This window comes from Equus asinus, chromosome 5 (assembly GCF_041296235.1).
Source record: "Equus asinus isolate D_3611 breed Donkey chromosome 5, EquAss-T2T_v2, whole genome shotgun sequence".
Taxonomy (NCBI): Eukaryota; Metazoa; Chordata; class Mammalia; order Perissodactyla; family Equidae; genus Equus; species Equus asinus.
In genome coordinates this window covers 81,151,199-81,439,556 of record NC_091794.1, presented here as the reverse complement: position 1 = coordinate 81,439,556, position 288,358 = coordinate 81,151,199, and the positions used below count along the sequence as shown (strand labels likewise).

Genomic DNA, 288,358 nt, shown 5'->3' with positions numbered 1-288,358 from the left:
CCGCACTTGAGCGAGGATGCGCACATCACAAGGAAAGAAAGGGACCAGGGGCTTATGGGAGGAGTGTTCAGGGAGGAGAAGAAAGTGTGCAAAGCATAAGCAGGAAGGCAGAAAGGAAAAGGCAGAGAAAGGGGAGAGATGAGTCAATCAGGATTTGTGGCAAGTCTGAAATGATGGGGAGACCACAGGGCACAAATAAAGCTGGGCCACCAGAAAACATTTACGTCCAAGCTTCCCACTTCGTGGAGTCCCAGAACTGCTACCTTCCTCTATTGTATGTCCAGTGTCACCACCCTATCCTCTTTTTCCGCTACCTTGCTGTCTTGTGAGATCTACTTAAGTGAAGTTTCAGGACACAGATGAAGCTGAACTTGTCAGGTGGTTTCCAAAATTAACTCTAACTTCTATGAATCAATGATAAATGTAGGCCTGAAAATTACTTAACCAAACCTTGAATCAATTCAAGACAGTGACAAGTACTTTCCCTCAAATCTAATACGTTAAAAAATGGCTCCTGGTTGGTTTTCGTTTGCTTCTCCTGGATCATTCACCATCGACTTCTTATTGCGTTTCAGGTTGGGTTCCTATACAATCTTGTCCAGAGAGGTCCCGTTCTGCTAATTTCACCTTTCCCTACTCTGCTCACATACAGATGTAATGGCAAACACATCTGAGACTGCCAGTCCTGCGTTGGCTTCCAAAGGTCCATGGCAGCCGTGCAAAGCAGCAAGGCGGGGGAGAAAGTAAGATAGCTTCCCCAGATCATACTTACGGGAAGCCCTGGAGCTCACGGCCCATCGTGTCAAAGCCCAACAGCACCAACACCAAAGCAAAGAAATAAAACCAAACCTCTTCTCTTCTCTCTGTAATGGGGCCAGCTCTCAGTTCTCAAACTCAGGGATGTAAGGAATGGACTTTACTGTTCTCTAATGACCTAATTTATATTGAAATGCTCCCTTTGGTAACTCCAGTCAATTCAGTCTCCCCCCCGGCCTAGCCCCAGACTTTCATCATTCCAGGGCCTTCCTCAGTGAGTGCCAAGGTGCCAGATGCAGAGTGGCACCTGGTCCTCTGAGTTATCCCCCATCCCACAGCCTCTGCCCACACTTCCTCTTTCCTCTCCAGGCTTGCATCACTGGTCCACTCAGGGTGCCACGGAGATCTCCTCCCAGCCACAAGGCCTCCTCAGCGCTCTCAAAGCCACCCTCAAGCCCTCCCTGCCTCTCTCAGGAGCACTTTTCCTGCCCTCTACTGTGCAAGGGCTCAGGGAAAGGCTGGGGGCTGCAGCAAGCTGCTCTGCTTCCACAGGGCTCCAAGCCATTTCTACTGGGATGCTCCAGGGCCATGCTGGCAGTGGGAACCAGAGTCATACCATGCCCCTGGGCTTTGCCCAAACACAGGGGCACAGGTTTCCTCTGCTCTCCAGTTAGTTACCCAGACTGGTGAGGGGTCGCCTTGCCCTTCAGGATTCAGCCCAGACACAGGGCACAGCCTGCCTCCTCAGGAGCCAGGAACATCTGCCTCTTCTCCTTCCCCTCTACCTCCTTGCTCCCCTCACAAAGGGCACCATTACCCCATGGTTGGTGGGGGGGGTGCCTTGAGGGGTGCTAGAGAAGTCTTCTCTTACTCCTCAGGCATCCTTCCAAATCTGCCGTCTACGCACTGAGTCCTTGGGTGCCCCCATGAGGACCAGGCTCTGGAAAATCAAACGTTAAGCATTGATTTCTGATTTCCCCTATGTCACTTGTTTCCTGAGGCAATGAACGTGGAATGCCCTAGCTGCCCAGGCAGGGGGATGTGCCAGAAATAAAAGGAAGCAGAGGGACAAAAACCTCAGTGAATCACTAGAAATAGGATTGTGCCACATTCCCCATCGTCCTTCAGCTGCCTGCACGGCTCTGGCTACGTCCGCTTTCCTTTCATGCCTTGTCCCTTTTGAACTTCTCCCACCCAAAGTCCTTAGAAAAACATCAAATAATTAGATGCCATAATTGCTGGTCGTACAGGGACTGGAGGAAAGGGCAAAAGGGGCTTTTGGCTGGCCACGTGGGGGTGAAACGACAGGAACGGTTCAAGGAACAGCCAGTAATAGAATGTGGCTAAAAAAGTAAGGAGCAAATATCCCATTTATGTTTTTAAAGACCATTTGTAATGAATATACATATGTGAGCAGACATCCAGAAAAAAAGTCTGGAGAAGGCAGTGGAATTTGGAAGGAGATTTCCACGTGTTTTTCTCTGTATGCTCTATATCATTTAAATTCTTTCCCATGAGAAAGTATCTGTGTTCTGGAGAAAAAATGAAAGGCAGGGTGCGTGTGGAAGATGAGCGCAGATAAAGATGGACAGACAGGCAGGAAGGATGGAAAGAAATGCCCTCCTTAGGAGAGTGATCCTTATCATGAAACTGGTAAAACACAGACAGAATTTAGTAATCTTAATTAGTATCTTTTTTTTTTTTTTGAGGAAGGTTAGTCCTGAGCTAACATCTGCTGCCAATTCTCCTCTTTTTGCTGAGGAAGACTGGCCCTGAGCTAACATCCATGTCCATCCTCCTCTACTTTATATGTGGGACGCCTACCACAGCATGGCTTGCCAAGTGGTGCCATGTCCGCACCCAGGATCCAAACTGGTGAACCACGGGCTGCCGAATTGGAACATGCGAACTTAACTGCTGCGCCACCAGGCCAGCCCTTCTACTGATTTTAATACAGTTACCATGAATATTTTCACTTATGTGGGATAATTCTGTGTAAATCACTCCATTTCGTTTTTGTGTACTTTTTATTTTCAATGTTTTTCTGCTTACAAAATATGTTCATTATTGTAAAAAAATTCAGAGATACCTTGGAAAGTGAAATTTCTCATAATCTCATCATCATAGTTAATTGTGTATATTTTGCCAGTATTTGCCAATGAAATATATATTTCTTTAAATGAGATCATACTACACAAATGTTCATCAACTTATTCTTTTCATTTAGCAATCGATCTCTCCTGGCCATCTCATTTTTTCAGTTGATACAGACCAATCTTATTCTTTCTATCAGCCTTAGTAATATTTTACTATACAGGATGTATGTTATTTAACCAGTGCCCTATTAATACACATTTAAAATATTTCCAGTTTTAAATATTACAAAAAATGCTTTAATGAATATTGGATCTTTATATACACACACACACACATATATCATTTTATATACTTATGCAAATATTTCCTGGGATAAAATTCTCAGAAATTGATTGTTAGGTTTTAGGTCAAATAGGATGCACATTTTTAATTTTAAAGAGTTGCCAAACTGCTCTAAAAATGCTGAAGAAACAGACAGTTCTAACAATAGGGTATGAGGTTACTCTTCTGACAAACCTTAGCAACACTTGGTATTATCCATCTTTTAATATTTGATGATATGACTGGCAAAACTCATAACATATTATTATTTTACAAATATTTTTCTCAGGTTGACATTCACCTTTTGATTTAATTATAATTTTAATTTTGCTTTTCAAAGAAATTGTTAATTTCATGCAGTCCAACTTAATGGTTCCAAGATTATAAAAATGTTGAACCATATTTAATTGTGGAATTTTCATTTTATATTTAAATATTGAATCTAGCTGTAACTTAACTGGTTTAAGAACTGAAATAAGGACCCAGGTTTTTTTTAAATAAAAATTTTCTGGGCCAGCCTGGTGGCACAGTGGTTAAGTTTGTCCACTCCACTTCAGTGGCCCAGGGTTCACAGGTTCGGATCCCAGGTGTGGACCTACACACCACTCATCCAAGTCAGCATCCCAGATACAAAATAGAGGAAGATCGGCACAGATGTTAGCTCTGCAACAATCTTCTTCAAGCAAAATGAGGAAGATTGGCAACAGATGTTACCTCAGGGCCAATCTTCCTCACACACACACAAAAGAAAATTAAAGGAAGTATAAGATACATACAGAGAAGTACACACAGCATAAATGTACAGGTTGATGAGTTTTCACAAAGTAAACTCCCCCATCTAGTGCAAGAAATAGAACATGACCAACACTCCAGAAATCCCCTTAATTTCTCCTCCCAGTCATCACCATCCTGATTTATATCACCAGATATTAATTCTGCCTGTTTTGGTGTCTGGCTTCTTTTTTTCAGCATTATACTTGTGAGATTCATCCAAGTTTTTGCATGTAATTATTGATTACTTATTCTCATTACTGTATATATTCCATTGTATAAGCATATTACAATTTATTTATCCATTCTAGTGTCTTTGGACATTTGGGTTGTTTCCAGTTTGGGGCTATTATGAGTAATATGAATGCTATGAACATCCTTATATATTTTTTTGGTAATCACATAGGAACATTTCTGTTGGGTATATACCTAGGAGTGGAATTTGGAGTAGAGGAGTGTTCAGCTTTAGCAGATACCGCCAAACCACTTTCCAAAGTAGTTGTATCAGTTTAAACTCTCACCAACAATATATGAGAGTCCAATTGTTCCATGTTCTTGTCAACACTTGGTATTGCCTGACTTTTTAATTTTAGCCATTCTGATGACTATGTAGAGAAACTTATTGTAGTTCTAATTTGCATTTCCTTGAGAAAAAATGAAGTTGAGTACCTTTTAATACACTCAGTGACCATTTGAATATCCTCTGTGTGAAGTGTTTATTCAAGTTATGTCCATTTTTCTATTGGGTCACTTGCCTTTCTCATGTGGATTTGTAGTTATTTACAATATCTTCTACTCTGTGGCTTGTCCTTTCATTCTCTTAATGGTGTCTTTTGATGATCAGAAGTTCTTGATTTCAATCTAATCTAGCTTATCAATATTTTCCTTTCTAGTTAGTGCCTTTGTGTCTTAAGAGATGTTTGCTTGTTTTAAGATTACACAGGTATTCTCTTGTTTTTCTTCTAAGATCTTTATTGTCTAACCTATCATATTTACATCTACAAAACAGCCAGAATTGATTTTCATGCATGGCTTGAGGAATGGGTCAAGACTCATTTTTTTCATATGGATATTAAATTGAACCAGCACTATTTATTGAAAAGACATCCTTTCTCCACTGCATTGCATTGTCACCTTTGTTGTAAATTACACGATCATATGAGGGTCTCTTCCTAAACTCTCTATCTGTTGCATTGGGCCATTTGTCTATTCTGGCTGACATACGACACTGTCTCAATTCCTACAGTTTTATAGTAAGTCTAGATATCTGGTAGTGGAAGTTCTCCCACCTTTGTTCTTATTCTTCATGATTGTGTTGTCTAATTTTGGCCCTTTTCCCTTTCACACAAATTTTATAATCAGTTTGTTAATATCCATTTAAAAAGCCTGTTGGAAATTTGAATGGTTTGCATAATTTACAGATAAATTTGAGAAACACTGACATCTTTACAATATTGTCAGCCATGCTGTGAATATCTCTCCATTACTTAAGTCTTAGTTTATTTCTCTCAATATGTCTTCTTCCTCTCAGCGTAGAGCTCTCGTACACCTTCATTACATTTATTCCTACGAATTTGATGTTTTCAGAGGCTATTGTAAATGGTATCATTTTTAAGATTTCATTTTCTATTTTTTTGTTGCTAGTATATAGAAATACAATTGATTTTTATATATTGACCTTGTATCCAGCAGCCTTGCTAAATTTACTTAATTCCAACAGTTTACCTATATATTCTTCTGGATTTTTTAAATATACAATCACATTGTCTCCTAATAATGACAGTTCCCTTTCTTACTTTCCAATCCATATGCCTTCTATTGCTTCATCTGGCCTTGCTGTAATGGCTAGGACTACTAAGACAATGTTAAATAGAAGTGGTGATAGCAGACATCTCAGGGAGAAGGCCTTCAACATTTCACCATTGAGGATGATGTTTGCTTAATTTGTAGGTACTCGTTATCAGATTAAGGAATTTCCTTTGCTAAGACTTTTTTAAAACTCATGAACCAATATTGTATTTTATCAAATTCTTTTTCTGCACCTATTGAGATGATTGTATGTTTTTTCTCTTTATTCCATTATTGTGGGGAATTACCTTATTTTCAAATGTTAAACTACTCTTGAATTCCTGAAACCTATCCCATTGGTTATGATGTATTATCCTTTTTATATAATGTTCAATTCATTTTGATTATATTTTGTTCAGGAATTCTGTATCTATGTCCAACAGAAAGTTTGGTCTTTAATCTTCTTTTCTTGTAACGTCCTTGTCAGGTTTTGGTATAAAGATTGTTCTTGAGAATGAGCTGGTACACATTACGTCTTCTTCTATTCTCTGGGAAAAAGTGTACAATTGATGTTATTACTTCTTTTAAATGTTTGGAAGTCTTTACTGGAGTGAAAGTGTATTTGTTTGTTTGTTTATCTGTTTGGTGGGAAGGCCTTTGATAATGAATTAAATTCTTTAATAGGCATAGCTCTATTCAGATTTTCTATTTCTTCTTGCGTTGGTTTTGGGATGTTAGGTTTTTCAAGGACTTTATTTATTCCATTTAAATTGTCAAATATGTTGGCATAAAATTGTTTATAATATATATCCTCTTATTAATAATCCATTTTATCCTTCAATGTCTAACCAGTTTTCTCGAAACTGCTTGTTGAATAACAAATCTCTTATAAAATAGGATATGCTACTTCTGTCATATATGAATTTAATTTAATCAGCCATTCAAAAATATGTATTGGCTCAAACTCTGATCCAGGCATTATTCTAGTGCTGGAAATACAGCATTAAATAAGGCAACATTCCTGCTTCATGGATCTTACATTTAGTGAAGAAAACAGACAATAAACAAGATAGTGATGAGTATTCTGAAGCCTATAGCAAGGTAAGGGTCTGGGGAGAAGGAAGAGGAAGGACTATTTTACATCCAAGAGTCAGAGAAGCCCACTTTGAAGAGCTCATATCTGATTAGAGACCTGAATGAGGTGAGGTAATGAGCCATAAATAGATCAGAAGGAAGAAGTGCAAAGGCTCTGAGGTAGAATGTACTTGGCATGTGCCAAGAAGAGTGAAGAGGCCAATATGACTGCAGCAGAGTGATCGAGAGAGAAAGAAGACAAATTTAGAAATCTAGGCAGGGGACAGATTATGCAGGGTCCTGTAGACCATGGTAATTATCTGGGGTGTTCTAAATGTAATGGGAAAATGTTGGTTTTGAGCAGGCAAGTAACATGATCTGATTTATGTTTTAAAAGACTCCTCGAACTAACGTGTGTGCAACAGACTGTAGGGGTTCCTGGGGGAAGTTAGAGTTAGGAGGCTATCACAACAATCCAATCAAAGGGATGGTATGGCTTGGACTATGGGAGGACAATGTTGATAAAGAGAAGTGGTCAGATCCAGGCTACATTTTGAAGGTAGAGTCAACAGGACTTGCTGATGTTCTAAATGTAGGAGTTACAGGAAAGAAAAGACTCAAGGATCAAACTCCTAGGATTAAGTTTCACATCCTTTTAGACACCCAAGTAGAGAATCAAAGTGGGCAAGTGAACATATGGCTCTGAATCTCAGAAGAACAACAAAAACTGGAGCTATAAAATTAGGAGGCATGTGCAAATAGCCATTTAATTCTACAAGATGGGATAAGTTCATTTAGAAATGAAGAAGAGGTCCAAAGTCTGAGCCCTGGGATACCCCACCTTTAGAAACTGGGAAGAGGGGATCCATAGCAAAGAAGACTGAGGAGTATCCAAGGAGGTGAAATTCCTGTATGTACATGAGTCTGCTTCTGAATTCTCCACTCTTACTCCTGAACTTTCTGTCTGCTCTTGTGTCAGCTTTGATTCTTTCAATTCCAAATAACAGACAACCCGACTCAAACTAGCTTAAGCAATGAAAAAAAACCAGGTGTGGCTCCCATAATGTCACGTGGATGCAATTTCTCTCCCTTCCTCTGCAATGCTCTCCTCGATGGTGGCTTTACCCTTTGTTCTATGTAATAACCACAAGGCTAGGGTCTCACAATCAGAAGAAGGGAAGGCTTCTCGGCAGCAAAATCCACGAATGCCCACCACATTTCCTCTGCTGATACCAAACTAGTTTAATTACTTTACCTATGGATACATTTTTCATAACTAGTAAGGCTTTTATGTTTATATCACTATGACTCGTTCTCAAAAATTTTCCAGGTATGCATTCATATTTATTCTTTTGTGTGTGTGTGTGAAGAAGATTGGCCTTGAGCTAACATCTGTTGCCAATCTTCCTCTTTTTGCTTGACAAAGATTGTCACAGAGGTAACATCTGTACCAATCTTCCTCTATTTTATATATGGGACGCTGCCACAGCATGGCTTGATGAGCAGCGTGTAGGTCCATGCCTGGGATCTGAACCCGCGAACCCCAGGACGTCAAAGCGGAGCATGCGAACTTAACCACTATGCCACCAGGCCAGCCCCTGATAGTTATTCTTAAAGAATCTATTCTTCCAATCTGTCTCCCTTCTCTCTGGTCATATTGGCCTGTTCCCCAAAACGCCTTAAATTTTTCTTGCCTACAAAGCATGCTTCATCCTCATTTCTCCCCTGGAATACTTTCTTCCTCTCTTTCTTCCTATCCATAAATTTATCCTCCTTCAATATATAGATCACATCTTCCCTTCTCCATGATATCTTTCCCTATTACTGCATCTGGAAGTGTTATCTCTGTCCTCCTACATACTCACATTTAGCATATATAGCATTTTTTAAATGGTCCACATTTGTCAAGTATCTTTTCTTTTCCTTTTCTTTCTCTTTTTCTTAAGATTGGCACCTGAGCTTACATCTGTTGCCAATCTTCTTTTTTCTTCTTCTTCTTCTCCCCAAAGCCCCCCAGTACATAGTTGTGTATTCTAGTTGTAGGTCCTTCTGTGGGATGCTGCCTCAGCATGGCTTGATGAGTGGTACTATGTTCACCACCAGGATCCGAACCGGCAAAACCCTGGGCCACCGAAGCAGAGCCTGTAAACTTAACCACTCGGCCATGGGGCCAGCCCACAAGTATCTTTTCTTATTTGTCAATCTCCCAGCTAGCCTAAACTCCTCCCGGAAGAGACGTTGTTTCAAATTTCTATGTATTCTTCTCAGCAATCTGCTCAATCCTGAACACATAGTTTCTACATTGAATAGATACTTTTTAACAACTGGCTAAGCTACCACTCCTGTTTTCTCTCTTCTTTTTCTCCAAGAAATGAACAGCAACAGAAGAAAGAGCAATAAGGAAACAACGTTTGTGGTTTACAATGTGGATTGTGCTGTGTAGGTGAGTACTCATCATTTGGGAATGGCTCTAAGTACTTAGTGCATAGTATTCTGGGTACTGGAGCTTTGGTTTAGGTGCTGTGCAAGGTGCTGGGATACAACGATGAATAATATAGACACAGTCCCTGTCCTCATGAAGCTCACAAATTTCTTCTCCAGTGCTGTAACTAATTGTTCCATTATTTTCATTGTGGTTTTTCATTAAAATAAATTATTAACTTTAATGTAATCAATTTTTTTAATCCTTTCTTAAGTTAAGGCTAATGCTTTTTGCACCTTATTTAAGAAGTCCTTCCCATGCAAGGATCATGAAGATATTCTCTCATATTACCAAAACCTCTATAGTTTTTCCTGTCATGTTTCACTTTTTAAATCCTCTTGAAATTGACTTTTATGTATTGTGCATAGTGATAGGCAAACTACATTTTTTCCATATGCATATCCATGGGTCCCTGAACCACTTATTGGAAAGCTCAACATAAATCTGTAATGCATTCTTTGCAATATGTCAAGAGTCCATAAATGCAAAGGTTTGTTTCTGCGCTATTTTGTTCCATTGGATTGTTTGTTTATCCTTGACTCAGTACCATGCTGTTGACATTTCTATAGTTTATATTAAGATTTCATTCCATCGAGCAAGTCCTCTGACCTAGCTCTTCTTTAAAATGTCTTGGCTATTCTCATTTAAAATGTGTTAGCTATGATTGTGGATATTTTTATTCCTCCTTGAACATCCGTCATTTTTCTCATTATATGTTATGCTATGTTATTTGATGCATAAAAATTTAAAACTGTAATATTTTCCTGGTGAAAAGAACTTTTTATGCCTAGTGATGTTTTTAACCATAATGTCAGCTTTATCTGAAATTGTACTTATTATTTGACAGTATACATTTTTCCATCCTTTTACTTTCATACTTTTTGTCATTTTATGTTACAGATGAGCCTTTCTCAACAAGCTGGGATGTATACACCCTGCTTCTATTTTTTCCATGGTTATTCCAGAAAATACAATATATATTGTTAACTTATTAGTCTAAGAATAATTATTCATCTGTCTTCTCTTCCTAGGTAATACCAGGACCTTAGAATCCTTTCTTAACTTGTATGCTATTGTTGTCTTATATTGAATTCTCTATAGTTTAGCCCACAGATATTATCAAAAATTTTTATACTTCATTATTCATCTAGATTTACATTTACCCATATATTTACCTCTTTTTGAAATCTTTCCTTCCTTATTGTGTCTCAGCCTTTTCCACCTGGAGTCACTTTCCTTCTGCCTAAAGTATCTCAGTTAAGTTTTCCTTTATTAGGCAAACTCTACATTCTTTATATGAAAATATCTTTATGTTGCCATTTTCTTGAAAGGTATTTTCTCTATGCATAGAATTCTAGGTTGTCGGCTATTTCTACACAGATACCATTCCACTGTCTCCTGGCTTCCATTGTTGGCACTGAGAAGTGTGTAAGTCACTCTTTGCAGTGTAATTTGTCTTTGTTTCCAGCTTCGTTAGGACATATTTTATCAACTGACATATTTTATCAATTCTGGAAAAATCTCAGTCATTATCTCCTTAAATAGTTGCTTCTGACCCATTCTCTCTTTCCTCTCCTTTTTGAACTCCAATCAAATGCATGTTACAACTTCTCACTCTATCATCCATGTCTTTTAACCTCTCTTCCATATTTTCTGAATTTTTGTCTCCTGCGAAACATTCTGGATAATTTCTTATAATTTATCATCCAATTCACTAATCTCCCTTTGATTTTGTCTAATATGTTATCTGATGCTTAACCATTAAGTTTTTACATTCCAACTTTGTATTTTTATTTCTAGAAGTTCTATTTGGTCTTTTTCAAATATGCCAAGCCACTTTTAATTGCTATCCATTCCCTGAAGATATTTACAAGCTTGCCTGTATTTCTATGAACATATTATTTATTTGTCTCTGATAATTAAATACATAAAGAATTTGTGCTCTAGTTTGTTTTTTTTTCTTTCTATCAGTTGCTTCTGCTGGTTCTCTCAGCATGTTGCTTCCTTGTGTGCTTTGTTTTTTCTGACTGTACTGCTCATTGGCACTGGAAAATTAGGAAGATGCCTTCCTCCAGAGAAGATTCACCTTTGACTCTGCCAGGTGTCTAGGGGCAGGAATGGAGAGGAGAAGGTACCGCTAGCAACCTGGAACCACCCTAAAGCAAATTCATGGCTTGAGGTTCTCTGAATCAAGGTGATATATAACCATCCTCAAAATCTGTGCAAAGACTGGCCAATGAACACAACTTACCTTTTCTTTCTCCTCTCACTTTGCTCAGGACCTGGGCAATCTTCCCAGCTGTCCCTTAGTGGTAGGGAGACATGGTTTTACTTCTGGTTCACCTTTACCCTGAGTAGTTCCAGCTCTGTGAGATAGTCTCCCATGAGACTCTCCGCCTTGGGCAAGCCATGAATTTGACTTCTAACCTCCTCATCCTGCAAGGCTGCCAAAACCAAAGCCCATAATTTCTAGGATCAACAAATGTTCCTTGGGCAAAAGCAACTTAAATGTTACAGGGGTTTGCACATCTCCCTAGGTTCCCACTTGACCATAGATTTTGACCTGATAGTTCCTTTTTCTCTTCTCAGCTCTTTAGTGCTTTTAAGGAAATTTAAAATTTTTTAAAGTTAAAAAATACATCCAACATTTTAATATTTCTCAGTGTGAACCTCGGTCGAAATAACCTTGCCTACCATGATCAGAAACAGAAGTCTACCCTTTCCTTTCTTCATTATCATAGAATGAGTTAGTTTTCCTTGACAGCTACAGTATTTGCACGAGGTTCCTCTTGGTGGAGGAGGGGAGGATGGCCAGGATATTCTTTCAGATAAGCTGTTTTCACAACCCAAAGGCTCCCTTCCTCCCTGCTACCACAGAGACAGAATACTGCCTACAAATATGGTAGCTTGACTATGTGATTCTTTATACAACTCCTCTTCTTTTGCTTCTTTGAACCAAACTACATCCAGGAGGGTCTCCTCCACCAGCTGTACATCCAGTTCCCACAACAATTGCTGCAAGCAAGGAATATAGCTCTTTCACATCTGGGCACACTTCTCAGCTTAAAGAATACGACTTTTCTGGTACTTTGTAACCTTGCTGCTGCTGGGCTCTCTCGCTGTCTCTATGCTGCTTCCGTTCATTTCCTCCCAGATGGCTTCCACCTGATGTCATCTATTTGGGACAGTCTTTACAAATAGTTTGATGTCTATGGATTAAATTTCTCTCCTAACTTTGCTGGAAACAGAGTTTGCAAGGCTTTTATTATTATTGTTTTTACCTTCTTTGACACTTTTGAATGTTTCCAGGAAGAGGAGGGGAAATGCCAACTAATGCAGCAATGTTTATACCCAAAGGTTGGAACCATCTTGACTCCTCTCTTTCCCTTGCATCCAGTATCAAATACATCGTCAACTCCACCTTCAAAATATATTCAGGACTTGTGCACTTCTCATCACCTCTGCCTCTATCCTAGTCCAAGCCCCCACTGTACTTTATCTGCACTACTGCATAGTCTCCTGATTAGTTATCCTGCATTCACCTTAGCTGCCATACAGTCTATTCTCCATGCAGCATTTACATTTTTTAAGACATACACCAAATCAGGCCACCTGTGCTCAAAATCTTCCAATGCCTTCCTATCTCACTAGAATAAAACCCAAAGTCTTCAACATAGCTGTGAGGTCCTACCTTCCTTGCACCTCCCCCTCTCCCATTCTTCGTTGCATTCCAGCCATAATATCCTCCTTGCTGTTCTTCAAACAGGTCAAGCATTCTCATACCTCAGGGCCTTTGCACTTGCTAAACTCTCTATAGGGAATGCTCCACCCCTAGGTTTCCTCATGGATCACTCTTTCTCTCTTCATACACCTCTCTGCTCAAATATCACTTTGTCAAGAGGCCTTCCTTGAACAAACTCTTTACCATAACATCACTACCCCACACATCCACCCTGTCTCCTTACCCAGTTTATATTTCTTCTTTGCAATTATCACCACCTTACATCTTTTATATTTGTTCGCTTTTCTTGTTTGGAGTTGTGTGCTTTCCCACACCAAAATATGAGCTCTATGAGAACAGGACCTTTGTCTGTTTTCACTCACTGTTATATCAGAAGCATCTAGAACAGTGCCTGGCATAGTAAGTACTCAACAAATATCCCTTGATGCATGCTATGGCTACAGGGAATCTGGCTGCAGGAAGCAGAGTGGAAGCAGAAAGCAGAAGCTCCTCCCTCTCTGCTGCCCTGTGGTCTCTCACCCACCCGCCATCCAGCTTCTCAGCTCACTCAGCCACCTTTCCAACATCACCATTTTCAGCCTGAGTCTACAAGTCCTTCCTGCCTGAGGTTCCTCAGCCCACTGATTCGGTGTCCAAATCCCAAACATCTGATTGGTCCACCTTAGTCCAAAAACCCATCCAGAGTCCAAGTGGCCACAGCTGGGGGCAGAAGGGAGGCAGGTGTATGTATCTGCTCACACGCCAAGTAGAGTCGCCTTTCCAGGCTCTCTACAAAAGGAAAAGATGCTGGAGATCTCTAATTCCAACACACAACAGTCCTGCACTAACACATCTCTGACATCGGCAGGGAGAATGTGCATAATGTCTAGAAGGGTCCCTCTATCTCGAACGCCTTCAGAGTCCTGGCAAGTAACATCAATGAGCGAAGAGAGCAGGCTGGTAAAGACAGCAAACTAGGGAGTCTCGCTCCATCCAGAGAAGGCAGCCACCACCGCTACTGCCAAGGAGGAATGTGGGCCTGCTGTTGCCAGATCTTCTGACGGTTCGAGAGGAGCCAAGACATTTGGAAATTTTAGTGTGAAATCTCCCACTTTTTAAACGACAACTAGTCCAATTTTCAAAAAATAAAACACTGAGCAGACTACATAAAACACATCTGCTGACCAAATTTGGCTCAGGGCTACCAGTGTGCGATCCTGCTTCATACAGTCAGCCCAGAAACAGGACACAGGTAATTTATCACACTCTAAGGCAATGTTCCCCACGGGGTGCAACGTGAAGATGTCATCAGCTGGAGTGGCCAGAACTCTCAGTCCCCTTTCCCAGCACCTGCCCCCATCTTCTCCACCAGTCCTGGTGCAAACTCCCACCAACGTCTAACTGTGAGAAACAAGGCTTAATGGGAAACATGCAGGCTTTGGAATCAAACACACCTGGGTTAAAAACCAATGCTGCCTCCTCGCATTCCTCAACCTCTCTAAACCTCAGTTTCCTCATCTGCAGAATGGGCATACTTAAGGAAGAGAGTTAATGTGAGTAACGTGTCTGGCACATAGAGAGGCACAGAGTAAGTAACTATTTTTAACAAACTAGGAGTTGGCCTCCCCTTAGAAAGGCATGACAACTGAAAATCTATGACTGTGACACAGACTGTTCAAAATAAGCTAATGCCCTCTAAACCTCTTTGTGGAATAAGGAGAGGGTAAAAGAGCATTTAGTAAGCAAATACAGATGGGAAATACAGGCATTCAGGGCCCCAAGTCTTCATATTAATGCAGTTGCTTGTGAACTTAGTCCAGAATGTCTGCATTTGTAGAAACCAGCACTAATTAAAATTCACAGACATCAATTATCTGATTATTTAAGAACTCTCTCAACTTTTGAAGCCGTTTTTTGTACATGTATTACAACACAACACTGAGTCAATTAAACACATGCCAATTCTCCAATGGCCTAAAAAAAAATTAATCCCGGAGCTCAAGGAGACATGAGTGGGGAAGGGAGCCTTGTTCACAAAGTATATGCTGCCGTGCCGTCTCTGTCTGGTGGGACTGCTGGTGGCTACGACAGGACAGGCCCACATCCACTATCAAATGCAGGGGAACAACTGTGGCAGAAGAGAATCCAGAACCCCCAGAAATGATGCCTCTCTCTACCGCCCCTACCCTGCCCTGCACTTTCCAGGAAGGAGTCAGTGAAGACCCATTGGCCCGAGCCAGAGGGCCACACAGAACACCTGGCTTCACACCACACAGCACACCCAGGGGGTCATGAAACAGGAAAGGGGTCATGCTAAAAGGAAACATGCAAACAAACGATGCCCCCTCCAGGAACTGAGAGGACCCTCGACTGTGGAAACCAGAAACACATTTCTAGCAGCAGAGACGGCTAAGTAGGCTTCTCCACCCAGAAGGCTTAAAAGGAAAGAAACTTGTCTCCTGTCACCTGCACTTTGCCACCAAGAAGAGCTCAGCTCCCCAGCCCAGATTTGCCCGGGCCTCTTCCTATTTCCCAGGCCCTCATGGCTGTTGCAATCATACATGTCCATTTTCGGTTTTCCTCTAGGGAGACCCAAGCACCTGAAAATCACTTATCTCCTTCACGCTGAACCTCTCCTAGTAGGCAGACCATCAGTAATTATCTAAGCTATTTTCTAGATCAAAGCGGGGTGGGGGGCGGGGGGTGGGTATCTAAGATGAGTGGGATATAGATTAAGATCAGCCAGGACTTGACAATCATGGAAGCTGGGCATTGGGTAAATAGGGTTCATTATACTCTTTTCTCAATTTTTGTATATGTTTAAAATTTTCCATAATAAAAAAGTTGGGGGAAGACACAGATACAACCTGAAGACAACACCAAGTGTTCTTCACTCTCTCCTCTGTGTCTAGACACAGAAAACTCTGGGAGGTGCTCAGATCAACAGCCAAGAGAGTTCACGCACTCCCAGGGCAGACATTATATCTTCTGAGCACAACACTCAGTGTCCTCAACAAAATCACCTTTGAAAAATTCCCTAGAACTTTTCAAAATTATCCTGGCAGGACCCAGCTTCCCTTCTTGGCCTAGAAACCCTTCTGCCTCCACAAATTACCCCTACAGCCTCGTCCCACAGCAAAGGCCTTTACTTCCTGTTCCAAGCTACTGTGTTGAGCAATCGAGTTATTGAAACAGCTCCTGGGTGGCGGGCAAATGCCTGCTGCGGCGGCTTGTTGGGTTGGTTCCCCCTCCTGGGTGTCAGATGTGAGGGTACTGTTATAATTTTCAATGAGTCAAAGAATGCTTTATATTTCTTTCTTCTTCCTCTTCCCTTTAACCTCAATTTGCTCCTAACAAGAAACTGTTTTATCATATAAAGTGGAGTTTTTCGAACTCAACACTATGAACATTTTGGACTGAACAATTCCTCGCTGTCCTGTGCACTGTAGGAGGTTCAGGAGCATCTCTGGCCTCTACCCACTAGAAGCCAGTAGCACAAGCCCCACCCCCAGCTGTGACAACCAAAAATGTCCCAGGCATTGCCAAATGTCCCCTAGTGGGCAAGATCATCCCCGACTGAGAACCACTGGCCTAAAAGATATTGAAAAACCAAGACCAATATTGTCCCAGCAAAAGACTGAGATTATACAGTTTATTTCCACACACACACACTATTGGACAACACATTTCAACGTACAAATTTGTAAATATGAATTTTTAAGAAATATTGCATCCTAAGCCAAAAACACATAAAATAACAAGAGAAAAATGAACTTATAAACACTTGCCACTATTTTTTTCAGTCTTTGTGGTTTTCTGTGTAAATCTTATTTGTTTCCTCCAAATTATCCTGTTTTCCTGACAATGCGGTCATCATTTCACTCCAAGCCCTCTTTGAAGTGCCACACAATCTGCGTTGGAAGGAAAAACTTCCATGAAGGGGGCTGGCTCTCCAGCGCATACTTAACAGGTGTCACTGGAGGACAAAATCCCCCAAAAGAAAATTTCCCTACGAAATTAGAAAAAACCATCACCAACATGTCCTCCTGGTACAACTTCAAACAACACCAGATTCCCAATGTGACCAAGAAGCACAACGCGAGACTGAACAAGCCAGTGTAAGAGGTTGCAACATCCAAGGGGAAATACTGTTATATTTCTTCATTAGGCAGAGGGAGTTTCCCACTATATTCAAATGGTACACTGCCTTCTTGAGAAGAAAGAAAATCTGTTTTCCAGTCTGCAGAGGCCTTACATTATACACAGTCTATTCTTCAGCGTCGGGGGATATACACAGATAATTGTCCCTCCTCTCCATCCCACCAGACTTCCCAGCTCCACTTAGTGGTTCTCCCAACACCCACCTTACCCCAGGGAGATGCTGACTTGTCCCTCCCTCTGATGCTTGTGGTCAGGCAGGCGCTGGATGCAGGGCATTCTGTCTTCTGGGGTCGATACCTTCCTCTGCAATCCCATGCCACTGCCTGTCTCAGTCTGGATCACCTGCATCCTAGATTCCGGCCAAGGCCTCCTAATCTCCAGTCCAGGTTTCACACAGATGATGATCGTTCAAGAGCACAAGCCAGCAGGGCCCAGAAGCCTTCTGCAGTTTCCCATTCCCTATCACCAGACACGATCTCAGCTTCTTTGGTGCGCGGATTTGTGAAGCACACCAAACATTTGGCCCAGGAGGTATCCTGGCAGGAGCACGATGCACACTGAGTGGGATGGCGCACATGCATGGGGGATTTGTCCACTGGAATGATGGAGGAGAGAGAAACTCAATGACCTTAATGTTTCCTTTCAACACTGACTTGCCATGATTCTGGGAACTCCTGGGTCTGCCACTGCCATTATCTGACCCCGAACCTCCTGCAAAGTGATGCTAAAAACTCCCCCACAAACGCTTCTCACGTCCTCCTGCACATGGTTATCCCATTTCTATAGGATGACTTTTCTGGTTGTTTTCATTTTTTGAATTCCAAAAGCAATAATGCTGGTGGCAACAGGATAAAACAATACTGAAGTGTTTAAGATGAAGTCTCTCAATCATTGTACTCCCATGGTAGCTACTGGCGGCTAGAGTGCATGCCCTCCAGCCCTGCTCCATGACACACAGACACACGCACACACACACACACACACCTCACTTACTTGACATTTGATCTTACACTGTGCCTTAGGGAAGAGGACATTTAATTCTTACCTGCATTGACTCAGCCCTCTAGCCCCCCAGGAGGTTAAGCCTAGTTAGTTCATCTGCTTCAACTACTTCATTCCACCAATGAGGACATGCAAGGCAGGGAGATTGGGTATCTCGCTCAAAATCACAGATTCGCTGGTGGCAGAGTGAAGACCAGAACAAGAACTCCTACCCCAGTGTTTGTTATTACACTGTAAAGTGCTCCTTTCCTCCCCACAGTGCAGAATGCAACGCTGTACAGACAGCAGGCAGAAATAAACACCTGTGGAAGGAATAGCCTACAGACGCAGGATGGACAATGGTTAAGGATTTGGACTCTGAGCTGAGGCTGCCTAGGCTAGCATCTGGCTATCATGTACTTAACTGTGTGACCTGGGTCAAGCAACTGGGCCTCAATTTGCATCTTCTGAAACATGGGGTAATAACAGTACCTTCCTTATAGGGTTGTTGGGAAAATTAGATAACTTAATATCTGTAAAGCATCCAAAACTGTGTCTGGTAAATGTACTAATAAAATGATCATCATCGTTCTACAAAGCCCCTCAAATACAATAAATATCATCCTTCTTAAAATTTAGGCTGGCAAATCAAAACTAAATCTTTTTAGCTCTGAACCTTGTCCAAAAAGAAATCAACATGGGGGGAAAACTCATACAATATTAGTCCAAAAAATATTTAAGTGACACAGTGACTGAAACCAAACCTACAGGGAGGAATGACCTCATAATGACCTCATAGATCAAAAGCATTGTAACACCTACGGCACCAAAGAATAAAAACCTTAACAGCCTCTAGCAGTAATTATCTAAGTAAAGTGGGCTGCAAATCTGCTGGAGAATTATTTCTGCCATGATAATATTTCTAGTAAATTGCGGCTTCTATACTAAAAGTACTGGTGTTGCAGAACTGGCATACTAATAGAAAGATTATTATAGAAACACTATTAAAATGAATTAGATATTATTAAAGATTCAACACTACAACAGTACCTGATTGCCGGAGAGTTCAAGCTGTATTGCTTAATGGGCAGATAAAAGTGCTAATTAAGCCCACTCTTAAAGGATGTCTCTAGGCAGGTCTGTAAACCACAGGTAGCAAGAATTCTATGAACTAAATGAGGAACCAGTAATGCCAACCCAGTTGGATACAGTACCAGGAAGACGGGGAGAGAACAGGAAGAGGCAAGGTTTCTGCACAGGAGGGGTAACCTGGTAAAGCAGACAAGTATCCAAAGTTATTTTAACCTCAGTTTTTCCCTAACTGCTTCATCAGCAGCACTTGTAATTCTTCCTTTGCTTAAGTGAAGAACATCAAATAATCTACCATAGATGGGTGACCCTCAATAAACAGCATAAGCAGGGAGAGGCAGAGAAAACCTTGCCATTACTGCCAAAGCCTTCTCAGGCAAACAGAAGACACAAATTGTTCTCCCCCCAGCACCCCGGCCAAAAAGCATCTCTCACAGCCAACAGCCCAAGGCTCTCAGTGGTTCTTAAAGAGTTGCTAGACTAAAGGCATTAGCCATGCGTTTCAGGATCTATTTCGCTTTCCCACCTTGTTAATTAACTAATCAGGGATGGCAAAGCACCTCACAAATATAAAGTGTCAGGGAAATGCTAAGCAAATTCGCCTACCTGGTCTAAATGTCAGGGCTAAATTAGGAAAGGGGGGAAGCGCGGGAGGCTGAGCTGTCTCCAGACTGCCGCAACCCAGGGGCCAGGGCTCGCTAACGTAGAAGCGGAGAGACCCGTGTGCCCTGCAGCAGCCTCTGGCCCCAGAGCAGGGCTTTCGGTACGACTTCTGGAAAGGAAACCTGGACCAGGGCCACCCCGGGGAAAGGGAACGCTGATCTCGAGGCGCATCCTCGCTGCTCAGCCTCCATCTCCCGCATCTCTCGGATGTCAACAAGCCCGGACCACAAAGTGAAACTTTCCGGGCCCCCGCTGCCGCGCTGGGTCTCTGCCCTCTGTCTGGGAGCGCGCCGCGGGGACAGGTGTGGGGCCGGGGCTCGGGAGGGGACCCCCGCCCCCAGCCCCAGCGATTGTGTAATCGGCCCGGGAGGGGGGGCTCGGGACCAGCCCCACGCCGGGATGCGGAGGCGCGGCCCGGAGACCCCGGCAGCAGGCGCGGCGCCCGGTGGTGTAGGGGGGATGGGGAGGACTGTCGTCCCGCCCCCCGGGACCGCCCCCGGGCGGCAAGGGGAACCGCGGCGCTGACACAGCCCGGAGGGGGCGCCCGCACGGCGGACCGATGCCGAGGAGGGGGGCGCGATGGCTCGGCAGCGCGGCCGGCCTTACCTGCGCGCCAGGGCGGCACGGCGAGAGGCGGCTCGGGATGCCGAGGCGGCGGGCGACGGGCGACAGCGCTGGCAGCCACCGGGGCCACCGCATGTAAGGAACCGCGGCGGCGGCGGCGGCAGTGGCGGCGGGCGCGGGACTGACAGCCCCAGGCCCCGCCTCCAGGCCCCGGGCCCCGCCCCCTCCGCGGCCACACGGCTGGCCCCGCCTCCTCCGCCCACCGCCGGGGTCAAGCTCAGTCCACCGGCCCGGAGGGCGGGGGCTCTCGCTTCGGATTGGCCCGGGCGATACCCACCCCTCCCACTCCCCGCCCCCTCCTTGGCAGGGTAGCTGCGCGTGCGCGGTGGCTGCGGAGAGCAACGCGTAAAGCTGAGCGCTGGCGTTCTTGGTCCCAGACCGCCGGTACCCGGCGTCCTTCCTTATCCGGGACAGCTTGGAGCCCTGGATGACCTGAGGAGCCAGGAGTCACACTCAGACTGCACCGTGGATCGTCCTTATTCAGCTGTGAACGAATCTACAGGAAAAACCTAACTGGAATGTGCCAGGCTCTAGCCAGAGGAGACCCCAAAAATATGAACTGCAACAGATAACGAGCCGCTGGCTCCGACGCATCTGCGACCAGTCTCGGGGTGCTTTATCCACACGCTGGATTCATTCCATGGTCAGCAAGTGTGATGTGTGTGCACAGAGTCCAGCAGTTGTGAAACGAGGTTAGGGCGTTAAGGTTGTGCCAACAGAGAAAGAGCGATGCTGAAGAGAGTGGCCCTTCTCCAGTGCCTGCCCTCCTCCTCCTCCCCACCCCCTCTCTGTGTCTTCCCACCTCTCCCTCTGCGCTGGTTCTCTACCCTCAGCCTGTAAACAAGATCAAGTCTCTCCCAACAAGAATCAACTGAGACCCAGCAATTCTACTCCTAAGTGTATATTCAAGGGAATTGGAAACAAAAATCTACTCAAAAAGTTGTACAAAAAATGTTCATAGCATATACATAATAGCCAACAAGTGGAATTTCCGTCGTTTGATGAGTGGATAAACAAATTATGATTTGTCCATGCAAAGGAATATTATTGGACCATAAAAAGGAATGAAGTACTGATACACGCTATAATAAGGATGAATGTTGAAAACTTCATCCTTATTATATGTGATATATATAAGTGATTATACAAGTGAAAGAAACCAGACATGAAAGACTACATAGCATATGAGTCCGTTTCTATCAAATGTCCAGAATAGGCAAAACCATAGAGACAGAAAGTAGATTGGTGGTTGCCAGGAGCTGGGGGAAAGGGAAAGTGGGGAGTGACTGCTAATGGGCCTGAGGTTTCTGCTTTAGGGTGTGATGAAAATGTTCTGGAATTAGATAGGAGTGATGATTGCATGACTTTGTGAATATACTAAAAACCGCTGAATAATACACACTTTAAAAGAGTGAATGTTGTGGTATGTGAATTATATCTCAATTTTTTTAAAAGAAAATCAAACTACCAAAAAAACTAACTCCCTTGATGCTGAACCCCTTCCAACTACTGTGCAGTTTCCCATCCCTTCTCATCCAAGATTCTTAAAAGGGTGGGCTATGCGTTCTACCCCCAATTCCTCATCTCCCATTTATATGTCAGTTCCCTAGAATGTGGCTTCTGTCCACACCAGAGAGAGAGCTCAAATCCACGCTCTCCTTGAATGCTGAGGCTTTCTATGACCTTGAACATTCCTGGTTCTCCCCCTCCTCTCCAGTCTTTCTGTCTTTTGACCTTCTTTTCCTTGGCAAACCTATTTTAAACATTGATGTTTTTTATGGCTCCTTCCAAAATCCTTCCTAGGTTCTATCATCCATGTCTGTGAGTTCAGTTACTGTGTTTCAAATTCTAACATTCACCTGATGTCCCACAGGTTTCTCAAACTCAGTGTGTCTTAAGCAATTTATCATCTCCCTCCCCTTCCTCTACCTTCTCTCCAAGGGTGCTGTCTCTTACAGCATGCTAGGGCCTGGGAGTCATCCTTGATTCTTCCCTCTTCCTTCTTCTAGAGTCAACCACCAATTTTTATCCTATAAATGTTCTTAAATCCCATTGCTCTTTTCTATTCCTACTATCACAGCCCTAGTCCACAGCGCCATCATCTTTTGCCTTTTACTTCCCTTCATCTTTTGTGCCCTTCCAATCTAGCTTTCAAACAGTTGTTGAAGTGGACACCCATTGCAATAGCTGGCATTCCTCTCTCTTATGGTAGCAATGCCCTGGCTTTGCTTTAGGAACCCACCGCTTCCCCCATGAGCTATGAGCTTGTTGAGACTGCCAACCAAAATGCCAACTTTACCTAAACCAGGCTGGGTATGCCCTGAAGCTGGGGCAATACAACACCCTTCATGGGGAGTTTGAATTCTGGGCAGAGCAACATAAAAACTGAAGTTGGTTGGACCTGATTCTTCCCGACCCGGAAGACTTCCAGTCGATTCCTGCTGCTTCTGTCCTGGGAGCTCCTTTCAGAGCCTGGATGCTGTAGTTTTCCTACAGTTTTCTGAATGATCCTGTATCTTGCCAATGTATTCTTTTTCTGGAAGTTGATGAGAGTTGCCTGCAAAGATAGAATCTAGCAGATACAGAAAAATGTTTAAGACACAAACCATGTCTTTGCCTACTTAAAATTCTTTGGAGACATCCATTGCCCATAGGATAGACTCCAAGCTCTGTGACCCAGCTGCTCCCTGCCTCTCCTGCATCTTCTCTCCCCATTCCCTGCCTTGCCTTCACATTTCTGCCTTTCTGAATTACTTGGAGTTTCACATAAACTCACTAAGATTTCATGCCCTGGTGTTCATGAGACCCCCTTTATATAGAATATCCTTCCCTGTTTTCCCCCAACTAACTTCAACCATCCTTTAAGGAGTTATCCTTCAGAAAGCCTCCATGGCTCTTCCTTGCTCCCAACCGTCCGCCTTCCTCTGTGTTCTCAAAGCACTCGTTTCTTCCACCTATGGTTGCACTTACTGTCATGGTATTTTACTTGACCATTTAATTATCGCCTCTCCCACTAAATGTGGAGTTCCTTGAGGGCTGTAAGTTTCTATTCTGTATCCTTAGTGCTTAGCACACTCCCCAGCACGTGGCAGGTGCTCAGTACCCTTCCTTTCTTCTTCTTCTTCTTTGCCTCTAATCTTGAATAAGAGAAAAGGATCGCATGAAGGAACACTGACAAGCATTTTTCCCAGGGAGATGAAAAGCAAAAATTCACGCTTAAGGCAGCTCATATAAATTGTTTAAAAACTGTATTCCAGTTCTGAAAAATGTTCCAGGAGACTGCTAAAACCTCAGTAAGACTACAGGGCTAAAGGGTACTTATTTAAATAACATCGCTCTCATCTCAAAAATCTGCTCAATTTCTCCTGAAAGCCTTCACAGCCTAATGAGATGGAAAATTAAGTAACTCAGACAATTGTAGTCATTATTGTGACTAAATGGCAAGGTAAGTTTTTACACACATTTGTAATGGTAGCTGGAGAATAAACTAAACATAATAGGCAAATCCCTAGTTCCATTTGGGTGTCTATGGTGAAATACGTACTACCTTAAGTGGAATTATATAACCATCCATATGCAGATGCTGAGTGAGGAAAGCTGGATTCTAGTCGCAGCCCGGCCATGACCAACTACTTGACCTTGGGTAAGTCACTGCCCTGGGACACTTTCAGTCAGCCTCCCCAGTATCCATTCCTCCATTGTCCCACCCTGAGAACCCCAAAACTTCTTTGGAAAACCACTTTTTCTCCATTCTAACCCATGTGGTCTTGTTTAACCTAACCCCACACTCCAGGAGTTGGGCCTGATTGGCTTACGGCAATCATTCTATCCCATCTCTTCGGTTACTGAAATTAGTTCAAAGGTAGCCATGAAACCCAGTCAAACCAATAAGATTTGAGAAAACATTTTCAAGAGCTTCTGGCAAACACAAAACAAAGATTCTCTCCCTGCTGTAGCTCCTATGAATGATGTAAGGTCTAGAATTAATGCAGCTACGTGTGACCACAAGAATAGAGACTAGATTGCCAAGCAGTTGATGAATCCTGAGGAAGGCAGAATGGGAAAATGGAAAATAAACAGAACCTCAGTTACATCGTTGAGCAGTGAACAGCCAGATCAAGCCACACCTGAAGCTGATTACCCCATACCTTCCAGTTATATGAGCCAATACTTTTCCTTTGTGGTCATTGAAGTTTAGTTTTCTGTCTATAACATAAATAGTCCTAACAGTAACACAACAATCTCTCTTGGCCTCCATTTTCTCATGAATAGAATAAAGATAATATGAATAATCTCTAAGAATTCTGCCAGCTCTCACATCCTATAAGTCTCTGAAGGGTAAATATATTCACAAAAATGAAAGTGCATTATCATTGACTAGCAAGCACTAAGGACAATAAAACTCCCTAGTTTAACCCAACAAAAGATAGCTGAGACTATGAATACAAACAGAAATCCTTAATCTTTGGCCTATACCAGGAGTTACTCTGATCTCCATCCTCTCCCCCTATACTTCAGCCACTTGTTCCTATACGCTGAGGATAGTTCATGGGGGAGGGTGGCTGGGAAGAAGTGTATAAGGTGGCCCTGCGTTAGAAGACTTGGGTTCTTGTTGGTGGTGCCCTTGGCCTTAGACCCCTTATCCAGATTCTGACCTCTTCTCTCCAAACTCTTTGACCTGAGTGCTCCCTTCTACCTTCTCTCTCTCTCCAGATCTGACCTCTGAATCCTATATTTCACTCACCAGCATCCCCTTCTATCTGTGTTCCCAACACTGCCTACCTTCGATCAACTGGAAATGATGATATATTAGCCAGAAACTCCAGAGCACAGATTCGTTTATCTGTAGCAACAGGGCCTAGAGGAAGGAGACAAGGATGGTTATTTAGTGGAGGAGAGTCACTTAATAAAAGAGATTAAGCACCTTAGGAGCCTGAAGGGTTGAGCAAATTGTTTGATGCACTGCACTAGCAATTATGTGTGAAAGGCTTCACATACGGGATACAGACCCCACATAAAATTATGCATTTGCACATGCAATTGTAATTAACATCCTAATTTGAAAAAGCACTGCTTGGGTCCCTGTGAGGTATCGCATTGGGACACTGGGAACCTCACCTGGAGGCACTGGGAACCTTAGGAAAAGGCAATGTGGAAAGAATCTGGGTTGCTTCCCTGGAAATAAAAATGAAGAGTATGCTGCTGATTAAGTTTGCTCTTTGTTCTGGCTTTGCGAGATTCATAGGAAAAGACAGATCTTCAGCACTGTTTTGATTGATTCATCCAACATTTTGTGACCAGATAACCTCTGCTTACAGAGATGACTAAGACAATGTTGCTCTTCTTTAGGAGCTGGAGGAGGAAATGGACCCTTGAGCAGTCGAGTCACAGCAGGAAACAGCCCACGTGGCTCAAGTGAAGAGATTTCAGTGAAAGGACAACCTGCATAGGTGTGGGGAAGGGTTGTCAGGCACCCAGTTACTAACAACAGCAGAAACCATGACCACCCCTAAGAATGCAGAGACAAGCAGAGGAAACAGGAGAGTGGGAACTGTGGAGGAGGGGCTGCCTGGCAGGAGCTGTAGTCAGGCAGAGATTCTGCCAGAGGAATGGCTTCAAAGCAGAGGCAGTGAGGGAAAAACACCTTGACCTTGCTTGCCTCCCTCTCATTCTCCAATCCCCTGCAAGTGCCTATCACTGACTGACCTGAGCAGAAATGCCACCAGCAAGAGTCCAGACGACGCAGTCTCTAGGGATCAGGCTCCCCGGGAAAGAATAAAGCCGAGAAGGGTGGAGAATGGATATGGCAGCATAAACAAAGAATAATCAGTCCACTCCACCCCATTTGCCATCCAGCTACCATTTCTCTCCTTCCTTTGAGTGATGAAAATCTCATCCCAAACACAAGGAGACACATGTGTCATCAGCCACTGTGTTATTACTGTTGATGTCATTTCAAGTGTACTCCCACCCAGAATCTAAATTTTGGGGTTAACTGCCACCAATACTCTTGATATAAAGTAGTAGGGAAAAGGGAGGGGAAAAATCAATTACCATAAAATAGGTATGGATGGCTACAGTCTCCCCTTCTATAACCCGTCATGAGGCCAGAGCTGATCATCATGGCTTCCTTCTTCTATTATCCATTCCATGTTCACCTTACTCTCTATCAGAACCTCAGCTACTGGGAGGCCCAAACCTTCATCTCAATATAACCCTTACTAGTCCTCTCCATACTGGGTTGCCAGTTTTCACTGAAATGTATTATTGGAATGGAAGTTCTAAGAAGTGGCCCCACAAATCCCCTGGGTTCCGAACATAGTCTTCTCAGCTCTACTGCAAAGCAGCAACCCAGTTTCCCCTTGATAGCCAAGGCAGTGCTTCCCTTCTCTTCCTGTTGATTCAGTGGCATGAAGAGTCCCAAAAAGGCCAGGGACAAACTCAGCTTCCAATTCATCAGAACTATGGCTGCGTTCCTTGGTGGGAGCATTCCTCTCTAAGGAATCAACACCCCAAACCTGTCAAATCCAAGGTCATGGAGATGGAAAGCAAAAATTCTATCAAGTGAAGTATTCAGTGTAATAGTTAGAAAGGCCACTCCTAACTCTTCCCTTTGGTTCCTAGCCCACGTGTTCTCAGTATGGAGACAACACCAGCTATGACCGCTGATTTGAAGCATGTCCTACCTTCTGCAGGTGAGCCCAAGCCTGGCGTGGTGTCATATCCTAGCTGGTCCACTGAACCTTTACTGTACATACTTTAGAAGACCTGTGTTAGGATGACAGAGATGTTGTTGGTCTTTATTCCTGGATGATGATATGCAGCAGAGCTGCCCACAGATTTTGGAATTGTGCTGTATGAGAGAAATGTATGCCTATATTCTTTAAGCCCTTCTCTTTTGGGCTTCCTTTGTTACATCATTTTAACATCACCTTAACTAAGATAGCAATCATGGCTGTTAACAAAGCCCTCACTTGTGCTCTCCCTGGGCTAGGTTGCTGGGAGGGGTTGGGGTGGAGAGTGGAGAGAGAGGAGAGCCTCTGGCACTATAACTCTGCCTCAAATATACCCGTTTGCTGCACCTTCCCCCGGGCAACCCCGTGCCGCAGAAAATCACGTGGTAATTCAATTCCAGGCAGACAATTCATCATTGTCCTGATATAACTCACCATCCCCAGCCAGCACTAATGTGGCCCTGCTGTTTCTCTGCCTTGGAGAGATGCAGGTGTGGGCAGTGATCTGTCCAGGGAGAGAGAAAGAATTCAGCTCAGCTAAAAAGCTTTTCCCTAGCCTACCCCAAGCCTCCTACCCAGCCATCTGCTGTTTTGTGTTGTTAATCATACAGAGACACCCAACTACATTCTTTCTACCCAGGGGATTCTCATCATCTTTCTGATAGTTTCTCAGGTCCATCGACCTCCATCTCTCTTCTGTGGCTTCATCAGAGAAGGATGAGTGAACAGTGCTGGTTCCCTGTCCTGTGCTGAGATGACATTGCAGGGGTACAGAGGAGACAAGCCACGGACAACCTGTAGCAACAGGAGGAGGAGAATTAATAGGAAGGTGTTTACATAGTGTATGACTCCGTTTATGCGAAATTTCCAGAATAGACCAATCCACAGAGACAGAACACAGACTAATGGTTTCCAGGGGCTCAGGGAAGGCAGGATGGGGAGTGGCTGCTTAACAGGCATGGGGTTTCCTCTTGGACTGATGAAAATGTTCTCAAACTAGATAGTGGTGATGGTTGCACACACATGTGAGTGTACTAAATGCCACTGAATTGGATATTTTAAAAATGGCTAAAATGGTCAGTTTTATGTTACGTGCATTTTATCATAATAAAAAAATAAGCAGTTGGATTTTATTCTAATGGAGAGAGCAGATGCTCAAGGGTTGCAGGGTGAATCTGGTGGTGACTGAAGTAAGCTGAGCTGTAAGAGAATCATTTGACCTTGTAGTCCTTCTTGGAACCACTGTTCCCTCCAGCATGGGGAAGTGATGGGGATGGAGGAGAGCAAAGGAGAAGGCAGACCAAGTAGAGGATGCCGACTCCAGAAAGAGGAGAAGAGCAGGCATCTGGGATGGACACTTTTCCTGGATTTTCCTGATGTAATAGATTTTCTGTTGTTTTTGTTTGTTCATTTGTTTTCAAATATTCAGCATTCTACCACCTTCATATTTGGGGAGACTCCAAAGGTGGGATGGGGGAATTTGCCTTTGTAAATCTTGCTTATAGGTAGGGATCTTCTTCCCAATCTGCAGTCTGAGAAGACCAGAGACTTTCTCTCTGCCCCGCACCCCACCTGCCAACCACGCTGGATCTCAGACATCTGACCCAGCTCAGCTCATGGAATGCTTCTTCTGAGACTTCAGGTCACAGAGAGTGATGCAAGGACACAGAGGCAGGTGAGAGACCACCCCCGACAGCCGAGCCCAAGGATGAGAGTCCAGCAGCAGCACCATCAAGCAGAGTGTGGGACTTTGGCATTGAGTGGCCAGGGGCAGCTGTGCCTGGCAGCATCTTCATCACACTGACCCTGAGGGGTGACCTTGGCTGTGATACCCACTGCCTGGCCTCTTGTTCTGGTCATCCTATGAGCCTGGTTTGCCAGCCTCTCTTCAATTCTCAAGCTACCTGATATCTTTCCAATAAATTCCTTGGCTGCTCAAGTTAGCCAGAGCTTGTTTCTGTGACTTGTCACTAGGAACCCTGACATTGACGTAGACTTACTGCCTCCCTTCAAAACAGAAAATGTGGTGCATTCCAATTAAATGCCAACCATTCCTTGTAAAATTGAAGTGCTGTCTGTACCTTGACTCTTGTGTGTGTGTGTATGTGTGTGTGTGTTTCACTTTAAACTTTACAGATGTGAAACCAAAATGCATTTCCGTGCACTGAGTTATTGTAACTATGGTGATGGGCAGAAAGAGCACTGCTCTAGCAATTAGAAGACCAGACCACGCTAGGTGTGCAACCTTGGGCAAGTCAGGTTCTTCTCTATTCAGGCTGAGACGAACTGTGAGCCCTGTTTCAGTACTTAAGATCCTATGATTCAGGAAATACAATGGAAATGATTTATATTAGCACCGTACCTAGGAAAACATGCTATTCTCTCACACAAAGAGCCTCCGTCTGAGTCAGTGTCATTCAATTAAGACAACTTCAGTCTTCAGTCTTTACTTCATCTATTAAATAATGCAAAACCTTGTAGACAAGCAACAAAAGTTAACATCAGCCTCATCTCCCTATGGGGTATGCTATCTGCCATAGTAACACTAATGTGAGCTCACACTTGGACAGCACTTACTGTACCCCAGACATGGTTCTAAGAGCATTACATATATGAGCTCATTTAATCCTTACAACAACCCCATGAAGTAAGCGCTATTATCATCTCCATTTTACATGCAAAGAAACAGAGGCACAGAGAGGTTAGATAATTTGCCCAAGGTCACACAGTTAGTGAGTGACAGAGCCAGTATTCAAACTCAAACTATCTGGCTGCAGAATCCAGCTGCCTTGTGTCTGTGTGTGTGTGCGTGTGTAAAATTCACATAACATAAAATTCACCATTTTAGCCATTTTAAAGTATACAATTCAGTGGCATTTAGTTACACTCACAGAATCCATGCCTTTAATGGTACACTATATTGCATCATTTAATGGTACACTATATATTCTATATTTTTGTATATTTTCTGTATTTAATGATACACTATAATGACTGCTTTTAATGACACACTATACTGCCAACACTGTATATATCATCAAATAAATAAACCCAACTTACCATCAGTTTTACAGACTGAGAGATGGTAAGATGGAGGAGTCATTTCTTTCATCCACTTCCCTGTGTTCAATGGTAGCGATGTAATTTCCCAATGAAGGTTATAGAGTTGTGGTGTGATTGACAGATAGCTTCTAGTTCTAGTTCACCCTTTGCCTCCACCAAGGCTGCATCTAATCTTAATCAACCTAGAATAATGAGTGTCCATCACGTTTTAACACTTCAGTGGGAGATCTAGCAAGGGAATCCCGCACCACTTCCTCCAAGGGCTGGTCCCACTGTTCAAAGACATTGCATCAGCAGAAAGTCCTGACCTACGTGCTCTTTCACACACGAAGGCTTTCACCTTTAACCCTGACTTCGGGGGCTGGGGGGAAGGTGTAGAAAAAAGATGGTCAACGTTTTCTCTGTGATAATCCTTCATGTTGAGTGCCTGGATCACCAAGACCTGACTGTGTGGAGCCTTGGGCAAATGATTGCTACTTCTGAGTAGTCTTCCCTGTGACAATCATTTGCTCGGCAAATATTGGTGGCACCTGTTTTGTCGCAGGCACTGAACTGAGTCCTGGAAGCGGGGAGAATTGGAAGGGTAGCTGGGTAGGTGGGTGTTGGGCCAGGTTCTCAGCCTGTTTGGGCAGGTAATCACTTAATGGAGCTTTTCAAATTACAGTATTCCCTCCCACCAGATCCTGATGTCCATGTGGAGGCTCTAGTGGCCAATGGATTTGGGGGGACATGTATTTCAAAACATCTCTCCCAGATATATCTCACCTTCTTTATCCTGTCCCCCAACCACCACTGCCCCACCTCTCACTCCAAGGTCACTTATTCTTTCAGAATCATTGAAATTGGTGATTTCTGAGGCAATTTTGTCTAAAGTCCTGTGGTTCATTCATTAATATATTTCTCAATGCAACATTTATTGAATGCCTATTCCATACCAAGCACTGGAGATGCAGGGTGATAAGACCTAGGTAGACACAGTCCCTGCCTCCTGGAAGCTCTCAATCTGGTTAGGGCGGACAGACAAGCCAGTCAACAGCGTCCACATAACATGAGGAGCCTGGAATGCAGGGGAGCATTTTATGAACTGAATGTCCCCCAGGCAACAATTCAACTTTCTCTTCTCCAGAACACGTGATTCCTTTGCCTTCTTTTCAAAGCTCCTTTTTCCTAATGGTCAAACGCAGCAATATGATAAATATGGCAAGTTCTAACCCTAATGGATCCACCTTCCTTCTGGTCTCAGATGCAAAGCACGTTCTGCTCCGCACCTCACACCAGTCGCAAACCCTGCATGCTAACACTTCTCCACCAAAAGACCATTTTAATGAGGGACTTGGTTCAGCCTTCAGCTATAGAACATTAATATTCATGGTTAGCATTTGTAAAAACCTTCATTTCAATCTTTTGTTTCTGTTGAGGAGGAGTCTTAAAATGGCCAGAAATTCCCAATTCCTGTTTATTCTATCTAGTCCTCTGTTTTCAGAGTATTTTCTTTTTGGCTTCCATTATTTCATCAGGATTGGCAAGGAAAGTTAGTTCTGCTCCTGTCCAAGTGTTAAATGGATACTCATGTGTCTCTTTGCCACATTGGTATAATTAATTTTATTGCAAATAGGATTTTTCTTTTTTCCCCTCTGCATGCAAATGTGGTACCCTTTCAGTGTTTGCATAATAGCAGTAATTCTTTCATTTGTACAAAAGGACATGCATTATTTTGGCAGATAGATGGAGCTTTGATGGAGAGATTATTACATTTCCAAAAGCAAAGAGAATAAATCAGAATTTAGCCAGACGCTGACTAAACACCCCCTTCCCCCAACTGCACTGATCAAGGGCCAAGCGTCTAACACACCACACTTTCCTCCCAGAGAACAAACCCTGCAGAACAGTAGGACCCGGCTGGCCCGTCTCCATTTTCCGCCCTTCTCTGCCCTGCTTTGGGAGCTGTCTCACCTGGCCTTCCTTGCCCTCTATCTTCTGGTTGGGTTGGCCAATGGTCGGGGGTGGGGGGCGCCAGCATGAGAATGGAGGGTAGGAGTGAAGAGAGGCTAGGGTATTTACTGCCCCTGCTCCCTCTCTGCTTGCCAGGGGTCAGTCAGTGTCTGTGCTCCTCCTAGGCCACAGCTCCTGTCCCAGGGCCCCTCTTTCACAAGTCCAGCTCTCACTGGACTCTGGTAATCTCCTTCCTTCTCCTGACTGCTCCGGGCTAGACCCTGGGAGCCTCACTACCCCATGTTGGCTAACCCTGCCCACGTCTATGTAAACAGTCTTTATGTTCAACTCCTTTGAGTGTCCATCTCTTTCCTTCCAGGACACTGAGAGAACCACCACATTCCTAAGAGCTCACTTAGCTCACTAGGCCCTCCCACACACAAGAAAAAATATCCACAGCACTGGGAAAAGAAGAAGGAAGCCCCACATCTCTGAGACATAGAGGCATCTGTATGTCTCCATAGAGTTTTAGAAATTCCCCAAAGCAGAAGAGGAGTTTTTCCTAGTCCACCTTCACTGCAGTCATCTGGACGACTGACACCTGTTGGGTTGTTTTTTGGTTTTTGGTTTTTTTTTTTTTTTTTTTTGCTTGCCTGTCACTTGGTCACCTTCTTCTGGTCACACAACCCTGATTTTCCTTGACGAGCCATCTTTTCCCTTCTCTTGGTACATATGGGTTGAGTGAGGCTATTCTCACCCTTGGCTCAGAGGAACTGGCCAGCCACTCAGGGCATCACCTCCTCAGGCCACAGTGTTGGTTCAGGGATAGGCATGTGGACTAAGCCAGGTCAATGAAAACCAACTGGATGAAATTGTGGAACCTTGGCTGGAGCAGTTAGGGAAAAAGTTCTCTCATTCCTCTGACGTTGCTGAGGACATATACTGAAGCTTTGGCAGCTGTCTGTCATGAAGAGCAGAGCCTGCCTAACTGAACAATCACAGAGGAAATAGAGCTAAGAAATAAAGAGAGAAAGCTGGGTTCCAATCATATGATTCAAGCTCTGGATTAAAGCCTTACTTTGCCATTCACTTACACGAGCAAAAATTTCTGTTGTTTTTTTTTTTAATTACTTAAGGTGAGTTTCTGTCACTTGCAACTGAAAGAATCCTAACCAGTATATTGAAGATGGAAGCTCTCTATAACGTAAGAACCGTCATGAATTGGGTAAGGGGGCGACAGAGAAGAAAACAGAATTTACTATTTCTGGAGCATCTGTTGTGTGCTCTAGAATAGAGCACATGTAAATGTAGGTTAATTTATTTAATTCTCAAAATAACTTTGCTCAGCTACACTGAGGAACTTGCCAAGTGCTACACAATTAGAAAATGGCAGGGTTAAGTTCAAACCAATGACAGCCCGCTTGCAAAGTTATATTTGCTCCACTCTGATGTGCTGCCATCATCACCATGATCTTCTTTGTCTTCCTCCTCACTATCATCATCACTATCATCATCCTCATCTTCAGGGAGTTCGCTGAGGATCTGGACCACAGAGAAGGAAGCTGAGTTTCCTGGCCACCAGAAAATACAGACCCTGAAACATATATATGAGTGTGTAAATAACTATAACATGAAGGAGAATGAACAGTACCCATAAAGAGGAGCAGATTTGTTGAGAAGAATTACTTCCATTTGAGATGCTGGGAGAATTTGGATCCTTAGAGATGGTGGAAGAGAATTGGAAGATGAGGAAAAAGTCTGAGCAAAGACATCAAAGTTTGGAATGCCAGAACATAGGAAGATTCAGTTTGCACACTTACAAACTTATGTCGTTCTGCTAGTTCTCCAAGGTTCTCTCCTTGGCTTCTTTCTCTATTTTCTCTTTTTTGTTTTATTTCATTTTATTTTATTGTCATAAGAACATTTAACATGAGCTCCACCATCTTAACAAATTTTTAAGTTCACAATACAGTATTGTTGACTCTAGGTACAATGTTGTATAGCAGATCTCTACAACTTACTCGTCTTGCTTAACTGAAACTATATATGTCCTTTGGTTAATAACTCCCCATTTCTCCCCACCCCTAGCCCTTGGCAATCACCATTCCATTCTTTGGCTCTATAAATTTGACTATTTTAGATACCTCAAATAAACAGGATCATGTCGTATTTGTCTATCTGGCTTATTTCACCTAGCATTATGTCCTCAAGGTTCATACATGTTGCTGCGTACTGAAGAACTTCCTTCTTTTTAAAAACGAAATGGTATGCCATCATATATATATACATACGTACACCGCATTTTCTTTAGCCATTCAGCTGTCAATGGACATTTAGGTTGTTTCCACATCTTGGCTATTGTGAACATCACTGCAATGAACGTGGGAGTGCAGATATCTCTTCGAGATCCTGATTTTACTTCTTTTGGATAAATACCCAGAAATGGAATTGCTGTATTATATCATAGTTCCATTTTTAATTTTTTGAGAACCTTCCATACTGTTTTCTGTAGCAGCCACACTATTTTCATTCCCACTAATAGTGTACAAGGGTTCCAGTTTCTCCACATTCTCACCATGTGTTGTCTTTTGTCTTTTTTGATGATAACCATCCTGACATGTGTGAGGTGATATCTCATTGTGGTTTTGATTTGCGTTTTCCTGATGCTTAGTGAGGTTGAGCATTTTTTTTCATAAAGGAAACAATCAACAGAGTGAAAAGGCAACCCATGGAATGACAGAAAATATTTGAAAACCATATATCTGATAAGGGGTTAATCTCCAAAATATATAAGGAACTCTCACAACTCAATAGCAAAAAAATGAATAACCTGATTTTAAAAATGGGCTAAGGACCTGAATAGACATTTCCCCAAAGAAGACGTACAAATGGCCAACAAGTATATGAAAAAATACTCAACGTCTCTATTTTCTCTTGATATTCTTCCTTGGCAATAAGAAGACCAGAAAGCTGATGACTCCAGTCTCCCACTCACCATGGTGCTTGGCATAGTCCCTCTAAACTTCAGGGCAGAGAGGGGACAGCTGTTCAGGCTTCCAAGGTAGATACGCCTACTCTTCAACCGCATTCACCTTGAAGACGCAGGAATAGTGAACCGGTAACAATGCTGGCTGGTGTTAAAGGTGAACCTACAAGCTTCTGAACGTGTCCTTAAAGTCCCAGAGTGTCAAGGCTGCAATCCAGCTCCCAAATAAAGAGATGTCACATGTTCAAACATTGACATTTATTCCAAATTCAGTGTGAATTCAGCCCAAAAGACATAACCCTTTTTCTCTCTACAGCAGAAACCCTGCCCTTGACCTCTCCTTTCCCCTACAGTTGTCTCATTACTCTTTGAACAAGTGACAAGCTTTCGCACGTGCGTCAATGCCTCATTTTAGCACACTTCCTTCCTACATCCATTAATGAAAGGTGTTGCGCTGATGCTAAACCAGGCAGACAGACCAACCCACCTAGTCAGTGCATCTGCCAAATAAAACACACGAAAATATGGTGTGCTATTTTTAAAAGCAAGTTTAAAAAGGTGCCTTTAGAGTTGAGTCTCCTGGGATTGTGTTGAATCCCCAGGTTCTTGGTTTTGTGAGCCCTAGGGACCAAGCGGGTTAGCTTTAATTGTCTAACTAGGCCACTTAAGCCACTGAGCCCTTGTCTAATAGGACAATATTTATAGGCATTGCATCATCGCATAGTTGAATTGTTCTTCTCAAACTGAGATCATCCTTCAGTTTGTTGGGATTTTTTTTTTAACTCAGGAGGGAAGAAATGAACTGTCTCCTCATTAACAGAGACTACTGATAAAAGCAGAAGAGAAGAAGAATGCTGCAAGTCTAACATTTTAGTGGCGTGAAAGGCAGATTCTCTCCTGGCAAGGTTTTGATTCATAGCTATAGAAAATTAGAAGGTTATATTTTCACCCCTGGAGGCTGGGGCAAATTTAATTAAAATTACTAGTCTGGAAAACTCAATTTGGTCAAATTTTCTTCATAAAACTATGATTTGATATAATTTTATTATTCATGTGGTGGAGATTGATGTGGCTTTCATTGTTTGAGCTACACATGATGCTTTGTAAAAGAGTGGGTTTATTTTGTTGGCTCTTTTAGATGAACTTTCTAGCTGTGTCCTAATCTCACAATTTGGTTGTTTTATTTCTTAAAACTAATTAACACGTATACGCACGATTTAATCATAATGATAACAATGGTTAACTATTTATTGGGCACTTACTATGTGCCAGATGCTGCGTGTAAACACATCAGATGTACAACGCCATTTGATCCTCAAACAATCCTATTGGTTTTCATTATTACCAACATGTTGAAGATGAGAAAAATGAGGTTTAAAAGGTTGTGAAACCTGCCCAAATTCACACTAGTAATCAGAGGCTCTGGGACTTAAAGCCAAGACTGAATGATTCCCAGTGATCCCCAAGCTTACATTCCCAGGCGGTTCATGTAGTTAACCACTACATCAAGCTGACTTCCATCAACAAATGGATTGTACACTTTCTCCAACCAGTTCTGCAATTGAATTGTAGAATTTTTAGGATGTTTTGCTGGAGGAGGTATCTGCAAGCACCGAAATCCCCATCAAAAACAGCAGATTTTTAAGTTGCCTGATTTTCACTAAAACAATAAAAATGCTTAGAGATTTTGGAAATTTTACCTATAATAAACACAAGAAGAATTACTTAGTAAAAAATATTATTTTAAATAGTTATATAGCCATCACATGTAGCTTTCAGAAACTAAAATTAAATAGATTGTCGAACAAATGAAAAAATTTTACAATGTAAATTGGACTTCCAGTCAAGAGGAAGCATCAAAGACGAATGCTTTGATCTACCCCCTTTGCTCCAAACACATTGCAATGGTTAATAAAATATAAGAAGAGAGGGGAAAAGATAAACATCTCCATTGACCAGAGCTGGCAATGAATTACAAACTGGTGAGTGGGTTTGAAGCCACAGGGCTGTTATGGTCCAAGTATGCAAGTGCATAATGGCAGTTCAAATTTTGGTTCCTACCAAGTAATGGGAAGTAAAAGTGCTTCACACACAATGGTAGATCCGAACCAAGTTCACTACTGTAACCCAGAGGCTGAGATGGGGCTCCTCCCTCTACAGAAAGGAGTCTATTAAGAAAAAAACACTTACCAACTCACTTCCTGAGACTACGGTTTCATAGGGGATTCTTGGCTTAGGAAAGCAGGCTGTAGCTACAACTTCCTGGCCAGGAACTGAGCCAGCCACCTGCTGCCCCATGACTGGATCTGTGATAGCCCCAACATCACTGGAGAGAAAATTCCACCTGGTGCTACACTGGAGACATGGAGGAGGGTCAGATGGAGGCAACTGCCAATCCACAAATCTGCTAGACAAACAGGATGAGGGAAATGCGCACACACACACACACGTACACACATACACATAAACTTGCATTCAAAGGGTGGCTGCCATAAGAAATGAAGATGTCTAATACTAAAGAAGACAGCCTACAAAACCATCAAAATCATTAAGTGAAACGTGAAATTCCCAGAGGCAAAATTAATTATGTGAAACAATCTTACAAAGACTTTAAAATAAATATGTCTAGAATGTTCAAAGGCATATGCCAAGGTATCATGTCTAAAAATAATGAGCAATAAGTCCTGAAGCATAAAAGAGACATAAATGAAACAAAACCAGGTGGGTATTAAGAAAACTCAAATATACATTAGAACTGAAAAAAAAAACGTAGTTACCAAAATTAAAAAACCCAAAAAACAAAATAAACTCCAGATTAGATCCAGAGAGTAGTGAACTGGGAAACTGTTGTGAGACACACGCATAGAACTTAGTCCTGAGTGATGACAAGATGATTTTTAATATAGTAGTTAATAGATATAGAAGATACCTTGAGAGACTCCAACCTATGTCTGGTGGATATTTCAAAAGAAGAGAATGAAGGGAATGATGGAGAAGTAATACCTGAAAAGATTAGAGCTGACTATTTGCACAATTGCAAAAGACCTGTGTCCTCTGATGGAAAGGACACTATGAACAGAGCACGACACATCACAGTGAAAGTGCGGATCATCAGTGATAAGAAGAAACTTGTAAAAGCTACCAGAGAGAAAAAAAAATACCCAGAAGGAACCATTAGGCTAACAGCGGCTTATTTCCAGCAATAATTGTGGCCAGAAGACAATGAAGTAACATCCTTAGCATGCTAAAGGAAAATAGCTGTCAACCTAGAATTTTATATTCAGCTTAATTATTATTTAAGAGTGAGGGCAAAAAAGACTAAATGAGTCCTCCCACATACCGGTCCACATTTACACACTTAGTAAAGTAGACATTTCAGTAAAAAGAAATGTGAAACTACAGCAGAGGTGAGGAATAGAAGAAACAATGAAATAATAGTGAGAAAAAATGGATTAAATGTGTTTTTAGGCTTAAGTAAATATTGACTGTGTATATACTGTGTTTAGAAGAATAGAAATGCTAAAGAACAATATATTTGTTAGAGTATTTTTAATTCAAATAGGATATATTAAATTTTTAGGGAAATCACTAAAAGAATAGATTAACAACCAACAAATGAAAAAGTAAAAGATGTATTAAAAAATAATTCACCAATCTAATAAAAAGCAAAAAGGACTGTGGTGGGGGTGAGGAGAAACACAAGGAAAATGCCAATAAAGAGAAAACACAAAATAAGTTAAAGAATATCAGTAATCACCATAAATGCAATTGTAACAAATGCATTTATTACAAAACAGACATTAACATATTGGATTGACAGGACTGAAAGTAAAGAGATGGAAAAGTTATATATATATAAATAAAGCTAGTGAGCTGAGGTTAATTTGATGTAAAAAAGTTAATAGGAATTAAGAGAAGCATTACATAACAATAACAGAAACATTCTACCCAGAAGATATAAAAATCATGAATTTATATGCATCTAAAAACATAGCTTCAAATATATAAAGCAAAATAGACAGAATTATAGGGAAACGGACAAATCTATAATCAGAGTCCAAGATTTTCCAAACACTTCTATTAGACACAGATAGACCAAGCAGGCAAAATATTAGTAAGACTATAGTAAATTTAAAGAACAAAATCTAAAACTATGATATAATACAGAATTTTTTTTATGTGGCCCTTTTAAGAAATATATTTTATATCAAAACCTAGTATACAAATGTACATGTGTGCACACACACTCATAGATGGCTAAGATAATTTTACAAACAATATTCATCTTTAATACAAGTGATGCATTCTGATCCCATTTGTTTAATTCCGTTCTATTTCCTTTTTTTAAAACAATGTCAGCTTCCACCAAATAAATTGATTCCACAACCCAAGAATGGATTATGACCCACAGTTTACAAAACATTGATCTTATAAATATATACAGCTGTGCATCCAACAGGTAACAGTTACACATTTTTTTCAATTTGAAGTAAATAGCATATACAATGAAAGCACACAAGCACAAAAGTTGGGAACAAGCAAGGATGTTTGTTATAAACGCTTCTATGCCACATTGCACTGGAGGTCAAGGTCAATGCACAAGTGGGGAAAAGGACTCAGAGGTAGATGAGTTTGAAGGTCAAACATGACAAACTGCAGCTGATTTATTATTTACATAAAAAATATAAAAGAATCTACAGGCAATCCCTTAGTAGTAATAAGAGAAGTCAACAAAGTTCTAAATATGGGAATAACAAAGATTAATAATTTTCCTAAATACCAGTAATGATCAATTAGAAAATGTAATAGAACAGGGGCTAGCTCGGTGGTGTAGCGGTTAAGTTTATGCGCTCTGCTTCGGTGGCCCAGGATTCACCAGTTCGGATCCTGGGTGAGGACCTAGACACCACTTATCAAGCCATGCTGTGGCAGGAGTCCCACATAGAAAGTAGAGGAAGATGGGCATGGATGTTAGCTCAGGGCCACTCTTCGTCAGCTAAAAGAGGAGGATCAGCAGCGGATGTTGGCTCAGAGCTAATGTTCCTCAAAAAACAAAACAAAAAAATTCACATGTCCAACAAAAGTTATCATGAACAAAGTTAAAGACAAGATGCAAACTGAGAAGAAATATTTATGATGCATATAATTTATAAAAGATTAGTGTCCAAAATTAATATGGAATGTCTATAGTTTGATAACAAAAGGACAAACAATACAATGAAAAAGTGAGGAAAAGCCCTAAACAGACAATTCTTGGAAGAAGAGTAAACTTGAACGGACCATAAATAAGTAGAAAAAATATTTGAGCACACTGGGAATCAGAAAGTTGCACATTATATAATATTTCACAACATCAGATTGCCAAAATTAAAAATTTTGAACACCAAATACTGGGGACTACTTATAGCTACAAGATCTCCCACATACTGTTTATGGAAGCATAAATGGGTACAACCACTTTGGAGAATAATTTGACCTTATCTTGTAAAGACAAGCTGCACTGCAAGCCAGCAATTGTACTCCTGGGTATATACTGCAGAGAAACTCTCATACACGTGTGTAAGCAGACAAGAGTGTTCATCGCAGCATTGTAATGAAAGCTTGAAATGGCAACAACCTAAATGTCCATAAATAGAAGAAAGGATAAATTAATTGTGGCGTGTTCCTTCAATAGACTACCTGACAACAGGTAAACAGATGAACTGAGGCTGCCTGTGTCCATGTGGAGGAATCTTAAGACATGAGGCTGACTGCAAAAGCAAGCTGCACAATGACGGACTCAGGATGATAATATTGGCAATAAGCTTGAAAACCTGAAAATTCTGCTATCTATAATTTATGGATGCATACAAATGTAGTAATAATATAAAAATATGCATGGTAATTATAAAACCAAAATTATTAATTATCTCTGGGCGAGGAAAAGGGGAAATGGGATAAGGAAGAGGTTCTCAGAGCTTCAATTCAATCTTTAACTTTTTTATCATAAGCAAAAAAGGGAAATACTACGTTTTGACAGAGCCAAGTTCAGTACACAAGTATTTGCTGTTACTCCCCATGTTTTTTTCATATTTTGTCATAATTTCATCACCACAGTTAACTCTGTCCTCTTCCTATTTCTGTTTATTTGTAGACTGTGATATTGTTTGGTTGAATTCATTCTGAATTAATAAATTGAAAAAAACTAAACAAAACAAGCAAAATCTTCCTTGTATTATCTGTTCTCAAATATTCTTTGCCTTAAAAAGATGCTGTTGCTATGAAGACCTTATTTTCAACTCATTTATGTCATTTCAATCCAGAAAATTCCCACTGGTTTATGAAGGTGAATTTGTAATCTCATCAGAAATTTCTTTTCTTAATTAGTTCCCTCTTTTTAAAAAGTATAAAAGTAGTATAACACAATTGTACAAAATTTTGGAAATAGAATCTTTTAAGGCCTCAAAAGTCTCCTCTCCTCAAAACTCCATATAGTCAGCTATTAGGATTTAAATATATTTCTCACTAGCCTTTTATGCTTGTGTGTATTTTAACGCAGTTGTAACCAATTTGCACGCATAATCCTGTAGCCTGAGTTATTCTCTTAAGTCAATATTGCTACGTAGTCTTTCTTCTCTTCCTAACCTTCCTTTATTATGTCTATGTAACAACCGTCAAATCTTTCTTCTATTTTTGGACATTTAGGTTTCTTTCAGTTTTGTATTTGCATAAATAAAAAGCCATGACAAAAATTTTCGTGAAAATGTCTTTTGTATTTTGAGTTATTTTACAACTGGGATTTCCAGGTTACAGAGTGTGAACCTTTTGACGAATTGCTTTCCCAAAGTGACTTTGCTATTTCCATTGCCCCATGGCAGGGTTTGACAGCACTGACGGGCTTGCTATAGCCCTGGACTCACGTTGGAATTCTGTAGCAATAACCACTAGGTCCCACTAACTACTTTTTTCCTGAAAGGTTAGCCTTAGTTACAATATTTGTGACTATTGCAAGAAGACAAACTGACAAGTGTCTGTTTTGACCTATTTATAAAAGTTTCTAAGAAATGATCTGAGACAATGGTATCTCAAACACCATATGTATGATTAGAAATGGCTCTTACTTCGTGGTTGTACCCCTGAACTTGTGCATCTTAAGTTAAAACTATGTTGAAAATTTGAGGGGCAAGGGGAACTATTTTATTTTTTTAATCTAAATTATTATAAATAACTTCTCGAAAGTTGAGTTTTTGATAACACTGTGCTAGGGGCTACTGTATCGTTCCTTAAGCATAAGAGAAATATTTTGAGAAATACCAAAATATGAGACATTAGCTATAAATTAAGATAATGGAAGCTCAATCTGTTCTCAGGGTGATTAATTAAATAAAATTTTCTTTAAAAAGTCATAGCGCATTTTGTTTTTCTACCGAAGTAAGTTAACTGGGGCATATTTTGGAAGTAATTAAGTGGTGGTAAAACTTGCAGTGACATATGTACAGGGATGTTCTTTGCAGCACTGTAGAGGCACTAAAAAAATCAACCAAAAAACCCTCGAAACAGAGTGAAAAGTTATCATTGGGCATTGGTTGAATAAGCGTCATAGCATGCATGCAATGGAACACGATGCGGCAAATAAAAAACAGGCTTCAGGGGCCGGCCCGGTGGCGCAGCGGTTAAGTTCACACGTTCCGCCTCTTGGTGGCCCGGGGTTCGCTGGTTCGGATCCCGGGTATGGACATGGCACCGCTTGGCAAGCCATGCTGTGGCAGGCGTCCCACATATGAAGTGGAGGAAGATGGGCATGGATGTTAGCTCAGGGCCAGTCTTCCTCAGCAAAAAGAAGAGGATTGGCAGTAGTTAGCTCAGGGCTAATCTTCCTCAAAAAGAAATTAAAAATAAATTAAAAAACAGGCTTCATCTCTGCCCAGCTAGTTGGAGAGATTTCCATGGGGTACTTCTGAGAGGGAGAAGCGAGATGTAGAGATTATATAATAAAAACAATAAAGACAAAAATAGCATGTGTGTACATCTAATTGTATCTGATCATATCATTAACATAGGTTATCTGTAGGGAGGAGGAGGAGAAATGGACAAAGGGACAAGAAAAGAAAAAAAAAGGACTCCATTCTTCCAGACAATTTGGGCAAGTGTTTGAGTAAAACTCTATGAATGGGCAAGAAAAGAAGCAAAGAGATATGCCACTCGAACACAGTGGCAGGAGCTCAGTTCAAAACTTCCCCAGAATGACTCCCTGAGCCACATCACTTAAAGGTCACCAGTACTGGAGGCTAATATCAGAGTCTACTTTCTCTCCTTTGTATTTATTTGTATAAAAGGTAGTAAAATAGACGGCACAGAGTTCTCCTTTAAAATAAATAAATAAAACGTTACGGGATGAAAATAGACACACTGTACTAGTCAGGGTTCTCTAGAGACACAGAACCAATAGGATAGATTTATATGCATACATATGTACAGAGAGAGAGATTTTAAGGAATTGGCTGGTCTGATTGTGGAGACTGGCAAGTGCAAGTCCAAACTCTGCAGGGTGGGCCAAAAGGCTGGAGGCCCAGGGAAGAGTTAATGTTGCAGCTCGAGTTGGAAAGCTCTCTAAGACAGAATTCCCTCTTCCTTGGGAAGCCTCAGTCTTTTTCTCTGAAAGCCTTCAGCTGACTGCATAAGGCCCACTCACAGTATGGAGGGTAATCTGCTTCACTCAAAATCTACTGGTTTAAATGTTCATCTCCTCTAAAGACTACCTTCACAGCAACGTGCAGACTGGTATTTGACCAAATATCTGGGTATCATGGCCCAGCCAAGTTGACATACAAAATTAACCATCATACTGACCAAACAATATCATTTCAAAAATATCAAACCTGCTTTACTTACCATTTTCAAATGTGCTGGATGAGAGGACCGTATTTTCCCTTAAGTTACATTAGAAAACATGATCAGAACAGAACACATAGCATTCAAGATTCTGGAAGCACTGGCCTTGATCCCAATTTCCTTCACCGACTTGGCTGAGTTAAGCGTCAGTGTGCATATATATCAGAACTTGGTGTGTATATCAGCAAATTGCCTGAGTATCTTGTATGAATCTACCTGTATTAAAAGCTATCTGCACGTGCCTTTCTAAGAGATTAGTCGTCTTTCTCTGACTTACTCTCCTACCCATTCTTATGTCTCTTCTCACTGGCTCAGAAACCACTTATTGCCTTCAAGACTCAGCTTAGATAGTTTTGCCTCCCAGAAACTGCCCCATAACTGCTACCCTTGCCCCTCTCTCCAAGTCATGCCCCACCCCAAGTCTGGTGAGGTGCCCCTCTGTGATGCTCCAATTGTCCCCCTCTATCCCCTCCACATACGCTCTTCCATCCCAGCACCAGCCACACTGTATTTTAATTTCCGGTTTGTGCACCTGCTTTACCCCCAATAGACTGTGAGTTCCTTGATGGCAGAGATGACATCTTATCTGTTATTAGATTCCCAGTGCCTCAGCAGTATTTATTAGAAGAATTAATAATTAAATTCTGCATTCCGTATGAAGTTTTTCCAAGACTCTTGCCCAGCCCCTCCAGCCCACTGTTGCTGAAGCACTTTCACCCTGCCCTTTGAGGCATCAGGACCACCTGCTTTAAAGGGTGTCCAGGCCTCTTAAGGCACAGCTACCACCGATGCTATTCATACATCACGGATGTTTGGAAAGCAGGCTAAGGACTGAGTGGTCTTCTGAGGAAGGAGCCTGCTGCGCTATTTTGATTAAAGTGAAGATTGATGTCCCCAAGGCAGCCCTTAATGAGGCCTTCGATGCCCTCATAAAATTTCCACCTAAAATAAACACTTTGGGAGTGATTGGCCCGGCTCCGAATTCCCTCTCCCCTTTCTCTTGGAGCTGCCTCTGATCCCCCAGGGCAGGCTGCTGGCAGCCATGTTTGTAGCTGGTGATGTGTAAGATTGGACCAGGTGTGGCACCTGTCCCTGGGCCAATCAGATTCTGACTGGCACAGAGAAACCCAGAAAATTAGTCTCTGCCCGTAGCTGAAAGTCAGGAGCCGTATTCTCCCCCGTGAATGGAAAAAATAGAGAAAGTTTGTCTCCCGTGGTGAAGACTAAAACAGAGACGAGGGATGGAGTGAAAAAAAACCACCTGGACTCTTTCCAGCTCTTTCAGTTTCAGTTCTTTCTGAGGTGGGTGTGTTCCCAGCCTGGAGTTCCATGAGACCCCCCTATATTGTTACAATGAAGTTTCCCTTTGCTGGTCATGCTTACTCAGCTGGATTTCCGTTCCTCACAACCGAAAAAGTGCTCCTGAATTTGCCAGCCCGTGAAGAGCAAGAGCCGAAGATATCCAGGCATCCTCACTTAACTGGGCGAAGGAGCTGGTTACACAGCCATCCTCACGCTCTCTCCCCTGAGCAACTGAACGGGGAAGGAAGAAGCAGGAGTGACCTGCGGGAGCCTCCTTGATGTCTGAGCTTCCCCCTGTGAACCTACCATATAGCCCTGCAACCTCAACGTGCTTCAATTTTTCCCACCTGTGCAACAAAGATAAGCTTGCTGAACCTTCTCCGCTTAAGTATATGAGGCTTAAGTAATAAATGTTTGCTCTGCATGTTGAATTTCTCAGATTAAAGGACATGACAAATGACGCTCAGTATTATGCGGAAGCTTACCATTCAGGGAAATAGATTTTGCAGAGACACATTTCACGAGCACTTGGAATGCTCAGGTACATATTTTGCCTAATTATAAACTAAAAATCTGGGCCTATCTGTGTGACCCCTTGACCAGGAATTTCCCCACTTGTGAAATCAAAATTTGACACTTAAATTCTGAATCTCCCACAATCATATCAGAGGCGGAGAAAATGAATTAGCACAATTTCGCGTTTTCCAGAGCTTTTGTTTCAGGCAGAACCGTTGACCTCTCTCGTGAATGCTAGTTTCAGTTTCCCTTCTTCTTTCAGGGAAAGCGGGAAAGGAATAAAAGCCTCTGCTTTAAGAGTATGGAGCAGCTTGGAATATGAATAGCCCACAAGTAAGGTAAGCCAACAAGAATTCATTGAATAACCGTCATCCTATAGTTTCACCAGCTAGGAGTCTAAGAGTTTGCCAGGAGAAAGCTTGAAAAGACTTGTAATGAGAAAGATGATCAGCAAAAGCAGAGTTACCTGAAGCTAATGAGACTTAAACTTCAGGGCCCCTTACACGGGTAAATCCCTATGAGAGCTGGAAGGTGTTGGAAGAGGGTTCCAGAAGGGGAGGGGGGAAGGCAGGCGGTTAATCAGAAACAGTTCAGGGGTATTTCTGGTCAATTACGAAAAGAACTCTCACAAGAAAGGGCCTAGAGCTCCTGGACCCAGCAATTTGTTATGGCTTCTTTTTTCCTTCTAAGAAAATACTTTAGCACTTAATTTTGTATTTGTAAGTCATTTTTCCTAAAGAGGGCACGCTAAATTGTGTAAACTCAGGCCCCACAAATTCTGGGTGTGCACTGGTGATTGGCACTTTCCGTAAACAAAGTCGCAAAGACCTTCTTCCACCCCTCCCACCTGCCCCCTTTCCACCCCATTATCCTGAGTCCTAAATGTCCAGACCTTGCCAGGGTCAAGCCCAACCCTGTCTCTACAGTCATACCTCACAGTCCTTTCCATTTCTCCTGTCCTGTCTAGTTCTCTTAGGACCACGCCGCCCCACTTACATGTTTCCAAGGTGACAGTTAGTCATCTGATAGACTGGAGCTCTACCAAGGTGTTGCAGCCTAAAAGATGGGTTGGAATAATGGATTATGTGAAGACAAAGTCTTAACCCAAGTGAATGAACTTCAGTTAAATGAAATTAAGAATATTTTTATTGTTTATTTCATATTACAAAAGTGATATATTTAATGAAGAAATTTTAGAAAACAGAGAAGCTCCAAGAAGATTATAAAAATCACTTTGTAAGAAAAAAAGACACTGGTAATTCCATCACCCCTTGCTAGTCCCTGTTAACATGTTCTTCTGGACTATTTTTTTCTAAGCATATATAGATATATAATATGTGATTTCTGCAAAAATGCAATCAGAATGTAATAATATTTTGAAACCTAAGTTTTTCACTTAACAATCTACTGTGAACATTTTTCCCTAACATTAAATACTTGTTTACAGGATCATTTTAAATGGCTTGTAATCCTCCATTACATCAAAGATCAGCTAAGTTTTGGGATAAACTAGATGAAATAGACAAATTCCTAGAAAGACATAACTACCAAAACTGACTCAAGAAGAAACAGAAGATCTGAATAAATCTGTAACAAGTAAAGACATCAATTAGTAATAATAATTTTTTAAAGACAGCTTTTTTAAAAGAAAAACATAGGCCCAAATGACTTTACTGATTAAATCTACCAAATGTTTAAAGAATAATTAATACTAATCCTTCTCAAACTTTCCCAAAAAATTGAAGAGGCGGAAATACCTCCTAACTCATTCTATGAGGCCAGCATTATCCTGATGCCAAAGCCAGATAAAGACATCACAAAAAAAAGAAAATTACAACAATGCTGTTTATGACTATAGATGAAAAATCCTCAACAGAAATTAGCAAATCCAATTCAATAGCATATAAAAAGGATTTTTCGCCATGACCAGGTGGGATTTATCCCAGGAATGCAAGGGTGGTTCAACATAAGGAAAGTAATCAAGGTAATACATCAGATTAATAGAATAATGGGGGGGAAAAGCACATGATCATCTTAACTCACACAGAAAAGTGATTTGACAAAATCCAACACCCTTTCATGATAGAAACTCTCAGAACACTAGAATCAGAAGGAAAATTCCTCAACATGATAAAAGAGTATTTATGAAAAGTTCACAGCTAACATCATACTCAACAGTGAAAGACTGAAAGCTTTCCACCTAAGATCAGGAAGAAGATAAGAATGCCCACTTTCACTGCTGCTATTCAACGTTGTACTAGAAGTTCTAGCCAGAGCTATTAGACAAGAAAAAGGAATAAAAGTCACCCAAATTGGAAAGGAAGAGGTAAAACTATCTCTATTCACAGATGACGTGATCCCATATATAGAAAATCCCAAAGGATACACAAGAAAATTATCAGAGCTAATAAATTCAGCAAAGTTGCAAGGTATGATGTCAACACACAAAAGTTAGCTGTTTCCATATACTAACAAGGAACAATCAAACCGGAACTTGAGAAAGCAATTCCATTTACAACAGCATCTAAAAAGATTCAATTAAATTGGGTCTAAAAGCCTCTTATGAAGAAATCTAACAAGGAGGTAAAAGACTTGTGTGCTGGAAATTATAGAACATTGCTGAAAGAAATTAAAGAAGACCTAACCAAATAGAAAGATATCCCATATTCATGGCTAGGAAGACTTCATATTGTTAAGATGCCGATACTATCCAAATTGATCTGCATGTTCAACACAATTCCTATCAAAATTCTGGCAGCACTTTTCACAGAAATGGAAAACTCAGATTCATATGGAATTCCAAGGACCCCCAAATAGCCAAAGCCATCTTGAAAAAGAAGAATAAAGTTGGCAGATTCACACTTCCTGACTCTGAAACTTACTATAAAGTTACAATAGTTAGAACAGTATGGTACTGGCATAAGGACAGACATAGATATATACTAGCAGAATAGCATAGAGAGCCCAGAAATAAAATCTCATGTACACGGTCAATGGATTTTTTGACAAGGGTGCTAAGACCATTCAGTGTGGAAAGGGCAATCTTTTCAACAAATAGTACTGGGAAAACTGAATATCTACATGCAACAGAATGAAGGTGGACACTTATCTGACACCATACACAAAAATTAGCTAAAATGGATCAAATACTTAAATGTAAAAACTAAAACAATAAAACTGTTAAAAGAAAACATTGGAGAAAATCTTCATGACATTGGATTTGGCAACGATTTTATGAATATGACATCAAAAACACAGGCAACAAAAGTAAAAATAGATATATTGGACTTTATCAAAGTGAAGAACTCTTGTACATCAAAGGGTACTATAAAGAAAGCAAAAAAACAACCTATAGAAGGAGAGAAGATATTTGCAAATCATATATCTGATAAGAGATGAAGATCCAGAATATACAAAGAACTCCTAAAACTAGCAACAAAAACCCCAAACAACTCAATTAAAAAATGGGCAAAGAGGGGGCTGGCCCCATGGCCGAGTGGTTAAGTTCGCGCACTCCGCTGCAGGCGGCCCAGTGTTTCGCTGGTTCGAATCCTGGCTGCGGACATGGCACTGCTCATCAAACCATGCTGAGGCAGCGTCCCACATACCACAACTAGAAGAACCCACAACGAAGAATATACAACTATGTACCGGGGGGCTTTGGGGAGAAAAAGGAAAAAAAATAAATAAATAAAAACTAAAAAAATTTTTTAAAAAATGGGCAAAGACTTGAATAGGCGTTTCTCCTAAGATATGCAAATGGTCAATAAGCACATGAAAAGATGCGGAACATCATTAGTTATTAGGTAAATGCAAATCAAAATCATGATGATATACCACTTCTTCATACTTACTAGGATGGCTATAACCAAAAAAAAAAAGACAACCATCGGTGAGAATGTAGAGAAATTTGAATCCTTGTGCATTGCTGGAGGGAATGTAAAACAGTATAGCCACTGTGGAAAACAACCTCAAAAGTTTAAACATAGGGATCCTATATGACCCAGCAAGTCTACTCCTAGGCATATATCCAAAAGAACTGAAAGCAGGGATTTGAACAGATATTTGTACAGCAATGTTTATAGCAGCATTATTCACAATAGCCAAAGGATGGAAACAATCCAAGTGTCCATCAACAGTTTAGTGGATAAACAAAATGTGGTATACACACACAATGAAACATTTATTCAGCCATTAAAAGAAATGAAATTTTTATATATGCTACAACATGGATAGACATTGAAAACATTTTGCTTAGTGAAATAAGCCAGATGCACAAGGACAAACACTGTATGATGCCACTTACATGACTTGCCTAGAATAAGCAGATTCATAGAGACAGAAAGTAGAATAGAGGGTACCAAGGCTGAGGGAACAGGGAAGGGAGAGTTATCGTGTGATGAGTACAAAGTTTTTGTGGGGGATAATGGAAAAGTTTTTGGTATAGATAGTGGTGATGGTTACACAGCATTGCCAATGTGTTTAATACCACTGGATTATACACTTACGAATGGTTGAAATGATAAATATTATGATATGTATATTTTACCAACATAAAAAACTTATTTTTTTAATTAGTAACTTCCATTCCTCAAAAGATGTCATTAAGAGAATAAGAAGATAAACCACAGTGGGAGAGAGATATTTACAGATATAACCAACAAAGAGCTCCATAACATCTTAAGAACTCTTAGAATCGATAAGGAAGAAGACAGACAGCATAAGAAAAAGATGGGCAGGAGACTTGAATAGACACTTCACAAGAAGATGACCAAAGGACCCCCAAGAAACCTTTGGAAAGATGTTCAACTGCTTTAGTCATCTGAGAAACGCAAATTAAAATTTCAGTGAGATTCCTCTACAAGCTCGTCGGTGCAGCTAAAATTAAAAGGACTATTACCAAGTATTGGCAGAGATGTGAAGAAACTGGAGCTCTCATGCACTGGCTGGTTAGTGTATAAATTAGAACAATTACTTTAGAAAACTGTTTAGCAGTATCGAGTAAAGTTGTACATATGCATATGCTAGGATCCAATAACTCCATTCTTAGGTGTACATAATAGGAACATGTACATACATGCGCCAAAAGATGTGTACACACATGTCTGCAGCATCACTATTTGTTATCACTATTGATAGAATGAAAAGAATAAACTGTGGTAAAGCCCTACAATGGACTAATACACAGCAATGAAAATGAGGAGACTATATACACAAGCACAGATGAATCTCACGGATGCAAAACTGAAAAAAGAGAAGCCAGACACCCAAAAAATACATACTCTGTGATTTCATTTATTTGAATTTCAAAACCGAGCAAAGCTATCTATGGCATTAGAAAGCAGAATAGCAGTTGCCTTTGGGGTGAGGGATTAGTGACCACCAGGAGAGACAGGGATGAGGGCATCCAGAGTGCTCATTACGTTCTGTTTCTTGACCCGCATGGTAGCCCCACAGGAGCATTCACTTTGGGATAAGTCACTGAGCTGCGCACTGATGACTGTGCTTTCATGTGGTGTGTCATACTTCAGTAAAAAAAAGCTTGAAAAATAAAAGTTAATACATTTGATTGTAGCAGCATCCTCATCCTAAGTCCATCCCAGCGTTGTGGTCCTGGTATCCACTGATGTGCATTCTCAAGTCTAGAGAAACCCACTGACCAGCTCCTCAAAACCCACAGAGAACCAAATATGCACCGTGGGCTTGGCTCATAGTCCCCAGTCTACTGCTGCCCAGCATGCCCCAATGCTTCCCTGCAAAGGGGGATAAGAGGCTTGATGTTTGAGCCCTGCCACTCCTTTCCTTTCCTTTCCTTGGCCCCAAAGCGCTCTGAATGTATGGCCTCTTGCCCCTCGAAACCTGCGTCTTCCAATCCTAAAACCACACGATTTCCCCCCAACCATCTAAACTGTCAGCCCACGTGCCTGCAGAAGCTTCCCACCTCATTCATAAGAAGAGATTATCACAGAACCCACACTCCGTCTCCCAAAATTAATCCTCCTGTATTTGAGTCCCATCTTGGCGATGTACCACCTGGGCTTGTGGCCTTGGGGGAATCCCTTAACCTCTCTGAGGTTAAGGATTAAAAACAGTGCCTGCTTTTCAGGTTTGTTCCAAGGATAAGAGATAATACGTGGAAACACTGAGCCCAGAGATTTGCACTTTGTTCAGTAATGTCATTTTTGCTGAAAAGCAACAACAGAAACAAAAAGCACATCCTTTCTAAACCCTGGGCTTATCCTGGGCTTGGTTGTTAACTCCTTGTTGGCAAGAGAGGGAAGCTGTGCCAGAGCTTAGAGCCACGGAAATAGGGGACAGAGAGGAGAGGTAGGCGCCATCTGGCCAATCTTCTAAACAAAGCAGGACCCTTCTACAAGTCCATCTCAGCGACACCTGCTTCCATACTTCCCATCACAAGAAGCTCATCCCTTCACAATGCAGCCTGCTTGGCTTTATTAATATTTATTAATTCATTCAGCAAATATTTATTGAATATGTGGCATATGCCGGACACTGGACCAGGTGTGTTGAAGATGCAATGATAAGCCAGGCAGATGCCAACTCTGCACTCTTGACACTTAGGACCCTGTGGGGTAAAGAGTTCTCGCTTTTAGGAAGTTCTTTATGTAACAATGTGTTGAGCAAGCAGGACTGGTGGTCCAGAGCAACCGGATTTTTGTTTCCTCTGTTCCTTCAGGTTCTGGTCACTCTTGGGTGATACAAAGTCCCTCATTCAGTCACTTGGGTGTCCAGTCTCATGTAGTTATCAACACTCCCAAATCCATTGGGCATGACAGTTACTCACTCCCCCTCTGCCAGGCTCAGGCCAGTTGCAGCCCCAGACAGACTTCTTTCTTCTTTCTCCCTCCCTGACTTGCTAGCTGCTAATATTGACTCCTCCTCCCCCTTGGGTCTGAAGAACGTGGGAAGGGAGAAGGGTAAGAAGAGACAGGAAGGTTTTTATTTGATGGGCATTGTGTATGCTGACTCTGGGCTCTCTGGGCCAGGCCAGTGTTTAAAGTTGATCCTTCCTTTCATGGGTGTTTCTGTGGTTTCTTCAGGGATGGCTCCCCACCCATCACAGAGGGATTCTCATCTGCCATTCTCTTGGTCAAGCATGCCTGGTGTGTTTGTTCCTCCAGCAGACGTCTCTGATGAGATCTATCATGACCCTACCCGCAACTGCTTGTGCACATGGCCCAAAGCTGGTCTAGGCAAGACATTCAGACATCCTTCGCACCGACCAGTGGGCGAGCAGGGCTCTCCTAGCACATCCGCCCCTCTCCACTTGTCCATCGGCAGTTGACCAGCCTACCCCTTCTCCTTCCCAGTAGATTTCTCAGAGCGCCATCAGACCCCGGTCCACTGCTCCTCCCTGACGTTCAGGGGCATGAATTAAGTTTCTAGATAGCCCTTCTCTCTTGAGTTAAGGAAAGTGGAGAACTGCTTCCAACAGCAGCACACTAAGGTGGAGGGGCCGTGGGAGCATTCCACGCAGCTATATTAGTAAGGCGGTGCAGTGATTGTAGAGAATTTAAAAATCATAACAAAACCAACCAAATGTTGGCCTAATTTGTACTACGAATATGCTCTGACGATGTGAAATCATCTCTGTGATCAGCGCTTCTCCCTGCTGGAGCAGACCGTTCCTGATGCACCTCTTGAAACACCACTACCCCACCCACTCCCCTTGGTGTTGGGGGGCCAGTTACAGCACACCTACAGCTCTCTCTAAAAGTCCTCTCCACCAATGGTTATGCAGTCTGGCCTTATAGCACCCTTGGTGTGAGTGAGGACATCAAGAGTCATCCAGGCAGTTTTATTGTATCATCTTTGAAAATGAACATCGTGGACTGGCCCCTCTCTATGAAACGTATCTGGTGCATCACTGTAAATTTCCAATTTAATAGGCTGTTGCCCTCACATCAGGCTGGAATATGCCTTCTTGTAACTCCTACCCTGACCCTGGAGATAATAATACTTCTTGGGAGCAGGAACATTCTGAGGATTCAGTGAGTTAAGATACAAAGTGCCTGGATCAGGGTTTGGCACACAGCCAGCGACCCCATCGCCCCCACCCCTGCCTCTGGGGACTGGGAGAATGATGGAGAGGTGGTGTCTTTCTCACCTGTGCTTGAGTCTCCCTCAGAGTCTCACCAGTCCACCCATCTCCCTGCTCCGCCTGTGGGAGGTCCTTTTATTTCTTCCCACTTATATAAACCTCACCTATACCTTAATTTTTGATTATTTGGCTAAAAAAAAATCATAAAACTGAGAGTGTTCTGTAGAACACTTGGAAAATACTGATAAACCTAAAGAAATAAAATTAAAGCGTATGTGCCACACAGAGAGAGGAGCACAGTTAATGGTACTTGGGGGTATGACTTTCCTGTGTATTTCTATGCATCTAGCCATATAGATAGAGATGATATAGACAGATATGCACACACAGACCTCTCATGAGAGTCGAATGGTGTGTGGAATCTTAGATTCTGTGCTTTTCCTGTAATCCCTTTGCCCTTCTTGCAGCCTCCCTCTGTTGCCTCAATGCTCATCGCTCTTCCCTCCCTCTAACTCCTGTAGCATTTTGAGGAAGCCCGAACTTTTAGCGCTTAGTCATATTTCCTGCAATGACATTTAGCTGTTTAATGCTTCATCTTTTTTAGATCAATTGTCTCCCCTAAATCTGTATATTTTACTACAAAAATAATGCATGTTCATAAAGAAGCCAAACATTGCAGATACATATGAAGTGAAAAGTAAAACCTGTTCCACCCGTCTTCTGTCACTTCCATGCCTTGGAATTGCCTCAGTTAGCAGTGTGGAGGGCATCCCTTCCCATTTTCTATGTATCTACAAACAGATATGGGAATAAATGCAAACATATACATGTATATTCTTCACAAAATGGAACTTTTCTATGTATAACACTTCTCAAACTTGCTTTTTTACTTAAGAATACAGCTTGAAAATATTCTACATCAGTCCATATTGATCTACTGCATTCTTTTCAATGGCTACGTAATATCCCATTATATAGATGCACCATCATTTTTTAAACTTGCTCTCTCTTGATGGATACTTAGGGAGTCCCGGTCCTCAGCTGTCACTGACACTGTTTCTGTGAAGATCGTCATGGACAAATACCTAAGCATGTTGTACGATGCTTCTGTGGGATAAGTTTCTAGAAGTGAAGTTGCTGGGTCATACAGTATGCAAATCTGAAAGAATGATAGATGCTGCCAATTGCCCTCTAAGAAGCTTGGATCAATTGACACTACTGTTAACCGTTTATGAGGGGGCCAGTTGCCCCACACATTCACCAATATTGGATAAAACCACTGTTTAATTTTAGCCACTCTAATTGGTGGTTTTCTCTAATTTTCACTGTTGTTGTTAAGATCAGCGATGGGAAAGAGACTGCTAGTTCTCATCCTTAATCCAATCCCCACTTCGTCCAAACCAGTACAATTTCTAGATGGGCACTTGTTCACCCATCTAAAGGGATATTCCTCCAAGTCTCTTGAAGCTGGGTGCTTAGCCATGTGACTAAGATCTGGCCATATATGTGGCCAAATGTAAGTGTAAGAGAGGCGTGTGATTTCCACATTGTACTCTTAAAGGAAAGGCTCATTCCTTCTCCTTTCCCTTTTGTTAGACTATTGGATGCGGTAGACTCTGTGCCAGCTAACTATGAATACAGTGGCAGATACTGAAGCAGCCATCTTGGACCATGAGATGAAATCTGAATGTTGAGGATGGCAGAGAAACAAGATATCTGATATCTCAGATCCTCAACACTCCAGAATCACCCTACTGGCTCTGGACCATTGACCCATATTTTTACATGAGAAAGGAAAAAAGTCTTCCATGTTTAAGCCACTGTATCTTGAGGTCTTTTTAGTACAGCCTCCAAACTTGACTAACAGAGGTGGAAATTTGGGAAGACTTTTTTTACTATTATTGAAGTTACACTGGTTTGTAACATCATGTAAATTTCAGGTGTATATCATTATATTTTGACTTCTGTATAGACTACGTCATGTTCCCCACCAAAAGTCTGGTTGCCATCCATCACCATAGAAATGTGCCCTTTTACTGCTTTCACCCTCCTGCCACCCCTCCTCCCCTGTGGTAACCACCAATCTGTTCTCTGTATCTATGTGTTTGTTTGTTGTTTTATTTTCCATATAGGAGCAAAATTATATGGTATTTGGCTTTCTCTATTTGATCTATTTAGCTTAGCATAACACCCTCAAGATTCACCCATGTTGTTGCCAATGGTAAGATTTCATCTTTTTTATGGCTGAGTAGTACTCCATTGAATATATATACCACATCTTCTTTATCCATTCATCTGTCAATGGGTACTTAGGTTGTTTCCATGTCTTGGTTGTTGTAAATAACGCAGCAATGAGCATAGGGGTGCATATATCTTTTCAAATTAATGTTTTTGTATTCTTTCGATAAATATCCAGAAGTGGAATAGCTGGATCATATGGTAGTTCTATTTTAATTTTTTGAGGAATCTCCATGTGGTTTTCCATAGCAGCTACACCAGTTTACATCCCCACCAGTACACTCTTTGACATCGGTTTTAGTGGTATCTTTTTGAGTATCATGTCTCCTCAGGCAAGGGAAACAAAAGAAGAAATAAACAAATAGCACTACATCAAACTAAAACACTTCTGCACAGCAAAGGAAATCATCAACAAAATGAAAGGCAACCTACCAATTGGAAGAAGATATTTGCAAATCACATATCCAATAAGAGGTTAATATCCAAAATATATAAAGAACTCATACAACTCAACAACAAAAAAATGAACAACCCAATTTAAAAGTGTGCAGAGGATCTTCACAGACATTTTTCCAAAGAAGGTGTACAGGTGGCCAACAGGCACATGAAAAGATGTCCAATATCACTAATCACTAGAGAAATGTAAATCAAAACCACAGTGAGCTATCACCCCACACCCATCAGAATGGGAAGACTTTCTCCAGAAGTCCCACCAGCCTCTTTCCCCAACTAGGTTTAAGTTCCTTGCCAACAGGACATTACTATCTCACTAGATGTTTAGTGGTTGATTACAAGCGTTCTGCCAGTTTTCTGGCCACTCACAGTGAGGAGAACCTACCTTTGCACACTTTCAGTCCTCCTAGGGATGACCTAGTTCCCAGACACCATGCAGCACTGCACCGAGACCAAAGAAGAAATAGAAAACTATACCCCAAATCTACAACACAGCATTGTGTTTTATGCTGTTTAAAAATTCTCATAGAATTGATTTGAGTGTGATTTTTCAGAGCTATATATTTTTCTGTGTTGGAGATTCAATAAGACCATGAGCACCAGTACAGCAAATCTCCTATTATCTACCTTTTGGACATTCACATGGTTCCTAAACAAAGTGGTGGGGACGGTTGGGGGAGACTGTGACAACAACAGCCACATATGCTGATGCCTAAGTCAGCCCTGAGATGATTCTTCCAAACTATAGGTCTGCCCAGCTGCCAGACAAACCGGCTGTGACAGAAGAATCCAGGAATCTGGGGAAAATACCTTGGAATCTTCTGAAGCCCAAATAATTCTAAGTCACGGCTCTTGATGGTTAATGCTGGGAAACTTTTGAGCTGGAAAAAAGATATTTTACTAAAGTCTCAGAGGCAAATCAGGGTTGGGGAAGTGAGATCAGTTACAAGATGGTGCACATTGTTAGCAGGTGGATTTCAGCTTGCTCTGATATTTTCAGATAATTCGTGGGCTGCCCTTGTAATGCGGTGAGTTTTCTGGAAGTATTTAAGGAGGAACTGGATGATCACTGTCAGGAAGACTGGAAAGGGGCTCACCCACTTCTGGGTGATCACACCATAGAACTTGCAGAGCTCCTTGCAAGTGTAAAAGTCTACATCTTTGTGCATTACCCCAGGGACCCTTACTTTTGACCAAGGAATTATGAAGGTCATGAGAAAGCCCTTTGTCTGTCATTTGTATTCTTTTCTTAAACGTCTCTAAGCCTCCCAGGGCTCACATGAGCTGACAACCATCATCCAGAGGGGCTCTAGTATAAGACAAAGTCTTTTAAAGATCACATGTATTTAGAATGATGGGTGAATGATTTAGAACAATGCCAATGATGCCTCTTAGGTCTCTCTTCCGTAAGCAACTTAGAATCTTCTCCCCTAAATTTATCCAGGTAAATACTTTTCCAGCATCACAGAATCTACCATGATCCCCAAAAGGCAGAGTTGTGTGCTGTGTTGCTTCAAAGCTAATAATAGCTTTAACTGGGGTCAGTGCATCCCACACAAAATCTAACACAAAGGCAGATTCAGGAAGAAGTCCATGATTGCAGCAGCAACCACGTGTGGCAGGGAATCATGGTCTTTGTACAATGAGTACGTCTCTTCAAGAGCTGACTGTAGTTAAGTGTTTGGTCTGGAATCTCCCTCACTCTACCTTCATGCCCCAAGATCCTTTTCTCAATCATCACTACACCTTAACTTAGACTTTGAATTCACTAAAATACTAGTAAGTCATAAAAAGTAAACATACGCACCTAAGATGGACCTCTGCCCTCAAGAGACAAATGCACTTCCTAGTGATTGACAGCCAATGAAAATAGAAATTCACAGTTTCACCAATATAAGGTCTGAGAGCCCAGATCCATCAGGTTTCTCCTCTACCTGGAGGCTGCCTAGTCAACCTTGCCCACACCTTCTTCAGTAAAGCCTACAACTGAATCATTAACTCCACTCTATCATATTTCATGTGAGGAAATAGAACCAGGGAGACCAGGTGATTTTCTGGACTGCACAGCCCTTCCATGGTGAAATGAGGCATGGAACTGAGATCTCCCATGTTCCTATTCACTGCCTCCCTCATGTCATCGTGCTGCCACCAAATAAGTGCATCCCCTCTGGTGCATCTGTAGTTTCTCAGTAAAGGAAATTAAAGACCGCTATTGCTTTGTGCTCCCTGAAATGCTAACACACTTTGGTGAAATGATCCGAAGCCAAGTCTTCAGGTTCTGTGATGGCAGTCATTTAAATATCACACATTTCAATCCCTGTTGATGTTACATTGCATGCCTACATAGAATAAAGAACGCATGCCAATTAGAAGAAAAATTGGCAAAGAATTGACCATGGATATGCTAAGATTACAGAACACTGCATCAAAAGTGTGGAAGTGGGTATTTAGAGGTTAAGGAGAAAAACTCTCAGACATCAGATTATGCAGTGGTGAGCTGGTAAATGTTTTAACAACAGACTGGGGGGGCGGAGGGGAGCAGAGGAGTTCTGGCTTGTAGCATTGGCTTATTTCTGTGGTGTAAATACTGCCACCATGGCTGATGTCAAGCTACGGTGACAGCCCTGAATGCAGAGTTGGGGAAAGTTGTGCACAACTGGCTCCACCAGTAGGTATGAGGCAGCTCCAGTACCCCACCAGATCCAGCACAGTTGAAGTTTGTTCCACCTTATTATTCACTTATTATTTCTTCCTTATATCAAGTGCCTACTATAAGCCAGGCATGGTGCTAGATACTGGGGATAAACAGGAAGGAAAAGGAAACTTGGTCTTCATCCTCTTACCATTCACAGTCTAGTGGTGAGATAGATATTTAATCATAAAAGTACAAAAAAATATAACATTGTAACTGTAATAAACGTTAACGAGGAAGAGTATAGTGTGCCAAGAGGTCATGGAGCTGGAGGATGGGCAGGGTCCATTTGCCTGAGGGAGTGACCACTGGGCTGAGATCTGAAGGAAGCTTTGGAGCACCATCATGCACAGGAGAAAGAGAAGTGATCAGGCCAGAGGTTGGAGCATGTGCAAAGGTTCTGTGGTGAGAGGGAAGTTGCCTATCACATGACAACATCTGGACATGATCGCCTTTGTCCTTTTCTTTTCCATATTTCTTTACCTGTAAACATCTCAAAAATCAGTCAGAAGCGTCCTGGTCGCTGCAGAGATAATTAGGATTTTTATATCAGGAATGCAAAGACAAATATTTAATGCTCTATTTTTCAACTTCTTAAAATAGGCTTCTGTGTTGAACCCCATGTCAGAAACAATAGTTTTGAAAGCCAAAGTTTTAAGATTTGCAAGAATTAGGTTTTATTGGGAGAGAAAAAAGTATCTCTTGAGACTCCAAAGAGGGAAAATGTAGAATCTAAAGGTTTGCTGTGAAATGGAGAGAGGATGCAAGAGACCAACCACACCCTTCACCGGGCACTGGATGGAGGAGGGGGGTTGGGTGAGGAGTGACCCTCCAAGAAGAAAACTGGTGGGTCCTGGGCAAGGGGAACAGCCCTTCTTCCCAAGGAGAGGAGGTAAGGAGCACTGCCTCTCTCCAGCACCAGGGGGCAGTGTGGGAACCAAGCCAGTGCTCATATAGCATCCTCGGCTGAGCCCCAGGGGATTTCCGGGTTGATGGGCCACATAAGCAGTGCCATCACCACTCTCTGAAGAGGACTTTTCATTGGCAGTTCCTGCAAGTCACCCATGATAAACCAGAAAAGTGACACTCTCCTGGACCTCAAAGTTGTGCTGAGTGTCATTGGCGCTGCCCCTTTGTCAACAACCCAGGACACTCATAAACTCTCCAATATAAGATGGTGTTCCTGCCTGCCAGAGGGGCTGAGGTAGGTATAGAAGACACAGCTCTTAATGGCACTGGGATGGGACTGGGAAGTGGTCACACCTGCCCCAATGCACCTTTGAGAAGCAGAAAGGTGGACTGTGTGGCTGAAGTATAATGCAAGTTAAGGATGGAGGAGTAGAGGCTACGCCAGAGGGCCCTGTAGACCCTGCTAAGGAATGTGTCTTTGGACAAAGCAACAGGCCTTTGGAGGGTTTTAAGCAGGGGAGAGCCAAGAATTGTATGGAAAGAATCTAGAATTGGAAGACTTTCTGCTAGGGCCAGGGATGGGCCATGTTGGTGGCATGTCCATTGTCCTCGCATTATCTCTTTCAAACGCTCTGCTTGTCGTGTTCTAGTGCTCTTGCTGAGTCTCCTGACCCCAGGCTGATCCTGGGGTCATGATTCTCTTCCTACTGGAAAGAAAAAATGTTAATGCACATTAGTGGTGAGAGTGTGAGAAGGTGGGCTCTGTCTACATGTTGGTAAAAATAAAAATTGGTACCATATTTTGGAGGGCAATTTATAGAAATTTATCCTAAAGAAACAACCTAAATGTTCATTAATAGGGAATCAGTTAAATAAAGTATAGTAAACGGTACATCTTATATGGGATATTATGCAACGATGAGAAGGAGGTTGCACCATTTATTGACATGAAAAGATTCCCAAAAGAGACTGTGAAGTGCAAATAGCAGGTTACAAAACTGTACATGTAGTATGACGTGTGTGTGAGTGTGTGTGAGAGTGTGTGTGAGTGTGTGTGTGAGAGTGTGTGTGAGTGTGTGTGTGTGTGTGAGTGTGTGTGTGAGTGTGTGTGTGAGTGTGTGTGAGTGTGAGTGAGTGTGTGTGTGAGTGTGTGTGTGAGTGTGAGTGTGTGTGAGTGTGTGTGAGTGTGTGTGAGTGTGTGTGAGTGTGTGTGTGTGAGTGTGTGTGAGTGTGTGAGTGTGTGTGTGTGAGTGTGTGTGAGTGTGTGTGAGAGTGTGTGTGTGAGTGTGTGTGTGTGTGTGAGTGTGTGTGTGAGTGTGTGTGAGTGTGTGTGTGTGAGTGTGTGTGAGTGTGTGTGAGTGTGTGAGTGTGTGTGTGTGTGAGTGTGTGTGAGTGTGTGTGAGAGTGTGTGTGTGAGTGTGTGTGAGTGTGTGTGTGTGTGTGAGTGTGTGTGTGAGTGTGTGTGAGTGTGTGTGTGAGTGTGTGTGTGAGTGTGTGTGTGTGTGAGTGTGTGAGTGTGTGTGTGAGTGTGTGTGTGTGAGTGTGTGTGAGTGTGTGTGTGTGAGTGTGTGTGTGAGTGTGTGTGTGTGTGAGTGTGTGAGTGTGTGTGTGAGTGTGTGTGAGAGTGTGTGTGTGAGTGTGTGAGTGTGTGTGAGTGTGTGTGTGTGAGTGTGTGTGAGTGTGTGTGAGAGTGTGTGTGTGAGTGTGTGAGTGTGTGTGAGTGTGTGTGTGTGAGTGTGTGTGAGTGTGTGTGTGTGAGTGTGAGTGTGTGAGTGTGTGTGTGTGAGTGTGTGTGAGAGTGTGTGTGTGAGTGTGTGTGTGTGTGTGTGAGTGTGTGTGTGTGAGTGTATGTGTGTGTGAGTGAGTGTGTGTGAGTGTGTGTGAGAGTGTGTGTGTGTGTGTATGTTCCTAGAGCCAAAAAAAATATGGAAGATTATTTCAAGGTGATGATGGCAGCTTTTTTTGAGAAGGAAAATCATGGGGAACTTTCACTTTTTATGGAAGGCATTTCTGTAATATTTAAATGATAAGGTATTATTGCAATTGAAGACATGAAAAGCAGCAAAAAGTTAAGGCCATTCTGCAAGTTGGATGAAAGAGAAGTTCTGACAAATGGCTGAGAGGCTGCCGAGGAGGGTGACCACAGGATGAGACCACTGGGCTCACTATTTCCTCTGACCCTGGACAAGATTTTCTTCCTCTCTGGCCCTCAGTTTCTTTGTTCGTAAGAGGCTGGAGGCAAGAATGATTCTCCTGGGAAGAGCTCAGACCTGCATTCAAATCCCGATTCTTGCATTTACTAGAGGAATGACTTTGAGAGTGACCTTCTTTGAAGCTCAGTTTTCCTATATATGAAAGGGGACCACCCCATACCCCTCAAGGGTGGTCATGAAGACCACGAGAGGCCTTGCCTCATTCTGGAGCAGAGTGGACACGTATGCTGACCTGGTTTCCCCACTCCTGGTGGTCTTTACAGCTTCCCCACCTCTGAGGTTCAGTGACTGCACCAGAGAGTGGTCTTGCCTGAAAAGATGACCTCAGCCAGACCATCCTCTGCTGCGAGAAAGCTTTGACTTATGGCATTGTACTCAAGCTCCAAAAATGTTCTATGCTACTATGTGTCCAGCTTCAGGAATTCAAATGAAATATTAATTTCATGATTCTTCCCTGAAAACAATTTGCAATCTAATACAGTAGGAGGAGGAAGGAAGAACTCTTCATCAACTCAAAATTAAAAGAATGTTTCTTTTCATCCTTTTTTATCTCACAAAAATGTGATCCTTTTCTATTATGCAAGGTCTTGTCAGAAAGGAGCACTAATTACATCAAACACTAAAAAGAGCTTTTAAAACTCTGACTTTTAACAAACGAATTGAAAACAATATTTCAAAGATTTCCTACATCTCAAAAAAGCTAATCAAGCCCAGTTAACTTCATTCATTCATTCATTTATTCAATAAGTATTTTAGTTTTGGGTGCTTATGATGTGCCTTGGGCTTAGAGATCATTATTTTTAAAACATACAGAGATTTTAAAAATCTTGACCCTGGCGGAACTTACCTTCTATCAGGGATGTGAGTTGAGAGAAATCGATAATAAACAAATAATGCGGTAAAGGATAACAGAAAGTATCAGGAGATGAGAGCTCTAATTTTAAATACCAGGGTCAGGTAAAACCTTGCTGAGACCAAAAACCTGAAAAGGTACAGGAGCAAGTCATGTGGGAATTGCAGGTGCAAAGGCCCTGAGGTGAGAATGAGCCCAGCACAGTGAAGAAAGGGCCAGGAAGCAAGCCAATGCAGACGGAGCAGAGGTGCAAGAAAGAGAGCTGGAGAGCTGATGCAGAGAGGCGAGCCCCCAGATGCAGCATCCCCAGCGAGGTCAAAGAACAGCAGGGAGGCCAGAGGCAGCACGGGGGTCCTTTCCCCAGAGCAGCCCTACCAAGAAAGATGGCCAGCAGCCAACCCCCAGAGTTTTCTCCCAGGAAGCAGAAGGAAAGAGGGGCAATCCACATCAGTCATTGTCACAGAGGCAAGTTGCAGCTGCACTTTTGCTTGGACATATGGAATGGTCAGAGAAAAGGCACAGCCCTTGCTCTTGGAGGCATCTATCAAGTGTCTGAGTGCTCTGGAGCCATCCCAGCCTGCTCAGGACCTCTACACAGAAGTCTATCCAGGGACCTATTCTGTCACTGTGAGTTCAAATGACGTAACCAAGAAGACTCACGTGGTAGCAGTTGATCCAGGAAAAAGTGCAGACTTGCTCTTCCTCATGTGATGTTGACCATCACAGCCATCATACCTCCTATTTTTCAGTAGCAAGAAGAATAAAGCCACCGTATGATTCTCTTTTAAAAAACAAAAAGCAGAGTGGGAGAGGACAAGCGTCAGATGAGGTCAGAGAGTGACAGAGACCAGCCTGAGCCGGGCGGCACAGGCCGCTGTAAGGATTCGGCTCTCACTCGGCGTGAAACAGGAGCAGCAGAGGAACAATGAGATCTGAGTTAGGTCTTAACTAGGTCACCCAGGCTTCTGTCCTAGGGAGCAAGGAAGGAAAGAGGGAGACCATGTCAGAGGCTCATGCGAGAATACCCGCCAGAGACAGCAAGGTGAAATCAGAGCGGGAGCTGGGGAGGTGGTGAGAAGTGGGCCCCTCCGGGTATGGTTTGAAGGTGGAGACAACAGGATTTACGAAAGGACTGGATGTGGGGTGTGAGAGAAAGTGAGGGGACAAGGGTGATGCCGAGGCTTTGTGCCTGAGCAATGGAAAGGATGGGGTAAGCATTTACTGAGAGGAGAAAGAGCAGGTTTTAGGGGAAAGATCAAAAGCTCACTCAGGAGCCAGCCCTGAGGGCCTAGTGGTTAAAGTTTGGTGCTCTCACCGTTTTGGCAGCCCGGGCTCTGTTCCCAGTCTTGGAACCACACCACTTGTCTGTCATTTGCCGTGCTGTGGTGGCAGCTCACATGATAGACTTAGAAGGACCTACAACTAGGATATACAACTATGCACTAGGGCTTAGAGGAGGAAAAAAAAAAAAGAGGAAGCCTGGCAACAGACGTTAGCTCAGGAAGACTTTTTCCCTGCAAAAAAAAAGTTCACTTGGTTCATTTTACATTTGAGGTGTTTCATAGACATCCAAGTGGAAATGTCTAGTAGGAAGATGGATCTGTAAGGCTGGAGTCTAGGGGAGAGGCCTGAGTGAGAGGTATGACTTAGGAGTTAGTGTGTAAACAGCGTTTAAAACTCCACTGGGTGAGACCACCAAGAAAGTGAGAGAAGAAAGGAGAAAAGCTCCAAGGTCGGAGCCCTGGCACACCGCAGCATCTAGAGACGGGGGAGATGCGAAGGCCCCAGCGAAGGAGACAGAGAATGGGAGGCTAAGAGAGTAAGGAGACCGTGGTGTCCTGGAGGGAAAGGGGGACAGTGTTTCAGGGGAAGGGAGAGATCTACTGTGTCACATCCTGCTAATGGGTTAAGCATGGTGAGGACTGAGAATTGACCTTTGGCTATGGCAATGTGGAGGTCATCGGTGACCTTGGTGAGAGTAGTTTTCATCAGGGCAAAAGCCTGCTTGGAGAGGGTTCAAGAGGTCAGGAGGGAAGAGAAAGTGGAAACAATATCCTACACATCTCTTTAAGGAGTTCTGTTATAAAGGGGAGCAGAGAAGGGAGGAATTTCAGCCTGTCTGCTCCATGGTGGGCATAATGGAGTAGGAACAATTGATGATGGTTGCAGGACAGAAGGGAGATGAGCAAAGGAGCCAGAGTATTTGAATGAGTGAGGAGCTGGGCTGCATTGCACCCGCGAAGTCTTTGGCCATAGATAGGAAAACAAATGCTTCATCCACAGTAAGGGGATGGTGGTAGAGGCCAGGGGTCCAGATGCTGGAAGGTGCTGGTGGTGGTGCAGGAAGCTTCAGGAAGTTCTCTTCTGTCAGCTTCTGTCTCCCCTGAGAGTGAGCTCACAGACAGAGGTTTGAGGACGAAGGAAGAGGCACGAAAGAAAAGAGCAGAGAAGGAACGGACTAGAGAATAATCTCACCACTGAAAATAGGGAACATGAGGCTTAGTAAACATTCTAATAAAGTAATTTGCAAAAAGAATAGCAGAGTTGGAGGGGGAAAGAAATGCTCTTGGTCAGTGTGAAAACTGGTACATGGTTTTGGGTAAGACAGACGCTAAGAGCCATAGTATGATCCTTGTGGGTGGAGGTGGGATTTGAGCTGATTCACTGAGTACACAGAATTTGGATATCTACTGAGAAATCAATAATAATGCCAAGTGCTTTACATTAACTAGGTCACTTAATCCTAACAAAACCCACTAAGAAAGCAGGTGTTTTTGTCATCATCACAAGTGCAGAATCATTTGCCTTAGGTCACGCAGATTTAAGTGGTAGAGCTGGGATTCAACCCTAAAACTGTCTGGCTCCTGAGTGCCCACTCCTGAGCTCTCCTTCAACCGTTATTGGAAGCTGCATGCAAAGCTTCAGTCTTGATCCCAGCAATTGAATATTCAGCAGAACTTACTGGTAGGCTGAGCTCTACGTGGACAAAGCCGGGTGATCCACTGGGACACACTTATGAAGGCTAAGTGGAGAGAATGAAAGGATACTGTCTGCTTGAAAACACTGGACCTTCCTGAAGAAATTTACAATCCACGAATATAACTGTGCTGGCTGGTAAGTGCACATAAGCCCATGCTGAGTCTTCTTAAAGAAAAGCACATCTATATTTAGAAACATAAACTGTAAAGAGTCAGTGTAGGAAAACCCAGAGAAGAAACTTATCCAGGGAGCTTTTGAGAGGAACACTCACTTCTCCCTGAACTTTGTTTAATTTCCAGGTTATTGATCTTCTAATTCTACTAAGCGCTTAGCATCTTTTTAAATATTAAAACCATTAGTATTCTTCCCAGTCACACCTGACTTACACAAAATACAAATCATGACTGATGGATTTATCAAGTTAGGTTTCCATAAACATGAAAAAACTGATCACTAACATTTAATCACTCTTCTGAGTGTTTAAGATCATAATTCTCATATCAGATTTCCTTAAATACCTTAAACATCCCCAAAATATATCAATGTTTACAATCTGATTAGTACTGTTAAATTAAAATCCATTTTAAAAAATACTAATACCATTGATTTAAATTTAAATAAATTTCTCCTTTTCTGAGATTACCTCCTAAGATTGTAGTAATATTACCAGATGTGATATCAATACCTGCTTTGTCCAATATACTATCCAGTAGCCACATATGTCTATTTAGATTAATTAAATTTAATTTAACATTCATTTCCCACCAGCCACATTTCAAGTGCTCAATAGCTACCTGTAGCTGGTGGCTTCTCTATGGGCAACAGAGATATAGAATATTTCCACCAGTAGATGTTTCTTTTGAATAGAGCCGGTCTACACCTTCTTTGCATTGTAGTTGTCTTAGGCTCAAAAGGAGAAACAAGTGCCGCCCTAGAGAAGCTAAATTTGCAAGTTCTGGGGTGTCAACCTATTAGCTCCTGCTTGAAACATGAGACCTGGTTGTCAGTCCAAGAAGATTCAAACCTGAGCCCCCAATCATTGGTCTGAACTTCTTTTAGAATAAAATTTCACTTGTTACATTAGGGTTTATTTCACGTAAAATTCAGATTTTTGACATTTCATGTCTTTCCTAGATATGATGCACTCTTTGAGTTTCACAAGCTCGGAATTACCTAATTAATTGATCGTCGTTGTGAACTATTGACCTACTCTGTTACTATTATTGTAATTTTAAGTGGGTCTTGTCAGAATCTCATTATAATTAGCAAGAACATCTAAACGAGAGAGTCTGGGCAGTCCTTTCTCCTCTTTGGGAGATTGGCTAATTTATCATCTTAGAACTCACTTTGGTCCTTCAGTAGATGACCACTGATGCAGAACAATTGTGACCACTTATCAACCTGGTTCTCTTGATTGACCCATGGTTTCAAAGAGTCTTTCCTGTTCTGGGTACCATTCTGACTTTTTCTAGGAATCTCGGCTCATTGTCATGTTTGTTCTTTCTTGCTTACACGGATTAAAACACTAAAAGTATTTGTTTAATAACCCGATATGTGTTTAAAAAGCACCAAAACCTCTAAATATTAAGATTCTTCTGCTTATTTAAAGTCATGAAAATTAGGCATATCTAACTACATCCATCCCTTCTTTTGTATTACAACTACTTTTTTGTACATTTTATACTAATTTTTCTTGTTTGAGTATCATAAGGAATTTATGGGCTTCTGCATACTTAATTTATTCCAAATGATTACAATCATAATAATCATTTGCGTTCTTTATGCTCAAATTGTCACAACTTGAAGAATACGAGCCTCTTTAAGTCCTTTCAGCCCAAAAGTATTTAAAATGATCCTTGCTCCTGGAAAACAATAAAACTTTCCAGAATCATTCTGATTTTTCCTACTTCTTTAAGTAGAAAATGATGGTAGAGACCAAAATCTGGTACTAGATTGAGATCTCTTGATGGTTAAAGGTGTGTCTGCTACTGCTGGGCCACTTTTATTAACAGAGCTTGAAAGATATTTCCTTTTAAGGTCACAAATTCACACTGATTTTTTTCAACTGAGCATTCATTTGCTGTTCTCTACTGTCCTCGTAATAGGATGTTTCATTTACCACTAAGGCTTACTAACATAACTCACAAAACAAATTTAAATTGTCTCTCAGAGGGTCATTTTTCCCATAAAGGCCATTTGTTATAATTTCTGGAAGAAAATAAAATTCTTTGATCAATACCTCTATTTCCAAGCTAGGTTATTTGGACCATTCTTCTTGCTATAAACAACCAAAAGGAATGAGTAAAGTATTTCCAAAAACTTATTAAAAGTATTGTAGAGTCACCAAAAAAAGTAAAGAATTATCGGACCAAAACTAAAAGAAATGCAGGAACCCAGGGAAATAAGTAAAGCATTGAACTACTGTTGCCTGGAGGTATTTTCAAATGCTGACAAACTTGAACTTTTTGGGTTTTTGTTTGTTTGTTTGTTTGTTTTGGTGAGAAAGTTTCGCCTTGAGCTAACGTCCATTGGAAATCTTCCTCCTTTTTTTTTTTATTTTGCTTGAGGAAGATCAGCCCTGAGCTAACATCTGTGTCAATCCTCCTCTATTTTTTTTTGTGGGATGCCTCCACAGCATGGCTGATAAGTTGAGTAAGTCCACACCTGGGATCTGAACCTGGGCCCCAAAAGCAGAGCACATGGAACTTTAAACACTTGGCTGTGGGGCTGGCCCCAAACTTTGGTTTTGACAGCTTTGAGAGCAAGAACTCAGAAACCAAAACATACCTAAGGTGGAGTGTCTAATCGGAGACCCTCCACGGTCAGGCAGGGCTCTCAAAGGTCCACTTCCTCAAGAAAGGGTGAACCAAAAGTAAACTGCCCTCATGTACTGGATATCCTAATTCATATCACTCAAGTGGTCCAATAGAAAAATGAGCAATAAGAAAAACAGACACACAGATCAATGGAACAGAACTGAGAGCCCAGAAATAAACCTACGTGTGTATGGACAGCTAATTTTTGACAAAAGAGCCAAGAACATACAATGAAGAAAGGAAAGTCTCTTCAATTAATGGTGTTGGGAAAACTGGACAGCCACATGCAAAAGAATGAAACTAGACCACTATCTTACACCATACACAAAAATTAACTGAAAAAGTATTGAAGACTTGCAGTCAGAGAAAGACGAACTCTATATGACTCCACTCATAGGTGGAAATTAGTATATTGAGAAGGAGATCTGATCGGTGGTTACCAGGGAAAAGGGGGGGTGGGGGTAGGGTACGGAGGGGGAAGTGGTGTACCCACAACATGACTAACAAAAATGTACAACTGAAATTTCACAAGCTTGTAATCCATCATAACATTAATAAAAAAAAAAAAAAAAAAAGTATTGAAGACTTGAATATAAGACCTGAAACCATAAAACTCCAGAAGAAAACACAGGTACCATGCTCTTTAACATCAGTCTTAGCAATATTTTTTGGAGATGTCTCCACAGGCAAAGGAAATAAAAGAAAAAATAAACAAATGGAACTACATCAAATGGAAAAGCTTCTGCACAGCAAAGGAAATCACCAACAAAATGAAAAGAGAACCTACTAACCAAGAGAAGATATTTGCAAATCAGCTATACATCTGATAAGGGGTTTATATACAAAACACGTAAAGAACTCACACAACTCAACAGCAAGAAAACAAACAATCCAATTAAAAAATGGGCAGAGGATCTGAATAGACATTTTTCTAAAGAAGATATATAGAAGGCCAACAGGCACATGAAAAGATGTTCAGCATCACTAATTATTAAGGAAACAAAAATGAAAACCACAATGAGATATCACCTCACATCCATCAGGATGACTATGATTAAAAAGACAAGCACTAACAAGTGTTGGAGAGGATGAGGAGAAAAGGGAACTCATGTACACTGCTGATGGGAATGTAAATTGGCGCAGCCACTATAAAAACCATATGGAGATTCCTCCAAAAATTAAAAATAGAGCTACCATTTGATCCAGCAATTCCACTTCTGGTTATTTATCCAAAGACTACAAAAACAGTGATCCAAAAAGATATATGCACCCCTATGTTCATTGTAGCATTATTCATAATAGTCAAGACATGGAAACAACCTAGGTGCCCATCGATGGATGAATGGATAAAAAAGATGTGATATATATACACAAAAAAATACTACTCAGCCATAAAAAAGATGAAATCTTGCCATTTGTAACAGCATGGATGGACCTTGAGCATATTATGCTAAACAAAATAAGTCAGACAAAGAAAGGCAAATACAGTATGATCACACTCATATGTGGAATATAAAAAGTAAGTAAATAAATGAACAAACAAAATAAAACAAAACAAATGTGTAGATAGAGAAGAAAAAATTGGTGGTTATCAGAGGGGAAGAAGGGTGGAGGGAGGCAAAATGGATAAAGGGGGTCAATTGTGTGCTGATGAGGGAAACCAGACTTTTGGTAGTGAGCATATTGTGGAATATATAGAAGTGAATTATAATGCTGTATGCCTGAAATTTATACAATGTTATAAACCAATGTTACTTCAATAAAAAAAAAAAAGAATGTATTTTTAGGTGAGATATCTTGAATTATGTTCACCAAAATACTGGATTTCCTGTGAGTTGAGACTTTAGGTGATTTTTCATTTAACCTCTTTATATTTTTCTGTAATTCCTACATTGCTAAAAAATATTTGCATAAGTAAAACAGGGGAAAAAGCCATAAACTTAATTAAAATAGTCCCAGACTGATAATGTCCCTAGACACCTGAAAGAAACACAAAACTCTCTGGAGAAAGACATCCGAGGCCGAGGGGTAGCAAATTATGGCCCACAAGCCAAATCCAGGCCACAGCCTGTTTTTCTAAGACCCACAAGTTAAAAATAGTTTTCACATGTTTAAACATTGCTAGAAGAAGGAGAAGCAGGAGGAGGAGAAAAAGGAGAAGGAGAAGTGACAAAACTATATGTGGCCTGCAAAACCTAAAATATTTATTATTTAGTCTTTCCCAGAAAAGTTTGCCAATCTGTGTCCATACCTTCACCTTAGGACATGGAGCAGCGTGTGACCATAAAGAAGAGCATAAAGAATCAACGTGCCAAGAGTAAAGTCAGCAGACACCACAGACAACAGAACAAGGCCCACAAATACTCCTGGAATAGGAATTAACAAAACACTCTAAGAAAATTATGCTTGACATTTTTAAAATAAAAAGTAATGTTTACAAGATATAGGTGGGGAAGAGGAAAATATAAAGTGACTTAGAAGGTATGAAAAAGAACCAAATAGAAGTTTTGAGAAATACAATATAAAATAACTAAAATTAACATCCCAACAAATGAGTTTAGACACATTAGGATTTGGCATGTTGAAATGAGAATTAAGTGAATTAGAAGATATGTCAGAAGAAATTATCCACATTGCAATATGCAGAAACAAAAGTGTAGAATATATCTAAAATAGATTAAGAGACTTGGAGTATAAAGTGAGGTGTTCTATTATATGTTTAATGTTCCCTGTTCCAGAAAGAGAAGGAAGAGAGAAAATGCGTCAGAGAAATATTTCAAGAGGAAATGGTTGATAATTTTCTAGAACTGATAAACAATACCCATCCCCATATTCAAGAAGCCAAACAAATCCCAAGCAGGATAAGTAAAAATAAATACACAACTAGACACACCGTAACGAAACTGCCAAACACCAAAGACAAAAAAATCTTAAAAGCAACCAGAGAAAAAGGACACATTTCTTTGAAAAGATCCTCAGATAGACTGAGAACTGACTTCTAAACAGCAACAATGAGAAACCAAAAAACAATAAAGTCATGTCATTAATGGCCTGAAAAAGAATTGCCAAAGTAGAGTAATATAGCCAATGTCTTTCAAAAATTAGGACAAAATAGGGGCCAGCCCCATGGCCAGGTGGTTAAGTTCACATACTCTGCTTCAGCATCCCAGGGTTTCGCTGGTTCACATCCTGGGCATGGACCTAGCACCACTCATCAGGCCATGCTGAGGTGGCGTCCCACATAGTAGAACTAGAAGGACCTACAACTAGAAGATACAACTAAGTACTGGGGGGCTTTGGAGAGAAGAAGAAGAAAAAATAAATAAAGATTGGTGATAAATGTTAGTTCAGGGCCAATGTTTAAAAAAATAATAATAAATTAGAACAAAATAAAAACTTTTCCAAATAAACAAAAACAGAGAATTTACCACCAGTGAACGCACACTAAGGGAAATTCTACAGGTTGTACTTGAAGCAGAAGGAGGGTGATGCTAACTGAATAATCTGAAGTTTAAGAAAAAATGAAGAAATTGACAACACTAAGTGCTGACGAAGATGTGGAACAACTGGAACTCTCCTACGTTGCTAGTAAGACTATAAAATCACACAATTACTTTGGAAAACAGTTTGTTACTTTACTATAAAGTTAAATATATACTTACCGTACAACCCATAATTCTATTTCTCAATATTTACCCAGGATGAATGCAAATATATAACATTTGTAACAAAATGTTATAGTAGTTTTATTCATAATGACCAGAAACAGGAAGCAACCCAGTCCAACTCAAATGTCCATCAATTGGAGAACAGATAACAAACTGTGGTGTATCCATATAATGCAATACTGCTCAGCAATAAAAAGTGATGAATTACATGCAACAAGACGAACGAATCTCAAAAACATTGTGATGTGTAAAAGAAGACAGACACAGAAGAAAATGTGCTGTATTATCCCATTTGTATGAAATTCCAAGAGGCAAAACTAACCTATAGGAACTGCAAGTAGATTAGTGATTACCTGAGGCCAGGGGTAGTAGAAGGGAATTGACTGAGAAGGGCACGAGGGACACTTGGGAGTGGTGGAAATCTTCTTCATCTTAATGTGGTGGTGGTTACATGGGTGTAAATATTTGTCAAAGCTCATCAAATTGTACACTTAAAAATGGGTGCATTTCACTGCATGTATATTACACTACAATAAAGTTGTGGGAAAAAGATAACACAATATCATCAAAAAGCATCAGATACCTAGAAATAAATCTAACAAACATGTGCAAGGCCTCTGTACTGAAAACTATAAATGAGAAAAAATAAAGACTTAAATAAAAGAATGAAGTGGGATATTAAACATCCTACAAATTCTTTACAGCTCCCTCCATTCAGAGGCCACTTTTGGCCTCTTGGAACACTACCCTGAGACTGCCGTGTTGAATAAAACTGTGCTGGCCCACTAGAGGGTGAGAGGCCACATGGGGAAGAAGCGTGGCACTCTAGCTGATGCCTGCACCAACTGCCAGATCATGAGTGGGGCCATCCTAGACCTCCCAGCCCAGCTGACTCACAGAATCATGAGTGATAACAAATTATTGCTGTTTTAAGCCACTAAGTTTTAGGGTGGTTTGTTGCACAGAAATAGATCATTGATAGACGTGATATACTATGTGCATAGATTGAAGACTAGATATTTTAAAGACGTTAATTATCACCAAATCGACCTATAGATTCAATACTATTCCAATAAAAAATATCAGTGGGTTAATTTTGTGGTGAGCTAATTCTAAAAACTATCTGGTAATATCCAGCACCAAAAACATCTATGTCACTTGTAATGAAGAACGAGGTGTGAGAACTTACTTATGAAATATTAGGATGTAATATAACTCTTCAGTAATGAAGAGAGTATGGTATTGGTACAAGGTTAGATAAACAAACCAGTGGAAAAGATTACAGAGCCCAGAAATGCACACACATACAAATGATTAGTGACTATTGCAGGACACTTAATGACATTGAAGAGAATTGGAGAACGAATAGACTTTTTAAATAAATGGTACTGAGTTAATTGGATATTCATATGGAAAAAATCAAACTGTACACAAACATGAATTCCAGGTGGATTGAAGACAAATGCAAAAGGCAATAGTAGCACTTTCAGAATAGAATACAGGAGATCTTCACAATATCAGGGTGGAGAAAAACTCCATATATAGGACGTGAAAAGTTCTAACCATAAAGAAGCAATTCATAATTTGACTACATTAATTTAAGAATATCTCCTCTTCAACATACTCCATTAAGATAGAGAAAAAGGCAAACCACAAGATGGGAGAAAATATTTGCAACAATATAACTGACAAAGGGCTTGTATCCAGGACATCTACAAATCAATAAGAAAAAGACTGTGGAATAGAAAATGAGCAAAAAAAAAAAAAATTGAACAGGAGCATCACAAAAGGGGGAAAAACTGGGCAACAGCATGTGAAACAGTGCTCAGTATTAGTAATCAGGAAAATTCAAATCAAAATTACAGTGAGATGTCACCACATGCCTTACAACCCAACAATTCTACTCCTCCTAGGTATATACCAACGGAAGTGCATATGGGTGCACAGGTGTTCCTGGTAACTTTACCTGTGGTGACCAAAACTGGAAACAACCTAAATGTGCATCAACAACAGAATGGATAAATGCACTGGGGTATATTCGAACAATGAAATATTACCCAGTTATGAAAAATTACAGCTCCATACCAGATAATCTCACAAACATAATGTTGAGGGAAAGAAGCTATGCCCCAAAGAAAACATCCTTCTCTTCCATACATTTAAGTTTTAAAAATAGACAGAACTAAACTACGGGATTTAGGGATATGAGCTTAAGTGGTAAAGCTATAAAGAAAAGCAAAGACAGGATTACCATAAAAGTGAGGATAATTGTTACCCTAGGGAGAAGGGAAGGAGAAGTAACTGGGAGGAGGTACAGTGGGGGATGGGGGGGAGGCGCTAGCAATGGTTTATTTTCTTGACAAAGCCAGTAGTTACACAGTGTTTGCTTTGTGATAAATCACTGAGTTCTATACTTTTATGTATTTCCTGTATGTGCATTATATTCCATAATAAACAATATTAAGTAAAATAAAACTAATTGCATTAGACTTTCCACCTACAAGTCCAGATGTTAGAGAAATGCCTTCAAAATTCTAAGAGAGAATTATTTTCAACATAGATTGTTACATTATTTCAACCAGACAAGTTATCTATCAAATGTGCGGGTGGTATAAAAGTGTTTTCAGATATATATGAACAAAAACATTTCCCCTCCACAGCCCTTTCTAAGGAAGTTTCTTGAAGATATGCTTTCAGCAAGACAGGAGTAAACTAAGAAAGAAGAAACATTGGTTTCTAGAAAGTTATGTAACCCCTGAGTACACTGAAGAGAAGATCCAGAATGACATCAGAACAGCCAGTCTAGACTGGAGAAGGGGGACTGAGGTCCCAGGAGGGAATTCTCCAGGAAAGCATTTTCTTCAATAGAATGTCTGATATTATAAACGATTTAGAAAAACAGAGAGAAAAAAAAGAAAGGCAATTTTTAAAATTTAAATTCAGGTGAGAAAATTAAAATCATAGTGAATGCCTTGGCTGTGCAGGGAACAAGGTTTTTGTCATAATAATATAAACAGTCTTGATAATGTAAACAGTTTGTTGATCTTTAATTTCCAGAATCAACCTAGAGCTAAAGCATGAATATTGTAGTTATAGAACTTAGTGTAAACATCAATGACTTTGACAACAGAAAACTTAAAGTATATAAAAGACGGAATTTGACATATGAAAGAAGGAAAGGGAGTGAAGAGAAGAGTACAGTCACAAAAATACTCATCTTAAAAAGAGGAGAATTAAAAGATTCAGCCTCTATTTGATAGAACAAAAAATAAATTCGTGGCCAGCCAGTGATGTCCTTACTGTCTCTCTACTCAAGCACGAGTCATTGACAACTGGAATACTCTGCCTCTTTTTGCTTTAACAGTCTTCATCCTCCAGCTTTCAACTCAAGCATCACTTCCTTACTTTCCAGACTAGATCAGGTTCTCTTGTTAAAAACTCTTAGAGTGCACTGCACCTTCTTTTCCATTGCTCCGATCACAGTTATTCATGAGTGTGTGTCAGTCATCTTTGCCACAATAATGTTGCATAACAACCATCCCCAAACATAAGTGGTATGCAACAATAAATATTCTCAAAGTCTATGGGTCTTTGGGGCTGTTCAGCTGATGGGAGCTGGGATTGGCGGGCCTCACTCACGTATATGTGGTCAGGTAGGCAGGTTTGCTTACCTTGGCTGGACTCTCTCTCAAGTCAGGGACCTTGGCTGGGGTGGTCCTTCTCCAACAGGATAGTACAGGATTGTTCTTAGTGCCAGCATTCCAACAGAATGAGCATATAGGCACAGGGCCCCTGGAGATGTGGGCTGAGAACTGGCACACCATCACTTTTCTTCATGGTATTGGCTGCAGCAAATGCTAGGCTAGCTCAGATTCGAGGAGTGGGAAATAGATTTCCCCTGTTGGGAAGGCTGCAAGGTTGCATTACAAAGGGTGTGGATACAGGGAAAGGTGGGAACATGACCTATTTTCTTTTCTTTTTTTTTTTTTATTGTGTTAAAATACACATAACATAAAATTTACTGTCTTAACCATTTTTAAGTCTACAGGTCAGTGGTATTGAATACATCCACATCGTTGTGTAGCCGTTGCCACCATCCATCCTCATAACTCTTTTCATCTTGTAAAACTGAAACTCTATGCCTGTTAAAGAGTAACTCCCCATTCCTCCCTCCCCCAGCCCCTGGCAACCACCATGCTAGTTTCTGTCTGTATGAATTTGACCGCTCTAAGAATTTCGGATAAGTGGAATCATACAGTGCATCTCTTTTTGTGACTGGCTTATTTTACTTAGCATAATGTCCTCGTTTTATCCATGTTGCAGCATAGTACAGAATTTCTTTCCTTTTTAAGACTGGATAATATTCCATTGCATGGATATACCACGTTTTGCTTATTCATTCATCCCTTGATGTACACCGGGTTGCTTCCACATTTTAGCTATGGTGAATAATGTTGCTATGAACATAGGTGTGCAAACATCTCTTTGAGATTCCACTTTCAGTTCTTTTGGGGAAATACCCAGAGGCAGAATTGCTGGGTCATATGGTACTTCTATTTTTAAATTTTTGAGGAACCTCCATACAGCTTTCCATAGAAGCTGTACAATTTACGTTCAGACCTGGGCCCATTTTTGCAATCAGTCTGTGCCAGGGCAGTTTCTTTGATTGATGTCTGTCTCCCAGGAGACTAGCAAGCACCATCAGGGCAGGATTGATGTATCATTCGCTCACTATTTTATCCTCAATGCCTCGCACAAGTGCTGGCGTATAATAGTGACTCAAGAACTATTTTAAATCTGTTTCTGATAATTTTAGTATCTGAGCTTCTGTGTTTCTATTGTCTGTTTTTTTCTGATGGATGTTGTCATCTTATCATGTTGACTCATATGCCTGGTTTACTCTGATTTGATGTCAGGTGTTGCATTAGAAGAATTGTTTATAGATACAACTTAGGGTCTCAGATGATCTTCCACTAGAGAGGATTCACGTTTGCTTTTGCCAGGTGCCTTGGGGGAGCACTGGTATTCCAGGACAATCTTCATCCAGTGGCAGGAATTGAGATGTTCTGGGCCACAGAAATGACTTGAAGCTGGGCTGCAGCCTGGGCAAGAAGGGGTTGAGCTCTCAGATACAACAGACTATTTTTTTAAATGTCCGGCTTTCCATGTTGTCTTTAGTAAGAGGATTGACCCTCTGTTACTAGAGGTGGAGATTCTCCCTCAATAAATATTTGTTCAATGAGACACTAGATAAATTTAATGGTCTCCGTTCTTGGCCTTTTCGCAATATTTAATACTAGGGGAGGAATTGAAAACGTTGCAATTTTCAAAGATGCCTGCAGCTGTTTCTGCATTCTAGGGGTGGCAGCAAAATTCATCTTTGGGAGAAGACTGTTCTTTTGTTTGGGAAAATGTTTTAATGAGCCTCTTGAGTATGCAAAGGTGAGGCCAAGATATTAGTCTGGAAGGAGAGGTCAAGACAGTGAAGAGGGACGTGTACTGCCAGAAAATGTAAAATGTTCTTGAGATACAGGAGTTGTAGCGATGCAAACTAAATTTTTGCTTTCGGAGGGTGGGAGTAAGTACCGGTTTGGGTCCCCAGGAATTGAGGGAAAGAGGATTCTGGGTGTAGCGGTAAAAAGAGCTTCAGACCCTCTGTGAGAGGGCATACCTAATCCTGTGCTGTAATGCCTCTGTGTCACATCCAAGTCTCTGCTTCTTTGTTATTTCTGCAGCCCAGTGTCTGCGGTACTGAAGGGCACTGACTCGTCCACACCTGGGACAGCCTGGGGGGATAGCAGCATCTCAATGGAGGCACGGAGACCCCACATTGCAGCAGCCCAGAGTATTCGTGCAGAGCTGGCAGCTGCAAATGGCACCCAAGCTGCAAGTATCAGTCGTTGACAACTCCTGTCACCCACTTCTCATGTCCAATTGCTCTCCTGATCTTGGTCATTTTACTCCTTAAATAGCTCTTAAATCTCTGCCCTCCTTTGCAGCCCACAGCTCCTGCCCTTCACGCCTCACCAGGTCTAACCGGACAATTGCAGTAGCTTTAAGCCAACCTCCAGGTTCTTCTACTCTGGTTCACAGCTGCCAAGGTGATTTTTCCAAAGCACAGATCTTGTTGTAAGCTCTCCTATGCAGAACTCTGCTCTGCTATAGGGTAAAGTCTCAGCTCGGGCAGATGGCGGACAAACTCCCCACCGTCCACCCCTAAGGTAATTGCAGATCTTATCTACACGACTTCCCTTCACCCCAATGTCTCATGCTCGGGGCACATGTGACAGAGCATAGTGGTGAAGAGCACAAACTCCAGAGCCAGCCTGCCAGGGTTTGAATCCCACTCTGCCGCTAACAAACACTGTGATCATGGGTAAGTGACCCAATCTCATCTAGACACAAGGTTGTCATGAGGATTGAGTCAGTATATCTAAAGTCTAAGAACAGTCTGATGATGGTGATACATGTTTGCTAGTATTATTATCATCCTTATGATTATTCCCCCAAACCTTACTTCTTATTGCTCATTGCTTTTCCCTTCCAGCCACCCCCACCCTAATGTCCTTCCCATCTCATGCGCCTGATAAATTCCTATTCATCTTTCAAGGCTCTGTCACCGCCTGCGTGATGCTATTTCTGATCCTTCATGCCCCTCTGCATTCCCCCAAGAGCACTTGGCATTCCCTTCTCATTTGGATCACAGCTCTCTTTCACTTGTCTGTCTCCCCATCAAGTCACGGACTACAAGCGAACAGGGTCCCCCATCTTATTATCTCTATTTCCCTAGTGCCTGGTACATAGTTAGATGTGCAGTCAATATTTCTCAAATTACTGTCCACCTCCCATCCTAAATTGTAGGATACTGAAAATGGGACCATGTCTCAGTCATCTTTATGCTCCTCAGTTCATAACTCAGCACATTGAATTTCATGCTCCATCCGCTGCCAACACTCCAGCCAACCATGTGAGAGCCCCAGGTCTCCAGGCAGTCTCTGAACAATTCTGATCTCAGACGTTGATTCTTGCCTGGTGAATGCTGGAATAGGTCAGCGTTTGACCTGTCATCCTCTCTTGCTATATGCCAGCCCTCACGCTCCTTTGCCAATTGCTTGCAGCCATAGGCAGAGAATTCAGAGTTTTAGGAGGATTGACACCAGAAGAAAATGGGTTGCTTTTGTTGTGACCCCACTTCCCACAGAATGCCAATATGCATATGATTTATTCAAATAAGGTCTGGGTTAGCAAGAGTCTGGAGAATTTGATGGGGACACAGAAACAGAGCCAAATGGTCTTTGGCAATAGAACGCTCCGTTGCAAAGGAAAACATCCGCTTAAATAAAGGATAAAACAAAATAGCATGCCAACTTTATGACCTTGAATATTTCTTATTTCATTATACATTGGAGTTAAAACACTTTGCATGATCCCAAAAAGATGGTCAAGGATATTCATTTCTAACATATACTCTTGGTCCTATTGGAGCTAAGTTCAGCAAACATTAAAAATAATAATTGCTTTGTCCTGCCAAATGGCCTGACTCTAACACTAAATCCACCCCCATCAGCGAGCTTGTGGAATGCGTGCTAGCCCACCCACCCTTGGAAGAGGGCTGATTGCTGGTGATCAGAACCAATCTGTGTTTTCTATCACCTACGGTCCAGAGGACGGATTACCCTGGCTGTTCTCAAAACCAGTAGCTCAATATTTCAAATGCGGTGTTTTGAACTGGGGTGTTTTGAAAAGCCATTTACTAAAGAGAAACAGGGACCAGGAGAGAAGATCACTGGCTGCTCACAGGGGCTATGAGGACATCGTGCTTTAGAGTGGGCACTCCATTCCTGGGTCTTATCCCCGACTGGGAACACTCTTGTGTGAGCACCAGCTCCTAGGTGGGCTTTCAGTAAACCAAATCACAAGACCCCAGAACACCAACCTATTTGTTTCCTGTGGGGACTATTCTTTCCAGTCACTGGCTTGGCTTCTCAGAGGTCCTGGAAGGCAGGCTTAATGGAACAGAAGGTGACTCAGGTAAAAGTGGCTTTTCAGTCTGAATTGGAGAAATATTTTAGGAATCCTCTCGCACTTTAGCAGCACAATGTTAGGAGCCTTGGAGGTAAGCCCCTCCGTCTTTCTTTATCTGTTAAGCAGGGCCACCCAGTGATGTCTCCACTCCCTCTGTCTTAGAATGTTCTCCACTGGTATACACAAGGAACAAGGAATTCCAGGAAGGGAAGCTGGAGCCTGGTGGCAGGGGCACCTTTCTCTTGTGAACTATTTTTTGAACTTTGTGCCCTGTGAGTATATAACATATTTGAAGAATAAATGAAATTAGAAAAAGAATGCCCACCCTAGGCCTTGTGAGAAGTTCTGGGAAAGCCATATGACCCAAGCTAAGCACTGTCCCAATGTTTGTCAGAGCCCAGGAGAGAAGTACGCTGACCCTCTCAGGATGGCCAGTCATGGGGGCTGTGCAAACCTGGGGCTGCCATGGAGAGTTCCTGCTGGAGAAAGAAGGTGGCACCTTGGAAAACAGAACACCAAGAGGCTTCCTTGTGACAACATTGGAGCACCTCAATTGACCCTTCTTTGTACTTTTCAGTTATACGAATATTTTCTGCTTTAAAAACAAATAAATGAAAAGAGTCTGTCTTACAATGTACTGACGAACTCCCGAGCTGGTATAGGAGGTTGTCTGCACAACTTTTGGAGGAAATCAATGTGAAAAAAGCAGCATGGCGGAGTGATTAGGAGTTTTGGAGTCAGAGACATCTTAAAATGAACCCTGGCCTGATCAATTACCAGACACAGAATTTGGGCAAATTACCGAGCTTTTCAGAGCCTCAGTTTTTTAAATTGCACATTGCAGCTAATAATGGTACCTACTCCCTGGAAGGTAAGCTTTGTGAGGGCAGGCACGTGCCCCTCTTGTTTACTGCTGTATCTTAGGGCCTGACAATGTCTGGTACAGATAGGTGCTCATTGTATAGTATTTCAGTGAATAATGAGGGACGGATATCTCACAGGGTTGTCGTCAGAGTTAAACAAGAAAACGCATGTCAAGTGCTTAGCAGAGCATCTGGCCCTTGTTGAGTACAAAACAAACATTGCTTTTTATTGTTATTATCAATTTGGGTAACAACTTGTCAAGATTATTTCCTTTCCTTTTTTGTTTTTTAGCTTGTTATTGAAGTACAATATACCTACATAAAAGCACAAAATTATCTGAATCATTTGGCCACACTCCCACTCCACTTCTCTTTGTCCAAGGATACTTCTGCCAGATGATCCTTTCTGCAGCAAATTGTTCCTGTCCACCCGTGCACGGTCACACCTCAAGTTAATTGGTTCAGTTAAATGGTGGCCAGTTGGCTTCACTTTTCCAGCTTAGAAACCAATGTGGAAAAATCTCTTCCCTGCAGACCAGCCACAGCTTACTGGAGAGTCTGGTAATGGGTATATGTCAATGTAGACAGTTAAATGTCAAGAACACATCTTAGCTCCAGGGCCTCTGTGGTTTCTGAGTGCTGCCTGCAAATGCAGCCACAATGTTAATGGCTTTCTCGCCTCCTCTCTTTTTTTTTTTTTTAAAGATTTTGTTTTTTCCTTTTTCTCCCCAAGCCCCCCGGTACATAGTTGTATGTTCTTCGTTGTGGGTCCTTCTAGTTGTGGCATGTGGGACACCGCCTCAGCGTGGTCCAATGAGCAGTGTCATGTCCGCGGCCAGGACTCGAACCAATGAAACAGTGGGCTGCCTGCAGCAGAGCGCACGAACTTAACCACTCGGCCACGGGGCCAGCCCCTCGCCTCCTCTCTTAAATGGAGATCCTGACTTTCATAAAAATTGTGCCAAGAGGGGCTGGCCCTGTGGCCGAGTGGTTAAGTTCGCGCGCTCCGCTGCAGGCGGCCCAGTGTTTCATTAGTTCGAATCCTGGGCGCGGACATGGCACTGCTCATCAGACCACGCTGAGGCAGCGTCCCACATGCCACAACTAGAAGAACCCACAACGAAGAATGCACAACTATGTACCGGGGGGCTTTGGGGAGAAAAAGGAAAAAATAAAATCTTTAAAAAAAAAAAAAAAAAAATTGTGCCAAGAGCTACTAGACAATAGAATACCAAACAGGGATAAACTAGGGAATGGTCTTTTGAGATACTCATTCATTCATTCATTCCACACCCACTTCACTCAGTGTTATCACTGAGTCACATGATAAGGACAAAACCATAAATGAGTCATGGTCCTGCCTTGAGAATTAATGGTCTGGTAGGCTAACCTGACACTGAATGAATAATTACTGGTATAATGAGTGTTATGAAAGGGGAAGCCTGGAGTTCTTTGTAAGTATGTAAAGGGGGAAGCTAACTTTGTGGAATGAGCATGGGAGACTGGGCAAGGCCTTGCTGGAGGGTCAAAGTTGTCCCAGCAGAGACTAGAGTGTGTGGGACCAGGTGAGGCTGCTCTTGGGCGCCCCCTTCCAAGGAGTCTCCTGTCACTGAGCCACATTGGAGCTGCACCATGAAAATGCAAGACTTTTCTAGGTACCCTAAGTTCTCCAAGCTATGTCCATGGGCCATTGGGAGTTTTGACTTTGAAAGGGAAATCAGAACATTCACATCTAAAGCCCACCCTGCCTTGTCTGCCACATTACTAGGGGGACGCTCCCCAATCTTCTGTGGCCCAAACTTCCCTCACGATAGATCCTCGTCCTTTCTACTCTACGGTAAGTCTCCCAAACTTTGGATCTTGATATGAAAAATTCAGCTTCAGACAGATTTTCTAAGAAAATGCCTCCTCTCTCCAAAGTCTGCCTTTCTAGACTAAAGTTGACAAACGTTTTTTCAACGAAGGGCCAGATGGTAAGTATTTTAGGCTTTGTGGGCCATATAGTTTCAACCACAACTATTCAGTTATGCTATTGTAGTACAAAAGCAGCCATAAACAGTTGGTACACAAACGAGCATGGCTCTGCTCCAATAAACTTCATTTACTAAATCAGCTACCAGATTTGGCCCGTGTGCCATAGTTTGCTGACCCCTCTTCTAGACCATTGTCTTTCTGTGCTCGTGGAAAGTCTAGTTTGAAACTCGGGGCCGGCAATGATTTCTTTGTTTTAGGTAGTAGCCTCCCTCTCTTTCCTAGCCAATGAGCTTGATCTCCTGGCCCAGCTTTAAAGACTGCGAGGAAGCAAAAACCAAATTACTAAGAAGGGAAAATATATTAGGAGGTTTTTCAAAGCATTATCCTGCAACATATTAAAACCTTAAAAAAGAAGTATTTATAGCAGATAGAATGAAATCCTATCTGAACTTTATTCATTGTTATAAAAGCTTGGACAGCTTGGAACTAATCTCCCCAACTCTATTCTTGCCTCCTTTCAACCCATTCTCCACTCTCCTGCCAGACTGTCTTTTAAAAATACATGTCTCTGCCATGCTTAAAGCCCCACAGTGGCTCCCCATTGCTCTTAGGATAAAGGCTCTGCGGGACAATAGAGTTCTTACCCATCAGCCATTCCCCACTTCTTCCTTGCCACCAAAGCCCAGTGTACCTGGCCCCAGGGGATGAATCATGGCTGGCCTACGCCAATCACAGCAATCCTACACCAGTGATTGATCTAGGGGTGGGCTCTGGCATAATTCTGGCCAATAAGACACAAGAGGAGGACTGCTAGGGACTTTGGGGAAACTTCTTCTCTGATAAGAGTGAGCGTGTAAAAGAAAATGATGTTTTCCTCTACTCTCAGAACACTTCTGACACCAGATATGTGGGTTTTTCCACACCAAGCAATTCTCCAGTTCTCGATGGATGCTGATTGGGTGCCCTACAATTTACCTCAACCCTGACACCAAGTGCCCAGAGTTAGGGCAGACCCCACAGGTGAAGGGCTCAGCCCCACAAGACTGCCCCCAGCTTCAGACTCAATCGCAAGTCCCAGGCTGTCACCTGTACTTCTGAGAGACCAGCTATAAATCAGGAGTTCTCACAACTTCCTCAGGTTTGATAATTTGTTAGAACAGCTCACAGAACACAGGGAAGCATTTACCTATGTTTACCAGTTTATTATAAAAGATACTACAAAGGGTACAGATAAAAAGGTACATAGGACAAGATATGGTGAAAGGACGTGGAGCTTCCAAGCCCTTTCTGGGCACACCACCCTCCCAGTACCTCCAAGTGGTCACTAATCTGGAAGCTCTCCAAAGTCTGTAGTTTAGGGATTTTTATGGAGGCTTCATCACACAGGCAGAATCAACCATTAATTCTATCTCCAGCCCTTCTCCTCTCCCCAGAGGTTGGGAGGTGGGGCTGACAGTTCCAAGCTTCTAATCATGGCTTGATTTTTCAGGTGACTCCTGAAGCTATCTGGGGGCTTCCGGTCACCAGGCATCTCATTAGTATACAAAAAGACCCTTCCGTCACTCTGGAGATTCCAAGGGTATCACAAGCTCTTCTATCAGGAACCAGGGTCAAAGACCAAATATTAGAATAAAAGATGACCCCCATCACTCAGGAAATTACAAGGCTTTAGGAGCTCTGTGCCAGGAACCAGAGACAAAGCAAATACACGTCTTATTACACCACAGCATGCAAAGAGAAGTCCTATTCAGCCCCTTCCTTTGTGTGTGGGAAACTGTCACACGGGGCTGGAGCTACAGCAGCAGACTGAAAGGTACTACCCCTGGGCTATACCTTAGAGAGAAGGAAGTTGATCCAGAATACCTTGGGAGCCCTGAAGGATCAAGATCCCAAGATCTATCCCAGGGTGAGCAAAGTTTCTAAGCAAGCCTAGACCAAATTCAATTCTTGACTGTGTAGGGAGCAGGAAGATGAATGGACAAGTCCAGCTCTCTGCAGGTCACAGCTGACAGAAGCCTCTATTCCCCCACCACTGATGCACACAGCATGGATATTATCCCCCCAGGAGACAAGCTCAATGGGTAGTCACCCAAAGCTGTCCACTGATGGCAAGGAGGGCTCGTGGCTAAACACTGTTAGGAAACTTCTGGTTGATTTAACATGCAGAGCTGCAGAAGTACTTGGTTTTATTTACCCAGCTCAGTACCCAGATGGATTTCCAATATTCTGAGTTCTTGTATATACATGTCATACCGCCAAAGTTACTATAAACCCTTGGGCAATTTGCAACATATCCTAGACCCGTCTTCGCCCCCAGAGGTCACCCTCCAAGGAGATGCTGCTGGGTTCTTGGAATGTGGTCAAAGAACTCAACAATCAAGGACTTTTCCAAATATGTGCATAAAGTTGTGAAAGCTGTGCCTTCTCCTCATCTTGGCCCTGCAGCCTGGGGCGCTCCAATGGGCAAGAGCCAAGGGAAGCTCATTTTTCTTTTCCTTCCTGCTGGGATAGCACCTCTTGTTTCAGACTGGCTTTAAAAGGAAGCAACGCTGGGAGAAACTGTAAGGAATCCCGTTGTTGGAGAGAAGCTGGAATCACAGTCTTCGTGGAGGTCCCTCCGTGGCCTTTGTCTGCCCGTCAGCTCCTTCCTTTATATTCTCCATGCCTACAGGTCACTTTAGATTTCCTAGTGGCCACGTCGAAAAAAGTCAAAAGGAACTGGGGAAATTAATTTTAATATTGTATTTTATTTAGCCTAATATATCCAAAATATTCTCATTTCAACATGTAAGCAATGTGAAAATTATTAACAGGATATTTTACATTATTTTTAGCATACTAAGTCATCAAAATCCAGTCTGTATTTTACACACACAGCACATCTCAATTCATGCTAGCCGCATTTCACGTGTTCAATGGCCACATGTGACTTGTGGCTAATAGACAGTGCAGGACTAGTCCAGTCTCCTGCCCTCGGGGAGCGCAGGTGGGGCCATTTTACAGGTGAAGCAACTGAGATTCAAAGTGCTTAGTCCAGTGCCTCTCAACCACGGGTGATTTCTCCTCCAGGGGACATTTGGCAGCATCTGGAGATGAGACAGTTTATTGACATGACTTTAGGGTTGGGGAAATGTTACTGGTGTCCACTAGGTAGAGGCCAGGGACGCTGCTAAACATCCTACAAGGCACAGAACAGCCCATCAGAGTAAAGAATTATTCAGCCAAAGACGGCAATAGCGCTCAGGGTTAGGTGAAGGACTCTGGATCTCTCACATGCATTCACTGCGTCACTCCCTCACGCCCTCCTGCTCCCAGAGCCTGTTCCATCTGTTGTCTACACTGTCAGCTGTGCCAGTTTGAGCTTCACAACCGCAGTTCCTGCTGAGCCTGCCTTTATCCTTCAGTCCAGCAGGTCCTTCTCTATAGACTGCCAAGCCAAGAGAGGAGGGACTTCCACATCTGCCTCCCGGAAGGGGTAGGGAGCCAAGTGGCATTTGCCTTGGGTTTGTATCCTCTCCCCCCATCCCCTAAACACACACACCAAGAGGCTGGAGGATGGGATCCAGTGGTGATTTCCATTGCAAACCATTTCTGAGCATCATTAAAAATCTTCACTTGAGTTTGTGAAAGGAGGGCAAGAGCATCAGACCATGAAGAGATGCATTGTCTCAGCCTAGCTCTGTCTGCCTGCCGACTTTGCCTCCATAGGAGACCAGCTGGAATATGCATGAGACAGCCCCACGTCCCCAGGGGAGCATGAAAATGATGAACACGCAGCCTGGGGCAGAGAAAACACCCAGGGCCCTGCCCCCTGAGACTCCCCTTCTCTCGCTTCGCTCTGAGCCAGGAGGGCTGGCGCTGCCAACTGACGGCATCACATTGATCCTTCAGCTCCCTCCCATCGTTTTAGAAGGAGATTTCAGGACTACAGCTCCACAGAACGCGCTTTCTAAAAGGGCCAGACCACACATTTGGGAAGCAGAAAACTGGATTCAGATTTGAAGGGATTTCCCCAAGCCCGCTCTCCTCATGCCCTTTTGAGGGACGTTCACTTGCTCAGGCTCTACCCAGGTCCTGAGAGAACAAAGGGAAAGTGCCTAGTACAGAGCCTGGCCTTTATGGGAGATTTAATTTAAAAAAATAATTTTTTAATATGCAGCAACCTAGAGGGAGCCTGAGCTGAAACACTCAGGGCCTCCGATAGCTCCCAAACCCCTCACTCTTCACACATGAATTTCATTCTTCACAGTTTTACTGAGGTGTAATTAACATACAAAAATGGAAGATTTCTAAAGCCTACAATTTGGCAAGTTTTGACAAATGTATACATCTGTGAGAGGATTGCCACATTCCAGGCGGTAAACATATCCACCCCTCCTAAAGTTTCCTCGTGTCCGTTTCGGATCTGCACCCCCCGCCCTCGCCCCCGTCTCCCCTCACCCCCAGGCAACCACTGATCTGCTTTCTGTTACTAGGGATTCATTTGCATTTCCTATAATTTTATATATTTCGTGTACTAAAACTTGTTTATCCATTTACTTGATGGGCTGTTACAGAGAAAGTTGCTACGAACATCCATGTACATGTCTCCCTGTGGACAAGGGCTTCCCTTTCTCTTGGATAAATACGTAAGAGTATTTACCTTGCAATGGCTGGGATCATAAGATAAGTGTAAACTTAACTTTTGAAGAAATTGCCAAACTGTTTTCCAAAGTGGCAGCACTATTTTATATTCCAACCAGCAGTGTATGAGAATTCCAGTTGCTCCACGTCCTTGCCAACACTTAGTGTAGTCAGTCTTCTAAATTTTAGCTCTTCTTGTGGGTATAAAGTGGTGTCTCATTGTGGTTTTAATTTGCATTAAAACCATGACAATTGACATTGAGCATTTTTTATGTGCTTATTTGCCATCCATGTATCTTCTTTGTTGACATGTCCAGTCAAATCTTTTGCCCATTTTTTAAAATCGGGTTATTTGTTTTCTTATTGTTGCATTTGAAAATTGTTTATGTAATCTGGATTGAAATCTTTTATAGATACCTGATTTGCAAATATTTTCACCCAGTCTGTTGCTTGTCTTTCATTCTCTTAACAGTATCTTTTGAAGGACAAGAGTTCCCAATTTTTAATTTAAAAAAATACTGCCGTTATTGCCAGATGGTCTCACAGACGTTGGGGGATCCGTTAGGACTGCTTTGCTAGATGTTTAGAATAGATTCTTTCATCTCAAACCAAAACACCCCTTTGCTGAGGAGCCTGCAGCCATATGGAACCTCCCAAGCACCTTTCTGTGCCTTGGTTTTCTCATCTGTAAAATGAAGATAATAGTAACACCCACATCATAAGGTTGATATGGGGGTTAAATAATCCATGTAAAGCTCTTACAACAATGTCTAGCACTTAGTAAGTGCTACATAAGTGTTATCTAGCATTATTACTTCACGCTAAGGATTTCCATGCAGGCCAAGTATACCACCTTGGGGCAAAATATCTGGACAATTCTGGTTGTTTTGGTAAACATTTGTTTATCTCTATGCCAGTCCTGAGATAAATGCTTTACTCACTTACCCATTGAAACAATCCCAAAAAGGAGGTACAATTATTATCCTCATTTTACATACAAGGAAAGTGAAACCCAGGGTGGTTAGGACGTGGCTGAGTTAGAATTCAAACTTAGGTCTGTTTAGCCCCAAACCCTCACTATTCATCGAAGAACTCCTTGCTGACAAGTAGAGTGGGCCATTCCCAAAATTGTGTGGGTCTTCCGCCTCTGGCCTTGCTTGTCGGCTTGTCTCGGTGAGGGACTGCAGATCCACTACAGGACCTTGTTTCAAGTGGGGGGAACCTACCCTTGTGGATACCCCTCTCTAGACATCGCTCCTCTCCAGAGGAGAAATGGCACAGCTTCAAGAGACACTTGGATACAAGAGAGACATAGACCCTAGGCTCTTAAGAATGGGAAAGAACTTTCGGGATCACCCAGTTCAGCTTTTTGCTAACACAAAACTCCTCCTGACCACTCTCAGACCTGCTTACGGTGAGAGGAAGCTCCCTGCCTGGCCAGGCAGCCTTTCCACTTCTCCAGCTCCAACCGTTAAACGCCCTTCCTGCCTCCCTACACCTTCTGACACAGCGAAGGCACTCAACAGGCGTTTCTGAAACAACAAGCTGTCATGGTGTAGGTTTTCTAGGGCAGCATTTGCCAAGCCTTTTGATTATGACAATATGACACCCGTGGCCCACCAGGAGGTACTGTGCTCTAGAGTCAGGGGTCCTGGCTGTACCAGTTCCTAGCAACCTCAGGTACATAATCTCTCAGAGCCTCTGTTGCCTCATCTCTGAAGTGGGGATGACCCGACACGTAGAAGCGTTGTGAGGATTAAATGAGTAAGCCCATGGAAAACATCAATATCTGCCTGCACAGAGGAAGTGCTCAGTCACCACTGGCAGTTGATATGACGGTGACAATTTCCAGACAGATCACAACATCCTGACTTGCTGCCAAGTCTTTTTCCAAATCATGGTAGAAAGAACTGGGACAGTTGAGGATGTATGTATCAATAACACTATGGATTCTTAAATAAGCAGGTCAGAACATGTATCAACGAATGCTGTCCCTTCAAATGTACCACCTTGGGGTATCCAACAATGCTTGAAAATTTTCAGAATCACTGTCGATTCCTGTGTGGCAAGTCTTCAAGGGAAGGAAGTCAGGGAGCAAGTTGGGGCACCATTTGGGCTTCAAATAAACATCATGAAAATAGTTTTCTCTGATTGTTCTTTCCAACTCAGATTTGAGCAATGGAAACATTGTGGCATATGTAGAATAAGTCACTACTTTGGCGTTGAATAGCTATTTCAACATATACACTCTAATCTTTTATTTGGAATACTTTTTCCATGACTTTTTTGGATTCACTCATTCAAAAGCGTTTATTGCCTTTCCGTCAGAAACAACACCTTCCAGTAATTCACCAAAGTGACAGACACAAAGAGAAGAGAAAAGGCAGCCGCTATGTGTTCTCTGGGCTTTTTGGAAAATGTGAAGTTGTTCCATGCCCAGATTTGTTACAGCAAATCTACAAGGAAGGCGATGTTGTAGACATCAAGGGAACGGGCACAGTCCAGCAAAACTGGAAGAGTCCATGCTACCCAGCATGCTGCAGGCATTGCTGGAAACAAGTTAAGGGCAAGATTCCTGCCAAGAGAATTAATGTACGTATTGACAGTATTAAGCGTGCTAAGAGCTGAGGTGGGTTCCTGAAAGGCATGAAGGAAAATGATCAGAAAAAGAAGGATTCAACAGAAGCACCAGCCTGCTCCTGATGGAGAAGCACACCTGTGAGAATGAATGGAAAGGAGCCTGAGCCACTGGAACCCGTTTCCTATGAATTCATGGCATAATAGGTATGAAAAAAAAAGAAGGGCAGTAAAGATACTTTATATGATGTTGTAATGATGGATATATGTCACTATACATTTGTCCAAACCCATAGAATATTCAACACCAAGAATGAACCCTAAGATAAACTGTGGACTTTGGGTGATTATGACATGTCAGTGTAGGGTCATCCTTGGTAAAAAAAAAAAAAAAAAAAAAAAAAAAACAGAAGAAGTGCCATTCTGGTGAGTCATGTTGATAACAGGGAGGCTGTGAACGTGTCAGGACAGGGGCATATGGGAGAGCTCTGTTCCTTCCTCTCAATTTTGTTGTAAATCTAATACTGCTCTAAAACAAAGTAAATTTTTTTTTAAAAAAAGAAAGAGCTCTCAAATGTTTTTTTAAAAAACATTTGTGGAACATATTCTTTTTGCCAACACTGGGTTAGGCATTTGGGAGACACAAAAATGAATAAAATATGACCCCCCGACCTTGAATAGCCATATCCCGTGCTTTCACAGCTCTCACCATGTCTGAGGCTCTGTGACTGTGCCCCCACAGCAACCCTATGAGAGGGGTCCTCAGAATCCCCATTTTATAGATGAGCAAACTGAGGTGGGGAGGCATCAAGAGCCTTGTCAGAGGTTTCACAGTTGGTCAGGAGTAGAGCCAGGATTTGGACCCAGGCAGACTGGCTGCAAAGTCCACCCGCCTCACTGAATGGCACTTGAGAGCTTGAGCTGGGGAGGAAGGTCGAGAGAGAAACGAGCAATCAACTGGACAATGTTTGTAGAAGAGAAGTGGGCCCATCACCTGTCCTCACAAGCTCAGAGGTGTCCGGTTGAAAAAGCTTGGTAACCCTAGTCCAGAAAATGTCGCCGCCACCAGCCCATTTATTGAGGAAATGTTCGCTGAGCAGATACAGTGTGCCAGGTACGTGCCCAATGGGAGGGAAATAACCATGAGCACACCAGTCAGGGTTCCTGCCTCACGATAGAGAAGACATTCCTGGGCTGAGAGTCTCAGAGGCACCGAGGGCCATGAAGAAGCGCAGAGGGATTTGGGTCCATCTTAACGGGGGTCTAACCTCCTCGATAATAAGGGTGAGCTTGCTAGAAGGAGGCACATTTTAGCTGAGAGTTAGCTATGCTCTGTGGAGAGGAGGGGGTTCTAGGCAGAGGGAAAAGCATAAGGTAAGGTCATAATGTTGGAGATTGCCTGGAGCATTTGTGGCCCTAAGAGAAATCCAGTGTAACTAGTGTGTAGAAAGCGTGGAGACATGCTGGATGGAGTATGGAGAGGTATTCAGGGGCCAGATTGTTCTGGACCTTTCATCCTGAAGCACTGGGGGAGCCAAAGAAGCAGTGGGGCATTTTAATTAGGGTAAGTTAAACTGCTGTTACAAACCAACTCCAAAATGTCCAGTAGAAATTTCTCTCTCCCATCACAGTCCAAGGCAGATTCATTCCTGGTTGGTAGACTGCTGTATCAGTTATCTATGGTCCCAATGCTGCATAACAACCACCCACAAAACTTCAGTGGCACACAAAAGTAACTCTTTACTGCACAGGCATCTGGAGTCAGATAGTGCTCAGCTAGATAGCTCTGCTGATCTTGCTGGGCTCATTCTCAGGTCATAGGTTGCTCCTTGAAGGTTGGTTTAGGCTGTCCTTGGCTGCACAACTGGGAGACTTGGTTCACTCCATGTGTCCCTTCTTCTCCAGCAGACCAGCCAGGAATGTTCATATGGAGATGGCAGAGATGCAGACAAGGCAGAAACACACAGGATTTCTTAAAACATAGGCTTAAAACTGGCACACCACCACTCATATCTCATTTTATTGGCCAAAGTGGTGGTATATTCCATTGATTTGGCCACTATACGCTACCTTTATGGGAAGAACTCTGAGTGCACATGACAATAAGACATAGACACAGGGATGGATGAGAAATGGGACCATTCGATGCCTTCTATCTACCATGGACTCTATCCTGAATGTGTTGATTCAGGAACCCTGGTTCCTTCCATCTTATGACTCCCATAGAGCCTTGTCATCATCTGAAACCAATGAGGAAAATAACGATGGAGGAGGCATGCTGCCTCTCAAGAGCCTTGAACTACAAGTGGCCCACATTGCTTCCACTCACATTCTAGCGATGAAAGCTGATTACGTGACCAAGCCTAGCCGCATATCTCTGGCTAGACAGCTGCTTCCCAGCCATGACTGTATAGTATGGGAGGGGAGAGGGAACTTTGATGGACAGCCAGCCATCTCTGACACAAGGAGTGACCCACCATTGTGCTACCCTAAATTCCTAAAAGAATGAGAATGAGAGTAAAAACTTCCTGCATCATAGCACTGCCCCAGGCAAAAGTGATGGCAAACCCTCTGTGACAACCCGAACCACCCACCCGGATGTTTCAAAGGGGCACCTGAGAACAGCATATGTACTCACACATCAGTCTACAGAGTTGCCCCAAAGATGCTAGTCTTTGCATATCCTAATGCAGCAGACAGAGAGAGAGAGATTGGACACTCACATTGTTCCTGAGCTCCTCCTACCCTCCTGAAGCCACACCCAAGCTCCCGGTGGGGCTTCTGTGAGGAGATCCCCCTCCTTCGCTGCAGACTGCCCTCTCATGCATCACTTGGGATGCCCAGCCAACATCAAATTCAAAGGGCTCAGCCCCAGGGCCAGGAGGAACCCCAGCCTGCTCCCTCTCATAATGATGCCCCAGGAGCATGTGCCTCTGGAAAGCAGCAGGTCGGCTTGTCAAGCCTCTCTCCAGAAAGCCGAGACATGACGTGAATGCCAATGATCCCCACACCCGTGAGGAGGGGGACACAATTATAGCAAATTCTGCTTACAGTTCAGATTCAATATTTGGAAGGGATAATCCTGAAATAAGAGATTGCCTGATTTCTCTCCCAAGCCTGTGAATGGTTCATTAGCTCCTATTTGACATTTGATGGTTGAGTCTGATTGGCTTTATTGTGGAGTTGGACTTTAAGAAGTCCCCAAGACAGAGCAATCAAGTTTCACAATGATCCCCAACTGCAAATTTTAAAACATAAATGGCAGCTGCGCCTTGGACATCCACCCCATGAATGCTGTGGGGAATTTGTATTTCATCCCCACTTAATGAAACTCAATCCTGCTTGGCAACGCTGGGCCCCTGACTCAGCAGTTAGGATTTCCAGCAGTTTGGCCCGGGCGCTGCAGACAAAGAACCCCCAGACTCGAGCATCAATAAAGACGTGTCCAGGTCTTGTGTGGGGCCACCTAGGCAGTGGGGTCTCCGAGGAACGTGAGATTGAGGCCATGCCCTAGAGGGGACGCAGTCTAACTGTGAAGATGGTCCCCTTGCACCAAAAACAGAAATGATAAATGTGGCAGATGCTCAGTTCCATGATGGGGGCATAAGGGCTACAGGAGTTCCCAAGATGAGAGTAGGAAGAGCCAGGGTCTGGGCTGGCTTCCTGGAAGAAGGATGCTTGAGCAGAATGTAGGAGCGGACAGAGAGAGGCATCCCGGGCATGAGATGTGAGCAAAGGGCTGGAGAAGCCCGACACTCCTCCACTTCCTCACTGGAGGCAGGCGGTGCCTCCTCTGGGTTCCTGCCTCCTGCTGGGCTTCCCTAGTCCTGGCATCTGCCACATGGCATTGACCTCATCTGTCCTCATCAACTGTAGGCTCTTTGATGGCAGGAACTGTCTTATCCATTTCTGAGCCCTGGTGCCCAAGAAAGAGTCCAAGCCCAATAAATGTTCGTTGGCCGAATAAGGATCTGCACCTAACCATGTTGTATGCTCTCAATATCTTGTTATTACTTTGCTGGTGGTGTAGTCACAGGAACCAACCTCCATGTCATTTCTTTGAGAGATCAGGAATCCAGGAACTTCTTGGGAGCAGTGTTCATGGGGGCTGTGAAGAGGACTTACCTTCTCCCTCAATTGTCCCCTTTAACTCCTGGAAGGGACACTCAGAGGGTAGCGGGGACGAGAGGACACCTATTGAGGGTCCATGATGTACCCAGCACTGTGAGGGGTGCTTTATAGCCACTTACTGGTCACCCAGGCCAGGTGTAGAGTGCTCCTGACACCAGCTCAGGAGCTCTGCCACGTATGAGGTGTGTGTTCTCGGACAGGTTAGTAAACCTCTCTGTGCCTCGGTGTTCTCTGTGAAAGGAGAGAGTTTCTCCTGGTTTGGGGTGTGCTAGGAATCCACACGGTTGTACCTGTAAAGTCCTGAGATCAGGGCATGGCACATCAGGAGCTCCCAGGGAGCCCTTGCTGGCATTGCTGTGCTCTCAGTCCCTCCTCCTCACCCCTATTTTGTGGCCAAGGTGTGTCATTTCCACCTCACAATTGAGAGAACCGACACTCAGAGAAGTGCATGATTTGCCCAAGATCCCACCATAGCGGGCCCTCAGCTCCGCCTGACTTCAAAGCCACAGCATCCCTACAGCTGCTGGGGGAGTTGGGGGAGTCGAAGAAGGGAGAACATTCCAATCTGACCGCCATGGGCTGGATGCCCTCCCGGGTCCTCCATTAATTCCCCAGCTTCAAGGTGGCTGCTCCGAGGCCTGCCTCCCCCAGCTCCCAGCCTCCACCTCTCCACATCGTGAGCCCTCCTCACGCCCCATCCCCAAACCACGAGGCATCTTGCATCAGACAAGACCCTGGCCACCACGCAGCCACTCTCCATAACCGAGCATCCGCAGTCTCCCCTCCTATACCCAACACATACTCATACAGCCTCCCATACGCACACTCACACAGACACACAGAGTACACGTTCCCAAACACACGCATATCTGCTCACACACACATGCTCATCTTCACACACACTCACATATAGATACACAAAGAGCACACATATATGCATTTGTTGCCATACACAAGCTTACAAGCATGTAGGCATGTACACACATACTCACACACAGATACAGCCCTCACACACACACACACACATCCTTGCCACACCCACCTTTGACCACAGCGAGAGGAAGGCAGAAGCGCCGGCAGAAGCCAGGGTCAGAGGCACATACCATCTCCTCCCAACAGAACAGCCCAGTAGGACAACACCAGTTTCTGGGGGCCCACGTGTCTCACCCTCCCGTGTCCTCCTGCTGCCTCAGGCTGCCCCCAAGACCCGATTTCAGTACCAGATCTCACCCATGGCCTGAACTGTCTCCTCTCTCGCTTCCCCATTTCAGCCCTATTGTTCACCTCAGCATCCACTAACTGGAGACCAGGGTGCAGGGACTTTTCCATATGACCTCACACATTTCCCCTTCTAGCACCTCCAAGAGGCATCACTAATGGTGACTGTCATGATCACGTTGGTAGGACCCCCAGGCGTCGACATGGGGACAGAGGCTTTCCACTGCCCCTCAAGTCAGAAGGCATAAATATCTGCTCACCCCCTTAATTCTCAAATGGTGCCTCAGAAAGAGATGGAATCCTTAAGGAACAAGGGCAATTCATCCTTCTCTGCCTGCAGTCTTCCCTGCCCATCGCCAGGGGGCAGCCCTGATTCACTTATTTGTGTTTTAACCCTCATTACCCAACACCCAGGTCATAAAGGCATTGAGGCTGGGGAGAAGATAACAAACCTAAAAGGGCCGTGTGCATAGAGCAAGAGGAGTGTGCTATGGGTAGACTAGGAAAATGAGCCAATGGGGAAGACACAGATTGAGATTCAGTGTAGTTATTAGTATCGAGGTACAAGTTTGGTTCTGAGCTTCCTGTTGGCCACAGCAAAAATAGAACCATTCCCTAGGTCACCCATTTCTCCAGGGAAAGGCTAAAATTTCATTTTGGAGGCTACTGGGAAATCCACCACACTGTGGTTTATATGACTCCCCACGTAGGGTCTTCCAGATTGACTCTGCTCGTGGGTTGGACCAATATGCTAATCTGTCTTCAAATCTGTCATCTCTCCATTTTACCTTTAATTTAAAGTGATAGTCAAGAGCTCTAGAGCCAGAACTGCATTGTCCCTACCTCCACTTCCTGTCCTCCTCTCCACTCTTGATCCCACTCCAATCAGGTTTTCATCCACTGCTTTCCTGAAATTGATCTTGTCAATCTTGCCAACCACTTCCATGTTGTCCAGGGGCAGTTCTCAGTCTTCGTTCTACCAGCAGTAACTGCAGCGTTTGGCCCAGGTGAGCGTGCTCTTGTTCCTGAGACACTTTCTTCATTGGGCTTCGAGGACATGACTTTCCCGTTGGTCTCCATCTACTGCTCCTGCTCCATCTGCTATGCTGCTTCCCCCAACTCTACCTCACCTCCAAATGTTGCAGTGCCCTGTCACTGCTCAGTCCTGCTCCTCCATCTTGGCACTCCCTCAATCTCGCTTCAGGACTCTAAGTATCAGATACTCCCTGATGACCACAACATGTATATCTGTGGCCCCCCTCTCTACCCAGATGTGAAACAGACATCTCAGACTTAACATGTCCAAACCAAACTCGTGATACCTTCCCCTGACCTGCTCATTCCCGTTTCCCATCTTTGTAAATGGCAGCACCATTTGACTTGGGACAACCTTAGAGTTGTCCTTGATGCCTCTTTTGGTTCGCCCTTTACATCCAAGGGACCAAAAGATAATCCTGTGAACTCTGACTTCCATGAATCTCTAGAATCCAACTTCTTCTCACCATCTCTATTCCAACTCCCTGACCAAGCCACCAGCCCTGCTTTGGCTTTGTCTATCTGTCCGTTGTTCTATCCTTTGTGCCTGGAATGGTGCTTGGCACATAGTAGGCAGTCGGTAAATATTTGTGGATTGTTATTGAATGCCTTAGATTTTGCTATTCACATTAGACACAAAAAGGATTCTATTTCTTGATAAACAAATGATTTCACAACTGTGAAAATAATAATAACCAACATTTTTTGAACACTCAACATGTGCTACACCTCTCACCTGTGGCAGGAAGATGCTGGATGAGATGAACGAGTTTCAGAGAAGTAGGAAATTGTCCACAGCCAACATCTAGGGGTTGGTGGAGTACATATTTGAAACATATTCATTTATACAACTCATCAAGTGTTTGTTGAGCACCAATCATGCACCAGATATTGTTTTGGAAGAACAAAATAGACAAGTTCCTTACTCTAATAGAACTTGCATCCTAGTAGGGAGAGAAATGCAGGAAATGAAATGTATTTGTGTGACAGGTGCTACAAGAAAGTAAGCTGAGGAAACAAGGAGTGATGGGGGATGCTCTCTGAGGTAGGACGATCAGGAAAGATCTCTTTGGGGAAGTGGCCTTTGAACAGAGATTTGGATGAAGTGTTGGGGGACGCCATATAAATATGTGGATGAAGAGCAAAGACTCTGAGGTCAGCAAGCTTTGGCATTTTTGTGTGACAGCAAGGAAGCTAGTGTGGCTAGAACCCTGAAAGTGAAAGGCAGAATTTTTAGAGAGAAGTGAAAAGATGTGGAGGGAGGCCAAAGGGACCAAAGGCCAGTGGAAGAATTTGGATTTTACCCTGAGTAAAGCGGGAAGCCATTAGTAGGCTTGAGCAGAGGAGAGACATGATCTGACTTAGGATCGCTCCGGCTGCTGGGTGGAGAAAGGCCTGGAGAGGGTCAAGAGTGGATACAGAGAGACCCATCTGGGGATCTCTCTTGGCCAAGCCATGGTGCCCAATTGTTTGGCCAAACACTAGTCTAGATGTTGCTGTGAAGATATTTTTTTAGATGCTATTAATATTTACAATCAGTAGACTTTAAGTCAATAACATGGGCAGGCTTCATCCAATCAGTTGAAGGCCTTAAAAACAAAGACTGAGGTTGCTCAAAGAAGGAGGAATTCTGCCTCAAGACTGCAACATAGAAACCCTGCCTGAGTTTCCCACCTACTGGCCTGCCCTACGTATTTCAGATTCAAGACTGCAACTTCAAGTCTTACCTGAATCTCCAGGCTGCCGACCTGCCCTACAGATTTCAGACTTGCCACTCCCAACAATCAAATGAGCCAATTACTTACAATAAATCTAGATAGATAGATAGATAATAGATAGATGATAGAGATAAATATAGAAAGATAGAGATAGATAGATATAGATAGGTAGACAACAGAAAGATAAATATAGAGAGATTGAGATAGATGATAGAGAAATGTAGATAGATAAATATACATAGATAGATAATAGATAGGAAGGATAGCATAGGATATATAAATATATAATAGGATAGGAGATATATATATATATATCTGATATTGCTTCTGCTTCTCTGGAGAATCCTGACTAATACAAGGCTGTTGCAACAATCCATGAGACCAATGGTCAACGATGATAGCTTGGACTTTGGTGATAGCAATAGAGATAGTGAGACATGGTTAGAGTCTAGAAATATTTTGAAGGTACAGCCAACTGGATTTACTAACGAATTGAATTTGGCAAATGAAAGAAAGAGAGGCATCAAGAACGACTCCCAGATTTTTGGCCTAAGCAACTGGGTAAAAGGTAGTACCATCAAGTAAATAAATGAGTCTGAGCTGAGAAGGGAGGTCAGGCTTGGGAGTGAATAGGGTACCAATGACATTAAAGTCCTTGAGATGGGAAAGATCACCAAGGGGCTGCCTATGGACAGAGGAAAGTGGTCCAAGGACTGAGCCCTGGAACCCCTGGGGCATCCTAAGATCTAGAGGTCAAGAAGAGAAGGAAAAACCAACAAAGGAAACTGATAAGATGAGCCAACGAGATATGCCGGAAATCTGGAAAGCTTGTGTCCCAGAAGCCAAGTGGAGAAAGTGCTTTATTCCAAGAAAGATGGAGTGGTCAGCTGTGACAAGCACTGCTGGGGAAATGGTCAGTTTGGGGGGCATGGAGAGTCACAGGCTCTGGGGTACCACAGCAGTGGGCACTGGGCAGGGAATCCAGTGTGGAGAGAAGAGCAAACACACACACACAAGCAAATGTCACTCGCTCTGCTATTGTATCTGAGGCTTCCACACAGATGCTGGAGTCCAGGCTAGTGTGATAGTCACTTCCCATGTCCCTAAAGAAGGAAGTGCCCTGAGAAACGTCAATGTATGCTGGCTGAACGGGAGCGGCAGGCAAGGATTTGCGTCTGTGGACAAGTTGGTTTTGATGGATAGTGGGTCATTCATGAAGAGATTAGGAAGAGCTGGTGGAAACATGAATTTGAGCCACGTTAGGCAGATGGGGAAGTCACATCGTGTTCCCAGAGAAAGAGTAATGTGTGACGGGCCCTGGCTAGAGGAGCTGGAAGGCAGAGAAGGGAAGGAGACTATAGCCACAGGGGTCTCTATACCCTACAGATTTGTTCCTTGTCCCTTGGCGTGGGGCCAATGGGGCTGAGCTTGCTCTGGTGGAAAGAGCAAGGACTTGAGAGTCAAAGAGCAGAACTGTTCCAGCCGTAGGTTCAGAGGTGGGGCTGGTCGGGGAGGGCTCCATGGAGGAGAAGCAGAGAAACCAGCAGTCACTGCATGGTCCCCAGGGGCCAGGCACATGCTGGGGAGACGGTCAACCTGGGGACAGGGAGTCACAGGCTCCTTTAGGATGCAGTTGTGCAGTTTTTCCTCACAACAGCCACTATGATGTTCTTCATTATTTTCCTCACTTACTGACAAAGAAACAGAGGCTCAGAGAAACTAAGTAGCATACCCAAGTTCACACAGTTGAGAAGTGCTGGGGCCTGGGTTTGAATCCAGAGGTCCTTGCCTCCAAGGCCTGTGTTCCTTTTCCTCAGCTTATGGCTGAGCAGAGGCAAGAATTCCAGAGATAAAACCTGCTCTTCCCTCTTACTGGCATGGTGCTTGACCTTGTTGGGCCTCTGGTTACTCATCTGTAAGATGGAGGTGACCATCACACCCATCCTAAAGGATTATATGGGATTATGCCATAAAATAGCAGTGCAGGGGCCGGCCCCATGGTGTAGTGGTTAAGTTCTCATGCTCTGCTTCAGTGGCCCGGGGTTCGCAGGTTCAGATCCCAGGTGCAGATCTAGCACCACTCATCAAGCCATGCTGTGGCTGTGTCCCACACACAAAATAGAGGAAGCTTGGCACAGATGTTCACTCAGTGGTAATCTTCCTCAAGCCAAAAGAGGAAGATTGGTAACAGATGTTAGCTCAGAGCCAATCTTCCTTACCAAAAAAAAAAAAGAGATAGACCCCAGCATTGCACCTAGCACACAGTGCATGTTCAAGAAATGAAAGCTATTATTACTGAGGATGATTTTCAATTTACAGATGAGAAAGCGTGTAAGAGTCCATTAATTTCTTCATACTCTAAAGAATAAAGGCTGAAGTCTGGATTCAAAATAATAGGAAAAACCAAATTTCGCTCAAGCATTTTTCCATTTCATCCCAAGATAAGAAAGAGGGAAATGGGTATTTCAGATAGGTGGAATACGTCAGCGAGGCATGAGATGAGATAGGCATGTGCGAGTAGAGTTGATCTTAAGAAGTGCAATGACATCAGATTTTAGTCATAGGTTGGAGTGGACTTTAAATACCTAACTGGGGTCTCCAGGCTTCAATTCAATGTTGTGTATAGGATGCCTACCACATATCAGGCTCCATGCCGGGCAGAGCTGAGCCCTGGCATGGGCACTGTTTACAGCTGCCTGGGTTGGCAGTGGCGATAACACCCTTGTGGACTTCGCCCTGACCCAACCTTTAACCTGTCCCAACCTTCAATCATGGAGGTAGCGGGTTATGCATTGCCCAGAAGGCAACTGTGAGATTAAGGGATCTGCTATAGCATGTGTTACCCATGAGACCAGGGCAAGTTCAAGTGGGCCCGGGCCCATCACTCTCACAGCAACCTCATGTGGTGGGTTCTATCATTATGCCCATTTGATGGAAGAGGAAACTAAGGCTCAGTCAGAATTGATATGACTTGCCAAGACCACAGAGTGGCAGTAGGACCAAGATTTGAACCCAGGTCATTCTGTCTTCAAATCTGGTGCTCTTTCCTCCATGCTGGGTTAGGCTATTGGCTTCTGAAAGACATGGACAGGTGAGATGGGTCAAACATAGCCTGAGGGTACTCAGGCACCAGTGGGAGATGGCAGGCAGAGGCAGGTTGAGGGTCCAGGCGGGGACGGATCAGGATGGTCCTTAAACTGAACTGGGGAGAAGGGGTGGGAAGATATGTGGCTCTGGGGGTGCAAAGAGCCCTGAGATCAGCCCTGTATCTACCCACCTTGCCCTGGACCAGCCTGTCAGTCTGCATCCTTTGCCCAGAGAAAGGACCATGGGCTGACCTGGGTCAAAGACACCTGAGTCCCTGCTCTGCCATTGACTAGCTCCGTGACCTGGGGCAAGTCACTTTAACTCTTGGTTCTCACTTTCCCTGTCTGTAAAATGGTTTTTCCAGCATTCCAGTCACACAGGTGTCTTGAGGAGTGAAGGAAAGTGGTGTGGTCCAAGGTCCTCCCGCAGACCTCCACACATAGCAGGCCCTTGACACACAGGATCACCCTCCTGCATGCTCTGGGCCTCTCTGCCCTCATAACCCCAACCTCCTTCCTGGGAACTGGCTCTAGGCTTGTCAGAGAGCCAGCAAGCTGTCAACCCCACCCCAGCTGGCCAGTTAATGAGTGATCAGGGTGCTGGAGCCTGGCCTATAAAGAACTGCTAGCCAGGGCAGCAGGTAGGAGGCAGGTGGATAGCGGCAGTGGGATACAGAGGGAGCGAGATGCACAGCAGGATGGTGTCATGGCTCCTGCCCGGCATAGCTGTCGTCTTCCTAGTGCTGCTGCAGAGCACACAGTCAGTCTACATCCAGGTGAGTCCCTCCAACCAGTCTACCCTTTGCCTGAAGGTCTGCACAGTGGGAGGCTGGGATGTAGAAGGGATGCTGGGAAATTCATAGAGAACAAAGGAGCACAGGACCCAGAACTCAGCCCAACACACAATCACAGCCCAAGGCCCCAGACAGCCGATGGGTGGGGGCAGCTGGAATGCTGATGGCAATGATGACGGTGATGATAACAATAAACTGCTGTTATTCAGCATTGCTCTGCTCAAAGGCCGATCCTGGTCAGAGGTCAGAGTGTGGAATAAGATGTGGTCCTTGCCCTTGAGGAGCCCAGAATGGGAGGAAGACCCCTTATAAAAGCTCCCACAGCTCTATATTCACCCATGTCTGGGTGGAGGGGCGATAATCACCAGAAAAAGTTTCCCTGGCAGGTAACTCAGGAAGTGACATTGCAGGATAAGCAGGAGGTAGCCAGGCACAGAGGACGCAGACTGCCCAGGCAGAGGGTGCAGCTCTTGCAGAGGCTGAGTCTCCTTCCAGGGCACCTGTGAGGCCGGAAGGAGTTGTGGAAGCGGGGCCTACCTGCAAGGTGGCAGGATAATGCCTCTGGGCTTGCAGGGAAGTCTGTGGCCCTGGCTGTCACATTCCTGACTCTGGGCAGGGCCTCCTAGGGAAGGAACAAAGAGGGTCTTGGAGAGCTATGGGGGAGAGCCCGCCTCCCCCTGCAGCCCTGGCCCTGGAGCCCAACCAGCTTGGGGTTCCCATCATTTTGCCATATGGGTTCAGGGGAGATGACCCAGTTACCAAGTGTGCCCTGGGTACCAGGCACCCAGGGAGGAGCAGAGCCAGATTATCTCCCTTTGTCAGATGAGGTTCAGAATGCGGAAGAGCTGGGATTTGAACCAGAGGCCCCCTGGTCTCCAAAGCCTGTGCCTTGAACTCTGCGCTGCACAGCATGCTATCACCTATCACCTACCAGTTTCTGGGGGCCTGTGGCACAGCAGTGTGACATGTCAGTCACCATCTCCCACCTCGAAGACTGTCTCTTAAGTGTGGCCTGGACTTTCCTTGAGAACGTAGAAGGCTCTGTGGGGTTCCGAGGAACCCAGATCTTGCAGGCCACGTTTTGATACCCTCTCCTCTCCTCTCCCTCCATCCCCCCAGTACCAAGGCTTCCAGGTCCAGCTGGAATCGGTGAAGAAGCTGAGTGACCTGGAGGGGCAGAGGGTGACCAACCCCCATCTCCGGGCCCAGGGCCTTGAGCCGTCCGTGTGCCTCCACCCAGACCTGCCACAGGACCTCCAGCCAGTCTGCGCCTCCAAGGACGCTGCCAGCATCTTCAAGGCCTTGAGTAAGTGCCCCACCCTGCAAAGCTTCCTGCCCCTCATTCTCTCTCCTCCCCATACCCCAGCTCATCCTGTTGTTTCTACTAAGCACTCAGTGGCTGAGGACAGGGCGATTCAAGAAACTTAGCCTCCTGGCCTCTCAGTTTGGGCACTGAAAGTCAGGCATATCCCATTGGTCCCCGACAACCCAGCCGGTTGATCATCCTTCCTCCAGAACTCCCCAGCTGGGGAGAAGGGACCCAGAAAAATGACTGCAATGCAGTGGGATGATGGGGGAAGCACAGTGGGGGCACAGAGGAGAGATGGCTCACATCTGGGGTGGCATAAGGGGTCTGAAAGGCTTCCAAGAGGAGGTGATATCTAGGCTAAAACATGAGGGCTGAAGCAGAGCTGGCTATGGGAATGTAGTGACTAGCTAGCATTTATTGAGCACCTACTAAGGGCCAAGCCCTATGTCAGCCCCTCAGCCTTCATTCTCTCCTCACAACCACCCTGTCGGGCTGATGTTGTCCATGAAGCAGACAGGAACACTCAGGCACAGAGTTTAAGGAAGGCACCCAGGCACCGCTAGGACAGAGAGGACGTGGGACTTGAGCCTAATTCGCTCACTCTACTTCTGAAGTTTCATCCTCCTGATTTGTAAGATGCCAGGCCCCTCCCTCAGGCTCTCTCCTAAGCAGGGCTTCTTGGGCCGCCTGGCCAGCAACTCCATGGACCACAGATGTTTCAGGTTCAGCTGACCCGTTCTTTCCTCTGCCCAGGGACCATCGCTAACGATGACTGCGAGCTGTGTGTGAATGTTGCCTGTACTGGCTGCCTCTGAGATGGCTCCATGTGCCCTGAGGCTGCCCTGGACACCTTGCCCCCCAGCCCACTGCCTCCTCAGCCCCAACCCCCATCCAAGCTCTGAGTGGGCCCTGGCCACTGCAGTCATTGCCACCCTCCCAGGGCCTGAGCAGCTGGATCTGGTGCAAAGCAGTTGGACATGTGTGGAGGAGAGATTGACCCCTGAGACAGCACTGCTGCTGAATAAAGATTCTCCACCCACAGAGTCATGCATCCATTTGTTCATCCCCAGGAACCAGGGGCCGAGCTTCTTGGGAAGCTGGATGGATATAGGAGAAAAGTTGGACTAAAAAATCAGGGATTGCCCTGGTTTCTGGAGCCTAAGGAGTTGGTTCTTCAAGCCCTATTTCATATAGGAGGGAGCAATACTCAGAGCAGGAACGAATAGCCTAAGATCACACAGCTAAGAAGCCACAGAGCACCCAGATCCATCTAACCCCAAAGGAAGTGCTCACGGCCTGGCCCAGCTTCTGTGCTCCTGACCCTGGGGTAGAGGAGCCTTCCTCCAGTAGGTGGGACTGCAGGAGTGGGTGGAGGGAAGAAGCATGTTGTGGCCCCTCCCCAGGCCCATAGTGGGGGCTGACTTTGCCGTAAGCCTGTCTGAGAAGACGGGCCCTTTGCCTCACCCTTACCTTCCCAAGCACCCACCCTTGTCAGCTCCCTGGGACCATCTGGCCACCTCCAGATAGAAAACCTTTCCTCCCTCTCTCCATCCTGATGGACTTGAGGAGTGTTAATAATAATAACCAATGCTTATTGAGCATTTTCTATACCCTCAGCACTATTCTAAACTCTTGGCACATAGTGACTCACAGAGTCCTCACTCAGTCTAATAAAGCAAGTTCTATTATTGTTACTGTAGGGGAGGAAGACAAATTTTCTACCCTTTAGGTCCTTCTGGCTGGGTCACAAATTTAATTGACATGAGACAGAATAACAGGAGAAAATAAAACAAAGCTTTATAACATGTATACCAGGAGGTATTCAGGAAAACTGAGTAATTTGCCAAAATGGCAGAGGTTCTCATCTTAAATACCATCTTCAACTACAATGGAGGATGTTGGGGGTGGGGATAGTCAGTTATGGGAGATTACCAGAAAAGCACAGTAAACAAGAGTAAGGTTATTATGCAGATTTAAGTCCTTGCTTTCCACGTTGATAAGAGTTTCTAGAGATAAAGTCATCCTCCCTTCCTCCTGGTAGAGACAGGAAGATATCCTTACAGGTGGAGATTTCCCTTACAAATGTAGATGTCTCTTACAAAGGGTAACTTCCACTTCTACTTGGTTTTCACAGCTTCTCCCATTTCTGCAGTTTTTAAAAGTAACCAGCCCAAAATAATCCTCATCCTAAAGAGACACATTTTGGGGTGACCAATTCTGATCCCCCACAGTCCTGCCCTTGAAACTTTAAGAAGTTTCACAGTCCTTCAAAACTTTAAGAAGTTTCATAGTCCAGAAGCTGAGTGGTAGATTGTTCCATCTCACTGAACACATTTCTTAGTCCTGTTAGTAGATCAGTCCAGTTAAATTCATTTTAGAAGGTGGTGATGCAGATGGGCTCCCAGAGTTAGACCTATATTGTGGAAGTAAGCAATCAGGTACTTAGTAAGAAGTATTTCTATGGAAATAAAAAGAAAAACAAGGTTAATCATTAGAGCAAGTTATAAACAAGTTTCTGAGCCCAAGGGGCAGCCAGTCAAGAAAATTTTCAGATATCAGGCTCAAGGCATCCTTTGCAGTTTGAAATGTCTCTGATGATGTCATTGGGTGTTCAGGTATCCTTTTGAGTGGCTTACATAGCAACAAGCATGTTATCAAGGTGATCTTTACAAAGTTGGTATCAAGTTATCCAGCTTCAGTTTGCAGGTTTCCAGGAACAAGTGTGGTTTTAGTTCTCAATGATTTCAAATAAAAATGATGGAAAAAATTGAAAATGCTAGATTTGTAGCCAGATATTTCAGGAGGCTAGAAGAATTCAGGATTCAGTCCAGTTTACAGGTAGAAAACAAAAACTTCAAAGACAATTAACAGAACTAGGATCTAATATCCACAAATGTGTACTATAGTTTTTACTGAAATATAATTTTTCTCCCTAAAATCACCCTTATCTTTACCAAAGATAGCAAAATTAAGACTAACTTGTTTGTAAAATAAGTTTAGTTTCAATATGTTTGGCCCAATTATTTACCTAAGTATGGCAAGAATAGCAATTGATCATATAGGCTCCTTTAAACCTGCTTTGCTGGAACATTTTATAAGGAATTTCAGATTGAACTTTAAAGGCCTTTCAACGCCAGGAAAGTCAAGGACTTATCAGACAAAGCCTGCAATACCTACAGATTTGGGTGAATTTTTTCTCTCCTCAAGGTCCCCAAAATATTTCAAGGTTCCAGGCACCTGCCAGATAAGTGACCTTCCTTACTTATCCAGTCAGATTCCTGGGAACCCTGTAAACAAGGTACCAGGCCAATACTTCCAAGTGGCTTTATTCCATAAAGTCCAATCTTTGTTTCTCAAAAGCTCTCTGGTTATATCTGAGTCTATGCATGTTTCCCTCAAATATGACATTCCAGTCAAATCTTTGGTAATATAACCAATGTTTCCAATTGTGCCCTGTTATAAAGAGAACAGATTCTTATTGAACTTACACAAATAACTACATTGCCATGAAAATAACAATACTCACTAAGAGTTTCCAAATTCTGAAAGGTAGGGAGAAAAAGATAAATGTTTCAATTTGGCTTACAAAAGTATAATTTGCCAAATTGCTATGTCATAATTAGCTAAAAAGAAAAAAATTTTCCTTAAATCTGAAAAAACATTTTTTAAAAATCAGCAATATTTTAAACAAAAAGTCATAAAAATTAAAATCTCCTCAGTTCATTCAGTCACGTGTAATCAACTCTTGATCTTGATCTTTGTTAGCAGTTTCATGAAGTCATCAGTTTTTCATTAGAGTTCTGTAATTTCTTACCCAGTTTTACAATCTGAAAGTTTATCAGAACCCTGAATTCCAGGGTAAATGTCAGAGCCCTTTGCGTGAATCTCTCTGAAGATGAAAACATTTGTAAAAGCATCAGAGTAACAATAACTGTCTGTAAATGACAAAAGACTTCAAAATGGCAATTGACAAGGCAACTTGGTTATTTCTGTGACATACAACACTTTAAGATAATAACTAGAATTATGAGTGACAACCAGGACAGAATAGAATTTTTGGAATGTTATATAATTTGTAAAACACTTACATCAATAACATTTACCCACATAATACCATAGGTTCCTTTGAAACAATGTTTAGTTATACATTTAATCATGGTGACAATTAAATATTTTCAGGCAAATGCCTGAATATTAAATAGCTGTAGGCAAAATTAAATAGCTGTAAGAAAAACCTTAGCATCTGTGATTAAATATCTGATTAAAAATATAGGAGATTTATTTTAATAAAACACAAAATCTCTACCCTTCTGGTAGATTACTCAAAGATAAAACCTTTCATAATCTCTTTACCAAGAGCAAATGATAATTTCAAAAATTATCCTTTTAAAAGAGGGGAAAAACCAAATTCTAATTTTGTACCAGCTTACTTTTGATATTAAAACTTATTTACTTAATTAATTTCATTTTAATTTTAGCCAACTTGACCATGCACAAGGCTCTTTTCAGAATTTCTCTTTCACAAACTTTCTATAACTTCCTTTTTACATTCAGAATTTATCCCATGCCTCTTTTTTTTTCTTTCTAGTGCTTTAAGACAAATTTATCTTTCTTACCAAAAAAATATTTCCATTCTTTATACCTTCTTTACTGAAAATATATATCTTACTTCCTTGGATACGAACACATTTTCTTTATTAATTTCTAGTAGCTTTAATCACATATTGGAATTTTTAACCCTTAGAAACTTTAATTTTTATGTAAAAACTAAGAAGCAAGCAATTACAAACTTTTACATTAGCATTCTGTGGCTAGAAAACTTTATAAATACTTTTTACAATTTTAGAAACATGTTACTTTACAGTACAATCTTTTAATAAAATGCAAAATATGTTTACCAATAGACCCAAACACCTTTTAGTTTCTCTGTAATAAGACAAAAGTAGGTAAACTTATATTTAGTAATTAATGTCTAATATTTTATCTTATTTGGAAATGATCTAGATACTCAACGAATTTTCATCATTTAAATTAACCTAGCAAAACTTCAAAGTTTTAAGTTACCAAAGAGATTTCGGAAGTTATCTTAAATAAATGTCATAACACACAATTATTATTAAAAATCTCACCCAACACTTTATCTTTTCCACATCTACTTAGTTTACCTGTTTCCAATAGTTATTTAGATTGCCTAAAAGGCTTTGAGGCATCAGACAAAATCAGCTATCATTTTAAGCTATGATTTTTCTTGACCAGTTTTGTAATAAATAACATCAGCTTATTTGACTAGTAAACCCAGGCTTCATGTCTGCATCATATCAATTCCTGATAACTTTAAGGAAATGTCTATTTTAATCAAACCGACAAACTTAAACAAGTTTCATTCACCAGGGATTATTTCATATAAATGCTAACTTGAAAGACATGTAACCACTTACTTTAAGTCAATTAAACAGAGCTCTTAATTTTGGCCATACCCTCTGGAGGTAAAATATCACACATATAGAACATACATATAGACACACATAAACAGGTAGACACAGACAGGGACGTTAAATTTCTGTTATGAATCAGGTGCAATACAAAACTCACTAGAATCTGAGAAACATTTGAATTTCAAAGAATGGCTCTTAGGTCCTAGAGAAGATGAGAGCATAAAATCTACATCATAAAGACTTAGAGAAAGCATCCAAGTTTTCTTCCAGATGGAGTTTCCAGGGCATATCTGCCTTATCAGTTTATAATGTCTCAATCTTTTGTCTCAATATCTCAGAGCATCTTGAGGAACAGGGGAGGCTTTGAGTTGGCAAAAGACAGGTGGGCTTTGAGCTGCTTTCTAGAACCATAACTCCAGTCTTGTAGAGATTTGTATGACAAAGACGGTAGTTTCCAGTTCCCCAAAGATCTGGATTACTGTGTCAACATAAATAATCCATAACCAATCTATAAATCAAAATTGGGGTGAGTTTATTATGAGCTAGATCTGAGGACTAGCCTGGGGCCTTCCTTCCCCAAGGAAGGAATGGCACCAAAGAAGTGGGATGTACAGAGTGGTTATATACCATCTTGGAACAAAGAGCATACATCACATATGATAGGAAGGTCCCTTTTACAATAGTCACAAGATTGCCCAGCCAGCACAGCGATTCACACAGCAGGTAGTAGGTCTGTTGTCTCGAGCTAGGTGGTCACAGGGTGGGTGCAGCAACCAATTCCTAGCTTGGGAAGAGCTGCTTATCCTTAAGGAAATGCCAATGCAGGGGAAGTTGCATCTTCATCTTAAGGGCGTCTGTTCTTGTCTTTGGGACACAGCAAACGCTTAAAGCAGATATACAATGTGTGCTCAACGGCCACGTCAGGCCCTTTTGGAAAAACAAGGTCAGGCCAAATTAATTTTACACCAAATGGCTTCCTCATATACTCCAATATATCCTATTGCTTGCCATTTGTTTGTCAGGACAATGTATCACACCTTAAAAAGTCTGCACAAAGCATTTAACAAAGGCCCTCATTCTCAGTGTACAATTGAACCCTAGACCAATTTACCTTGTGGGGGAAGCTTTTATTATCTTTTTTTATTACACCTGGTATTAGCCTCTAGTTTTTATCTCACACCATGTGGGCTCAGGCAACCCTACTGACCTCCCTTTAGTAAGTTTAATTGACACTGTCTGAAGAGCAGATTTATATGCTGTCTTACAATCAGGCAGGGGAAACATTCCCCAAGTAGTCACAATGTTTATCCCTACAACACAATCTATAATACAGTCAGTCAAAAAGAGGTACAATCACTTCACATAAAGCCTGTAAATATATCAATTTTTATGCAAAATTTTATTTGAATTCCATCAACTGTTACTCCTCTACTCATAGCTTTCATTAGGACTTTATCAATAGGTCTTGGCCTTACAATTTTGGATAGGGGAAGCATTCCCAGGCAGGCATTTTAAAACATACTCAGGAAAAGTTGATATAACCTCTTTGTATAAAGTTAGCTCAAACATTTCAACCTTTATAATCTTATCAACACTTACACTTTTACATTACTCAATTTAATTGTAACCTAAGTCAGGTCTTAAGGCTAGCCATTTTTTTTTTTTGTATTTCCTTTTAATTTGGCCTTTTCATAACTACCAATAAAAATTATGATGAGAGCTGTCACAAATTTTTTCCTCAATTAAGAAGATTTACCAATTTAAATGATCCATTGTCTGGCCACAATGATGAGTAGGATCTTAGCAACTCATACCAATAATCATTCCCATGGACCCAAGAGGCATCCCCAAGAGAGATCCAAAAAGTTCACTCCCAAAAATAGTCTAAGAAAGCAAAGACCATCATTGCACAGCAAGCAATAAAAGTTGAGATGACAAAATCCCCTTCTGAAGGCAATTTGGGCCCCTTTTGAGAAACTCTCCTGAAAGGTAACACAGTTGGACAAAGAGAGTGTCTCCCAGAGCCCCAGTCTACTTGATTAGCCACCAAAATGCATGCCAGTACGTGCATCCTCTGGATAGTGGAGACCAGAAGGGTCCAAAGCCAAACCCTCAAGACATAGAACAAGACAAAAGAAAAAAATTTCACCTGATATGCACATTAACAGCTTTAGCTAAACCTTGGTTCTCTTGGAGCAAGAATAATACATAGGAGGGAGGTGCTGCCAGGTTGGGGATTGTGTGTGCTTTACAGAGTACCTCATCATTGCATGGACATTTTCTCTCTCTCTCTCTCTTTTTTTTGTTGTTTTTTTTTTTTTTGAGGAAGATTAGCCCTGAGCTAATATCTGCCACTAATCCTCCTCTTTTTGCTGAGGGAGATTGGCCCTGAGCTAACATCAGTGCCCATCTTCCACTACTTTATATGTGGAACACCTGGCACAGCCTAGCTTGATAAGTGGTGCCATGTCCGCACCCAGTATCCAAACCAGCGAACTCCAGGCCACCAAAGTGGAGAGCACAAACTTAACTGCTGTGCCACCAGGCCTACCCCTGCATGGACATTTTCTTGAAGTTGGCAAGGGAGACCTGTGTCATCTACCCTATTCTGTGATGCAACTTATCCTTTCACAGGAGACTTGAGGTGGCAAGCACCCTAATGGCTCTTAACTGCTTGACCAGTACCCACCAAATTTGTGGCCTATTTGTGGCCTATTTGGCTCCCAAGACGCCCTTAGCAACAGTTTTCACCTCATGCACATAGTCCCAGACAGCAGGCTTATAGAGATGCCTGTGTCTTATGACAAACAACAAAAAAAGACAGAGACGAGGAAAAATACTCTCTCTGGGAGGAAAAGGATCTACAACCAATGAATACTCAACCAAATCCTAGAGTCATTGAGTCCAAGAAGCCAGCTTCATGAATGTTTTCTCCTACTAACCTAAATTTAGAAAAGCAATAAACCTCACTATTCTCTCTTCCATTGGACCCTGGAGGCAGTGATCTGGGAGACTGACGTGGTAAGAACTCTTACCTCCTGCTGGCTCTTGTCAGGGGCCCAGGATCTCTCAGTTACAGTAGTCCAGGAGCAAGCAGCATCCAGCCAGAGAAGTTTTATCCCATCCTCATCACCAAACCATGGGGGAGGAAGACAAATCCTCTGCCCACTCCAGGTCCTTCTGGCTGGGCTATGAATTAAATTCACATGAGGCAGAATAACAGGAGAAAGTCAAACAAAGCTTTATAACATGTATACATGGGAGACACTCAGGAAAACTGAGTAATTTACCAAAATGGTGGAGGTTCTCATCTTAAATACCATCTTCAGTTAAAGACAAAGGAGTATGTTGGGGGTAGTGGTTCAGGATTTTAAAGGGGAGGAAAGCAATCCACAAGGAAATGGAAAAACAAATGTTTGACAGACAGAACTTTGATAGAAGCAGGTTTAGCAAGGATCCTCCCAGTTTACCAATACCCAGAGTTATCTGAAGTGATGCCTTGTCCTGGGAACAGGCCTTTTATCTTAAATTCCTTTAGGCAGTTATGGGGAAGGTCAAAGTTTCTGTTAGAGTTTTTGTTCTTAAAAATAAGCCAAAGAGACACATTTTGAGGTGGCCAATTCTGATCTCCCCCACAGTCCCACCTTTGAAATTTTAAGAAGTTTCACAGTCCTCTTGAAATTCAAGAAATTTCATAGTCCAAGTGTTGAGTTGGTAGATTATTCCATCTCACTGAACAAGTCTTTCAGTCCTAATAATAGATCAGTCCTGTTAAATTCATTTTAGGAAGTGGTGGTGCAGGTGGGCTTCCAAAGATAGGCTTACAATGTGAAAGCAAGCAATCAGGTATTTAATAAGAGGTACTTCTATGGAAATAAAAAGAAAGATAAAGATAACGGTTGGAGCAAATTATAAACCAGGTTCTGAGCCCAGGAAAAAGCCAGTTAAGAAGCTTTTATATGTCAGAATCAAAGCATTTTTTTGCAGCTTGAAATGTCTCTGATGATGTCATTGGGTGTTCAGACAATCCTTTTGAGTGGCTTACATAGCAACAGGCATGTTATTGTGGTGATCCTCACAAAGTTTATATCAAGTTATCCAGCTTCAGTTTGCAGGGCTTCAAGAACACAGGTGGTTTCGGTTCTCAATGCTTACAAATAAAATTGATGGAAATAATCGAAAATGTTAACTTGGAGATTTGTAGCCAGATATTTCAGGAGCCTAGAAGAATTCAGGATCCAGTCCATTTTCCAGGTAGAAAAGGAAAACCTCAAAGACAATTAATAGAACTATAATCTAATGTGTATTATAGTTTTTTTACTGAAACATGACTTTTCTCTCTAAAGTCACCCTCATTTTTGCCAAAGATAGCCAAATTAAGACTAATTGATTTGCAAAATGTTTAGTTTCAATAAATTTTGTCCAGTTGTTTACATAAGTAGAGCAAGAATAGCAATTGGTCATGTAGGCTCTTTTAAACCTGCTTTGCTGGAACTTTTTATAGGAAATTTCAGATTGAGCTTTAAAGGCCTCTTGAGGCCAGGAGAGCCAAGCCAAGGACTTTTCATCAGGCTTTGCCTGCAGTACCTTATATTTGGGTGAATTCCTCTCTTCTTTTGATGTTCCCCCAAATATTGAGGTTCCTTGCACCTGCCAGATAAGTGACCTTCCTTACTTACCAGTATGGTTGCTTGGAACCCTGTAAACAAGGTAACAGGCCAATATTTTCAAGTGGCTTTATTCCAGAAAGTCAACATTTATTCCTCAAAAGTTGTCTTGTTATATCTGAGTCTGCATGTTACTCTCAAATATGACATTCCAGTCAAAGCCTTGGTATTATAACCAATGTTTCTAATTGTGTCCTCTTATGACAACAGATTCTTATTGAACCTATGCAAATAACTATATTGCCATGAAAACAATACTCACTCATTAAGAGTTTTCAAATCCTGGAGGGATCAGGTAGGGAGAAAAATAAATAAATGTTTCAATTCTGCTTACAAAGGTGCAATTTACCAAATTGATATGTCATAGTTAACTTGAAAGAAAAGAGAAAAATTTTCCTTAAATCTGAAAAAACAAAACATCAAAGAATATCAGCAATATCTCAAACAAAAAGCCATATAAATTATAATCATCCTCGTCAGTTCATTCAGTCCCATTTAATCAACTCTTGATCTTAATCTTCTGTTAGCAGTTATGAGGTCATCATTTTTTCTGTTAGAGTTCTGTAACTTCTTACTCCATTCAGTTTTATAACCTGAAAGTTTACCAGGAACTTTCATTCCAGAGTGAATGTCAGAGTCCTTTGCATGAATCTCTCTGAAGATGAAAACATTTGTAAAAGCATCAGAGTAAAAGAATAACTGTAAATGACAAAAGACTTCAAAATGACAATTGACAAAGAAATTCAGTTAATTCTGTGACATATGACACTTTAAGATAATAGCTAGAATTATGACTGACAATCAGGCCAGATTAGAATTTTAGGAAGGTTATATAATTTTTAAAACATTTATATCAATAACATTTACCCACATAATACCAACTAAGAAGGTTTATCATCACTTATTTGAAAATGCTTCATGTAATTTAGCATATCAAATAATCCTAATTAGTGTCTTTTTCTTTATAGAAAGCAAAATAACAAATTTCTTTGAGTAGGCCCAGGAGTCTCTGAAAATCCTCAAAGAAACATTTTTCCTTCAGGTCAAAAGAAATACTTCACTTAGGATTTGAATTTTGGGGGAAACGTCAAAAATATCAGAAGAGTTTAAAACACTTCGTCAATAGGAAATAACGCTCACTGTGAAACAACGCTCAGTTATCCATTCAATCAAAATGACAATAGAAAAAGTCGAGAGCAAACAGAGAGTTAAAACACTCAAAAAATCTTAATAGACCTCAGTCTTTTTGAATGTAGGACCTTATTTCAACAAAACAGATTTTCTGTCTTTTTAGGTAGACTTACTCAAAAATACAGAAAAGCCTTTTATAACCTCTTTATCAAGAGCAGACTAAAAGTCCAGGAAAATTATCATTTTACGAAAGAGAGAATCAAATTTTAATTTTTGCACCAGCTTATTTTTGACACTAAAATTCATTTGCTTCATTAGATTTACTTCAATCTTAACCAACTCAACCATGCATAAAACTCTTTTTAGGATTCCCCTTCCACAAACATTCCTTAACTTTTTTTGACATTCAGAATTTGTCCCATGCTTTCTTTCTTCCCTTCTAGTACTTTAGGACAAATTTATCTTTCTTAACAAAAGAAAAATACTTGCCTTCTTTATACCTTCTTTACTGAAAACATACATTTTACTTTCCTTGAATACAAAGATGTTGTCCTTATTAATTTTTAGTAGCTTTAATTACATAAATTAATTAGAATTTTTAACCCTTACAGACCTTAGTGAAAACTGAAAAGCAAGAAATTATGAACTGTCGTTTACATTAGCAATCTGTGGTTTGGCAAGTTTATAACACTTTTCATAATTTCTAGAAACATGCCAGTTCATAGCACAATTTTTAATGAAATACAAGACATGTTTACCAATAGACTCAAACATCTTTTTTAATTTCTCTGTAATAAGAAGCCAAAAATAGATAAAACTATATTTAGTAATTAATATCTAATATCTTATCTTATTTGAAAATGATCTAAACATTCAATGAATTTTTATCATTTAAATTAACCTAGCAAAACTTCAAAGTTTCAAGTTACCCAAGAGATTTTGGAAGTTATTAAATATGTCATAAAATATAAATATTGCTAAAAGTTTAAATTCCTATCTCGTTTACATCTAAATCATTTTTCCCCAAGAATTATGTTTAAATTACCCACAAAAACTTCATGAGACATTGATACTGGCTCAATACAAAGTTGACGTAAGGGAAGCCATATTGCAGAAAAGAGACCATGTTGCAACTTTGAGTGACCTCTGAATAACTAACCCAGCTGGATATGCACCCTCCAGGAGATCCACCTCCTCTGTAGATTTTATGACCCATGCTTGTACATATACCTACCAGCTGCACTAAGACGATAACTTCGTTCTTTTGAGTTCTTTAGGAATGTGATGACCCCCAAACAGAGAGTCTATGCTGATAGCTATCATCAATGACAACTGAAAGGTCTGGTGTGGTGACTCTTGGGTCAGCATTCCTAACTCCCTCCCCTATAACCCACTGACCTATATAACCACTAGATTCTGTGCCTCTCTTAAGGTGGTTCTTTTGGACATTAGTTGGCCATCTTCCCTCTTACTAGCAAGCTGCAATAAAATGCCCTTTCTCTACCACCATCTTGGCTCTTGACAGTTGGCTTTGGCTTTTGTCCTGTGGCGAGCAGATCATGTCCTTTGTGCAATAACAGAAATCTGGCAACCATGAAGGGACAATAAATCCTGCTCGTGGCCAGTTGACTTCGGATGGGTGACCTGTGGGTAAGTCCCTAGTGGTTCTGTTTGTCTTGGGGATCTGCCCTTCCTGCTCTCCTTTGCTGATGCCCACTGGCTGCCTCCTAGTGCTCCCTATGATGGAAAGAGAAACGGCTACTTCTGGTGAGTTGATGGGCTCACATCTAGGGTAGGGTAAGTTGCCTCAGGACTGCACCACTAAGAACTTTCCTTCCCTCCATCTAGGGTCCCCTCTTTGAGGGGAGGACCACCCGGTTAATAGGGTGCCCTGCCAGAGTGGGAAGAGGTATAGGACTTCACCCAAAATCTAGGAACCCGTTCACTGGTGTCTGGATTTTCCGTGTTTGTGTTTGTGTCTGTGTCTATAAAGAGCTCCAGGACCAGACATCTTTTGGGTGAGTGACCTCGTTGAAATGTGCCTGTGCCTTAAATTGTCTAATATCTCATCGCCATAGTGGTTTAGAGGCCCTGCTGGTGAGATTTGACTGCTGGGTTGAAGTCCCAAGGCTAGGATTGTGGGAGACAATATAAAGGACTTACAGCCACTGGGGCACTCAAAAGGATCAGGTTAGAGTCCTGAGCTCTGCGTTAGAGTCCCAGAAGTATTGGATTTTGGTGTCTGCTCATGTTTGTCTATATCTGACTGTTCCATTTGTTAAAATTGGCTGTTTAGGGACTCAGTCTCTCAGTGATCGTGACAAACTCTCTTCAGAAATTACCTTGTTTGCTGCGGCCAACTTAGAAACAGCCTCCTAAAATGGAGATAACTTTAAACAACTGGCAAGGTAACCTGGGATGATTTAAAATTACAATGGCCATTTTGGGCTCTTTTTGAGCCTCCAAATGAAGGAACAAGGAAAGATCTTTAATCTTTAAAGAGTCAAGGTCTCCACCTTTCAACGGAAAGTTTCCAGAAGCTGTAAATGTTTACAGAGAACAGCAAAATCTTACCAAGCTTGTTTTGTGTCCCTAGAGCTTGGCTTGATAGTTGTCAGGTTGGGTGCAGTCCCAAAAAATGATCAAACAAAAATACGGTTGCACCTATTTTGCGGTAAGGGATAGTCGGACAGAAATGCATGTTGCACTCCTGTTTGTGGCTAAGAGTCCTACCAAACCACTGTCAGCCTCAGGGGAACTACACTGGCCATTAGAAGAAAGCCTTGGCTGGGCCTTCATTGTAACAGTCTCAATTTCAGGGATGCTTAAAGTTTTCATGATCTGATTCTAGCTGCAGCATAAATATACTTTTGACAGTGATGTCTAAATTCTGCAACAATGGATAAACATTAAATCAATCCCCACCTGTAGCCCCTTAGGCTGCATTCTCCTGAATTGGGTGACTTTTAGCTGCAAGTAAGTAGTATGAGCTATTGACTACTCATTTTATTCATCCCTCTCTTCCCAGAGACAGCTGCTATTTTTCCTTGTCTCTGTTGTGTGTGTGTGTGTCATTTGTCATAAAAAGGAAATACCATAGACCAAGAAGTAGGCACACCATAAGCCTGCTGTCTAGGCAGGCTCGCAGTAGGCTTGCCTTAGGACCCACCTATGAAGTATGTGCATAAGGTGGAAGCTGTTGCTAAGGGCATCTTGGAAGCCAAAAGGGTTGCAATATTGTTGGGCACAGGTCGAGCAGTTAAGGGCCCTTAGGGCGCTCACCACCTCAAAAAGTTTCCTGTGAAAGGATGAGTTGATCACAGAACGGGGTAGATGACACAAGTCCCCCCGCCAACTTCAAGAAAATGTCTGTGCAATGATGAGCTACTCTGTAAAGCACACATGACCACCAACTCCGTGGCACCTCCCCGCTAGGTATTAGTCTGGCTCCAAAAGACCCGAAGCTTAGCTAAGCTGTTAATGTGCATATAAGATTTTCTTCTTTTTGTCTAGTGCTATGTCTTAAGAGCTTGGCTTTGTGACCTCTTTGGTCATGAGGGGTCCCAGCCCATCGGGGGCCTTTGTCGTCTCAATCTTTGTTGTCTGTTAGTGTAATACCACCCATGCAGGAGAAGCTTTTGCTTTCTTGGACTATTTTGGGGAGTGAACTTTCTGGATCTTGCAAGGGCTGCTGCTTTTCCACTCTCTTTTGGGGATGCCTCTTGCATCCATAGTTAAGCCATAAATGCTTCTAGGTATTGGAAAATTCAAAGCTGATAAGGCAAATATGACCCAGAAACTCCATCTTGGAGAAAACTTGAGTGGCTTCTCTGTGCCTTTGGGATGTAGTTGGACAGGTAGATCAACTTATAATGTCATTTAAGTTACAACCCAATTTCTGAGAAATTAAGAGCAAACGTCCTTTAAAAAAAATCCTTGCAAGACTGGAAATGCAGCTCTAGAGGCAGTTCAGGTTCCACCCATTTCCCTTATCTCAAAGAGCTTGCAAATCCTCTGGAAAATATCTGGCCCACCACTAATTCCCAGGACTGAAAAAAAGAAAGGGAAAAGCAAGAAAAACAGCCAGAAGAGTGCCCTCACCAAAAATCTAGCGTCTGAAGTGTCTTCTCCACAAATATAGTTAAAAAAGGCTTAAAACAAAATTTGGATTCATAACTAGGGAGCCCTGTACCTGATTCATGGCAGTAATTTTAAAACAATAGCTGTGCAGTCTCTGCGTATGTGTGTCTATATGTATGCTTGTGTGATGTTTTTACCTCTGGATGGTATGGCCAAAAATGAAGAGCTCTGTTTAATTGGCTTAAAGTAAGTGTTTACCTAAATTATTTCTAAATGGAAAAGAAATTAACCCAAAGGTCTTTCAGGTTAACATGATATAAACTAATCTTTGGTAACTGAAAGCTTATTTAAGTTTGTTGGTTTCATTAAAATGGACATGTTTTCAGAGTTATCAGCATTGGACATGATGCAGACATACAGCCTTTATTCTACATTTATTGGTCAAACAAGCTGATGTTTTCTCTACCACAGAACTGGTTAGCAAAAACAATAACTTAAAATGATGGCTAATTTTGTCTAATGTCTCATGAAGCAGTCTAAGTAATCACTGGAAATGGGTAAATTGAATAAATGTGAAAAGGGTAAAAGTTTTTGTGGAAACAATTAACAATGGTTATGTGCTACGATGTACGTACTTGAAACAACTTAAGACAATGGCTGACTGCTTTAGTGTCCCATGAAGTTTTTGTGAGTAGTCTAAATATGATTGTTACAGACAAATGGTCTAGATGCATGTGAGATAAGAGTGCATAGGTAAACTTTTAGCAATAATTATACTTATGACATGAGTACTTGAAAGAGCTTCCAAAATCTCTTTGGTAACTTGAAACACTGAAATTTTGCTAGGTTAAACTGAATGATAAAAATTCATTGAGTATCTAGATCATTTCCAAATAAAATAGATTATTAGACATTAATTATTAAATCTGGTTCATCTGCTTTTGGCTTCTTATTACAGAGAAGCTAAAATATGTTTGGATCTATTAGTAAATATGTCTTGTATTTTATTAAAGGTTGTTCTATGAAGTAGCATGCTTCTAGAAATTATTAAAAAGTGTTTATGATTTTGCCAAGCCACAGAATGTTAATATAAAAAACAAGTTCATAATTGCTTTTTAGTTTTTGCTAGGGTGTGTGAGGGTTAAAAATTCTAATGTATGTATATAATTGAAGCTACTAAAAATTAATGAGGAAAACATCTTTGTGTTCAAGGAAAGTAAGATATATGTTTTCAGTAGAAATGGTATAAAGAATAGAGATTTTTTTATTTTGTTAAAAAAAAAAAATATATATATATATATATATATATATATATATATATATGTATTTTCAAATCCTGAATGAAGTCTTTCTTTTGACCTAGAAGAAGGAAAACATTTTTTCTCTTTGAGAATTTTCACAGGGCCCCTGGGACTTCTCAAAGAAATTTGTTCTCTCTTCCTATAAGGAGGAAGATACTAAACTTATTAGGCTTATTTGGTATGCTAAATTACATGGGAAGCATTGTCAAATAAGTGATGATAAACCTTCTTAGGTGGTATCATTTGGATAAATGTTTTTGATATAAATGTATTAAAAATTATATAACATTCCTAAAATTCTGATCTGTCCTGGTTGTCAGCCATAATTCTGGTTATTATTTTAAAGTGTTTTATGTCACTAAATTAACCAAACTGCTTTGTCAATTACCAGTTTGGGGTCTTGTTGTTTACAGACATTTATTGTTTTACTATGACACTTTTGAAAAATATGTTTCACTTCAGAGAAATTCGTGGAAAGGGCTCTGACACTCCACAATACACATTTCTTTCTTTTCTTTTTCTCCTCCTCCTCCTTCTTCTCCCCAAAGCTCCCCAGTACATAGCTGGATATTCTACTTATAGGTCCTTCTGATTGTGCTTTGTGGGATGCCACCTCAGCATGACCTGATTAGCAGTGCCATGTCCACATCCAAGATCTGAACCAGCAAAACCCTGGGCCACTGAAGCAGAGCACACAAACTTAACCACTCGGCCACAGGGCTGGCCCCATAGAATATGGGTTTCTAATAAACTTTCATATTATAAAACTGAACTGGGTAAGAAATTACAGAACTCTAAGAGAGAAACTGATGACTTCATGAAACTGCTGACAGACGATTAAGATTAAGAACCAATTACACAGGACTGAATGAACTAATGAGGATGATTATAATTTTTATGACTTTTGTTTGAAATGTTGATCCTTTAACGTTTTGGGTTTTTTTCAGATTTAAGGAAATCTTTTTGTCTCAAGCTAACTGTGACTTATAGTAATCTGGTAAATTATATCTTTGTAAGCAGAAATGAAACATTTATTTTTCTCTCCCTACCTGATCCCTCCAGAATTTGGAAATGCTTGGTGAGTGTTTCCATGGCAATATAGTTATTTGCATAAGTTTAGTAAGAATCTGTTCTCCTCATAACAGGGCACAATTGGAAATATTGATTATATTACCAAGGCTTTGACTGGAATGTCATATTTGAGAGAAACATACAGACTCAGATATAACAAGACAGCTTTTGAGGAATAAAGCTTGACTTTCTGGAACAAAGCCACTTGGAAATATTGGCCTGCTGCCTTGTTTACTGAGTTCCCAGCAACCCGGGTAAGTAAGGAAGGTCACTTATCTGGCAGGTGCCTGGAACCTCAAAATATTTTGGGGAACCTCAAGAGAAGAGAGAAATTCACCCAAATATAAGATATTACAGGCAAAGCTTTTCTGGCCTCGAGAGGCCTTTAAAGTTCAATCTGAGATTCCTTATAAAAAGTTCCAGCAAAGCAGATTTAAAAGAGCCTATATGATCAATGGCTATTCTTGCTATACTTACATAAACAGTTAAATTAAATTTTGTTGCAATGACTTATTTTGCAAACTAATGAGTCTTAATTGGCTATCTTTGGTAAAACTGAGGGTAATTTTAGAGAGAAAAATTATGTTTCAGTAGAAACTATGGTACACATTCAGGGATATTAGGTTCTAGTTTTGATAATTATTTTGAGATTTTTGTTTTATATCTGTTAACTGGACTGGAATCTGAATTCTTCTAGTTTCCTGAAATATCTGGCTACAGATCTCCAAACTAACATTTTCAATTTTTCTATCATTTTCACTTGGAATCATTAAGAACTGAACCTGCCCTTTTCCCTGAAGCCTTGCAAACTGAAGCTGGAGGACTTGATATAAACTTAAGAGACATTCAGGTCTATTGCTGTGTAAGATACCTGACTACCTGAGGACATCATCAGAGACATTTCAAACTGCAAAAGATGCTTCAACTCTGATGTCCAGAAATCTTTTTACCTGGCTGCTGCCTGGGCTCAGAAACTGCTTTATAATTTGCTCCAATTATTAACGTTGCTTTTCTTTTGTCTCTCTAGAAATGCTTCTTATTAAATACCTGGTTGCTTGCTTACGTAATATAGGCCTACCTTTGAGAGCCCATCTGCATCACTGTCTTACTAAGAGACTGATTCAATGAGATGGAACATCTATGCCCCTCATCAACAGGATGTCCCTCAAGATTGAGGAACAAAAAACTAAAGGGGGAGTTGATACCAGATAAACACAAGGTTGACATAAGGGAAGCCATATTTTGGAAAAGGAGACCATATTGTAACTTTGAATGACCTCTGAATAACTAACCCAGCTGGATATGCACCCCCCAGGAGATCTACCTTCTCTGTAGATTTTATGACCCCTGCTAGTACATATACCTCCCAGGTGCAATAAGATGATGACTTCATTCTTTGAGTTCTTTAGGAATGTGATGACCCCCAAACAGAGAGTCTATGCTGATAGCCATCATCAATTGAAACTTAAAGATCTGGTGTGGTGACTTCTGGGTCTTCATTCCTAACCCCCTCACCTATAACCTACTGGCTTATATAACTGATTCAAGATTCTGTGCTCCGCTTAAGACGGTTCTTTTGGACATTAGTTGGCCATCTTCCCTCTCACTAACAAGCTGTAATAAAATGCCTTTTCTCTGCTACCATCTTGCCTCTTGACAGTTGGCTTTTGCCTTGTGGCAAGCAGATCATGCCCTTTGTGCAGTAACAACATTAGAAAAAATTAGCTATCATTTTAAACTATTTTTGCTGGGAAATTTGTAACAAGGATAACATTAGCTTATCTGACTAGTAAACCCAGGCTGCAGGTTTGCATCATATCCAATGCTGATAACTTTGAGGACATGGGTATTTTAATCAAACCAACAAACTTAAATAAGCTTTTATTTACCAAAGATTATTTCATATCATTTTAACTTGAAAGACATCTGGGTTAGTTTCTATTACATTTAGAAATAATTTATGTTAAGTGCTTACTTTAAGCCAATTAAAGAGCTCTTAATTTTGGCTATACCGTCCAGGGGTGAAATATCACACATATATAACATACATATGGATACACATAAACACACAGGTAGACACAGACAGAGACGTTAAATTTTTTGGTGTGAATCAGGTGCAATGCAAAACTCACTAGTTTCTGAGAAACACTTGTATTTCAAAGAATGCCTCTTAGGTCCTAGAGAAGATGAGAGCAGAAAATCTACATCATAAAGCTAGAGAGAAAGCAGTCAAGTTTTCTTCAAGATGGAGTTTCTAGGGCATATTTGTCTCATCAGTTTCTAATGTCTCAATTAATATCTAGGAGCATTTTGAGAGGAATTGGGGAGGTTTGGGATTGGCAGATGAACTTTGAACTGCTTTCTAGACCATACCTCTGGCCTTGCAGAGATTTGCAAGACAAAGATGGTTGTTTCCAGTTCCCCAAAGAACTGGAATACAGTTTGAATGACAAACGAGGTTGACCCACCCTTCCAGTTACGTTTTTTTAAAATTGATTTTTTTGTCAGGGAAAATTTTTAACTTAAGAGGTGAATCAAAAGATTTTTATGGGGGCCTGCCTGGTGGCATAGTGGTTAAGTTCATTTACTCTGCTTCATCATCCCAGGGTTCAGAGGTTCAGATCCTGGGTGTAGACCTACACACTGCTTATCAAGCCATGCTGTGGCAGGTGTCCCACATGTAAAGCAGAGGAAGATGGGCATGGATGTTAGCTCAGGGCCAGTCTTCCTTACCAAAAATAAAAAAGATTTTTATGTTCTAAAACTTTCAGGACAATGTATCGCACCTTTAAAAGTCTGCACAAAGCATTTAACAAAGGCCCTTTTTTTTCCCTAAGTCTTGATGCAAATAATCCATAACCAACCTATAAATCAAAATCTGGATGAGTTTATGATGAGCCAGAGTGAGGATTACAACCCAGGAAGGCCTTAGAAGGCATTCTGGAGAATCTTGGGTTTCAGTACAGTCTCACGTCTTTTTAGAACAAAGACGATACGTTAAACACACCCAGCATACATTTTCATCAAAATTTCAAAGACATATTCTTTTGCAAATTTGCAGGTCAATATGACCCTGATGTCAGGATAGAGACTAATCCAGGCATTACCAATAGGGCATGGGGGGAAGTATGCATTGTTATCTTAAGAGAGTGCATTCTTTACTTTAATAGTTAAGCAGATATACAATGTATGTTTGATAGGCCATAAGTCAGGCTTATTAGTTCAAGCTGAATCAGTTTTGAACCCAAATAGTTACCCAATATACCTCAATATGTGAAAATCTCTTGTCATTTACCCCTTTTGATCAACAATCTTTTGATAGAAAGCATTGCTGATCAAAATATTGTCCCTCGGTGCCAGGGTGGTTGCTGCCTGCCCTGGGCCCATCATGTCCCTCAGTGCTAGGCTTTTATTTCATTGATTTGCCCAGTTATCCACATTAGGGGAAAATAGTCAGATGTAGTGGACAAGAATAGAGTTATATATTAACAGGGGAAGTGTTTTATAGGTTATGAAGCTTAATTATTTTTAGATTATCACAAAAACATTGCATATGTGCTTTTATATGACTTCCTATAGTTACATTGTTTATAACAACTATAGAACAGGTAATCTAATACTCAAAATGATTAGCTTAAAAATGAACTCTTAGGCATAGCCTTAATAAGAAAAGGGGATTCACCCAAGGTTGTAAGACCAATCAACCATCTCAAGTCACTGAGCAATCATTACCCTAGCTTGCATGCCAGTCATACAACACTGAGAAAACAATGACTAGTTTGAATATTATGACTAATAGAAGAATTCCAAGTAGTAATAGAAATAGGAATTGCAATCCAGGTCACAAATGGAAGCCAATACCAGAAGGGAGCCAACGAAATAAATCAAGACCAGGTGTAGGATCACTTAAGATATTCACGTGCTTTAGCAGAGATGATACATTAGAGGACTCGTCAGGTATAAAAACACAGCATTCAGTTAAATGATATATATATACACATGTACCTCCTTGGGATGCTCTAAGAATATCTAAGGCCATTCTATTTGGAAGGACAGTCTTCCTCATTAAAGACATTTCAGCATCTAATAAGAGTATTCCTGCTTGACTACTATTAAGGGCTTCTGTATGTGATATGACATCCTCTAGCCCCAAAGAAGGAACAACTATAACTAGCTGCTTTGTGGTCATACCAGTGGAACACTGAATGAGCCCATCTGGCCTTAAAGAGAGGGAGATTGGCAACTGGTGTTAGCTCACTGTGAATCCTTCCCTGCATCCCAGGGAAACAAAGGGTGCAGTGTTTTAGCCATCCAGGCAGTAACCAAGGACAGAGATTTGTTCCACATAACCACTGAGTTCCATTAGGAGCCACCTGATAAATGCCTGGCCTTCAAGACCAGTCTGTTTCAAATCAGTCACTTTCTTCAAGTATGATAGTATTTTGAAACCTTAAATGGAACAATTATAAAATAGGTATACAGTCTAAGCATAACAAAGGTTTAAATGAGGAGATACAAGGTTGGGAATACAGGCCTGGTCCAGAGTCTTGGGACAGATGTCTACAAGAGATACCATCTTCTTCTCATCCTGGTTTGGAGATATTTGTCTTGATCAGTTGAAGGTGGGCATCAGAAATAGGAACTGAAACTTACTCAAATGGAGAGGCCTTTTTTAAATGAGAAGTGTGGATCCATGAGTCTATGCCTTTTGATTCTTTTGATTTTGATTCATGAATTGGTTAAAAGTACCTGGCATGGTCCTTTCCAACAGGGCTGCAAAGAGCCTTTTATTTGATGCCTCTTCCAATAAATAAAATCTCTCCATGATCCTTAAGGTCTGGGAGCTCTCTGTGAAAAGAATCAGCTACCAACATTTCATTTATTTCAAGCACCTGAATGAGACGCTGCTAACAATGTAATATCTCCCTTAAGCAAAGTTGATTCATATATTTCCTCATCTAATTGCATAGGCTGCCCAGTTATTGTCTCAAAAAGAGACAGCCGATGTTTACCAAAGGATGTAGATCTAAGATTGAAGAGCCCTAGCAGAAGAACTTCTGGCCGTGAGAGATTAAATGCTTCTGAAATGTTGTCAATTAAATTTTGATTATGCTGTTAGTTCTTTCCACTAATCCTGAGGATCAGGAATGGGAAGCGCAGTGGAAATGCTGCATTATTGGTCAAATGTTACAAATAGATTTAATTATTTGTCTGGTGAAATAAGTTCTCTGTCACTGTGTAACTCTGTAGAAATTCCTCAAACAGGAATTATCCTTTTCAATAATAATTCACCTAAAGCCATGGCTCTTCTGAAGGAAAGACCTCATCACAATGTGAGAATATACAGAACATTACAAGATATATTTATCCCTGAGATAAATTTGGACAAAGTCCAATTGCCACACCTCAAGGGGTCCCTTAGGAAAGGGAAAATGGCCTTGTGATTCATGAAATGGTTTCCCTAGATTATATTTTGGGCATATAGCACAATGAGTATATGCTTTATGAGCCACTGTGGGAGAAAGCTTCCAAAAGTATTGTTTTCCCCTTTTTGTGGCTACCTTTATTTCTTCCCTCCCATGGTGATTTCTTGAGCCTACAGGAGGAAATCTTTTACTGGGTTAGCAGAGTTAATAGAAAGTAGTGAGCATTCTTGAGGCTGGACAGCATATCCAGCTTGACAACATCCTTGCTTATCATTTAAGACCCATCTGTAAACCAATTAAATAATAGAGTCATGGTCTTCTCCTCTTGTGATGTTAGAAGCAAGGTAGCAGGGTTAAAATAGTGAATAGTATTTACCCACACAATGTAACCTAAGAAGCTTTATCATCATTTACTTGACAAGGCTTCCCCTGCAATTTAGCCTACAAAACAAGCCTAAATATCCCCCCCTTTATAGAAAGAGAGAACAAGTTTCTTTGAGAAGTCTCAGGGGCCCTCTGAAAATCCTCATAGGAATTCTCCTCCTTCTTCCAGGTCAAAAGAAAGCCTAAGTTATTCAGAATTTGAATATTTTTGGTGGGGGAGCTTGTCAAAAATATCAAAAGGTTTTAAAACACTTGTTCAAATAGTAAACAATGCTCACTGTGAAACAATGCTCAGTTATCTATTCAAAATGACAACAAATATTCAAGAGCAAACAGGGAGTTAAAATAGTCGAGAAATCTTAACAGACCTCAGGCTTTCTGACCATAGGAAATTATTTTACAAAACATAGATTTTCTGTCTTTTAGATAGATTTACTAAAAGCTAAAGAAAAACCTTTTATAAACTCTTTATCAAGAACAGACTGAGAGTTTAAGAAAATTCTCGCTTTTGGGGCTGGCCTGGTAGTGCAGCAGTTAAGTTCTCATGCTCTGCTTCGGCAGTCTGGGGTTTGCTGTTTCGGATCCTGGATGCAGACCTAGGCACTGCTTATCAAGACATGCTGTGGCAGGCTTCCCACATATAAAATAGAGGAAGATGGGCACAGATGTTAGCTCAGGGCCAATCTTCCTCAGCAAAAAGAGGAGGATTGGTGGCAGATGTTAGCTCAGGGCTAATCTTCCTCAAAAAGAAGAAGAAGAAAGAAAGAAAATTATCCCTTTTAAGAGAGAAAGCCAAAGTCTAATTCTTGTGCCTGCTTACTTTGTATATTAAAACTCATTTACTTAATTAGATTCATTTCAATCTTAGCCAACTTGACCATATACAAAACTCCTCAGGGTTTTACTTCCATCAATCTTCTGTCACTTCCTTTTTATATTCAGAATTTCTCCCATGCCTTTCTTTTGCCTCCTAATACTTTGGGGCAAATTTATCTTTCTTAACAAAACAAAACAAAAATACTTCCATTCTGGCTGACTTCTTCACTGAAAACATACATTTTACTTTCTTTGAATATGAAGATGTTTTCCTTATTAATTTTTAGTAGCTTTAATTATATATATTAATTAGAAATTTTAACCCTTACAGACCTTAATTTCTAAGTAAAAACTAAGTAAGCAATTATAAACTTTCTCTTACATCAGCATTTTTGGGGCTTGGCAAATTTAGAAATACCTTTTATAATTTCTAGAAACATGTTACCTTTGTAGTAAATCTTTGAATAAAATATAATACATGTTTACTAATAGACCCAAACACCTTTTGGTTTCTCTGTAACAAGAAGCTCCATGTCTAGCAATAATATTTCATTATTTTATCTTATTTGAAGATTATCTAGATGCTCAGTAAATTTCTATCATTTTAACCTAAAATTTAATAAAACTCTTAAGTTTCAAGTTACCAAAACGAATTTGGAAGCTGTTTTTTTCAAGTATACAGACCACAAAACATAATTATTGTACCCACAATCTCTTACCCATTTTCATCTATCTAAATCATTTGTTTCTGACAATTATGTTCAGATTATCCAAGAAAACTTCATGAGACATTACACAAAATTAGCCATCATTTAAAGTTGTTATTTTGCTGATGAATTTGTAACAGACAACATGAGCTTATTTGACTAGTAAACCTATGCTGCATGCCTGCATGCTATCCAAATACTGACAACTTTAAGGATATGCCTATTTCAATCAAACCAACAAACTTAAACAAGATTTTGTTTACCAAAGATTAATTTATCTCATGTTAACTTGAAAGACCTTTGGGTTAATTTCCATTACATTTAGAATTTATGTAAGCTCTCACTTTTAGCCAATTGAATAGAGTTCTTTAGAAATTATACCATCCAGAGATAAAAATATCACACACATATAACATACATATAGACACACATACAAAGCCTCCATACCTATTGTTTTAAAATTACTGCCATGAATCAGGTACAATAATACACTAATTATGAAGCAAAATTGCTAGTATTTGTAGAGAAGACACTCAAGATGCTGGGTTTGGGGCAAGGCTGCTCTTATGGCCATTTTTCTGGCCTTCTTCTCTTTTTTTTCCTCCAGTTTTAAGAATTGGTGATGAGCTAGATAACAGTTCCCAGAGAGGTGAGGCCGTAATCCTTTTTTGAGGTAAAGGAACTGTGTGGAATCTGAACTGCCTCTAGAACGGCCTTTCCAGTCTTACAGGGATTTGTAAGTTGAGGACACCTGTCCAACTGCATCAGCTTAATTTGCTTTTTTCCCTCTGGGTGCTTAGTTTTATTTTAACTTAGGGAAGAAGGCATGGGAATAAAATTCCTATCAGGCTCTGAATACGAGCTTCTGGTTTGCCCAAATTTCTGATCCTAAGTTGCTAAATCCTTTCGAATACCCTGTCAGGTTTCAGCCAGGACAAACAGTAACTACCTGGCAGCATTTAACAGCTCCAGTCGTCTTTAGCAGATCAGTTTTCCAGAAAAATCTCTGAGTCTCATTGACTCAGAGAGTAGGTTACAGGGGTGTCTGTAAAATCATGGCCTAATATATTCCTTTAAGTACTATTTATAACTTAATTTTCTATTAGCTTTTTGCAACAAAACTTTCAACAAGATTACTTTGGAAAGTTGAAGTTTTTGCTTTTATTTTTAGTGCACCTTTAAATGATCTTATCTAATCTGAAGTCTAATAGCCAATGTGATTCCCCTGAGGCTGGCAGCAGCTTGGTAGGACCGTTATCAGTGAATGGAGTGCAACCCACATTTCTGTCTATTTCTGACCACAAAATGGGGTGCAACCGCACTTAGTCTGACCATATTTTGGGACCTCTAACTTGATGATTATTAAGCTAAGCCCTCAGGACCTGAAACAAGCTTGGTAAGATGATCTTTTGCTGTACTTTGTAAATATTTACAGCTTCCAGAACATTTACTTTGAGCAATTGTGCTGGAAGTTGGTGAGTTCAACTCTAAAAATTTCTCTGTTACTTGGCTCTTAAAAAGGAGCCCCACAGTGGCCACTGTAATTTCAATTATCCTGGGTTATCTTGCCAGCCATTGACACCTATACTCATTCCGTTAATCATTTGCAAGTCACAGCATGAAGCCAGCCCGAGTTTGGAAGTGAGGCTGCCCATTCAGGAACTGGTCAGCTTTTAAAAGCTCAATTTCCCACTTTTCTTTTAGTTTTGTTTTGCTATGAAGTCTGAACAATTCCTAGGGGCAGTGTAGTGGGTCAGAGATGTACTCCTTGTGAGTGTTACTCCCTAAAAAAAGGTCGTAAACATTCTCTTACATGCCTCAGTTTCTCCTGCTGGCATCTTAAAACCACCGTGGGGGCTCACAGCTCCGGTGACCAACCCTTTATGAGCTTCCCCGGACGAGCCTGTAATTAATTAAGGTGAATGATAGTGGAGTTCCCCATGGGACCACTGCACATCAAGAGGCATTCGATCCTCTGATGCTCCCACTAAGGTTCTCAGTCACCTGAGAACACCTTTCAGCCAGGAGGAGCAATGTCCCTTTTCTTTGGAGGTGAACACATTCAGTCTCTCATTTCTCTATCAAACAGTTTGTTTGGACTCTATAAACACAATTCCTTCCAATTTAAAGCCAAATTAAAAAGGTCAGCCTGCCCCATTCACTCCAAAGTTTCCTCTAGGATCCCCTGGCCTAGGAAATGCCCCCCTAGGTTTCCCTTTTCTAGGAACTCCCCCTCTAGGTTCCTCTTACCTAGGGTATGTACTGGTACCCCCCTAAGACACCTAGTCTTAAAGATTGAAACAGCTCATATAAATTCCAGACTGTCGACTTAAAATAAGGAGGTCCAGGTTTCAGGAGAACTCACCAGGGTCACCTGAAGAATTCAGTGATCTGGTGGGGGGCTCAATGGGCCCCTATTGATACCAAATGCCAGTTCAGTGTAGATTCCAGGGGGTCGCCGATGGATTTCTCTGAAATCCGGCCACAACTACACCAAGAAATGTTGACGCAGATAATCCATAATTAACCTATAAATCAAAATTGGGATGAGTTTATTATAAGCCAGAGTGAGGACTATAACCCGGGAAAGCCATAGAAGGGGTTCTGGAGAAGCATGGGTTTCAGCACAGTCTTCTATCTTTACAGAACAAAAGAAGATAAGTTAAACACACCCAGGATACGTTTTCATCAAAATTTCAAAGAGGTATTCAGTTGCAAATTAGCAGGTCAACATGACCCTGATGTCAGGAAAGGGACTAACCCGAGTGTTACCAATAGGGCATTACCAATAGGGTGTTGTTACCATTAGGGCGTAGGAGGGGAAGGATGCATCCTTATCTTAAGAGAGTGAGTATTTTTTAAAAGATTGGCACCTGGGCTAACCGCTGCTGCCAATCTTCTTTTATTTTTTTCTCTTCTCCCCAAAGCCCCTGAGTACATAGTTGACTATTCTAGTTGTAGGTCCTTCTAGTTGTGGCATGCGGGACGCTGCCTCAGCATGGCCTGACGAGCGGTTCATGTCTGAGCCCAGGATCTGAACCAGCAAAACCCTGGGCCACCAAAGCGGAGCGTGCGAACTTAACCACTCGGCGAGGGGGCCAGCCCAGAGAGTGCATTCTTTACTGCAGTGTTTAAGCAGATGTACAATGTATGTTTGATAAGCCACAAGTCAGGCTTTTTAGTTCAAGCCAAATCAGCTTTGAACCCTAATAGTTACCCAATATACCTCAATAAGTGAGAATCTCAATAGGTGGAAATCTCTTGTCATAAGTGTATAATTTAACCCTAGACCAATGTACCTTAGTAGCGGAGGCAGTATTTTATTAGCATTTGTATTAGCACCTGATGTTAGCCTCCAGCTTTTATGACGCTGTGTGGGCTCAGGCGACCATATTGACTTCCCTTTTGTAAGTTTAGTTAACAGTGTCTGGAGGGCAGATTTATATGCTGTCTTACAGTCAGGCATGGGAAATGTCCCCTTTCCCCAGTGAGACACAATGTCTGCCCCCACAGTACAATCTCTAATACAATCAGGCAAAAAGAGATGCGATCACCTCACATAAGAGCCCATAAATATATTAATTTTTCTGCAAAATTTCATCTGAGTTCCATCAACTCTTACACCTCTAATCATAGTTTTCATTAGGATTTTATCAACAGGTCTTGGTCTTATAATTTTGGATAGAGGAAGCATTCGCAGCAAGACATTCTAAAACACACTCAGGAAAAGTTGATATAACCTCTCTACATAAAATTAGCTCAAACATTACAACCTTTTAATCTTATCAACATTTATACTTTTACATTTTCTCAAATGTAACATGAGTCAGGATCTTAAGTCTAGTCATCATTATGTTTGTGTGTGTTTCATTTTTAATTTGGCTTTCTCATGGGCACCAATAGAAAGTATGATGAGAGCTCTCACAAGTTTTTTCCCCCAATTTAGAAGTTTTCCCAATTTAAATGATCCATCGTCTGGTCACGTTAATGAGTAGGATCTTAACAACAACTTATACCAATAAACTTAACCATGGCTGCAAGAGATGTCCCCAAAAGAGATCCAGAAGGTTCACCCCCAAAATTAGTCTAAGAAAACAAAGGGTTTGATTGCACAACAAGTAATGAAGGTTGAGAGGACAAATGCCCCTTTTGAAATCAACTGGGACCCTTTACGACAAACTCCCCTTAGAGCTGACAAAGCTGGACAAAGAGAACGTCTCCCAGAACCCCAGTCTACTCGACTGGCTGCCAAGATGTGTGCTGGTACGTGCATCCTCCCAATGGCAGAGATCAGAAAGGTCACAAAGCCAAGCTCTCAAGACCCAGAACAAGACAAAAGAAAAACCTCATCTGATACGCACATTAACAGCGTTAGCTAAGCCTTGGGTCTCTTGGGGCCAGAATAATACCTGGGAGGGAGATGCCACAGGGTTGGGGATTGTGTGTGCTTTACAGAGTACCTCGTCATTGCATAGACGTTTTCTTGAAGTTGGTTGGGGGAGACACCTGTGTCACCTACCTTGTTCTGTGACCAACTTAGCCTTTCAAGGGAGACTTCCTGAGGTGGCATGCACTCTAATGGCTCCTAACTGCTCCACCTGTGCCCACCAAATTTGCAGCCTTTTTGGCTCTCAAGATGCCCTTAGCAACAGCTTTCACCTCATGCACATAGTCCCAGACAACAGGCTTATAGAGATGTCTGTGTCTTATGACAAATAACAAAGAGAGGGACAGGAAAAATAGTGACTATCTCTGGGAGGAAAAAGATCTACAACCAATGAATACTCAACCAAATTTCCTAGAGTCGCTGAGTCCAAGAAGCTAGCTTCACCAATATTTCTCCTGCCAACCTAAATTTAGAAAAGCAAAAACCCTCACCACTCTCACTTCCATTGGACTCTGAGGGCAGAGATCCAGGAGACCGACATGGTAGGAATTCTTACTTCCTGTCAGCTCTTATCAGGGGTCCAGGATCTCTTGGCTGCAGAAGTCCAGGAGTGAGCAGCATCCAGGCAGTGAAGTTTTGTCCCATCCTTGTCACCAAACCATAGGTAAGAAAGACAGATCCTCTGCCCACTCCAGGTCCTTCTGGCTGGGGTTACAAATTTAATTGACATGAGACAGAATAACAGGAGAAAATCAAACAAAGCTTTATAACAGGTATACATGGGAGAGACCCAGGAAACCGGGTAACTTGCCAAGATGGCCGAGCTGCCAACTTAAACACTATCTTCAGCTAAAGACAAAGGAGGCTGTTGGGAGTAGTGGTTTGGGACTTCAAAGGGGAGGAAGGCAATTCATGTGGAAATGGAAAAGCAAATGTTTGCCAGACAGAACTTTGATAAGAGTGGGCTTAGCAAGGATCCTCCCAGTCTACCAATACCCAGAGTTACCTATGGTGATGGCCTGTCCCAGGGACAGGCCTTTATTTTGAATTTATTTTAGGTAGTTAGGGGGAAGGTCAAAGTTTCTTTTAGAGTCTTTTGTTCTTAAAAATAAGCCAAAGAGACGCACTTCGATGTGGCCAATTCTGATCCCCCTCAGGCCCTTATCACACTACCCAGCCAGGTCAGAGCTGCTCCCTGCCCTGCATCCTGCAGGCTTTCCATGCCCATGATGCCAGAGGAACATTGCAGCGCTGCTCTGAGGGTGCTCCCTACCCTTCTATGGCTCCCCAGTGTTACCTCTCAAGTCTATACTGAGCCCATGTGCCATCTGGCCTCATCTCCTACACTCCCTTCAGCTGTGCTGGGTTCCCACCTGCCTGGGGAGGAGGCAGCGAAGGGAATTGCCACTGACTGAGCACTGACTATGTAGCAGGCACAGGTGAGCGATCCACACAGAAATAATACTAATAGTAGCATAGGCAAAGTGCTCACTAGGGCCCGGTGGAGCTCTAAGAGCTTTTTCTATGTTACCTATTTTAATCTTCCCTTAACTCTATGAAGTAGGGATTCTTGTCATCCTCATTTTGCAGATGAAGAAACTGAGGAGACAACAGGCTAAGTAACCTGCCCAAGTCATCCAGCTGGTGACAGGCAGAGCCAGGATTCCCACCCAGAGAGTTTGGCTCCAGAGTGGAAGCATTAAATGACTCTTACCCCACCACACGTCTCATTGAATCCCCCTGCAACCTCAGGAGGCAGGATCTGTGAATATTCCCTTTTCAGATGAGGAAGCCAACTCTCAGAGAGGGAGACACGGCTTGCAAATGATGTGATCAGGCTCAAACCCAGCCCTTTGTGCCTCTGGGGCTCCACCCTGTCCAGGCTGAGCCCATCCAGCGCCCTGGACCTTCCCCCAACCCTACCCTCTGGAATGCCCTCTGTCTCCCTACCTCCACAGTGGTTTTGAAATTCCATCCACCCCAAGCGTAATCAAACGTCCACCTCCCCTCCCCTTTCACAAAGCCTTGCCTGACCTTGGTCTGGAAGACGTCCCATCCTCTGGATTCTGCAGCCCAGGGACTCCGCCCCAGTCACCCTGTGGCCAGTGTCCCTCCACCCTCCACTCCAAGGAGGATGCTGGTTGCCTCCTTTGTCCTCATTCCCTCTACCTTTGACAACAGGCCTCCCTCCACACCTCACCCCTGTCTGAGTCATTCTCAGCTTGACCCCGCTCCCCTTTCTTTGGTTTATTTGTTTGTACCATTTTTTGAATTCTCTCACTTTTACATATGGGCTGAACTTTCGGGCATGACACACATTTATGCGTTATTTCACCTGGCCTGGGAGGCAGGTGCTATTACTCTCTCAGTTTTACAGAGGAGGAGACTGAGACAGAGAGAGGAAAAGCGACATTCCTAACCTCACACAGCATGTGGAAGACCCGGGGCTGGCACGCGGGCTAGAATTGTACGGCTCTTGCTTTCCCTGCCCTGTGTAACATTCTCATGTAATCATCCCCGGGGGGGCCTCACCCCCTCAGAATCAGAGAGCCTTCCCCAGGCACAGAAGCCATTCTACCACGTGGTGGCCAGAGCTGTGCAAGTGGTGTGGGTAATCAGAGTGCCCAGCGGGCACGAAGAGCACAGTGGGAGCATGAAGACTCTTCCCGGGGGTGTGGGGTAAGGCTTCCGAGGAGAGGCCGTGGAGCGAAGCCCTGGCGCCGGAGTAGGAGTCCGCTGTCCAGGAGAGCCGGAAGAGGTGCAGTGCAGAGGTGAGAGGCGCGGAGGAAAGGGTGAGAGCTGTAGCTTGGGGTGCGGGCGCTGAGGGAGAGCAGGAGGCAAGACTACACTGTCACTCTAGAGCTCAGGGCTGATCTCATAGCCAGTCAAGTGTCTGTGTTGGACATCTAAGGCCCCACAGACTCCTGTGCTTACATATGGCTTGGTGACTTTGGTGACCCCAGGAGATGTGAAAGAAAAGCAAAAGTTCCACCTCCCCCGTGGGTGGTCCAGAGATTCAGGCCCCTGGGTGCCTGTGTGTGGTGGCAGCCCCAGGAGCTTCACACACTGACCCCTGAGCTTGCCAGGGCAGGGCAGCATCCATAAAGCTGGATGATGAGTGGACTGACGGATGAAGGAAGGAATAAAGGCCACACCGGGAGCACTCTGGAATCTGGTTTATTAGCTGACGGTTGGAGCGGGTCTTGGGAAGCACCCAGCAGCTCCGATGGGGTCAGGGGCTGGGCCTCTGCAGGCTGCTCTCTCCTCACTCCACCCTCCTCCGTTGAGGGGCATGGCAGCTTGCGCTGCGGGCAGTGGGAGCATCCTGCAGGGGAGGGGCAGAAGGCAGCGAGCACCAGCCGTCCTAGCATCCGGCACAGGCAGCGAAGGCACAGATCTCACACATGCGTGGGTCCTGGGCGATGGTCTCTGGACGGGAGAGATGGGGCTCCGTGAGAGTCTGTCAAAGCTTCCACCCTCCCTTAAGCCAGAGCTTGGACATCCGCCACTGAGCCCCCAGGAGAAACCCAGGCCTGTCCTCTCTGACCGGCTGGGCTTTCCATGCCCACCAATCAGAGCGGAGATTCTACCCAGAAAAGAGCTACAGCTAAGACCAGACGAACCGGGATGCAGCGTTACCAACGCATCAGTGTGAGGATTTCCCTAAAGTTAGCCTTGCCAATTACAACTTAGAACACTAATTACAGCAGAGGGCTTACAGACCCACCAATCAGAGCAGAGCCTGCCTCCAAATCCCACCAATCAGAACACAGGTCTCCCTCAAGTGCACCAGTCAGGGAATTCCCAAGCCCCACCAATCAGAGAGGAGGCTGCTCACCCAGCCTCTGGAGGATCTCCCGGGCGTTGCGCTCTTTGCAGATAGGCTTGAGTTCTTCCGGAAACTTCGGGTACCTACAAAGGATGGGAGCCAGGGATCCATCAACCTCTCTGCGGTTCCTAGTGCTGGGCGCCTGGAGCTCCCGGAGGTCCTTGAGCTTCTTCACTGACTCCAGAGAAAAGGAGAACTCTCCATCCTGAGAGAGAAAGGTGGAGTGTGAGGCCAGGCTGCAAGCCTGTTCCCTGGCCGTTCCCCCAGGACCGACGCCTCTCCAGCCTCAGGGGGCTCAAGCAGTGCTTGCGGCGTCTAGGAACCCGACGCTTCTCTGCAGGGCAATATGAGGGGCTCAGAGCTCAGGCCTCACAGCCAGACACTGGACTTGAATCCTAGTTTTGCTGTGACCACGGACAGGTCATTATGCTCTGGGAGGCTTAGGTTCTGCATGTTGCATGAGGAATGGAGAAAACGGATGTGAAGTGTCAGGGACACAATAGGTCCCTATTAGTGGGTGCCACTGTGCTGAGTTTTAGGGAGAGGCACAGAGCTGGGACCAAGACCCGGGCATCCTGGTTACCTGTGGCCATGCGCAGGCTGTCTTCACCCCTGCCTGAGAGCGGTGCCAGCTGATCACCCGGCCCCCAGCTCCAGCCTGCTGCCTGGGTGATGTCTGAGAAGGAATCAAAGGCCCTCCTGGGGCCTGCTGTGATGTGATAGAGAGCAGGGGCCTCTGCAGGTGCCAAACTGGCCTGCTGCTGGCATCCATGCCACTGGACACGCCCTTCCGTTAGGACCTCAGGATGTCAGGCCCGTGCCCTGGCTGAGTACAGGACTGAGTTAAAGTCTGGAACTGAATCCAGCCCCTTCACTTCCCAGCCATGTGCCCATCGGCTCTGAGGCTCAGTGTTCCTCCTCTCAAAAATGGGACTGATAATCTCTTCTTCCCAGGGTGCTCATGGGCCACAGCGAGATACTGGAGGAGCCTGGCCTATGGTAAGCACTCAGTCAATCCGGCTGATCACCCACCTCTCCCAAATGGTTATTTCTCTTCTCTCTACCTGGTGTTTTCTCCTCCAAGTTTGAAAGGGAAGGTGTCTGAGGCAGGACTGAGAAGGGGCTCCCTGAGGAAGAGCCAATCCTTGAACAGAACCCCACTCCAGCCCCAGAGAGGGGGTGCTCTCTCAGGGGACAGGCCCTGGGCTCTGGGGACAGAGAGCTGTCTGGTCAGGATAGGGGCAGAGGACTTACCTGCACCGTGACTCCGCCTGCCAGGGCGGCCTGCACCCAGAGGAGGCACAGTGCAGAGAGCAGGAAGGTGTTCATGGCAGCAGTGCCCGAGAGAGAGCAGTGGCTGGTTCTGGATGCCAGGGGGAAACAGTGAGGCTTTTAAAGAGGGCAAGGTTACTGAGTAACCCAGGAGCCTTTGTTAAGTGTCTCATGTGCTTGCTTGTCAAGTCAGGCCTAATCAAATAAGGCTCTAGACAGCCCTGGCAGATAAGGGTTCAGTCCCAGGAGGCTGGCAGAGCTTCAGCCCCTCTCTGGGCTCCCATTTTAACCCACAGCCGGCTGATCCTGCAGTCATTCACCAACCACACGCGCTCACTGACAGCTGCTCTGGGCCAGGATGGGGTGGGGCTGGGGCGGGGCTGCAGACCCGGCCCAGCCCTTGAGGAGGGAGGCCCAGACAATACAGGGTGGTCAGGTGGCAATGCAGGGTGATTAGGGAGTGGGCGCGGATAGGGGTGGGGAATGGAGGGGCCAACTCACCCAGCCCAGGGGCAGGGCAGTTCAGGAAGGTTCCCAAAGGAGGTCGTGCAGGCGCTGAGTTCTGGAGAATGGGTGGAAATTTTCTCAGAGAAGGGGCTGGGGGTAGAAGGCCATTTCTTGCATTACCAAGAGGTCATCCTCTTGGTAGAGGATGCCACATGTGGGACAGCCAGGAGATGAGATAGGTCTGGAATATTCAGGGAAATGTGAGTAATTCAGTCTAGCGGGAGAAGGAGGACTGCAAGGGGTTTCAGATGATGAGAGGTGAGGTTGCAGACCGAGGCAGGTACAGTCACCTGTGGCTTAACGACGTGGATACGTTCTGAGAAATGCTTCTTTGGGTGATTTCATCATCGTGCGAACACGCTCGAGTGTACTGAAGGGAAACAAAATTTGCCACCCAAAAATGTCCCTAGCGTAACATGAACCAGGTGGTAGACAGGGAGGAACCCAGAAAAGCCTGCTTGTTGGGCTCCCCTCTGTGTTCTTCTCTTTCTGGGTGGCCGAACACTTGTTTTCCAAACTTCGAGTCTTTTCACCTACCTGTGAATTGCCTTCCTTCCCTTTGAGTCCCCTATGACTCTCGCCACCCCCAACATCTTCTTTTGTCTGTAGCTGAGGATGGTATTGAAGGTGAGGGCTTTGGCCATTTTGGTGTTACTCAGTTTTCCTGGGTTTCTCCCATGTTATTAAAACTTTTGTTTGTTTTTCTCCTGTTAATCTGTCTCATGTCAATTTAATCCTTAGACCAGCCAGAAGAACCTAAAAGGGTGGAGTAAAATTTCTTCCTCTCCTACAGTACTTACACAACCTAGATGGTAGAGCCCACTGCACACCTAGGCTCCGTGGTACTAATCCTATGGGACCACCGTCATATATGTGGTCTGTGGTTGACGGAAGCGTGGTTATGTGGAACATGAATGTACTGGATTCGGCCACTATGACATTGAGGAGGGACTCAGCTCTGGGTTCAAGTCCCACCTACTGCCCGATTCCAGTGTGTGCGAACTTGGTCAGGTTGTTTCCCATCTCTGAGCCGCAGTGTCCCTTGTGTCCTCTGTGGGGACCAAACAACAATAATGCCTACATTGTGGGGTTATTTTCAGGATTAAATGAACTTACAAAAATGCTTCACTCAATGCCTGGCACACAGAAAACACTCAGGAAAGGGCCATTTAGTTATTAGTATTTTTATCAATAGCAGCAGCAACGTCTGGTCCCTGTTAGCCCCTCTGGTGACAGCTTGCCTGTCTGAGCCACAGCCTGTCCTCGTCCTGTGATGATCCTGCTGTCCTGCCTGTCCTTCAGCCTCAGATTGTCCTCAATTCCTCCCCCTCCCTCCCAATTCGTTTGCCCCCGCTCCCCTAACCTCCTCAGTCCGGCAGTTTCTGACTGCCAACTATTCCCCTATGTGTGCCCTCCCCTTCTGCTCCACCTCCTGCAACTAGCTCAGCTTAATCTCCCCCATGCTGGCCTTTCCTGCTGGGCTCACCTCCCCTACCCTTCTTGAACACACCTCCTTGACTTTGAACATGCTGTTCCATCTGCCTGGAAGGCTTTTCCTCCCTTGTTACTAGGTGAACTCCTACTCAGACTTTAAGGCCCAGATCAAATAACCCCCACTGCATCCTCAACTAAATAACCTCTCTTAGTTTCCATAAAATCAGGTACATTTCTCTACTGGGGGATCTTGTTGGGTGGGATTACTTGGGTGTGTGTCTCTGCCCAGCTAGACTCTGACCCCCATGAGGACTGTGTCCTGGCACAGTGTGTGTTCATTGCATTCTGTTGTGAGCAGGGCCCCTAGGACGAGGAAGAAGGGAAGCCCTGGGAGCTCCATTGTTCTAAGCCTCAAACGAAGCTGGCTCGGCTCCGAAGAGGAGGGTGGGGAGAAATCCCTGGTGGGGAGAGTCAACATTGAAGAAGGAATTGGAGGGACCAGAGCCCGACAGAGTGAGAACTACAAAGAAAACCTTGGTCCACCTGCCCTCCCAGGCTGTCTCAGAGCTAGACTGGACTTCCTCCCCCCTGGGGGGGGGGCAGGGGGCGAGTGTGTGCTGAGGCATGTGTGTGTGTATGTTGAAGTGTGTGTGTGTACACTGAGGTGTGTGTGTACACCAAGGTCTCCATGTCCAGTCTGGCCACATGGTGGCCTCTGCTGGCTGAGAGCTGGGTGGGAGTGAGCCCCAGGGGATGGGGAGGGATGGGATAGGCTACGTCAGGGTTGTGGATGAAGTTTGGGTTAAAAGGGAGGCTGGAGATCAGCATGAGGAAGGAGCTACCGAGACTGGATGGAGGTGAGCACCAAGTAGGGATCAGGAGTGCAGTGAGGTTGGTGCTGGGCTTGGCACTGGGCTTGGGTGGAGTTGAGACAGATTAGGTGAAAGCTGGGTTACAATCAGCCTTAGGTTACTGGTTGGGGCTGGGGTTAAGTTAGGGTAAAATGAAGCGACGTTAGAGACAGGTGTTCCAGTTAGGGTTTGAATTGGGGTTTGGGTTAGGATCGGGGTTAGACTGGAGCTGAGGCTGGGGATGAGCGAGCGTCAGGGTTAGGTCTGAAGTCAGGGCTGCCGTTAGGATTGGGTTGAAGTGGAAATGGGAAGCGACACGGAGGCCGGTCTGGAGTTAGACTGGGGCCCCTTGGTGGGCTTGAGGTGGGAGCCCAGTCTGCAGCAGAAGTTGGCAACGTGGTTGGAGCTGGCTTTCTGACTGCAGTTGGATCTGGGACGAAGTGGGGCTTCCGCTGGGTTGGGGTTTGGTTTAGCATGAAGGATGGGCATGGGTGGGGCTGCCTTGGGCTGCAGGAGCCCTGTTTCTGGCTCGCTTTTGTTTCTGTCTTTCCCCTGCTGAGCTGCAGCGGGAGTGGAACACGGAGGGGGCTGCAGAGCCTGAAGCCTATTTCTCGCTTAGCACCCTGGTCGAGGCTCACCTGGAGCAAGGCAGGGGTGGAGTGGGGGGAGGTGGTGGGAGTGACGTAGCTCTACGCTGTGGGAAAGAGGAAACGGCTCCTAGGCCTCAGCCCTTTGGGCTCTGCCCTACCCAACCCCACCTCTGACGGCTGCCCTGGGAAATGGGAATGGCTCCTCTTCCCTCGCCCCCCAGTTCCCTGGCCCAGCCCAGGCCCAGGTGTCAGTTCAGGCCCCCTCCTTCCCCTTCTGGTTAAAGCTGCGGGGCGCTGGATCTCAGGTCCTCCCGGTACCCCAGGCTTCCTAGCCCCCAGGCCACACCTGACTCCTGAGGCAGTGGTCCCCACCCCTTGTCGTCCCTGATTGGGAGCAGGTGGGTCTGGGGTTGTTCGGGCTTCCCACATCCAAGGCCACCTCTTGAGGCAAGCTCTTGCTCCTCTTTCCAGACCATGCCACCCCCACTACCTGCCTCCCCACATGAAAACCCATCAGTGGCTCCCAAAAGCTTCAGGAGAAAGCCCGGACTCCCTGGCCTGGCATTCAAGGCCCTTCACAATCAGACCCCTGCTCAACCTTCAACCTGGATCCCAAAAGACCCCCAGGAGTGGACCCGGAAGAAAGGGACCCCCACCTGGGTGCTGCAGGTGAAAGACCCCTGACTTTGGACCCAGGCAGGGCTGTGTTCGAGGAGTTTCAGCTGCCTCAGTGAACAGCTGTTGACCTTTCTGAACCTGAAAAATGGACACAGTGACAACTACATTGCAAATTTCGGATTGTCTAGGCAACTTTCCTCGCAACCCCTAGCCCCAGCGAGCCTGGGTTAAGACCATCCCCACCTCCTCTGGGCTCCACCCCTGCACTTCCCCATCATAAAACTTACTGAACCGCCTGTCTTGCCCACTTGCTTGCGAGCTCCGGAGAGCAGAGCCTGTGTCCTGCTCTCGGTGGCCCCAGCAAGTCATATAGGGCCTGGCACTTAGCGGGTGCCCCCGAGCCCTCAGAGGATCAGGAAGCTGTGGTATTTGTAATAATCATAACATGAACAACAGCAGGGAGCATTGATCAAGCACTCGCTCAGGGCTGTGTCCTCTGCAGGTGTGGAACCCAGACCCTCGGGACAGCCCAGCCACCCTTGCCCTCCGCCAGCGGTGACCGAGCCTCCTCCCGCTGTTGGCCGCCCTCTGGTCTCTGTGAGCATGCTCATGCTGTTCCTCCCGGCCCAGAGGTTGTTTAACTCTTGGGTTTGGGTGACCTCGACATGGTTCCAGGGCACACATTACAGCTGGGTCCACTAGGGCCCGGTCCTCCCAGTCCTGGCTCTGCTTCTGTGCAGGCTGGAGGCCTCGGCTGGCCCCCGTAGGAAAGGCCTGGAGCAGAGCCAGCTGGGAGTCTGGAGACTGCCATACTGATCTGAGTGACCTTGAAGAGGGTGTGGCCCGCATTTCACAGCCTCCGCATCCTGCTTGTAAACAAGTCCTGGAGGGTGTAACAATCTCAAGTTCCTCTGAGAGTCCAGAACTGCCCGAGGAAGACATTACAATGTTTGTGAACCTCCTAACGGCTCTGGAAATATATAGGAAATAATGTAGAACCCCATTTTTGTAGATGGTAAACTGAAGCTCAGAGACCCAGAGAGGTTAAGAAACCAGGACTTTCCTGAGGGTACGTACAGAGGTGCCGTGTACAGTTGTATTGATAGTGCACTGCACAAGGGCACCCAGCCAACAGAGACCATAAAAGTGGACACAAGCATGGGGCTACCTCAGCCTAGAGGAAGGCACAACTTTTCAGACTCATTGCCAGGTGAACTTCGTGGTGGCTGCAGTCACAAAGCTGTAAATTCCAGAACAGAAGCCAGTCCTCATAAATGCCAAAGAAAAGCTTAAACTTCTGCACTGTCTTCCTAGCCCCAGACTCCCATGTTTAGGGAAAGGGAAGAAGAAAGGAATAGCCACTGAGTCAGAAGCCATGAGGTAGGTCAATGATGCCCATTTTACAAAAGAGGAAACTGAGGGTCTCAGAAGAGGGTGCCCAATGTCATACAGAAAGTGGATGGCCGAGTTGGAATTTGAAGCTTATTGGCTTGAGCCCAAGTCCAGGCTCGGGTGGAGGACTCCCTCCCTCCACCAGGCCCTGGGTGGGCAGGCCCTTCCCCTTGATGCTCCAAGGGGGCAGCTGGGCAGTGGACAGAGGGTGTGTCTGGTTGTTTGCTCGGCGGCGCCGGCTCACATCCCTGTGGCCTGCCCGGGCCGGGTGGTGGGAGAGCTCCATTCACCATCTGCTCCTCAGGGCGGGACAGAAGCTGCCGCCTCCTCCCCCACCCCCAGCCTGCCATGAGCATTGGCCCCCTGAGACAACCTACCCTACCCGAAGGCTGTGGGGGAAGGAAAGAGACACAGCTGGAGCTCCTGCCACGAGCCCTGGGGACCGTGAGCTGGAGGGAGGATAGGCCATGGGCCCAGAATCCATGGGGCTCCCGGGGAGCATCCTGAGAGCCACAGAGAGGGTCCCCCTGGGGTCAGACCCAAGAATGCTCGCTGGATGAAGGGGAGGTGGCGTTTGGACTGGGCCTGGATCGATGGGAAGATTTGGACCCAGAGAGCTGTAGGGCAAAGGCAGCAGGAAGCGCAGAGGGAAGGGAGGAAGGACGGGGCAGAAGCAGAGTGTGTCTAAAGCCGCTGTGGCGGGCAGCCCGAGGAGGCTGTAAGTACCAGGCTGAAGAGTTTTGCCCTTAACCTGGTGACAGTGGGAAGCCACTGGAGGTCTCAGAGCAGGGGAAGACCATGAGATGAACTGTGATCTAGGAACCCCACCCCGGCACTCGGTGCTGAGAGCAGACCTCAGTACAGCTGCTGCACTAGTCCAGGAGGGAGGGGTGTGCTCCTCCCATGGCTGTGCTGCAGGAGGGAGGGGTGTGCTCCTCCCATGGCTGTGCTCCAGGAGGGCAAGGGGTGATCGGAAGGATGGTGTGGCAGGAGAATCAACTGGTCTTGGCAACGCAGCAACAGATTGCACGTGGAAGAGAAGAGAGGGAGGGAGGGACAGGGAAGGGAAGATCAGTCCTTGGGACCTAAGATGTGCCGGGGCCCACGCTGGCTGCTTTCCATGCGACTTCACATGGGTGGTCTTAGCGACACTGTGAGGTAAAGCATTTCATCCCCATCTTACAGATGAGGAAACTGGCTCCGAGAGGGCAAGGTCTTGCCCAGATGGACTCCTAGTTCTTCTGACTCCAGAGGCTGTGTTCTTCCCATCGCCACTTGTAGTTTTCTGGCCTTTGGGGCCTGCAGGGAAACGCTCAGTCCCAGGCCAGCAGCTCACAACGGACCAGCTTCTGGCCTGGCCAGGAAGCCATAGATGGGGCAGTGTAGGCGCTCCCCGGGGGCAGAAGCGGGTATAGACAGATCTGAGACCCAGCTCAAAGGGCTATAGTAGGCAAGAGCAGCGACATGGGCAAGACCAGGGATGTGATGAGAAAAGGAGAGGAATTAATTTGTATGAACTCGCAGGGCCTAAGCCTGACAGTGCCTGGGAACCCAGCTCCATCCCAGGTGCCCGTCTCCAGGGACATGGGCCCTTGGGGGAGATGCAAGCAGCTAATAAGGCTAAGAATGGAGGAAGGAGCCAGAATTTGAGGAGCCATCTCCCTCCCTCCCTGCAGCTTTCTCTCCTGTCTGCAGCTTATGAGCACACACAAAGGCACGCAGTCACAATACACAGGCTACACAACCACATACCCAGCCACAGACACATGACCACACAAACACACAGTGCCACAAGCACACACATACAAGGACTCACTCGCATACAGTCTCTCTCACACACACACACACACACACAGGGCTACATGGGCACAATCAGAGTCACACGACCACCTGCAGTTACCCTGACTAACAGATGTCTAGGTACAGGGCTTGCAGATAAACACACACAGAGTCACACAACTTATGCACTCACACACACTCACACAGAACCAGAGGACTGTTCCCAGGGAGGCCACTGGCTATGGACGTCACTCAGGCATGGGAAGGGTGTGAAGTGTCCTCAGAGGTCTTTATTGCCATTGTCTGGGACAGGAAGTTGCCTCTCTGACCTCTTGGGCTCTGTGGTATGAGGGGTGTCATTCACCCACAGTGACGTTGACTCAGGCCCCACACGGGGGTGGGGTGGGGTGGGATGGGGTGTGGTGACTGGCCCTGAGGGAGGTCAAGGGCAACTGGGGAGTGTTGTGGAAGAGGCAATTTGCCTCAGTGGGAAGAGCAGACCGGAATACGGCAGATCAGTTCCCATCCTCTTGCCAGCCTCTCACTGGCTGTGACCTTGGACGAATGACTTCACTTCTCTGAGTGGCAAGGTCCAGCAGTAAAAGGGAGATAATGACACCAAGCTCACAAGGCAGTTGGGAGTACTAACACAGATAATGGCTGTCAAGTACTGGGCAGAGGGCCTGGCAAATGGTGGCAATAACCATAATGGTTGTGATGGCCACAGGAGTCAGTGTGCGGGGACACCAAGGCCCACTCAGGCTGAGGCAGGGCTGGAGGGCAAGAGAGGACTCCCAGTGGCAAGGTGTGTGGCTGGCCCAGCCATGGCCCTCTCCATACCTGCCTAAACAATGCCAGTCCCCAGCATCATCAAATGGTCCCAGAAAAGCAGAGCCTCAGGAGACTCAGAGCTTGGGGTTTAGGGTGGAGTGACCTTGCCCACCCTGACCTTGGAGCAGGAGGGCAGTGGGCATCAGGAGGACCGGGCCGGGGCAGCAGGCTCAGAGGCAGCTCTGCAGTGGGCCCCACCGGTGTCTGTTGCTGAGCACTGGAGGGGCTCCTGGGGCTCTCTCCAGCAAGCTCTGTGGCAGAAGATTCTGAGGGCTGGTCACTGGGGTCCCCATGTGTCTTAGGAGCACCCAGCTCTGGGGGCTGTGGAGAAAGGGAACACAGCCCGAACGATGAAGGAAACTTTCCAAAATGGAAAAGGCACACAGCTGGCAGCCCTCCGCCCTCTGGTGGCCTCCGGTGCTCACTGCAGCCTCACTGCTTTGTTCTAAGGCCCTCTTCTAGGCCAGATAGCTCAAGGCATAGTGCTGAGGAACTGTCAGTCAGCACGGGAGTGAAGGGCAGACCCCGGGGCTGGATGGCCTAGGTTTGAAATCCTGCCTCTACTGCTGCTGCCATGATTATTACCTCTCCCACTTACGAGCCAGATGACCCTGGGCAAGTGATAATCTCTTTGTGGCTCAGAGTCTTCATTTGCAAAATGAGGTTGATAATAACAGGATCGACCACACATTTGAAGAGTAAATATGATGATCTACATCAAGTGCTTGGAATAAGTAATCTTAAGTAGCACGTAATAAGTGGTAGCTGGCCTATTCTGCACTTCTGGGGTCAGCATTGTTTAGCGGCCCTGTTTGAGAGCTGGGAGTAGGAGACAGCCCTGACCTGGGTTGAATTCTGGCTCTGGTGCAGCCACTTCCCCAGTTTGTGCTTTGCACATGTTGACTAGTCACGTATCACATGGAGGGAGAGACACAGGGAGGGAAGCGCAAAATCCCTCTTGAAAATCCTTTAGGCAGTACCATGTTGGGGACAGATACATCAAGTCTCAATAAGCCCAACAGGGCCAGTTTTTCTAATTCTTGGTTACAGTCTGTCTTTGCAGTAGCTGGCTCGCATCCAAGGGCAATGTTGTACAGAACGTGTGCATGTTTATGCACTGGAATCACACTCAGCGGCGAGCTGCTCGTGCAACCAGATACCAGTTCTCGTCACAGGGTTGAATTTTCCATCTCACACTCACTGAGGGGCACGTGTTCATCACAGGTGGACACTCACTACCACATAAGGTTTCCAGTCTCTTTCTGGCCAAGACTGCATAGTTGAATTTGAGTGCTTTGATGGAATGCATTCAGGACACAGCTGCATCGTGCCTCAGCTCTCTGAAGCAGTTTCTTCTTCTGTAACATGGGGCAATAACAGTACTACAGCATCAGGTTCTTGTGTAGATCAGACAATATGTGTAGGAATTTTAAATTCCTGCCAGGTAAATGACATTCTCCATTCCTCTCCCCCACTCCCCCCCCCCCCCAATTTTCCCCTAACTAGATGTGTGACTTTGAGCAAAGTCACTTTCCTTCTCTGGGTCTCTGTGTTCTCAACAACAAAATGCAGGGGTTATATCAGGTAATTTCAAAGGCCCCTTCTAGCTTGAGGCTTTCAAGATCGCTCAGAGATTCTAGGGCATTTAGACGCAGTCCCCCCTTCTATGAATGCTAACTGATGCTTACATGGTTTTTCCAGGACTGCTTTATCTAACTGGTAAGGGCACATCTATAAGTAGCAGCCCTTTTCACACTGTAACATGTTAAAGCCTTGGGAATTACATATGCATCTTAATGATCTTACTTTTCTTCATTTGATCAGCACAAAGGGATCAGATTTAACTGTGTCCTCTACTCCAGTCCTTCAGAGGCATTACTGATGACCAAAATTTAATTGTGATGGGAGAACAGCAGAGCTCCTCCCTCCAAGCGACACACACACACCCTCACTGGGTAGGTGGGCACTATCCCCGGCTTTAGGACAATTCCTTTTGGAAGGCAGTGGGGTAAAAGGAAATGTGCTTTAGAGTCAAGCCCAGACTGAATTATTCCAGACCCTCTACTAGCTGTGAGAACTCAGGCTAAGTTAACCTTTCTGAGCTTCAGTCTCCCCTCTGTAAAATTGCAGTAAGTAGATAGTATGGGTTAAGTTAGAAGCAGCCAGAGGCCTTGGGCAGGATCATGGGATTGGTGGGAAGCTCGCCCCTTCTTGAGACAGACTGCAGCTTCAAATCAATTTCCACCAGTGGTGTTGGCCTGCCCATTGCTTAGCCTCTGAGCCTGTGTCCACATCAATCAAGTTGGGACATCACCACTTACCTCACAGGATTGCTGTGCTTGGTTCTTTACTAGCAACCCATCACTTCTCCAGCTTCAATCCCCTCCCCACCCCCCATGCTAATCTAGCTTCCACGCCTGCCTCAGAGCAGTGGTATAAACGGAAACCCCTTCTCCTGGCTGTCAAGGACCCTTGGAAGACTCAAATAGCCCAGGCCCACTATGAGGCTTTCCTAAACCACTGCCCCAACTCTCAGCATGACCTAACTCCTCACCACCAGAATCTTGCCTTGCAGGGCACACCTTCAGAGTAGCCTCCCTGGGCAGTTCCCCTGGGCTGGCATTTGCTACCTGTCCTGGGTAAATTTGCACCCCTAAGGGCAGGAACTGTGGCTTTCTCATCTCTGGATTTGTCATGGGAAGGCCTGACACAGTGTGTGCTCAGCAAATGTTAAGAAGCTCCACTCTGACCTTTTAGAAATACCTCTCTGGGAAGGCAGTGCTGGGGTCAAGAATGGGGTTAAGGGTAGGGGGAGGGAGAAGGGAGTTTCCTTGGAAGTAAGAGAGGAGGGTGTAAAAGAACATGACATTGAAGTCACAGGACCTGGATTCAAACCTCAGCTCTGCCACTTGCCAACAAAGGATCTGGGTAAGCCATCATACCTCCATCTGAGTTGTCCCCATACTGCAAGGTGAGCAAAACAATAGCTACTTAGCACAGTACCTGGCACACACTGAGTCCTTTTTTTATGTTCCAGGTGCTATTCTAAATGTTTAAATGGATTGATTTAATTCCACTGCAACTCTAGGAGATTAAGTAGTAGTATCCTCATTTTATAGGCACTGCAAAGGAGGAACAGGAGGCTCAGAGAAATGACCTTCCTCAAGTTCACAGAGCTAGTGAGATGTTTAATAGATGGTAGCAATGACTGTTCTGAGGCAGCAACACATGGGACACAATCTCCAAGACCTGAAGGACTGACTCTGGGGTCTGGACCAGCTCCAATCTTGTTCCCGCAACTTCAGCAAAGGATACAGACCAATCGGTGTTGTAAATAGAGTTAACATAATATATTTATTTTAAGTGCCATTCATGCATATCAGTTCTGGTAGCAACAATCCTAATGACACTTGGAATATTTCTTTACAGCACTAAACAGTTACAAAGAATGGGTGCCGTTCATCATAGAGGCAAAATATGAAATCGTGCAATAGCAAAACCGTAGAAACATTAAAACACTGACTGTCCAACAGCAGTACAGAGAGCAGATTGTGTTTGCACAAAAAGCCAATGCATTTTCATCACATATATACAATATAGATATGTACACATCACCCTCTGAATGAACAATATCAAAATACTCTTCCATTTGAAATAATCCCCAGATTGATTCCCTCCCACTTCAAAGGACATCTGAGAGACATGTATTTACAAGAACACACATGAATACATTTACATTTCAAAAACTACCACAAATGCCAGTCGGATTATTCTCCTGGACAGAGTGCCCCACCATTTGATTATATGCATTTATTCTTCTTTTCCCCCCAAGTCAATTTAAGTCTTCAGTCAATTTAAGTCCAAGACGGAACTTGCTCTGCATTAACAACTACCAACTGCAATGGCCACTAGAGGGAGGCCCTGCTCTCACCAGGCAGCCCTGTCTGGCTGGAGCCCACTGAGAAAGCCTGTCCTGGGCTCCTGGACCACCTGAACCACAAGAGTGAGATGGGTCTGAGTGGAGGCTCACTCTCCAGGGCCATTCTTGGTAAGTTTAAATTCTCATTAAAATATTGATCACTGCAAATCAGTAAGTGATTGCCAAATGGGAAATCTGCTTCACACAATTTGTCAAATCTTCATCAGTGGCTTCTACTCAAATCATTCACTAGAACAGACTGCATTCTAATACCCAAATTGTTTAAAGTGCACATTGCTACCCAAGCAATTTAAAGTTTCAAACAGCTATTTTGGGATCTAGAAAACAGTGACTTGAGCAGACTATTGAAAATCACCTCCCTTTTTTTTAAGCTTTTACTCTGCAGGCTGCTATCTCATCTTGCCTCTGATCCATCTAAGAGGGGCCTGTTGGCTGCCTTTCCAGAATCCTCTGATTTTCACCAATCCAAGGGGCTGGAAACTGAGCTTCCTTCTTCATGCCAAGCAGGGTCCAAACAACAGGAACACAGAGCCCTTCCTTTCTCCCCAGCCTCACCAGCCTTCACCGTGGCTGGCTTCCCAGTGATTCCTTCAAGGCAACACTCCATTAAAAATGATACCCACACCCGTTCACAAACACTCTCACATTCATACATACATACAGAAACAAAAATGTGTGTTTAGTTCAAGTAGAGGTTACTCAACCACAGAATCACTAAGGCTAGCTAATTAAAGGATTTAAGCACAGCTGACACAGACCAGAGAAGCTAAAAAGCAACCTGTGAGCAGTTACTACTCCTTGATTTGATAGAACGTATCATTTCCCCATTAGAACTGAAAGAAATCCCGCTTTTTTGGTCTAAAGAACCAATTCAAAATCTATTCATTAAAAAAAAACTCATTTTAGTTTTATTATAAAACTAAGACAATGAATCCATGCAAAGTAACTGTGATATGACATGAAATAATCTAAAAAACAACTAATAAAAATCCCTACGAGGCAGGCCACATTTCAAAGAAAGTAACCAAATGTCATGCCCACAGGACAACAGAAACAGTAGGCTACATAATAATAACTGCACTGAAGACTGAGGCAAATAAAACCTGTGTGTGGCTCTATCCTCCTTTCAGTGTTTCCTAAATGGAAAGAGAGTAAGTGCGGGATCTTGCTTTATAAACTGCCCTGCTGTTCTGTTGCCCAAATGAACTCCGATTCAAATTTCATAAAAATCCTATTTAGCTATCAACAGGAATGCTAAGATAGAAAAATATACTCACATGGTAAAAGGAGTGATGATAAAGAGGTGACACAATCTCTCTCTGATTGTCTTATCTGTAAACTCTTACCAAGAAAAATAATTCTGTGCTTTCAGACACATTTCTCATTAGTGAACCCAACAGGAGCTGAGCATTCACAGAAGGTATCAATAAATATTAAAATAACACTTTTGAATAATAAATACATAAGTGAATATGGAGGCATTGATTTGATTAAAGAGCCAAGCAATGCCCAGCTTCTAATTGATCAAATAAATCTTAGAACTGTTATAATGCAGATTTAGGAAAACAGAGATGGACAAGGTACAACATAAACTCTATAATCCCCTAAGCATCAAGACAAATTTGGTCAGTTCTTTATGCTGCTCAGGAACAACATGCCCCTTTGGACTGTTTGGAGGCTATCAAACTCTGGGTTCTTTGACTTACTGAGTGGAAATCAACACCCACATTTCTGAAAAAGATTAAATAAGGGGAACTGGACTTTGAAAAAATCTATTTCCTTTCAGTTGCCCACATCAGTTAAAAGCATCCTGCAGAAAATAGCCTAACAAGGAATAAAAACTCACAGTAACTTTCTTTTCAAGGCATAATAATCCAATTAGAAAAACATCGAAGCCTTTCAGTAATTTTTGTACATATATTTACACATATGTATCTATAAACTGCTTGCAGCAAAATAGGCTCTGTCTGAAAAATCAGTCTGGCACTTGTGGTCAACATCAAACTGACACAAATATGCAAAAGCCGTTCAAATCACACAACAGTTAGGAGCTACATAGGGCAGCTGGCAGGGAGACAAACATGTAGTACTTGTTTGGGTCAGATAAAAGCAGTAAGTTATCCAGCTAAAATCTTTCTGATTGTCTTCAAAAGAAATTTCGGTAACATTGGTAAAGTGATTAGCAACTTTGTTTTCTCAACTGGATTCTCTTAAACCTTTCCCTTCATTGCACAGAAAGGGGATGCCGGGTCTGATGCCTTGCAGAAACAAGTTCTACACAATTGAATCCCAATCAAAGTCATCCTGGATGTCATCTGGAGGCAGAGAGCGCCGCATCTGGAAGGCTTGGGAAGGCATCATGTGCTGCTGGTTCATGGCTCCGTGATGGCCTGCAAGGAAGCAGGCAATGTCAACAATGACTTGGGAGGGGAAGAAAGGAAGCAATAAATGAACACCTACCAAGCATTCCTATGTGCCAGGCACTCAGCACACATCCTCTCACTAATCCACTCAGAAGCCTTCAACAAGGGTGCTCTTATGACCTTCATTTTATAGGTAAGGGGTCCTGGGTTTAAGGGGATGAGCAAGTTACCCAAAGTCACATAACTTGTAAGGAGAAGAAACAGGATTTGTACTCAGTTCACATGACTCCAAAACCCACACTCCTTCTGTTACACCAGGCTGTAGCAAGGAGGGCATATAAACAGTGCTGGAGTGCCCAAGTGCTGACGCATCCATTTCTCTCAGTCTGTTCTGCTTCAGTACATGTTTCAGTAACACGAACTGACTCACATAAGACTGGTAAACAGGAGAATGATGCCAGTGTACCAATGAAGTCATATTGCGTACTAGTGAATTTTTCCCAGCAAGTTAATTTTTGTGCCACCAAGTAACAGCAGGTGAACACAGAGAACATCATCACGGTTGAGTGCAGTAAGCCAGGGAGAAACACAGCTGATTACATGATGCCCACTTTCTCCATGCTCTTCTTTTTTTCTCTTTTTGTTGAGGAAGCCAAGCCTTGAGCTAATATCTGCCAATCCTTCTCTTTTTGCTGAGGAAGACTGGCCCTAAGCTAACACCCGTGCCCATCTTCCTCTGCTTTATATGTGGGATGCCTGCCAGAGCATGGCTTGATGAGCGGTGCCATGTCTGCACCCGGGATCTGAACTGGTGGACCCCGGGCCGCCGAAGTGGAAGGTGCACACTTAACCGCTGCACCACAGGGCCAGCCCATGCTCCTCTTCTTGAATCAAGTGTGCTCCCAATTTTAGTGCATTCTACCTTGTCTACATAGCTTTCACAAACCTTGTTCCAAACTAGATTTGTTTATTCTTTTAAAGTAATGATCTATATTTTACTTGTAGAATTCATCCTTTTATTAGGAAGTAAACATATCCTTTCAACTGCTATAGAATTTTTACTGGATTATTATAGTATTTGTTAGTACTCTGATTATAAAGTTTCAAGTAGTAGTCTGCTGCTAACCTTTTTCTCATAAGCCCTGTAATTTATAATGTAGTTTTACAAAACAGTAAAGTTGTCAGTATATTACAGCACAGCAGCAATGCCTATATTTATTTTTTTTAAACTTACAAATTGCTTACTACGTGCCAGACACTAATTTAAGTGATTTACATATAATCCTCATTTAATTCTCTGAACAACCAGGAGTTAGGTAATGTTGTCCCTTTTACACACAGGGAAGCTGGGCTGGAGGGTTAGGCAGCTATCAAGTGGCAAAACACCAGGAATCAAACTCTGGGAATCCGGCTCCAGAGTCTTAACTAGCATGTCTTGCCACCTACAAATTACTGGTGAATGTTGAGGACAAGTAACATTCACTCCTTCCCCTTCATCAAAGGATATGTCACTTGGTCTCAACTCCTCCTTCACTACTGCCCGGCACACAGTTCTTTGGGGGTTTCAAATCCACTCCTCCACATTACCTTTTGTCTTTTTCTCAAATAGCCTAAGTAAAGGGTAGTGTGATATAGAAAAACAATGAACTCTGAATGCAGACATCAAGGTTTGAGTCTTGGTTTGTTGACTTACCAACCTGGTCGCTCTGGGCAAGTAATCTCCCTTTCTGAGCCCCCATTTCCTCAAAAGAATCCCTAAGATCCCTTGCACCTCTAACAATGGGCCTCTGCAGCCCTGCTAAATGTAACTTATCCTACATTCAGGAACCCGGGGGAAAGCTGATGAATTATTTAACTCCTGAAACTTACCTCCTCTATCAGGCACTTCCCTAGAAATTATAGCTGGGGGAACTTCATCAGAATGAATGGAGCAGAATATTCAGGTGCTAATCAAAGTAGGTTCTTGAAGCCTGCTGAAGTCCTGTTAAAGTCAAATAGCCTTAAAGAAAACTAAGACACCAAGGACAAGCTCTATGACTCTAGACCTCTTAAAAAGAGAGGACAAAGAGAGGGCTAAAAGAGACTCTAGGTCATACTGTCTAAACACCAAATGACACTTGAATCCTTTCACCAGCACTGGAGCCCAGCAAGTACCTATCTAAACTTCACACTCTACTTCCCTTAACAGAGAGGTCACTTCCTCCTGAGGCAGCCTTGTTCATCGTTGGGACAACTAAAGCTTTCCAACATTAGGCTCTACCAACTGCAACACATCACACCCCAGATTACCTGCAATAGTTGTTCCTGGAGTGCTGAGTGCCTGTGGGATATGAGGATAACCAGGGGGTGGCATCACTGAAGGAGGGAGATTTTGCCTGGAGTCTATGTACAAATTTCCTGATCAGAATGAAAAGCAGAAAGAAGAAAAACAAACATATTACCATAAGTAAAACAAATCAAGTATTAAAATCTTAATAGAATTGTTTTTGTTGTTAGTGCTGTCGAGCGGATTCTGACTCCTAGCCACTCTGTGTACAGCAGAGCTGAACCCTGCCGGCTCTTTTTTTGTGCCATCCTCTCATCTTCTGGCACTGTATCAGACAACGCTCTGCTGCTATTCACAGGGTTTTATGGCCAACTTTTCGGAAGTGGGTGGCCAGGTCCTTCTTCCTAGTCTGTCTTGGTCTGAAAGCTCCACTGAAACCTGTCCACAATGGGTGACCCTGCTGATATCGGAAAATACAGGTCGCATATCTTTCAGCATCACAGCAACGCGCAGCCACCATACTATGACAACCAACAGAAGGGTGATGTGGTTCCCTGACAGAAAAATGAACCCGGGCCACAAAGGTGAGAGCCCCGAATCTTAACCACTAGACCACCAGACAGAACTGTTACTTAAACCTAAATCAAGCAGATAAGATGAGGAAGAAAAGGGAAAGAAAAATTACTCCTTTCAGATGCTAAAACTCTGCCAAAAGGTGGTGCCGGCTTTTTGAACATGGTGCCAGGCTGGGTATGAATACACTGGTACCGACTCTGGCACTGCCTCTAGAAGCTTCTATAGGTAAGTTATGTCTGTTGCTGTTGTTACATACATCATTACAGTTCAAAAGCATTTTCATATCCCTCACTTCACCTGAGCCTCCCACTAAGCCCACAACGAGGCAGGACAGGGATTATACCCATTTTATGGATGAGGCAACTGAGGCTCAGAAAGGCGAAGATGACTTGCCCAAAGACACATCAGTTTGACAGGGGTAGGGCTAGAATCCAGTGTTCCTAACTCATGTGCTCTTTCTACTAACGGTTGTCCCTACTGCCTTAATTTTCTCACCCTCAAAGCAGACCTGTATGTGCCATAGCTGATTAACAAAATGACTGGAGGCACAAAGCGATAGGAAAAACTGACACAAGGTAAAAGAGCTATATCAAGCAAAGGTGATTAAAAATGCATTATTTAGAAGTGTGGAGATGGGAAACACAGACCACTTAAATGGCATTTCAGAAGGTTCTTAAATTAATATATTTTTGTTGACAGGAGCCATCAAGTGTAATGGCTCCAAAATGTCAATTACATTGCAGCATAATGCAAAATAGAAAGGGAGGGGAGCAAACTCCTCCTGCCTCCTGCCAGTAACTCCTGGAGAAGAAGAACCATCACACTGGCTCACATTGTAAGCAACACCTGGAATTCCAGAAAGGCTATCTCCCTAAGGTATTCTAGTGTTGCACACAAATTACACTTGCATTCTAGCAATGCTATAAGCAAACTAGAAAACAGCAACCATTTTCCTAGAGGAAACTAACAAGTGGAGAAAAATCTTCCTTTTGTACTCAAAGTAGAGCACACTATATTTGGCTGCTCACAAGTTTTCTCTTGCCACTAGAAAGTCAGACTGTCCAAGCTTGAGAAAGCCTCAAAGATAATCTAATCCAGCCCTACCTCTGTTCATGTAGATCAAGAATTGAGACCAGAGAGAAAATGAGATAGAACCAGGAACAGAACGCAAGACTTCCGATTTCCAGCCACTGTCTTCCAAGATGACATGCCTTTTTATAATGAAGTTTACAGTCAGAACTGAGCTCTTTGACCAATTTACTATACCGAAGATTTAGGAAGAGAAGAGAGGAGAAAGTGATACTAAGAAAAGTTAGAAGCTATTAGCTCTACAGCTACAGCTCTAGTATATTCTTGTGGCGGAAAAAAATCACATGTGTGAATGGTGCACTTCTACAGGCTGCACCAGGCTAGGGGGCCACATCACTCTGAGTAATATGGTCACTCACTTGGCAAGGACTTCCCAGCCTCTGTGCTTACAAAATCTTAGCACTCTTTGTACTTATCCTTAAGAGTTCAGGTCACAATCAAAAGACAAAAACTGATTTTTAATGGAGATTAATCAGTTTTCATACATATATTTTTTCATTTCTCTTTTTCCACTTAGTAATTCTTACCTTAAAGCGGGAGAGGAGTGAGAATTAAAGAATTATGGGACTAAAAAAGGACTGCAAGAATAGACAGACACCCATATTAAACAAATAGCCTTAACTTTTAAAAATTGTCACATTCCTAACACTTTTATTTTCATATAGAAATTCAATTCTCATTACTCCTCATTTTTTCCCATGTTCTCATTATAGTCTGAACAATAAGAGTCTACATGGACTTCCTAAGCAAGAAATTAACTTCCAATGCAGTTTCCAAAAATTTTTGAGATCCTATAACAATTGGAATTTAGTTATGAGAATTTAAAAATCTAATTACACAATCTATTTATTGAAAGCAGACTCTTGTCAAATGGCCATTCATTCATCCAAGAAGTATTTATGTGCCCAGTCTTGCTCTAGGCACTAGGGACACAGAAATGAAAACACCAACCCCCTGTCTTTTTGGAGCTTATTCTCAGGAGTCAGGGGGAGAGGGGAGGCAGACAAAGTAAATTAAACAGTCCGTGATATATGCTATGGAGAAAGATAAAGCAGGGAGAGCGGACAAAGAGCACTGGACAGTAGGTGCCATTTACATAGGATGGTCAAGGAAGGCATCACTTGAGTAGGTACTTTCCTAGAAAAAACCTGAACAAGATGAAGATACAAGTCATCTCTAGACAGAGGAAGGCACAAGGATAAAGGCCCTGAGGTAAGTGGAGTGTGCCTGGTATATTTAAAAAACAGTAGGGAGGCCAGTGGTGTGGGAGGAGGGGGTGAGGGGAGGAGAAAAGGAGACAAGGTCAGAGAGTAATGGGTACCAGATTGTGGAGGGCCAAACAGGTCACCGTAGGGACTTTAGTCTTTACTGAGAAAAATGGGCACCAATGGAGGGTTTTGAGCAGAGAAGATAAGTTATCAGACCTCTCTGTCTTATAAAATCCCATTTATCCTGCACAGTCCTGCTTAAATACGTCATCTTCTATGAAGCTTTTCTAGCTCCCCAAGACAGTTAAGCCCCTTTCTCTTATTCCCATTGCCCTATGGTAGAAGTATAGCCCTCATCATCCTGTATTTCCTGATAGACCTGTCTCATTTATCAGGGTATGAGTTCCTTGAGATTAGGGGCTATTTCGGAGTCACCATTTTAGTCCTGGTGCCCACTACATAATCAGGCACAGAAAAACCACAAATAAATGTCTGCTGAATGAAGGCATACCTACCCTTATTTAATGCCCTTTAAGCAGAGCATCAAATTAAGAACAGCACGGCTGGAGGACTTAAACATTACTGAGCAAGACAAACTATAAACACAGTGAAAATGATTTAAGAAGAGGTGATACCCTGTGTACTATAACATCCTTTTCTCCTTCCCCCTTACATACAACACGTTACAATACTCATTTCTGGTATCTCCAAAGAGCCCAAAGAGGTATTTACCAAAAGAGTAGTCTGGAAGACTGAAGCAACAGGGAAAGTTTGAAAGATAGAGAGAGGCTATATTATAGAAGTCAAGACCTATCCCCAAATGAACTTTGTAATTTTAGGCAAGTCACTTTCTCTCTCTGGATCACAGTTTCCTTATCTGTTACATAAAAGGAGAAAATTAACAGTTCTCTGAAGTCTCCTCTTGTGCTACATTTCTAACAAAATATGGCAAAGAATTATCGGTGGGTAGAGATGAAGGAAGTGAGATATCTGAATAAAACTGATATAGAGGGATGAAAGGAGGAGAATAAAAGAATGACAGAAAGAGGCTAGGACTTAAAACAAAGAAAGCAGGCTGGGCACATAAAAAACCTGAATGTTTGTGACTAGATATCAGTGGGCATGAGGTGATAAGTACTTGGAGCACCAGAGTTGATCAGAGAAAGTACTGACAGAGGCCAACACGGCTTGGCAGACCAGGGCTGGCTAAAGTTCCTTTGACTCAGAAGGAAAAGACTAAAGGGGAAGGGGAGGCGGGAGAGGAATAAGCACTGAGGAAAAATTGTAGTTCTTCTGCCTTTGACAGGCTGTGAATGGAGTAGCATTGAGAATAAAGCAGGACTTGTGGAGACCCTAGAGAGAAGGAAGGTATGGGTAACAAAAAGGAAAAGACGACAGAAAAAAATTAAGATAATCACAGAATACCAGAACCAAATAATTAAGGTCAAGGATCAAGAAGAGATGACAACAGATGTCTAGTGACAAAGGCTTTAGGAAAATAATACAGGATCTCAGTCTAGAGAGAATCCAGAAAGGGTGCTTAGCCAGTGTTGTTGCACCTTACCCTCAATGCTGCAAGGTCCTCCCCTTCAGCTGAACTGATTTCTAGGTAATTTAAAGGGCTGGTGCCCCTTTTCTCCCTCTTTCATTTGTCTTTTTTTCCCCCTTTCCAGAGCTAGACGTTAAAGACTAGGACATTGACCTTATGACCCAGCCATTCCACTACTGGGTATCTATCCAAAGAACTTGAAATCAGCAATTCCAAAAGTCCCATGCACCCTTATGTTCATTGCAGCATTATTTACAATAGCCAAGATGTGGGAGCAACCTAAGTGCCCATCAACTGATGACTGGATAAAGAAGATGGTATATATATCTATATACACACACACACACACACACAATGGGATATTACTCAGCCATAAAAAAGGATAAAATCGTCCCATTCATGACAACATGGATGCACACTGAGGGTATTATGTTAAGTGAAATAAGCCAGACAGAGAAAGACGAACTCTGTATGACTCCACTCGTAAGTGGAAGTTAAACACAGAGACAAAGAGAACTGATTGGTGGTTACCAGGGGGAGCGGGGGGGGGCGGGGTGGGGGGAGGGCACAAAGGGTGAAGTGGTGCACCTACAACATGACTAACAATAATGTACAACTGAAATTTCACAAGGTTGTAAACTACCATAATCTTATTAAAAAGTTAAAAAAAAGACTAGGACACTGAAGAACAACTGCATATACAGGGAAAATTAGAAAGTGACCACCCATGCCAAGAGAAGCACAGGCTCAGAGAATACCTTAAGTTTAAACCTTAGGTTGAATCTTGGCACAGGGACAGCCTGCAACAATCAAAACAACCAATAACAATAAATAAAATAAACAAAAACAATAACAAAACCCAGCAAACCCTTGGGAAGGTGGAAAATCTGATTTCCACAGGTACTACATTATTAGATTCAAATATCTAGTTTTCAACAAGAAAAATCACAAAGCATACACACAGGAAAGTATGGCACAATCAAAACTAAAATAAATTAACAGAAATTGTCCTTGAAAAAGACCTGATGGTAGATCTACTACACAAAGTCTTTAGAACAGCTATCCTAAAGACGCTCAAAGATGAAAGGAAGATGTGGAGAAAGTCAAGAAAACAGTGTATGAACAAAATGGAAATATCAATAGAGAGATGGAAAGCTAGAATGAAATTCTGGAACTGCAAAGTACAATAACCAAACTGAAAAATTCACTAGAGAGATTCAAAGGAAGATTTGAGCAGGCAGAAGAAAGAAACAACAAACTTGAAGATAGGACAATGAAAATTATTGAGGTTGAGTAACAGAAAGAAAAAAATTGAAGAAAAGTAAACAGAGTCTAAGGGACCTGTGGGACACTATCAAGCAGACCAACTATTCAATGTGGGAGTCCCAGAAAGAGAAGAGAGAGAAAGGGGCAGAGAGAATATCTGAAGAAATAATGGCTGAAAACTCCCCATATGTGATGAAAGACAAGAATATAAACATCCAAGAAACTCAATGAACTCTAAGTAAGATTAAGTCAAAGAGACTCACACAAAGACACATTTATAATCCAATTTTCAAAAGCCAAAGATAGAGAGAGTATCTTGAAAGTAGCAAGAGAGAAGTGACTTGTCACATATTAAGGGACCCTCATAAAGTTTATCAGCAGATTTCTCATCAGAAACTTTGGAGGCCAGAAGGCAATGGGCTAATCTACTTAAAGTGCTTTTTTAAAAAAAGTGTCAATCAAGAATCCTATATCCTGCAAAACTGTCCTTTCAAGAGTGAGGGAGAAATTAAGACATTCCCAGATAAACAAAAACTAAGGGAGTTCATTACCATTAGACCTACCTGCAAGAAATGCTCAAGGGAACCCTGCAGGATGAAATGAAAGGACACTAGACAGTAACTCAAAGCCCTATGAAAAAAACCAAAGGTTTCAATAAAGGTAAATTACATGGGCAATTATAAGAGCCAGTATTAGTGTAACAACAATTTAAAACTCTAATTTTGTTTTATATGTGATTTAAGAGACCAATTATTTTTTTAAAAAAACGATTAGTCTAAAAGCTACTATTATTTTAACCTTGTAACTCTACATGTTGTTTTCTACATAATTTAAAGACTAACGCATTTACAAGAATTATTATGTTTTTGGGCACATGATATATAAAGATGTAGTTTTGTGACATCAACAACTAAAAGGGGTGGATGGAGCTGAAGGAACAGTTTTTGTATGTTATAGAAGTTACACTGATATAAATTCAAATTAGAGTGTTATAACTTTAGGATGTTAAATGCAATCCCCATGGTAACCACAAAGAAGAGCTATAGAATATACACAAAAAGAAATGAGAAAGGAATTCAAACATTTCACTACAAAAAATTCAACAAAGCACAAAAGAAGACAGTAAAGCAGGAAACAAGGAAAAAAAGCTGTAAGACATATAGAAAACAAACAGCAAAATGACAGAAGCGAATCTGTATCAGTAATTAATTTAAATGTATATGGATTGAACTCTCCAATAAAAGACATAAATCAGCAGAATGGATGAGAACACATGATCCAACTATATGCTGTCAATAAGCAACAGAGTTTAGATCCAAAGACACAAACAGACTGAAAGGGACAGGATGGAAAAGATATTCCACACAAATAACAAAAAAGAGGAGAGAATGCTATACTAATATCAGACAAAACAGACTTTAAATAAAAGCAGTTTAAGAAGGACATTACACAATAATAAAGGGTTCAATATGGCAAGAAGATATAACAATTATAAACATTCATGCACCTAATGAATGTTATGAAAACTGAAATGAAATATATGAAAACTGACAGAATTGAAAGAGGAAATAAACAGCTCTATATATAGTTGGAGGCTTGAATACACCACTCTCAATAAAGAATAGAACAACCATACAGAAAATAAGTAAAGAAATAGGAGACTCAACACAATAAACAAACTAGACTCTAAACATATAACACAATAAACCAGAACAAACTAGATCTAAGAGACATATACAGAACATTCTATCCAACAACAGTACACACATTCTTCTCAAGTGCACATGGCACTTTTCCAGGATAGACCATACGTTAGGCTACAAATTAAGTCTCAACAGATTTTAAATATGCATCATACAAAGTCTCTTCTCTGACGACAACAGGATGAAGTTAGAAATCAATAACAGAAATAAAATTGGAAAAGTCTCAAATTTGTGGAAATTAAACAACATACTCTTAAAAAACCAATGGATCAAAGACAAAATCAAAAGGAAAATTAGAAAATATTTAGTTACAAATGAAACTTATGCAAAACAGTAAAAGCAGTGTTGAGGGGAAATTTACCAAAACTTATGGAAAACAGTAAAAGCAGTGTTGAGGGGAAATTTCTAACTATAAACACTGATATTAAAAAACAAGAAAAAGCTCAAATAAACAACCTAACTTTGTAACTTAGAGACCTACAAAAAGAACAAACTAAACACAAAGCTAAAAGAAGGAAATAATAAAGATTAGAGAAGAGTTAAATGAACAAGAATAGAAAAACATTAAAGAAAAATCAATGAAACTAAAATCGATTCTTGTAAAAGATCAACAAAGTTGACAAATCTTTAACTAAATGGAAAAAGAAAAAAGAAGAGAGAAGACTCAAATTACTAAAATCATAAATGAACATGAGGACATTACTACCAGTTCTGCAGAGAAAAGGATTCTAAGAGAGTAATATGAACAACTGTATATCAATGAACTGGGCAACCTAGATGAAATGGACAAACACCTAAACATACAAAACCTACCAAAAATACATCACAAAGAAACAGAAAATCTGACTAGACCTATTTAACTAGTTAGGTGATTAAATCAGTAATCAAATATCTCCCGACAAAGAAAAGCCCTGGACCTGACGGCTTCACTGGTGAATTCTACTGAACGTTTAAAGAAAAACTAACACCAAACCTTCTCAAACTTTTCTAGAAAATTGAAAGAGAGGAAATACTTCGTAACTCATCCTATGAGGCCAGAATTACCCTGATACCAATGCCAGACAAAGATACTACAAGAATAGAAAACTACAGACCAATATCCCTTATGAACACTGATGCAAAAATCCTCAAGAAAATACTACCAAAATGAATTCAATACCGTATTAGAAGGATTATACATCATGATCACATGAGATTTATTCCTGGAATATAAGGATGGTTCAACATAAAAAAATTTATCAATGTAATACACCACATTAATAGAATTAAGGAAAAAACCCCACATGATCATCTCAAAATGATGCAGAAAACATATCTGACAAAAGTCAACATCTTTTCGTGATTAAAATACTCAACAAATACCACAGCAAACATCACACTCAATGGTCAAAGACTGAGAGCTTTTCCTCTAAGATCAGGAACAAGGCAAGGATGTCCACTTTCACCATTTTTATTCAACACAGTACTGGAACTTCCAGCTAAAGTAATTAGACAAAAAGAGAGAAATAAAAGACAACTAAATTGGAGAGGAATAAACAAATTTATCTCTGTTCACATATAAGATATGATCTTATATGTAGAAACCCTAAGGATTCCACAAAAAAACCTGTTGAATGAATGAATTCAGCAAAAAAGCAGGACACAAAGTCAACACATAAAAAGCAGCTGCATTCCTATACACAAACAATGAATAATCTGAAAAGGAAATTACAAAAACAATTCCATCAAAAAGAATAAAATACTCAGGAATTAATTGCAGAGGTGAAAGATACGTACAATGAAAACTATAAAACACTGCTGAAAGACATTAAAGAAGATAAATAAATGGAAACACATCTCATGTTCATGGACTGGAAAACAATATTGTTAAAATGTCAATACTACCCAAAGTGATCTACGGATTAAATGTAATCCATATCAAAAATCCCAATGACTTTTTTTTTTTTTTTTTGCAGAAATAGAAAATCACATCCTAAAATTCATACAGAATCTCAGGGGACCTTCAATAGCCAAAACTATCTTGAAAAAGAACAACAAAGCTGGAGGACTCACACTTTCTGATTTCAAAACTTACTACAAAGTTATAGTAGTTGAAACTGTGATACCAGCATAAAAACACACAAAGACCAATGAAACAGAATAATGAACTCAGAAATAAACTCTCACATACATAGTTAAATGATTTTTGACAAGGATGTCAAGACTTCAATGGGGAAAGGACAGTCTTTTCAACAAATGGTGCTGGGAAAATCGGATATGCACATGCGAAAGAATGAAATTGGACCCTTATCTAACAACCACATACACAAATTAACACAGAATAGGTCAAAGACTTAAATGTAAGACCTAAAACTATAAAACTCTTAGAAGAAAACATGAGGCAAGCGCTTCATTACATTGGATTTAGCAATGATTTCTTGGATATGATATCAAAGGCATAGGCAACAAAAGAAGAAATAGATTATTTTGGACTTCACGAAAATTTTAAAATCTGTCCATCAAAACACACTATGAACCCAGTTAAAAAAAGAGAGAATGAGAGAAAATATTTGCAAATCATATATCTGATAAGGAGTTAATATTCAGAAATAAAGAGAACTCCTAAAACTCAGCAACAACAAAAAATCTGATTAAAAAATGGGTAAAGGACATGAAGAGACATTTCTCTAAAGAAGATATAAAAATGGCCAATAAAGATAAGATGCTCAACATTACTAACCACCAGGGAATGAAAATCAAAACTACAATGGGATACGACCTCACATCCCCTAGGAAAGCTACTATAAAAAAAAACACACAAAAAACCAAAACCAGAAAATAACAAATGTTAGCAAGGATGTAGAGAAACTGGAATGCTTGTGCACTGAGTGTAGGAATGTAAATGGTACAGGCTCTGTGAAAAACAGTACGGCGGTCGCTCATGTAATCCAGCAACTCCACTTCTGGGTATATACCAGAAAGAACTGAAAGCAGGGTCTTGAAAAGATATTTTGTACACTTCATGTTCATAGCAACATTATGCACAATAGCTAAAACATGGAAGCACCAAAGAATTCACAGATGGATAAATGGATAAGCTAAATGTGGTATACACATACCATGGAGCGTTACTGAGCCTTAAAAAAGAAGGAAATTTTAACATGCTACAACATGGATGAACCTTGAAGACACTATGCTAAGTGAAATAAGCCAGTCACAAAGAGACAAATACCGTATGATTCCACTTATATGAAGTACTTAGAGTAGTCAAAAATCAGAGACAGAAAGTAGAATGGTGGCTGCCAGGGGCTAAAGGGGGGATACGAGGATATTGTTTAATGAGTATAGAGTATCTACTTTACAAGATGAAAAGAACTATGGATATCGATGGTGGTGATGGCTGCAAAACATTATGAAATGTATTTAATACCACTGAACTGTAAACACTTCAGGATGACTGGGATTTTATGTTATGTGTATTTTACCATAGTAAAAAGAAAAAATTTTTTAAAGAGTATGTATCAGGAAGACACCAAAACAGAAGTGACAAAAGGACAGAGAGAGAGAAAGGAGCTAGAGTTATCAAAAAATAAAGTTTAGGGGGCTGGCCCCTTGGCCGAGTGGTTAAGTTCGTGCGCTCGGCTGCAGGCGGCCCAGTGTTTCGTTGGTTAGAATCCTGGGTGCGGACATGGCACTGCTGATCAAACCACGCTGAGGCAGCATCCCACATGCCACAACTAGAAGGACCCACAACGAAGAATATACAACTATGTACCGGGGGGCTTTGGGGAGAAAAAGGAAGAAAAAAATAAAATCTTAAAAAAAATAAAATAAAATAAAGTTTAGTGTCTGGTACATAGAGGGCACTCAATAAATCTGGCTAATACTAAGTACCTCCTATATGCTAGGCACTGAATGAGGCCCTTGTATGGACCTAATTTATGGAATGAATAAGTTGCCAAAATCAAACAGCCACTGAGAGTTTCAAGTTAGGTAAGCTACCCAAATGAAAGAAGCAAAGATTATGAAAGATTTCTATTGTATCAAAAGACAGAAATAAAGATTCCACGAAAATAAAGATTGCAGCCTGACTGGGGATCTTGAGAACACAGGAAGCCCAAATATGTGAAATAAGCTAGGATAATGGTTGAAGGAAGCCACTTAGGATAGAAAACAGTTTCTTAGCATCAAAGATAAAAAACCAAGATAACTTACAGAAAAGAAACCACTTGGAGATAAAAGGTGGCAAGAAATTAAAATGAGGAAAGAACTTGAATATTAAACACCTATACAATGGAAACTTGAGAGAAGAAAACTGTAGGCACTCCAATTAGAGCAAAAGAAATGGCTACAAGGGTAAAGAGGAAAGAAAGTGAGATGAAAAATATTTTGAGTACAGAGTAAAACATCAATGATACTCTTCACCTTTGTCTACTCTTTAAGTAAACTTTGAACGTTAGTTTTGTTTAACATTCTTAGAAGATACATAAAATAAGAAATGCTGATTTTCTTTGCAAGTCTATACAAATTTAAATTGATGTAACTTCATAACTATGTTCCTATAAATATGTAAGTATCTTTAAGACATTTAATTCTTGTTTGATAACTTAAAAGGTAGAAGATCACAAAAGAAAGTCAACTGTAAACAAGAAAATCATATAAATCATGACAGAAAAACATATGGTTTCTTTATCTCAGTTTTTCTAAGATATATCTTAAATACATAAATTATTTGATTTCATTCATTTCTTAGAAATAAAAAGATGTAAATAGGTCACTGCTTCCATTAACAACATACCAAGTTGCCTCGGATGGTTACTAAATTACTGAATTTCATATGAATGAGAAGAAGAGAAAATCAAGTAGATAATTAAATTCATACCTGTTCCAATGTGTTGGGAAGGTTTTGTTGGATGCATGGCACCATGACAGACATTCTGCTGAACATTACTCTGTGAGTGGATAAGGCCAGTTTGTGTAAAGAACTGATTAAGAGAAGAACAGAGATCAGCAAATTGAACCTGATCTAAAGACCAGTTCTTGAGATCTGCCTGTCTCATACTCTCCATCAAACCTATGAGGAAAGCATTAAAAATATAGTTAGCATAGTTCTGCAAACATTGCAAGGAAAACAAAAAGACATTTATTTTTTAGCCCTCAAAATTTCCACTGGTAGTGATTTGCAATAAAGAATGACATTTTAAAATTATTCAAAGCCTGATTCTTTTAAAATGTGGCCAAATTTCTTTCCGAACTTTTGTCTGTGACCCTCTGCTACATCAAACTGGCCAAAAGCCTTAATTATGAATTTCGCAAAGTATTGTTTTTAAGCACACTACCAACTGTAAAACAAACACTATATAAAGAGATGTTTATTTCTACTAAAAAGAATCTTATAATCTATCCGAGAAAACAGGATAGGAGCATGCATACTTGGTTATATGTCAACCAATACTCACCTTGGAACTGTGAAAGGTCTACATCTGACCAATTAACACTGCTGGCAATTCGACAGCTTTCTTTTAGCATATCAAGTGTCGCATACCAATCATTTGAAACACCTATAAAAATAATATTGACAATACTATAAATCTTGGATAGTGAAAGTTTAAAGTATATGGTAAGGGAAGACAAGGAGCTGGCCTCATTCCTGACCTTGGCAGATTTCTATCCAGTTTTACAAACAGATTCACACCCATTATATCACGTGTTGGGGCAATCTGCTCTGTGAGACAGGCAGGGAAGGGTATTATTTCTCTCCATTTTATAAATAAAAGAAACTGAACCCAGACAGGTAGCACAACTTAGCAAAGTCACTATGATCATTCTAAGACTTGAACCCGGGACTTCTAAGCTCTAGTCTGGCAGCTTGCAAACTGCCAGATCACCTTATAATGTCAAACGTGATGACGGCTCTTCACATTTGTACAGTACAAATAAATCACCAGGCAAGACAGGTCATGTAAATCAGTATTTTCTTCCTATATAAAGTTCATTTTCCTGTCTTGTTATGACCTTAAGAGATATGTTCTTTATAACTTAGAGGCAGGTGCTCATTTAGAAGCAATGCACAGTGTAACTTAAAGCACTGAATCAAGGGAGGTAAATTAGATTGTATAGTAAGAGGAGGTGTTTCTTACAAGGCAAGCTTAGGAGAAATGCCTTAACACAGTCCTCCTGCCAAGGTAGTGAGGGAGAGGGCTGAGACTTCTGTAAGGAATGCTGATGAATCCATCCAGGACATTTCTAGTCAGGAATAGTATCCTCTGATGAGACATCATCAGGAGAGTTAAGACTCCACAGTCTGTATGTTAGCAAAGTGGTCACCACTCAAAGGCATGGGGCAAGAGCAGAATAAAGGAAGAAAATCCTCCATTCAGTGATTGCTGCCCAAATTACTCTGTTTTCAGGATCACCCCTGGATGGATGAAGGTAAGAAAAGGAGTTTTTGCTGCATCACAGATAACTCTGTATCAACTACTGGCTACTCGACTTTAAAAATTCTGCCAATTCTGGATTTTCTAAATAAACAATGAATGAGAGACAACATGACCCTGCCCTGAAGAAAACCATAATTTAGGGAAAACTTTGTTGGGGGGAAAATTAAATTAATACCCCAAGCGAGCCACAAACATTCAAGTCTTTCAGACATTCAGATCAGATCCTATAATAAATGCTGACTCAGCAACAAGAGAAAAGTCAAGTAATCGCTGTAGAGAGAGTGGCTGAACAAACTCTATCCACTCAGCAAATGTTGGCTGATTTTAGTCCTTTTAGAATAACTGGTGTCATAGGCTTTGCAGTCTGGCAGGCCAGATACAAATTCCAGTTCTACCACTTATTAGCAGTATGATCTTGTGAAAATTGCTTAACTTCTTTGAGTTACACTTTCCCTATTTATTAATGTAGTAATTTATACTTGATTTGGGAGGATAGTATGAGATAATGTATCTCAACCGCCTAGCACACAATGGACACTCAAACAACTGTCAGTTCCCTCTATTCCTTCCCTGTTAAAGACAAGCTATTTATTCCCATCTTACAAATGAGAAATTTATAATTCAAAGAGATTAATTATTATCACAGTCACAATGATTATTCCTAACTCCCCAAGGTGGAAGTCTATTTTCCTTCTCTGGCAAGCTACTATTGATATAACAGGTCACTAAGGGCACATATGGATTGTTTTCAGCTGTAATAGTACTTTTTTCTCCCGTGGCAATCATTAGACTTAACAAAAAGAAAGGTAACACCAGAGAGTCACAGAATTCTACTGATACCCAATCTCTACAATCATTAGTCAATCCTCAAAATCATATTGAGAACAAGCTTAAATTTCTGAAGAACATAATGACGTTAAAAGGTAGGTAAATAGTGACTCACACTAAGAGTTACAAAAGGAGGCTATATTATATACCTTTTTCTCTAGGCATAGATCTAAAAATAATACCAAGATGTTTTAGGAGACATTCCATTCCAACGCAGGAACTATGCCCAATTTTCCATTTTATTCTATAACCTACTTAGAATTAGTAACTGGGAAAACAAAACAAATTGTTAAAAGGAGCTTATTAAATTCCAAGTACTCGCTATGCATTTTTGTACCTTATCTTGTTTAATTCTCCAAAAAAAACTTACATTATTTTTTCTACTCTATAAACAAGGAAACCTTTTGAAAAAATTTAAGATTTATAACAAGTCAGAATATGAAACAGTATGTACTATCCAAAGCTCACTGCCTTGACAATAGTTTAACTGCCTGAAACAATGGTCAGTTTTTAACTGGTGAATAAGAACTAGCACTGTCTAGCATTTAGAAATCGTCCCTCCAGAGGCGGGCCCTGTGGTGTGGTGGTTAAGTTCAGCGCACTCCACTTCAGCAGCCCAGGTTCAGATTCTGGGCATGGATCTACATCACTCGTCAGCCATGCTGTGGCGGTGACCCACATGCAAAACAGAGGAAGACCGGCACAGATATTAGCTCAGGGCTAATCTTCAAGCAAAAATAATAATAATAATAATAATAAATTGTCCCTCCAGAAAGAAATCTCATCAGTAACATGGCTGGTAAGTGGACAGCCAAGCAAGCTGAGGGAAGCACCTGTACTTTGCACAACTCCAAGGGGTCCCATTCACCTTGTAGGCTATGTCTTTGGAGTTCTGCAATGCAAAGACTGCCTGATCTGTGAGCAATGTCAGTTAAGCATCTCACCAGAAACCATCCAGATCTATCTTAAGAGCAACAGATTTTTTAAAAAATCAAGATACAAAGAACTCTTTCTTCCTTTGCAATCTATCATTCTAAAATGAAGAACTTGGCAGGAATAAGTAAGGAAAGGAAGAGTGGGAACATTCACTGAATACTTAAATGCAAGGTACCAGACTAGGCATATTCACAATATGATTCTATTAACAGCATTATATACCAGGACTGTATACCAGGGTACCTTAGTTCCATTTTTATAGATGAGAAAATAAGACTAAAAGAAGTTAAGTAATGTACCAAAGGTCATAAGAGTCATAAAGAGGATTCATATACAGTCTTTCTGACATAAATCTATACTCTTTCTTCTATACCACACTGAATCACAATAAATTACAGACAGACTGCATTCCATTCTTCTTTCAAATACTCACAGAAACACTAGTTTTCCCAAAGGACAAAACAAGAGTTAAAACCAAAACCTGAAAGGGTTGCTGAGTTTGCCTATGTTACCACAATAAATTTTAATCAAGAAAATCTCCAGGTCAATCTACGGACTGAATGAGTTACAACTGCAGGATGACAGCAAGGAAACACAAAGGTGAGATGAGAAGAGTTTTGGTAGTAAATATATTTAAGCCACAAATGACAAAGGACAGATTCTAATTCATAGTTAGTCAAACACAAGTCAGGAAACAAAAAACTTACCAGAATTACAGGATACCTGTTGTGGGGGTGGGGGTGCCTGATGTGTTAACGTCTGATGCTGATGGTTCGGATGGTGCTGTATGTGTTGATGTGGAGAGGGATGCTGGGGGTGAGGGGACTGGAGCTGACTGTGTTGCTGCGGGTGCGGTGCTGGGTGCTGGGGACGCTGCGGATGCTGTGGTAAACCATGCGGTCGATGGGGCGGATGTGGAGATGGCTGTGTGTGCATCTGCGGGTGGGACAGCGAGACTTGCGCAACTGACGAATTACTGCCCGTGGTATTGAGGCCACCACCATGACTGTTGGACAGGCTGCTTTGGTTGCTGTGTGGGTGAGAGCTCACTGCACTGCTAGGAGAGTGCTGATAGGAACACGAAGTGTGGGACTGCTGGGAAGATTCAGACGGGATGTTCATCAAACCTAAAAACAGAGAAAGCAAGATCATTTATGGTCAGATTTCAGTTATATTTTATGACAAACACTTGCAAAATTATTTACAGAGCAAAGGCAATCTGCTCTGTACAGAGCAACAGGAGCAATAGGAGGCAATTGTGGTTCAGTTTAACCAGTGTCGATGGAACATCCACCAAACACATGAGCTCAGGGGTTACTGAGAAGAGTAAAGAAACATCATTCCCTGCCCTCGAGCAGCTCAAGGTCTAGTGGAACAGTCACTTAAGAAGATTATGTCCAACAATGCAAGTACTAAGGCAAAAGTATAAGGAAGGGATACAGGAACTTTGCTTCCTGCCTATTCAGCTAGGCAGGGGCTGGAGACATAGAGAAAGTCTTCCTTGAAAAGGCAGTATCTGAGTTGAGTCTTGAAAGATAAGTAAATGTTAAGGGAAAAGTGGGAAAGGCGTTGGGTCTCTCTAGGCCTGAAGACCAAGGTTTTGACAGAAGAGGGGGAGAGAAATAAAACTCAGTTATTTCTGATCCCTTTCTTTGACTACACCAAAAATTTTAAGTCCAAGGTGGCTAGAACCCTGAAGACTAAACAAAACGGCTATCTCCACTGTTCTTTTTCATTAATCTTATGGAACATTCTTGTGACACATACAGTTGAGGGGTTAAGACTGTATATTTTATAGCACCAGAAATTAGAGAGGGATTAAAATCTCTGCACTGCCATTTACACACTTGGTAACTTCAGAAAACTATTAACCTCTCCAAGCCACCATTACCTCAACTATAAATGGGTAAAATAATAGTACCTACTTCATAGAATTGTGAGGATTAAATGCCATGGTGCAAATACAGGCTGCAGGATGAGCTCAGTAAATGTTAGCTGCTATGATGAGTAGGCCAGAAATGTCTAATGTTAAAAATAATGTCTGTTTGGTTTGCAAGCAAACACTCATTTTAATAAATCTTATTGCAACATTTGGTTCTATATAACCAGGCTCTTTTCATATCCCAAAGGATGGCTCATACAATGTTTTGCTGAACCAAATGCAAAAAATTTTATTAAATAAATAATAAAATCCCACACCCTAGTGTCAGTCAATAAGTTAAACTTTTTAAACAAAAATATGGTTATTATCATCCTTGTCATTAATAGTAAAACTGCATTAAAATACATTGTAAGATAATCTTAAAACCTAATAAGTTAAGGTTTTATAGGTAGCAGAGTTAATAAAAGTTCTTGCCTTAGCCCCGGAAAACTATCATTTACAGGGACTTTATAGGATTATTACAGTAAAATGAAAGAAAGCACTTTTTTTATTACCTATTTCCACTAAAGTCCTAGCAGTTTAACCCAGCATTGGAATCCAGATACAATCTATATGAACATTTTCAATCCCAAATTGTTTTTAAATTAAAACAAAACATCTGTCAGAAGCCCAATAGGTAAAACTGATAAATGTAAAGCCGCTTTTGTTGAAGCCAGGGAAGGAAAGCTGCCAGGTCTCCCTCTTCATCCCCCCACTTCCCCTCCCTGAGACCTTCGCAAAAGCCAAACACTCCAAAGAGAGTAATGTGAAAGCCATCGAACTAGTCTAATCTTCATTGTACAAATGGGGTCGCTGAGGTCTAGAGAGCTGAAGTTAACTCAGTTGACTTTAATGATAGAACCTAGACTAAAATCCAGAATTCCTACCAATGCTCTTTTTGCTATTAGTGTGATGACATAGCATTGTAGGCTTCAGAAATTGTCACCATTGTTATTTCAAAGCCAGTATTTTTCTATTATGATCACCAAGATTGGATCTGCTTAGCAAAGTCTTTTATTCTTTTTGTACTTTCATAGATAGAAAGTTTAAGATAAACTTTGAGAAAATACACAAAATCTTACTTTAAACCAGAAAAACCAACTTCCTGTACGAGCTATTGATTCATCAATATGTGTAACACTTGCATATACATTAACTTTCATAATATCTGACAGTACAGTCATGTGCCACATAATGGTATTTTGGTCAATGACAGATTGCATATATGATGGTGGTCCCGTAAGATTAGTACCATAGAGCCTAGGTTTGTAGTAGGCTATACCATCTAGGGTGGTGTAAGTACAATTCTATGAAGGTCCCACAATGATAAAATCACTTAACAATGCATTTCTCAGAATGTATCCTTGTTGTTAAGTGACACATAATTGTATTAAAATGTAAACTGTATAAGGACATGGATTTTTGTCTATTTTGTTCACTGCTATGAACAGATAAACTCTCTCAGTTTGGGTATAAATAATTAATCTGCCAAACAAAGCAACTAGGAAATGCTTCAGTAGTACAGTTCCCAAGAATTTCTAACTAGTGTTCTATGGAGGGAAGACAATGCGACATCTAGATTCTATCACATGACTCTAACTAAAATTAAACCAGCAGCTAATGGGAGGTAAATCTAATACTGCATCTCAACCAAAATCACTTTTAGAGTTACAATCTAATTGAAGTATGTTGTATAAAACAATGACCCAGAGCTTACCACCAACCAATGTGTTCACTTGTAAGTGCCATACATGAAACTGCAAATTTGGTGCTACCATATTCCAATAGCTATCTCTTTGCTAATATCAGTCAGAACAGAAAGGCAAGACACATTTATTCTTGTGGTGCAGCATTTACCAATCAAATACTTCACATGCCAGACATCATTAATTAACCCTGGCAGTCTTTCCCACATGGCATAGATGCAGTGTCAGAATTCTTCAACAGTGTTTCAGGGTGTCACTAGCAATCAAGTGAAGTAGGCAGGCAAGAAGAAATTTACCTGCCATTCTTGTGTTATGATATAAATATACACAGAGAATAGTAAAGGCACAAAGAGCATTCATTCAATCCCGATCATGATGAATGTTCTAAGATTAAGGAAATATAAGCTGCAATATATGAAAATAATTGTTAAAAATTTTCAATAAAAACTTACTTTATAAAAAAAGTATTAAAAAAAACTCACCTTGTTGACTAAGTGACTGCTCAAAAACTGACTTATAAAGGCTCCGAAATGAGGCACTGAGATCTTCAAAATTATATTCTGAGAAAAGTAGTTGTTTGTCTCGTTCTGGAAGGTTGTACTGTGGCTGCTGTTGAGGAGTTAATGACTGAGACACTGGTTCTGGATGGTTTGTCACCTAACATTAAAAGAAAAATACTACTAAATTAGTAGCTCTATATCAGAATTGATTTGTTACATAAAATATAAGACTGAAAATATTAGAATAGTTTCTAGAATCCAAAGGAAATAACTTCCCTGTCTTTGGCTTTCCCATCCTCTGTTGAGTTGGGTACACATAAAAGACACAAAAATAAAGGACAGACACAAAATCGCTAATTTGGATCTTGAAGAACCATAGAAATCTAATCCAAGCTCTACATTTCACAGAGGAGGGGAAAGAGTTCAAAGAAGTTAAATGATCTTCCCAAGATTATACAACTAAGTGATAAGCTAAGCCTGGAACCCTTCCAGTTTGTATAGAATCTTCATCTTGATTTCTACACAAGTAATTTCATCTCAAACTCCACTATATTATGAAACTATTCAACATTTCTCATTCACTTATTTAATTAATTTTTAAGTATTTAAACCCAAATACTCTGAGTACTATGAGTCAGCTTGCGTGGCACTGCCCAAAGCAGCAAGGAATTTCAATACACTTAACTCTTCACTTTGAGGGGATTTTTTTTTAAATGAAACTAACTGGAAATGAGAAATGATGGGTAAAAGACAAAGGAGATTCTGAGAAAAACATATAGATCAGGGCCTTGAGCTATGCAGGTGAAAAAAAAAAAGCACGATAAACACCTAAAAAGTAAGAATTATCTTTGAAGACAGCACCACTAGAAATAAAATTAATAAAAAATGTCTGCTGTATCTCTTAAAGATTGTATCAAGGGGTGGTACACTATCATTCAGTGTTTTGAAAAATTAAGATACAAACACACTGTAAATTTATGCAGTCATTCAAAATGATGCTCACAAGGAGTCTAGTCTGCAATAACATGAAAAATGTGAATTTTGTGTAGGGTAATGGCTCCACCACTGGCACTCTGGTGACCTCACATGTCTCCACACAGGCCATCTAGGCAAGGCTCAATGGCAGGATGATCTAACCCTTGGTGGAACACTCCATGATTATCTTGGAACATGGCATCGTGAGTGGTCTTATGAGCAGCAAGTTCTCATCCTCCTTCCTGTCTTGTGGGAGGCAGCCATAGGGCAGTTTCTCATCCACCACTCTATCCTGCAGGAAGCTGCCAAGAGACAGTTTGTCATCTGCCTCTATTTCCAGTGAAGCAGGGGACTTTCTAACTTACTCTCTTAGGGTAGAGCTGCAAGTTACACAACTGCTTAACTGCAATATGAATTTGTTCCCCCGCTACAGTGGCCTAACACTTGTGAGGTCTATCATCTGGCTCCTCTGGTTTGGTGTCATCCTGTGGGATGTGGGGAACTGACACCATACTTACACTGTCTGCATGAGTAATAAACTGTGTCAATGCATTTGGGCTCACTGTGTCCTCATAGGCTCAACCTGTGGATATGTGACAAGCCCAACCAGCAGCTGATGCCATACTGTTACTTAAGGCATGCTTGACAACTGCTTGATATCTGGTTGTTAAATGAAAAAAAGCAGTCTACAATGTCTAGCTTTTAATAACGGAGTTTAACCTTCTTACGTGTACTAGCAAAACAGACATGTTTGTTCTTACTTCTGTCACCTAGTTCTATAAATGCTTTAATTTTTCCTCTTATTTTATTTTCTGATACTGGACCCTGTGTTCTTTGATTTCATTTGGTTTCAAGATTTTTTTTTTTTTTAAAGATTGGCACCTGAGCTAACAACTGTTGCCAATCCTTTTTGTTCCCTTCTTCTTCTCCTCCTCCCCAAAGCTCCCCCAGTACATAGTTGTATATTCTAGTTGTGAATGCCTCTGGTTGTGGCATGTGGGATGCCACCTCAGCATGGCCTGATGAGTGATACCACATCCATGCCCAGGATCCAAACCGGCAAAACCCTGGGACACCGAAGTGGAGTGCATGAACTTAACCACTCAGCCACGGGGCCAGCCCCTCAAGATTTTCTACATTCAAATTACTTTAAAAGCCACTTAAAATCATTACATCTTTGTTTAGTTTGCTTCAATTCTCCAACTAGTCCTTTTATATCATAACTGAGTGCTTTAATTTAATTCACTTCTTGATCAGCTAAGTAACTTTTTCAGGAAGGGCACATGAAAACAAGAGTAGGATGCTTTCTAAGCTCTGTATATCAAAGAATCTCTTGACTTCACATGAGTAAAAATTTGGTTGAGTATAATATTTAAACTCTGCATAAAGTGTTCCATTAAGTTCTGGCATTTAGTATTATGGAAGAGAAGTATGATTTGTGTTTCTTTGAATGCATCTTATTTCTTCTGCCAGAGTATTTATATGGATGATTACTTCTAAAACTTTAAAATTTGTCATGGTGTGTCTAAATAGATTTTTTTCCCCATTAACTTTTCCTAGAACTCAGTACCACTTTTAATTTCTATTTCTTCTGAAAATTGCTTCTGGACCAACTATTCTAGTTTCTTCTTCAAGGACACCTATAATTCTCAATTTTCCATATCAACAGTCTTCTTTCACATAATTGTTATTTCTTTTATCTGTTTCTACTGCATTCTGGGAGAATATTTTATTTTTTCCCCCTAGAGCACTAATAACAGTTTTGCAGAGTCACCTTTCTTTTTCCCTACGTTCAATGTGAATTTTAATTTTGTCTCTGAGTTTTTGTTTCCCTTGTGTTATTTTATTTCAGGTTTCCCCTCTTTATGTTTTTGTCCTGTGTAAGTGTTTACCTACTTACTCATCCTGGAACAGGGAACGATCTGGTGAGATCAAATTTATACCAATGAACAGTGCTGTGTATGGCTCTTGGGCTCTGTTCTGTCTACTGGGGAGGACAGCTGCCAGATGATTTGAAAAGAAGTATCAGATAACCCAAGGGTCACGTTCTTACAATAGGTAACAAAATCAGCACAGCAGCAAGAATACTTACACACAGTTCCCTGTATAGCATAGCTTTGTTTTCCAGGCCAAAATTGAAAACACAAGACTGGTTAACAATTGGGTACCAGGTCATCCTAACCTTTGGGATTTGTAGAATTCCCTTCTCAGATCTACAGCTGGAAAACAAGGTGATACACACATCCTCTAAGCTCTTTTACCAAAAACTCTAAAATATCCAATATAGCTTTGCTAGACTAAAGCACAAATATTTTCCCTAGTCCAATTGCTTTTCACTTGGGACAGATGGAGTAGAGCAAAATATACAACGTAGTACAACCATATATTTGTATCTAACTTAGTAAAATATAAGTACTCTATTAAAACACTATCAAGGGAGAAATCTGCTGTACTTATCTAAGCTAATGAATTGCCTAGTGAGAAACACACATCTTCACTTTTTATTTGTAGTTCAATTACATTTGGTTTAGTTTTAAGCACTACATAAGTACTCAACAAAGACGTTAACTTCACCAAGACTTACTGGTGTATAACTATGCACACTTCCAACACTGTTCAAATTAACAGATGCCAAACTCTGGTCTGAGAGACTGTTGTTAAGGCTACTGCGTGGGCTATCACTACCATCCTGATCAGTGTTGTACAATGTTACCTAGAATAAAAAGAAAAGCAACATTTGAATAAGTAGTTCCCATTATAAAGAGTACTTTTTAAACAACTACAGAAAGTACAACTAAGTTGGTATATGGCAGTAAGACAAAATGTTAGTGGTCTTTCCTTTGGTGCTTACCTACTCCAATGCCATGCCCTTCATCACTAACTCCATGTTCACCATAAAATAATGTACTCTCAAACTAAAGGACATATCCTATCCAGAGGTACACATTTTCAATTTACTGTCAGGTGTAATTAATTCATCAACATTTAATAAGAGGGGATTACAGTAATTTTTACTGTTAAATATTTCTACAATGCACAAATTCACTAAAACTCATTAAAACTCAAGCTTTCAACAAAATTGATGCTCTCTTCTACCAAAATCTTAGGCCTCAAAAAAAGAACACAAAAAATAGAAAGTTAAAAAAGAAATCATAGGCATCACATTGTTTATAATATTCAAAACTGGAAACTCAGTTGTCTGACACATTTGCAAAATCATAGATATGTGATCTAATTTTAAAATATAACAACAATATGTTGTTACATGCATTAGATGCGAAGGACAATACATACCAAACTGTTAACAACGGCTAACTGGCAGGTGGAAGGGGGCTAGGTACTCCTGAAGACTTTTGTCACTAATGGTGTATATTTTTACAATGCTCGAATTTCTTTACAAAAAGCATTATAATTTTCAATTAAAAACAGCAAAAGAAGATATTTTTAAAATAGAAAACTAGCTTAACTATCTCTCAAGGTCCTATTCAGATGTTACTACCAACTTTCTTTTCTATGCTCCTACTTCCTTAGGAACAATTAATACATTTGCCTTTATGGTCTAATTTTTACCAAATTTCTATTCATTACTAGACTGTTGGCTCCTTGAGTCCCCAATAAGTAATCATAACATAATGCTTTCTAATCAGTATACAATAAATATTTACTGAATTTAATAACCAACTGAGCTATCAACAATCCTTCTGTTTGTGCTGAAAATGGAATCATGCTCAATGCTCAAAAACATTTGCCAAAAAGGCTAAATAGTAGAAAACTAGACATAAAAGCCACTATTCTTAACGCAAAACCAAACTGTCCCACATTCATATCAGCTAGAAAAAATTATGTGTCTAGGAACTAATAAGGGAAAAGAGAGTAAGAAAAAATGTGATGGAATAAAGAAAACCCTGGCAAAGATTTTTCTGGTAAATACTTCCAGTGTAAATTTCATTTAAAAAACCACCACCACCTCAGGGCTCCTAGGAATAAACAAAAGCTATAAAACAATACAATATCAACAAATTACAAGCATTCTATGGTCATTTTCTTGGACGCTCCTTCTCTCCTGTCCATGCTCAGTTACCTATCACTCAAACCAGAAATACTCTCCATCATCTTAGACGAACCGTCATAGCTTATTTTATTTAGTAGAAAGATAAACATTTTTATTAAAATGAACATATATAGAAAGTAAAGTGCAGAGATTACTAGTTTATTTACTACAAAATGGGTATACTCATGTAATCACCACCCAGATCAAAGTATAGACAAGCAGTTTTTAAACTTTGATCTTATAACCTTTCTATAGTCTTAAGAGTTGAGGAGTCAAGGAGCTTTTGTTTCTGTTGATATACCTATCAATAAATGGCGTATAAAAAATTAAACCAAAATTTTTTTAATTTATTAATTTAAAAATAAAAACTACAAACCCAACTATAAGTTAACATAAAAAATATTTTCTCCCAATAAATAGAAGAATGCCATTATTTTACACTTTTGTAAATCTCCATGCCTGGCTTAATAGGAAACAGCTAGATTCTCACATCTGCTTCTGCATTCCATCTGTTACAATAAGTTGTTAGGTGGAAGTATAGAAATAAAACCCAGCATCACACATATATATATCTGGAAAGGGGAAGAATATTTTAAAAGACTTTTCAGATAATTGTAGATAGTCTTTTTTGATACTACACCAAAACACATGTCACACTTTTTAAAGATTAGCTAAAATGTGGAATCTGAAACCATATCGATAAATTTTTTTGTACTCTGTTACATAAAATCCACTGTTCTACCTTGTACTTTGAATGGATCATTTATCCATGCATGATTTTGTAACATTACGCATTGGTCATGTGAAAAATACTGGTTCACTAAGTTATGCAGATCTTCCAAATACTGACAATTTCAGTATATGACATCAAAACATCACTTGTGAACCACACCAATAATCTCATTAGAGAAGTCTTTAAAGACTATGAAGCTACCAGACTCCTCGTGGTGGATGTAAGTTTTCCAAACTTCTATTTTTTGCTTAAAAACTCAAATTTTATTACTGACAAGAGATACTGTCAATTCTTTTCCTTGAAGTGACAGACTCACTTCGTTCATTTTCAAGAAAACATCTGCCAAATGCCCAAATCAGAACAACCAGTGTCAGCTGTCTTTCAAGCAAAAGAAAAAATGATCCATGAATACAGCAGCCAGTTCAACATCGGACTCAATCAATCACACAAACGCTCTTTCTTGAAGCAACTACTGTACTTCAGTATGTAGTATAAGGTTTTATGCATACCTCCCATTTCATCACACAGAATATTAAAAAGATGTGTACTCAAAGGTCAACAGTTTAATAAAACTATTTCTCCTGCTTCACCAAGGATATTGGTGTTTTTTAAGTACTAGTTTTACTTAAGCGTGTGGCAGTGAAAAATACAACGACTACTAGAGTACTGCCTTGATTTATGCTAAGGCTTACATAACATTGCTTTTGCTGCACCAGTGAAAATGCATGAAGGAAAAGGCAAATAATATTTTAATATTATCATAGAAAGAGTTTTGACCTCATGGAATCCCTAAAAGGGTCTTGGTTACCCAGGCGTCCAAAGGCCACAGAACCGCTGATATAGAACATTACACCAGCACTCGAGAAGGCCCGCTCATGCACTCTCCCAATCCTCACTCACCAGCCAGTCATTATCCATTCCCATCTTTTCTGCACAGGATAATTTCCCTTCTAGCTAAAAAATTACTCACCTTTAATTTTTTTTTCCTTTTTGTTTTTCTTCCCCAAGCCCGCCAGTACATGTATATTCTTAAGTGTGGGTCCTCCTAATTGTGGCATGTGGGACGCTGCCTCAACGTGGCTCGATGAGTGGTGCCATGTCCACGCCCAGGATTTGAACCGACGAAACACTGGGCTGCCTGCAGCGGAGCACGTAAACCTAACCACTCGGCCATGGGGACGGCCCCCTCACCTTTAATTTTTTAATAATGAAGCACTAGTAACATATTCTCTCAGGTTTCTGTTTCTGTGAAAACGTATTTAACCTCCATTTTCCACAGAAGTTTTAATTTTCGAATTCTGGATTGGCAGGTATTTCTTTTCAGCACTATAACAATTCCATTCTAGTGTGTGATTTTAACCATTTCTATTCAGAAGTTTGTGTCTGGCTTATTGTTGCTCCTTTGAAGTTGCCTGTTTTTTCCCTCTGATTTTAAGATTTTTCCGCTTTATCTTTGTTTTTTAGCAGTTTCTTTTCTTTTTTGGTGAGGAAGATTGGTCCTGAGCTAACATCTGCTACCAAGCTTCCTCTTTTTGCTTGAGGAAGATTGTCTCTAAGCTAACATCCATGCCAATCTTCCTCTACTTTGTATTAGCAGTTTCATTTTTACTTGCCTGGTAAGGTTTTCTTTCCATTAACCCTTCCTGGGGGTTCTCAGAACTTCTTGAATCTGTACTGTGTTACCGTCCATCAGTTTTAGAAAATTAAAATATTGCTTCTTCTCTATTCTTTTTTTCCTCTTCTCTGGAACTCTAATAACAAGTCTGTTAGATCTTTCCCCCATATCCTATTTATCTCTTAAATTTTCCTGAATTTTCCACTACTTTTTCCTTGTGTTTCAATCTGCATATTTTCTATTGACCTATCTTCCAGTTCACTAATTCTCTTCCCTAAAGAGTCTAATCTGCTGTTACACCCATCTATTGAATCTTAATTTCAGTTATTATATTTTTCAGTTCTACAGTTTCCTCTTGGTTCTCCCACACAGATTCCAATTCTCTAATAAATTTTCTATAATTCATCTATTTTCTTGAATATGCTAGTCAGACTTATTTTTAAATCAATATCTATATCACTTGTGGATATGTTCATACTGCCCTTTTTCCCCCCCCCCCTCGGTATTTTTGTCCTATGTCCTAGAATGTCTAAAAATTTTGACTGAAGGTGAGAGTTTACTCATAAAAACTTGCAAAAGCTTGGGATAATGCTATCTTCTTCCAGAAAGGATTTAGTTTTCTTTTGGCAAGTAGAAGAATACAACCATACCACCCTAATAAAAATCTGAGGCTGCTCTATTCTAGTTTGTTCTCACTCACAGAACACAACCCTTCTGAGGTATCAACTTGAAAGCCTGGCATGTTTCATGCCTCCCTCATCCTTGAAGATCATGAACTACAATTTTTGTGCCCGCTTCTCTGTGAGACTGCTGAATTCTGGCTAGTAAAAAGTCTATTTGATTTGTCTGTGTCTGAGCACAAGCACACACAGGTTAGGAGTTAGCAAACACCTTAAGGGGATATTGTTTGCAAAAAGTTGAGCTCACTTCTGAGATTCCTCAGGAGCTTAGTCCTTAAGCTCCAGCTGTTTGGCATCCCCAAACTCCAGTTTTTATCTCCCTAGCTCAATGACAGCTCTAGGCTGCTATGTTCTGTTCAGCCTCTACACTGCACTGAGAATTGAGAAATGTCCAAAGAGAAAATCTGCAGGGTTTATCTCAATGTGTTTCCCTTTTTTTCTGGGATCTTCACCACCGAAGTCCTGGCTGCCATTTTACTGGGGTGGGGGGAGGGTTAATCTGATATTAGCTATTTCATCGTATCTGGAAACAGAAGTCTGCAGCTCCTTTGACCCCCCATATTATTTAGTCATGAAGTCCCAGCATTACTATTTCCTAATTGCTTCCTAATAGCCATAACTGCCTATGTTTAGGCCTCGGTACCTTCTGCTTGGACCACTGCAAAGAGCAGTTATTGGATACTTCTGATTCCAACCCATCTTCTTCACCAGAAACTCAAGTCTAATTGGGCACTATTAGGGATGATCTTTAAAAGTACAGTTTCTGGGCTTATCCAACAAGGACAAAGCAACTGATCTGGTAGTCCTGCAATGGAATCTGGGAGTTACCACCACCACCAAACACACATACACACCCCCCTCCCCTAAGTGATTCTGACGGAATCATTACATGGATTGATATCTGGGAAAAACCACTACTTTACACCTCAGCTTTCAGTTTCCTTTCTAAATTGGAAATCTGATTGGTCATTCTGATTATAATTTGTCTTCTACCTGTTTATTCATTACCTTTCTACAAATAAAAAGATCTTATGTATACTATATTAGCATTTGTGTTTGTGTTTATGTGTGTGCAAGACAAAGTGGAAGAGCGAGAGACAGAGAAAAAGCAAGCGCAAGTGAAAGCATGGGAGACAAAAGGAGAGGGTGAAAGCAAGATTGAAAGAGAGTATGAACATGAATGTGAGAAATGTATGGCTTCAAGGTGCTCGTGGTTCATTAAGGGAGGAAAGAGAAGCACTGAACTGAGTTACTACATGAACTTCCCAGAGCCGTTTTAGAGTTGAGATGAGACTAAGTACCTTATAAAGACGAGACAATTGTACCCCACTAAGTATTGAGTTGGCAAAAAGTTTTGACCCTTGCTTAAAAAAAAAAAAATGCAGAATTTTTTTTAATGTACCTACACTTGAATATAATGAAACAGGTTGACTACCATTCCAATGAACTCTATGAGTTTGTCCGAATTATTTATTTTACTGGATTCTCTTGACTCCCTGGGAATTTGACAATCTCTTTTTCAATCACATATTCAGAGGGGCAATTGATGATTTTGAAACAAACTGATTCAATAAAATGCTGACTCAAAAATTCCACCAATGGGAACTGGCAGTGTCAAGAATTTAAATGAACATAGAGCTTCACAATAAGCATCTTCCAATTTCTCCAGAGAAATACTTTCTTCTAATTTGTGTATTCCTCAAAACATTGTGGATTCAGCTTTCAAGCTGCCATGTATGGGTTGGCCAAATCTGTATCATCTTTAAACTGAACCATATAGAACTCTATTGTTATTACAAAGGCAAATCAAATGTATTACTCAATGACATTTCAAAAGTGTTTAGAAAAATGGAATTACTTTGTTAGTCACAGTGTTGATTGCCAGAGTTGGAGAGGCACTTCCCGAAATAATACACTCCATTCCCAAAGAATCTGAATCTATGCTATATGGAGTTGAGGCCTAAAATACAAGAACAAAATACATAATTATTAGCTCATATATCCAGCAACTTTAACATAATTTAAGGTATTTCATCAAATTCTCCAATATCTAGTTTTGTGCTTTGTTTCTGAAAATGAACTTAAATCATTACTGAAATCTCTTCTACTGTTATTTTAATATTCTACTGACATGACATCACAAAGTCCATTGGTATGGCTACTCCTTACCAACTCTTTTAATTGACTGTGGGACAGGTTAGCAAACATTATAAATGTCTGTAGTGGAGACTGCTAATGGTCCCCTAATACCCATTCTCCCCTCCTCTCTCTTTTAGTAATAGAACTCTATAGTTCTCGACTCCTCGCTGCCCAGCTAAAGACTACCTTTTCCAGCCTCATTTGCAGCTTGTTGTAGCCATGTGACTAAGGTGTGGCAAATGGGATATGAGCAAGAGTGATATGTACAACTTCTGGGTCACGTCTTTGAAAGGAACTTGCTTGCCCTCCATTCTCTCTTTCCCTCTTATTGCAGGCTGGGGGACACAGATATGGTGGTAGCCATCTTAACTATAAAGCTGAGGATAACACCCTGGGGAACACTGGAAAGAGAAGATCAGAAGGAACATGAACACCTGAATGACCTTGTGAAACAGAGCTGGTTATCCACCTAATCCACCTATCAGCTTGGACTTTTACCTGAGAGAGAAACAAATCTTTCCGGTTTAAGGCTCTCACTTGTTTTATTTTTCTTCCTTTTTCTGTTACTACAACTGAACAATATCCTGAATAACACAACTTCATACGCACTGTTTATAGAGCTAACATGGGTGGAAAAATCAACATAGAAGGTTTTCTACATTTCGAATTTTGGATATAGACTGTGACAACTCCTCTCTCATAAGAGACGGTTTTTATTACTTTGGTGAGCCCTCGAGAGATATCAACTTCAGTGCTGAAAGTTAAAGAAGGGCACCTATAAACAATTTGTGGTTATGATGCTAGTTCCATGTTCTCCCTCTATGGCAAAAAATATTTGTACCACACATGATCCAAATTGAACATGCATTTTTAAAAGATCATACCAGACGACAAAGAGAGCAATTTCACTGAGATACATTTCTAAGATGAATCTATTTATCATTTAATCCCTCACATGAATTTCTCTGATCAGATAATCTACAAGAGTAGGGAAAAGGCATCTTGATTGAAATGAAAAGAAAAGAAAAAAAAAAGACAAGGGTCACCCCTAGAAGGTAGAATCTAGTACTTGGGTGCTGGGTACACATTGAGAGTGAGATGAAAATGGAAAAGGGCTTCAGAAATACAAGTGAAAGAATTACAAAGACAACTTTGTCTATGCTTCAGCTTTGGTGTCAGCCACCTTAGCTAAACCTAAATTAACACAGAAAATTTCTTTAGAAAGCTGCAAATCTCATGTTCTTCCAACTCAACTCAGTCATCTCAGTCCAGAGGATTGGCTGACTATTTACTTCGCACTCCTCCCCACTGGTAGGAAGAGGCAAGCCTGTGTTGTGTGATTTCATGCAAATTACTCAACCTTTAGGCACTTTCCTCATCTATAAAAAGAGATTTATGCCACTTCCTTTAGAGGTTTGTTAAGAGCATTAATTAAGCAATTTATGTGAAGTACTTAGCACAGAATCTGAAACACACAATCAGTGCTACCTGCTATGACGACCACTAGAACATATCTACTACTGATGCTGAGGACCTGCTGATAACAGGCGAATATTCAATGGTGATTAATGAGAAAGAAGACGGCTTTGGTATGAGGCAATATATTCCCCAAAAGCCAGATTCATAGCTTCAGCCATTAGACATTAGATAGTAAATTTCAAAAAATCTTTTAATTAGACATTCTCCATGGATACTTCAGTCTGGTTCAGTCAAGAGAAAGAGGGACACTCTCTTTACATACTTTAATATGCTCACTAGTATGGTACATATTTTCATTCGTAAGTACACTGATTCTGTTATTAACAGACAACAAGTAGTCTGATTAGTAAAGCCAGTGTATCTATGTATCCCAAAATGTATTTGGATAACTGTTATTATTGCAACCAAAACCCAAATTCTGGACAAAGAAAGTATCAATGAATCTAACCTGGGCAGCACCAGTCAGCTTGTGAAAGGTCCTTTCTGGAGTTTCCTCTTAACCTGTGTCAAAATCCTACCTCTTTAAGTTCCATTTCCAGCATGGTAGTGTGATATCCCTACATACTAACCTTCTGCTGATAACAACTACAAGTTGGGGGGGGGGGGGGTGGTGGCGACACCAAGGGGACAGGACAGGACACAGGATGAAAACCAGCTATGGATTCTGAAGAGTAAATGAAACAGGCAGATTGTGGAGAGAAGTCAAAACGTGGGGAGACCAGCACATTGGTGAATCTTCTGTTTTGTTGCAGCTTTGCTCCAAGGTCAGGCAGTAGAGGTGGACTGTAAGTAGCTTAAGGTGTCTTTCCGTCAGGAGGAACCAGGGAAAAGAGCCCAGGTAAACACAGCCAGCTACCAGAGAGAGAAGGGAATCCCACAGGGAAGAAAGTTGAAAAGGATGCCTTAATACTGTGTATGAAACACTACAAGAGTCTCAGGCTGGCCCCTGAACTATGCATATGCAGATTAGAATAAAGTGGAGGCTTGAAGGATCAAATTGAACTGTTCAAAAATAAAGATAAGCAGCAGCCAGAGAAAAATGACATATCACATACAGAAAAACATGGATTGAAAATGACTGGATTTCTCAAAAAACTGACGGAGGTCATTAGGCAGTGAATATTTTTAAAGTACTTAAAAAAATTTTCAATCTAGACTGTATATCTAATGAAAATATTCTCTATGAATGAAGGCAAAATAAAGACATTTTCAGAGAAAGAAAAAGTAAGAGAATTTGTTGCCAGAAGATCTGCAATATAAGAAAGTTCTTTAGGCTGAAGGGAGATTACAGCAGGGGGAAAACGTGGACCTTGAGGAATTAATTAAAGCACTAGAAATGGTAAAACATCTAGATGAACGTAACAGACTACTGTTTTCCTCTTAGGTTTTAAAAATTACATGATTATTTAAGGCAAAATTTATAGCACTGTTTTGCAAGCTTTTCAATGTACACAGATGTAATATATATTACAACTATGGGGAATGGTGAGGAAAGGGGCAAAGTGGATCCATATATGGTTGGGAGAAGTCTACAATTTACATGAACTGGTATAATATTAACTCTGAGTAGACTATAAAAAATTAGAAATGTATACTGAAATTCCAATATATAACTACATACAGAGGTATAGCTAAAAAGCCAATAGATAAAGTAAAATAGAATACTACAATATCCAAATAATCTAAAAGAAGGCAGGAAAGGGGGTAAGAAAGGAATTAAAAACATAGAGTCAAACAGAAAACAAATGTAGACCTAAATCTCATGATATCTATAATTACATTAATGTTAATGATCTAAACACTCCAATAAAAAGGCAGAGATTATCAGAGATGCTAAAAAAGCAAGGCTCAGCTAAATGTGGCCTACAAAAGTCACAACTTCAACATATAGACACAGAGAGGTTGAAAGTAACACATGGAAAAATATATACCATGCGAATAGTATGTACAATGGTAAAATGGCTATATTAATATTAAATTAAAAAATAACAGTATACCAGAGATTTTTTAAATTTTTGATAAAGAAACCTTCATAAAGAAAAAACTCTTGACAAAGAAATAACTGACGAAGACATAATTATAAACATGAATGTGACTGATAACAGAGCTTCAAAATACATGAAGCAAAACTGACAATTAAAAATCAGTAAAGAAAAAGAACATTGGAATACATTAGCCAATGCCTTGATCTAAATGATATCAGAGAACACTATAGCAAACAACTGTAGAAGACATATTCTTTTCAAGTGCACATAGACATTCACCAAGATATAGCACATGCTGAGCCACAAAACAAGTTTCAATAAACATGCCAGACTGAGATGAAAAAAAATTTTATTACAAATCAACAAGATATCTAAGAAAACCCATTATTTGAAATATTTGGAAATTAACACATTTATAAATAATTCCTGGGTCAGAAAAGACACAGGAGAATTTTTTAAATATTTTGAACTAAATGATAATGAAATGCAACTTACCAAAATTTGTGAGATGCAGTTAAAGCAGTGCTTAGAGGTAAACCTACAGCTTTCAATTTTTTATTACTAAAGCAGAAAGCTCTCAAATCAGTGATCTAAGTTGCACCCTTAAGAACCTAGAAATATTAGTAAGTAGAAAAATGAGCAAGTAGAAGGAATAATAAAGATAAAAGTAGAAATAAACAAAACAGAAAACAGACAATAGAAAAAATTTTTAAACAACAAAATCTGATTCTTTGAAAGGACTAACCCAACTGACAAACCCTTAGCTAAACTGATAAAAGACAGAACACAAACCATCAATATCAAGAATGAATGAGGAGGGGGCTAGCCCCGTGGCCGAGTGGTTAAATTCGCGCGCTCCGCTGCAGGCGGCCCAGTGTTTCGTTAGTTCGAATCCTGGGCGCGGACATGGCACTGCTCATCAGACCACGCTGAGGCAGCGTCCCACATGCCACAACTAGAAGAACCCACAACGAAGAATACACAACTATGTACTGGGGGGCTTTGGGGAGGAAAAGGAAAAAATAAAAAAAAAAAAAAAAAAAAAGAATGAATGAGGAGTCGTTACTACAGATTCTATGAATATCAAAAGATAAGAGATTACGAACCACTTTATACCAATGAATTCAACAACTTAGATGAGAGGGACAAATTCCTTTAAGAAGATAATTTACCAAAACTGGCATAAAAAGAGAAAATCTGAATAGTCTTATATGAAATAAACTAAGTATCAAAAGCCTCCCCATGCAGAAAACTGCAGGCCCAGATGGTTTCACCGATGAATTTTCTGAAACACTGAAGGAAAATATATGCCAATCTACAGAAACTTCTTCAGAAAACAGAGGAAAGAAAACTGCCGAAATTGTTTTATGAGGCCAGTATAACCCTAATACCAAAACCTGACAGACATTACAAAGAAAGAAAATTATAAATCCAAATTCCTCATGAATATACATATAAAACTCCTAAACAAAATATTAGTAAACTGAATCCAACAATATATTAAAGGGATACTATAGTGTGACTTAGTAGGTTTTATCCAAGGAATGCAAGATTTAACATTCAAAATACAATCAATGTAATTCAACATGCTAACAGAATGAAGAAAAGCCATATGATTACTTCAATAGGTACAGAAAAGCACTTGACAAAATTCTATAACCATTCATGATAAAAGCTCTCAGCAAACTGGGTTTACTAAAGAACTTCCTCAATCTGATAAAGGGCATCTACAAAAGCCCTACAGCTTATGTTATACTTAGGGGTCATTTCCCCCTAAGAATGGAAATAGGGCAAGGATGCCCACTTTCACCACTTCTATTAACACTACAGTGGAGAGTCTATTCACTGCAATAAGGTGGGAAGGGACAGGGGAGGAAGAGGGGGAGGGACAGGAAAACTGTCTATTTGCAGGTGATATAACTGATCATATGAAAAACCCCAAGGCATCTTCAAAACAATTACTGGAACAAGATTAAAGAATACAAGTTTAATATACAAAATTAATTACATTTTTACATACTAGCAGCAAGTAATTGGAAAATGGATTTTAAAATATACAGTCATGTGCCCAAAACATTTCAGTCAATGACAGACGGTATATACAACAGTAGTCCCATAAGATTAATACCATATAGCCTAGGTGTGTAGTAGGCTATACCATCTAAGTTTGTTAAGTACACTCCATGATGTTTGCCAACAACAAAATCACCTAAGGTCACATTTTCACATTTTTACATTTTTCAGAATGTATCCCTGTCATTAAGCAACACATGACTGTGTAGCATCCAAAAACAAAGCATTCAGGATTAAATCTAACTGGAAACACCCGAGTCCTCTACACTGAAAACTAAAAAAACATTCCCAAAAGAAAGTAAAGACCTAATGAATGGAGCAATAAAAAATTTTCATGGCTTGGAATAATCAATATTGTTAAGATGTCAATTCTCCCCATATCAGGGTTGCCTAGGGATAAGATTGGAGGGAGGCATGAATTACACAGGGACAGAAACAAACTTTTGGGGTGAGAGAAATGTTCATTTGACACTGGTGATAATTTCACGGCAAAACTCCTCAAATTACAAAATCTAAATATTCACTTAACTGTACATTAACAATCTCTCAATAGTATTATAAAAAACTAAATTCTACCCATTCATCAAAATGACTCCTCATTAAACACTTCCTAGTCTAACTCCCTAATTGGATAGTATTTCTTCTGCTTTAAAACCCCTAGGAAATTCTATTTACACGTAAGTCTTAGAGGCAACACATAGTGCCTCCCACATAATGTATACTCAGTATATTTGTCCAATTGAAATAATGTTTTTTTAGTTCTAAGAGTACGAATGTAGATTACATTCCTTCCTCTGCTCACTTATACCTTTAACTAAATCCTCCCTTACTCAGACTCAGAGCGAGAGGACACACAGTGGGGGATCACTTAATCAACAAAATAACTCGGTATAACAATGGAAGAAACTGAGTCACAAATAACAACACAAATGACAACAATCTCAGATATGGAGCAAGGTGCAGAGTATCCTGCCTAGAAAAATGTCTTCTATCCTCCAGTTATCTTCCTGTTATAAACTTGTAATCCATCACCTTCGAACTATAATACACAATTTAGCTCTTAACTTCAAGAAAAAGTAAATGTGTATTCTTCTTTGTTCCAATAAAAGCTGGATAACTGCAGATTATGAGTTTTTTGCAGAGGCCAACATGTTTAGGACAGTGAGTTTATATACTGCTATCTGGCCTTTACTCCCTCAATAATTTCCACAACAATGCATTAGAAGATTTAAGCAAAACTATTCACAGCGATTTCCTCCTGATCACCCTGCTTCTACCCTTGTTCTCTTACAGCTTATTCTCCACACATCGGCTAGTGCGATGCTGTTAAAATCTAAGTCACCTTATGTCACAACTTTGCTTATATCCCTCCAATAGCTTTCCATTTCCTCAAAATAAAACACAAGTCTTTACAAAGACATACAAGGGCCTACACAATCTTCCTCCTGCTCCCAATGCTTACATCTGTGATGTCAAGTCCTACTACTCTTCCCTCCTCACACGCATAAGTCCAGCCACAGTGGCCTCCCTGTTGTTTCTCACCATGACAAGTATGTTTCTACCTCAGAGCCTTTGTGCTTGTGGAATTTTACAAGGGAGATTCTCTTCCAGGGCTATACAGCTGACAATCCACTTACATTTATATATAAAGAAACTATGGCCAGAAAAATTAAACATTATATTTATGTTACCATGTTATAACATGGTGTAACATACAACTTTAAAATTAGGTCTCCTAATTTCCCCTAAATCTTGTACTTCATAAAAGTGATACCTCATGGCTTTGTAACATGGACTTACTTTTGCTCCTAATTTTACTTAAGGAACTTCAGATTATTGAATGCTGCTAAAATATAACACAATCTAAAGGGTTTTTCTTTTTAGAATTTCCATTTCGTACCACCACCAGCACCCCATCCTTACTCCCAGCTTTAAAGTGTTCAGAAATTTTACATTTCTAAAGGGACATTATTTCCTACTTATAATTCTTTCAAAGCACCTTCCCTGTGCTAAGTATACAACAAAAAAAGAGTTAAATGTGTGACCTTACTACTCATAAGCAACAGTTACATACAGCCATTTCAACTTCTGTAACAGTACTAAATTTGTCCACTTATGTTTTAAAACTCTGAATGATGCACTTAGGCAAACACTAAGCCATGACCGGGAAGAGACTCTTTCAATTACAAGAAACAATATACTCCAAAAGACGCACCTTCCGTCTACTAATTTAAAAGGAACAGTTGTGCCCATACATACCCTGAACAGATGGAAGGTGTTTTTTAAAGGATTTCCTGGGTTGGGACCCAATTTATGAAATAAATCAAAGGCTATGAAAATGCAGGAGGCTGTGGAAAAAAAAGACACGAGAGTACACACAGGTCTGAAAACACACACACACTCTGCCAATAGAAAAGAAGGAAAGACATGTGACAAACATTGTCAGAACCCAACCATATCCCCTCTGCATCCATCTCTACACTCTGAAGGCTGCTCAGTACAAACATTTGCAACTCTGCCTGAGGAGTTTTATTTGGTTGGGGAGCATGCTGTGGCTTTGTGCGGGGCAGGACAGAAGTGCGAAAAGCTAATGTCCCTAGCAGCATCACTCACTCAGTGAGAGGAAAAGCTGAAGAATAAATATCCCGGCTCATTGACCCACAGTTCTAAACTGCCTCCCAGAGTTCCCCACTGAAACTGAGCTCTAAGTGTTCTCAGTGGTAACTGACTTAAAAATTGCCCACTTTCCTAGGATCACCCCTCAAACTACTGGTGCTCAATTCCTTGTGTACTGCTGGGAGAACTCATACCATGACAGACAGGTATTTTTTCTTTTCTCAAAAAGAATGTCTTTGGGAATAGATAGGAAATCTTTCTTTAGCACAACAGTTCTAAAGATTTTTGATCTCAGGACCCTTTTACACTATTAAAAGTTATCAAGAATCCCAAAGAGCTTTTATTTCTGCAAGTTATATCTATTGATATTTACCTATTAGAAATTAAAACTGAGACAAAATTTTATTCATTTAAAACCAACAATAACAAATGCACTACATGGTAATATAAATATTGTGTTGTATGAAAAATATAGTCTTCAAAACAAAACAGTGAGAAGAATGACATTATTTTAACTTTTTTTTTATTGCTTTAATACTTAGCATAATAGAAGACCACTGGATTCTCCTATCTGCCTCTGCATTCAATCTATAGCAAAATCACAGGTCATGTAACCTCTGAAAAATTTATGAGCAAAAACGCAAAGAACATCTTAGTATTATTATGAACACAGTTTTGACCACAAGGACCCTCTGAAAGGGCCTCAAACACTGAGAACCACTACTTTAGCATATGAGGTTCCTATAAGCAAAGAATAACATTACAAAATAACCAAGACATATGATTTAAGCTTTTTAAAAAGTGGGGGACAATCAAAGAACGAACAGAGAAAAAACGTATTTCTGTGTTTATCAACATGATAAAAGAGATAAAATGCACTAATCTGGAGCATTCATTCTTCTCAAAGCATTTCTTTAACAAAGAATTGCCTAAAATCTGAGAGTTCCTTCTTCTATTCCTTGACATCAGTTCCCTTGGAATAGTATAAGTGCTTGCCAGTCTTCAAAAAAAAACCCACAGGTAATATCTAGCTAATTTTGCTTTTTTCTACTCTAAGCAGCTTCCAGTGGACTGGGTACTTTTCACTAATAAATAAGGAAAATACCCTTTGGTTGCACTGAACAAGCAAGGCCAAATTAAAAAGCAAATGCAAAAGGTGAAAGAGAATATTTATCTGTTAATTAACATATGTTAAAAAGAAACAACAGGCCCAAAATGGAGTCACTTAGACTAAGTTTCAGCCTCTCCCAGGAGTCGATTTTTAAACCAATCAGTCTGGAATTTCCTGAGCAACACTAGTGAGGTAATCTGCTGGTAAAACCACCTGCCTTCCCTAAGGGAAAGTGAACTTGCCTGGAATAATCCACTCTTTTAACCTCTTTGTCCCACCTTCTTTCTGCCTAAAAAAAAAACCTTCCATTTTGTATAACTCCTCAGATCCCCTATCTATTTTTTGCTGGATGAAATGTTGCCTGATTCATGAATCTCTAAATAAAGCCAATTAGATCTTGAAATTTACTCTACTGAATTTTTCTTCTTTAACATATAAAAATAGAAACTAATAGGATAGGAAAAGTGAAAATAAGAAATTATTGTCCTTCTTCAACTCTATGCTCCAGTCATACTAACCTGTCAGTTCCTTGAAATTTGGGGCACTCTTTTTAACCATCAGTCTTTTCACAAATAAGTTCCCCTCACTCTTTCACACTGCCAATCACCCTCATCTGCTTTATTTCTGTTCATTCGACAGGCATCCACTGAAACATCAGTTCTTCAAGGAAACCTTTCCTGACTCCTACACTAAATTATGCCTCTCTCCAATATGGCCCCACAGTTCTCAAGACCCTTATTTTTAGGGTGACCACATAATTTATCAGCCAAATGCTATTTTGAGAATGAATGGGGAATTGTTAACTATGCTGAGACAATGAGCAATGATATGAATATAATGTCATCCTACCTTATCAGTTTATCATTCCTGCTTAAGTAAAAGCTTCCTAAGGAGAGAATATGGGTCTGTCTTTGTTTACCACTATTCCCCCAACACTTAGCCCTACACTTACAATGTAAAAGGTATGCTCTCTCTCTCTCAATGAACAGCATGAGTAATACAAATTAATTTGAAAGAGGAAAAAGTCATCCAGACAAAATGAACTACTATGTTCTCTCCCAAATCCTGATACTTTTCCACTTCTATATCTTATCTTTGACCATGACCTCTTATCTCATGCCTTCCTACCCCACCACCCTCCATCAGAATATAAACTTCATGGGAGTAGCGAATGTGTTTTGCTAATTGCGGTTTCTCCAGCACCCAGAACAGTGCCTGCTCAGGGCAGGTACTCAACATTCAATAAATATGTACTCAACGAATGCTCCTCTCTACCTTGCCTGTCTGTCTCTACATCAAAGCCAAGCCAGATAACCCATGAAGCCTTCCCACACGGTCCCAGTAAAACATAACCTCTACTTCCTCTGCACACAATATTTCATATCTTTTTTATAGTACTTTCTATACATGCTTTGCCTTTGTGCTAGAATTATGTGTCTTATCATATCTCCTTCTTCTTGGTATATGCCCACAACATCCTAGCATGATGCCTGACACACAGTATCTAGAGAACAAAGATCTATAAAATTAAACTGGTAAAATGACCGTATTACACACTATTATGGGTATATATTTAGAAATTTGATACCATGCTAATTTTCTAAAGAACTTCCTCATTCATGTATATATCCCTAGCCCAGGCCATTACCATTTCACAAATGAGACTACTGCAACTCCATCTACTTAGCATTGAGGGGTTTCAGAACAAGCCACCCCAGAATGTGCCACTTTGGCATGTGGATTATTTTGAGATGACGGCAACCAAGACCAGGTAAGCTCAGGAAAAGCTTTTATCTCCTCCTTAACTGCCTAAAAGAAATTAGAAAGAGGGCCTATACCAGGAAGAGTGTTATTTTTCATATCTGAGAGACTTACCTACATGGCAAGGCAAACATTTATTTACCAAACATTTGTTCTTCTCCCCTTCCTGTGAATTGTCTTCCTCCCCTTTGAAGCCCCAGCTCCTATCCGTTTCCTTAGGTCAGGATGGTATATAAGCCTCAACTGCCTGGCTGCCTTTGAGTCTCTTATCTTTGTGGGGCTCCTGTATGTACATAATTAAATTTGGTTTTCCCTTATTAATCTGTCTTTTTCTCAGAGGGAGTCTCAGCCAAGAACCTAGACGGGTAGAGGGCAAATTATTTTTCCTCTCATACAGCATCTTCCTCTTGCAATGAGTATTTGATGAAGAGCAAGTATCTTTCTTAACTGTTGTTTTGATTCCTTTCTCAACACGACAGGCTATCATATCAAAGCAATTTCTTGATCCCATATCTTTAGGCTTTCTACCCAAATCATTCTTTTCACACCCTTGCCTAAGCTCTTCACCATGGTTAAAAGGGTTTTCAATTATGCCCACCTGTACTTCTTATTTACCATTCAATCATGCATGCTGTATTCTCCAAGTGGAACATCATTTACTATTTTCTATGCAAACAAGTTACACTTCTGCATCAAAATTCTCATTCCTCAAAAGTCTCATTCCTCTTCCTAGAGGCCTTCCCAGAGCAGCATTTTTCTATTTTGAGTCACTTTAGTTATTACCACTTGCCCTAACAGATTACTTATCACTTGCCTGTCATTTATAATCATATTTATGTCACTTAATCATATATACAGTTTTTAGGTTAAATGTGGGGGATTCTCTTTTAAAATTAAGGACCATTAGCTCACAACAAAATATGCACAAAGAAACTTGATTCAGTGTTGTGGGCTTTGGCATAGCAAATACTACTGGCAGTAAAGTGCAGCTGTAAACAGCATGGACTTTAAAGGCAGACTACCTGGGTTCATAATCTCGCCCTTTGTCCTTATTGTCCTTGGTATCCCTGGACAGTTTACCTAACATCCATGCCTATCAGTTTAATCATTTGGAGTTACTATAAAAACTGCATGAGTTAACATAAATGAAATTCTTTAAAAGACATCTGGAACATAAACTCAATATAATTATCTATTATTATTATTATTATGCTGTTGTCTTAGCTCAGGTTCCTTTAACAAAACATCATAAACTGGGTGGCTTATCAACAACAGAAATTTATTTCTCACAGTTCTGGAGGCAAGAAGTCCAAGATCATGGTGCCAACATGATCAGGTTCTGGAGAGAGCCCTCTTCCAGGTATTCTCACATGATGGAAAGAGAGCTGGCCAGCTCTCTGGTTTATTCTTATAAAGACACTAATTCCATTCATGAGGGCTTCACCCTCCTGACCCAATTACTTCCCAAAGTCTCCATCTCCAAATACCATCACACTGGGATTGGGATTTCAACATACGAATTTGGGGGAAACAAACATTCAGTCCACAGCAGCTACTGAGACTTCTATCCTCTTACTTTATAGTTGATAACATGAAGCTCAAAAAATCTAATAACTTGCCAAAAGTCACAAGAACAAGTAAACTGTAAAGCCAAAAGAGAAACAGAGGACTCCTAGTCAAGGAGCCACTCACCCATCATGCTAAACTTTATTCAATAATTTTTTTAGGTCTTCAGGTCCATTTTATGATAAAGAAAAAGTGGTAAGAAGATAAAAGAAATCAGAAAAAAGAAAATGAGAGACATTTATATACTTGAGGATTAAGAACAGAAGAAAGGAATACTATAATGATCAAGAGATATGTTTATGTAAATGGAGGGGGTCCAGAGAACCGAGTTAAGAATATTGGCCCGGATATAACTATCAGGGTTGATTTTTCATTTAGGATATGAAGATATTGTTACTTGCATTTTTAAAAATCACTTCTCTGTAGCAGTTTAGAAATACTTTTCTGTTCCATTAAAAGCTCATCTTATAAAATATTTTTATTTTTCACATAGAATTTTGATGTTTACACATGGACAAAGGAATAATAAATTTCAGAAATTTAATAAGGAACATTCTAGAGATGTCAATCTATTTACATTTTAAAATCCTTTAAAAGTTTCAACTTATGGATGTTTAGTTTTTGAGCAAACTTTAAATGTATAAAGATCAGATTCAGAACCATCACTATTTGACTGTCCTATGTATTTCCTTAGATAAAACCCAATGGCTACCTAAAATACAAACTCTATCCTAATAAAAATATTACCTTCCTCCCTTCTCCCCCAAAAAAACCTCTAAATGAAAAATACAGACACATCAGTTTATCAGGGCAGGAAATTATGTTTTGTAAGAATACTATCTTTCAGAGTATTAAACAGTATCTGTCTTCCTGATTAATATACTCTGCTTACAGCTGGTCTCTTTCACAGGTTCCTCTCCTACAGCAGCATCCAATACACAGCTCAGGCCAAAATAAATGTCAATATTACTAACTGAAAGGCTCTGGTACTGGATATTTTATGGTACTATACTACAAAGGTAAATTGTTGAAGCTTTTACATGCTTTTAACTTAAAATGAAGCTAAAAAGATAAACAGTAGAAAATAAATATAGAAAATATATGTCCAAACATATATTCAAGAACACATGCTTTGTATGTAAAACATACTTCTGTAATCTGAATTTTATATCTCTATAGACGTCCATTATAAAACTGACAATATATGGTCTCCAGAAAAAAGGGGGACTCTCAGAAATAAAGACGGATTGCTCTCAGAACTATGAAACAAGGTAACAGAACAAAAGGCTGGCTTAATATCCAAAAGGAAGGCACAGTTGTCAACTGGACTACCAATTCAAATTTCCAAAACCAATTCAAGCTCTAAGAACTTCAGAAGAAGAGGGCAAATGATAGAGAAGACCACCATTTCTGCACCCTTCAACATATACATCCTCACTGATGCTCTGGGTTTAACAATGTGGATTTTTCTCCCCTTCCTTCAAATTCTGGCAATAGATGCTAAGTGTTTTGTACTCTACATTTTCACACAATTAAAGTGTGAAAGTCTAAGTGCTAAGCCTGCTAAGCACACAGGCTAAGTCTGTTTTAAAAGGCAGAAGCTGGAGGGCAGGAACTGAGGTTCATTCCCTCTCACACCATTACATACACAGCTCATTGACATGTCAGTCTTAAAACTCTGTTACCAGAAGACTATGCCACCAATATTAAACTTTAACTTCTTAAATTTTGGTTTGTATAAAACCAAAAAGTGTTCTGGCCTAAGAGTTCACCTTTAATTCTATATAGTTTGGTAACTAGAGTACTGAATTCCTTCTGCTGGCTCCATAAATCTGCTTGCGTAAACCCCATTGCTGCTGTACCTCATGGGCTCCCCTGATCCCAACTTAAACCCAGCTTAAAGTCCTTGTCTTTGAGATTGGGAAGTTTTCTCTCTCTACCAGGAATAGGCATAGAACAAATTTATTTGACCAAATGTTTATTCAGTTTCCTTCATCTTCTCTTATTCCCTTTACCCTGATTTATTCTGCAAACATTTACTGATATCTATTATAAGCTGCGAAAAACACTAACACTGGAGATACAAATATATTTTCTCTGCCCTTAGGGGATCACAGTCCAGCAAAGAAGACAAATATAGAAACAAATAATTTCTACAAAGTGTGAGAAATTCTGTGAAAGAACTTTGCAAAATTCTACAAGAATACACATGAAGAAGTGAGGAAAGATTTGACACTTTAGTTAACATTTGGAATGGGTCTTAAGGGATTGTAGGGTAGGATGGGGGTGGCAGGGTGTGTGCGCGCGCGTGTGTGTGTGTGTGGAGGCAGGGTGTGTGTGTGTGTGTTTTAGTTGAGATGCTAGAAATGTAGTCAGAAAAGCTGAAAGGTAAAGTTAATGTCTGACGACAGCCAGTGTCAACTAAAAATACGTTACAATAAACAACTCAGAGTATCAACTACAGCTCCTTTTCTTTCATTCATGCAAATTAATCTTAACCATGAATTTACGAGTAAGAATTATCTTACAAACAACACACAAACACTTAAGAGATTTTGTGTACAAAATAATTATTACATGGCTGGAAGCTGGAAAAAGCATTTTAAGGACAATCAGGAAGATTCAGTGTAATCACCTGCAGTGAAAAGGAACAGCTTTGTTATATAAAACCAGTACTCAGTGTTGTAGATGCAAAGGAAAGAGTACCAAATTAAATCTCAAGAGACCCAGATTCAAGTCTCAGACAACAGCTGTGCCCTAATCACAAAAAACACCTTTTCCTTAATTCCTAAACTCCCCACCTCACTCAAAGAGTTGTTAAGATCAAATACAATAATGAGTCAAAGCATTCTGAAAAAACAGAAAATGCTATACAAATAAAATATTACCTTCATTATGGTTATACTCGCTGTATTGGAAGTAACTTTTAAAATCTATATTTCTGACATAATAACTCCATCATACTAAATTTGTAATAAAGAGCTTTTACCCGTTCTACAGATCGTGCTCTCTTCTTTGGCCGAGTAGGCAGCGCATCTTCCTTCGGGTTGGTGTCTATTGCCCAATAGGATCCCTAAAGGTAAAGAAATAAAGTAATTAACAGCATATTACAGCAACTCTATAACATTAAAACGAATTTTATAATCCTCTGCTCTAAAAGCAAACATTTTGCAGATAACAACAATGGAAAAGGAGAAGAAACACTAGTTTTGAACTAAGAAAAGTAAAGTTTATATGAGAAAAAAGGGCCACCTATAAACTACATTATGAAAGAAAAAATCACAATCTGAAGCAGCCAAGTCCAAGAACTTCTGCCACAGTCAAATTAAAAAGAGAAAAGATTGAGGTGGGCCCGGTGGCTTAGTGGTTAAGTTCATGCATTCCTCTTCAGTAGCCCAGGGTTCACCAGTTTGGATCCCAGGCACAGACCTACACACTACTCATCAAGCCATGCTGTGGTGGCATCCCACACAGATGAACTACAAGGACTTACAACTACGATGTACAACTATGTACTGAGGTTTTGGGGAAGGAAAGATGAAAATAAAAAGAGGAAGATTAGCAACAGACATTAGCTCAGAGCCAATCTCCCTCACCAAAAAAAGAGAGAGAGAGAGAAAGAAATGATCAACTGAACATATTTTTTAATATAGACTAATTCTTAATTGATCATATATGATAATTACAACAGTCTATGACATTCAAGTCTAATGGAATTTTATGTATAAAGATACTGTAGTTTCTGTACCCTGGGACCTCACCAATCTAAATTCTAAGTGAAACAATTTATAAAGACAAACTGCTTGAACACATTTTATATGATAAGTACAGCCTGGGAAGCAACAGTCTGTACATAAATCTTTTATTGCTTATTCTGTCACAATTAACTTTCATTAATTACAGTCATGTGTCACTTGACAGGGATATGTTGTGAGAAATAGGTGGTTAAGGAGATTTCGTCACTGTGTAAACATCATAGATTGTACTTACACAAACCCAGATGTTACAGCCTACTACACACCTAGGCTGAACGGCACTAACCTTATGGGACCACCGTCACATATACAGTCCATCGTTGACCAAAATGTTGTTAAACGTCGTTATGCAGAGCATGACTGTATTTATCCTCTCTTACTTTTTGATACAAGAGAAAACACATTCAAAACACTCATTTGAAAATACACAGTAAGCACCTACTGGGTTCCAAGGCAACTCAGAAATTAAGACACCCTCAAAAAACATTTTGAAAAGCTTAGATCATATAGTTTGCACATGTTATACAGATGAGGAGACCAAAGCTCAAAAAGATAAAAGTGGTTTGCTGAACCAAGCATGTGAGAGTCAGGACCAGAATCAAGGTCACAATTCTTAGTTCCTTTTTCCCTCAATTATCTACACAGACACACACACACTCACTCACTCACAAGGCAGGAGGCAGACAGTAAGAAAGAGAAAGAAGGAAGAAAGAGACATATGCATTTCAGAAACAGAAATACAATGCATGTCCTAGTTTTACAATTAATCCCAGTCATAGTATTAAAGTTTAGTCTTTGTCTCTATTATTTTATTAATCTTTCTAGGCTGCTTTTCAGGCAATACGTGACAATGAGGGGAAATACAGTTCTCACCTATCAATCCTCACACTTTGTGCCCCACATGAATTATCTGTTTATAGCTCCTTAAACATACCACGTTCTTTCAGGCAACCGTGCCTGCCCTATATGCTGATCTCATTGCCTATAATATCCACCCTACCACTGACAAAATCATATTCCACCTTCAAAATTTAGCTCAGATGTTATCTAAAGGAATCCACCTTGGATCCTCTTACCATACTCAAGAATTCAACATTCTCTCCCTCTGCAAGATCTCTATACTTTTTATACATTTAGACCATTGATTGCACTTAACATTACAATTTTATTTACAGTTCTGTATCCCTTCTAGTTACATAAGGGTAAGAGCTCATTTCTATATTCACAGTGCCAGGCACGATGTCAGACACAGAGCAAGTACTTAATAAACATTTGCTGAAATGGAAAGAAAAAGTTGTTGAACTGTGCCAAGAATGTCAGAGTACAGGGTATAATGCCAGGCCTTCCCAGATCCTAGTCTAGGCAGGCACCGAACTTAGCACTCATTTCATCACTCAGTCACTGCTGGGGCATTCTTCCATGTTATCTTTCCAAGTGGTCACTGCATCTCAGCTGGTGAGCCTACCAGATCTGATGTACACTTGCCAAGAACCATGTAAATGCTACAGAAATTAAGCACTAAAAGTGAAAACAATGATTTCATGAATATGTTCAGCTAGCAACGTTCAAAATAAATAAGGAAAAAGTTTTACACTCAGTTGTTATAAAAGGTTAAAATAAAGCAGGAAGAAAAATACCAAAACTCACAGGACAATAGTTTAAAAACCACTCTTCATGGAAATGATCAATTCCAGTGTTTAGTTTTGTTTTGTGTGGATGTGTATAAGTGTATTAATCTGGGAACACCATTCACTGTCCAAACTTTAGACTGATTATTAAACACTTTAATAAAATTACAAAAACAAATACAGATCTGTTCCTCCACAGAAAATACGATTGGCTGTGCCTTGTCACAAATAGGTAAAAACAGAGAAAAAAACTGTTCATAAGCCTAACATTATCCATTTGTACTCACAAAACCCTGAAGGCCCAAATGCAAACACTAACAGTTGAAATGATCCACAAAAGAAGTTGTAAAATCTTAAACCTAGTGGCTTTTGCTAACCTATCATCTGAGTTTCATCTGTGAACTCACAGGTTTGGATTAAATGACATTAAAATTTCCCTTTGCAATCAAAACCACAAGATAGCACCAGCCCGGTGGCGCAGTGGTTAAGTGTGCGCGTTTCGCTTCGGCGGCCCGGGGTTCGCCAGTTTGGATCCCAGTGCAGACATGGCACCACTTCGCAAGCCATGCTGTGGTAGGCGTCTCACAGATAAAGTAGAGGAAGATGGGCACGGATGTTAGCTCAGGGCCAGTCTTCCTCAGCAAAAAGAGGATTGACGGCAGACGATAGCTCAGGGCTAATCTTCCTCAAAAAAACAAAACAAAAAACAAAAAAACCCCACAAGATACCACTTCACAGCATTAGGATGTCTATTATCAAAAAATCAAAAAAACAGAAAATAACATGTCTTGACAAGGATGTGGAGAAACTGGAACCCTTGCGCATCACTACTGGGAATGTAAAATACTGCAACCACTGTCAAGAAGAGTATGGCAGTTCCTCAAAAACTTAAACACAGAATTACCATATGATCCATCAACTTCACTTCTAGGTATATACCAGAAGGAATAGAAAGCAGGGACTTAACAGATATTTGTACACTTGTGTTCACAGCAGCATTACTCACAATAGCAACATGAAAGCAACCCAAATGTCCGTCCATGGATGAACAGATAAATAAAATATGGTATACAATGGAATATTATTGTCTTAAAAAGGAAGTAAATTCTGACATATTTTGCTATAACATGGGTTAACCTGAAGACATCATGCTAAGTGAAATAAGTCAGTCACAAAAAGACACATACTGTGTGATTCCACTTACGTGAGGTACCTAGAGTAGTCAAAATCAGAAAGAGAGAAAGTAGAGGAGCAGGGGGAAGGTAGGATGGGGAATTATTGTCTAATGGGTGCAGAGGGTCAGTTTGGGAAGACAAAAAAGTTCTGGAGATGGATGGTAGTGATGACTGCACAAGAATGTTAGAAAGTACTTAATGCCACTGAACTATACACTTAAAAAATGGTTAAAATGGTAAATCTTCTTATGTATCTTTTACCACAAACAACGTCCCTTTCAGCTACCTTTAAAAAGCAGTGACCTTTGCTCTCCTTACTAAACAATTATTTCTCACAAAAACTGAACTGCCTAAATATAGGCAATCAACACACATTCCATCCAATTTCTTCCTAGACTAAGGCCTACTCCTCTAGGTTCACGTGAATCAAGCGGGAAATAAGAGTTTTTTGTTATCTGATTTTATTTTTAAATCAACTTTATTGAAGTATGTTTAAAAAAAATAAAGTGCACCAATTTTAAGTACACAGTTCAAGGAGTTTTGACAAATGTACACAATCATGAAGCTAACACCAAAAGTAAGATACATAACATTTCCATCATCCTAAAAAGCTCCTTTGTGTGGCTCAGCAAGCAATCCTCATTCCTTTGCCCCCACCTCCATCCCACACAACCAACCATCTGCTTCGTATCATTATAGATTAGTGTTGCCGTTTCTGAAATTCCATATAAATGGACTCAAACTGTCAAACTACTTTCCAGTCCCACTAGCAATATCCAAGTTCAGCTGTTTCATGTCTCTGCCAATAGTATTTTAAGTCTTTTCAATTATAACCATTCTAGTGGATGTGTAGTTGTACCTCAGTGATTTTCGTGTGCATTTCTCTACTAAATAATGATGGTGGGCATCCCTGCATGCTCTTATTCGCCATCTGTATATCATCTTTTGTGAAGTGTCTGTTCATCAGTTTTGCCTATGTTTTATTTGGGTTATAAGACTTTTGGTGAATACGAGAAGATGGATGTTAGTTGAACGCACTGTGGTAATCAATTCACAGTATATATAAGCCAAACCATCATATCACTGTGTAAGTTTAAAGTATACAGCATATGTCAATTATTTCTCAATAAAACTGGGGGAAAAAAGACTTTTGGGTACTGGCCCTGTGGTATAGTGGTTAAGTTGTGCACACTCCGCTTCGGCAGCCTGGGTCAGTTCCCATTGCGGACCTATATCACTCGTCAGCAGCAATCCACATACAAAATAGAAGATTGACAAAGATGTTAGCTCAGGGCCAATCTTCCTCAAGCAAAAAGAGGAAGATGGACAAGAGATGTTAGCTCAGGGCCAATCTTCCTCAGCAAAAATAAATAAATAAATAAATACCTTTGGTTATTTGTGTTATAAGAATTTTTTATATTTTTTGAACAAGCAAGTCCTCTGTCAGATACATACACACATATACACACATATGGTGAATATTTTCTCCCAGTCTGTGGTTGTTTATTTTCATAACAGTGTCTTCCAAGGAGCAAAAATCTTAAACTTAATAAAGTCCAACTTATCAATTTTCATTTTGTGATCTGTGCTGTTTATCTCCTATCTAAAAAAATACATTTGCCTACTCCACCATGGCAAATATTTTTTCCCATGTTTTCTTCTAGAAGTTTTATAGTCTTAACTTTTATGTTTAGATCTCTGATATACTTAGAGTTAACTTTCTGTGTAAGTCTGACGTAAAGGATCAATATAAATTTTTCTTTCATTCAGATATATAGCACCATTCCTTGAAAAGACTGTCCTTTCCTCATTGAATTACACTGGCACACCCATCAAAAATCAGCTGAATATACATGTGGGTCTATTTCTGAACTCTATTCTGCTCCATTCATCTATTTGTCTATCCTCACGCCAATAACATTTTGTCTTCATTACTGTAGCTGTATAGAAAGTCTTGAAATCAGGCACAGTAAGTCCTACAACTTTGTTTTCTAGGTCCTTTGCATTTCCACCAGCTTGTCAATTTCTTAAAAAAAAAGTCTGCTAGGATTTTATCGAGATTGTATTAACTCTATAAATCAATTTGGGGAAGACTGACATCTAACAACAAGTCCTCTATTCCACAAACATGCTACATATCTCTATTTATTTGGGTCTTCTTTTATCTCTTGGTAATGTTTTATAGTTTCCAGTAGAGAAGTCTGCATACATTTTGTTAAAATGTATCCCTAAAGCATTTAATTATTTTGGGTGCTGCTGTAGATGGAATTGCTTTTGTTAACTTCATTTTCCAATTGTTCCTTAGTGGTATAAAAATATATATATTGACATTGTATCTTGTGACTTTGCTAAACTCACTTACTAGTTCTAGTAGCTTTTCCATAGATTCTTCAGGATTTTCTACATATACAATAATGTTGTTTGCAAATAAAGACAATTTTACCTATTCTTTTTTCAATCTGGATGTCTTCTATTACTTTTTCTTACCTTATTCCATTGGCTTGTCCCTCTAAGAGAATGTTGAATAACTATGAATGCAAACATCTGTGTATTGTTCTCAGTCTCAGAGGGAAAACATTAATGTCTCATCATTAAATATGATATAAATTCTAGGTTTTTCACAGATGCCTTTAATCAAATTAAGGAAATTCCTTTTTATTCCTAGTCTGCTGAATGAGATTCAAATTTTTTCAAAGGTTTTTGTCTACATTTGAAATGATATGATTTTTCATATTCGTCTACTCACAGGGACAGTTACATCAACTGATTTTCTAATTTTAACCTGCACTGCATTCCTGGGACAAGTCCCACTTGGTCATGATGTATTCTCCTTTTCACATGTTAATGAATGTAATCTGCTAATACGTTGTTAAAGATTTTGGGGTCTATGTTCACGAAGGATATTGGTCTATAGTTTTCTTTTCTTGTTATTTCTCTGCCTGACTTTCGTATCATGGTGGTGCTGACCCCATGAAATGAGTTAGAAACTGTTCCTTCACCCATTTTTTTTTTTTTTTTTGGTAAGAGTTTGCTTTTTCCTTAAATGTTTCAGCCTCTGGCTTCACTGCTTTTTATTTATTCATTTTCTATTTTATTGATTTCCATTCTTATCTTTATTATTTCCTTCCTTCTACTTTGGATTCAATTTGCTCTTATTTTTCTAACTTCTTAAGGTACATACTTAGGTAATTGATTTCAGACTCTTCTGATTTTTCTAATAAAAATATTTAAAGCGATAAGCTTCTTCCTAAACACTGCTTTAGTCATATGTCACAAATTTTGATATATTCTGCTCTTGTTATTCAGTTCAAAACATTTTCTAATATCCCTTATGATTTCTTCTTTGACCCAGAGGTACTTTAGAAATATACTATTTAATTTCTAAACACTTTGGGTTTTCAAAATATCTTTTTTTTACCTAATTTGATTCTGCTAGTCAGAAAACATACTCTGTAAGATTTCACACTAGAAATACACTGCAACTTGCTTTCTGGCCCAGTAATACAATTTATATTGGTGAATATTCACTGTGCCTCTGAAAAGGAATGTATATTCTGAGTTTGATGGGTATAGTGTTCAGATTCTTGATTACTTTTTTATCTGGTTGTTCTATTATTTTCTGAGAGAGGTGTGTTAAAATCTCCTGCTATGATTCTGGATTTGTCTATTTCTCTTTTTAGTTCTGAGAGTTTTTGTTCAGTTTTTTTGAAGATCTGTTTTGGGGCACATACATTTATAATTCTTGTATGTTCCAGATCAACTGATCTTTTCTTCTGCTTCCAATATGCTGTTAAGGCCATTCAGTGAATTATTCATTTAGTTATTGTACTTTTCAGCTCTACGATTTTCATTTGCTTCTTTTTATAGTTTCTATCTCTGTACTGAAATTTCCTATCTGTTCATTAACTATTTGAATATATTTTAATTCTTTCAACATATTTATAATGTCTGTTTTGAAATTTGTGTCTGCTAAATCCACTGTCTGGCCCACTTGTTCCACCTGTTTCAGGAGCTGAGATAACTCCAACTCTGCCTTACTGACATCAGTCTCTTTCACTTCCTAGCATTCTAGGCAGGCTTCCCATGAAGCTATCCCTGAATAATGCATCATGCTGAATTTCAACAAAAGTACTACAATATTTAAAAAATCATATGGTATCCTGAAGAGAAAACCTATTAACCCACAGATCTGGATTCAAATCCCTGATCTGGTTCACTAATCTTGGACAAGTTATCAAACCTCTGATCCACTTTCCTCATATCTATTTCATAGAGTTATCATGACAATTAGCCCTAAGTATATACCAGGAAAACTAGTCACTACTACTTATCTGTGTCCAATGGAGGCTTCTGGTTTATAGTTAGGTCATTTTACAAATAATTTATAGAATAAATCATAAAAGGATAGTGGGAAACAATCATGAGATATTTTAACAAGATTTTAAACATAGCAAACTCATTTTCTACATTTTATATATAATACATATTACATTTAATATACAGGCATACCTCGAAAATATTGCAGGTTTGGTTCCAGAGTACTGTAATAAAGCAAATACTGCAATAAAGCAAGTCACACAAATTTTTTGGTTTTCCAGTGCATATAAAAGTTATGTTTACACTGTACTGGAGTTTATTAAGTATGCAATAGCATTACATCTAAAAAAAAATGTGCATACTTTAATTAAAAAATACTATTTATTGCTAAAAAATGCTAACCATCATCTGAGCCTTCAGTAAGCCATAATCTTTTTGCCGGTGGAGGATCTTGTAAAAAGCACAGTATCTCTGATGTGCAATAAAGAGAAGCGCAATAAAATAAAGTATGCCTGTATTCAAATTCTCCTGGTTTTTAAGTATATATGCCAAAATGGTGAATTTCTTTTGAATGCAACTGATTATCAATTGTCATGCATGAAACTAAAACAAACATCTGTCTTATAAATACTGACTCTGGATTTCCAATCTCTAACATATTCTACTTTGTTATTACTTCTGGTTCTTTTTCTTATATTTTACTATCAAAAGGCAATACTAATTCCAGATTTCAAATATACATTTAATAGACTCTAGCATATTATTTACTTTTGGTTCTTCTTGTACTCACATTTTCAAAATTCAATACTTTTGAAATTTTTTATGTTTCAGAATTTTGTTGAAGGATGGCCATCTCTGTTTCATAATTGTAAAAAACATCTTCATATTCAGTTCATAAACACCAAATAGAATGATGAATCCATTAACTTTTTCATTTCTATATCATCTATTTCCTTGCAAGCACTTCTGTATACACATCAGACTTCAGGATTTGTTCACTTACCATCTTTGCTATCAATTGAATTTTGGTACACAAACAACATAAAAGATGGAAAATACTGTCACATGACTTCCTAGAAAAAAATGGGATGATTCGAAATTCTAGTCACAAAATACTGCATGATGAAGACCTTCTTATTGAATGACTAAATGGATGAGAATAGCACATATCTTATTGTCCTTAGAAATATATCATTAACTCAATATTTCTTAGGTCTAGGGAAATTAATCTAGGATACCATCAACTCAATTTCACCATTGTGATTACAGTCTAGAGTGTTGCTTCTGTCTTTGTATTCATCTTCCGATTCTACTGACATAGTAAACTACTTTCCTCTGTCAATTTTCATCTCTTTGTCATTACGGGCAGGGGAAACAAACCTAAACTCTCCACTGTGTTCAATGAAAGCTAAAAGAAAAAGACCTAAAATGGCATCTATAAATTTTTATTATGCCTTCTTGAAAGATGTAATACCTTGGGGAACACAACGAGAACCTGAAGGATAACAGTGATGATTTCATTACTGCATCATCCTTCTAGGTCATTCAATCATTCTTTTGTAATCTCGTTATTTTGGTGTTTGGGCATGATGGAGAAAAACTGATGGGCAATGATGAAATAATTCTTGGGATGATAAAATCACTTCAAGATTTAGGGAAAATAAGATCAGTAGGCTCCCATAATACATGCTAGATTTATAAAAGAATTGCATGTGATAACTGCAAGATACAATACCAAGTTTTATTCTATTTTTTAAAAAATACACAAATTTTCTATTTGTTCTTTGGAAGATTTCTAAGAAAGAATAAGTCAGAAAATAATCATCTTTACAAATTAAAACTGCTCAAAACAGATACTCAAAAATTAAATTGGGTCCTGATAGTATACTGAAGGTCAAATAAAATATCTATGAAATATTCCCTGCTCCAGGATTTGACCACATATTGTCTAATATTCTTTCTCATCTCCTACAATTTTTATTAAAGAGGAAGTATACAAATATTTGGCAAATCTTAAATTTTAACAGCTGAAAAGGACCTTTAAAATAATCTATTACAACTTTATTTAATTACTGAATAGAGTTATGCCTACATAAGTTAATTTGGCTAACTCTGAAGATTTATCCTTACGTTTAACATTTGCTGAATTCATGCTTTGCACAAGAAAAGGTAAATAAAAGGTATATAACAAAAGCCAAAATACTTGTAGTAAAGTTTATTAACAAAAAGAAAATGCAAGAACAAAAGCTATACCTGGACATAACCTGAACACTACCTAACCAGTCATTGGGAAACTGACACACTGAATCACCCAAACTTCTCAAACTTTGGGTAGACACCAGAAGTTTTCACGGCAGTGACATCTTTCTCATCTATGTATCTCCAAAGTCAAGCTTAGTACCTAGCATTAAGTTATAACTTAACAAATGTTTGCTTAAAACTCCAGTGAGTGCCTTACTTGAAGACACACTGTAATTATTAATAAAATAATTAAAAATATTAAAATAATCAGAACAAGCCATAGCTACATGGGCCTATAGATAATGCAGCTCTCCTTCTTTTTATATATACCCAACATTTTATTCTTTAAAAGAAATAAAGGATGGAAAGACATCCCATGTTCATGGATTGAAGATTTAATACTGTTAAGATGGCAATATGCCCCAAAATGATCTACAGATTTAATGTAATTCCTATCAAAATCCTAATTATTAGAAACTGACAAGCTGATCCTAAAATACACATACATATTTTACCTAGAATAGTCAAAACAATCTTGAAAAGGAGAACAAAGTTGGACGATTCACACTTCTAATTTTAAAACTTACTACAAAGTTACAGTAATTTAAAGAGTCTAAAAATAAACCTGTATATTTACGGTCAACTGATTTTCCACAAGCTACCAAGATAATACAATCAGGAAAAGAAGAGTCTTTCAGTAAATGGTGCTGAGAAAACTGGATAACCACATGCAAAAGAATGAAACTGGACTCCTTCATATCATATATACAAATTAATCCAAAATGGATCAAAGACCTAAATGTAAAGGCTAAAACTATAAAACTCTTAGAAGAAGAGTAAATCTTCATAATCTTGGATTAGGGAATAGTTTCTTAGACATGACTCCAAAAGCACAAGCAATGAAAGGAAAACTGATAAATTCATCAAAATTTAAAACTTTGTTTTGTCAACAGACACCATCAAGAAAAGTAAAAACACAACCCACACAGTGAAAGAAAAATTTGCAAATCACATACATGATAAGAGACTTGTATCTAAACATATATAAAGAACACTTAAAACTCACCAGTAAAAGGACAACCTAATTAAAAAATGGACAAAGGATCTGAATAGGCATTTCTCCAAAGGAGATATACGAATGACCAACAAGCTAATGAAAAAATGATCATCATTATTTGCTATTAGGGCAATGCAAATAAAAACCAAAACACAATGAGATACCACTTCATATCCACTAGTTATAATCAAAAAGATACAATAAAAACTATTGGCAAAGATGTGAAAAAACTGGAAGCCTCATAACTGTGACAATGTAAAATGGTGGCGCTGCTTTGAAAGGCAGTCTGGCAATTCCTCAAAAGTTAAACATGACCCAGCAATTCTACTCCTAGAAGAATTAAAACACATCCAAGAAAAATCAAAACGTTATGTCCATACAAAAGCTTGTAAACAAATGATCATAGCAGCATTTTTCATAATAGCCAAAAGTGGAAACAACTCAAATGTCCATCAACTGATGAACATATAAACAACTGTGATATATCCGTACAATGGAATACCATCCAGGAATAAAAAGGAAATGAAATACTGCTACATGCTACAACATAAATGACTAAAAATCTTATGCTAAATGAAAGAAGTTAGACACAAAGACCACATAATGTATGATTATATTTATATAAAATGTCCAAAATAAGCAAATCCATAGAGATAGAAAGTAAATTAGTGGTTGCCAGAAGCTTGAGGGGGGAGTGATTGTCAATGAGTAGAGGGTTTCCTTTTGAGGTGATAAAAATGAATATGTTCTGGAATTAGATAGTGATGATAGTTGTACAACTTTGCAAAAAGACTAAAAACCACTTAATTATACATTTTAAAGGGTAAATTTTATCATATATGAATTATATCTCAATAAAAAAATACTTTTTTATTAAGAGAAAATGGGACTCAAGGAGCTCTAATACAGTGGTATGCTCAACGAGTCAAAAGCCACTCATCACAAAGCAAAGTCAGTGGTGTTGCCCAGAAAGAACCCAAGTCTCTTGATTTCTAACTATTTCTTGACTCTCCTTTGGACCACGTTAGTACAAAGTTCTAAAAGTTCTAAATTGTCATTAATGTCAGAGAAAGTCAAGTAATTCACCTACTTGAAGAATAAGAACTCCAAAAATTCTCTCAAAGTATATGAGTTAATGTTAGGAAGTGAAATAAATTGTCTTGACCCCTGCCTTACCGAGCAAAAGAAAAGGTCTGAGTAAAAAGAAACAAAGTAACAATTTCTAGAACATCTAAAGACCAACCTAAATCTAAAATAGCAAGAGATTAATATACAATTAGAAAAGTTTCTTTAAGAATAGAACAGCTACTTCAAGGTTAATTAGGAAAAGACAAACATCATTCTTGAGATAAACATTTACTAAGCATCTACTACATCAGACACTACACTAGGTGCTAAGAGGGTATAAAAATGTCAAAGACCCAATCCTTGTCAACAAAAAACTCACAATTGAGTGGAACAGCTCAAAATACAGATAGCTACATTATTTAGGAGCTATAACAGTGGTATGCTCAAAGAGCTATCGTAACAAAAAGAATAGAGGTGAAAATAGGGAGAAAGAAAGAAGAAAAGATGAAATAGGAAGAAAAAGGAAGGTTAACTCCTTTCAAAGTAATGCTGACATTTGAGCTGGGGAATTAAAGGACAAGTAAGATGGAAAGAGAGTATTTTAGATTCAATGAAGAGTGGAAGCAAAAATAAGAAGATACAAAACTGCATCACAAATGCAAGAAAAATAATGCAATATAGCTTGAATATAAAGTTTATGGGTGCAAAGTTGGGGGCCAGAGTTGAAAAGGTAGCAATACAGGTAGTTTCATGTTTTTATTTGTGTACCATACCTTAAGGCAGCAGTGGAGAAGATGGAGCAAAGGTAGACAGATTAGAGGAAGGAGACCAGTTGGAGGTGATACAGTAATCCAAGTTACTTAACATTAAAATAACTTTATTTTTTAAAAATCTCACTTCTTCTAATTACTTTGTTTTCATATAAAAATCCAGGATCCCAAAACATCAATGATGATGTAAGGAATCAGATGAAAGGCTGAATCAGGTTCATGAGGTCATGAGGTCCCTAAACCCTATATAGATTGGGACAATACTATATACTTTCTTACATAAAAATCTACAGTGAAACAGATGCTCCTGAACATGTCTCATATCCAGGAACTGCTGGGGACAACACAGAAGCCCTAATGTTCCAGCATCAAAACAACTGGTTGAACCTATTTCACCAATTGTACCTTAACATAGACAAAAAACACCAAATGGAAATTCTAGCATCAAAAAGTCCAATAACTGGAATAAAAAGCTCACCAGACATGCTTAACAACAGATAGAATAGAGTCAAAGAGTCAGAGATCTTGAAGATAGATCAGCAAAAATTATCCACTCTGAGTAAGAAAATGAACAAGGGAAAATGAATAAAGAACGTCTCAATGACCTGTGAAACAGTATCAGTCTATCATATTTTAATTGGATGCTTTAGCCTCTTTCTTCTTTTTAGGAAAGAAGAGAAAATGGGGCCAAAATTTTTTTAAAAGAAGTGACCAAACCAAAAATATCCCAAATTTGGATGAAAACCTCTTTTTATTGACCCAAGAAAATCAGCAAATCCTAACTGGAATAAATACAAAGAAAACTACTCTGAGGTGCATTAAGTCAAACTGCTTAAACCTAAAGATAAGGAGAAAAATCTTGACAACCACCAAAAAGCGAGTGTAAGGGCACATTACATACAAGGGAATAAAGATATGAATGACAGCTGACTTTTCCCAGAAATAATGGAGGCCAAGGACAATCAATGGAGCATCTTCAAAGTTCTGAAAGGTAGGGAAAACCCTGCCAAGTTCAAGATTCCACATTCAGAAAAAGTATTCTGAGAATGAAATAAACATCTGTTCTGATAAACGAAAGCCTACAAAATTTGCTGCCTGCAGACCTGCACTCTAAGAAATGCTAGAGGCCAGCCTGGTGGAGCAGTGGTTAAGTTTGCATGTTCCACTTCGGTGGCCTGGGGTTCACTGGTTCAGATCCTGGGTGTGGACCTACGCACTGCTTGTCGAGCCATGCTGTGGCAGGCATCCCACATAAAATAGGGGAAGATGGGCATGGATGTTAGCTCAGGGCCAGTCTTCCTCAGCAAAAAAAAAAAAAGGAGGACTGGCAGCAGATGTTAGCTCAGGGCTAATCTTCCTCAAAAAAAATCAAAAAGGAAAAAAATGCCAAACAATGTTGTTAGACTAAAAGACACCATTGATTAAACTTGGATTTACAGAAAAGAACATCAGAAAAAGTAAATAGCAAATATTTTCTTCAACATAGTTTCCTTAAAACACGACTGTTTAAAGCAAATAAAACAAATCCTAAGGTGGAATTTATGATGTAAGTTGAAGTACAACATAGGAGAAAAGCACAAAGAAAGGGATGGGTAGATAAATGGAATTATACTGTCGTAAGGCTATTACATTTGTGAAATGGATGAGAAGAGGTTTAAGTGGTATGAAGTGTGAAGTGAAAGGTGGTACAATATTGCCTCCTAAATAGACTTTGATAAGTTAAATAGTAGATATTGTTAAGCTCTAAAAGGGCTACTAAAAAATTAATAAAAGGAGCATAGCTAAGAAGTCACTAGAGGAAACAGAATTCTATAAACTATCTGATTAACTACGAACGTTGCAGAAATGAAGCAACACAGGAACAAAAGAACAACAAATATCTACCATACCAATACTCAAATTAAATATAGACTAACCACTCCAATTAGAAGGCAGAGATTGTCAGACTGAATTCAAAAACCAAGAGCCAATGGCTACAAGCTGTTTATAAGAGACACGCTTTAAATACAAAGACATTTGTAGACTAAAAACAAAATACTAGAAAAAAAATACTATAAAGTTACATAAGAAAGCTGTGACAGCTATATTAACATCAAAGTAAGCTTCAAGACAAAGAATATTTTAAGAAATTAAGAATAACATTTCATAAAGACAAAATAATTCAAAAGGAAGATTAAACAAACCATACACATCTATCAATTTGAAATGGAACATAGACCTAAACGTAAAATCTAAAACTATAAAACCTATAGAAGAAAAGAGAGGAGAAAATATTTATGACCTTGTTTAATTTCCTGGACAAGACACTAAAGTCACTAATTATTAAATTAAAAATTGATAAATTAGACTTCATCAAAATCCAAAACTTCTACTCCTTTTAAGACACTATTATAAAAACAAAAAGGCAAACTACAGTCTGAAAATATTTCCACAATATAAATCCAAGAAAAGACTTCTATCCAGAATATATTTTTAAAAGTCTTACAACTCAGTAATAATGATAACCAAATTAAAAAAAAAAAAAGGTGAAAGACTAAAAGAAACATCAGAAGAGAAGATATACAAATGACCAGCAAGCACGTGAAAAGATGCTCAACATCAATGGTCATAAAGAAAATTCAAAATAAAACCATGAGATACCACTTCATACTCACTAAAATGGCTAAAATTAAAAATATAACACCAAATGTTGGCCAAAATATGGACCAACTGCAACTCTCACACATTGCTACTGGGAATTTTTAAATATACCACCACTTTGGAAAAAGGTTTGGTAGTTTCTTATAAAGTTAATCTTCCACCTACCTTTTGACACAGCTATTCTTCTATTGTTCAAGAGAAATGAAAGCATATGTCCATAGAAAACGTGTACCAGAATTTCCTACTAGCTTGTTCATAATAGCCCAAAACTAAAAACAACCCAAACGTCCAGCAACAGATAAATGGATAAATAATTTGTGGTATATTCATATAACGGAATACTACTTAGTAATAATAGGAAACAAACTGACATATGCAATAGCATCACAGACATTATGCTGAGTGAAAGAAGCAAGACAGAAATAAAGTATATACTGAATGGTTCCATTTACATGAAGTTCCATCATGTGAGAGTCATGTGAACTAATCTACTATGGAAAAAGTCTACTAGAGACTTAAAGATCACTATCTAAAACTGGGGCCTGACAACAGGCTTGCTTTAAGAATCAAAATAACACATGTAAAATAGCTCCTAATCTGTAAAGCAATATACAAATGTAGACATTATTATTAATTCATATCAACAATTCTGGTACAGCAAATTAATGTCCTCCTGAGGGAGAAGACTGCAACGCCTTAGTCTGCAAAATCCCAAAGAACGATCACAAACCAGAACTGGCCATTATTAAGCTTTGAACATATCTTCCAAAAACAAATCAACTACCAGCTTGAAGATATCCTAAAACAAAGATTAACTCGGGCGGGCGCGGGGGGGGAGTGGCATTCAGTTGAAAAGTAGGCAGCATTTTCAAATAGACATGATCAAACAAATAATACAAATAAGTCATAAACTTTAGGAAAATTAAGGTAATCAAAATATAGAAAATCATCAGAAATAAAGATGTGTCAAAGACCAACAATGGACTTTAATGCCTTTACTTTCATCATTACAAAATATTTATCACTTCAAATAAAATACATTTCAATTACTCCAATAACTTATTTCTAACTGAAATTTTATGTCAATACAAAGTACCCTGCTGTATCACACACTAATGTGGCCTTTCTTTAATAGCCTCAGATTAAAAATACAGTAGTTCCCCCTTATCCATGGGGGATATGTTCCAAGATCCCCAGCAGATGCCTGAAACCATGGATAGTACCAGACCATATAAACTATGTTTCTTCCTTTACATACATATCTTTGATGAAGTCTAATTTATAAATTAGGAACAGTAAGATATTAACAATAATAAAATAGAACAATTATAACAATATGCTGTAATAAAAATTACCATAAATCTTAGCAACCTCAGCATATGATTTTTTTCCTTTCCTTATTAAGTCAAGAACTTTCACCTTTTCTTTTAAACGAAGTACCTTATGGTTTCTCTTTGGCATATCTGAATTGCCAGTATCACTACTCCTGCGCTTTGGGGCATTAAGTAAAATAAGGGTTACGTGAGCACAAGCACTGCAAAAACGCCAAGAGTCGATCTGATAACTGAGACAGCTACTAATGACTAACAGACAGGTAGCACGTACAGTGTGGATACACTGGACAGAGATGATTCACATCCTGGGCGGGACAGAGCAGGACAGCACGAGATTTCATCACACTACTCAGAACGGTGCACAATTTAAAACTTATGAATTATTTCTGGAATTTTCCATTTAATATTTTCCAACGATGGTTGACCAAGAAAGCAATACTACAGATAAGGGGGGACTACTGTAGCCTAATAAAAATGCCATTATCCAATTAAATATTAAAAGGTCCAAGAAGCTAATAGTAATTTCATATTACTGGGGAGAGCAGTCCCTATCATAAATAGCTAGCCATCCCAAATGGCTAAATCTGTTAATTTTATGTTTTATGTTTTAACTAACCCTACTGCCAAGTATATACAGTCATGCACTGCATAATGACATTTAAGTCAACAACAGGTGCATATATGATGGCGGTTCCTACCATACAGCCGAGGGGTATAGTAGGCTATACCACCTAGGTTTGTGTAAGTACACTCTATGATGTTTGCACAACGAAATCACCTAATGACACATTTCTCAGAGTGTGCCCCTGTCAAGTGACACATGACTGCATGCTCATTGGTAAAGTGAATCAATTGTCTGCTATTCCTTGGCTCTCAATGCACACCATTTCAGGAGCCTCAGACAGTACTGGATCCCTTTTGTCTCTGACTTCTTTGGCTTCATACCACGTCTCAATGTTGTTGTTCCTTTTCCCTCCCAGTTTAGATTTGGCAGTCTAGTTTAAACAGGTTCTTTTGCCCTTCAACATCTTAAGATGCTGCTCTGATAACTGCACACAGTTCTAAGGCACAGTGTTTGCGTGCACCATAGATAGAGTGAACATACTTCCCAGTACAGTCTTGGTTTATACCTGTTGCCTGAGCATAATTAAGAATAATGCCCCCTTTCATTCTCAGAAGTTTCTAGTTTGGACAACAGGTTAAATACTCACTCTACTCAGATCACAAAAATAGGCTATTAACCATCAAAGACACAGGAGGCACTCAAAGGCTGGCAGCTTGGCTGAATGAATGTATGAACAAAAACTATTCCAATGCCAGCTCAGGTCCCTGGAACATTCTTGTTGAACAAATACAGCTTTTTATTATTTTTAAATATACTGATAATCAAATTAAGCTAAGTGTTACCCAAGAGACATTAAGAGACTCTTAATCAATGGATTAAAAATAATATGTAATTAGCATATTGATTGTAGTATAGTAAATGGTTCTCTAAATGTTAAGGATATTTTAAAACAGTATGTTCTATTAAGTGATTAATAGTTGGCCGTATCTTGTTTTTAAATCCTCAGTGCCTTAATCTAATCCTCTTAGAAATTATTTTTTTAAGTTGGAGATAAATAAGGTTTTATTATATCACAATTGGTTTCCAAGAGACAGACAGCTCACCTATATTTAATATAACTCACAAAGTAGTTTAGTAAGACTATTATATGTTATTAGTTTAGGTTAATTCAATGTTGTTCTGTATCTCAGTATTTGTCAAATTAACTATTGAGTCAAAGCCTAAAAGAAAAGAACCTGATGGTCAAATAAATTTATGACTAGCAACAGCCCGTATGTTCTTCCAATCTACCACCGTGATTAAACTGTGGTAAATGCATATGACAGAATATATGAAATAAAGTGGAACAAACTGCTGACACAACAACATAGATAGATCTGAAATGCATTATGCTAAGTGAAAGAAGCCAGACTCAAAAGGTCACCTACTGTATGAGTCCCACTTATAGGAATTCCTGGAAAAGGCAAAATTATAGGGACAGAAAAGAGATGAGTAGTTGCCAGGGCCTAGGAGTGGAGGGAGGGGCTAACTTCCAAGGGACAATACTGTTCTACATCTTGAGCATGGTGATGGTTACAGGGTATGCATTTGTCAAAACTACTAGAATTATACACCAAACAGTGAATTTTACCACATACAATTTTTGGAAAATTAATCTGTGGGTAAAATATTTTTTAAAAAAGTAGATCTGGAAAAGGAAAAAAGAGGCCAACAACAAAATTTTACCTCCCATTCTTAAGAAGAGAACAGAGAATACTGCATGTGCAAATAAAAAGTAGCTCTAACTGAAGTGCTCTGACTAACAGTGTATTGTCAGGGCTCTGGGCCAGCACTTCTTGCAGTGTTCTCTCTCTGAATCAGATCCTCATCTCTTACCTAACTCAATCTTTCCAACCCTCTCTGAATGCCTATGCTTACTCTGGGCTTTCAGCCTTGGTTTGTGTAATGGACTGTCTCACATTCATAATCCACCTTTGCCTTAACATGCACTCTCAGACACAGATCCATTTCTTCACTCTTGGACATTGTCAGTATTTAGGTTAATTCCCTTAACTCATGATTCTATCAACTTTGTTCTGACCGGTCCCTCAACTAAATTTGATCACGTGGTCTTCTCAGCCATCAACTGGGGTTCTTCTTACCTGCCCTGAGGCAAAATCACTAAGGTTGGTAGTTTCATCTATCCTTGAAGCGCTTCAGAAGTGGCAAACTCTAAAGCCTCCCTTGGGAACCCTACCAGTGTTTTTTCACTCCAATAAATATGATGTCCTTATTTTTGGATAAGATAAGCAACCAAACTCTTGCTTATCTTTAAGTTCTACTTCCTGCTTGGTTTTATACAAAGACACAGATAAGAGGTCAACTGCTTCCTCACAAAAATCATGCATCTACTTTAAGACTAGTATTAAAACTACTACACTCTTACTTTTCTTCTTCAGCGTACGCAGCTATGATTCCTACAACACTGTTTATCACTTAATGTTACATCTTACGTTCTCTCAAATCTCTCCAGTTTTTGTCTATCTTTTTACAAATACAGTGACGAAAACAAGATACCAACAAATAATTGACAGTTTACAAATAAGTACAACACAATACTGACATGGCCAAAAAAGAATATCCTTTGAAAAAAAGATATTAGTCAATTATGTTATGGTCCCTTAAACTATGACAGAGGACAGAAATAGAAAAAAAATCACAATCTCAGAATTCCAAAAGTTAATTCTCTAGCAGTGAGTTCGCTGTTTCCTCACAAACCAGGAGATCCCAATCTTGACAGTCACTGAGTCTTTACAACCTCCCCATCCCTGGGCAAGAAACAGCTTTAAAAAAAAAAGCTCTTCCCTAATCTTTTACTTCCTTTAAAAAGTCAAAGTTTCATTTTTCTGAGCTGGAGTAGAGGGAACAAGGTTGAGAAAAGATTAAGCTGGAAAGCAAAGAAAGAGAACTTTATCTATTTTTCAAAACTAAACTTAGCTGACAGAATTTGTTTTTCCATAATGTGAGTAAAATATTTACCTTCCTTTAAGATAATTAAGAGGCATGTATGAGTTGCAGAATTACACAACTTTTACCAAAAAAAATGAGATCAAAAGTCCAGAAAATATAGCTAATGAGAAGAGAGGAGATAAAAGACAGGAATTAAAAAATGGAGATAGACTGCAGGATGCAGAAACAGGTTTGTAATCAAGGGAAAAGAAAATAGCAATCTGTCCCCAAAAAAAGCAGCAGTGTGATGGACGCAAAATACAATTTCATTTTGTTGTGTTTCCTTTTAAAAAAGGCAATAATGTGGCTGTTTGAAATTAGTTTCGGAAAACGGATTTCAGACCATCAACATTACAAGGGAGGGTATCAAAGATTAAGGGCTTTTCCAACAAAGGCTTCTAAAAAATGAAGGACTGAGTCATGAGTAATATAGCCATAAAAAAAAAATCTATAATTCAGCAATACTCTTCAAGTTTAGGCTGGCCTTCATATCTCTCTGGTAAGACACCAAACAGGAAGCTACACCATAAAAATATGAGGAAGATGCTACTATATGAGCTACTTCTACCTGTACCTCTTGGACCTGTCTGGGTCATGGCAGCAGCTAGCAAAATCCTAAGGGGTTAAAGTCCACCCCATACCCAAGATCCAAAACTACTCCCACCCCACCTTGGCTCAATGGTTTTCTCCCAATGGTGAGGGTGGTTTTGGAAAAGCTCCTCAAATGCCAGGAAACACTGTAATACAAAAAGAAAAAACAATTCATAAGTACCAAAACTTAACTAACATTTTGGCCTCCCTCTCAAGGAAGATTGATATAGTGGAAAAAGCACTAGTCTAGGAACCAGGAAACCAAATGTATTCTGCTTTTTCAGCATTCATTCTAAGATACTTGCTGTACTCCAGGTGACTTGTAGGGGAGGACAACAAATACTCTCTTTCTGCTAAGGGTTGTTAAACTAGTAGAATATAAGCCAGAAGCTGCTGATGGCCATCTCTGCCACTAATTGGGCTAAAAATGAAGCCTTGAGAGAAGCCAGCAGAAATAAGGATGTAAAGAGACATTCCTGGTGACACATTTAAGAGCCAGGCTCCAGCTTTTCCTGCAGATGTTTTTCTCCCTTAAGTTGGTCTGTAATGGGTTTCTGTGACTTGGAAGTAAGTCTGGCCAATACACTTGGGTTCTAATTCCACACTGAACTTGGGCAAGTCATTCATCATTTATTGGCCTTCATTTCCCCTTCTATAAAATGGGCTAGGTTTGAGGTTTTCAAAACCTTTTAAACAAAAATCTTATTTTGACATCAAAAATTAAAATGACTTTATTCATAAAAATATTTTATAAGATCAGATTTACATTTACTTCTGACCAAAATCAGTAACAATAGGTATTTAAATCTCACCTTAAAACTGAAAATAAAAGTGACTATTAATATAAATGTACTTTGTCAGATCAAATGTATGATATTTACTATTATGAACAAAATCAATGAGAACAATGTGTTTTGATAAAAGCAAAATGTTCAAATTGGAGACTAATGGTAAAAGTTGAAAGCTTTTATTAACTTCTAAGGAATTAACTTATTTCTCTGTTTTGTTTTGGGTGCACATTAGTAAGACAATCCTAATTCAAAAAGAATAGTGGCAAAGAGTAACATATGTTTTCCACATCTGCCTGATCCAAGGATATTATTTAATTAAAAGTGAAGAAAATCTTTAAATTCTGCACAAAAGAAAATCTGACAGCACAAGGTTCTCTAAATAGGTCTCTGACTGGTTAAAAGTTAGTACATAACACACTTAAGCATTCATGTGTGGGTTTTTTTAAATGATTTAAACCTCATTTAAAAATTAAATCTAGGGCCAGCCCCATGCCTGAACGGTTAAGTTCACACGCTCCGCTTCAGCGGCCCAGGGTTCACCAGTCCGGATCCTGGGCACAGACCTACGCACTGCTCATCAAGCTATGCTGTGGTGGCATCCCACACAGAAGAACTAGAATGGCCTACAACTAGGATACATAACTATGTACCAGGGCTCTGCGGAGGAAACAAAAAAAGGAGGAAGACTGGCAACAGATGTTAGCTCAGAGCTAAGCTTCCTCAGCAAAAAAGCATACCTTAAAAAAGAATTAAATCTGAACCAAATGTTTACAGATTCCAATTTGTACCTTCATAGAATTCTAATAAAACAGATAATCTCTAAACTCTTCTAAGAACATTTTCAGTCAGATTCTTAAACATTCACTGCCCACAGGAAATCGTTAATGAAACAAATATCAAAAGTTATAATAAGCCTGCTTTAAAGGAAAGAAAAATTTTACCAATTCCTATTCACAACCTTGGAGAGTTATGAACACAGACAAATAATAAATTGGGTCAAATAAGAAGACTATTTAATAATCTATTTAATCTTATTGAGAACCAACTTGATGGGGAAGATCATAGAAGGTGCTATAAAACATTCATTATTTAAGAGTGCCTGCGGGGCTGGCTCTGTGGCCGAGTGGTTAAGTTCGCGTGCTCCGCTGCAGCGGCCCAGGGTTCAGATCCTGAGCGTGGACACGGCACCGCTCATCAGGCCACATTAAGGCAGCGTCCCACATCCCACAACTAGAAGGACCTGCAACTAAGATATACAACTGTGTACGGGGGGGGGGGGGGGGGATGGTTGGGGAGATAAAGCAGGAAAAAAAAAAAAAAAGATTGGCAACAGTTGTTAGCCCAGGTGCCAATCTTAAAAAAAAAAAAAAAAAAAGAGTGCTTGCTTTACAATAGAAATGAATAACTCTCCATCATCTCTAACCTCAAGAAGTTAACCATCTAGCAGAGGATATAATACATTCATTCATTCAATAAGAGTGTCTCCTCAGTGCCACCAGCCACTGTGCAAGAAACTGGGGCTAAAAAGTAAACAATATATACATGATCCCTGCCTTCATAAGTTTAGACTTTAACCTAAAGGCAGTAGATAACCAATGAAGATTTTAAACAAAGAAAACATACAAGTAGGTTGACATTTCTGAAAGATCTCTAGCTACTATGTGAAAGTTACATAAACTGGAGGTAGTATACCCAAGGATAGAGACACTAGTTAGGAGGTACTACAGTGATGATAAAGTAACAGGAACTCAAAAGAGGGAACAACAAACTGGGCTGAAGGATGTGGAAACAAAAGAGCTTCAGAGAAGTAATGCTGCAGTTCCATCTTAAAAAATAAGGAGTAGGCCAAACAAGTAAAGGGAAGGAGTTTGTGCAACAAGAGAAGGCAATATGAAAAGCATGTTGGGGAAATTTCAAGTAGGTTCCTCACAGTGGGTCTTGAATGAAGTGAATCACAGCTAGAAAGGCAGATCCAAGAAAAGATAGTAAAGGGTATTTTATACCAAAGAAATATCTCCAGGACACTGGGGAGTACTTTCAAGCAAGACGACGATATGACCACGCTTACGTTTCAGAAAGATTTTTCCAGGGACAGTTAGCCTAAAGAAGATGACAGGAAGTCTAACCATCTAAGAATACGTGCTTGCCAACAGATACACTGTCTCAAAAGTCCTAACCTAATGATTTATCGTGACAACCAAATATAGTCCAAAAAAGTACTCTGAGCATTAGAAACTAAGCAACTAGTATCAAGTTCAGGCCACAATGCAGTTGACATGGCTATTAAAATAAAAACAAGGACACCTCTGTAGATAAAATACTAAAAATGTAATGGTGGCAGAAGATGAATGAAGAGGAAAAAACAGCAACTAAGAAAACAGGAAAACAGAAAAAGTTTTATTTCAGGGTAAGAATTACCTCCATTTGTTGTCAATTACGCATAGTTCCACTTCTTATATGTAATAATCAATAAACTGTGGTTCCTGACATGTAGTTCAAAAACCAACTTTAATATACAACATGTAAGAAGATAACCAAACAAAAACCAGATTAGAAACAGACAACTATAACAGAAGACCAGCTCTACACTAAGTCAGCTTCCCACCGTTTAAAAAGAAAGCTCTCCCCACGGTCATGGCTGAGTGGTTCAAGTTCTGCATGCTCTGTTTCAGTGGCCCGGACTCGCCAGTTCAGATCCCCAGCGTGGACCTACTCCACTCATCAGCCATGCTGTGGAGGCATCCCACAAACAAAAGAGGAGGATTAGCACAGATATTAGCTCAGGGCTAATCTTCTTCAAGCAGAAAAAAGAGGAAGATTGGCAATGGATGTTAGCTCAGTGAGAATCTTCCTCATCAAAAAAAAAAAGAAGCAAGCTATCCCTGCCTAGCCGGTTCTTGAAGCATACCAACTATAATGGGAGTGGGATGGGGTGGGGTGGAGTAGATGGGGTGAAGGAGGACTTGCTATTTCAAAAAGGTTCCTGATCAATGAAGTAGACAAGTTCTTGAATGCTCTCATTCCAGTTCTTTTTCTTTATGCAAAAGATATAACTCAGATTCAAACAAGACAACAGATATAATGAAGAATCCAATTATTTTATCTTAAGAAAACGAATCCTACCTTTCCAGGGTCATCCTTGGATCGAGGCACTTTAAGGAAACATTTGTTCAGCGACAGATTATGTCGTATGGAATTCTGAAATTAAAAAAGAAAAGCCATAGGGTCATCGGAATCCAAAGAACAAAACCCTCCTTTAAAAACAAATCAGAAAACTAAATATCTCTATACATTGGAATACAAGTACAAATGGAATAAGCTTTTAAAATGAGCTTAAAATTTAAACCTTTCTAATTTTCAAATTATAAATGCTGCAAACGGAAGTTATTAGAAAAGATAGCTTCTAGCAGATTTTACAAAACTCCAAAAAATGGAATATATATGTCCTATTTTAAATGCTTATTAAGACCTTTTAATGATGTAGGAAGATGCCTATAATTAACATTAAATATTAGATGCCAAATATAAAATTGCATACATATGATGACTTTAATTGTGATATGCATTTATTTTTTTAATTTTTTTCCTGCTTTTTGGCCCCAAAGCCCCCCAATACATAGTTGTATATTTTATTTGTAGGTCCTTCTAGTTGTTATGATATGCATTTATTAACTAGTTTATTTATTCTTGAGAAAAAGCCAGAATGCAAAATGCTAAGTTATTCTAAATGGTATTATCGGTGATGGTTATTTTCCTATTTCTTTTCCTGCAATATTCACATGATCTACAAGGCACATGTATCATCACTTTTTAACGAGTTAAAAAAATTTTTAAACAAACTCACTGCTCCATTACAAGAGCATATAGAAGACAATTAGGTTCTCACTACAATCTGTAAGAAGGAAAACCACCTGGGAAGACACTGGCTACAGACGGTTAGAAAGAACATCTACGTTCCTTAACGTAGCCTAAAAGAATAACCAACTTGGATGGCAGGAAAATGCACCTGGAGAATCTGTGAGATAGGAAATCTTTTCATGAAAAAGGAGTACTGTGCCACAATTTTTACAGAAAATACCCAAAGGCCACTTCTTAACGAAATGCTCCAAAATCCATTCCATAATTTTGCTCATTACAAATGGCCAGGTATTTGGTGCACGGGGCTCCAATTGCATTTACTTAGAATTCGGGGGGGGGGGTGTCATTTTTTGGCATAATGTCTATTTTATTTTTTAATATAAAATTCAAAACTCTAACAACAATGTCTACATTGAAACTTTCCTCTCATGGGGCAATATCAGGATTAAAGAAGTTTTTAAAAGATGACTACAGAACATAAATCCAAGCCTATCTTATTACCAAAACATCAACTTAAAATTTATGAATGTGAGTTCTACCTCTGCTTGGGATGTAAATAGCTACAAGGAAGATGACTCCCCTGCCCCCAAACAATGAGAAAACAACAGGTAAGTCAAAAAAAAAAAAAATCATACTTATTTTTGAGCTGCATCAGAGAGCTGAGGTTGCAAGGCAGCCCAACAAATGAAATTCCTAACAGGGATAAGGCCATTCAAGGAGAAAGGGGACAAACTCTCTCACCTTTTGGCAAGGTATGGGAGAAAGAGGTGACCATCATCCATGCATCCAAGAAATTAGCTAAAATTTGAAAGGCCAAGCATGGGCTAAGTATGTCAGTTTAGAGTAACAAGGTCTCCAGACATAAGGGAAGTTCCCACTCACTCTCGAAGCTCTTCTCCATGGGCCTTCACCATATGCTCACAAGAAAGATTGGAGGTAGAAAGGAGACCAAAGAAAGTCTCCTTTGTGGCATAGACAGGAAGAAGGTAACTGACAGCTTCAGTGGGAGACAAAAGTGCCATCATCTTCTATAGATCTTACAAAGCAAAAACTTAACGTTGAGGTAGGGGCAGCAAAACGTCTCACCCATAGGACTTGGCAAAGATTGCTTCTGAGGGAAGAATGGAAGCAAAACCCTTCTACCTCTAGGGAAGGATAGGATATCATTTCCCAGGACACAGGCAAAGATCTACTACTGATGGAGTAAGGGTAGAAGCAAAATCCTTTTACCTCTGGGACAAGTGGAAACTACCTTGGGCCCAGGATCCTATGCAAATACACCACGCCTAAGGTCAAGGTCAGCTACAACCAGAGGAGTGGCAAGAAACTCCCACCCAAAAGCAACTACAGATACAAAGCTAGTGTGGTTGAGGGGAAGAAACACTGAAAAAGCCCCACCCCCCAAGTCCAAGGGCCTTAGTAAGACACAGGCTAGATCAAGACAACAGAGAAAACCCGTAGCCCCTACCACAAGCCTAGCATTGAATAATAAGCAGTAATAGTCTACTGACAGAGGAGGGACGGGAGCAGGGAGACAGACTCCCATCTGTAGCAAGGTGGGCAGAGACAACTAAAATCTAAACAGAAAGTTGTAAAACTGAGAAAAGCATACAGCACCCAAGCCCCTCACTCCAAGCACAAGGGAAAAGGAACCTACTGCTAGAGGAATGTGAAGTCTGTGGTATACTGAAGGTAAAGATATCAACAACAAAACCCAAATCCAGCTTGACTACTGATCGATTGATTCAACTCCTCGCACAAATGGCCTGGGAAAAAAGATGGTTGTCCCTTTACAGGTATACATACTATTTACCTCAACCTCTACCATTCTTCTACTCATATATCTGGCACTCAGTCAAAAACTGCAAGATATATAGAAAAGCCAGGGAAAAAATGCCACCTTCAAGAGATAAAGTAATCACCCAACTGAGAGATGACTCAGGTATTACAACTATCAGACAAGAACTTTAAAGTAACTATGACTAAGAAGTTCAAGGACCAAGTAGAAAAAAGTGGACAACTTGCATAAAGAGAAGAGAAATTTCAACAGAGATGTGGCAACTACAAGAAAGAGTCAAATGTATATGACAGACATAAAAAACATGATCAAAGATAAAGAATTCCCTAGATGGGCTCACCAGTAGACTGGACACAACTAGGGAAAAGCTCAGGTATCTTGAGGATGGATCAAAAGAAATTATCCAAACTGATACACACACACATGTACATAAATACTAAAAACAAACAGATCATCCAAGAACTGTGGTTCAAGTCTCAGAATGAGAAGAGAAAAGGAATGCAGCAGAAGAAAAATCTGAAGTAACAGCCAAGAATCTTTCAAAATTAATGCAAGACATCAAATCACAGATGTAAGAATTTCAGAGAACACCAAGCACAATAAATTATAAATGTACACACATATATTCGTTATAATGAAATGCTGAAAATCAAAATGAAGAGAAAATCTTGAAGAGAGCAAGAGAAAAAAAGAAAGATTATGTACACAGGAATAAAGACAAGAATTATAGCAGATGTCTCAAAAACTATCCAAGTTAGAAGACAAGAGTGACACCTTTAAAACACTAAAAGAAAAAAAACCTGTCAATTCTATACATAGTGAAAATATCTCTCAAAAACGAAGGCAAATGAAGACTTCCAGACAAACAAAAGCTGAAAGCATTCATTTCTTGTAATGCCAGTTGGCTGGCAATTTTATAAGGAAGTTCTTCAGGCAGAAGTAGGACACTAAATGGAAACGTGATCTACAAAAAGAAATGAAGAGTTTCAGAAATTGTAAAAGTGAAGGTAAATTTAAAAGACACTTTTTCTTATTTATAATGCCTTTAAAAGATAACTCACTAAAGCAAATACAACAATTTATTATGGGGTTTGTAACAGGTGAAAGTAAAATGAATGACAACAGTAGCACAAAGGATGGGTCTGAGGAATTACAAGTATACAGTATATGGTTTACAAAGTTCTTAAACTATGTGTACGGTAAACCCTAGAGAAATCACTAAAACAAAATTTAGGAAGTGGTATAACCAACAAAATAATAGTGGAAAGAAAATGTAATCATAAAGAAATACTCAGTCCAAATCTACAAGAAGATGAGAAAAAGAAAGAATTAATCAAACAAACTGGAGTTCATCCACCTATCGTAAAAGTCCAACATGGGTGGTTGGCTTGGTGGCACAGCGGTTAAGTTCACACCCTCCACTATGGCGGCCCAGGGTTCACTGGTTCAGATGCTGGGTGCAGACCTACACACCATTTATCAGGCCATGCTGTGGCAGGCATCTCACATATAAAATAGAGTAAGGTGGGCACAGATGTTAACCTCAGCAACAATCTTCCTCAGCAAAAAGAGGACTGGCGGCAGAAGTCAGCTCAAGGCAATCTTCCTCAAAAAGAAAAAGTTCAAGATGGGAAAAAAACAAAATCAAGATGGTCATATTTTCTAAATGGCTTCAGGGGAAGAATACATGTCTGCTTGGGTCTTCCTCCTCTACAAAAAGTTTAAAAGTTGGAAATCTTCAAGGCTCTGCCTTATGTCCTTTTTTTCATTTCTATATTCGCTGCCTAGGCAATCTCACCTACTGTCATGGCTTCAATGACTATCTGTGACACTTAAATACATCTAGATCTCTAAACTAGACCTCTCCTCCTGAGTTCCTAACATATATTTTCAATAATCTACTAGACATCTAGTAGACATATAGACTAGCAGTAGCCCCTAGTAGACATCTAGACAACTAGACATGTCCAGAAACACCTCAAACTCGACATATTTAAAACTAAATTGAATCTTTATCTCCAGTGTGATATTAATTCCGTTTTCCTTTCTCAAAGACAGTTATTCACTTAACTGTTTCAATTAGAAACCTGTAAGACATCCTTAACTCTTCCCTCCTCCTCATGATCTAAAACAAATCTGCCACCAAATCTTATTAAGCCTACCTCTGATCTACTTACTTTTACTTCATCTCTTCTGTTACTATCTTAGTCTAGGACACCAGTCTCACCAACACTAGTACAACAGCTTCCTAACTGGTGTCCACCCTCCACCATCCTCCACCCTGCAGGCAATTATCTCTTCACAAGGCAAATTTGATGCTACCCTTCACTTAAAAGCTTTCAATGACTTCCCATTGCACTTAGGATAAAATCCAAAATCCTTAACAAGGACTCCAAAGGCTCTTCATGATCGGACCCTACCTTGCTTTCTATATTCCTCCCCTCCAATGTTCTTTCTCACCTCTAGGCTTTCCATTTGTTGCTCCCTCTACAAAGATAATTGCTCCCAGCCTTTCTCCATTCCCTTCACCTAACAGAGTCTACTCAACTTTCAATTCATTCTTGGTTTAAACGTCAGTTCTTTAGAGAAGTCCTTTCTGACTTTCATAGATTTGGTTAGGTCTCACTGTAATAAACTCCCTCATCACATCTGCAATTACTCATTTAATGGTCTTCCTCCTCCATACTGTACTGTATACCCAAAATATAAGTAGGCTCCAAGAGGGTAGGGACTTTGTCTATCAACTGAGAACCTAGAATATAATGCTTTTCAAATGGTAATCCCAAATCTGTTGGAAAAAACACCAAAAGTGTATTTACAAAGTAAAAACAGCCACACAGATATGAGAGCCAGAGCATGTTATGTGTATACACACACACACACACACACACACACACAGTAGAAAAGAGATTACTTCAGACCTCACAACTTAGGCAGACCCTACCTCTAATAACCCCAAGAAAAGAAGATGGGACAGGAGAGAGGTAGAAATAATTAGGATGGTCCAGGTTAACCTGAAGAAAAATGCCCCAGGTTAAATAACCGATCAAGGCATATTGCTTGGCCTTGAAAACCCCAGCCTAAAAAGCAGTTTCTCCGAAGTACTGTCTACTTGCACTAGAATCATTTGAGATGAATTTTAATGCAGATTCCTAGGCTCCAGCCAAGATGACTAAAACTCAAAATCTCTGGAGTTGTGACCCAGGAATCTAAAGTTTAAAAGCAGTCTAAGTGATTTTTATTTTAAACTTTAAACTGGTACCTCTGAATCAAACCAACCACCACATTCGCACCTGTATCTCTCTTCTCCCACTGTGAGAGACCTGGTTCCCCAAAAACATCAATACATGTACTCATTTGTTCTATCCTACCATGCACGTAAAATAGTTTCAGAATTGCTCCCATCATATTTTCTAGAGGCTACTGGAGGTAGAGACCACCTCTAGCGAAATACCACTACCAAAAACAAATCTACCAAGTAAAATTCATGATTTCTTTGCAATTCTTTTCGACCTTAGTATGTATCCCATGAAGGTATAAAGTCAGAATGCTCTTTTCAAAAGTTTCTTGAATTTTTTTTCTGTGATTATGTTATCCATTTGATATGACATAAGGCTCATTTGTTTCTGCTTATATTCAGTTTTAAGGTTTTCTCTTCCCATCCTTGTTGGTCTTCTAGTTTTTTTTTTTTGAATGTGTGAAACACATGGTTCAAAACTCAAAACTATATAAAAAGGTATACTTGAAATTTTATTCTTTTATAGTCATTCTACCTTAGTTCCATCTGTCCCTTATAGGTAACTGTTTTTTACATTTCTAGTTTATTATTCCTAAATTTCTTTTTACAACAGTAAGCAAATATATAATATATTCTTATTTCTCTTTTTTCCCCAGATAAAAAGTAGCATAATACACCCCCACATACACATAGCACTCTTTTGTATTTTTCTTATTACCCTAAACTCCAGTAATTTAATAGGCTAATTTTCTTTAGTAAGGTGAATAGCACAAAAATTTGAATTCCTTTTCCTCTAATTCAGATTACAAAATCATTCAATTATGGAAAATTCAAAGAGTGCTTTTGAAACTCTTATGGAATATTCAAAGAGTTATTTTTAATATGCAATCTCCCTTCAGTGCTCTGGCACAAAATGAAAGGGAGTTTTACCTAAAATATTAAAATTCTATTTGAATCCTTTTAAGTGACCATGGCAACATCTTCTCCTCTGGGTGACTTTAGCTGGCTCTACATTTCTGTCTGGAAAGGTAGCTGACAATTGCTTTAGGATCTTTCTTCCACCCTCTCTTGACCTCCCATGTTCTCCTAACATGGAGATGGCTCCTCCAAACCTGAAGAAGAAATAGTGAGCAGAAGATTGTAGGAGTGTGCTAAAACAAATCTAAGGACAGCAAATGGGAAGTAAAACCTGAAAACGGAGAAAGGACCTGAGTAAAGGAGAAGATAAACCAGTTTCCATTTGTCTCCATTTGAAATGCTCAAAATATTTTTATGTTTAACAAAATAAAATTAAAAGAGATCACGGCAAGATCTAGGCACCTTATATTGGGTCTGAGAAACTTTTTAAAAGAATAACTATGAAACAGCAATCCCTGGAAATATTAAAAGTGTGCCTAAAGAAACAGATTGGACCAGATGATCTCTCTAGCATATCTTTTAGTTCTAAGTTCTAAGACCAACATCATCTTTCTCCACCTATTCCCATCTCTCCCTTTCCACCTCCCTCTCTTCTTTATATCTAAATCATGTATCTTCCCGTTGAAATTGTATCACTACTTCTAAACCAGTTTCAGACCATGACTTCGGCTGGCCAGCAGAAAGAAATTCAGCAGACTGGATTTGGCACTCTCAGGTGAACTTACACTTCAGCAGAAGCTGAGGTCAGACAGGTAAATGAGGTATACAATCAAACTTTATGTACTATTCCCTATCAAATTTAGATCACACTGTTCAGCTTGGCATTCCTACATTCACTGGATCTCTATATTCTGAGCTCTATCCCAACTCTTACTGCTCTCTACTAAGAACCGCCATAACCAGCTCTTTCCTAAGAGCTATTAAAAACACCTCCCCAAATCTTATTCTTCTTCAAAATACAGCTCAACTCCACTTCCTCAGTAGTGTCCTGATGATTCTCCTTCCTTGTACTCTCACAGCACTTGCTTGTGCTACTCATTTTAGAACATCATCATACTTCCTATAACCTCCAAATTCTCATAGCACTTATTAACCGCACCCTTCATTTAATACTTTTTACTAGGTCACATATATACTGGATATTTTCATGGCTGAGACACAACAGATATGCCCAATTAGTGAACTCGTCATAGCACAGCACTTTATACTTCTCTGTTACAGAGCTTTTTACATAGCATCTTAATCACTCGTTTATATGTATCCCCCACACCAATAAAGAATACAAGTTTCCTGAAGGTGCCCTCTGTTAAGTTTCTTAGTACTGCCAAAGCGTAACATACTGCTCACAAGAGTATACAGTAAATAAATCCTTTACAAATTAGTGAATGAAAAACTAAATTAGCTAAAAACAAGAGAATATGATCTAGACCAGAGACTGCAAATTAGTGGTCCATAGGCTGATCCAGCCAAAAGACTTATGTTTGGCCTGCACAATGTGTAAGAAAACTAGAATTAGTTAAGAACATTTAGAAACTAGGAAATTGCACAAAAAAATCCAGATTTCTGACTTTTCTCAGGGGAAAAAATTGTGAGATCTGCCATATGACCTAAAGGCAACAAGAGACTAGAGCACAGTTGCTCCCTTTATATTAGACATGCATTCTTCAGTTAGGCACCTTCTTTGCTTCACTTATTTATATCACCTGTCTGGCCCTTGCAGGTATGTAGGTTTACAACCAATGATATAGACCCATGAATCTCTGGTGGGCTTTCTAAGCCACTTATTCAAATTTGGGGCATTTCTAATCCCTACCATCATGTTTTTCCAATGCTAAACAGGTTTATCAAAATTTCCTAGCCTTCTCTCATTCCAAATCTTGACAAAAGGAGTCTACTGAACAGGAGTCCCTACTGGTAAAGCCAGAAAACACAGTTTAGATGGATTACTACTACTTGATTAGAATGTTTCTTGGTTCACGGGTCAAATTTTATTATGTATTTCCTCTAATGAAATATTCTATTAGAGTGGACTCTTATTCAAAGTATACTGTTAACAATCACTTCTCATACTGAGTCAGTCAGCTAAGAGAGAGTTTATCTTGGGAAATTAAATTCAATAAATATTTATGCAGTGTTTGCAAAATTATAGGCCCTGTGAAATGGTTAAGACATGAGCTTAAAATCTCCAAATCTACCAAGTCTGGTACCACATCTTGGCTCCATTCTTTAGCTGATAAATTCTGGAAACTTACTTCTTTAAGTCTCAGTTTCCTTACCTTTAAAATTTGGACAATAACAGTACTTACTTCATAAGACTGTAACGTGGCTTAAGGAGAGAATGATGTGAGGCACTTTAGTATATAGTGCCTGGCACACAGAAAATAATAAAAGCAGCTATCATTTGAGTATGAGTACAGAAACAAAAACTAAAGAAACAAGATCTCTGAACAAAAATTCCTAAGTTTTATAATAGTGTTATTAATATAGCGTATGGAAACACAAAAGAGATTAATTCTACAGGGAGAAGAGAAGTAACACGTGAGCTGAAAGAATAAACAGGAAAATAATAACTGGAAAAAGGGCAAAAGAGAGGAATTCCAAAGACAAGCAAGAGAAAAACAAAAGCAAGAAAGAAATTAAAGTGTTTATTTCCTGGGACAGTTAGTAGGCTGGAATAGACATAAGAAGAAAGAGTATATGAGAGGGAACTAGCAAAAAAAAAAGTTAGGAAAGATGGCCGGGACCAGGATTCAGGCTTTCAAGCCACATTTATCGAGGCTTACTAAATGGAAGCACTGTGCCAGGGCATGTAATAGAAGAAAAGATATTTAAAAAACCCCTTCCCTAAGGATACTTGATTATCTGGCATGGTGCACAGCATATCACTGGTGTACAATAAATCTGTAAATGTCAACTAATAAATCTAGTTAAACGAAAATGACAAAGCTTTGAAACAGGAAGGCTTAAGAGAAACAAGAGTAACTACCATCTGACAGCAGACCTAAAACTCTATAAACCCTCTTCTTCCACGTGCACTCACACACGTACACACACCCCACAGAGCACACAACTGGATAGGTTCCATATAAGAATATGAACATAACATGTGCACACACAAAGGAAAGGAAGCTGAATTATTTGTCATGCAACATAAATTAGGTAGGTAACTAATTTGATGGCACATCAAAAAGCTTAGATGGAGAACTAGGGCTTCTTAAAGAAGTGGCTGATTCTAGGGATGGGGCAGGGAAAGCAAAAGATGAGCCCGGAACATCTTGTGGTGACAGCAACTTAAAAAGTGCAAAACAAACAAAAGAATGGGGCCATGTCAAAAGGGCACAGGAGCCAACCTGTAAGAGCTCTCAATGGCCAAAGCTCTGTCACCCAATTTGAGTGACAAATAAGCAGCACAAAGATAAAATAAATATCCGTGAGTGATACTATTACAAATAAATGACTGAATAAATAAATAAAAGGAGGAGATAAGTCTTCCTTACAGAAGAATCCCAATTAATAAATATAGACGGAATGAAGAAAAAGAGAAATCACCACTAGAAAACAATAAAAACTGCTGTAGTTATGATCTACCAATGAATGCTAAAAATTAATAAGCAAAAGTTTAAGAAACAGGGTACTTGTGTGCCCTCAAAGTATCTCCCCAAAACATTTTATAATTTACAAAATGATAAACAGTAATTTTATAGTGGAGAAACCTGGCAAACATCACCTTAACCAAAGAACCAAGGTTAACATTACTAATAATCAGACACATACTGACATCGAGTACCCCCTGATATGATACACAGAGAAGGGCACATCATCTCTGCATTACTCTTCCCAAAAATGCATCACCTCATGAGAAAACATGAGACATATCCAAACTGAGGAACAATCTAAAAATAATTGACAAGTACTCTTCAAAAGTGTCAAGGTCATAAAAGACAAGAAAAGATTGAGGACCAGTGACAGATCGGAGGAGACTAAGGAGACATGACAATTAAATGCAATGTGGGATCCTAGATTGGATCCTGAATTAGATTCTGGAACACAAAAAGAACATTAGTAGAAAAACTGATGAAATCTGAATAAAGTCTACAATTTACTTAGCAGTTAATAGTACTGTCTAGTCAAGAGTGTTGTACCAACATTAATTTCTTAGTTTTGATCACCGTACTATGGTTATATACAATGTTAACATAGAGGAAATGAATGAAGAACATATGGGAATCCTTTGTACTATTTATGTGACTCTTCTATAAACCTAAAATTCTTTCAAAATAAAAAGTTTAAAAAAAATCTTGGATAATAAAAACAGTACTAGTTGCAATACTATGTTTTTTTTACCTTAGACTCACTATCAATTCACCCGAACTGTGGGTATTGTTCTCCAATGCAAGCTATATTATCTCTGCTCTTACTTTATGCTATGTCAGTCCTATAATATAATAAAGCTCTAACAAACTAATATTCTACCAAAAATAAAGTTCTTGATCTAATTAAAAACACTCAATTCTCCCTTTTTTGACATCCTAAAAATGACTAGTATTCAGAATTTCATCTTTAGTTATATAAGCCTTCACAAAGCTTTATCTTCAATAGAAGCCAACACTGTTATTGCTTACAACATAAAAATAATAATTTAAACAAAATCCTTACCTTCCAACCACTGCCAGCCTCTCTATAATATGGGAAGTTATCACAAATCCACTGGTAAATCTCACTTAGAGTCATTTTCTTTTTGGGTGAGCTATTAATTGCAAACGTAATGAGGCTGGCATAACTGTATGGAGGTTTCCCATCTTTGTGCTGTTGGACTTCTTCCTGGTCCAGGGTTGTATTTGGGTCAAGGAGTGCATTCTTCTTGGAAATTCCTGTCCCATGTGCATTTTGTGTAGCATCAGATTTTTGGATGGCTGCTCTCATGGTGAGCTGTGGTAACCAGTCCATAGATGTTAGGCTGCTCTCCAGTTCAGATGTCATCCTGAAGGTAAATAGACTCCTTAGTCAATATAAAGGAAAGAATCCCTGCTTCTCAAAATATCCAATATTCACAAATCTAGGAGTTCCAAAGCTCATGAGGGAAAGCCTGAGTTAAATCTGGAGGAAAAAGATTGAGTATGTTAATGACCAAACCAAATATTTAAGGGATCAACATTTCCAATCTTTTTTCTTAATTTTTTCCTCTCTAAAACACAACAAATTTGGTTTTAAAATGTTTAAAATACAGAACAATACATACACACAAAGTGTTTCTGGCGCCAATCTTTCCAAAAAAGACTGTCACTTTAAATAGGGCAACAGGATCCAAGTATGAAAAAATCAGTCTGCAGTCCAGCTCTTTACTCACCAACACCACAGGCCCTTTAAAAACTTAAGATTGTACATACATCTGGCATTTCTTTTACAAAAATTTTAGGGGAGTATACAAACAAAAGAATTCCAAAAGTAAAGTGGAGGGAAGAGGTCAGAGAAGTAACTGAGAAATGGGCACAGGAATTTGCATCAAGGAAAGAAAGTAGAGTTGAGCTCGTGGGAGGTAAGAAGAGTAAAGCAGGGTAGACAAGAATAGCAAGTAGACAGGCTAGCTGGGGGAGTAGACCGAAAAGAGGAATGCAAACTCAAGGACACTGATGAACAAGAGAAAAGGAGGATAGGCAGTACCAGGCAGTTTTAACAAAAAAAAAAAACAAATCAAGGAACAAGCTTAACAAAACCAAAGATTTGGGAGTGTTGGATACAAGAGATTAAATCACATAAATGGACAGCAAGAGAAGAAGCATTAAAAGCTTAAGGACAGGCTTATGCAAACATCCAGTGATATGGATTCTGTAATGTATTTCTCTTCAAGGCTGAAAAATTTAGACCATTACCACTCAGAGGGAAAAAAAGAAAAACAAAATCTGCCAGGTTAACACATATTCTGAAGAAGGGAGGAAGCTGCTCTAAGAACTGAAGATAAAAATATAGAAATAAAGCTTGACTCTTCACAGCAGAATTGCTAACTTTCAGCAGAGGGTACACACCTTTCTACCCTGGGATCAAAGAAGGCTGACAATAAAGTAGAGAAGAACGAAAGACTTCTAAATGATACCAAAATACAGCAAAAAAGAAAAAAACAAAATAAGAAATTTAAAGCATCTCAGTTGACAGAAAAACTGTGGTTAAGAAAATCCCATATAGGCCCCTCATCCCAAACAGCTGCAGGCAACAAGCAACCTGCAGTACATGCTTAGGATCTGAACTTCTGGGAGGCAATATAGAACTGATAAAGAGGCTCTTGAGACAGGCGGACCAGAGTTCAAGTACTAATTCTACCAGTTACTAACCATCAGACTATGAAAACGTTAATTAATATCCCTAAATTCCAGCTTTCTCATCTGTACAATGAAACAATAAGAGTACCTACACTTAAAATATTACTTTGGAATTAAATGTGATAACGTGCACAGAAGAAACATTCAACATGTGTTAGTTAATAATATTACTCTAGGAGTATCTTGGGAGGGAACTAATGCACTATAAAGTAAACCAGATCAAGCAACAGCAATTATAATTCAAGAGACAGTCATGAAGGTTCTGTCTATATTGCCAGGAGTTCTATTATCTTGTTTTTCAGATATTTTAATCCACAGTTTTACCTTTCTCATTTTCTCAAATTCCCGCCATCTCTACTGTATGCATTCTTCTGAAACGTGAACTTTCTTTTTCCCCCCGCCCCCACCCCGCGCCACCTCCCCTCCCCCCCCGCCCACAAGAAAGATTAGCCCTAAGCTAACTACTGCCCGTCCTCCTCCTTTTGCCAAGGAAGCCCAGCCCCAAGGCAACATCCGTGCCCATCTTCCTCCACCTTACATGTGGGACGCCTACCACAGCATGGTGTGCCAAGCAGTGCCATGTCCGCACCCGGGATCCGAACCAGCAAACCCCGGGCCACTGAGAAGCGGAACGTGCGCACTTAACCACTGCGCCACCAGGCCAGCCCCCGAACTTTCAATTCCTTTATACAGAACCTTCAGAGATCTAAGAACAACTTACCATCCCGCTCTACAGTCTCAGCCATAAATGCTTATTCCCAGCATGAAATAAATTATAAGAACCGGTGGAATAAGGAGACAAGATAATTTAGAGACCACAGAATATCAAGAGTAGGCAAAGTACCCTAGAGATCAGAGACCAATGTCTTCACTCCAAAGGTGAAAAATTAAGGTCTACTGAAGTTAAAGACTTGCCCAAATTCACATAGGTACTTAAGAGCAGAACTAAAACCAGAGCCCAGATCTCCTGATGCCCAATCCATTAGTTTTTCTACTGCACCTCATCTGTAAAATGAGAATAATAGTACCTACCTCACTGATGTAAAGTATTCAAAACAGTGACCGGCAAATAATAAGTATTCAACAAATGTTAGCTACTGGTGGTGGTGGTGATAACAGTAGTTGCTGTTATTACTATTCACATTTCATTCTATAAACATTGACTATTACTATACCATTTTGTCATCCTATTTGCCTCAACTAAGTCTCCACTGAGTACCTTTATTTTGTTAAAATTCCCAAAGCACCCAGTCACATACATTTTCAAACTTAATATAAAAGCATGTTCTGAAATGGAATATAATTGATATCACAGATGCCCCCTATTGAGAATCATCTTTAACTTCTGTTTCCCTCCACCAGTGCCAGTAATTGAGACTTTGAGAGTCTCAGTAATATAAATATACAATAAATAGGAACTTAATACATGTTACGACGTTTAGCAAGAATTTATAATTACACATGTGTACAGCGCTATGCTGGAGTGAGATTTTATACACATACACACACACACACACAGGAAGTATGATAAAATTCCTGACCTCCAGGAATCTATAGTCCAATTAGAAAAGTCAAACACAAGAAACAGCTGAAAAAGAGTGCAAGGCTGAGCTCTGGGTGCTCTAATGGTTCAAAAAACGGAAAGAACGTGGACTGCAGCCTTGAGAGGTAGAAAAGAAAGAACTTCAGCTAAGACTTCAAGAAAGTCAAGATCTGAACAGGCTGGAAAGTCTAGTCATCAGAGTCCCTAGTCATCAGAGATATGAGTGAGAAGTATTCCATTGCCATGCTTCTTTTCATCAGTTCTGCTAGAGCAGATTTAAAGTACACTATAAAATATCTCTCAAGTTTAAATTCTAAAAAAAGTGTTTGCAATTTATTAAATTTTATATATTCTTGGTCACTTCAGTGGTTCTCCATTGGGCACTGAAAACAGAAAAAAGGACTGTTAGATTTGACTAGATTATCAGTAACTTTAGAAAGAAATCTCTTAGTGAAATGGTGGTGACAGAAGTCTACTTGTACAAGAGAACAGATGGTGGTAAATTTAAAAACAGCATGAGAGGCTCTGAGGAATCTGGTTATGGAAATCTGGTTAAGAAATGTCGGGCCCTCATTACCTCACCTCATACCAAACGCTTCTTAGCTGGCCTCCTAGACTCTGATTTCTCAGCACTCCTCCCTGCTAATCACCTCCAGAGTCTATGCGTACACTCAAGAGAAATGTGTCAGCATTCTTTCATGTTATTGTGCCCCAAAACGTTCAATGGTCCCCTTTCTCCTATTATACTAAACCTAAACTCATTTTCAACTACTTTAGCTTTTATTAATCTCTTATTAATCTTTATCTAAATTCCTAGAGCAATTATAATCTCAGTTTGGCATTTACCATGCTGTTTCATATGAATAATTGCATCATACACCTAAGCTTTCTAGTCTCACTCTCTCTTCCCTACCTCCTCATTGAGGATAGAGACCATGCATTAGTACTTCAGATGCTACCTAACACCCTGGCAGGTTCACGTTACCTAAAAAATAACATAGTATTTGGATAAGAAATAAGAGTCTTCCTTTCTGGAATACCTTTTCTTTCTTACTCTGCTTAGCTAACTCCTTCTTTTACTTCAAGACTCAGATCAAATATCTCCCCCTCCAGAAAGGCTGGGCAATCCACTCTTCCCATCTTCCTTCTCCTAAACTGAACTAGAGCCTGCTCCCGGACTAGAATATAAATACCTCTATCACAAGACTTGTACATAATTATAACTATCTTTATCTCTCTCTCTCTCTCTCTCTCCTGAGACCATGAGCTGCTTGGAAAAAGGAACTTTCTTATTCTTTTCTGTCTCCCCAATGCCTAGGAATATAGTAGGTAAAGGGTCAATAAATGGTGGTTAAATGATTGAAATAGTGACCACCCAATGATGCTGTGGATGTGTTCCTCCACAAACAAGACCACACACATTTAAAAGCAAAAAGGAGGAGGTGAAAGAAAAGAAGTTATAACAGCATGAGATAAAGATAATCACAGGACTGAAGTCCTTTATGAATTAGAAAAAAGTATGACTTAGAGAACAGATTGACAAGTAGCACTACACAGGAACAAAGACAGTTCTACTGGAATAGCAAAGAAAAATACAAAGATGGAAGCAAAGATAAAAAGATATTGCGACTTGTGGGAGAAAGGAAGGCATGGAGAACTTATGTCTGAAGTTCTTAAATCTATGACGGTTATCTGTTGCTGAAAAGAAGTTCCATGAGGAATTTTCCTGCATAAAACAAAAAGGTAAAGAGCATCAAGATATAACAACTGAAGACTGTCATGACATGGCGGGAGGAGAGGGGGTTCTAATCCTACTCTATAAAACACTGCTACTGATATGATCCCAAACATGCTTTTTGCACAGTGCTTGGCCTCCCTCTGCAACTTCCCTAACTCTCACGGACTAGTCAAAGCTTACTCAGAAAGCTTTCCAGTTTTCAACAGTATCAAAAAGAAAGGAAATGGGGGGCCTGCCCAGTGATGCAGCAGTTAAGTTTGCACATTCCACTTCAGCGGCCCAGGGTTCTCCGGTTTGGATCCAGGGTGCATACCCACAGCTTGTCAAGCCATGCTGTGGGAGGTGTCCCACATATAAAGTAGAGGAAGGTATGCACGGATGTTACCTCAGGGCCAGTCTTCCTCAGCAAAAAGAGAAGGCCTGGTGGCAGAGGTTAACTCAGGGCTAATCTTCCTCAAAAGCAAAAAAAAGGAAGGAAATGGGTAGAGATATTGTAGGCTTCCTAAATGGAGACAAGAGGAAGACATCAAGGAAAATAAAAAGAATAAGAATAATGATGTTATGACCTAGATATTCCTGAATCCTCCCACTCCATTCCTGACACTTGGCATTTCATCTTAAGATTTGGCAGCATGTGGAAAAATTGAGCATCTGAGAACTCAAAAGAAATCCTTGCAATTACCACAGCAGTAATTCTGATCACATGCATCTCCAGGGGTCTAGACATATCCTTTTTTTAAATATATAATATACAACTTCTATTACAGCATCTCAGCACTCAAGGCAACCAAAAGCAAGGTCTATGACAGAGACCACTAATTGTCACCTAATATCTGTTTTTACCTTCTTCCTTAGACTACAACCCCAATTTGATTCTGCATGGCATTGTGCCTTTTGCCCTTCCTGCTCTCTGGAAGCGAACACAACAACTGCTCCAGGAGTCATCTTGGATCATAAGGTGATCTTTGAGAATGGAAGGCACATACTGAGGATATGGGAGCAGAGAGAAGGAACATGGATCCCTGATTATTTTGTGAAGCAATTGTGAAGCTGCCATCCTAGCTCAGAACTACCTACCTTCCAGGCTTCTTATGTGTTTACTTCTAAAGATCTCTACCAGCAGGTGAATGCAATTCCTAACAAACACGGAATTTGGGACACGTAAGTGGGATGACAGAAGTAACAGAACCTAAAACGAGACACTCTCGTAAAGGAGGGGTTGATGATGCAAACATTAAGAATTCTAATACTGCAGGTTGGAAAGCTGGTGACACTAAAGAGGGACAAAGGATTTGATCAAACTATCATCTACAGATGCTGGAAAGCAAACTATATGCCAACTGAGGCTACAGCAAGGAAAGAAACAGAGGAAAAACGTAGAATGTTGGCATGTGTTGGCTCCTTCTTGCCACTTAAAGTCTGGAGAGAGAAATAAACTACCATTAGAGTTGCAAGCAGAGATAAGAGAAAAAGCAGATTTGCTAAGGGAGGTACTCCCTGCCTATGGCCTGCAATTTAAGCTAAGAGTCCTATAATTTAAAGCCTTGTGAGGTTGGGAAAAAAACCAACTGCTTCTGAAGAAGCAAACTGAAGTAACTGAGTGGTCGCTGCAAAACTGCAACCTTAGGAGGAGAGAAGATGGTGCCTTGCCTCTCAAAAGCAACGTTGTGAGGGTGTTGTCTTTCCACCCGAGACTATTGTTTCAAATGGCCTCATCAGAGCTATCATTCCTTCAGGAGCTAATAGGTCAATGAACTTGGATGGGGGGAAAATATATCCATTATTTCCACTAACTTGTAACTGAAATTTAGCATTTTCTTTAATTATGAAAGTAGACAACAAATCACAGTAGCTTTAACAGTACCTGTGACTTTGCCACCAATAAAAATCACAAATATATATTCAAATCATGTGCCAAATGCTGCAGAATCTCAAATTTTTATTTAAACTCCTCAACCACTCAAAGTTATGATAGTATCTTAGACTTGCCACTAGCTCTTTTATCTAATGTGTTAATTTAAAGGCACACATATTACTAAGTTACAAAGTTAATATTTTGCTAACCGTATTTCAATATAACAATGGCTTTTCTTTGTAATCCTAAGTATTTTGTGAATTTTGATACATTATTCTGAGAAGAATCCACAGGTTTTATCAGATTGCTGAAGGGGTTCCACGGCACCAAACAAGGTTAGAATCTCTGGGGTAAGCAGAACACAAAGGGTGAAGTTTTCACATTAAAAAATTTTGTCTGGGCAGGTCCTTTAGCTCAAAGCAATAAAAAGTCTAGAAACTAAGTTTTTTAAGATAACTGTATGGCGGGGGGGGAGGGGGGGTGGGAAAGAGAAAGTGCCTAGCCTGTAAAACCCTCTTAAGTTTTCAAAATAATACCCAAGCTCATTAATAAGAAGTGAGCTGTAAAAGCGGGACATTTCCCAGAAAGGGTATCTTCACCAATACCTATCTCAGATGCGACCATGTACGACACTGAACAAGCTAAAACCATTCAGAGGGCATAGGGGACAATGAAGACCCCACCCAAGAGCAGAACCAAGGAACTTACTACACCGTTAGGGAGTCTCGGCCACTCATACCCAGTAGGATTTTATAATCGATATGGACTAGTGACTACTGAGTGTTTCCCATTATGCCCTTTGCTGAATAACAGCTTATACTGCTATTATCCTATTCCTTCTCCACCCCTATAATATTAGGTATGTAGAGTGCAGATTATTCATCTTTGGTTTATAGGTCTTTGAACCACAGGAAGCCACTTTGGATTCTGATGAAAGGGGCTGCACCCAGAGAGCTTGGATTTTCAGCTAGATAGAATAACTAGATGAAACTCTGGGTTATCTCCCCTGGGAAAAGGGCGAGTAAGTTCTATATCGAGGAAAAAGAGTATATGTGGATATTTGGGTACCCACAGAGACAGATCATGGCAGAAACCTAAAAGGAAATAAAAGCTACCATAGATTGACTTTACATTTTATAACTATGTAATATAAAAAACAGTTGTTTAAATTTATAAATGAATTAATAATTTAAGCCATTTCCAAGCAAAGGTAGCTGGTATTATTTTTTCAAAATTAGTTATCATATATCAGCAAAATCAAAGTTTCTATTTTTAGTTCAATTTCAGCAAAATAACACAGTCAATGTTCTACATTTAAAAAGATATGGCTTGGTGATTAAGAATACGGGCTCTGGAGTAAGACTGCCTGGATTGGAATCCAAGCTCTTCCACTTTTAGCTATGTAACCTTAAACAAGTAAATTAACCTCTTTAATGCCTTAGTTTTCTCATCTGTAAGATGAGGATAAAAAGAGTACCTACCCAAAGGACTGCTGTGAGGATTAAAAGAGTTAATACGTAGCAAGCACTAAGAATAGTTTCTAATACATAGTAAATAAGCACTCAATAAATGTTAGATATTAATATTATTAGCAAACTCATACTCTTCAGAATTTTCTAAATTTTAAGTGGTGGTCATCCTTAGTGGTTTTAGACTTACATGCCCTAAATCACACAATAATCATTTAGCAAACTCAATGGAAATGAACCCCTTATGAGTTCAATTATTTATTCTAAAGAAGTGACCCAGAAATGATTGTTTTAAAATTTTGTTGTAGATTGCATATGAGAATTGAGAACAATTTTTTCCCATAGAAATAAAATCATATGATCATGATTCCTAAAGTAGCCCACAAAATCCTATTTATTCTTTAAAGGAGTTCTAAGTCCACAGTTCTAAGAGTGTAAAAGCACCAGTTAGATATCTTGTGGCAGAGAGACAAAGGTGTAACAAGGAAAAGAAACACGTTTTTCCATTTTTCTACTGGACTAGCTTGTTTCTGATAAAACTTTCACATAGTTTATATCTAGCATATTTCTCACTACCTTCTATGCCTTGAATCTCCCATCTCACAGTGCCCTAAGCCTCCAATACTGGCCCTCAATGTTGGTGTTATAACCTCCAAAATTAATTACCTGCTTTTCTCCTCCAGTAAGAACTCCCATCTTTTCAAAGTACTTAATCTCTGCTCCATTGAGGAGGAAAGTAAACAGCATCAAACTAATCTCCACTAATGTATGAATAACTGAGCCTCTAAACTTCTTAGGCGCAATGACCTTTTTAAAAGATAAACCGAAAAAATCCTCACTGGTTTGAAGTAAAAATACAGGTGGAGGAATCAAATTTAGGATAAGGAATTCAATACACAAATAGTAGAAGGTCATTCTTCAAAACTCGACTTTCACAACTTTTCTTTCACCTCTAAAATTCCAAGAATATTCACAATACAGCTGATGCAAAACTTTAGGGGATTTAGTGAGACAACAGCCATTTGTAAACACAATTATAATCACGGAGTTATTTACCATAAAATCAGAGATGAAAACCCTACTTACATCATTTTTTAAAGTCCTGGTATTACCTATTTTGGAGACCAACAATATTCTTTAAGATGTCCAAGACAAGAAAAGTTGACAACTTATTCCATCTGTTCTCAGGTGTGTAATTCATTGTGGTTTTTCTTAAAAAAGTTTTAGCAGGCTAATATATATCTCCCTTGCTATAGAAGAAAATTTCTTCAAATTCTACCTTGGAAAATAAGAAATGATCAGAGTTCTCTTCATAATGACACTTCATATATTTTATAATATTAACACCATTTGGGTTTCTTCAAGTTTAAAGTCTGGAACTTTTCCAACAAGATCTGATTTAAGAACCATAATATATTTACTGCTTTTCTCTAGAATCTCTCCAAATTACTCCATAAATATATAATCTTAGATTCACAAAACTGTATTCTGAATTCATACAAGCCAACTCATAGTTAGAACTCCATATGGGGTACAAACTTAGGGATCATATGATCAAGAGATATTTTTATGCTCTATGTGTAATTCTGATCTTAATATTTTACACTACAATTTAGGGAGGAAAAATAAATACTTTTGGACATTAACCACTGAACTACATTCTGTCATTAAGTAAATACTGTATTTTGCATTTAAGTCTCATTCTATCTACTGGAATCTCTCTACCTCTGAGTAGTTGGAAAGACTGAACACTAGTCCCTTTGACATGAGAACACTCAAAGCCATCTCTGCAGCTGTTATTTAAAAACCCACACAGAATCTGCTATTAATACTTTATAATATATATATGTATGTGTGTGTGTATATATATATATTAAAAAAATAAAATGCCTCTGAGTAACATGTGTCCACTGGTTCATTTTGTCTCATTAAAGTATTTATCCTGACCTCTCTGTTTACAACCATACTGCTTCAACTCACCATACAACAAAACTGGATATCCTACGTCAGTTTTATCTCCACACACTCTGTCTCTCTGGCATTATACCAGTAAATTGGCATCAGTGCTGGCAGGGAGCTAACATCCTGGAAGGTGATCCCATCTTATCTTTTAGTGTTAACAGGATGCACAGAAAATGCTGAAGAAACAGCTTAAGCTGCTACATGTGATGTCTATGGTTCAGTGGTCCTCCAAGTGTGGTCCAGAGACCATTTCAGGGGATGTGAAGGGTCAAAATAATTTTCATAATAAGATGTCATGTGCTTTTTCACTCTCATCCTCTCATAAGTGTACAGCGGGGCTTTTCAGATGCTATGTGATGAGTGATATCACAACAGATTGAACACAGAGGCAGAGATGAAAATCCAAATGTCTTCTATTAAGCCAGCTATTTTTTAAATTTTCAAAAATGTAGCAATGCCAATCTTCTCACTCATTTTTTCATGGAAAAGTTATTTTTCATAAAACATGTTATCTATGTTAACATATAATGGGTTTATTATTTCTGTGTAAATTAACAAATAATTTTTTCTTAGGTTTAATTTCTAATACAATAAATTTTGATATATATAACTCAAATAAACAAAAGCTCTTTGGATACTAAATTTCTGAGAGACCAAAAAGTTTAACAAGGATGTAATAATAAGTTATCATCTGAAAGACTGAAGATCACCGTTTCTAATATAGTATAATATAACGGAAAGGCTAAGGGCTTTGAAGTCACTCAAAAGGGCTTGAATTCTCAATCTTCCACTTATTAACTGCATCCTTAGACAAATCAAACAAACCTCTAAGCCTCTCAGAATTGCTCTGAGGAATAAATGACAAAATATATATGGAACACCCTAGTACACAGTTAATGACTGGCACAAAGTAGGCATTCAACAAATGACAACTACTAGAAACTCTTTAAAAAAAAAATGTGCTTATTTTCTCCTTTGTCAATAAAGTCTCCATAGTATACAGCACACAACAAATATAGTTGAATTCAGTTCCATATTGTGGATTTAAAAAAATATTTGGCATCATGTAAGTTTCCCTGGCCACAACAAGTAAACATCATCAGGCTTTTCATGAGATGCACAGAATCTGAAAAGGCCAAAAATCAATCTCTAAATTACTTGTAAGTCTTCTTACATAGGCAATCTGACATACAGCTGTTTAACAATATGGAATGTCTATAATATGCATAGGTTACTTGAGTCAGAGTTGTTCTGAGAGTATTACAAATGCATTCTAATATCTACTTTTAGATTCCTTGTTACAATTTCAAGTACGGGTAGGTTAAAAGAAAAATTAGATTAAATTGAGTCTATTACAGAATAGGCTTTAGTTTTTATAAGGAATTTACCAAAAATGTAAAGGGTTGGGTAGAAAGGGAGGGATCTGGGTGAAGAAGACACATTCAATTCCAAAATTTAAAACAACAGTCATTGAAGGAGAGAAAAACTAGAGAACTATACCAGTCAAAAGTATATTTACTGAGACATTTCAGAAAAATAAATGAGAATGAGTTAAGCTAGAATCCTAATAAGCTATGAATTTCACCATGAGTCAACTCATCCTACCTATTAATTAAAATCTAAATAAACAGACGCTCTGTTCTAAGAGCACATCAATCATTATCAACTTACATAACACATCAATACTGATTACCATTCCATGGTGTGAAAATGGCTGAAGAGGACTAACTTTCACAGAAATTCCAGTGCTATTTAGAGTGAAATGTTTACTAATAATCAATCTGTAAAGATCCTGCCACTTAAACTTAGACTCTAGGGGAGTCCCTCTGCCTAGAGACTTATCTCGCTTATTCTACTAATAGTTCCTAAAGACCTTATATCTTTTGTTTCTCGCCATCATCACTTCAGAGCTTCTGAGCTTTACTATCTTTAACAGACTATCTTTTTCTTCTCACCAAGGAAAACAACTTCTTTCATGAATCGTCACAATCATTCTTGACGAAACTACTCATTTCCTCCCATGTGCTCCAGGAAGGCACAGTTATTTACCATCTTCTATGGCATTATCAGATTCTTTTCTCAACTTGAAAAGCATGGAGTACTTAAGACTACCAGATGTTAAGATTTACTGTAAAAACTACAGTAATCAGGACAAGTGGTTTTAGTGAAAGGACATTGTACAAATTAACAAAACAGACCCACACATACATGATCAAATGAGTTTTGATTAAGGTGCCAAGACAAATTAGTGGGAAAGGGAAAGGAAAGACTTTTCAAAAACTGATGGTGAAACAACTGTTTCAGCTGGCTATCTATATTGGGGAAAAGTGAACAATGACACTTACCTCACATCATACACAAAAACTTGAAAAATGAATCATAGAACTAAATGTAAAAGCTAAAACTATAAAATCTCTAGAAGAAATCACAAAAGAAAATCTTCATAACATTTGGTTAAGCAAATATTTCTCAGATACAACATCAAAAATAACAATTCATAAAAGAAAATAACTGATAAGTTGGACTTTATCAAAATTAAAAACTTCTGTTCTTGAAAAGACACTGTTAGCAGAATGGAAAGAAAAGCCATAGACTGGAAGAAAATGTCTGCAAAGCATGTATCTTAAAAAGGACTTGTGGGGTCGGCCCAGTGGTGCAGCAGTTAAGTGCCCACGTTCCACTCTGGTGGCCCGGGGTTCACCGGTTCGAATGCCGGGTGCGGACAAGGCACTGCTCGGCAAGCCATGCTGTGGCAGGCGTCCCACATATAAAGTAGAGGAAGATGGGCACGGATGTTAGCTCAGGGCCAGTCTTCCTCAGCAAAAACAGGAGGATTGGCAGATGTTACCAGATGTTAGCTCAGGGACAGTCTTCCTAAAAAAAAAAACGGACTTGTATCCAGGATATACAAATAACTCTCAAAACTCAGTAATAAAGATAACTCAATTTTTTTAAATGGGCAAAAGACTTGAAAGATAATTCAACGAAGAAGATATATGATGGCAAAGAAGCACATCAAAAGATGCTCAACATCATTAGTCATTAAGGAACTGCAAATTAAAACTACACTGAGGTGTTACTACACACCTACAAGAATGGCTAAAATTAAAAGACTGACCATACCAAGTGTTGACAAAGATACAGACAAACTGGAACTCTCATACACTCTAGTGGGAATGTAAAACGGCACCATCACTGTCAAAAATAGTTTGACAGTTTCTTAAAAAGTTAAACAGAGGCCAGCCCAGTGGCGCAGTGGTTAAGTGTGCACGTTTCATTTTGGCGGCCCAGGGCTCGCCAGTTCAGATCCAGGGCATGGACATGGCACTGCTAGGCAAGCCATGCTGTGGTAGGCGTCCCACATATAAAGTAGAGGAAGATGGGCACAGATGGTAGCTCAGGGCCAGTCTTCCTCAGCAAAAAGAGGAGGATTGGCAGCAGTTAGCTCAGGGCTAATCTTCCTCAAAAAAAAGTTAAACATACGACTACCATATGATCCAGTCATTTCACTCCTAGGTGTTTACCCAAAATAAACCATATGTCCACACAAAGACATATACACAAATGCTCACAGCATTTTTATTTGTAATAGCCAAAACCAAAAACAATCCACATAGCCATCAAAAGCTAAATGAATACACAAATTGTTATACATATATCCAATGGAACAAAAAGGAACGAACTATTGATGCATGCAGTGACACAAATGAATCTTAAAATAATTATGCTGAATCAAAGAAGCCAGACACAAAAAAAGAATACACACTCTATGATTCAATTTCTAAAAAACTCTAGAAAATGCAAATAAACAGATAGGGACAGAAAAGCCGATCAGTTAATATCTTGCAGAGAGGGACAAGAGGGAAAAATCACATAGTGACACTAGGAAACTTTTGGGAGTGATGGATATGTTGTGAAAATTATTTTGGGGGTATATATATGTGTCAAACTTAAAGAATGGTACTATGTCAATTATATCTCAATAGAGGTGTTTTTAAAAAAAGAAAACAAAAGCCTTGCAATTTGGAGTAGGTAAGGATTTCTCAGCTAAGCAATAAAAAGAAAAAGCCATAAAAGAAAACACTGGTAAACTGGATGTCATCAAAGTTTAAAACTTTTTTGCTCTAACAAAAAATTTGCATCCAGAATATGTAAAGAACTCTTACAATGCAATAATAAGAAAACAAACAACCCAGTTTAAAAATGTGCAAAAGATTTGAACAAAGACACAGAAGTAGCCAATAAGCACATGAAAAGATGTTCAATATCATTAGTGATCAGAGACTATTAAAATCACAATGAGATACGACTCCATATCCACTGGAATGTCTGCAATCAATTTGAAAAGCAGTAATAATCTACCTTCAAGAACTTAGCTTAAGCCCCATTGGTTTCTTCTTGATAACAATGACAAAAGTAAATACATTTGTGCTGTAAGGTAAAGCGTGAACAATTATCCCCATTTTATGGATTCCAATCCAGTGCTTCTTGTCATTATACTACATGGGCTTCCTCTTTGTGGTTTTATATTTCTTGAATTATCTATAGACTACCTGTAATATATTAAGAAACACTACTTTTTTCTTAGCTTCTCTTTACCCAGTCTCACTTTTCCATAACCTCAATGAATTGTGCTTTTTAACACAGTTAATATATCATTTTGCAAGCTCCACAAACATGTGGGAGGTGAGGAGGAAGAGTGTTAGCATAACTGTGAGGCAAGTACTCCTATGTTTTTAGTCTCCAGTCAGCACCATAATCTTCAACAGAGACCTGTCCATAACACCTATTCCTCAGGCTCTCAAGTGAGTACTAGCATGGAGCAGAATAATCTTTTATTTTCCCTTTCTTTTGTTGCTTCTATGAGAATCTTGAATGCTAGTAAGCACATTAAGAGGTATTCAATACGTATTTGTCAAACTGAACAGAACTGAAGCAGGAGTCCAATTTCAAATCTGCAATTCTAAGCATACTCTGTTCTGATATGAAGGTGGAACTCAAGTCTCCCATTCACTATCCACATGACTATAAGGAAAAGGTCTGAATTCTAAAAATATCCTATTTTGAAATCCTAACTCTTCCCATCCAACACTGGACACATGCTGCTTTTTCTCAGACACTTTTTGTAGTGTTTTGCCTAGCTCACCATGCCCCTTCTCAGAGCTGTCTCCATCCTTAGGGCCCTGAAAGTCATGTCTATACCATGTCTGTCCCAGGATTACAACAACAAATTAAAGGATTTGAACCAGGGTTGACACCTGACCCATGTTGTTCACCTGAATTTTCTTCCTGAGGAATTTAGAATTAGGACTGAAACAGTTTAGGCCGGTCTCCTAAATGAAGAAATTATGAACTTGAGAGGTACGGGATGGCCATGTGCCAGCAAGGCAGAGAGAACTGGTCTGTAGAAATGAAGAAATAAATCACATTCAGAGAAATGCAACAGAGAAGAGAGTATACTGCCTAGGTTGTTAAGAACCTAAGTTTCAGGGGCCAGCCCAGTGGCGCAGCGGTTAAGTTTGCACATTCCACTTCTTGGTGGCCCAGGGTTTGCCAGTTTGGATCCTGGGTGCGGACATGGCACCACTTAGCAAAAGCCATGCGTCCCACGTATAAAGTAGAGGCATATGGGCACAGATGTCAGCTCAGGGTGAGTCTTCCTCAGCAAAAAGAGGATTGGGGGCTGGCCCCGTGGCCGAGTGGTTAAGTTCGTGCGCTCCACTGCAGGCGGCCCAGTGTTTCGTTGGTTCGAATCCTGGGCGCAGACATGGCACTGCTCATCAAACCATGCTAAGGCAGTGTCCCACACGCCACAACTAGAAGGACCCACAACGAAGAATATACAACCATGTACCGGGGGACTTTGAGGAGAAAAAGGGAAAAATAAAATCTTTAAAAAAAAAAAAAAAGAGGAGGATCGGCAGCAGCTAGCTCAGGGCTAATTTTCCTCCAAAAAAAAAAAAGAACCTAAGTTCTACTTCCTCAAGAGATCCAGCTACCTCTGGATTCTGTGAAATTCCCCAGTATTCTCCAAACAAATCCCTTTCCTTTTTTGTTTGTTACATCCACTGCCGATTTCCTTCACCTGCAACCAAGCAAAGCTTGACTAAAATAAGCTCACTAAATCAAATCATATCATTTCTTCTTTTTTATTTTTCAGTATTATTATTTTATACTACGTGCACTCTTGGTAGGCACAGATTTTATATTTAACTCCTGTTTTACTTTGCCAGTATATTCAGTGATGCTTTTTATTCCCTATTACCTCTGATGTTATTTTCCCCCATGTATATGAATTCAGGACAATTCAAATTTCTCCACGACTTGCCCATAAAAAAAACTGCTGCCTTTCATAACAAGTTCTTTTAATCAATTTCAGACAATGTATATCAAAATTAAATAACTAGTTTTCTATCACTTTCTTCCAGTCTCCTGCATTGATATTTCCCTTTTGCACTTTTTCTCCCCACTCTGGTGAGGAAGATTGGCCCTGAGCTAACATCTGCTGCCAATCTTCCTCTTTTCACTTGTGGAAGACTGGCCCTGAGCTAGCACCTGTGCCAGTCTTCCTCTATTTTGTATATGGGTCGCTGCCACAGCATGGCTTGAAGAGTGGTGTAGGTCCACGCCCAGGATCTGAACCCATGAACCCAGGCCACCGAAGCAGAGCATGACGAATTTTACTACTACACCACCGGGCTTGGCCCCCTGCACTTATTTTTTTTATAGTACCTTCAATTAAAAGGAATATTTTTTTTGGCATCCCGCATTTAAGAAAAAGCCTCAAATTATGATAAATACTGACAGCCAAGAGGCAGAATTTAGTGATTAAGATCACAGGCACTAGAGCAAGACCTATGTATGAATCCCAGCTCTGTCCCTTATTCCCTGTATGTCCTTGAACTGCTTAACTTTATCTCAGCGTCCTCATTTGTGAAATGAGGATAATAATGGTATCAATTTCAGAGTTGTTGGGGAAACTTAATAAATATACTTTAAAAATGCTTAAATAATGCCTGGTCTAGTAGTAAGAACACCATAAATCCTAACTATCAAAGTCAATATTTTAGTCACAAAAGAACTTATACACTATACGTCCTTAAGTCAATAAATAGTCAATGGTACTCTTCAATACCTGATGTTCAGAAACGGAAGCCCTAGGGCATTCCGTCATCTTAGATCAAAGATTAAACTACTTTTAGGATGATCTAGACCAGCTCTGTCCAATAGAACTTTCTGCAACAATGGAAATGCTTGTGTGCTATCTGATATGATAGTCCCCAGCTGTCAGTGGCCATGGCTACTGAGCACTTAAAATATGGCTAGTCTGACTGAGGAACTAATTTTTTTTCACTTATTTTTTAATTAATTTAAACAGCCACACGAGGCTAGTACTACCATAATAGACAATAAAGCTTTAGAAGATAAGCCAGAAAAATTCAAAATACATTTTAGAAAAAGTTTCTGTAATGGTCAAAATTAAGAGAGTTTCTCATTACTCTTCATTTAATTGGAACATGCCATATCTAAACATGCAAATTAATAGATTTTATCAATTCCAAAGAAAGCTTGATAACAGTGAAAATGATAAACTATGGCATGATAATACAAATGCTATTTCTGCCACTTGTGAGACAGACCTAAAAAGCACAAAATTATATTAATTATAAATATAATACACATACAATATTAAATGTCAGCAACATCCTTAGCCTGAAGGCCAGTTGCAAACCAGAATACTACCAGTAGACCCCTAGAATCCAAGAATTTAAGGTGAAGGAGAAAAGAAAGAAGAGGAAAAAGAAATCCTCTTCTGCCTCATGTTCTTGAGCTGACAGCAAAGGACACAAATCTGTTCTCTTTTGTTCTAAAAATGATGATCCCTTTTGCTTTCTACTACTGGAAAAGAGAAAAGAGGAGAAAAAGTATACCGGATGCTTTATGTGTATATTTAATCCCTTAAAGCCTAACAGCTCAGTGAGGTAAGCAATAACAACCCTATTGCAGTAAAATTACAAAAAGTAACTTACCCAAGATCATATGGGTAATACGTGGCAGAGATTTGAACCTTGTGTCTACCTGATTCTAAGACTTTATACCAGAGTTGCCTTATCAATACCAAGCCTGATACTAGCAACAAGGCAGCAAGAAGCCTTCAAGTAAATCTACCCCCTCTCTGGTCATTCTAAACAGCAGGGTCATCGATATGAAGAGGAGGGAATGAGGAAACAGATGGACAGGAAATTCATCTGAGAAACTAACACATGAGCTTCTCTGGTGCTAAAATATCCTTATGTGTTCCCTAGCACATCCTAAACAGATAGATTAGATCAATAATAAAAGGCGTCTTTAAGGGAAAAGCCTAACAAAAAGGAAAAAACGAATGTGAAAAAAGGAGTAAAAATAGAAAAAGATCAGGTAGGAGCTAATAAATATCACCAACAACTACTTACAGGGTTACTGATAACCCAGTGTCCCAGGCTGTAAACAGGTGTGAACCATAAAATCAATCCTTTAATAAACGTTAGACAATTCAGAAATGCAGGAAGGGCTCTATTTAACAAGTCCAAAGAAACACCAAACTTTACTGTGCTTTGATCAAATCAAACTGTAAAAACAATCTACTGCTACAATATGTGAAAAGAAGTATGTTATATACATATATGTGTTTACTTGTCTACATAAAGCAAATGTCCAAAGAAAGCTTTTCCCTTTTCAGTAAGTTTTTGCCATTACCAAATCTGTGATTGGAAATAAAACACAGTTAAGCCTCAGGATTCAAATCCATCTTACGCAAACTCAAGAACCAAAGAGATTCTGCTAAACTTTGAAGATTCCATTGTTTGACAGATTCTATTGTTTGACGTCATTATCTGAACTCTCACTCTTGCTATCCGAAACTCAGGAACTGAACAGATGTAGATGACCCAGTATTCACTATCCAGACTCTTACTATCCAAACTCAGGATATGAATGCAGCAGATTCAGACTGCAAGGAATACCTGTGAATCTTATAAAATTTTAAATGTAATTTCACATGACTTACAAAATTAGGGGGTTTTTAGCAACATGCAAGTAATCTACTAAAATCACATAAACACTGGCTGCAAAACAGATCTGAGAAAACATCTTTTTATACCATATTTTTTAGTAGATTGCTGGAACAACTTATTAAGTTATTGCTCCTCAGCTCCAACTCCCATCCCTTCGTCTCAATCTGCTTTAATGACGCTGGAACTGGGACTCTGCACACCACATTTCTGCTTTGCCTGCTGGTTTCCTATAAGGCTTTGCTAAGAGGGAGCACTAAAGATGGACTGTAATCCTGGGGAAGTAAAGATACTGGAGCCTCCTGTCTATTCTTTTGGCTTCATAAGAGCGTTACCCCAGCAAATGCTTCTTCATCCCTAGAGCAGCAGATCCTCCCCGTAGTAGAAAGTGAATCCAGTTTACAGTTCTTCCAACACCTATGGAACTAGCTTCATCACACCCAACTCAGAGACACCAGCAGCAGCCAGCACCCTTTCCTCAGAGGTCTGGGTTTCAAACCCACGGGATCCCTCTTCTGAGCTCAGACACTAGCAACAGCCACGTAGTGCCTTCTCTTTACAGGTCTGAGTTTTGGTTCTACAGGGCCCTTCCTCTAAGTCTCTAGGTTTTCCCTTTAGTCCCTGAGCCCTTAGTGCTGGCAGTTGTTTCCAGAAGTGTCTATGTCCTTGATACTTTAGAATTTTATTTTTATCCCTTCTGTTACCTAGTCAACAACTTTATATCTAGTCGATTGTATTAAAATATTTCTGTTCAAGTAACTGATGTGGTTTCTGCCTCTTGACAGAATCCTGATTGAGAAAAGAAAACAATCTCATCATACAGAATATGACGTTACTTATAGTGACTTTTGTTAAAATGCAATTCTACTCATACCAGCAAGTAAAGAACAAAGTGTCAGTTAAGAGCAATTTGGTTACAATTAAAGAGTATTCTTAGTTGTTGCTACAAAATCTTTAACAACCACTCTTTTAAAGAAAATCTGGGGGGCCTTTTTCTAATTCACACATAGTATCCACTGGTATAAAATTACATGATATGAAGAGATTTACAATGGCTATCTCTGTCTTTCCAAATTTTCTACAATAAACATGTATTACTTTTTAATCATAAAAATACAGTGAGGAGGCCAGTCGGGTGGCATAGTGGTTAAGTTCATGCACTCTGCTTTAGCAGCCCGGGGTTCAACAGTTTGGATCCCAGGTGCAGACCTACACACCACTTACCAAGCCATGCTGTGGCAGGTGTCCCACATATAAAATAGAGGAAGATGGGCACAGATGTTAGCTCAGCGCCAATCTTCCTCAGCAAAAAGAGGATGACTGGCAGCAGACGTTAGCTCAGGGCTAATCTTCCTCAAAAAAAAAATATATATATATAGTGAGTGTAATTTTAAAAATAATCCTAGTGCTAGTACCAGTGGCCTGGTGGTTAAGTTTGGCACACTCACTTGGCAGCCTGGGTTCAGATTCTAGGCACAAACCTACACCACTCGTCTGTTTAGCAGCCATGCTGTAGCGGCAGCCCACATAAAAAAGAAAAAAAGAGCAAGATAGGCAATGGATGTTAACTCAAGGCAAATCTTCCTCAGCAAAAGAAAAAGAAAAATCTTAACACATTCAGATTAAAAAAGGATCCAATATCATCTACAGAAAACAATACTTGTTTATCCTAAATACTTAAAGGGGAGAAAAAATTTTAATCCATTTACTAACTACCCTCTCCTACACAACAAACTTTTAAAATATGTCACTTTCATTCCACCCTGTACCTTCACTTACACATAAATTGTCCATTACCACTCTTACCTATGCCTACAAACTCCTCCCTGTCTACCAGTTTTCTCATTCCCAGCCACATGTCCAGTTCTTCTCCACCACCTCATATGCTTGAGGCTAGCCACTTCCTAGATATACAGGTAGTAAATACAGGATGTAACAGCAGTAATGTATATACAAGGCAGGTATGGCAAACAAGCAGTGTCAGTGGGTATGGGTTACTTTAAGAGTTCTGGCTCTATTCCTACTTGGATAGTGTAGCTAGGGAGGCCGTTTCTGGCTTGGGTGAGACTCTATGGGAAAGCAGACTAAAATTTACTGTGGTTTTAAGTAATCCAGTTTCTCTCTCCCTCACCAAAAAATAGTCATTCTTTCCTTCTCCTCCTCATATCAACCCAATGCTTGCTTCCAGTTAGAAAAATCAATGACAAACAGCAGTCTTCTATCCATACATCTGAGAATGAGAATTCTCTGCTTTATAGATGGACCATATAGAATATTACAGAAATGAAAAACATATATAAGGATACTAAATATGCCAACTCAGATGCCATAGAGCTTCTCAGTTTACGAATTAAATGCTAAATTTATAGCTATATCCACAAAAAATTTTGATTCTAGAATACTACGCACAGAATTATAACACAGAGTGAGCAAATTATAAACTAACTCATGGTATCTCTTCTCTATTTCATCATCCCTTCCAATTCTATAATTCTATCAAGCAAAAAGTTAGGTATATATTATTCCCAACCCAATGTCATATATAAGCTTCACCTAAACACAAATACTCAAATAAAGAGATGTGAGATATCAATGACTACTATATGATTGCTTCAGCATATCCCACAACTAAAATATCTTTTTAAGAAGTCTAATTGGTGGAAGATCAAAGTATGCAAAATATCCTGATATGACTATATTCAAAGTTTTAAATATTCAAAAAAAAGGTAAAATGACTCCTCCCATCATACTAAGCAGAAATCACTGTTTAGTCAAATTAGTTCTATAGTAGCTTTGGAGATCAAAGATGATAGTCTTTAAAAAAAGTTATTTTCAGAGCTATAAAGATATCCCTTATTTTGGGTGGCGGGGGGGAATCACATGGACTCCAGCAAAGTAGAAAAGTACTCTCTCCTTCTATTTCCATTATAAACTGGAAGATGCATTCTCAGGGGAAAAAATGCCATAATGGCATGGAGTAAAGTTTTTCTACCGAGGAAAAAGGATAGCAGCCTTGGCCTGCTGAAAATCCAAGCATATAAAAACTAAAAAGGCAACTTCAGCTTTCTTTTGTGGCATTCCAGACAACCAGAATTTCCTTCAAGCCTAAGGATTTCTTGACTTCACATTCGTGGCTCTTAACAACTTTGTATTCCTCCTTTCCCTCCTTCTGCCCTCCAAAGCTGGGCAATTCCAACTTTCTTCATCACTTACTCTGTTCCAGCCACACTGACCACCTCATTGTTCCTCCAATATACAGGGCAACTCTCCTGCCTTGCCACTTCCTGGAGTCCCTCTACCTGGAATGATCATCTCCCACATACCCAACATAGGGCTCATTCCATCACTTTTTCAGGTCTTCATTCAATGTTACCTTTTCAGTACAGCTTTCTCTCTATTTCCTATTCCCCTTCTCTATTTTATTTTTCACCTTAGCCCTTATCACTGTTACTATCTCACTGATACTTCTTACTTATCTTGTTTATTAATTGTTCCTTCACCAGAATGTAAGCTCCATGATTACAGGATTTTTACCTGTTATGTTCAATACTGTAGTCCCAGCATTTAGAATAGTGTCTGACAAGACATTAGGTGCTCAATATGCTGAATGAATAAATGATACAGCTAGCCACAACACTACATGTAGCTGTGTAGGTGCTACCATCAACACTTCATATTCTAGTCCAAAAGATTTCAATTAACAGATTCGATTTAGGTTTTTTTCAAACTGTGCTGTAGGAACTGCAGCAATCCCTCAGGGGCAACTGTGAGGGAAGATCATGGAAGCCTAAGCAAGCAGAAAAGTCCTGCATTTATCTGTTTTAGTCACTGAATTTCACATAAGATTTAATTTGTACAAAGGATTTAGCAACTTCAAAAATACCTAAAAATCACTGGGTTATATATAACAACGTAGTTCCTACTTTTTACAGTTTACTTATTTACTGTAAATGAGGATAATCTAGGTATCATGTTTACATCATCCTTTAGAAAGAGGTTAAAATTAGCACCTCGTCTTATTTAATAATCTGCTACAAAGGCAATGAAAATTTACTATGTATTTTCCAATTAAAACAAGTAGAGAGCAGATTAGTTCTAAAAAAGGAATGATAAGCATAAAATTAGGTTATTTCATGTACAAGAATATGTAAGTTCACTAAGTGGAGATTAAGAAAAGATCCAAATCCCATTACCACAAACATCTCTAAGCAAAACTCTCTCCCAAACCCGTCAAATAGCACTATTTGACAAAACAAAACACAATACAGTCATGCGCCACATAACTACGTTTTGGTCGACAACAGACCGCATATACGACAGCAGTCCCTTAAGATTAGTACCATACTGCCTAGGTGTGTAGCAGGCTATACCATCTAGGTTTGTGTAAGTATACTCTATGATTCTCACACATGATGGAATCACCTAATAACGCATTTCTCAGGACACAGCCCCATCATTAAGCAACGCATGAGTGTATTTCATTCTGAACCTCACCTTGAAATTCATTCTAATATGACGTGACCAGCATAACTTTTAAAATGCTACATGTTCTAATAAAGAAAAAGAATAGCACTCACCTTAATGAAGTTACAGATGGACAAGCCTGTCCATACAAACCCATCTGGCCACAAAGAGAATCTGAAAGGTAAAGAAAAGTTAGTTATCAGATGCTCCAAAGCAAATCAAACTATAAACCAAGCAACAATTCTAATTAAAACACTCTGCAAATAGAAATAGAAAGCTAGAAGATTCACCATTATCTGAACACGTACCCACATGAATCAAAATGCTACTGAGTTATAAGAAGAATTACATTGAGAAAGACAGACGTACCAGGAAGTATAAGAGAAACAGGCACACTAAATAACTACAACATCCAAAGAAGCTGAAAACTGATAAAATTTAACAAATTCTTATGTTTTTATGTTATAGTGTTATAGAGAGAGTGTGTTCAAACTGTTTAGTAGAATCCTAGGGATTCTAAGAAGGATTCTCTGTAATCCCACAGAGAGGTGCCTAAAAGCTACCAAAGAGCTGACCATGCAGGTTCCCACCTCCACATAAGTGTCCACCACCCCATCTACTCCTCAATCAAAGCAGTGCTATCTTTATTGGTTTTATACAGTGGACTTTACTAAGACTTCATCTGAAGAATAGTTCCATTGCTTTAAAAAAAAAGTTAAGAATAGCACTAGCACAGAAGGAGCTTTCATTGAGACAGTTCTAGGTTCAAATTATAGCTGTGACACTATGAAACCTTGAAGAACTTGTAGAACCTCACTGAACCTCAGTTTCTTCATCTGTACCTTGGGGATAATAGTACCTATATAACTTTATTTATCAGGGATAAATCTGGAGGATTGCTGTTAAAATAAACACAGTCATGTGCCACATAACAACATCTCAGTCAACAACAAACCGTATATACAACTGAGGTCTCGTAAGACTAAAACCACACAACCCAGGTGTGTAGCAAGCTATATCACCTTGGTTTGTGTAAGTACACTCTGTGATGTTTGCACAATGACAAAATGGCCTAATGATGCATTTCTCAGAATGTATCCCCATCATTAAGCAACGCGTGACTGTAAATTTATGAATGTGAAATTGTCTATTAGCACTACCACCTGGCACCAGGATGATCCACAAATGTCTACAGGTAACATGAATGAGAGATGTTGGAATGAGCATAAGTGTATATATATGCATACATTGCACAAGTGGTGGAGACTGTGAGCAACTAAAGAAAACAGGTTCACTCTAAAGAGATCAGCCGCTATTCTCAGTTCTAGCCAACTGCTGCTAAGCAAGATTGCAAGCCCAGTACCATAAGAACTTATTTTTCAACAGAAGATATCCAAAATTTTATTTGAAATCTCCTGATTTTTATTTTCTAAATACTATGTGGGCCAAACAAAACACTGGATTATGTCCCAAGTTACTAATATTTGATTTAGAGGATGACTTAATTCTCTGCGTCTAATTGTCCCTGCATGCACTGAAGAGAGAGACACTTCTATTTCTGCCAGAACGACAGAATAGATAGCTGGACCAAGCTATCTATGCCTACTGAAAACACAGACATAGGATAAAATTTTTTGAAATCTTTATAAATTAATCAATAACCTTAAAGAAAATAAGGTATGATCAAGATCAAAAACAGTGAAAGAGGAAAAGTGGACAAACATGCAGAGTACTGAAACCAGCTTTCATTCACCTTCAGGGCATTTTGCCAAACATTATGAACTTCAGCTCACAATTTCAAGGCCTACTGGGACCCAAGGTACAAGAGGTAAAGTCCAGGTGTTATCCAAGAGAAGTGCAAAGAAAACTGCTTCTTAACCTTGGCACTGAGAGCCGATGAGTGGATGGGAGACTATGATAGCAGCACAACAGTACCTCCCCTGGTATTCACAACCACAAACTGACCTTCACCTAGATTATAGTTTAGAAAGCTTCATACCTAGAACTTTGTTTAGGGTAGTCCTAGAATTACCATTCTACATCCCCCACCCAACCTTTACAGAAGCAAATGCAAATCCTCTCTGGGGAATCTGTCCTTGATCTAAGCCTGGAAGAATTCCCACAGATCAAGGTTCTAAGGTTCCAAAATAAATAAATTCACAATCAAAAATGACAAAATTCAGAAGGAAACAAGCGACTCAGAGTTAAGATACAGCTGAAATACCAGTTGGCAGAATCAAACTCTCAAAGACTTCGGATATGGAAATCACTAGACACTTTACTACTTTATGGATGATCTTCCGGCTCCTATATCTCAATTGCCTGCATGCAGATGAATCTCAAATCCACCTCGCTAGCAGGGATCAATCTCCTGATCTCCAAACAGAAATATCTAACATTTCCTCCTGGAAATCCCAAATTTACCATGTCCAAAACTGAATTCATCATCTTTCTTTAATGTATTTCCTATTTTGACACAATGGCACAGTTCTTCTATCTAAGAATGGCTTTCAGGATTCCAGCCTAACTCCTTTCTTTTCCTTTGTTAGAACAAAATCCTTCTTTTCAACTCTTTATTCCTATGAGGAATGCCTTCTTGAAACACTCCTGGGCTCTTAGGCCACTCTCACCGAAGAGGTAAGTAACCTGGTTAGGGGGCAGAGCTAACTCCAGGACTCTACATTCAGGACTCTACAAGACAGTGATATGAGTGTGCCTGCTCTGTTGACCCAAGCAATCTAGACATGAGGTGGGCTGGCCCCTGGTCTAGACTGGGTTCTGTTGGGTGGGGACAAGACAATGTGGAGAGTTAGTCAGACCACTGAGCTCTTAAACCTAAGCCACATTCTACAATATTCTACAACTATCAGCTGGACCAAAATCAAAGGTAATTCCTCCAAAAGTTACCATATGACCCAGCAATTCTACTTCTAGGCATGTGTGTGTGTGTATGTATGTATGTATATTTAAAATTCTCTTGGGGATACACATACATACACACACACACACACCCATATATGTACATATATGTATGTGTGCATATATATATATATATATATCTATCTCCATCCAAGAGAATTTGAAACACGTTCACACAAAAACTTGCACACAAATGTTCATAGCAGCATTATTCATAATAGTCAAAAAGTGGAAATATACCAAATGTTCATCAACTGACGAATGGATAAACAAAATGTGGCATATCTATACTATATCCATATAATATACAATAAAATATTCTTCAGTCATAAAAAGGAATGAAGTACTATTACATGCTACAACATGGATGAGAGCCTTCTGCTAAGTGAAAGAAGCCACACAAAAGGCCACATATTATATGATTTCACATTTACAAAATTTTCACAATAGACAAATCCTAAAGATGGAAAGTAGACTAGTGCTTAGAGGTGGGGGGAGGGGGATGGGGAGTGAATTATAACAGATTTCTTTTTGGAGTGATGAAAATATTCTGGAATTAGATAGTGGTGATAGTTGCACAACCTTGTGAATAAAAATCTTTAGTATAAAACCACCAAAATGTACATTTTAAAATGGTGAACTTTATGGTATGAGAATTTTTATCTCAATAAAAAACTAATTTTAAAAACGGTAATGTTTCATTTTCTCATCCTTTGGTTCTTGTTTTCTCAGTTAGTTCAGAACTCAAGCAAGGGAAAAGGATATTTTGAATCCCCCAAACATCAACACCCTTAGGACCCCTAATTAGTTACCATTCACTACCAACTCTAGTGCCTAGATATCTTTCTAATCTGCTTTAGCCTCAATGCCTTAGTTTGTTTTCTCCATTTTAATCTAGATAACTGCTCCTAAATGGTGTCCTGAACCCCAGGCTGGTTAACGGAAAGTACAAATACATGCCAATCTTCTTCTCCCTACCCAGGCAAGTGACCAGCAACAGGGAAATCTCACCAAAGGCGGCTAAGCTTCTCAGTGAAATCAGGAAAATCTCAAAATGTCTTTTAAATTACAGACTCACATCTCTGGAGCCAATTAAAGTTGAACAATTATATACACTCAATTACATCCATAATTTATACAGTTTAGTTCGTGCCAATAGCACCTACTAGCATTTTCTCCAAATCCTTTGAACACCAACATGCAAGAAAGTTTGTATAGAATGACAACCAGAATATCGGTAGTAAAAACCAGTCATTCACTGATGGGTAGGCTCCAACAGAAGCTACAGTATTATATCCCATCACCAACAGAAGAATATGGAATGTCTTTTAATACAAGCAGTCTTCAAGTGTATATTAAACTGAGTAACAAACTATTCACATTTAGGAAGCAGATGTTTAACAAACAGTTGTCTAATAATGCTTTATTTGAGAGCAGGAGGTGAAATGGGACTAAGTATTTTGAAAAAGCTCCCAAAAAATTCTTATGAGCCCTTCACTCCTCTCCTACCCACAAAGAGATGTAATTCTTTATGGTTTACAAAGAACTTAGAACATCCATGACTTTAAGTCAAGACCTAGAATGGAATCCCAATTCTGACCTTGGGTATATTGTTAACTTCTCTAAAGCTTAATTTCCTCCTCTACACAAAAGGGACAATTCATGCCTCAGTTACTGTGACAATAGCTTAAATGAAAGCACCAGCATAATACCAGACAAAAGAATTAAAAGTTTGTTGAAAATAAATGGTATAGCACTAGAGGTCAAGAGACTACTCCTTTTTTTATTTCTGAACTCAGCCCTATCTTTCAAAAGACTTGAAAGTATAAAATTCACTAGCATCCATGAAAGAATAATCCCTTTGATGCAGGCTGACTAAGCACTGTACGTTGTTATACCATTAGTCACAGGTAATCATTAAAGCAGTCATGGAAATAACCTCTGTCTTAATAAGCCTAAACAGGAGAAATCTGCCAGAGGAAGGAGTAAAGGGAAAAGAATCCTCCTGGGTGAGTAGCAATCATCTGGTCATCTCAGCTCCACTAGCTAAACCTGAAGGCAGTGGAACAGCTTGACCTAAGAAGTGAGATCTTGGAGTCATATGGTCTCAGAAAGCAATTAAAATCATGTGAGAATGATCAACTCACCACAGGAGTATTAGAGGGAAAAGAGAGGCCAAAACTTAACTCTGAAGAACTCTAAAAGATAATTAAGGGAAGAGGAACTAGTTTTAAAAAAAAGAAAAAAAGGAGAAACTTGTACTGGAGATAGCAGCAAGTGATTTAATGGGGAGAAAGGAAATAATGTCACATGTAGATCAAAATGAATATAAACTGAGAATATTGGCTTTAACAGAAGATCACTAATATTATAGATGGCGGCTTTTGTAGACTAGTGAGAGCAAAAACCAGACTACAAGGAGGTTAAGAATTAGAAGAGGGAAATAAAAGTTTAGCTGCAAATTGTGTAAAATGAAAATAAATGGTAAGTGCAATAAGATCAAACAGAGCAGAGAGAAAGAGATTAAGAAATCAGGAAAGGTGAAGATATCTCCCCTACCCTGTTTTATTCTTCACAGCTCTCATCACCATCTGATATGATTTTTGTTTCCTGCCTGTTTCTCCCACTGGAATGCAAGCTCCATGAGAGGTGGAACTTTTACCTGTTTCATTCTGTTATATTCCTAAAACCTGGTATATAGTTGCAGTCATATCTGTTTAATGAATGAATACACCAGGTTCCTCAAGAGTTGGAAAAAGAGAGTAAATTTAAAGTAAGAACCAACAAGATCTGACTGAAAACTCAGCATATCTTTTTAATGCAGTCTTTGTATCCATCACTTCTCTCTGCCTCCAACCAAGTAATTTAGGATGAAACTGCAGTTAGAACAAGGTAGGTATCAAGAATATATAAAGAACTCTTACAACTCAATAATAAAAAGAGAACCCAATTGAAAAATGGGCAAAGATTCAAAGACATAGCTTGCTCAGGGGTAGAGTACGTGAGTGCAAAAAAAAAAAAAAAAAAAACGGCAAAGATCTGAATAAACATTGCTACAAAGAAGATATACAAATGTCCAATAAGTACATGAAAAGATGTTCAGTATCATTTGTCATTAGAGAAATGCAAATCAAAACCACAATGAGATATGAACATCCACAGAAAAATGTGTAAACAAATATTCATAGCAGCATTAAATCATAATAGCAACAAAGTAGAAATAATCCAAATGCCCACTGACAAACAGATAAATAAGATGTGTCATATCCATACAGTGGAATATTATTTTGGGGAAAAAAAGGAATGATACACGAAACATGTGTGACCCTTGAAAACATACTAAGTGAAAGAAGCCAGTCACAAGACTACATATTACATGATTCCATTTCTATCAAATGTCCAAGACAGGCAAGTTTATATTAGTAGTCAGATTGTTGGTTAGTAGTTAGATTAGATTAGTAGCGTCAGAGTTTGGGAAGAAGAGAAAAGTAAAGGAGACTGACTGCTAATGGGCGTGTGGTTTCTTTTAGGAGAAAAATGTTCTAAAATTAGATTGCAATGATGGTTACACAACCCTATGAAAATACTAAAAAACACTGAATTTTACACTTTAAAGAGGTGAATTATATCTCAATAAGGCTGGTTTATTTTTTTTTTAAAGAGCAACTTTAGGGGGCCAGCCCCATGGCTGAGTGGTTAAGTTCGTGCGCTCCGCTTCGCCGGCCCAGGGTTTCACTGGTTCAAATCCTGGGTGAGGACATGGCACAGCTGATCAAGCCACGCTGAAGCGGCATCCCACATGCCACAACTAGAAGGACCCACAACTAAAAATATACAACTATGTACCGGGGGGCTTTGGGGAGAAGAAGGAAAAATAAAATCTTTAAAAAAAAAAAAAAGAGCAACTTTAGAACCATCACACACAAATGTTCTTTGTTCTGTTTAGTTCCTGCTTCTTCCTTCACTAGTGCCACAGGAGCCACTTCCATCCCCCAAACTGGAAGAGGAAAAGTAATGACTTCACCAGAAAGAAACTCTATTATAGCAATTATTTTCAAATCTATAACCCTTTAAAACATTAGTCGTTCATGAAAGTTTGTTTTCTGATGGGCTCCATTATTTCCAAACTACATGGTTTATTAATTCTGTTTAATGAAAATACACTCATGGATCACAAAAAAGTTTTATACACCGTGAAAAAATTCTATAGGAAACTACTCCACTAGTATCTACAACTCAACCACTTGGGCTATACCTCTCTCCTCCTAAAACAAAACCAGGGCCAGGTCTAGTTATTCTCTTATAACAGATGATGAAAAAAACCATACCAACCAACAATCAGCTTCAGCTTTTTAAGAGTAGGAAGTGTAAGTCTGAACTAACTAACTGCCTCTTTACCCTCCATAGTTAAGGACTGGTGTCAACAAAACAGGTGGTAAACGCGGGGGAGGGGAGCTTCTTGGCCAAACATCACAGAGCTATAACTTCTTCCAAACCCCAAACCTTACTTCCTGCAATTTATGTAAACAGATCACAGGCCACCCTCTTCAAACCAAATCATAACTCAAGCAAATAACACAGGATTCTATTTCTGGGGCTGTCATTAACTCACTGGATAATCCTGAAGCTTCAGTCTCTCTACTCAGTAACAACCACAACTTCTGGTCCCAATATCAAATCATGTAGACTAATAAAGAGCTTTTCCTAACTTATAGATCTATCTTTTGGAAAACCCAACAAAAGTATATGAAACAAGCACATTATATGTTTAAATCACCTTTATTGACTATACGAGAAATATGAAAAACTCAAAAGATTATTCCCTCCAAACTGCTGAACTCTTCCATTTTAAACTTTTAAAGGTATTCACTAAACAGAGAGAGAACAAGCTTTCAGAGGGCTGAAGGGTTTTGAAGCTTTAAATTTAAGCTCAGCTATATTTAGAAAACCAAGATGCCACCTCTGGATCCTGTATCTTTATCTTGGGCATTTGATTCATGTGCTTTGCCTGGTGTAATTCAAAGCAAGAGATCCTGCCACATCCCTGAAAAGTAAACTGAATGTATCAGAACATACCAATTATCAGAGGAATGACATGCTGTACTGCAAGTGAAAAGATGGGAAGCTATAGTCTCCACTGCTAGAGCCGTTTAACAAAATAAATACCCGTCTGGTCCCCAAGCCAGCCTACAAACCAATGCCAACTTTATAAGCATCATTTCTATCCTACTCCCGGAAATCCTGATTCAAGAGTCCAGAATGAAACCTAGGGAAATCAATTAACTAAAAATATCTCAGGTGATTCTGATTTACAGCATAATTCAGGAATTACTGGTATAGGACAAGAATAGCAGAAAGGTTTCATATCATTTACCATTTATGCTTGATAGTAGCTGCCTAAAGTGCTACACTGAGAAGGTCATGTCTAAACACAACCAGTAAATAGTAGTTTACCATGGACATGGTGACAGGGAAGTGCAACATGCAAAACCTCGTATCTGTCATCTTGATTTAGACCACTGAATGAGCTTTTTTTAAGGAGGCTTTGAGGGTAAGAGAAGAGACTCAGACCTGGATTATTGACTTTTAACTGGCAGGAGCTCTGGCTGACTCTGGGAGGGTAGTAGGTAGCAAGAATAGGCCCACTGGCATCCATACCAAGACTCTCCAAAAGTACCTACTAAGCTTCCCAGTGTTATACAAAAGAAGTTAAGATTTCTACTCTAAAAATATTTATAATCTTGTTTAAGAAATGACATTCTACACAACAATATAAATCTAGTTAAAACAAAAGTATGTTTGTGCATTAAGGAGTTCTACTTTAGGTACAGGTGGGAGTTAGTGTGACAGTGAGAGCTAGGCCCAAAACAGCAGTTTGGATTGATTCAAGAGGAAATCAACTGTGGATTCCCGATTAAGAGATGATATTAAAGTAAAGTATAAAGAAGATTCCACTGACAGCATTTTCCAAAGGGGAAAAAAAATGGGAGGCTATATAATCAAGGCATGACCCACTGGAAGGCAAATAATCTGTTTCATGTTGTTTCTGTATGCATCTGTCTCTACCACTGGATTGCTGGCTCCTAGCAGGCCAAGTACATGTCAAATTACCTTTCTATCTCCCACAAAGCCTAGCACATGTTTTGTACATAATAAATATTCCAAAACATTTGAATTGCTGTAAAGAAAGAAAAACTCTTACAGATATTTTCAAAAGGAACAGTAACAGAACTTTGTACAGAGACATGAAGGGTCAAAGGAGTGGATGGAGTGAAATTATGCCAGGAAGTAAGGAGGGACTGTGCTAGGTTAAAAGAGATAAGAAACATAACCACCAAATGTAACATGTAGCCCTTGTCTAGACCTTGATCAATTAAAGACCTACTGTAAAATGACATTTTTAAACAATTGAGGACATTTTATTATGAACTGCATATTACATGACACCTAAGAAACACAAAATCAATTTTGTTTGATACAACGATGGCACGTGGTCCAGTAAGAAAATGTCTATATGTTTTAGAGGTGCATACTGAAGTTTGTAGGAATGAAAAGACGTCTATGATTTTCTTTAAAATACTTAAGCAAAAAAGAAAAAGAAAAAAAAGACAGTTGAGATACATGTGGCAAAGAGCTTAATGAATCTGTAATACGTATATGGGGATTCATTATATTTTATCTACTTTTGCATATACTCAGCAGTGCAGCTGGACTTTTGTGTTACTTGGTAACTCCAGCATTGTACAATTAATTCTTTTTTTTTTCTTTCTCAGACTTCAGGAAGCTTAAGAATGACTAGTACTTCTGAGAAAACAGCCTAGACTCAATCAGAAGAAAATGGGCATTCATTTGTTAGCTATACTAATAGGAAATCTCTCTGAATCTACTCAAAGAACTTCTTAGAAATTAATGAGAACTGAATATGAGCCAAGAGAGTGACTCAGCTGCTAAAAAGAAACAAAATACAATATTAGGCTTCATTAGAAGAATAGTATCCAGACCAAGGAGTGCAACAGATCCATGCACTCTTCACTGTTTAGTTCACAACTACAGTATTGTGTTCTGTTTTAAGCACCAGATTTTAAGAACACTTACATGCTAGAATGCTTGTGGGGAGAGATACCACACTAGGGAGGAGTTTAGAAGCCAAATGTCAAGTGTAGAATGACTGAAGAAACTGGGTGTGTTTAGCTTGGAGAAGAAAACATTTTCCAGCCTTCATGTCATCTCCACCATAGAGACCCCAGAGTAATATTTTCCAGAGGATTTCAAGAGTTGTTAATAAGCATTGCAGTCAAATAAGTTTGAGATAAGCACTTTTTTTCCTCTAAAGGGCTTATCAAAATGTTCAATATCCTAAAGTATTTTGTGACTCTTCAAGAAGAGGATGTTTAGTACTTCCTAAATGTGACCATTTATTCATTCATTCAACAAATATTTACTGAGCTCCAATTCTTTGCCAAACACTCCTCCAGGTGCTGAGGATTCAACAATGAACATTTTTAATATCCTGGAGGACAATTTGTGAAACAGTAAACCTAGGCCTCTTGCTACTCATCTAACTTGCATTTATGCTTCCTCATCTCTGTTTTTGATTATCCTCTCAGCCTAGAATGCACCATCATTAATCTCAATTCAAACATTATCTCCTTCATGAAGCGTTCCCAGTCATCATAAGCAAAAACACTCTCTCTTAAATAAACCCATGACTCTTTCTATCAGTTCTTTGTGAACAGACTATGCCTCTTAATTACCTTTGGATTGCTCACAATGCCCAGGACAATGTCTTGCAGGCACAGGTGCTCAAGAGATATTTGCTCAGTAAATAATCACATTCAAATATTTGAAGGGTTATCTTCTTAAAGAAGGCAAACTAGGTCTCTACTGTTCCACAGAGAAAGACTAGGAAAAAGAGATGAAGTTAGAAACAAATTTTGCCTCAAAACTAACAATAGGGGCCGCCTCCGTGGCCGAGTGGTTAAGTTCGCACGCTCCGCTGCGGTGGCCCAGGGTTCGGATCCTGGGCGCGGACATGGCACCGCTCGTCAGGCTAGTTGAGGCGGCGTCCCACAACTAGAAGGACCTGCAACTAAGATATACAGCTGTGTACAGGGGGGGTTTGGGGAGATAAAGCAGGGAAAAAAAAAAAGATTGGCATCAGTTGTTAGCCCAGGTGGCAATCCTTAAAAAAAAAAAAAATTGGCAACAGTTGTTAGCCCAGGTGTCAATCTTTAAAAAAAACAACTAACAACAAATAGACTACCTTATAGCTACCAGTGACTACAGATGTACTAAGAGTAGCCAAAAGGCTATATATCTCAAATATTTTACTGGGATATCTCACTGTTCTGAATAACTCTTGAGACTCTAGGAGCTACTTTATATACCATTTACTAGACAAAAGATAATTTTTGATATATTTGTATCAGTATTAAAATTCTTAAAATTAAGCTTAAACATGAAATACCTTTGCATTTACTAGTATAATGAATATATAACAACGCATATTATGTCACGTACAAAGTATAGAGGATAACAGACAAAAAAAACCAGTCTCTATTCTACAAAAGTCAATACAAGGTTTCTTAATACGCTCCCAAAACAAATCTGATACAAATCTGAATGCCTAGGTCATCCACCTCAATAAGAAATGCTCCTTAGATGAGGAAATTCTTTAGATCAATGATTTTCAATATTGTGCAGTCAAAGAAATAACTATGAGGCCATGAGCTCGTCTTAAAGCCATTCTATCCACACTACTAAATGCATTAAGTTCTTCAAACAAACAAACTAGTCATTCTGCCCTTCTCTGTTAAAAACTAGAAAACAGAAGAAATCCTAGGATACTTCCATATACCAAGGATATCTCTGTGATGCCTCTCCCAAACTAAAAGCTGTAGTCTTTGCTGGCAGGGATCCATTTACTTGTGTCCCGAGCATTTAGTACAGTGCCCAGGACAGAGCAGATGGTGAATAAATGAGCAACCGAGTGAGAGAAGTTAATGAGTCCCATGTTCCCAGATGAAAACAACAGCTTAAAGAAGCACTAACAATTTGTTTTTTTTTTTTTATTAGAAACCTGCCAAAGAAATGGAAGCATATGAGTCCAGTCTTCATTATAAATCAGTGTGTGTGGGGGCCGGCCCCATGGCCGAGTGGTTAAGTTTGTGCGCTGCGCTTCGGCAGCCCAGGGTTTTGCCAGTTCAGATCCTGGGCACAGACATGGCACTGCTCATCAAGCCATGCTGAGGCGGCATCCCACATGCCACAACTAGAAGGACTCACAACTAAAAATATACAACTACGTACCGGGGGGCTTTGAGGAGAAAAAGGAAAAATAAAATCTTTAAAAGAAATTAAATAAATCAGTGTGATTTTTAGGTCATTTATCGATAAGCAGTTACCGTAAATAAACCTAAGGTCTTGTTTGCTTCTAGGGGACTAAAATTAACTTCTTGATCAGCAGAGCTAATGATCAAATCCTGATGCAAAGAAAAAACTCAAAACACTTAATACATCCAGAACTCAACCCATAAATTTTATAATCAAATAATTTATCAAACTGATTTATTAATATAACTGCCTAGAAAGCAAAATACTTAGATAGTACCAAGTGTTTAAACTGTTCAAAAGTGCTATGATCCATGTTTTTCCAAATTCTCATTTGAATCATAAAAATCAGACATACATTGATTTTTTCCAACTATAAAAATGATATACGCTTATTGTAGAGAACTTAGAAAACATAAACAGGTTCAAAGGAGAAAATAAAGACTACCCATTGTGATGTTTTCTTTCCCAGTCTTTTTTTCTATGCAGTTATAACTTCTTTATATATTGTCACTCTTAAGCACCCTCAGCAGAATCATGTTCCAGGTACAATTTCTCAATGTCTATATTTTATAGATGTGTACTTCCACAAAAAAAGATCAAATCTGCTATTCAGAAATCCTTAAAGGTTTCCCTTCTGATTCCGTCTCCTCCTTACCTCCAGAATTCTACAAAGGCAAAGAATGCAGGCTCAAGTAAAAATACATCCAAAGACTGGAAATGGATCCAAATTTAACAAAAAAAAGAATTTGCTCCCAATAGTTTTATGTCCCCTAGTCTGATATGATCACATGACAAGTTCTGCTCCAAGTAGCCCAGGTCCTTTGGGGTCTATAACCTTTAATTTCTACCTCAAAAATCCAAACTATGTCCTTCATAAAAACTCTGTCAGTTTTCTACTAACGAGTACAAAACTAGAAACAGAAGGCAGGATCTGAGTTCCTGTCTCTGCTCTATTACTAAATAATTAAGTGATGTTAAGTAAGTCTTAGGTTGTATCTCATTTTCTCCATTTGTCAACAGGAATATTGCTTCCCCTACCTATATTACAGGGATGTCGTGAGGCTCCAAAATCCAACAGATCAGAGATAATGCTTTCCAGAAAGTATTATTCAAATGTAAGGTGGAAATCTTTTCAAAACACATGTGCCCTACAATAAACACTATAAAACATGACTTCCTCTTATATGCAAAGATGCAGTTTCTGATGGTGATTACTCTCTATGTATATACATGGCGGGACAATACTATCAACAGCTCCGTACACAGGGTAGACAGGTAAAGCATGTCACTGATTCAGATCCACCCACACTAGCAAAAACTGATGCCACATTTTGTTTATCTCCTGCCATGACAATATGCTCCATCTTCATTCAGGAGAGTCAACCTGCTCCTGACTGCAGTATATTTAACTGTTGTGTCTGTAATTAATTTCCCAAAGCTCTAAAGACAAGCCACAAAAACTTTCCAGTTATTTTTAATAAGCACCCATGTACCCACCAGCCAAAATCTAAGATCTTACCAATAAGTTATTTCTACCATATTGCACCCCTCTCCCAATACCATCTTTCTGTAAGCAAAGAGAATTTGAAATTGTTATTAATGAGTTCCAGCAGTCTTCCCTCTTCATCCATTCAACTCACAAATCTGTTTCAACAAACAGTAAGGCCAGGTCTCAACCCTAGGAAAAAGCTGATTACAATTTCCAAGATCTTTAATAAGGTCACATCAGCACCATACTCTACCAATCAATCAGATGAACTGTATTTCCTTGATACCACTGTATCACTGGGCATGACTCTGTCTAGGTAGGAAAATTCAGTTACAACTTTTAGCCTTATACTCTAGATGAAAACTTTAACTAAAAGTCAGTTTATTGGATAAAGTCTCCTTCAAACACAGGGTCATCCAGGAATAATGTCAGCTCTTCAATGGAATCCATGACCCTCTCTACATGACTTGAAGATAATGAAAAAATAGTCAATGCTATGGTTTGAAATGTTTGCGCTTCCCCAAAATTCATATGCTGAGATCCTAACCTCCAAAGATGATGGTATTAGGAGGCGGGGTCTTTGGGATCAAAGTGCTCCAGAGAGATCCCTTGGCCCTTCCACCATGTGAGGACACAGCAAGAAGGTGCTGGCCATGAACCAGGAAGGAGGCTCTCACCAGAAGGCGATCATGCTGGTAACTTCACAGACTTTCCAGCCCCCAGAACTGTGAGCAATCAATTTCTGTCATTTTTAAGCTAACCAGGCTGTAGTATTTTGCTATAGCAGCTCAAAAGGACTAAGAATATGCAGGGTTTCTAGAGACTCTTTCATTACAGACTACTTCACCCATTGACAAAGGGAAATAGGTCAGATAGGCCAGTTTAATGTAGGCCTGATTATACCAAAATGTAATCACTTTAGATTTACAACAAAATTCTTAGAGCAACCAGAGTGGATTAGTAATTATTAGAAACTAGGCTTATTAACGGTGTCAAAGTAAGAGTTCTTTTTTTTTTTTGCTGCAGAATATTTGCCCTGAGCCAACATTTGTGCCAATCTTCCTCTATTTTGTATGTGGGGTGCCACCACAGCATGCCTGACACATAGTGTAGGCCTGCATCCAGGATCCAAACCTGCGAACCCAGGCCACCAAAGCCGAGCACACCGAACTTAACCACTATGCCATGGGGCTGGCCCCAAAGTAAGAGTTTTTATTGAATATGGTCCTAATGATCTTATATTCATACTTATCCTAGATTTTATCTTGTTACAGCATTAAAGTTTGATACCATATGTGTGTCTCATTTCCTTTCTGTTTCAGTTGTTTTGTCTCAATTCTACAGAAAAGCAATAACCACTTTGAAAGACATTTCATTCTCAGGTTATCAGTTGATATGACAAGCAGAATAGCAGCCGAAGGTACCTAACTACAAAAGGTTACTTAAGTAGAATGACATTGTTATAAATATAAATACAACATCTGGCTCCATATAACAAAGCTATTTCTATATTCCAACAGATGGCCCACAGTAATAATGCTTTGCTGATCCGGTTATAACAAATTATATTAAATCCAAAATCCTGTATAGCAGATGCCTTTTCCAATTTCGGTATAAGTCAATCTCTTTAACCAAAACACTGTGCTTTGGTTCTTGTTGTTTGTGCACTCAAATCCAGTTATGCCAGTTAAGATGGTCAAATTCTTTGACAGTTGTTATAAAATCCCACTGTGGTGTTTCCGAGTTTTGGGGTGGAGGAGGTAAAGAGTACCTCCATCTAGCACTGAAAGCCTGACTGTTCAAAAGGGAAAATAAAAATTCAGTTGAAGAAGGCTGAGGAGAGGTAAAAGTGAGCTTTAACACACTCCGCCAAGGTTACTGAATAGCGGCAATGTGGAAAGCTAAGTGACTAACAAAGCCAACAGTGAAGAGCACTGCAAATAATGCAATGTCTGAGTTGAGACGCTCTTAGCAGGCACAAACAAAACAAATGTACCTGAATGCCTAAACAACATGTATCTCTGTACCCTGCAGTGTTAGGTTCATATTTAAAAGAAACATGGATGCAATGTCAACTTAATTTTGCTGTTCACTTCCCCAACTATATTCAAAATCCAATCTTTATATTCTGGTCATGCCCCTACTTGAAATATTACCCTCTATTAGTACATAACACAGTCAACAGTACAGTGTAGTGATTAAGAGCCACCGAGTTCTGAAAACAGACCCCAGGGGTTCAAATCCCAGCTCTTTCCATTCCTAGCTACATCCTTAGGCAAGTTACTTAACTTCTCTGTGCCTGTTTCCTCATATCTAAAATTTTTATAATAATAAAATCTACCTTTTTTAGAGTTGTTGTGAGGATTATATGAATAATAAATGTAAAGTACTTAGAACACTTTGGGGTCCACAAGACAGCCTCAGAAAATGTTAGCTATTAATTTCATCACTACCACTATCATCATCATCATATTAATCCCCACTAAAGTTCTGAAAGAAAAGGCAGAAATATGAAATGATATCTAAATCACAGAGCAAACAAGTGACAGAATCTGGTAAGAAAAATCTCTTCGTTTTAAGTCCTGAAGATTAAACATTAAAAATTACTGATTCTCTTATGTTAAGTGAAATAAGCCAGCGAGAGAAGGATAATCTGTGTATGACTCCACTCATATGAGGAATTTAAAATTATGGACTAAGAACAGTTTAGTGGATACCAGGGGAAAGGTGGGGTGGGGGGTGTGCACAAAGGGTGAAGTGCTGCACCTACAACACGACTGACAAACATTAATGTACAAGTGAAATTTCACAAGATTGTAACCTATCAATAACTCAATAAAAAAAAAATTACTGATTCTCTAAGTAAGGGGATTTCCCAGCCCCTCCAATTCTCCAGTAATTCACACGGGGATTCTTTAAATTAGAATAACAGCACAGAGTAGTGGAAATAGCAATGGATCTGAACTAAGAAGATCTAATTTCTCCATCATTGATTTAAGTGTGCAATATTGAGCAAGTCATCTAATCTAAACTTCAGATTATTCATCTTAAAAAAATGCTTTGCCGACATCACAGGGTTGTTGTGAGCTCAAACGAGATAACATACGAGAAAACATTTGTAAACAATAAACATACTACAATCACGCACCGCACAATGGTATTTCTGTCAACATTGGATTGCATATATGACAGCGGTCCCTCAAGATTACTACCATATAGCCTAGGTGTGTAGTAGGCTATACCATCTACATTTGTGTAAGTACATGCTATGATGTTTCCTCAACGGAATGGGCTAATGATGCCTTTCTCAGAATATATCCCCATCGTTAAGCAGCATGACTGTACATAAACGTTTGAGGGCCATGTCTTTTCTTTTTTTTTTTTTTGAGGAAGATTAGCCCTGAGCTAACTGCCGCCAATCCTCCTCTTTTTGCTAAGGAAGGCTGGCCCTGAGCTAACATCCGTGCCCATCTTCCTCCACTTTATATGTGGGACGCCTACCACAGCATGGCTTGTCAAGCGGTGCCATGTCCGCACCCAGGATCCGAACCAGCGAACCCCGGGCCACCAAGAAGCGGAATGTGCGCACTTAACCGCTGCGCCACTGGGCCCGCCCCGAGAGCCATGTCTTATTCATCTTTATATACTCAATGCCTAGTAGAATACATAGCAGAGATTATAATCTAAAAGAAAAGCCATGGGAGGGGTAGAGTTGGCAGGGTGAGGATTCAGATGAAGACAGGGAAGGGTTTTTAAAAGAGTAAGAAACCCAATTGTCCATCAGCTGATGAACGGACACATAAAAGGTGGTATAGCCATACAATGGACTATTATTCAACAATAAAAAGGAAGGAGATACTGACATACATTACAACACAGATGACCCTTGAAACATTATGCTAAGTGACAGAAGCCAGGCACAAAAGACCATATGTCGTATGAGTCCACTTATATGAAATGTCCAGAATAGGCAAATCTATAGAAGTACAATAGTGGTTGCCTAAGACCGGGATGGGAGGAGTGGTGGTTAGGGAGTGACTGTTAACGGGCAGAGACATTTTTTGGGGGGGATGATGACACATCTAAAGATGACTGTCGTGATTGCTGCACAACTTGGTAAATATACTAAAAACCATTGAATTGTATACTTTAAATAGGTGAACTGTATAGTATGTGAATTATATCTCAATAAAACTGTTTAAAAAAAGAATGAGAAGAAAAGCTTGAGAGAACCGTTAAAAGTATAAATCACTGGCTTTAGAACACAAGTTTGTTTCTTTTTTAAAGGAAAAAGAGAGTTTTCTGATATTTGAGTAGCTCTGACATGTGGACAAGAACGAGACCGCAGGAAGCCTTTGGAGAAAATACTAAGAATTACCACACCAGATCATAACGTCTCTACAAGTCCTTCTGTGGAAAACAAATCTGGCATCTATTCTTACCCTTCCTTTCAAAATGCTCTCTAAGGTTACAAATTACCTCCTAGTCCTAGTTCAATAGTCTTTTCATCATGATCACTGTTTCTGAACTTCAAGACTATATCAGATACTGTCAACCAACTACCCTTCCTATCCTTGGCTTCTGTGGCACTGATACACTTCCTGGGTCTTCTCAGAATGCTTTACCCATGGGGCCGGCCTGGTGGCATAGTGGTTAAGTTCACGCGCTCCACTTTGTGGCCTGGGGTTCATGGGTTCAGATCCCTGGCATGGACCTAGGACCACTCATCAAGCCACACTGTGGCAGCATCCCATATAAAGTAGAGGAAGACTGGCACAGTTGTTAGCTCAGTGACAATCTTCCTCAAGCACAAAAAGGAAGATTGGCAACAGATGTTAGCTCAGGGCCAATCTTTCTCACAATAAAAAAAAGGATTCTTTATCTATTAGCCTATGTCACCCAAATATCAAACCTCAAAGCTCTTTCTCCATTATACTAACCTCCCAACACTCACGCTTTTGACTACTATCTACTCACGCTTTTGACTACTATCTACAGCCCTAATGCACAATCTACGTTTCATCTCTATTCATCGGACAGCGATGTTCTACAGACACTTGAATATTACTCTAGCCAACTCTTGATTATCTTCACTATGGCTAGGAAGCAGTGGTGTGGCTCAACCAAAATAAACAATTTCTATGCTATTTCTATATGGCTTTGCAATGTGGTATACATTTTTTTCCATCTAAATAGATGTTTCTCTAATTGTTTTGCTTAGATTAATACTAGTCTGCATTTCCAGAGCCAGACCAACAAGGAGAGAAGACTATGAGGAATGGCAGACTAGCCTGCTACTGAAAAATTGATTGTACACAATCTTAGTCTTGCCCATATAACCAATCTTAGCTCATTTTCCTTCACAGTGATAACTTCCTATTATCAGCCATCTTCCCAGGATTCTAGGCTTTAATCTTTTAATGTTTCATTTGCTCTCTTCCCTTTGCCCACACTCCGTCATCACTAAGTTCACATTAATTTCTACTCACACATACATATTTTTATATATTCTATATACTTTCTTAGGACAGTATAACAACGATTAAACGTATAAGCTCAAAGGCCAGACTGCCTGGGTTCAAATCATGGCTCTGGTGCTAACTCTCTATGGGATTTTGGGCAAGTTACTTAACCTCTCTGTAACTCAGTTTTTTTAAAGGAATAGTAAGACCTTATTATGAAGATTTTATGAGTTAAACACATCTAAAGAGCCTAGAACAATGCCTGGCATGCACTAAGTACTCAATAAACATTAGCTATTATTTTATTCCCATAATCACTATCTTATGTCAGACCCTCATCATCTTATTCCTAAAACTGTCCAAGAGCATTCCAGTCAGTCTCCCCACTCCAGGACACTCAGCTAATACCAAAACCTTCCAAAGAAAGAATATGCGTCAATTTAACTCTCATTCTTTAGAACCCATTGTGATACCCTATCAAACTAAACCCTATATCCTTGATAGGTTCTCCACAAATACCTGCTCACCAATCCTAAACTCACTTATTATTATTCACCGCTACAGATTCTCTGTGCCAGTCAAGCTGCTTGGTCTATTTTGTACATTGTCACTTCTCTGTCTTTGCAAATACCCCTTCTCTCTCCTGGAATACATCTCTTCCCCTTCGAAAAGTCCTATCTTTTTCCAATCTCACTTTGACTTTGGTTACACTGTTATCCCAACCAGGAGTTTGAAGTTGCTTGGTAATTATGAATGATGTATGCTATCTGTTGTTTCTCCAACAGAAGTTGAAGCGTTTGAAGAGACCACATATTTTATTCCTTGTCTCTTCATACAGACTACTTCACACATAGCACAGTTATCTTGCAGAAGTACACAAATGCTGACTGACTTACTAAACGATATGCCTCAATGTATCAGAAAAACATTCTCTATTTTCCACTGCCCCACCCATATTTAGCATGATGAAAACAGATAGAATCTGTATTTAAATATTTTTATTTTACATAGAGGGAGAATGTACTAACAACTGTACTAGATAAAAGGGAAAAAAAACAAAAATATACTCAAAGAGAACGCACAATGCAAAAAACAAGGCAAGAAAAAGTGAGAATGCTGGTCATTCTGGAATCTAAAAAAGTGACCTCAAAATATTAAGATTTTTTATTTCACCCAAACTAATGAACCAAAAAGAGCCAAAATAAACATGTCCTGACCCCATCCAAAAACTATATAATGAAAACATGAGAAACTCCCCAGTATCTTGAACGGCACAAAACCAAGAACAAGATTCACCTCAACTCGAAGAAACACAAAAAGAACACAGAAATCCTCAAGTTTATCTAAAACTCTTCAATGACATCTATATATGCCATCCAAACAGGAAGATAGAGAGGAGTTACTACTTTTTTTAAACATTTGCTAAAGTCTAGGAGGAATAAAAGGCTTCTCTTACTGCTACTGTGCCCGTTCCCTGTTAAGGGAACCATCTGTGGTCACAGAGCGAAACACAGGAAGATGGAAACCTTAACCTGGAAGAGACATTAAGGAAAGAAACTATTCAAAAGACATGTTTCAAAACCAGTTTCAAAAAACAGAGAGCGCAATGATATTCAATAGAAAGAGAGAGAAAGTGAAATAAAAGCTCTCCCAACAAACAAGTGACTCAGAGAAACTATTTAGTGCTGCCTCGCAAGTGAAGAGCTATGCATGTAACACTTCCACGACATGCAGCTTGTTTCACTGGGGAACAAAACGGAAGTAAAAAAATAAATGTCAGGAAAAGACAAAAAAGATGCCCACCAATCTCTGACTACCTGGCCAGCCCAGCTCAGCTCATTCAGGAGTCCAACTAGCAGCGAGAGAGACGTGGATTGCACAACCCAAAAAAGAAAAATCTTCGCCAACCACACACACAAAAAGTAGAACGGAGAAGTGAAAACCATACACCTCGAGGCAGCAGCGGCTAGAACTTATTCTCTCTTTAGGATTAAGCAGAAGAAAAAAGCACAAGAGCAGCTCAAGAAGGAGGAAAGATGTCAATGAAACTCAGCCCTGTTATGTCCCCTACTAGCCTCGATTTCAGAGAGTACAAGTCTGGCTTCTTCCAGCTAACCAACCGTCGGCCTCAGCAAAGCAAACTGACCCTGACACCTTCCACGCCAGCCGGAGGAAATCGCAGAGGAAAAACCACCCTGTGCACCTCCCTCCTCACCAGCTGCAAAAATGGAGAGGCGGGGGGTGCGGGGGGGACACCCTACCACGTGGGCAGGATGCAACATACACAGGACAGCAACACGTCCGCATGGAACGGCTGCCGCTACCCTAATGCCGGCAAAGGACGCGGCGACAGGATGGGTGGGAACGCAGGCCCCTCGCACGGGCCTCCTCACGCCGAAGGGCATCCCCGGGGCGCCAGGGACGGCCCACCGCACCGGCCGAAAAGCACCCCCAAGCCTAGAGGGAAGCAGCTGCATCGGGCCGGGGCAGGGGGCCAGCCCAGGCCGGGGGGCAGGTCACGGAGGAGGAGATGGCTACTGTCTTACGACGCGGCGCCCCCGGGAACCCCTTCTCGCTCCCCCGGCCCCGCCTGGGGGAGGGGCGGGAGGCGCGGAGCCGCCGCTTCCCGGCTGAGGAGCAGCAGCAGCTGAGAAGCGCCGCGGGGGAGGGAGGGACCCAGCCCTCGGCGCCCGCCAGGCCCCAGCCCGGGCGCGGGCCCCGGGCCCCCTGCCCCGCCCGCCGCTCGCCGCTCGCCCCGCAGGGCGGCCACGGCTGAGAGAAGGGAGAGGGCGTCTCGCGAAGGGCAGCCCCTGCCTCCGTCCCGGGAGATGCCCCAGCCCCGCCTCCTCGCCCGCCGCCCTGGCCCGGCCGCCCCAGCGGCGGGCGCTCACCTCAGGCTGCGCAGGCCGGGACGGCCCGGCCGAGCCCCCGGCCGCTGCGTGCGTCTCCGCCCCCCCCCCCCCGGGAAAGGTCCCAACGGCGCCTGGTGCGAGCGACCGAGGCCCAGAGCAGCGCCGAAAGCGGCGGCAGCAGCGGCGGCGGCGGCAGCGGCGGGAGCAGCCAACATCCGGGGCCGCGCACCCGGAACTACTTCCCGACACGCTCCCCATCCCGCCCCCGCCGCCACCGCCCCCGCCTCCCGCGACGTCGCTGCGCCACCGGCACGGCGTCGGCGGCGTCACGGCCCTCCGCGATCACGGCCGCAGCGAGGCGCGCGGGATCCCTCCGCTGGGACAAGTAGTGCCCCGGGGCTCCAGAGGCTCTCCCTCGGCGCAGGGCTAGTCATCGAGCGGCTGGCAGCTCGGAGCGACTTGAGGGTCTCTGCGCCTCAGAGTGGCGACTGGGAATTGGGGGCGGCGCGGGCGGCGGTTGAGGACAGCAGGGACCTGCGGCCTTGGACCCTGCCCGCGGATTCCAGGAGCCTCTTGCTTCGGGGGAACGGCACCTCGTGACCCTGCCCTCCGCCCCCCTCCCCGTCAATCCCTGCCACCTCACCGTAGCGACAGGCACCTTAGCCTTTCCAGGAAACCGGACGCCTTCTCCAACTTGGCACACCGCGGACTCTACAGGCCCCAAGAAAGGCACCTTGCACCTTCAGGACATCCTTCTTTCAACACTGCCCAAGTCCGGGGTTCTAGACCCATCTCTGCCAAGGCCTTTCCTGGGCCTAGCCTGAGCTTCCTTCTTAAAACGAAGGAACTGGAACTCTAAAGGCCCTTAATGATTCTGAAGTGGCTGCCCAGGTTATGGCCCTTGCTATCAACAGGTGGAGCGTTTAGTAGGGGAGTTCGGGCCACCCGTGAACTTTGGAGTTTACTTCTACGTCAGTCTTCGCTGGCTCTTCCTCTACACTGTTAGCACTGCCAATCTGCCCTGTAATTTCACACTTAATTGCACGCAGACGCGTGTGTTGCGTCATCCGCGTTAGTCACGTCTGAAGCACCAGGCTTGCTTTTGGACTCAGAGTAGGTGCTCGGTATTTGGATACTGGGATATGTGTGAGAAGAGTGCTAGGTTGATTGGATGAGAGGAAAACGAGAGGCCGGAGTGAATTGGCCCTGAATTTGACGTAGTCTAATGGGGATAAAGACCTCTGGTATTTAAGGAGCTAAGTACCCAATTGCTTCAGCAAACATCGAACTCCTTCCATTTGCCAAGCATTTTTAGGCACTGAGGATTCAAAGCACTCCTATACACCTTTTCTATGTGAGACTCTAGCACGATTTTGAGGATGAAAAGGTACATCCGATTATTCAACAAATATTTGCCAATCACTACTAACGTTGTCAGACGCTATTTTAGTGCTTGAGATGTGTCAGTGAACAGGAGAGGGGAGTGGGGAATACCCTTCCTTCTCGGAGTTATCATCTAGTATGAGGAAAAAGACGATAAACATAACAAAAAAATTATTTGGTATGATAGGAGGTGTTTAGTGCTGTGGGAAAAAATAGACCAGGGTAAGGGGTATGAGGAAAATTGGAGAAAGAGAGAGAGGGGATTTTTTTTTAACATTAACCATTTATTCATCAATAATATGTTCATGTGTTCAACAAATACTTCAGCTGCACCCTGTGTTAGGTGCTGGGACTTCTGCGGAGAATAAGCCAGAGGAGGTTCTGACCCAGTGGACTCCGGGGTTGGTGGAGACCACAGGCCAGGTGCTTTCACATGTCTTCTCATTCAATGCTTTCATGAAGTCCCTGAGATAGGACTCCTATGCTCATCTTCACAGCTGATGAAATTGAGGCTCAGAAGAGTTAAAAACTTGAGCCAGGATTCAAACCCAATGTCTTCCGAGTCCAACTCCCGTTCCACCTTCACCTCAGGTGAGATGTCATATTTTCCTGTTTCATTACGCCTCACCTCGTTCGCCAAGTAAACTCATGCCTTAATCTAGGTGAATGGCCTTAAGCCTGCACTGGGGCAAAAGGGAGGGAGGAAGGCAAATATTTAGAGGAGGAGACAAGAGACTTATCAAAAAATCTAGACGTGTGGAGCAAAGTAACGGGGGTAGCAAAGAGGATTTCATGGAAGAGAAATCAAGATAGATTCATAACATCTTATTCCAATTCCAAGATTCCAGAATGGGATTTTAAATAGAGCCATTAGGGAGAGCCCAATTCATAGGTGACTTTAAGGAGAAACTTGTAAGAAGCGAGGGAGTGAGCCATGCTGTTGTCTGGGAAAGAGTGTCCCAGGCAGAAGGAACAGCTAGTTGAAAGGCCCTGGGGCAAAAGCATTCCTGGAAGTGTTAGAAATGGTGAGGAGGCCAGGACAATTCCAGCGGGGTGAGCAAATGGGAGAGGAATGTGGAGATAAGGTCAGAGAGTGGGGTCCTGTAAACCACTGTCAGGATCTCGGCTAAAATGGAGCCACTGCGGGGGCGAAATGATCCAACAGGTGCTTTCAAAAAATCATTCTGGTGACTGTGCCGAGAGCAGATGGTGAGAGGACAGTGGTGGAAGTCAGAGGCTCCATTATCCAGGTGCAGGATGATGGCTTGGACAAGACTGGAAGCAATAAGATAAATAACATACAGTCTCTATACTTTAAGAACTCAGTCTAGTGGGAAGCAAATAAATGAGATAATCACAACACACCATGAGAAATAGTATCCTGAAGAGGAGGCCACCCTTGCCAGCTTTCCTGAGAGGACAGAAGTTCCCTCTTCTACCAAGTTGCCAAGGGAATTGGAAGTTTCTGCTTCTTTCTTGGGCCATTGGGTGGATGCTTGATAACACAGCTAACACTCCTCTTCTTCCCAGCCCTTCAGGTCTCAGCCCACCATCATCTGAGTGGGACTATGGGCAAAAGAGTACTAAAGAGCAGTCTGGGTCATGCATTTAAGGAGATGGGCAAAGCTGAGATCATCCCTGTTCGTCAGAGGAAGAAACTGAGGCCAATAGTCACCAGGCTTTAACGTAAAACTGGGATCAAGGTCATTAAAGTCCCAAACTAGGAATCTTTCTGAGCCACTTGAGTGGAGTCAGCCAGATAATGGAGTAAAAGAGTAGAAAGACTTGTGTCTGGATAGCTGCCAGAATGAGGATGGGGCTTAGGGGTCAGCAGCCTTTGAGAAGGAAAGCACAAGCCCCTTATATCAAAGGATGGAGGAACGCCCTTCCCTCACCCCCAAGAAATGTTGTAATGGCCACAGTGGCGGGGGGGATTTGGGGTGAGGGGGGTGAAGCTTAAAGCTCAGATTGAGAAGGCAGACCTAGGTTCAATCTCATGTTCCATAGCTTGCTTCCTGTGTGCCTACATCAAGTTATTTAGTTCCTCTTCGTGTGTATTTTCTTGCCTATTAAATGGAAAAAATAATCATATCTACCTAGCAAAACAGACAATGCACAGGCTACCGTCAAATAAAGGCCCCCAATGACAGTTATTATTAAGTACAAGGTCAAATGTCAGCAGCAAAAAGAGCAGTTCACAGTCTTGGGAGATGAGGGCAGGCTGGGAGGGGAGGTGTAGAGCAGGAGAGCCCTTAAAGAGGAGATGGTATCTAACTCAGGGGCCAGATCCTTAAGAGAAACAGATTGTTCAAAGCAATGAAATAGAGGTGTTATTGTGTTGTTTGCAATCTTTTCCCAGCCTCATCTGGATTACAAATTCCCTGAAAGAAACGCAACCCCGATCTGGCCTACAGTACCCCTACAAGAACCTTGACTCTGCGGCACTGGCAGTGCGTCAGTGCCAGGGTGTTCAACACTTCACGTGACCCACAGCCACTTAGACAAATGAGGCTTTACCTGATCCTTTTCTCCCTCTATTGTAAGACAAAGCAGGAAATGAGAAATGAATTTAAAATGAGCCAAGATCTGCAAGAGGAAGAGAGAAAAACATGAGACAGCCTCTCCTATCATTTCCATCCCTGGAGGAGCCTTCCAAATTCCCTGGATATCTTTGTATAATACTTTATATTTCATGTATTAGATGAAAAAAAAAGTCTATACAAAGGCCACTGGGAAGCTCTCAGCACTGCTAACTCCTATTTAATAACAACACTTGGGTGTTGGTCACTATGCATACTTAAACAGCATTCAATAATCATTTATCTAGCACCTACCCTGTACCAGGCATTGGGCTAAATACTAGGGAGTCGAAAGGGAATCAATAGATTCTCTATCCTCAATGCGCTCCTAGGCTTCTGGAGAAGCAGACATGTAAACAATTAATCTCAATGCAATATGATAGAGATTTGTACTTGTGCCATGGGAACAGAGAAGAAGCAAGACTTAACTGTCAGACTGGATGGGGATGGGTGCCCCAAAGAAAGCTTCACCCTTAAAGGTAAGGTTCAGGCTAAGTCTGAATAAATGAATAGGAGTTTGCCATGCAGAGACAGAAGCAAGGCTGTGAGTAGGGAAAGAAAATTTGGAGTAGAGGAGGACAAAGTCAAAGAGGTTGGGTAGATACAAGAAAAGTAGAGGCTGTGGAAATTACAGTCTTATAAGTGGTCGTTAAACTCTAGTGGCTGATGGGAATAACTAACACATGAAGATGGGCCATGTTGCTCTATGTAAACCATCCATAAATTGAGTTCCTGCCCTCTGGGAGCTTGGTGTCAATTTTAGATCATATCATCAGGGCAGAATGTGATCCTTCCCGAACACTCTACTGCTTAATCATTCTCAGAAGAAAGGAGTAGCTTAGACTATTTCTCCCCAGTGGAAGGCAGTAGCCTAATCTTTTTTTCCTAGTTCTGGCAATGCATTTGCACTAGTGCACTCATACCGCCTACTTCCTGCACCCCCCACCCTATCCATATTCCTTGTAACCACCGGACTCAAACCTGGCTTACCTCCACTCTCAGAATCAACCAAAGCTAATTTAAAGCAAAATGAAAGACAAGAGGGCACCAGGACAGCTGAACAAACATTAACAAATGTGTGGATTAAATAAAGTGTTTACATTATGTGCAAGCAGTGGTGTCATTGAAGCTTGGGTGGCACTAGGAAGAGTGAGTCAGAAGATGTTCAAATAGAGTGGGATCAGAGGAAATCTCCTTCCAGTTAGTTAGTTAGTTAGTTGGAATGATAGAATGAAAGGAACCTGGATTGCAGGAAAAAGCAGCCAAGTTTCAGCCCGAAGGAGCCTGAAACTCTGGGTATAAACATGGTAGTTAAGAAATAGTTGTTTGATTTCAAGCTGTGAAGTTATTGACCCACTTTGTGCCTAATGAGCTGAATAAGAACAATCAATGCTAGGGGGAGAGTGGTGGGGAGTGGCTAATATTTGTTGAGTGCTCCTGGTGTGATTGGGAAGATGATAGACCCTTTGCATATATTTCTATTT

At 40.5% G+C, this 288,358-nt stretch overlaps 4 protein-coding genes and 1 long non-coding RNA gene across 19 annotated transcripts in view; 2 read left to right on the top strand and 3 right to left on the bottom strand.

The window, feature by feature from the left end:
* Positions 1–21,920, bottom strand: part of HIVEP3 (HIVEP zinc finger 3) — a 474,366-nt gene extending 452,446 nt beyond the window's left edge. For both annotated transcript variants that reach the window (XM_044770511.2, XM_070510167.1), the window contains exon 1: positions 20,511–21,920. The gene's annotated coding sequence lies outside the window, so the exon portion shown is untranslated. The remainder of the gene's footprint in view (positions 1–20,510) is intronic.
* Positions 21,921–102,682: 80,762 nt separating this feature from the next.
* GUCA2B (guanylate cyclase activator 2B) lies at positions 102,683–105,205 on the top strand. Its single transcript, XM_014867255.3, has 3 exons — positions 102,683–102,841; positions 103,979–104,165; positions 104,922–105,205. The coding sequence occupies exons 1-3, from the start codon at positions 102,752–102,754 to the stop codon at positions 104,981–104,983; spliced, it is 339 nt and encodes a 112-aa protein (XP_014722741.1). The 5' UTR covers positions 102,683–102,751; the 3' UTR covers positions 104,984–105,205.
* A 31,529-nt stretch (positions 105,206–136,734) lies between these two features.
* GUCA2A (guanylate cyclase activator 2A) lies at positions 136,735–138,814 on the bottom strand. 2 transcript variants are annotated; one of them, XM_044769336.2, is made up of 4 exons: positions 138,657–138,790; positions 137,986–138,228; positions 137,412–137,607; positions 136,735–137,002 (listed from the first exon to the last, which is right to left on the bottom strand). In XM_044769336.2, exons 2-4 carry the CDS (start codon positions 138,172–138,174, stop codon positions 136,938–136,940), a joined length of 450 nt encoding a protein of 149 aa, XP_044625271.1. In that variant the 5' UTR covers positions 138,175–138,228; positions 138,657–138,790; the 3' UTR covers positions 136,735–136,937. The 2 variants fall into 2 exon arrangements, with proteins under 2 accessions (XP_044625271.1, XP_014722739.1); XM_014867253.3 differs by lacking the exon at positions 137,986–138,228 and having other exon boundaries at positions 138,657–138,814.
* Positions 138,815–150,011: 11,197 nt separating this feature from the next.
* Positions 150,012–283,957, bottom strand: FOXJ3 (forkhead box J3). 13 transcript variants are annotated; one of them, XM_014867288.3, is made up of 13 exons: positions 283,556–283,957; positions 260,971–261,031; positions 237,119–237,443; positions 225,774–225,848; positions 200,720–200,803; positions 184,859–184,960; positions 178,506–178,634; positions 174,929–175,103; positions 171,527–171,946; positions 168,075–168,176; positions 167,498–167,689; positions 155,269–155,376; positions 150,012–153,006 (listed from the first exon to the last, which is right to left on the bottom strand). In XM_014867288.3, exons 2-13 carry the CDS (start codon positions 261,012–261,014, stop codon positions 152,891–152,893), a joined length of 1,872 nt encoding a protein of 623 aa, XP_014722774.1. In that variant the 5' UTR covers positions 261,015–261,031; positions 283,556–283,957; the 3' UTR covers positions 150,012–152,890. The 13 variants fall into 13 exon arrangements, with proteins under 13 accessions (XP_014722774.1, XP_070366257.1, XP_044626449.1 ...); XM_070510156.1 differs by having other exon boundaries at positions 237,119–237,559; positions 283,571–283,945; XM_044770514.2 differs by having other exon boundaries at positions 283,571–283,656.
* Positions 283,936–287,983, top strand: LOC139045324 (uncharacterized). Its single transcript, XR_011503459.1, has 3 exons — positions 283,936–284,299; positions 284,623–284,886; positions 286,655–287,983. It is a non-coding gene; the product is annotated as an uncharacterized lncRNA (long non-coding RNA).
* The last annotated feature ends 375 nt before the right edge of the window (positions 287,984–288,358 follow it).

Excerpts from the sequence above, each read along its gene's own strand:
- GUCA2B (XM_014867255.3), top strand. The coding sequence starts at position 102,752 with ATGCACAGCAGGATGGTGTCATGGCTCCTGCCCGGCATAGCTGTCGTC. Across the intron at positions 102,842-103,978 it reads CACAGTCAGTCTACATCCAG|TACCAAGGCTTCCAGGTCCA; the intron begins GTGAGTCCCTCC and ends CCATCCCCCCAG. Across the intron at positions 104,166-104,921 it reads CAGCATCTTCAAGGCCTTGA|GGACCATCGCTAACGATGAC; the intron begins GTAAGTGCCCCA and ends TCCTCTGCCCAG.
- FOXJ3 (XM_014867288.3), bottom strand. The coding sequence starts at position 261,014 with ATGGGTTTGTATGGACAGGCTTGTCCATCTGTAACTTCATTAAG. Across the intron at positions 200,804-225,773 it reads CCAAGGATGACCCTGGAAAG|GGATCCTATTGGGCAATAGA; the intron begins GTAGGATTCGTT and ends CTTTACCTTTAG. Across the intron at positions 168,177-171,526 it reads ACAGGTATCCTGTAATTCTG|GTGTTTCAAATGATTGGTAT; the intron begins GTAAGTTTTTTG and ends TTATTTTTATAG.
- GUCA2A (XM_044769336.2), bottom strand. The coding sequence starts at position 138,174 with ATGGATGCCAGCAGCAGGCCAGTTTGGCACCTGCAGAGGCCCCTGCTC. Across the intron at positions 137,608-137,985 it reads CAGCCTGCGCATGGCCACAG|GATGGAGAGTTCTCCTTTTC; the intron begins GTAACCAGGATG and ends TTTCTCTCTCAG. Across the intron at positions 137,003-137,411 it reads GGAGATCCTCCAGAGGCTGG|AGACCATCGCCCAGGACCCA; the intron begins GTGAGCAGCCTC and ends TCTCCCGTCCAG.